Raw genomic sequence first — 288,358 nt, 5'->3', positions numbered from 1 at the left:
TTTGTCTAGCTGTAATTCCAATCCAGTAGCAACAGACAAACCTAGTATTTGAGTTCTGGTATCTAAATTCTATTCCAGGTCTGAGGAGGAAAAATATGCAAGAAGATTCTGGGGCTCTTCTTTGCCAGAAAGTAATGAAGATGTCAGAAATTAACGAACACTAATGGACCTGTGCCAAGGGGGGCAAAGACCTACATTGAGGTCCAAAGGTAAGTCACTTAAGCAACAGAAAGAATCATGAATGTAATGAATAGAAACACATTGCATTTATAAAAGACTGTGAGCTTACAATGATAGTTATATATAAAAAAAGGAAACCACAACAGCAACAGTACGTCATTTTAAGACATTTGACTAGAGTGTGAACACTTTATTCTCAAGATTAGCTATTTAGGAGGGAAAACTAGGCCACATCTAATTTTATCCACTGTTTCCTCTGTAAATTGCATTTCAGCTTTGATGATGAAAAGTTCTTCTTTATAGTAGTTTTCCATTGAATAAATGTAGAAAATGTGATAGAAACAAAAGAAATACCTGACCATCGTGCAGTTTTTTTGGAATAATTGACTCAGACAAAGATTATCTATAGATGAACAATTAGATGACAGGTTAACAGAGGTTGTGCAATGGCAGTATCAAGGGTCACAAGGTGAATCTCTTGATCAAACTAAGTATGGTTAAAAAAAATTAAACTTTCACTGTCAGATGAGTTTGCTGAGTACCTTATTAAATTTGCTTATCCTTGACTTTTTACCTACTTTTTATAACTTAAATATTTAAACTTTAGTGTTGTTGAGAAATTAACTGTAAGTTATTATCTTTGAATTAATAGATGTCATAGATTCAAACTTTAAGGTAGAACTAAACACTGACTCCTTCATTGAAGTGATTAGGAGAGAACATAGGACATCTCTTTCATTACTCGGAAGCAGTAAATTTGGTCTTATCTACTGTGTTATGTTACGTCATCTACCAGGGAACATGTCATGATATGTTATCCCATATTAATTTTTCATCTCTCTTTTCATCTTAAAATATTTTCAGTACAATTCTTTAAACAGATTGTAGCCTTACAAACTCACTTATCTTATTTATTCAATTTAACAATTAAATTAAGTTCAGTCTTAGATGATAAATAAAGCATGGATAATATGGTATAATATTTTCGGAAATTGCTTCCCCCCCGCCATTTGCCAAACAGATGTCATAGAGATTTGAGAACAGGAAGGACACATGCCGACACTGTCAACTGTTTCATACCTATAGTCTCTAAAGCTAAGTCAAATTTACTCTGACTTTATGAGACAGCTACAGAATATACTTTTCAAGAAGCATTTTCATTTTAGCTGAATTCATAAATTTTTCATTTATGAAAGTTGCCATGCATTTGTATGCAAATAGTGTCTTCCTTTGATGTCTCACTTTCTGAAGGCAAAAGGACATGTTTTACTACAGGTATATCATTTTCATGAAAAGCCATATGGAATCAGACAGTAATATCAATACATCATACTTCTCTGAAAGAATCCTTCTAGCTGGAGCAAGATTAAAGTTAACTACCCTATAAGCTTGCTCCCATTTATGCTACTGGTGTGAAAGCCTATTTTTAAAAAGTTCTTACTAAGAAAGTTAATTTGAAATATGTTTGAAATAGGACTGTTTGTCTTTAAAAGCTAAAAGGTGAAAATTTTGAGAAACATTTATTAACAAACAGGATATTTAGCATAGAATATATTTTTAGAAGTTTATGTTAAGTGGTAAAGTTTATTTAACACATTAATGAAGGTAATATATTTGGAACAATTTACATGATACATTTATACAAAAAATGTATATATATTCATTACAGTTTAGAGTATACAAATTAAAATAAATTGCTTTTTAAGTCTAATTGATTTTACTAATATGAATTGTTTTGCATCGCACCAAACTCTATATTTATTTATATGCACACATATTTATGTATATATATATACATAAATGCATGCATGTTTATGAATATATATGTTTGTATACATATAAATATATGTGTTTATATATATGTATGCATATATGTATGAAGGGAAATTGAAATAGAGAGGAAGTTAATGAAATTAACATGAAAAAATTATCTCTGGAGGCAGTGAAGATAATACAGTATTTTAATCCAAAGTCATCACAAACATTATGGACATATCAAAGAAGAAAATGTATTTAAGGAAAATAAGCAGAACAAATACAGTGGGGTATTCTATTCTGTTGTTTTATTTAAAAACAATAAATTTTCATTGATAACATTTAATGTTTACGCTGATACAGAGAAAAAAGAAATCGAGAGACAAGGTGGTGAAAGCTGTGTTTGTGTATCTCCATCTCTATATTTACATCTGTACTTACCTCTCTATATATGACAGCTACTAGAGTTATAGAGCATGTGCTTTTCTTTTATAATCTACCTTTCTAATGTAAGTTTCTCCATAAAAGCCTTTGAAATAACTATCTGGCTTTATCCGACTAATAATGACATAGGAATGTTCCACCATAGGATGCTGGAGATACATACTACTAGCTCAGAACAACCAAAAAAACACAAATCATTGAGGATTGGGAAAATGGGGGAAATCATCAGATGCCAGAAATTACTAACGATATATTCGCAGAAGTAAATATCTGCTGAAGTCAGACTCTAACTTGTAGTCATCAGTCCATTCTAGTGGGCTGGATGTGATATTTATTGGATAATGCATGTGCTTGTTCATATTGGTGACAGAAAACAAAAATATATATGGTTGATGTGGAGAATGTTTCCATGCAAGTGGAAAGTGAAATTACAGACACCAGAATAAAGCTAGGACCAAAGAAGGTGTGCAGTTTCAGTGGATAAAAAAGAAACAAAAATATAGTGGCCTAATTTCTTGCCTTAACTTTAGTTCTGGATTGAGCAGAAATAAAAAAATGTATCCCTTGAGATTCCTACCACAACTCTGCCCTTCTGTGAGTTTGGAACTGAGTCATAGAATCTCAGTGCACACTAAGCATGAACGGGTATCCTCAGACACCTATCAAAAATAAGCTCAAAACAAGTTCCTGGATGAATGTGCTCTAAATCTAGCCCTCAAGGAATTGCCATACATATACTTCCAAAGATCATTCGCTCATAACAAGAAACACAGGAGAAATGATCTACCATGAGCAAACAACAGCAGTTTAAAAAGTACTTAACATTACAATTATAGTATATAATACATACAATATTAATATTTTATTTGTTAAAAAATTATAAGAACATAAAATGTATGACTAAAGAGCAGGAGATTATCAAAATTGACCAGGCAGTTTTGGGAAGTATTAAAAAGAGCTTTTAAATTTAAATATATAAACATTTATAGTTAAAAAATATTAGATGATATCTAAAGCAAACTTTGTGAAGCTAAAGAAGGAGTTAATTAACGTGAAGTTAAATCTGTGTAAAGAATATATCTCCGAGAGTCAAAGAAATAAAAACTATGAAAGATCAAGAGACATTAAGGATAGAAAAAATGGTCTAACATGCTTTTAATCTGGCTTCCAGAGAATATAATGGAATATGCAAAAGCAGAAAAAGATTAAAATTGGTGATAAAAGACACCAATAAATAGGTTAAAAATTCTCTACAAATTTTTAGTCTAGAGTGGTAGACCCAATGAAATTCTATTTCCAACATTAGTATAACATTTTAAAACAAACATAAACTGAGTTTAACACCAACCTTGCATAGAATAATTTCCATACGATACAATTTGAGAAAAAGAAAAATGAATATTAGATCATGTATTATTCTTTAAAACTGAATTAAAATTCATGCTGAGTGAAAAATTAGAACACAAAAAAAACTTATGCCGCATTGTTTCATTTATATAAAGATCTAGAAGAGTCAAAATTAACCTATGATGAAAAAAGTAAGACTTTTAACCTCTGAGGGTCAGAAACAGAACTGACTGACAGAAGTTGGAAGAGATCTTGGAGGTGATGGTCTTTCTCTTCATAAATGTTTGGATTACACATGTATATGCACTTGTCAAAATATATTGAATGGTGCAGTTATGATTTGTGCATTTCATTGTTTATAAATTTAATCTCAACTAGAGTATAAACACATAGTGAAATTTCATTAATGATGTGTCTGCTGCAGTGTTTAGTGTTGGACTGATATTTTAGGGAGGTATTAAAATAAGATGCATTGATGGATGGATAAAATAATGAATATATAGCTATTTATGTGTTAAAGCAAATTTAACGGTAATTATATAGGTGTTCACTGTGTATCCTTTGACTTTTTCAACATATCTTGGGTGGGTAAATCAAATAATCTACCTTAAGAATCAACTTTGTCAATGTTAATAAGTGCAGTGAAAGTTTTTTTTTCCAAATAGCAAAAGTATTTGGGATTTTATAAATGTTTACTGTGTTTTAAGGCTGTGTAATTAGATGTTTTAAAATTTTTGATTAATATTCAAATAAGAAAAAAACACTTTTTTTCAAATGGAATAATGTAATAACAAGTAAAGATATTAACTTTACATAAATTTGACTCAAGCAAAATTTCTGAAGTAGTTCAGACCTTCTAGGATTTTAACGAAAACAAATAGCCTTCCCTATCCCAATGATTATCATTTGATGTGTGAAAATTATATTGAAAACTAGGGAATTAAAGAAAACATAGAAAATTATTATTTTTTATTGATGTATAGTTGATTTACAATATTGTGTTAGTTTCAGGTGTACAGCAAAGTGATTCAGTTATACATATGTATGTGCATATCTGTATTCTTGTTTTTTCCAATTCTTTTCCATTATAGTTTATTACAAGATATTGAATATAGTTCCCTGTGCTCTACAGTATATTTTTGTTGTCTATCTATTTAATATATGGTAGTGTGCCTCTGCTAATCCCGTACTCCCAATATATCCCTCCCCCCTCTTCCCATTTGGTAACCATAGTTTGTTTTCTATGTCTGTGAGTCTGTTTCTGTTTTGTAAATAGTTGACTTGTACTACTTTTTAGATCCCACATATAAGTGATATCATATAATATTTCTCTTCCTCTGTCTGACTAACTTCACATAGTATGATAATCTCTAGGTCCATCCACATTACTACAGATGGCATTACTTCATTCTATTTTATGGCTGAGTAATATTCCATTGTGTGTGTGTGTGTGTGTGTGTGTGTGTGTGTATACCACAACTTGTATTATATATTATGGTATATATACAATAATATATACTTATATAATACATATATACATGTGTGTGTGTATATATATATATATATATATATATATATATATATACATCACAACTTCTTTATCCTTTCCTCTGTTGATGGACACTTAGGTTGCTTCCATGTCATGGCTATTGTAAATAACTGCTATGAACATTGGGGTGCATGTATCTTTTCGAATTAGAGCTTTCATCTTTTCTACATATATACCCAGGAGTGAGATTGCTGGATCATATGGTAATTCTATTTTTAGTTTTCTGAAGAACCTCCATACTTTTTTCCACAGTGACTGCACCAATCTACATTCCCACCAACAGTGTAGGAGAGTTCCCTTTTCACCACACCCTCTTCAGCGTTCATTATTTGTAGACATTTTGAAGATGGCCATTCTGACTGGTGTGAGGTAATAACTCATTGTAGTTTTGATTTGTATCTCTGTAGTAATAAGCAATATTGAGCATCTTTTCATGTGCCTAGTGGCCATCTGTATGTTTTCTTTGGAGAAATGTTTATTTAGGTCTTCTACCTATTTTTTCATTGGATTGTTTGTTTTTTTGTTATTGAGTTGTATGAGCTGTTTGTATATTTTAGAAATTAAGCCCTGTTGGTCACATCATTTGCAAATATATTCTCCCATTCCATAGGTTGTCTTTTCATTTTATTTATGGTTTCCCTTGCTATGCAAAAGCTTATAAGTTTGATTAGGTCCAATTTGTTTATTTTTGCTTTTATTTCTATTCCCTTGGGAAACTGACCTAAAAAAACATTGTACTATTTATGTCAGAGAATGTTTTGCCTTTGTTCTCTTCTAGGAGTTTTATGGTGTCATGTCTTATATTTAAGTCTTTAAGCCATTTCGAGTTTATTTTTGTGTGTAGAAAATTACTTTTGAAGTGAAATTACCAACATGAAAAAATTAATGTGAGTTACATATATGACATGATTAATCAGGGCTAATATTTTCTCTTTAGCATTTTACTATGTATGCTTTGCCATTCAAATCCAAGAATATTGTATCTGTTTATTTAAGAATATTTATTGAGTGCCTATTTTATGCACTATAATTCCTTTTTAATACTGTTCCTTTAAGGGAAACAGAGTGTGGCTGGAAGCTAGTGAGCAAGGGGAAAAGAGCTCAATATGAGGCTGAAGGTCTTGGCTAGTGCAAGATCAAAACGGGCTATGAAGGACGCAGTAAATAAACTGTTGGAATCTTGTTCCAACATGAAACAATTTCAAACAAATTCATGAAATGACACGACCTATGTTTCCAAAGATCATTCTGGCTTTTGTGTGGAGAATATTTTAAGATTAGAAACAGAAGCCTGTTTGGAGGCTGTTGTAACAGTCCAAGTACAAGTTATGACATGAGATGAGAATGGTGGAGAGAGAGAGGCATGTGTGTGGTTTGAGAGCAATTGGGAGTGGGAGCTGCTGGTGTGGAATAAGGACTCCTAGATGGACTGAAGTGGGTGCTGACTGAAAATGAATACTCATAGCTGCTGACTTATAGGTTTCTGGCTTGAGAACCTGTGTGATTTTTCTAATACTTTATATTTGAATAATATCAATATTTCAGAGTTTATATAATACGTTATTTCATTTTATATATACAAAAAATCTTTGATTTATATGTTAACTTTTCTATGCAGATAAGAAAACTGGAGTTCTGAAAAGCAGTGTGTGTTAAAGTCACATTGATATTAAACAGCAAAATCAAAACCTGTGTCTGAGTTTAAGCCCACTGTACCATCCACAGTCCTACAACTTTTCTGGTCCCACTACGATCCCAACCAGTTTTCTTCTTCAACAACAAAAACAACAACAAAATAGCCCTCAAATTGGTCGTATAAGGAACGTGGGTGGAGAAAGTATATGGTAGCTCAAGAAATTCAATGAAGAACAAGAGCAAGAAAACAGGGAGCAAAGTCAGTTGAGTTGCAAACTTTTTGAGTTATTTATTGATTATATTTTCGTTTCTTTTTTTTAATAAATTTATTTATTTTATTTATTTATTTTTAGCTGAATTGGATCTTTGCTGCTGTTCATGGGCTTTCTCTAGTTGCAGTGAGTGGGGGCTACTCTTTGCTGTGGTGCCCGAGCTTCCTGTTGCGGCGGCTTCTCTGGTTGTGGAGCACGAGCTCTAGGTGCGTGGGCTTCAGGAGTTGTGGCACATGGGCTAAATAGTTGTGGCTTGTGGGCTCTAGAGCACAAGCTCAGTAGTTGTGGTGTACAGGCTTAGTTGCTCCACGGCACGTGGGATCTTCCTGGACGAGGGTTCAAACCCGTGTTCCCTGCATTGGCAGGCGGATTCTTAACCACTGCACCACCAGGGAAACCCTGTTTATTGATTATATTTTCTGTAAAAGCACAGTGTCTAAGGAACATATAAGTCTTACAAACAATTTCAGAAAAACATCAAGGCTGCTAGAAGACAGTTTAGTTGTTAAGATTTATTTCTGTGTCCTCCTTGACTTTTATCTTCTGTAAGCATATTAGGACTCCCTGCTGGCACAGTAATACAGTTAAATAATATATCTAAACATGTCTGTTATTGGAACATTTTACCAGAAGTAGACTTTTTTTAAATGCCAAAATTTCTTCTTTCAACAGAAAAAAATGAACATATTACTACATAAAGTAGAATTCAAAAGAATATATTCAGTGAAATGCTTGAAAGAACTAACTGTGAAAATTTGCAAATAAAATGTCTTTTATATCTAAAGCCTCAATAAAAATAAAGAAAAAGAAAACCCTTTCTTTAGTCAGCTAGAACTGAAATTGGCTTCACACTATCAAGATAGTGGGATGTCAGAGAAAGGACATATCAAGAACTTCTATTTTGAAGAGCTAGAGTTCCATCATTTTTATCTTTATTCTGCAGGAATAGTTTTATTGTCTTAAAGAATTTACTGTGTTTGGAGGAAGTCAATAATATATAGAGAAAGAGCAATGATGTGATTTCAGACACATTGTTGTAAATAATATTAAATACTATGAATGGAAATATACATATTTAAATAAAATTATTAGACTTTTTGAATATTACAATGGATGAAATGTTTTGAAGATGTATATGACTAAAGACAAATGTCACACTGACTAGAAAGTAGATTTACATAACTCAGAATTAGAAAATAGGAGGAGAATAGTGACTGAGGAGGTTAATAAAAAATTGGTGAACATTATGAGGCATTACTCTCTCTTTTGTATTCCAGTTTCTTTCTACTTGTTAAAAATTATGCATATATAGCATTTCAGTTTTCTATTCTAGTCTCATTTTATCTATCCCATGCCTAATTCTATGTTATATATTTATATATTGGTTAATATATATATATTTATATATACATATGGCTATATTTTTACCTGTGGTTAAAGACAATTAATGATTTTCAGTCCTCCATGGCCATATAAGTTCTTTGTGGTCACTTACAATTTGAGATTCCTGATTTCCATTAGCAAGATAAGGAGATAAATGTAGAAGTCAGCAATTTTAAAAATTTTAAAATTTTAAAATTATCCTGGTGATTTGGACCCAAACCTAACTCTTGGAAATCACTTGTTATAAAGACAGTATGTGAATATTTCTATTCCTCCACATTATTACCAACATTTGGTGTTATCCAACTCTTAAACTTCACCAATCTATTGAATACAAACAGCTACCCACTGTTGTTTTAGTTAGTATTTCTGATGCAAGCAATGAGTATGTTTATAAGTCCCTTCTTATTCTTGTTAGCTGAGTTTCTTCTTCTGCCAATTGAAAATTATTTATGCCTTCATAAGTTTTCACTTAAGTTTTTTCATGTCTTTGATTTTCAAGATTCCCTTTGATACTATAGATACTTATTCCTTTTCATATTTCTATAATATGATTTTGGGGCTCTTTCTTATAACTTGAAGATAAAGAATACCGTAGGAATTCTACTTCTAAATATCTCTGGAGACCTTTGTTGTTTCGCCAAGTGTGTATATATTGTTCCTTGTCTTTGCCATTAGTCTCCCTTACTAACTCCCTTTGTGGGCGGGGTTCATACATGTTTCATTTCTGGAATCAATAACATGCCTGAAAAGTGTCAGCACAGATTTAACACATTTAATATTTTGACATAAATAAATATTTACATTCTCAACTGATAGATCATTAAGAATCATCTTTAAGAAAGGATCATTTTGTAATTTTTAGCAAATAACTTAGAAGAGTTAAAAAATTGACATTGTGATAACAAAACTTTTGTATTCAATCCTGCTTGTTTATATAAAGAGGTTTTCTCCACACTGCTTTTTAAAAAATGAAAAATCATATTACAATTATGTAGTTATATGTTTAGGTATAAAAAGGCAAATCCCAATACATGAGCTATCTATGCCTAAAGATTTTATTGGACACACACTTGGATTCTCACAAATTTTAAGATTTATTAGAGGATTGCATTTCTTGAAAAGCTGGGTCACATTTCCTAGTTTCAGTCTATTATTCAGCCATTTGAGGAGGAAATGAGTAGATGATTCCAAGGCAGATAAATTCTACCTAAAATATGTGTAACGGCTGGGTATGTCAACTTACCATCTAATATGGATATTAACATCTTGTTTTCATCATCTCCTAAGTCTCATACATATTTTCCTCATGATTCAAGATTCACCAGTTGTTTGACAGGTATCAGTATAATGTGGGTATGTGTCTGTTGGGTTGGAAGAGAATTGAAAAAAAAAATTAAATTTAGAGATTACCTGTTTATTTATTTGTAAGAAATTCTGCTAGCCAATGAAACCAACCATTTAAACAGGTATTTTCAGATTGTTAAATCAACTGCAGCAATTATTTCTAAATATTTGTTTTATATTTAAATGCTAACTGTAAAGTCTTTTTGTCCAACGAACACGCTGCCTTGTAAATTATATTATTTTTGTTAATACAAGCAGGAAAACAAACACTACGTTTATATGTTTGGGTATAAAAAATTTTGTTTTCATTTTCCATAACAGCGTGAACATTTGCCATTGCTTCTTATGTTATCAGGGTTCTGCTGCAGAAAAAAAATATTTTAAAAATATTTTAAGTAAAAAGGAATTTAATAATAATTTAAGTGCTTGTGCTATTATTAGAAAGGCTAGAGGAGTTGGCTTTAGTGGAGGTCTACAAGAATGACTGTGAGATGCTTCAGCAGGGGGAGTTGCTGCTTCCATTACTATCAGGAAGGCAGGGAGGAAAGAGACCTCCACTGCCGCCAGTGCAATTGCTTCATGACCACCCAAAGTGAGAGACTGGGCACTGAAATCCTGCTCAGAAAAAAAAATGTTTTTTCACCCAATTGTATTTGCTGCAGGAAAAACAACCAAGCCAAAGTCATTTATACCTTCCAAATCTCAAGTGAGCATCTAATTAACAGAAACCAATCTTCTGATAGGAGTTTTAACCCTCTCCAGGATAAGAAGGCAAAATGAATAAAAGGGTGACGATGGGAGAACTAATTCCTCGTATTCATCATAATCCTAAATTACCTTTATTTCAGATCATTACTGATTGTGTGGTCTTTTCTAAATTAGAACAACAAAATGAAAATAAAAATAAACAAATATCCTGATGGGTAATTGGGATGTTGCGAAAGCATTTTATGCATGAAATCAGATTGCTTTGTTCAAGAGGAAATACTCTTACTGATATACATGTAAACTCCCTTTGCAATTGTTAAAAGTTCAAATTTTCTAACATGCTAACCTCAGCTACTTTCAATTGCATGTTAAAACTTATACTAATTGAAAAAGCATAAAGATGAGCTTCCCACTCCCTATAGCCACATAGAGAGTCAGAGGCTTTCCAGAAGCCATCACACTTTGAAAGCATTAGAAAATGGAAGGGGTATAAGGGTGAAGGAAAAGTAGAAAGAAAGAACCTGAATTAGGAAATGTTTCAGTGCAGCAACAGAGGGCCACAGGTGTGTCATACAGCCAATTGGATGTTGCTTCTACCTTATGAAACTTGATTAGTCTTCCTGACTTAGGATTCTGAGTGTAGCTCATTTCTTCATGTCTTTTGTGGTCTTCTGTATAGCATGAGGCAGTTGGGTTCTTAAGATCACAAATGCCAAAATCAGTCTGCCCAGGTGTGCATCCTGGGTTTGACTATTTACTAGCTGTGTTTTCTTGGACAGTTTGCTTATTCTGTGTGCCTCAATTTCTTCATCTATAAAATGGGGACAGTAGCACCTAATACAGTATTGTTGTGAGTGTTAAATGTTATAATTCTGTAAAGTTTTTAGTATAGTGAGAACTCAATAATTAATTCACATTTATCATAGCAAGTCTAAAGCAATCAATAAAGTTATTACTGTAATTCAAAAGAGGTATTTTCTCTATTTCTCTTTAATAATTATGGAAATATTATGTAATAATCCCCCCAGTACATACCGAACAGCTGCTCATATATTCATTCACTTAGTAGTTAATATTTATTGATCTATTTCAGAAACATAACTAAAATTGCATTAAATTCCAGCAATACATATTCAGACTCATACATACACAGCACACCATGAAAATAATGTAGTAATTATTTAACACTAAGTTTATTTTAGTATTTATAATTAGAAACAATAGAAAAGGAGTTAAGTGATGAGGCACAAACGTCTAAAAGACTGAGATGTTGTTTATTTGAATGAGATATAGTGACTTACGAGACAAAGTATTATGACTAGCGTATTCCTAGAACATATATGCATTTCTTATTAAATTCGTTATATAAAGTGAAAATTCACCAAAGGCAATAGTTTCATAGAAACTTTATATGTATGAAAGTTCACCTCCAAGTTTGCTTTGCTATATAAATCATAAAATTTCCTTGAAGGTAAGAACATTTTTAAGTAGAGAGCTGGCATGCAACTTGAGATCTATATGCACTTGTATATAATCAAACTATAACATAAATCACATTACCACAATTTTTAAATGGTGACAAAAACTAAATATAAATTTAAAAACCATGAAAGAGTTCAGAAAGTTTCATTATATAATATAATGTGTAAATTTGTGTATAAATGATTCATAAATACTTAAAGGGAATTAATAATGAATGCCAAAAGTTAGTTTTGTCCATTCTCTGAAAAAAAACACTAGAATTTAATATTATAATATTTGAAAGGAATTGCTTTTAAATAATATAGATAATAGGGATTTTTATTCTCTTATTTACCTCATTTCCATAGGTGATTCACCTACCTATTTATAAATAAATCATTATAGAATGTTGTTACTATCTGAAATATACCTATATGCATGTTTTCCAGTCATTTTCCCAACATTTTTTGTTATGCTGCTAGTAGGGTTTTGATATATAGTTTGGTTTGATCTATTACTGATGGATGACCTTTTGATTGGATTGGGTGACAGCAGTGTAATAAGCTAGAGGATGTGATGTCAAATGAACCTGTATATAAAATAATAATAAACGGTTTAGTTGGAATTCTACAAATACAGCACAGTCAAGTATGTTTTTTTAATTAATTTATTTATTTATTTATTTTTGGCTGCGTTGGGTCTTCGTTGCTGCGTGCTGGCTTTCTCTAGTTGTGGTGAGCGAGGGCTACGGGGGCTCCTCTTCATTGCGGTGCATGGGCTTCTCCTTGTAGTGGCTTCTCATGTTGCGGAGCACCGGCTCTAGGTGCGCAGGCTTCAGTAGTTGTGGCACGCAGGCTTAGTAGTTTTGGCACACGGGCTTAGTTGCTCCACGGCATGTGGGATCTTCCCGGACCAGGGCTAGAACCCGTGTCCCCTGCATTGACAGGCAGATTCTTAACCACTGCACCACCAGGGAAGTCCCACAGTCAAGTATTTTTAACCTAGCCTATTTTAGAGAGAAGTTTTATTGATTACACCGGAAAGCAGCACTTTTTAATCATTTTTACATCACTGTATTGCCTGAGGCATCAAAATCCATTACATGAGGATTATAAACTTTGTTTTCAACTGGATCCTAAATTGATTCTTGATGTATTATCAACAAAAGCTATGGAAGATCAATCAGAACTATTAAGCAATATTAAAATTAACTTATTTATTTTTAATTGTTCATATCGTGGCTCTCTGAGATGCCTGTTCATAAATTTAAATAACCTTTCTCTCAGATAAAGTTTCCATTTTAGTATATGTTGCAGGAGTTCTTCCCCATATGGCTACTGATCTGCTCTATCCTTTACTTTACATTTTTTTCTTATAACTTTCTGCCCCAGACCCCAAGTTTACCACTCCCTAGAAATGTTTATTCTAGTCTTCCTATGACTTATTAGTTAATAAAATTTTTTAAAGAAATAGTTATAACTGAGAGTTAAAACATATTGGGTGTACAAATGCACACACACTCATATTTTATGTAGGTATATCCTTGCAAAATCTTGATTGGTTTAACTATGTGAATGTACACATAAGAAGAATTATATGGACTATGTTTTAATGAGATATACGTTTAAAAGTATAGTTTAGTATTTGATATATTGCATAAATAAATAAATGAAATATGTCATACATATTTAAATTTATTATAATTTGAAAGATTCTAAATCTATTCCCTTATTCTATGTCAGAGGATAATCTATGAGGGAAAGAGAGAGAGAGAGAGAGAAACAGGTGAACATGAATAAAATACTAATCTGTGAATAACATGGTTTTAGAATCAGAAGACCGGAATCCAAAACCATGATTCCTCACTAATTAGTTTTATTTTTTAATTTATTAATTTCTCTAGGCCCCTCAGTTTCTACATTTCCAAAAATATATAAACAAATGTAACCACCAACTATGTCTTATAGAACCTTCAATTCCAATATAAAAATTTTGGACAGGGTTCTGTAAAAGTTGGAGGTTTGTATACATGTGTATATAAATTGTTGTTGATACTCAGAAGATACGTATTAATTCTGATAGAATAACTTTCAAGCTGTTCATAGATTTTAGTTATATGACTAAATGTAGTTGATGGCTGCTGTGTTTGCCCCCCAACATCTATCCGTGGCTCCTTATGAAAAAAAGAAAGCAACAATGCATAAGCTATTCTCAAGAAATATGGTTTTAATGGTGTTGGTTTCACTTTGATGTATTATTTTCCCTACCCCAGTGACTGGATCAAGAATAAGCACACAGACAAACTCGTGCAATGAGAGTGTAGCCTAAGACATTTGTAAGACTCTTTCTTGCTGGGGTTTCTATGGGGCAGAAATGACCCTGGTATTACTGAAATCTGTCTTTACAGCACAAATGGAGTACCTGAGTACAAAATGAGAGCCTACAGTGAGGAGCAAAGATGGAGCAAAATAGATTCTGGGGTTTGTCTGAGGTGCTGAATCCAACATTCCTAGCGCCCACATCTCCACATAAAATTTTCAGCTGCTTTTTCAATAGTGTATTTTTATTTGATTTAAGTCAAGAAGAAAATTGAACCTAAATGGAAATTCAGAAATGCAAAAATGAATGCTGTGCAGGGAAAAAGAAAATAAGGAAAAAAACATGTGGGTAAATCTAAATAAGTTATGACTATGAAACAAAACAATAATAGCTGATTTGAGGATAGCTAAATGATAAATGATTCTGGTCTGTTTTTGAGCAGGATAAAAATAATGAGTAGCTTGAGAATTTGTTGGAAAAAGAAAACATAAACTAGGAATGTATGTTGTAAATATATCAGTTATCACTTAAAAAATAGATTTAGAATTTATCTGATTGAAATCAATAGAAGAAAACTTGGCAGTAATGCAAAATGTGTTCAATACAACTGAAGACTGTAATTGAAAATTCATACTTTGAACTTTATCACTGAACTGGTGCTCATAACACACTGCAATGATAAATAAACATAAAATGTCAATGTTGAAAAAAAGACATATCTGTACTCCAAAACAAAAATAAATACCTTTTTGGACACATATTCAAAAAGAGGAAAACAATTGTGGCCAGGGACTACTATCTAGAAACCGAACTGTTGGTGATGTGGACTAACTTTTCCATATGAAATGGGGGACCAAATCTAAGATCACTGCTTGAAATCAAGGCTGTGGTTTGCCCTTCTCCTTATTCTTGATAGATGATCTAATGGAACCAATTATTACCTGCAATTGCAGATATACGAAGCCAGGTACCTATAAAAGCCAGAGAAAATAACACACTTCTTTGAATCAGGAACTGACCCAGCTGCTCTACTGTCCAGTTTCTATTGGGTTGGCCAAAGGTTTGCTCATTTTTTTCTGTAAGATGGCTCTAGTAGCACTTAGTTGTCTTTAACTTCATTCGAAACAATTTTATTAGATTGTATGTGACAGCTGTCATATCAGCATGCATTTTAAAAAAAGACATCAAAATTGGTGAATTTTTGTGTAACCATTTTAATATTGAAGATGGAAAGAAAAAAGCAACATTTTCAGCATACTCTGCTTTAGTATTTCAAGCAAGGTAAAAACGGAACTGAAATGCAAAAAAAGATTTGTGCAGTGTATGGAGAAAGTGCTGTGACTGATCAAACTTGCCAAAAGTGGTTTGTGAAGTTTCGTGCTAGAGATTTCTCACTGGATGATGCTCCACGGTCGGGTAGACCAGTTGAAGTTGATAGCAATCAAATCGAGACATTAATTGAGAACAATCAATGTTATACCACACAGGAGATAGCTGACATACTCAAAATATCCAAATCAAATATTGAAAATCATTTGCACCAGCTTGGTTATGTTCATCGCTTTGATGTTTGAGTTTCATATAAGTTAAGTGAAAAAAACCTTCTTGACTGTATTTCTGCATGTGATTCTCTACTTAAATGTAATGAAAACATTGCATTTTTAAAATAAATTGTGACAGGCGATGAAAAATGGGGGCTGTACAACAATGTGGAATGGAAGAGATCGTGGGGCAAGAGGAATGAACACCACCAACCACACCAAAGGCCGGTCCTCATCCAAAGAAGGTGATGTTGTGTATATGGTGGGATTGGAAGGGAGTTCTCTGTTATGAGTTCCTTCTGGAAAACCAAATGATTAATTCCAAGTACTGCTCCCAATTAGACCAACTGAAAGGAGCACTCAAAGAAAAACGTCCAGAATTAGTCAACAGAAAACGCATAATCTTCCATCAGGATAATGCAAGACTACATGTTTCTTTGATGACCAGGCAAAAACTGTTACAGCTTGGCTGGAAAGTTCTGATTCATCCACCATATTCACCAGACATTGCACCTTTGGATTGCCGTTTATTTCGGTCTTTACAAAATTCTCATAATGGAAATAATTTCAATTCCCTGGAAGACTGTAAAAGACACCTGGAACAGTTCTTTGCTCATAAAGATAAAAGGTTTGGGGAAGATGAATTATGAAGTTGCCTGAAAAATGGCAGAAAATAGTGGAACAAAAGGGTGAATACATTGCTCAATAAAGTTCTTGGTGAAAATAAAAATGCGTCTTTTATTTTTACTTAAAAACTGAAGGCACTTTTTGGCCAAGCCAATACGTATGTGGTGCTTGCAGTGTCTCTAATGAGCAAGAAGCTAGAACCACATTACAAAATCTAGTCTTGGTTGGTACTAGTAGATAGGGAGTAGAAGGAGGACCAATATCAAGATTGTAAGACATCAAGAAACAAATATACAAAAAAAATTAAAACTAACAAGAACATATTAAAATATATCCTTAAAAACTCCTAGAGGAAAACATAAGCAGAACACTCTGACATAAATCACAGCAATATTTTTTGGGGGTCTGTCTCCTAGAATAATGGAAACAAAAGCAAAAATAAACAAATGGGACCTAATTAAACTTAAAAACTTTTGCATAGCAAAGGAAACCTTAAACAAAACAAAAAGACAATGCACAGAATGGGAGAAAATATTTGCAAATGATGCAACTGACAAAAGATTAATTTTCAAAATATACAAATAGCTCATACAACTCAATATCAAAAAAACAAACAACCCAATCAAAAAATGGGCAGAAGACCTAAACAGACATTTCTACAAAGAAGACATACAGATGACCAAGAGGCACATGGAAGAATGCTCAACATCGCTAATTATTAGAGAAATGCAAATCAAAACAACAATGAGGTGCCACTTCACGCCAGTAAGAATGGCCATCATCAAAAAGTCTACAAATAATAAATGCTGGGGAGGGTGTGGAGAAAACGGAACCCTCTTGCACTGTTGGTGGGAATGTAAATTGGTGCAGCCACTATGGAGAACAGTATGGAGGTTCCGTAAAAAACTAACAATAGAGTTACCATATGATGCAGCAATCCCAGTCCTGGGCATGTATCCAGAAAAGATGAAAACTCTAATTTGAAAAGATACATGCACTCCAATGTTCATAGCAGCATTATTTACAGTAGCCAAGACATGGAAGTAACCTAAGCGTCCATCAACAGATGAATGGATAAAGAAGATGTGGTACATATATATATATATATATATAATGGAATATTACTCAGCCATAAAGAAGAATGAAATAATGCCATTTGTAGCAACATGGATGGACCTAGACATTATCATACTAAATGAAGTAAGCCAGAAAAAGACAAATATCATGTGATATCAGTTATATGTGGAATCTAAAAAAATGATGCAAATGAATTTATTTACAAAACAGGAATAGACTCACAGACATAGAGAACAAGCTTACGGTTTCCAAAGGGGAAAGGGCAGAAAGGGACAATTTAGGAATTTCGGATTAACCTATACACACTACTATATATAAAATAAACAACAGCGACCTACTGTATAGCACAGGGAACTATATTCAATATCTTGTAATATCCTATAATGGAAAATAATCTGAAAAAGAATATATATATGTGTGTATATAAATATATAACTGAATCACTTTTCTGTACACTGGAAATATTGTACATCAACTATACTTCAATAAGAAAGAATATATTCAAATATATCAACCTGTACTTAAATAATCAAATTGTCTCAGAATATATGAAATCTTTGTACATACACAAAAATACTTGTAAATATAATTTTAAAATATTGAAAAAATGAATACATTTACAAATATTGGAGAATTTAATTAGACTTTTTGAAACAAATCTGACTAACATGGAATACAATTATAAATAAGTAAACTATTTCTCTGATTGTTTTTTGACATGTCAACTTGCCTAAAGTCCCAGTATTTTTTCTACTATGTTTCAGATTAGAAAGAGCTAGCCTTTTGCAAGAGTTGGGGAATGAAAAGGAAGAGGTGACCATTTTATAGCATATTCATATCATAAACCCATGTTTCAGTCAAACACTAATCTGCTGTTAAGGGATTTTGCAGATGTGAGTAAAGTTCTAATAAATCAAAGTTAAATTCGTCAAAAATGAGTTTACTCTGGGTAAATCTAACTTTATTAGTTGGATGGCCTTTAAAAGAGGGTTTAGGCCTTCTCTGAGCCCAGAGAGTCCACACAGCAGATAGGTCTACAATTCCTCTGCTTTCTCCCCATCTTCCCTTCCTGACTGCACATGGACAAATGATTCACTTGTGCCTTTGTGGTTCCAGCTTGCTCCTGCTCTTCTCTTCCTGACCGTCTGACCCATGGACTTTGAGCTTAGTCAGCATTTACATTTTACATATAATCTCTTACTCACTGTGCTTCTGCTTCTCTGGTAGAACTTAGACTGATACACTTGCCTAAAATACTTCCTAGGATTTGGAAATTAAAACATAATACAAAATTTGTCTTTGGTTAGAGAGAAATTACAGCTCATCCACCAGGGGGCAGACAGCAGAAGCAAGAAGAACTACAATCCTGCAGCCTGTGTAACAAGAACCACATTCACAGAAAGATAGACAAGATGAAAAGGCAGAGGGCTATGTACCAGAAGAAGGAACAAGATAAAACCCCAGAAAAACAACTAAATGAAGTGGAGATAGGCAACCTTCCAGAAAAAGAATTCAGAATAATGATAGTGAAGATGATCCAGGACCTCAGAAAAAGAATGGAGGCAAAGATCAAGAAGATGAAAGAAATGTTTAACAAAGACCTAGAAGAATTAAAGAACAAACAAACAGAGATGAACAATACAATAACTGAAATGAAAACTACACTAGAAGGAACCAATAGCAGAATAACTGAGGCAGAAGAATGGATAAGTGACCTGTAAAACAGAATGGTGGAATTCACTGCTATGGAACAGAATAAAGAAAAAAGAATGAAAAGAAATGAAGACAGCCTAAGAGACCTCTGGGACAACATTAAACGCAACAACATTCGCATTATAAGGGTCCAGAAGGAGAAGAGAGAGAAAGAAAGGACCCGAGAAAATATTTGAAGAGACTATAGTCGAAAACTTCCCTAACATGGGAAAGGAAGTAGCCACCCAAGTCCAGGAAGCGCAGCAAGTCCCATGCAGGATAAACTCAAGGAGAAACATGCCGAGACACATAGTAATCAAACTGACAAAAATTAAAGACAAAGAAAATTATTGAAAGCAGCAAGGGAAAAATGACAAATAACATAAAAGGGAACTCCCATAAGGTTAACAGCTGATTTCTCAGCAGAAACTCCACAAGCCAGAAGGGAGTGGCATGATATACTTAAAGTGATGAAAGGGAAGAAGCTACAACCAAGATTACTCTACCTGGCTAGGATCTCATTCAGATTTGATGGAGAAATCAAAAACTTTACAGACAAGCAAAAGCTAAGAGAATTCAGCACCACCAAACCAGCTCTACAACAAATGCTAAAGGAACTTCTCTAAGTGGGAAACACAAGAGAAGAAAAGGACCTACAAAAACAAAGCCAAAACAATTAAGAAAATGGCCATAGGAACATACATATCAATAATTACCTTAAACGTGAATGGATTAAATGTTCCAACCAAAACACACAGGCTTGCTGAATGGATAAAATATCAAGACCCATATATATGTTGTCTACCAGAGACCCACTTCAGACCTAGGGACACATACAGAGTGAAGTGAGGGTATGGAAAAAGATATTCCATGCAAATGGAAATCAAAAGAAAGCTGGAGTAGCTACACTCAAATCAGATAAAATAGAATTTAAAATAAAGAAGGTTACAAGAGACAAGGAAGGACACTACATAATGATCAAGGGATCAATCCAAGAAGAAGATATAACAATTATAAATATATATACACCCAACATAGGAGCACCTCAATACATAAGGCAACTGCTAACAGCTATAAAAGAGGAAATAGACAGCAACACAATAATAGTGTGGGACTTTAACACCTCACATACACCAATGGACAGATCATCCAAAATGAAAATAAATAAGGAAACAGAAGCTTTAAATGACACAATAGACCAGATAGATTTAATTGATATTTGTAGGACATTCCATCCAAAAACAGCAGATTACATTTTCTTCTCACGTGCGCATGGAACATTCTCCAGGATAGATCACATCTTGGGTCACAAATCAAACCTCAGTAAATTTAAGAAAATTGAAATCATATCAAGCATCTTTTCTGACCACAACACTATGAGATTAGAAATGAATTACAGGGAAAAAACATAAAAAATACAAACACATGGAGGCTAAACACTACGTTACTAAATAACCAAGAGATCACTGAAGAAATCAAAGAGGAAATAAAAAAATACCTAGAGACAAATGACAATGAAAACACGACGATCCAAAATCTATGGGATGCAGCAGAAGCAGTTCTAAGAGGGAAGTTTATACCTATACAAGCCTACCTCAAGAAACAAGAAAAATCTCTAATAAAGAATCTAACCCTACACCTAAAGGAACTAGAGAAAGAGGAACAAACAAAACCCAAAGTTAGCAGAAGGAAAGAAATCATAAAGATCAGAGCAGAAATAAATGAAATAGAAACAAAGAAAACAATAGCAAAGATCCATAAAACTAGATGCTGGTTCTTTGAGAAGATAAACAAAATTGATAAACCACTAGCCAGACTCATCAAGAAAAAGAGGGAGAGGACTCAAATCAATAAAATTAGAAACGAAAAAGGAGAAGTTACAAGAGACACCGCAGAAATACAAAGCATCCTAAGAGACTACTACAAGCAACTCTATGCCAATAAAATGGACAACCTGGAAGAAATGGACAAATTCTTAGAAAGGTATAACCTTCCAAGACTGAACCAGGAAGAAATAGAAAATATGAACAGACCAATCACAAGTAATGAAATTGAAAGTGTGATTAAAAATCTTCCAACAAACAAAAGTCCAGGACCAGATGGCTTCACAGGTGAATTCTATCAAACATTTAGAGAAGAGCTAACACCCATCCTTCTCAAACTCTTCCAAAAAATTGCAGAGGAAGGAACACTCCCAAACTCATTCTATGAGGCCACGATCACCCTGATACCAAAACCAGACAACGATACTACGAAAAAAGAAAATTACAGACCAATATCACTCATGAATATAGATGCAAAAATCCTCAACAAAATACTCGCAAACAGAGCCCAACAACACATTAAAAGGATCATACACCACGATCACGTGGGATTTATCCCAGGGATGCAAGGATTCTTCAATATACGCAAATCAATCAATGTGATACACCATATTAACAAATTGAAGAAGAAAAACCATATGATCATCTCAATAGATGCAGAGAAAGCTTTTGACAAAATTCAACAACCATTTATGATAAAAACTCTCCAGAAAGTGGGCATAGAGGGAACCTACCTCAACATAATAAAGGCCATATACAACAAACCCACAGCAAACATCATTCTCAATGGTGAAAAACTGAAAGCATTTCCTCTAAGATCAGGAACAAGACAAGGATGTCCACTCTCACCACTGTTATTCAACATAGTTTTGGAAGTCCTAGCCACAGCAATCAGAGAAGAAAAAGAAATAAAAGGAATACAAATTGGAAACGAAAAAGTAAAACTCACTGCTTGCAGGTGACATGATACTATATATAGAGGATCCTAAAAATGCCACCAGAAAACTACTAGAGCTAATCAATGAATTTGGTAAAGTTGCAGGATACAAAATTAGTGTGCAGAAATCTCTTGCATTCCTATACACTAATGATGAAAAATCTGAAAGAGAAATTAAGGAAACACTCCCATTTACCATTGCAACCAAAAGAATAAAACACCTAGGAATAAACCTATCTAGGGAGACAAAAGACCTGTATGCAGAAAACTGTAAGACACTGATGAAAGAAATTAAAGATGACACCAACAGATGGAGAGATATACCATGTTCTTGGATTGGAAGAATCAATATTGTGAAAATGACTCTACTACCCAAAGCAATCTACAGATTCAATGCAATCCCTATCAAATTACCAATGTCATTTTTTATAGAACTAGAAGAAAAAATCTTAAAAGTTGTATTGAGACAAAAATAACCCCGAATAGCCAAAGCAGTCTTGAGGCAAAAAAACGGAGCTGGAGGAATCAGACTCCCTGACTTCAGACTATACTACAAAGCTACAGTAATCAAGACAATATGGTACTGGCACAAAAACAGAAACATAGATCAATGGAACAAGATAGAAAGCCCAGAGATAAACCGATGCACCTATGGTCAGGATATACAATGGAGAAAAGACAGTCTTTTCAATAAGTGGTGCTGGGAAAACTGGACAGCTACATGTAAAAGAATGAAATTAGAACACTCCCTAACACCATACACAAAAATAAACTCAAAATGGATTCGAGACCTAAATGTAAGACCGGACACTATAAAACTCTTAGAGGAAAACATAGGAAGAACACTCTTTGACATAAATCACAGCAAGATATTTTTTGATCCACCTCCTAGAGTAATGGAAATAAAAACAAAAATAAACAAATGAGACCTAATGAAACTTCAAAGCTTTTGCACAGCAAAGGAAACCATAAACAAGACCAAAAGACAACCCTCAGAATGGGAGAAAATATTTGCAAACGAATCAACGGACAAAGAATTCATATCCAAAATGTATAAACAGCTCATTCAGCTCAATATTAAAGAAACAAACAACCCAATCCAAAAATGGGCAGAAGGCCTAAATAGACACTTCTCCAAAGAAGACATACAGATGGCCAAGAGACACATGAAAAGCTGCTCAACATCACTGATTATTAGAGAAATGCAAATCAAAACTACAATGAGGTATCACCACACACCAGTTAGAATGGGCATCATCAGAAGATCTACAAACAACAAATGCTGGAGAGGGTGTGGATAAAAGGGAACCCTCTTGCACTGTTGGTGGGAATGTAAATTGATACAGCCACTATGGAGAACAGTATGGAGGTCCCTTAAAAAACTAAAAATAGAATTACCATATGACCCAGCAATCCCACTACTGGGCATATACCCAGAGAAAACCATAATTCAAAAAGACACATGCACCCCAATGTTCATTGCAGCACTATTTACAATAGCCAGGTCATGGAAGCAACCTAAATGCCTATCGACAGACGAATGGATAAAGAAGTTGTGGTACATATATACAATGGAATATTACTCAGCCATAAAAAGGAACGAAATTGAGTCATTTGTTGAGTCGTGGATGGATCTAAAGACTGTCATACAGAGTGAAGTAAGTCAGAAAGAGAAAAACAAATATTGTATATTAACGCATGTATGTGGAACCTAGAAAAATGGTACAGATGCACTGGTTTGCAGGGCAGAAGTTGAGACACAGATGTAGAGAACAAACATATGGACACCAAGGGGGCAAAGCCGTGGGGTGGTGGGGATGGTGGTGTGATGAATTGGGCGATTGAGATTGACATGTATACACTGATGTGTATAAAATTGATAACTAATAAGAACCTGTTGTATAAAAAAATAAATAAAATAAAATTCAAAAATTCAAAAAAAATCAAAAAACAAAAAAAGAGAAATTACAATGGAAATTATAAAATATTTGATCCAAATCATAATGAAAGCACTACTCGCCAAAATATTTATGTGATGTAGTTAAGTGCTAAAAATTGTATAGTATACACACAAACATATATATCAGAAACAGTAAATATTGATAATATATGAGCTAAGTGTTTAAAACAGCCAAGAGATAAGCAACAGAGTAAATCATAGAAAGTAGAAGTGAGAATATAATAAAAATGAGTAAAATATAATGAAATAAAATATGATCATGGAACAGCCTGGTCTGATGGTGTCTTTTGTGAAATCATTTGTGTTCAACAGGGGAACACCATATGAGTGGAATACCAGCTCCTGCAAATACCAAGGCCAAACCGATAGCACCAGACCAGCTCCTGGATTCTGTTCTCTTTCTCAAGGATAAAGTTGAAGCCAGGTAATTCATTAATTTATTCAGTACATATTCACTGATTCTCTACTAATGTTATGGGTACTGTTCCAGGGGGTTTTCTTATAATTTTTATATTGATTTTAAATGAGCCAATTTTACTTTTTTAAAAAATTACATTTTTTGGTACAGTGCAACACACAAACAAATTAGAGTATGTATATCCCAATTGAATGCTTTTCTATTACAAAAGCAAGTAACTTTTTTTCTTTGGGAAATAATTTAATGCTTCTGAGCCTTAGTTTCAAATATGGTATAAATAAAACATATTAGATCAGGAGTTAAGAAAATTGTTTTGTTCTTCTGCTTTGTTTAATTTCCCAAAGTCAATTGAAGCAGTTATAATAATATCTACTCTGCCCACCTAACAGAATCAATAGAGAAAAAAATGAAGTTAAACATCTGGAACCCCTTTGTATACTAAAAAAGATATTTTCTTATATTTAACTTGAGACAGTAAAATGATTACGAGAAGTATTCAAAAGGTTAATCTTTAAGGACCATTTCAGAATACTGTTCTATGAGTGGGATTATAATTTCAAAAATTTTAAGGGTTTTAGCCACTGTAATTAGCTTTAATGACATGCTGTTAAACATATACATCACTTGTCAAGCCCCTTTTCTATAGCAAATACCTAATTACAAAATTATTTCTCCCAAAATGGTATACTTTATTATGATTTGATTTATGACAAAGTTTTAGGGAACCCATCTTATAGAGAAGAAAGGATTATCCCTTTTTTCTAGATCAAGGGAAATAATGGGATTTTTTATTCAAGTGGGGAATATAGCAATGTGAATAAAGTTTTGTAATAGCATTATTCTCTATACCTATCTCTAACAACTACTGCATTAAAATTCTTCATTTATGTCCACCGCTCTCACTTGAGACATTGACTCTTTAGACAGGAAATCTTCTGTTCTCACTTAGTACCTCCAGCATTCAGCAGAATTCCTGGAAATAGTAAGTATTAGATGCATAAATTGAATGCATACAATGTGTGTTTTGAGAAAAAAATCTGATGTGTAGCATAGGTTAAAAGGGGAGAGACTATTGACAAGACTTTGATTTAAGAGACTAAGGCAAATGTCCAGATATGCAATGAAAAGGACCAGCAAGGGGGTAGTAGAAGTAGCATTAAATGAAGGACAGGCAAGAGAGACATACTGAGACAAATAGAAAATGTCTCATGTCCATCTTTGGAATTTTGCTTAGACTGATTTCTAAAGCTAGCAAGCTAGTCTCTTCCCCAACTAGAATTATCCCTATTCTTAAAAAGACAGGACTAAAGGCCACTTATTCCTTAAAGTTTTCTCTGAATATTTCAGTCCTCATTACTTGTTCCCTTCAAGGTATCTAAAAAGATCAAACTGGTGCCACTGAAACACCATTAACTTTAAATGCAAGCAGGCCAGGGCTAAAATTCAGCTCTGCTGATCACTAGGCATAAATTCAGATGGCTCTAGGTAAATTGCATATGTTTCTGAGACTCACTGTCATCTTTTCTATAGGGTTGTTGTCAGAAGTAAGTTAAATAAAATGTCATATAAAATATTTTTGTGTAGAAGGACAGTCATCTTAATCCGTACTGTACTTAAAATAAAGGGCGTTGATAGCAAATTTTCTTAAATTATTTTTGTTTCGTCACTCAACTAAAATGTATTTTATAATGATGGCCATATAGGTCTTTGTAACTTTCATGGCATCCAGTATATGATTAATATATTCTTGTTTACTATTTGAAATTTTTGCAATTAGCCCTACGCCTTTACATCTTTTATCATTCTCCAACTATTGACTAACTTTGAAATCTGTCTAAAATACTGCCACAGACATATATTTAAAACTTAGAGATGTTGAAAATGATGAATTATCAGGGTCTACTGAAACCTTAATTTCATTGTTGGATATATTCACAATGCTAGATGGAAATATTAGTATCCTACTCACTAGTGACTAATTTGAGATGCAAAAGAAATATTAAATAATTATAAATTCACCGATGTTTATTTTTTAGGTATTTTTCATTTAAGGGTACATAAAAGATTGAAAACAATCACCAAATATTAAGGTACTTAATTCTCACATAGATCTATTTGACTATTATTTTGCAGCTGATCTAAGTAACTCAACCAATAAAAATATAAACTTTAAATAAAATGCTACCCCAGGCTTGAATCATTGATAAAAGGTGGTATGACAAAATAAAAAATATTTTTCTAAGTTCCTGTGAATTTAATATTGTAATAAAGTGATATATTTAGATACGATGCCAAATAGTTCAATAACAACAAAATATAAAAACTATTCTAAAGTACATTTCTTTGTACTTTGCCACAAATTTTGAATCATCTTTAGAAAGTTTCTGCATTATCCTTGAGGCATGTTTAAAAATATGTACTTGTTATTGATTTTCCAACAATGTTACATTTATCTAAGGTAAAAGAAAACCACATAACTCCCAGACCTGTGAGACGTTAATGTCAAATTTAATTTTCACTCACTTCACTGCATGTTCACATTCATCCCTCTTATCTTTATCTTATGATTCATGTGGGCATGAGGTGATTAGAGTTGTAGTGAGTTGGCCCAATGTTTCCTGTGTTAACATACAGGAAATTTCAGTTGACAAAGAATCCATAAGTGAAGCAAGTTAATAACTGAAAGTGAGATATAGATTTGATTACTCATAGTAAATATTTTTTTAAGAAATACAGGAATTTTTTCTATAAACCTTCATAATATTGGAAATTTTTAAGTCAGGAATCTAAAAATAACTTAGGAGAAACTGTACATCTATGTAAGTAAGGGCTTAAAGTTTGTTAAGCGGCATCAACCAAGTGAAAAATTAACAATTAACCTAACTTGTCATTGTTATATAACTTCCTATTAGTAACTCACCCACATTCCTCTAAATATAATAATCCAAAAATAATGTAACCGTTCTGTGTCACATTTCACTCAAAAATACAGCTTTTTTGTCGGGGTAAGAACATTTATGTTCTACTCTCAGAAAATTTCAATTATAAAATACAGTGGTTTTTTTTGTTTGTTTTAACATCTTTATTGGAGTATAATTGCTTTACAATGATGTGTTAGTTTCTGCTTTATAACAAAGTAAATCAGCTATACATATACATATATCCCCATATCTCCTCCCTCTTGTGTCTCCCTCCCACAGTGTTATCAAATATAATCACCATCTTATACATTTGATCATCAGATTTATTCATCTTATAACTGAAATTTTGTACATTTTACCAACCTCTTCATATTTCTGCTACCCACCAGATCCTAGCAACTAGTTTTCTACTTTCTGTTTCTATAAGTTTGATTGATGGATTGATTGATTGATTTGATATTTTAAATAGATAGATAGATGATAGATAGATAGATAGATAGATAGATAGATAGATAGATAGATAGATATAATACATGCAGTATTTGTCTTTCTTTCTCTGGCTTATTTCAGTTAGCAAAATGATACTTTTCAGGTTCACTGATGTTATCACAAATGGCAAGATTTCTCTCTTTTTTTATGGCTGGATTGTGTTTTATTGTGTGTGTGTGTGTGTGTGTGTGTGTGTGTGTGTGTATACCATATTTTCTTTATCGATTCATTTGTTCATGGACACTTTGGTTGTTTCCATGTCTTGGCTATTGTAAAGAATGCTGCAGTGAACATGGGAATAGAGCTGTCTCTTTGAGATACTGATTTTGTTTCTTTTGCATATTATATCCCAAAGTGGGATTGCTGGATCATATAGTAATTCTATTTTTAACTTCTTGAGGAACTTCCATACTGTTTTCCACAGTGGCTGTACCAGTTTACATTTCCATCAACAGCATACAAGATTTCCCTTTTCTCCACATCTTCAATAGCATTTGTTATCTCCTGTATATTTGATAATAGCCATCCTAACAAGTGTAAGGTAATATACCATTGTGGTTTTGATGTTGAGCACCTTTTCATGTACCTGATGGCCATTTGTACCTCTTATTTGGAAAATTTACTATTCAGGTCCTTTGCCAATTTTTTTAATTGGGTTATTTGGGTTTTTGCTATTGAGTTGTATGAGTTTCTTATATATGTTGGATATTGGCCCCTTATGAGATATGTAGTTTGCAAATATTTTCTCCCATCCCAAAAGCTGCCTTTTCATTTTGTTGATGGTTTCCTTTGCTGTGCAGCTTTTTCACTAAAAATAAATAAAGCACTATTTATTTTGCTTTTGTTGCCTTTGCTTTTGGTGTCAAATCCAAAAACTCATTGTCAAGACCAATGTCAAGGAACTTTCCCCCTATGTCCTCTCTTAGGAATGTTATGGTTTCAAGGCTTACACTCAAGTTTTTAATTAATTTGGAGTTGATTTTTTGCGTATGGTGTGAGATCTAGTTTCATTCTTTTGCTTGTGACAATCTTTCCAACACCATTTATTGAAGAGACTGTTCTTTCCCCATTGTATATTCTTGACTCCTTTGTCAAAAAATTAATTAACCATATATGCATGGATTTATTTCTAGGGTCTCCATTTGGTTTCATTCATCTATGTGTCTGTTTTTATGTCAAACCCATACTGTTTTGATTACTATAGCTTTTTAATATAGTTTGAAATCAGGAAGTGTGATGCCTCCAGATTTGTTTTTCTTTCTCAAGAATGCTTTGGCTTTTAATTTTAAAATTTGTGATTTGGTTTCCTCATCTGTGAAAGGTTAATAAGAATTTCTCCTTCTGTACAGCTGACACCTATTTGTGGTTTAAAAGACTGAGAAGTACAGACTATTGTTAGACAATATCTGATTTGCTTGTTAACTTGTTTGCTTACTCATTTCTGCAATTATTCATTTAAGAGATATTTTCTGAAACTCTCCTATTTATCAGCACTGATCCAAGTCCTTGGGATACAGTAGTGAACGAAGAAACAAAAGTCCCTGTCCTACAGTTTATATCCTGGTGGTTACATGATTATAACAGCAGTGTAGGCAATTATTCTAAATGAACTACAAGAAAAGCAAAAAGAGCAAAATTTATAAACTTAAAGGGTGCTGATATATCAATATCACGCAATACATGACAACTTTTTAGATTTCTAAATCAATAATTCATTGTAATTGACATGAAGGTTGAGTGGATGGTCTTTGACTTACTTGTTATTTATTTATTTATGTTCTATTCTCAATATTCAGAATCTATTTTTAAACTTATTATTCTCTTATTAGAACTTGTTTTTTCTTCTTTTCTTTAGATTATTATCTTCCCTATTCTTATCTGTTTTCTGCACAATTGGCCATAATTAGTGTCAATTTATAGAATGATTATCGCTTTAAGGATTGTTCTGACAATCTATATTAGCTGGAAATTTATTTAAACAGACTGGACAACCAAAGTATCATTTGTGTTTTTCACATTTATTATATCTTGGCCTAAAATGAAAATGAAGGAAAAATAAACTAGCATTTTTAAGTCCTGATGATCTTCTTAATGAATTATTGCATTGAAATACTTATAGTAATCATGGGACATAAATCTTATTAGCCCCCTTTGAAGATAAGAAAATGAAGTCTCATCAGGTATATGGTGGAATGAAGATTTGAACTTTTCTTTCTCTGGCTCCATAGCTCCATTAATTTTCTTCCTCCAAGCTGATAATTGATAGGCTAGTTAGAGAAAATCAATATCTTATTTGGATGTATAAATGCCAGGAAAAAAAAAAGGAAGACAAAGCAAAAAGATAACTGACATAATACTACTACATGTACATGATAAACTGAGGTTTATATAATTTAAATCTAACTTTGTGACAGGTATAGAACACCTAGATTGTAAGGATAACATTGGTCCTTGATGAAATCTATGTGTGATCTTTAAAAGTCTCTGGACTGAGCACATGAAAATGATTCAGCTATACTCACCATAAAATAGTCAACCCAAGGCCAATTCAAAACTTAATGTTTTTTGTTAAAAATTACTTTTGACTAATGCTTTTTTAAAATAAATACTTTATACAAATTCTAGTCTTTTTGACCCACCAGGAATATAGTGTAGCCATGTTCATAAGGCTTTTCGTTGCTCTCTTGTCCACAAATCTATGGACCCAAGCTCCCAAATATTTTTCAAGCAACAGCTTCATCAATCATTTTGACAGCCATTGGGATAGATCAGAGACCCATAAAGGGTTGCATTATGGATGAAAAAACAATGCAGTAGAAAAGTGTTATGGATGAAAACTTTTCATCATCCTATACATGACCTACTTGAATTATCATGCCTTAGCCAAAAGGAGAGGATGAAATCAGCAAGTGCAATGACAGGTAATGATTGAAAATGTAAGAATATTTCTAACATTTTGAAACCTGTAAATCTGTTTTTCTGAAACATGTCTTTCACAAAACTTCCTTGTTTATTATGATTTGTATGTGTATATAATTTACTCTGCAAATTGTTCTAAAAGTTATTGATGATTCATTCAAAATATAATACTTTTAAACTTTCCAACATAGAAAACGAGACAGTGAAGAAATTTATTAGTAATAATTGAAGAGCAAATCCCTTTCTAAGTGCTAAATTCATGTGTCCTTAATAGTTTCATAGAAAATAGACTTGGTCCTTATTTACAGAAGAATCACAATCTCCTAACTTCCTAGACTCACAGTCACTGTTTGGGGGTTTATCTATTCATAGAGTCACTTTGCTTCTCTCATTATGTCTTCCCAAGCTTTGACCCCACCAGTAAATATAGATCTGCAAAAGGGCTGCCCAAGTAATTGTTAAGTAATCTGCAAACAGTCTTATACAAATGGATGGTCAGAGTAGTCAGCCTGATCATGTAGGGTTGTGTAATCCTCAGAAATGTCCTCCACATCTGTCCTTTTCCCACTCCTCACCATAAATACATTATGCCTTATATTTCTGTAGTCTTCTAAGAGATCTTTTATAAGGATTTTTTGTGCATATGAGAGCAAGAATAATGTTGGTTCACAACAGCTCTTTAGCAAGTACTCAATGAAATAGAGTTAAAGAAGCAAAAACTATGAGCATGAGAAGGGTAAAACATATATGTAAGTTAAAGATATATTGTAGTGAAAAAGAGTGAAATATTATTCAAAATTCATGCTTCAGTATGATTAGCATCTTTAATTTCTGAACTAAATAACATTCACCTTCTGGAAAGCTCCTTACACATTAGTTCCCATCTTGGTTCAAAACTGAGGCTTCTAAACTGCATTTTCATACCCCCATCTCTACAATTAAGAGAGCTAAGAATGACTTTTATTGTCATAAATCCTAGCCATTGTAATAGTTTTCCTTCTTATCTGTGAGAAGGATTAAAATACTCCAGAATATAGAGAGCTAAATAATCTCTTTTATATATGTCGACCTAAAACAAAGAGAATGCCAGTTATTTCTCCAACAAAAATGGGTTTATTTGGTATCAGCAAAGAATTGCAGTTTGGGATCTATAACCATGGAAAGCCATGTGCAACTCCTCAGCAAAAATGGAAAGGAGAGCTCTTTCATAGAGAGAAAAAGGAAATCAGGAGGGCTATAGTAAACAAGGAGTTCATGGCTTTTCATTGGTTGAGTTGTGACAATCTTTCATTGGTTGAGCCCTTGCCAGGAAAGTAAGGGAGCCTTTCTACTTCTTGTTGGGCTCTGCTACCAACCTAGGACAGGAGAGTTCCCCATTCTGGTCTCCAAATTCTATATAATTGATGTTTCTTTATTAATTTTTACATATATATGATTTAAAATTCTAAGCAGAGGTCAGATTTTGAGGCCACTATGAGTGTGGTGTCTTGTCCTTAAGCTTGAATAGATAATTTTTTTAATTGAAGTATAGTTGATTTACAATATTGTGTTAGTTTCAGGTATACAGCAAAGTGATTTGTTTTATAATTATATTTTTTAATTCTTTTCCATTATAAGTTATTACAAGATATTGAATATAGTAACAATAAATCCTTGTTGTTCATCTTTTTTACATATGGTAGCGTGTATCTGTTAATCCCATACTCCTAATTTATCCCTCCCCTCTTCCCCTTTGGCAAGTTCATTTTCTATGTCTCTGAGTCTGTTTCTGTTCTTTAAGTAAGTTAATTTGTACTATTCTTAGATTCCACATGTAAGTGATATCATATAGTATTTGTCTTTGTCTGACTTACTTCATTTAGTATGATAATCTCTAGGTCCATCCACGTTGCTGCAAATGGCATTACTTCATTCATTTTTATGACAGTAATATTCCATTGTGTGTGTGTGTGTGTGTGTGTATAAATATATATATATACATATACCACATCTTCTTTATCCATTCATCTCTTGATGGGTGCTTAGGTTGCTTCTATATCTTGGCTATTGTAAATAGTGCTTCTGTGAACATTGGGGTGCATTTATCTTTCAAATTAGAGTTTCTGTCTTTTCTGGATATATGCCCAGGAGTGGGACTGCTGGATAATATGGTAGTTCTATTTTTAGTTTTTTAAGGAACCTCCATACTGTCCTCCTTAGTGGCAGCACCATTTACATTCCCACCAACAGCGTAAGAGGGTTCCCTTTTCTCCACACTCTCTCCAGCATTTATTATTTGTAGACTTTTTGATGATGGCCATTCTGACTCGTGTGAAGTGACACCTCATTTTTGTTTTGACTTGCATTTCTCTAATAATTAGCAATATGGAGCATCTTTCCATGTGCCTGTTGGCTATCTGTATGTCTTCTTTGGAGAAATGTCTATTTAGGTCTTCTGCCCAGTTTTTGATTGGGTTGTTGATTTTCTTGATTTTGAATTGTATGAGCTATTTGTATATTTTGGAAATTAATCCCTTGTCAGTCGCATTGTTTGCAAATATTTTCTCGCAATCCATAGGCTGTCTTTTCATTTTGTTTATGGTTTCCTTTGCTGTGCAAAAGCTTACAAGTTTGATTAGGTTCCATTTGTTTATTTTTGCTTTTATTTCTTTTGCCTTGGGAGACTGGCCTAAGAAAATATTAATTTATGTCAGAGATTGTTTTGCCTTTGTTCTCTTCTAGGAGTTTTATGTCTTGTATTTAAGTCTCTAAGCCATTTTGAGTTTATTTTTGTGAATGGTGTGAGGAAGTGTTCTAGCTTCGTTGATTTATATGTGGCTGTCCAGCTTTCCCAATACCACATACCGAAGAGAATGTCTTTTCTCCATTGTTTATTCTTGCCTCTTTTGATGAAGATAAATTGACCATAGCTGTGTGGGTTTATTTCTGGGCTCTTTTTTCTGTTTCATTGATCTATATGTCTGTTTTTGTGCCAATACCATGCTGTTTTGATTATTGTAGCTTTGTAGTATTGTCTGAAGTTTGGAAGAGTTATGCCTCCAGTTTTGTTCTTTTTCCTTAGTATTGTTTTGGCAATTCTGGGTCTTTTGTGGTTCTGTACAAATTTTAGGATTATTTGTTTTAATTCTGTGAAATATGTCTTGGGTAATTTGACAGGGATCACATTAAATCTGTAGATTGCTTTGGGTAGTATGGCTATTTTAACTATATTAATTCTTCCAATTCAAGAGCATGGGATTTCCATTTCCTTGATCATCTTCAATTTCCTTTATCAATGTTTCAGAGTTCTCAGCATATAAGTCTTTCACTTCCTTGGTTAGATTTATTCCTAAGTATTTTATTTTGAAAAGATAAACTTCTGTCAAACTATTAAAAATTGGCCTGTTTTTACACTTATTATTTAACTTTTTCAATTAATATTTTTTTTCTTTTTTTTAATTTTTATTTATTTATTTATGGCTGTGTTGGGTCTTTGTTTCTGTGCGAGGGCTTTCTCTAGTTGCGGCAGGTGGGGGCCACTCTTCATCGCAGTGTGCAGGCCTCTCACTATCGCAGCCTCTCCCATTGCGGAGCACAGGCTCCAGACACGCAGGCTCAGTAATTATGGCTCACGGGCCCAGCCGCTCCGCAGCCTGTGGGATCTTCCCAGACCAGGGTTCGAACCAGTGTCCCCTGCATTGGCAGGCGGACTCTCAACCACTGCACCACCAGGGAAGCCCAATTAATATTATTTTTATCTCACCAAGAAAACAATAAAATCACAGAGGGATTGTAATTTTCGTGTATTAACATACAGAACAACGAATTATCCCACAAAACGTAGTCAAATATAGACACCTGTTTCATTCATTTGTAAAATCATTCAAGAAATATTTCTTGCGCATACTCAAGGCCAAGTACTGTGCAAACTAAAGAGATACAAGCAGGGAACAAAAGAATGTGGCCTCACCCTCCCAGATCCAATTCATTTGGAAGATTATCTAGATTTAGACATTCATGATAGCTTGAACAGATTTTCCTTCTCTCTATTTCACACTGATTTTTGAAACAAAATTGTGGCAGACAGTTTAGCATAATAAGAGGGAGCAAGGACCCTTGATTTGGGAAATTTGGATACAGGAAATTTGTGTTGTTATCCCTGACACTGATGAATTATCTAAACATGAGAAAGTTACTTAAATGTATCCTTATGTGTTTTTAAGGTGTCTCTTCCTCTCTCCCTTGGCCCTCTCTTGTTCTCTCACCCAGATCCTAAGCTTCTTGAAGTGGAGAGACCTGGACTGTGTCCTGTTTTTGTTTGTTTTTCTTTTCTGACCCTGGGCTAAGCTCAATATCCATGGAATAGTAAGAGTTCAAGTACGGAATCTTTCAATTACACTGAACTTAGGGAAAAAAAAATCAAATCCTAACCAAATATCCCCTTTGATTCTCACAAACTATAAATATAGCTATACTTAATATTTATTTTAGCCACCATTCCAGGAAGTAACATTAATAATTAATACATATGAAGTTCTTTATATATGTTGGTTGGTTTATACATGTTCTACTCACTTTGAAAGTATTCTTCTCATTTAATACTTTCACATAATAATCTCAGACTGTACTGTTTTACAGATGAGAAAATTAAAGCACAGAGGAGGTCAGTAACTTGCCCAAGGGTACACAATAGGTGAATGAAAACATCCTTTAAGAGCACAGGAAAAGCCTTCAGCTGACCTTATTCTTTACATTAATTAAAGTTCTCCCCTCTCATAGGCTTTCACTACTAATTATGATATTGTATTTTTCTTTGTCCCATCTTTATTTCGTTAACTTATTATTATGGAAATTTATAAGCATACACAAGCATAATTACTAACACTCAGACATTCTTGTTTCATCTATATTCCCAATCCATTTATGCCCCAACTAGATTATTTTTAAGTAAGTTTCAAATATTATATCATTTCATCTGTAAATAAAATCATGATCCTCACATTTACATAAAAATAATTAATTCCTTAATATAACCAACAGGTACTTGTTCAATTTCAACCTCCCTCATTCCATAATGATTATTTTTTAGTGTTTTTTTTTTTAATCAGGAACCTAACCAGATATAATTCTTTTTTGATATTCTTCTTCTACTCACCTTTTGTAGCCTACTCTCCTCAGTCCTTTTCTCTCCTACCTTTATCTTCATAAAACATGATTTATGGCTTTCCTCATTTTACTCTTCCACCATTCTAAGACTCCATTCATCCTAGCAAAATATTGATGAATTCTTTTTTGATGATCCGACTAACTTGCTGTACAGTTGGCAAGTACCCAGCTAATGTACACAGGCTGGCAGTATATGATGTCACTGTAACAGAGAATAAGGTCCTGGGGGAGAAGCAATGTGCACTTTGGTGACTACTTTTAACTATCACTAAATGAAGTATAAATTCCTATTATCTTTTTCATAGCAGTAAAACATTCAATTCCTTTAATCAGTCCCAACAGTATGTTCAATGGAATTTAGGGTATTTTACATACCATAAAAATATTATAGAAATTATTTTAAATGCACAAAGGATAAATAGAAAAAATAAAGATTATCTTTAATCATTCCACAGATCTGAGATAACTACAATTAATATATTGATATATTATATTTTCTTTCTTATAAATTTGTGTAAAATACATTCAGCAAGATATAGATACATTTAAGAAAGCTGAAATAAATACAGGATGGGGGAAGATTCTAGATTCAAATAGAATTAGATTCAATCTGCCAATTCTACTTTTTGAGATCATCAGTAAATCTAAGATTTATTACTACTTCTCTACACTGTAAAGTGGGGCCATTATTAATACTTGTTTTCTGGAGATAATATGAGATAATACAGGAAAGTGCTTAGAACAGACTATGACAGTCATTGCTGAGAGAGGTTCACTATGTTTACCATTATCCTCATTATGCTAATGTGAATACTTAAATCAAACTATTTCCCAATAGAAACACTGGAACACATTGTAGATGAGATGTAAAATGTTCTCCAACCTTTTGTCAATCTCATACGTACTTGCTCTTTTCTGAAGGCATCACATCACAAGTGAGGGCTAAGTATTTTGCTTGTCATTTAAATTTTATTACACTCAAGTTAGGAAAAATAGTGTAAAATTCTAGGAATGTATTGGTTATTAGTCCTTTTAAAATTTTATTTAATATATAACTATAAATTTAGCAGTTGATAATTTTATCTGTTTCCCCATCTTGAGGATATTTTATGAGGAATTTGAGAAAGACCATGAGAATGACAACAATTATTGTAGAAAGCATTAGTTAAGAGCCTTTAGTTTTAAAAATTTGATCCTGCTCCTGTCATCAAATATAGGACATTTTAGTAGCCATGACTAAGCTTACATTGTAGATACAATCATATAAAAAATACTCAACAAATATAGCAGCCAAGAATAATAATATCTCCCCTTGCTAATTCTATTCATGTCATAATATGTTTATTTTTTCCACAAACTAGTGACAGAGTTAACCTCCTAAAATATAAGTTGGCAAACGTCATCAACCATATAATGATTATAGCCTACCAGAGTTATGAATGTCTTTCACCAGGATCTCAGGTGGTAATGTTAGATGCAATTCTCCAATCTTGTAGCAACCTGAATATAAGCAAAATATATGCATTTATGTTCATCTCTGCTCACTTTTAGACCTACAGAGCACAGAATGTATCAATAGCCAAACCACCTAAAAAATAAGCAGATGTTGTTTTACTTTTCCAGTTTCTATTAAATATCCAACTTACACACAACCAAAAGGTAAATGTAGAACCAAAAATCACTTAACAAATTCCATGAAAATTATCTTCCTTTAAGATTTAACCACTTTGATTTTTTTAAACAAAAATATATTTAAATTTGAAGGAAAATACATATATTTATTTTTGGAATGCAGGATTTTCAATATATATAATTACCTTTGCACTACACTCACCCTTGTCACCCAGGCAGAATAACATAAAATAATTCTGAAACTATTTACTAATGCTCAAATATTTTGGGTTATAGTCTAGATTCTAGAAGAAAAAGGATTGATTTTAACAAGGAAAAAATTTTTAGGCTGGACTTTAAATGCACTGAAGATTTAAGAAATGCATCCTGAGGAAGCAGAAACCCAGGAAAGAAAAAAAAAAATTGTTGCCCCCAGAGAGGAGTCCCCGATATGAGATTTCCTGTCTGCATCTCAACCAGTTCAGTTAATGCCCTGGAAAACATGAGCTTCTACACAGACTAGAGGCATCATACTGTTTCTTTGACTTCAGGCTTTCTGCTTGACAGATACCCTTTGGAATTTAAGACCCAAATTGTGTCTAAAATACAACATATTAACTCTGGTAGTATCAAGAACGTGCTTAAATTAGTTAAAATATGTAATATAGTCAAGCAAATATCATAAATCCATAAAAGATACAGAAAATAATTTGAAATTGCAAAATTCAACCAGTCCTTGATTAAAGTAAGCCATGTCCCAGAAAATATGTAGGTACATATGACAAAATTGGGCAACTGGCTTGCACGGAAGGCAGAATATGGCAGGCCTGGTAGATGAGGGAAAGAGGAGAGGCAGTTAGCCAAGTCAGTGGGATACCTGCAGAGATAGAAGGGCAAGCAGATGGTACTCCCGATGATGTAGAGATTACATCATCCCACTTAACTTGGAGAACAAATAATTTAATAACTTGTCCAAGGTCACACAGCTAGTGAGTGACATGGGGCTGGAATGTGATCAAATAGACACTCTGACTCCAGATTTCATACCATCAGCAGCCAGACCTTGCTGCAGATGTTTAATGTCATTTATCTAAGATATTCCTCCTCATTTTCCCCTTTATCATCTGAAGAGAGAAAAAAATGCACATTCTATCTTACCTTTCCTTTGAGTCATTTTTTTTGCCCAATATTTAGGCTTTACCAGCAAAGATTATATGTTAAATATGACACTCTGAAGCTTTAAATATTGATTTGCTCTTAGGTAAAATATAATTTACTTAGAAGCAATAAATTGAGAGACATCTTTTCTCTTGTAAGGAATATTAAAATTTAATACAAAAAATAATCAGTAAATGAAATTTTTCTCAGTAGAGGATAATAATAGAAAATAAGACTATGGTGATGATTCATGTTTCAGTGCCAACGTATGAAAAGCTTGGAAGTCATCACTCTTGTCCTACAACAAGAGAAAGCTGGGCAAACTGAAAATCAGTGATCTTTCCTGGACCCATCAGAGGATTGAGGTCACAGGCAAAAAATTACTTCTAAATCTGGGGAGACAGGCACACCCAGAGATGCGCAGGAACTGAGCTCTGTTTACTTGAACAGAAGCTGCTGCTGGAGCCACGAATAGGTAGAAACACGTAATTTTGAAGACTTCCTGGGGACATTGTACGGACTAGCATGAGAGTGAGAAACTCCTAGGAAGCCATAGCTTTAGTGAGGCCACAGAAGTTTCTTGGGCTTTCTCTCCAGGAGCCCTGCAAGGTTCTCACAGTGAGGAGTCCCTCATGGCCCTGGCAGGAGTGCAATTCTTTCATGTATTTTGTGTGCCTTTTTTCTACTAGACGTGTAAATCTTATCCTGGTTATACTATCTTGTCTGGAATTGGACATTTCATTGCATTTTAATGAGCTACTATTTAAAAATAGTCATTATGTTTTCTCAGCATAAAGTTAATGCTGCAGGTTAAATTGCTTGGAAAGCAGTCTCTGATACGTAGTTTAGTCTCTTAATAAAACAGCATTTCTTACCTTTCTTTTCCTTTTAAACCTTAGCTCAGTTAATATCATTCTCCCTTTCCCTGGGTGTAAAATTTCTCTTTAGATGGTAGAGGGGGAAAAAAAAAATCTGAAATTTTGAACAAGTTTCATCTAGAAACATAACCATTTGAGTTGACTTTTGTAGTGAGTTTGGGATGAAAGTTAGCACACTTAAATGTATGGCTAACCTAATTTGTATGCAAATCAGTGTCCCCTGAATTTTAATGCCAGTGGAGAGTTCCATATTAATATAGGTTTTACAATAAGCTGTATTTTTGCAATTTACTTCTGTGGAAATGTTTAGGAGAATAAGATGGTAACAGTGAGTGTGGGGATTTAAGACACCACGTGCAATTGATTTTACATAACACTACTCTTCTTCCATTTGAGGAGAGGTGCTCGAGTTATATGTGGCAACATTTCCTCAGGCTCCAAGAGCAAAAGTACCTGCAGCAGTTTATAGAATTAGTCATCACGTCTCACTAGAGTTTTTTTTCCAGTGGGTAGAGCTGTGGACATTTGAGACTTCTCACAAGCCACAGATTGTGCAGGAGCACTTAAAATGTTAATCTAGGCATATTTTAATTTGCATAGAATACAGAAAGTCTGTAGAGAAAAATTTAAATTTAGTCTCAGTCTGGTTCAAACCTGTTCTTGTTTGAATGCCAGAGGGGTGAGAGGTGGAGAAGAGCTCCAAAGAGGGCTGTGCTGGAAGGAGGAGTGAGAAGTCCCTGGGAAACTATGGTTGGAGAAAGACCTAACTGAGCAAGAGACCAGGAGGCAAAACACAGCATTGCTTCCACGGGCTGTGCGAGATCAAGATACACTGAGGAGAGGAGGGAGGACTGCATCTCAAGGAAAGAAGCCTGTCAGTGAGGCTGTAATGGCAAGAGGAGCCCCTAACCCGGGACCTGTACCTTAGAGTTTCTTCATATCAAACACACACACAGGTCACGCACACATACACACATACTAGATACGTTTAATCTAGCACTTTCAGGTTTTTCTGTAACTCAGGATCTGGCACACAAGTGTGGCACAGCAAAACATGCAACCATCAATACCTACTTTACAAATGATTGCATTCCAGCTTCAGGGAATTGAGTCTCCCCACCTCTTGTGTTTTGACATTAAAACAAAAGACCACTATGTCAGATATTGAGAGCTTTGTGGCTTGTGCCCTGGTCAACATCACAAATAGACACTTATTGGAGTTCAGGGAGGGCTTGAGCAGGAGAGGTGCTTAGAAAGAGAAGTGGCGAATGATTGGCATGGCACACCCTTCCTCTTAGGTCACATTACAGCAAACAATTCTTGCATTGCTGAAGCATCCTTTCTGAGTAGTGTCAAGGGCCTCTTTTCTAGTCCTTTGAGCTCCAATACATGATTCCAGTGAAATTCACAAATTAACAAGACATTTCCAACAGCTGCACACAGTGACTGAGGAGCAAAGTTCATTGCTTACATTGCATACTGTTTATTCTCTCTGGAGGCATATCGACTTAGTAGGATAGAACACATTTTCTTTAAGTTCATTTGCTGATTTGTAACAGTAAAATATTTAAGTGTATGTATGAGATACTCCATTTGTATTCATACGCCACAAATAGAAGAGGCTGGTCTGGACTACTTGCCCAATAGCTTAGCCATGAGAAACCATCTGATAATAATAAAAGTGCTCTTGTGTTAACTTAAGAGATATGAGAAGACTCAACTTCAGAGAGCAGTGGGCAACGGAATTGTCATGATTGAAAAGAGCCTGGATCATTCAGGCAGTCAGGCTAATCATGTATGAGACAATCCTGTCTTATTATAGTCTCTTAAAAAAGAAGTGCCTTTATCTAGGACCTGAAAGCTGTTGGAGACTAGGGGCTTGGGGGTAACACATATAAGTGCTTCTGGGATTTCCTTAAAATATTTTAGGAGAAGGTACTGGGAAAAGTCTAGAAATTCTGCTAATGCAACACGTGAAGAAGACTCAGATTAACATGATTTTAGATCTTGTTGTAAGTTGTACATACTTGTCATCCTCAGCAGATAAAATGGAGGCGAACATACCAGTTAGGGTAATTGGTTGGGATCATAGTGGAAATACCTGCATGGTATATTTTGTACAAGGAAATATAAACACTTTACATAAGGTTTCAGTTATGACTCATATTGTTCATGTGAAATAAATGTGAAGGAAAACAAATATATTTTTAATAGAAATCAGACCAGAGTATAATAAAATGGAAAAACCCATACAAGAGAACCCAATTAGTTAGTGATTTCTAAATTTCAACCCATTTTTTTCCATTAGATCATAATGTATTACCCATGTCAATCAATGAATTATTAAGCTTTTCATCTTTTATGACTAATATGTAGTGAAACATATCTATGAAAGAGTTTTGAAACCTTTAAATGTTATGGAAATGCAAAGTATTATTTATATATACGTTATAAAAAAACCCATTTCCTGCCTAATGCTAAGATTGTTTTGTTATTTTTGTAATTTTTGTAAACCACTAAAAGTTATTTCTTAAGACTGCAAAATACATCGTAAAAAGATGGCACTCTTTCCCTGATTCACTCCTACTCCAAACCCAAGCAACCTAGACTGTTCACTGAAAGAAAGCTGTAACTTAGATAGGTCCTTCTCTTAGTACTAATCAGTATTATTTTGACAAGGTAGTGTACAAAGAACAATAAGGTGTAAGGTTCTATTTTAATACTAATTGGTACTCCTGGAGAAGAAAAGAACTGATATTTAAACTGAGCATAATCTGACTAAATTGAACAGACTATAAAGAAGTGACCTTTTCATTCCAAGTCATTTTTTTTGCAGAAAATATACATCATCTCACTGCAGTAGAGTAATTGGCCAGCTTCAGGTAGTAAGTAGTTTCCAAGAACCCTTCTTGGTGTCTGTGTGCAGATGCAAGATTAAATTCTGAAGTCTTGTTATGTAACAGACTGTTAGATTCTGTGAAAAGTGAGATTTAAATTTCACTCAAAGAGAAGAAAAGGAAATAGTCAGCTGGATTGGCTTCTTCTAGTCAAATGACTATTTTATTCAAGACCTAAAAAGTGCTCCCTGCCATTACATTTGAATTTCCAGTGAAATGACATCACTTTGGTAGTTCTAAATTGCTTAAATCAAGGAGTCTATTAACTGATAGAGTTTTGTTTTGTTTTATTTTGTCACCTTTAGCACTAACAGGCTGTGACTGTCAGAAAAGAAAACTGGTAACAGCTATGCATTACTTTGCATTGAGGCCAGAAGAAATTTAAATGATATGTGATAAAAATAAAAGTAAAAAAAATATCACCCCTAATGAAAGTGGCTGGCACAGGTACAGCTGACTGTCAGCTTAAATGATATTAGCACCCTTCTCAGTGTGAAATTTAATTTTCTTTTATATGCTAGCATTGTCTAGTGCCATTTTTTATAAACTGATTTGTCAGAATTTGGCAGTGAACATAATGAGAGGCATGCTGAAGTTAACCAAGGGGAAGAAAAAGTATGCTAAATCTCGTCAGCATATAGATACCAGGAGACCTTATTCTCCACTGTCAATAGGTCTAAAGTTAATTAATACATAAATTATGTCCGTTTAGTCATGAAAACCCTCCTTTAATTTCCTGAGGCAAAGAAGAAAGTATCTGTTGAAATTTATAAAATTAAGAGACAAGGGAATGAAAAATATAGCAGGAGCTGTTGTATGCCCATCCGTTTTACCTAAATTTGGCATGATTAGAATTAATATACAGCCCTAATATGTTCCATCTTCAAGATGCCAGTCCTTAACAAGCCACTTCCTTACATTCCTCCCGAAGATAAACTACATGACAGAAGGAAATTTTGTTGACTTTTTTTCACTGCTGAATCTCCAGTAACTAGAATAGTGACTGATTGCATATAGTACTTGTTAGATAATGATCGATTGTATAAATAAATGAATGAATGAATGAACAACATGGTGTCAGTTGAAATGCCAATTGTGAAGATGTCCCCACCTGAGCAAAAGTGAAATACTCAAAAGACTACGCATCTTTATTAAAAACTTTGTATATATATTTTAATCCTACCCTCTCTTCTCCATCCCCACTGCTTTAGAGTTTAATTATTTTCCACCAGGGATCTTACAGTGCCTTCGTGCACCTTCAGAGTTTCAGCCTCCATACTGCAACTAAAATTATATTTTTTAAATGTGTATGTGATGCTGCTTTTCCCCCTGCCGTGCAGTTCCATTAACAGAAAGATTGCGATGAAATTCCTTATCATGACATAAAATGTTGCAATTTTCTGGCTGCTGCTTAGTTTTCAACCTCATTCTAGCCATGGAGTCATTTCAAAAATATCCAATGCTCTTTCACATTTTTATACTTTTGCATGAGCTATTCCCTCCCCTAGAAATGTCTGCCCCATATGTAAAATGGCTATTAAATTTGTCCTTTAAATTCAAATAATCCCTCCTCTGGAAAATAATTCCTAATAACATTTCCTCCTTCACCTCAAGGAAATTCAACATTTTCCACTCTCTGTTTCCACAGCACTTTATATAAATATTCAACACACTGTTATATAGTCGAGGTGTATTATAAGCACAATGCACTATGAAATACTAGAAGGTTTAAAACAGATCTTATTCATTTATCTGTCCCCAGGAATTTATACATAGCACCATACAACTGCTCAAAAATATTTATTGGAATAAATAATAAATCTATGTGGTCATATAATATTTAAAGTACTTATGAAATTACACAAATCTTCCTAAATACTTCAGATATAAAACAATAAAAAGACACATTCCCTGTCCTCAAAGAACTTAGAATGCAGGAAGAATATATTTATGCAAATAAGCTATCATAACATTGTATTTGCAGAAATACAAAGAGGTAGTTCAGTAGAAAATAACATGAATAGTCTCTTAAATCTATCTTGGAAAGAAAGAAAGCTTCACATTAATGGTAATACTAAAGTTGAGATTTGAAGGATAAAGGAATTTACCTATTGGGAAAAAAAAAATCCCAAGTAGATAAATCAACACCCAAAGAACTCCACCCAAGGAGGAAAGTGACCTAGAGAAGCTTCTGATTAGTTGCTGCAGTTCTTATTCCAATGTAAAGCGATAGATATTTGAGAGAGTATCAGTGGTTTTATAATAGTGTCCTTAGCCTTCAAATTATTTCAGAATGACCATAAGTCAGAGATCATCATTTAGAAAATAATGAGTTTCAACACTGGCACCTATGATATAAATTGGTAAAAATATTCAGACACCATCACCAGCCTCTTGAGTTTTTAGGCTCCACTCATTTGTTGTGAAATAATTTCATTTTCTTGTAGGTACTGATTAGCTTGGTTATGACTTCGAAATTTGACGTATATAGTTAGGAATGTTAAAATGTAAGTGTATTTTATATTTATTATCTATCAACAGTCATACGTTATGAACATAAATAAACTAACAAATTTAGAGTTGATATTTTAATTTTGCACCCAAGATTATAAAATCAAAAAAATTAATGTCACATTGCAGAGTAATCTTGATTCATATCCTTGATGTGTTTGATATTTAAGAGGAATTTAGGTTTATTTTATATCCCCTTCCTACCCATTCTCTCAAGTTTCTGAAAATAAAAGCATTCAAAAATACATTTTAAAGCAAATAGCTTTAAAAGTTTTTTTTTCTATGACACAATGGAGAATTTTTAAGTTGACTAGAAATCAAAATTCTTCATTATTACCAAAAGCATATTTCCAGTTATATTGTCATTCTCGTGATATTTTAATAACCTGCATTTCCCCCTTGCTAGCTCAAATATTTTGGAATTATTGTCTCATGAAATAAAATTAGAAAGCACTCAGTCTTTTTTTCATTCCCAAGTTTAGATCTTGCTGAAATAGTCAATGTTCTCTCTGTCAATACTACATGTTAGAGTGTTTCTTGGAATCAAAGAAACAAGAGTATCAGCAACAATTATCATGCATATTGATCTGGTGAAGCCTAGGCAAGGATTTCTGCAGAGCAATAACTCTCTGCCCTAAGAACATCCAACTCCTCTGGACAAAGCAATGCCAAATCTTCACGGAGTTTTACAGAAGAAAACATAGTAACACTAGGCAAAAACATGTACCCTGGTCTCCCCATTCTTCCTCTGTTAACAAAAAGTTAAGAAGCAGTCAGAGACCAAAATGGAGTAGTGAATTGAGACCAAAAAAATAATAACAGAAGTGTGAGGAAAACTTAAATAGTAGGGTTATAGCACTCATGGGCAAAATTGTTCTTTTTAAGTCTCTGTAAATAAAAGAAAACTTAGCAAGTAGAATTCAGTCAGGGAGAAAAAATAGGACTGGTCATTAGGTTTGGTCATTGATAACACCTGGGTGGGAGAGCAAAGGAGAAAGGGAGATTTCACTAAGGTGAAGGGTAAAGAATGAAGAATGGAACACATATGTTTTACTCTTTTTCCTAGGGCCTGAAATTATCTGTCAGATCTATCTATCTATCTATCTACCCATTGATCCATTCATCCATCTGTCATTTCTCTATTCAATATCTATCTATCTATCTACCTATCTATCAATCTATCATCTATCTAATCTATCATCCATCTAGAAACAGAGAGAGAAAACTAGAGAGGGAATGACCATCAGGGAAGAGGTGAGGTGTCAGAATATTTTAGATGTGGAAAGTAGATGGATACGCAGTAAATGACTTAAAACACAGAGAAAACTAAAAACCAAGTACATGTTGAGGAGGACGGCAAGATGAAACAAGCTATCTGTGCTGCAGAAAGAACCTATGAAAAAATACCTGAAGTGGAGGCACTGTGGGCAGGGTGAAGGGTGGACCTAATTAACTGTTGGTGTTAAGGAAGAGTTTAAATGTCCAGATTTGCCCTCACCTCACCCCAGACAGACAGGTGAATAAGTCTTCAAGAGTAGGCAAGAAATGAATGATTTATCTTCTGGAAAAACTAAGTGAGAACAAACCAAGATCCAGGAATGCCAAGGATACCTAAGGGTGAGGGTGAAAAACTGCCCTGCACCACAAAATTAAGTGAAATTCTAAAAATTAACCTGTGATTCAATCCTGGTTCTCTAACCAACTACTATTGTGTGGCCACTCAGATTATAAACCCAGCAAGCGATCAGAAAATTTATCTCTGAAGAAACTGAACAGTCTGAAGGAGAAAAAAACAAAGCAAACCTAGAGACATGGACCATTAGAGATCCAAATAAAACCTCACTATGGAGTAAAGCTGCCATTCAACAAGCCCCTTCATACACAAGCACACACAGAATGTCAATAGGCTGTTCTATTGTGTTTTAACTGCCTTGTTGAGATATAATTTACATACCATAAAATTCACCCACTTACAGTGTACAATTCAGTGATTTTTAGTGTATTCACAGAGTTGTGAAACCATCACCACAATCAGCTTTTAGAATATTTTCTTTACCCCAAAGGAAACTATACTCATTAGCTTTCACTCCCCATTTTCCCCCAATTCCACCAGCCCTTGGCAACCACTAATCTGCTTTCTGTTTCTCTAGGTTTGCCTATTCTTGGCATTTCATAGAAATGAAGTCATATATCATGTGGCCTTTGTGACTTGTTTCTTTAAGTTAGTTTAGTGTTTTCGAGGTTCACAAATAAGCTTTTTAAAATATACATAACAGCTTTATTGAGATATGATTCACGTATCAAACAATTCGCCTGCTTCAAGTATAAAATTCAGTGCTTTTAATGTAATCACAGTTTTACATCCATCACTGCAATCAATTTTAGAACATTCTATTACTCTAAAAAGAAATCTTGTTTCCATTATCAGTCACACCCCATTTATCTCTGACACCTCAAGCCCTAGGCAACCACTAATCTAATTTCTGTCTCTATGGATTTGCATATTCTCAACATTTCATATTGAATCACACAATATATGGTATTTTGTGACTGGCTTCTTTCACTTAGCATATGTTTTCATGGTTCACCCATGTTGTACTATGTAGCAACACTTGAGTCCTTTTTATTTTCATCAATAAACTTTTTAATACTTAATTCAGTTATCATTCAACAGCCAAAGGTCAATAAACAGTTGATGGAATCTTATGATAATGTTGAAGAAATCTTTTAGAAAGGAGTACCGAAGACAAAGATAGAAAATGAAAAAGAGGAACAAAATATTATATAAAATGTCCAATATACTACTAACGGGAATGAAAGATTAAACCAACAAAAAGTGGGAAGAAATTATCAAATATTTTGATACTCAAAGGAATCAAAGAAAATTTAATTCCATATTAAAGGATCACAATAATTGCCCATTGTCACAATTGGAAAAATGATCTTCCCGGGGGCGATCATCCAGTAATTCAGAATATAGTGGTATAGAAAAAAAATCCTAAGGAGAAAATAATAAGCCAGTCTTATACAATGTGACATAAATTAAAATGTCATCAGACTGTTCAAGAGTAATCCCAAGAGTCTGAATACAGTGGTGCAGACCTTCAGAAGGCTGAGACAAATTGATTTACAATCCAAAACTCCATACCCAAACATCAATTAGGGTTGAGGCCATTATCAAGCTATTTTCAGACATGTAAGTACTTAAAGATACATTTCCCATGCATCCCTTCCCAGGAAACTATTGTGGGATGAGCAGACTCCAAAGGAGAGCAGGCTAAAAGAGAGGAAGATGCAGGATCCATGAATTTGGGATTAGACACAAGAGAGAAGGCAAGGACAGAAGATACACAGTTGAGGAGGGACACCTTAAGACCATGGGTGTGGCTGGAGAGAGATCACACAGGATAGAAGCAGCTTCAGGAGAAGGAAATGGAATAAAAAATTCCTTGATGTGTTTAACTGCAGGGAGAAGAGTTTCAGAGTTCCACTGTTAGGATGAAGAAAAGGGAACCCTGCGGGTGGAAAAGGGCTGGAAGTTCGGGGATACTAAGTTAATTTTCATCTTCCATAATGTAAAATAAACAGGTGATTTAAGAATTAAAATTAATAAAATTAAGAAGCAGCGGTATTAGATCATTATTTAGCAATAAAGAAGTAAATGCCATAATAAAGAGATAATTTGCAAGAGGTTGCTTTTGGGACTCAGAACTCAAAGGATAGGATAGAGTGTTTACTGTAATTTTCTTTTCCTTCCTCCTCCCTCTCTTCCTTTCTTCCTTCCTCCCTTCTTCCTTCCTTCCTCCCTTCCTTCCTTCCTTTCTTCCTTCCTTCCTTCTTCCTCCCTTCGTCCTTCCTTCCTTCCTTCCTTCCTTCCTTCTTCCCTCCCTCCTTCCCTCCCTCCCTTCCTTCCTACATTCCTTCCTTCCTTCCTTCCTTCCTTCTTCCTCCCTTCTTCCTTCCTCCCTTCTTCCTTCCTTCCTCCCTTCCTTCCTTCCTTCCTTTCTTCCTTCCTTCCTTCCAACTCATCCTTGTCCTCCTCCTCCTCTTCCTCTTCCTCCTCCTCCTCCATTTCTGTCACCTTTTTTGTTTTGGTTATTAAATACTTTTAATTATTTAATTTAAAACATATATTACTTTCATAAAAACCACATTGCAATTATTTTTTAAAAAATGATGCATAGTGAGAAAGTGATTCCTATTCAGATTTCTATTATTATAGGTTAACTTGTTAACTTTAGCAGATAAGAAAGGGCACAACAATGATTTGCAGTGTGTAGCAAAGTTTTGGGGGGGAAGGTTTACTAATTATTTATTTTAAATGTCTAGATATTTTTATTTGCTTGTTTTTGTTTTCTTTCATTAGGATAGATGAAATGAGGACATGTTTGTAGTCTGAAGGTTAGATTCTAGGGGATAAGGAGAAACTGATGAGAGAAATGAAAGGAGACGTAAATTATGGAGAACTTTCTGGGCACAAAGTGGGCGCAAAATCACGGGTAGAGCAGTTAGACCCTATAATAGTAACGACTCTTTATTAAATGTTCATTTTATACCAGTCACAGATGACTTCATTTCAACATCCCGATAATCATATCATACAGGCATTATTATTCCTATTTAACAATCAGTAATCCTTAATGGGTTAATAGCTTGCTCAAGATTACATGGTTAGTAAATGAAAGGGCAGGGATTTGAACCAATGTTCAAACCAGGGATTTGAGCTTGTGAGCTGGAATTCTGAGCCTCAGTTTCTTCACGTGTAAAATGTGGGCAGTAGGGTCTCCCTAATCTGGTTATTTCAAAAATGAAATAGGTCCATAAAGGGCATATTATTGCAACTGCCCAAGAGTAAAAAATGTCATTAGGTATCATTAACATTACTATGATAGCTATCAATGAGCAAATAAGAATAAGATTAGTGAATAAAAGGAAGTAATTTTTGAATATTATTTTGTGAAGCTAAATTCTATTTACATACTTGTTTTTAGTGGCTAAACATAATTGCCAATACAATGAATTACTTAAAAATAATACAAGAAACAAAACATCAGAAAACCTATCATTCAATTAAAAAAAGAACAGCATGCACATTTTTCAGATAAAAAAGTTTTATTGATTGAAGCAATAAAAACTGTTTTCACGTACTTGCCAAAGAGCACTAAAAGTTTTATATAAATCCAGTTAGAGTTGAGAAAATAGACTTCCAAAAATTAACCTAACTTCCAACCTAAAATGCTGTGTCTACTTAAAATGAATCATTAAGATGCTTTGTATATTTATGCATATTTATAAACCTCAGCTATGCAATAAAATATGTAGGAATACACATCAGATTCACTGGTAAGTAAAAAAAGAAAAACCACAATATTGCTGCTGCATATTAATGCATCTTTGCCTAGCTGTAACAAAAAAAGCAACGGCACACTAGGCTGCCGTGCCCTCCACAAAGACAAAACTACATTAGTTGAAGTTGCTCTTGATTGTTGGGTTCTTGACTATTGTATAGTGTTTTCCACTTCTACAAGCCAGTTATCAAAGACTCAAGAAACCTTCAGTAGTTAAGGATTCATTCCTATTTCATCTGAATTTCAAGTAGGAGAAATCAGGTACTATAGAAAAATATATTCTCTTAAGCAGGATGACAAGTTGGAACAGAAAAAAATAATAAAGAAAGAAAAAATAAATGCAATTGTTGAATAATAGCATAGCTCTGCACCTGTGATTGCAAGCAGACAATATATAAGCCTGTGTTTTGACCATGTGGCAGTCAGCTGACTACGTTCTTCAATATCTCTGAAATCATACACTGTTACTCTTTTAATTTTATTACATGTGCTTAACTGCCATTTATTTCTCCTTAATTTCTTTTCAACTGTCAAGGTGTCAATGTCATGAAGAATGAACCTACACTTAGAGAACAAAGTGACACAAAAAATTACTAATAAGTTACTTGATGTCTGTAATCAGCAACTTCAACTTTAATTTATTTAGTATGGAGATTGAATTCACCTTCTATTGATGAATTAGCAACATTTACAAATACATGGCTAGACACAGGATGCTAAATTAAAACGACTAGACTGCAAAAAATAAAGCTGGCAAAGCCAAAGCTATTTTGTTCACTAAATGAATTCTTCTGTAATTGAAAAAAAAAAACAAACTAAATTAGTCACATTAATGTAATTCAATCTAATTATTGCCCTAAGAGTGCATTTAAATATTTATGAACAGTTCTTTCCAAATGCCTTGTCAGCTCTATTCCATGAAACAGCATTCTGTCAGTTGTAGTTTTTGAAAATAACCTTGGTTTCTTCATTACACTGCGACTCCTGTCACTTAAAAATTTGTACCTAGGAGCCAAAGGCATCTGAAGCTGGGATCATTTAGAAACCCAGATCCTGGTGGTTTCTGAGACCCCAGCCAGTGGCTCTTGGGTTGGGATTAGGCATCTCACAAAAACTAGGAACATATGTATAAAGCACTTAGTTCAGCAGTATTTGTACTTGGGTATTGAGTTGCTCTTCTTCTGCACAGCTGAAGGTCACTTACTAAGCTGAGGTCGCTTGTCTATTTCAAAACAGAAAGTAAATGCATGGAGAAGTGAGAACCAATACGTCATCATGCTTCCTATGGAAGGGAAGCTGAGCTAATACAACTGACAGCTGTGTCAGATTCACCTTACGAAATGTAACATTATTCCTCTTCCCTCACACTCTTGGAAGAAAATGGGAGGAGAGATTCTGGCTGTCATATATTTGAGATTTATCCCATTTATTTATCAGGACCTATTATACATATTCAGTTATTTTTACCTGCCCGAAATGAATTATATCATGCGTGTATCAGAGCATATCAGCAATCATTGTCCTAAAGGTCATATTTCCTTCTTGCTAATATTATCTGCAAATCAACACTTTTCTCTCTCTCTGTGTACATTTACATTTACTATCACTTCCAAAAAGTGATAGTAAAAGTTCACTTCCAAAATTGCAAAAAAAGAGTTCCATTCACTATGCAAAGCAGAAAAACAATCTTTGGAAGAGTACCAACTCATTGTGTATTTTGTTCATCCAGTGCCTTGGATTTACAGATACAAAAGAGGTAAATGCTCTACTTAAAAAAAAAAAATGTTGGAAATACCTACCTATCATAAGGAAAGTATGAGCAGCTATTTAAAAAGCAAGTTTTTTTATGAGTTATAGACTATCAGCAATTTCTAATCCTGCTCTTATCCAGTATGTCTTAGCAAATAAGGAACCAATTTTTATTTATAGTCTAATATGAGTAATTACAGGTTTAGGTCTGAATTTGTTATTTAGTCTGTAAAACACCAGGGTGCAGATAAAAGAACGAAGCTGACTTATTCACTGCTTTTCTCCTACTTTGATTGGTTTTTTTCAGAGTAATTCCCCTTTATTCAACATGGGAATTCTTAAGAAATAGAAATTCTTTGATGAGGAAATAAAATTTAAAAAATCCTATTCTAAGCAAAAGAATGCCACCTTTGCCTCTTGTTTGACTATAGGGGAGCAAGGGTGGAAAATCCATTTGGTCAAGCACATTTTCATACTTTCATGTCAAGTGAAGAGTAAGAAAATCACTGTCAAACCCTCACAGTGGAGTCATTCTGACATGACTCTGACACGTCCCCACCAGTGATTCAGGCTTGACCAGTGAATATCTCCATGCATACATAGATCCATGTTAGCTTAGTCATGCCCAGAGCACAAGAATTCCAAGCAAGTAACAGTGATTCCTTCCCTCTTCTGTAAAAGCTGAATATTTGGAATGAAGGTAGGAGAAAGATGTCTTACCTAGCTTTCTCTAAATCATTAAAATTTTACCTTGACTAGGTGAAAAAGATAATAATCCAGTTATTTCAATACAGTGAGATAGTGTTTGAATAGATATAAACACAGCAGATGTAAAGTCCCTTTTATTTATCATACCCACAGAGCATCATTAAGAAACACAGAAATTATAGCTAACTGTGCCTGATTTCAGTCCAGTTTTGTCCAACCAAACTTCTGCAGTGAAGCAATCAACCTCTCCTGGGAATCAAAAGCCTTCTTTTCATTGTTAAGCCTGTGATTTTATGCAAATATGTATCCACCTTCCCCCCTCCAAATTACTGCCTGTACACAAATGTAGCCAAACTCTATTACACCACACAATGGAATGCTAAAAATGTGATAATGACTTCCCATAGTCACTTCCTTCTCAGCATTTTAAAAGTTCAACTTAGTTTCTTGTATTTTCAACGTTTGGCACCAAAAATAAATATTCTCTAATCAAAACTAAACTGACTTAGAAATTTTGTCATTCTAAGCATTACATGAAGCAGATTTTAATTCAGTTTCAAATCTCCTCAGCTAAATTCATATATATGGTTGAGAGCTCTAGAGATATGTTTTGTCAGTAATTTAAACGTAAGTGACCCAGAAAACAAAGGATGCAGATATATATATAAGCCTACACTGTTCTTTAATACATAATCAGTTTTCTGCTTGCATAGATTATAATATATTTTAAACAGGTATGAAAGTACAGACAAAAGAAAAGGCAATATTTATACTTTAAATGGAATTTGAATTTCAGATTTAAAACATTTTAATAGCTGGGCAAGTTAATTTATTGTTATAGTCAATTATGAAAGAATTGAATATCATTTTTAAAAGTGTGACATTTTATTAGGCAAATCACAAAGGTCTATTTTTCAGTCTCCTCCAGAGTTCTAAAGAAATCAAAATGAATGTATTTGAGTCAGTATAGTCTAGTTATAGCCTGTTGTGTTATTTATATTACTAGCATATTTTATCATACTCCAGTCTTATCAGAAGTTTGAGAAAAGAGTCTGTTGACTTAGCATATTCTTGAATATCTGATATTAAGTGCAATGTTCTAGATCTGAATAATTTCTTAACTTTAGACGTGTAAGTTTCTCTCACTAGGATCTTTTCAGCTGCTGTCATTAGTAAAAACAAAACACATCTAAATCTCCATCAAATCTTCTGTTCATTCAATTTCACATTTTGACATTGTTCTTTTTGAACCTGATATATCAAAGGAAAAGATAAATCAATTTCTATAAAAACTATTGTACTTTAAAGAATGCATCTATTAGCTCAGAGTTTAGTACTATTGATGTTTTTAAAATTTATTTTCTTTCGGAGGGCAGGATTAGGACACTAATATAACTTTTTTTTAAATTAAGAAACCAAGGTATAGCACAACTGTGATTTTATAAATATTGCTTGTTTTTGTGTTGCCGGACTATGTTCAGTAGAATAATCAATAACAAAATCTGCATTAAACACCCATAATGTTCCCATCTGTTTAGAAGACTTTGTGATGTAATATAAAGATATAAAATTTCAAAATCATAAAGAAAAATACAATAGTGAGTATAAATGAGCTCTTGATGAAGACCTTGAAAAGTATAATTTTTTAAAAGCCTATGTTACATAACTAACTTCCTATAAAGCCAAAGGTCTAGGTGTTTTTCTTTACTTTTTGGTATTTAAGTCTAATTTCATGTTTATTTCCAAATAATTTATTAATTTTATTATAAAATAATTTCAAACAAACAGAAAATTTGCAAGAATCACTCTATAACTTCTTCACTGACTCATCTGATGTATCATTTTCTCTCTTTCTCTTTGTGGTTTATAACACACACCATGCTTTCTTATATCCATAGTTTTCTTAACTGTGTTCTACTTGAGAAGCCCTCCCTCCTACTCTTCACTTGGATAACTCAATTATTCTTCAACACTCACCTCACTTATTAAATAAATATCTACTTAGTAGTTTATATCTGCTAAAATATTATCAGCTCTAAGCGTTAAATACTAGAAAAGTAGACCTACTATAAATTTTTGTGACATATTTATTTTTTTGCAAAATAATCAGTTAATCAAGTTATAATTATTACACTGAGATGAGTAGTGTGCAAAGGGAAGAACCAGGTCCTACATACATCCCCTTTGGTAACCATAAGTTTGTTTTCTATGTCGCTGAGTCAGTTTCTGTTTTGTAAGTAAGTTCATTTGTATCATCTTTTTAGATTCCACATATAAGCAATATCATGTGATATTTGTCTTTCTCTGTCTTACTTCACTTATTATGATAATCTCTAGGTCCATCCACGTTGCTGCAAATGGCATTATTTCATTCTTTTTTATGGCTAATATTACATTGTATATATGTACCCCATCTTCTTTATCCATTCATCTGTCGATGGACACTTTGGTTGCTTCCATGTCTTGGCTATCGTAAATAGTGCTGCTATGAACATTGGGATGAATGCATCTTTTCAAATTACTGTTTTCGTCTATTCTGGATATATGCTCAGGAGTGGGATTGCAGGGTCATATGGTAACTATTTTTAGTTTTTTTCAGGAACTTCCATACTGTTCTCCATAGTGGCTGCACCAATTTACATTCCCACCAACTGTGTAGGAGGATTCCCTTTTCTCAACACCCTCTCCAACATTTATTGTTTGCAGATTTTTTGATGATAGCCATACTGACTGGTGTGAGGTGATGCCTCATTGTAGTTTTGATTTGCATTTCTCAATAATTAGTGATGTTGAGCATCTGTTCATGTGCCTTTTGGCCATCTGTGTTTCTTCTTTGGAGGAATGTCTATTTAGATCTCCTGCCCATTTTTTGATTGGGATATTTGTTTTTTTGATATTGAGCTGTATGAACTGTTTGTATATTTCAGAAATTAATCCTTTGTCAGTCACATCATTTCCAGATATTCTCTCCTATTCTGCAGGTTGCCTTTTCATTTTGTTTATGGTTTGCTTTGCTGTGCAAAAAGCTTTTAAGTTTAATTAGGTCCCATTTTATTTCCATTACTCTAGGAGACAGATCCAAAAAAATATTGCTGAGATTTATGTCAAAGAGTGTTCTGCCTATGTTTTCCTCTAGGAGTTTTATAGTATCCAGTCTTACATTTAGGTCTTTAATCCATTTTGAGTTTATTTTTGTATATGGTGTTAGAGAATGTTCTAATTTCATTCTTTTACATGTAGCTCTCCAGTGTTCCCAGAACCACTTGTTGAAGAGAGTCTTTCTCCATTGTATATTCTTGCCTCCTTTGTCCTAGATTAATTGACCATAAGCGTGTGGTTTTATTTCTGGGCTCTCTATCCTGTTCTATTGATCTGTATTTCTGTTTCTGTGCCAGTACCATACTGTCTTGAATACTGTAGCTTTGTAGTATAGTCTGAAGTCAGGGAGACTGATTCTTCATTCTTCTTTCTCATGATTGCTTTGGCTATCTGGGTTCTTTTGTGTGTCCATACAAATTAAAAAATTTTTTGTTCTAGTTCTGTGAAAAATGCCATTGGTAATTTAATAGGGATTGCATTGAATCTGTAGATTGCCTTGGGTAGTATAGTCTTTTTAACAATATTGATTCTTCCAATCCAACAACACTGTATATATTCCTTAGAAAGGTATAATCTCCCAAGACTGAACCAGGAAGAAATATGAACAGACCAATTACCAGTATTGAAATTGAATCAGTAATTTAGAAACTCCCAACAAACAAAAGTGCAGGACCAGATGTCTTTACAGGAGCATTCTACCAAACATTTAGAGAAGAGTTAACATCTATCTTTCTAAAACCATTCCAAAAAATTGCAGAGGAAGAAACACTTCCAAACTCATTCTATGTGGCCACCATCACCCTGATACCAAAAGCAGACAAAGATATCATGCAAAAAAGAAAATTAGAGGCCAATATCACTGATGAACATATATGCAAAAGCCCTCAACAAAATACTAGTAAACCAACTGCAACACTACATTAAAGGCATCATACACCATGATCAAGTGGGAGTTATCCCAGGGATGCAAGATTTTTCAATATCTGCAAATCAATCAGTGTGATGCACCACATTAATAAGTTGAAGAATAAAAACCATATGATCCCTCAATAGATGCAGAAAATGCTTTTGATAAAATTCAACATCCATTTATGGTAAAAACTCTTCAGAAAGTGGGCATAGAGGGAACATATGTCAAAATAATAAAGGCCATATATGACAAACTCACAAATAATATCATTCTCAATGATGAAAAGCTGAAAACATTTCCCCTAAGATCAGGAACAAGACAAGGATGCCCACTCACGCCACTTTTATTCAACATAGTTTTGGAAGTCCTAGCCACAACAATCAGAGAAGAAAAAGAAATAAAAGGAATCCAAATCGGAAAAGAAGAAGTAAAACTGTCACTGTTTGCAGATGACATGATACTATACACAGAAAATCCTAAAGACACTACCAGAAAACTACTAGATCTCATCAGTGAATTCTATAAAGTTTGAGGATACAGAATTAATATAGAGAAATCTGTTGCATCTCTATACACTAACAACAAAATAACCAAAAGAGAAATTAAGGAAACAATCCCATTTACCATTGCATTAAAAACAAACAAACAAACAAAAACCCTAGGAATAAACCTATCTAAGGAGGTAAAAGACTTGTACTCTAAAAACTATAAGATGCTGATGAAAGAAACAAAGACGACACAAACAAACAGGTGGAAAGTTGTTACTTTTTTTCTGATTAAAATTGGTATGGTTTTGGAGGATTTGGGTATATAAATACACATTTATTTTATAGTAAACTCTAGAAAGTCATTCTAGCTTCTTTTTGCCCCCATGTAACTTTCCACTTGACTCACTTAATCTTCCTGAATTAACTTGTTTCAAAAGAACCATGTGGAATTCTGCAATGGTGAGGGGAGAAGCTCTGAAGATTTGCCATTAAGGCAACTGGTGAAAATTACAAACAACAGCAACAACACATACAAAAATTTATATAGTCCTTGAAAATTCTCCTTGGGGCATTTAGGAGATGAAGAGACATTTCTTCAAGAAAGCCTGCTATATTTCTAAATGAACAGCAGGAGTCTGTGTCACTTGAGCCGTTTCCTGCTCCCTGAGCCCCTCAGCACACTATGAAAGAATCTCCACACTTCTTGGCAATGGCCAAGATAATGGTGTTCCCTCTCTCCAGCTATGGTATAGTCCTTTCCTGGAGGTGCAGTCCACCAGCATTTCTCATGCCATTCCAGCTCTGTGTTATAGAGACTGAATCCTAGTGAGTGCTATTTAGAGCTCCTTTCCTCCCTCACCACCAGCCCCACCCTGCCACTCATAGGATGAAGCTCTACCTCAGGAATGATAAGCTGAGAATCCTGGGGCCCTAATTGCTCTTGCCTTAATGTCCTCTTAGAGTAGAGGTTCTATGCTTGTAGAGCCAAGCCAAGAAGACCAGAGGCTAATGCCCCCATTTACCTTACTACTCATAAAGCAGGGGTTTTACTGTAAGAAAAGTAGGCCATTGTCCTTGACCCCGGCTCCAGAGAGATTGCATAGAAATTTTGCTGAAGGTGGACACATGCCATAAGAATGGAGAGCTTTGACCTCTCCCCATAGAACTGACTTTGTCAAACAGAATCTGAGGAAGTTCAAGTCTAAGGGCACTGTCAAAAATAGTGGAGATTTTAGTGGCTAACAATTAAGAGGCTCGTAGGTCCATGAGAGCAGCAAACTAAATAATAGGCTAGTTAGTTTCACAAAGGGAATCTGGGTAATATACAGTTAAAAAGAATCCTACTGGTGTCAGAACACACTTTGAAGTCTAGCCACAAAAGTATCCCTGAAAAGAAGCCTAAATTTAATTGACTCATACCATGGACCAATTTATGCCCCAGACATTATCACAAAAATAGCAAGAAGCCATATTTGGTGAAGTCTAACAGTAGGTGTAACACAAACTCTGGCAGAAACTTAACGGAAAGATCAAGGAGAGAGCCCAAATAGAACCACTCTCATCTCAAGGTGACTGTGCAAGCCCTATTTGCACCCTCTGAGGAATGACATCATAGGCTTCCCATACATTGTATGGGAGATAGACTTTAAAAAAATAGTCCAGCTAAGCCACTAAGCAAGTGGGTGAAGAACCCAAGAATAATTTCCAAATGGGTAGTGGTATCCAGAATTGCTGCAATATGTTACCTCAAATTTTCTATTTTCAACAAAATGTTATTAGACGTTCAAAGAAGCAGGAATGTGTGACCCAGATACAGAAAAAAAAAAGGCAAGTAACAAAAACTGCTTGTGAGAGGGCCCAAATGTCAGACTTGATGGACAAAGACTTCAAAGAAGCCATTATAAATATTCAATGAATAAAAAAAAATTATGCTTTAAAAAGTAAAGTATAATGATGATGTCTCATCAAATAGAGAATATCAATAAGGATATAAGGATATAAATTATATAAATGAACCAAATTAAAATTCAGTAGTTGAAATGTAAAATAACTGAAAGGAAAATTTACTAGAGATACTCGGCAGTAGATTTAAATTAGCAGAAGAAAGAATCAGTGAATTTGAATACAGGTCAAAAAAGATTAGGCAGTCAGAAGGACAAAGGAAAAAAAGCATGAAAAAAATGGATAAATCCTCAGAAAAATGTGGGACAACATTACATGTTTCAACATACCCATAATGAGACTACCAGGAGAGGAGAAAGAGAAAGAAAAAAATATTTTAAGAATTAATGGCTGAAAACTTTACAAACTTGATAAAAGCATTAACCTACACATTAAGAAGTTTAATAAACTCCAAGTAGGAGAAACACCAAGAGGTCTACACCTAGACAAATCACAGTAAAAATATTGAAAGATAAAGGTAAAGAGAAAATTTTGAAAGCAGCTAGGGACAATCAATTCATTTTGTACAAGAGAACTTGATAATATTTCTGGCTGACTTCTCAGAAACTATGGAAAGCAGAAGGTAAGGGAATACATCTTCAAAGTGCTGAAAGATATTTTATATCCAGCAAAGAAAGAATAAAAATTAATTATTCTGATTATTTAAAAAATGCTTGCAAGTTTAGAATTCAAGGGCATATCAAAGTTTTGATGTTTACAGAAATATATATTCTACTTTTTTAGCTTCTTTTTAAGGAGCATGTAAACCCTATTGCCACCTAAATTATAAAGGCAAATGGCTTGAACAATAAAACATAGTCTATGGACACTTTTAATTGTTAATGCTTAAGTCTACGGAGAAATGACGAGGTTTGTAATGAGACTTAATGTGGTTGTGAAAAGACATCACAGACAGTTTCTCCTTGACAGAAACATTAAGATTTAATCGCCCAAAGCTGCTTTTGCAGCTGCTGCCAAAGCATGTTAACTTCAATGTCAGGGGGCAAGATGCTTGTCAAGACTGCAGTAAAGCAAACGGAATTGCTGCCAAGGCACTGCCTGCGGACAATGGATGATCCTCATATGCCATTTATTTTACTTCTACACATTTTGGTCTTGTGTTATCTATAGAACATATTGAGCCTATGTATCACTACAAAAGTACTTCTAGTGGGAAAAGATTGCTGTTAAGTTAGGAAAACAAAAAAGCAAATGCTTCTTCAGAGTTTATTGAAGCAATTCGTCAGAATTTTGCTACTGAGTAAAGCAGATATTCATTTTGATAATAATATCAAAAGTTACTAAGCTTTAGAGGAACATAAGTAAAATATTTTGATTTGAAAATGGGTAGGTGACAAAAAGGTTTCCATGGTTTATATCTAATCCTATGTAATTTCTCAACTTCTAATTCATTATCATCATGGTAATTCAACAATTTGTTGTTTATTTAAATTAGGTTATGAGTGGACGTGTGTTCTGATGCTTATTCATGCTGTAAGGATGGAACAATAGAGACAGAGTTGACAAATGGGACAAAAGAGGGAGATTTTCTCAGTATTGAAAAATGACTTTAAATTTGGATTTCCCAAGGGATTCATCTTGATACATTATTGTGTTTACAGGAGTGGAATTATGTGAAAATTTGGCATTCAAGTAATCACTGTAGAAGTTATCTTTTTATCTGTTATGAATTTATAAAATAGTAATTATACTAACAGTTACCAAGTATTAACAGTTAAGATGTATTCATTATAAAAGACACTTGATATACTACCTCACTTAATTCTCATAGTGATCAAAATAAGTAGATACTGCTATTCCATTTTCTGTATTAAGAAACTTTGACTCAGAGAGTTAAATAATTTATTCCAGGTCACATAGCTAGTAAATGACCAAGCCAATATTTATACATGGATCTCTCCATTTTTTAAACTTATGATTTTTCCTTTATACACCCCACATTCTTCTAATTCCTGTGGCAGACATTGTCTCTCATTGACTGTTTTCTTCCCACTTTTTCACCATTTTTTAGAAAAAAATGAATAAGTTCATGGTATCTGTACATTAAGATTTAAATCATATTGCTTTATGTCAATAAGTCTCTGAAGTGGGTTGAAGAGGGAGGAAACACTGAAGATCTGTTTAGTGTTAATGAATAAAGTGCTATAAGGCCGTTTCTAAGGTTGGCTTGGCATCTCGGAGTGTAAGGAGACACTGCTGGCTGACTTTGTATCGTAGGTGCCAAACCCTAGCAGTAGCATTAAACCTCCTAGCTCTTGTTTTTTTATAGTTCTTGAAAGGAGCCTCTGGGTTCCTAGACGATAGTTCCCAAAGACCTGGTGGTTGCCAGATCATCTTTAAGACAACTCTGGCCCCTCTAGGAACAAACCACTGTGTAAAAATAGAGGCTGCCAGGGGATTTTCCCAAAGCAAAGTCAGACCTGCCAATCAGCTCCAGCCCTGGGCATGCATGTCCACTTCCACGAGGTCAGCTGTCACAGATTATTCACAAAAATGAATCTGCAATGACTTCCTCATTCTTTACCTTATTTTTTAATTCCCTCCCCCTTCTTCTAACTTCTTATCTTATTTATCCTGTTTTTCTTTCTCTTCTTCCTTCTGTTGGTATCTGTAAGACCTTCATTCTCTTTCCCATTCAAAATTATCTAAAAATAAAGATAGGGAATGATCAGATAAATAGGAACTTTCTATGAAGCCCACTGTGAATTAAAAAATTTAAATATCAATCTATCCGATTTGATGAGGAAAAAATAATCTGAAGAGCAACATTTAATTTTTACATGTATAGAATGTAAAGCATATTATTTTTTAAACTTTCAGTTAAGTCACATTAAGCTAAAATTAAATCATTATATTGATCAATAATTCTGTTCAGGAAAACCACAAAACCACACATCAGAATCAAATAGGATCTTTGTTTAAATCTTTACCCTAAGTGAAAATGAGACAGTGGCTTATAATTGAAGTATTTGCCAGCAGGGAGAAAATAATGAATCCCTCATATCAGTGAGCCCCAGAGACCAGAATGTAAAATTATTACGCTGCTGTCTCTAATATGTTAAAAAACTACCACGAGGAAAATTTTTTCCACCCGTTATTTCAACAGCTTCTAAGTATCTACTCAATTTGCAGCCTCAGCAAGGTGATAACTAGCAAATCTGTCCATCCTTAGCCTGAAAAAAAAAAAAAAAAGGTCACATAAGATATTGACTTAATCATATTTTAGGTGAATCCATTCAAATGCCTATTTTGGAAACATTTTGGAATTTCCAGTGTTAAAATTTGCTTGATTTTGGCAAAGAACATTTAATTTATTCAGTGGTGCTACTAGTTTTCACAGTTCTCATTGCTGTAGTCTGGAAAGAATGTGGTTTTTCAGCCAGGAGAATTTGGATTTGATTCCAGGCTCCAACCCTTACATCCTGGACAATTCAGGCCACAACTCTTAACTTCTCCGAGCCTCGGTAACTTCATCTATAAAATATAGAAAGCAACGGTTCATGTAAACTCTGATTAAGGTTGAAATAAGATATTGCATATGCTGGGCTTGGATATAGTATGTGTTTCATATGTATCGATTTTCTCATTGCTTTCAATCGACCTCTTCATAGAAATTGATACTTAATGACATAATATACTGTATAAACACAATAATTTGTAAGAACTCATTATTAAGATCTTTGTGTATTTTAAATATTGTTATGTAACAGAAGCAAAAAAGGATATATTAATATTTCTTACTTTACATATATAAAAACTCAGACATTATCAGATGTGAAGTGCTGAGGGAAATTCCACAAGTCTTGCTATTATGTTAAATCTTATTTGAATAATTAAATACATGCACACACACACACTCACAAGATCTTACCAATTTACCTAGCCGAAGGTATAAAAAAAAAAAAAAAAGAATCTACATGTGGTAGGCAGAATAATGCCCTCCCCCAATTATCTACATCCTAATCCCTAGAACCTGAGAATATGTTTCCATATATGTCAAAAGGGACTTTGCAGACTTGGTTATCAAGGACTTTGAGAAGGAGAGATTATCCTTGATTATCCGTGTGAGACCAATCCAATCACATAGGTCACTTTTGAATTGTAATATCACTTGGGACAACAATTTTTACCTCCCAGATACTGTAAATAATATTATTTTATAATTTACAACTTGGATATATATCCACACTTTGGGGGGCAGTATAATACACTGAACATCTTATTTACTAATTCTCAAGTGTAAAGAAAATGTATCCACTTCATGGTGACAGACACAGTCCAAACACTGGGTCAGGGGATAACACTTTCCATCCTCTCTTTGGAGAATCCTGGGACTCTTGGTGTTTGGGCTGGCGCCACATGGTAAGTGCAAACAAGATTGACACTAGTGAATTCAATGTGGTACAGATACACTGTTTAGTGCTTAAAAACTCCCTCCTGTGAGGAAGAAAATGTGTTTATGCAAGGATTCCTTAAGGAATTATCTCCAACGAGGAGAAAAATAGCTAGAAGAAGAACAACAACAAAACAAACAAACAAACAAGGCCCGACCTAGGATTTAGTAAAGCAATGTCTTTATTAAGAAGTAAAGAAAGTAAAGAAATGTCAAAATGTGGATCATTGAACTGTTGATCTTAGCCCAGAAATTAAAGGCACTGGGGTAATATAGAGAGATAGTCTTCCATGGAGAATGGCCTTTCTAAATATGCCTCTCAATCAGCAGATTCTAAATGGTGTTTTAATGCACTTAAAAAATAAAAACATTTGGCAGTTCTGTGAGAGCACCTTATTCTAACACGCCCTCATAGGTTTCATTTCATGAATTTTCTTCATCTTACCTCTAAGGAGTCTTTTCATGAGATATTTGCACTGGACATTCAAGGTAGATCCAAGCAGAGTGAGAGAGAGAGAGGTCCAAGAGAGTAAGAAGAGAAATGGAAAGCTGAGTTGAAGAATCTTTAGGAACACTCATGTGTAATTATTTATACTTATTATGATGCATAATATCATTAATGTTTTATACTTTACAGTCTTATATATCCTTTAACCTTAAATTTTCAGGGATTTTTTTAATAATAAAGTGCATAGCATGCATAAAGATAATTTTATTACCTGTACCCTAAATACCAGTTCAACTTCGTCTTTTACCACATGCTTCTCATCCTAAATGCTTAAAGTTTAAAATAATTTGCAGTTCACTAACAAATCTCTTTATGTGCTGTTCCCCCTATCTGCGATGATCCCTTTCCCTCTTACCATCTGGAAAGCATCTCTACTCCTATATGACTTAGGTTTTCCCTCCTGTGGGAGGCCATCTACCCTTAAGCTTTGGTTTCCCTGTACAGATTTTTAACTGTATATACAGCCATCAAACATTTTGCAATATTGTATCATATCATAGTTATAGATATGCTCGTTGGCTTCCTACTGGACACCACTGTGGGTGTGGATAACATGATTTTTGTAGTACTTTTTATTTATTTATTATTTATTTATTTATTTATTTATTTATTTATTTATTTATTTATTTGGCTGTGCTGGATCTTAGTTGCGGCATGCAGGATCTTCACTGAGGCATATGGGATCTTTAGTTGTAGCATGCAAACTCTTAGTTGCGGCATGCATGTGGGATCTAGTTCCCTGACCAGGGATCGAACCCGGGCCCCCTGTGTTGGGAGCATGGAGTCTTAGCCAGTGGACCACCAGGGAAGTCCCTGTAGTACTTTTTAAATGTTCGTTGCTCAAGGCTGAATAAATACACGATTGTTAGAGAATGAATGAATAAATTGTTTACTAATAAGGGAAAATAATGGAGGTAAGTTGTCGTGAGTCTTGGCCAAACTAAAAGTCAAATGTCAGAGCCCAATCGTCATTGACTTTTAGTCAGAATTAAATAATAGTAAACTCATTGTCCTTAGGATGCTTGGTACATGAAGGCAGATGAGAGTCACTTGAATAATAATAACACAAATAACTTGCTTTTGTCCCCATATGTCTGGGGAAATTCTCCAGCCTCCTCTGGCATCTGTGCCCAAGTATTTCTCAGTCATTCCTGGGGATAGCCCACTTGGGCTCTCAACCTTCTTTAAGTTTACCTTGACACTTCTACTCTGATCTTCCTCTCCTGCTCCAGCTTCCCCTTGACAGTATCTTCTGCTCAGAAATACGCTTGCGGGTGCCTCACTTCTGCCATTCCTGATGGCCCCTACCATGTGAAGTCACCAAGAATATTGGCTCCAAAGTGTCCCATAGCCATAATCTTCAAGTTTCAGAGAGGTGCAGTGGTAAGAATGAACTCTCAGTTTTTATTCCATTCTGTTGCTTGAGCACTCTAGGCAGAGCGATTATTCCTATTTCTCCCCCATATCTCAAAGAGTTCTCCAGGAAACAGTGCTTTCAGTTTCTGCTGTTCTTGACATGGGCTGAAAGAATAAGAAAAAGAATAGTCCAGGAAGGTGAGGAAAGTTAACACTCCAATGGTCTCTTTTCTTGCCCAGTAGAGACCTTGAGTTGGTATAATAAAGTATCATAGACTGGGTGACTTAAAGCAACAGAAATTTATTTTCTCTTATTTTCAGGGGCCAAAGTCCAAAATCAAGGCATCAATAGGGTCATGCTCCCTTTGAAGGCACTAAGGAAGGCTCTGTTCCAGATCCCTCTCCTAACTTCTGAGAGCCTCAGATATTCTGACTTTAGATTCTTCATTCCAATCCTCCTTCCCAAGATATTCTCCCTGTGGGTCTTCACATTGTCTTTCCTCTGTGTTTGTGCCTAAAGTTCCCCTTTTTACAAGGACACCAGTTATACTGGGTTAGGGTCCACTCTCATGACCTCATCTTAACCTAGTTAACTCTGCAAAAACCTATTTCCAAAGAAGGTCACATTCTGACTTACTGGGAGTTAGGTGTTCAACATATTTTTCTTGGGCGACTCAATTCAACTTATAATGTTTTCCAAACATTCTCCCCTTCCCCTAAAACCACAAAGACCTTCATGTCAGTATATCTCAAGGGGTCTACAAGCACAGGCCCCACAGGCCCCCAGTATATCTCAAGGGGTCTACACGCACAGGTCTACAACCACAAAGGAATTTGAATCCTCCTTGGCCTCAGCCAAGTATTAATCTGTTGGAATATTTTTGGAATATTTAAATAAAAGTAATCTCACTCTTTAACACATTCTCTGTGTGAGAAAAATGAACTATTGTAATAAATCACCAATGTACATTCTATATGCACCAGAAAATCTTTGCATGAAATGAAAGAGATTGATTAGATTGAGGATGTGAGCAGGAAGGGCTATTTAGGGTGGGGGAATACATACAAAATAAAGCTCACCATGTGCAATGGGGTGCTTAGGATTACCCAAAGACATCTGAAATGTAGTTGACATGATTTTATTTTCTGAAGAATGTTCGAGTTTTATCAACATTTTACTGCTACAAATACTTTGCATTAATTTCCTATTGGAAAAAATATCGTTTTTACATTCCTTCCTTTATTCTAATAATTTTATGGTTAAATGTCATAAATTCAGTATTCAATTCGTCTGGAATTGATTTTGGGTTAGGATTTTGTTGTAGCTTTTCCATATGTCTACTGTTTCCCACCAAAAATTATTAAGTAATTCATATTCTTGCTACTCACTTAAAATGCCATCCAGAAATATAATATATTGTTATATATTTGGATATCTATTTCTGAACACTGTTATATCCCTTTGACGTGTTTGTCTAGGGCTGCTCTACTAGCAATTGGTTTCTAATTGCTCCATAACACTACCTCTTTTCTAAATTTGCCAGTATCTTTGTGCACACTTTTCTATACGAATTTTAGAATCAACTAGTCAAAACACACGTGTGTGTGTAATTCTATTGGTACTTTTAATAAGATCTCATCAAAATTATAGAATAAAATAAATGGAATTGAGCAGCTTTATAAAATATTTTCACATATTCCAAAAATAGGCTTTATTTTTTTCCTCTCCTCATAGCTACAATCATCTCCTTCATAGATATCATTCATATTTTGTTTCTAAGTATTTTAACTCATTTGTTTCCTATGTAAGGTGATTATTGATTTCAGTTCTCCCACTGGTTGTTTATATCAGGGGTCCCCAATGGGGCCGCACAGCAGGAGGTGATCAGTGGAGGAGCAAGCGAGCGAAGCTTCATCTGCCCACCCCCATCGCTCCCCATCGCTCCCCATCGCTTGCATTACCACCTGAACCATCCCTCCACCCCCCACTCCTGTCCGTGGAAAAACTGTCTTCCACAAAACTGGTCCCTGGTGTCAAAAAAAGTTGGGGACTTTTTATGGTTTATATGCTTTATTTGTTATTTTGTGTTCCTTTTTATTTCCCTACCATTCAATTCTAAAGACTTTTGGTGGGGAACAGCAAGGTAGGTGTCCTTGGAAGGATCCAGGACCCATGCAAGATGAGGATAAGATCATACCGGGGGCTGGGCTGGCATGGGACATTGGAGCCAAAGCAAAGTGAGGTGTTCTTCTAGGTCTAGGATAGGGGATAGGGTGCAGCTTGCCCAGGAAAGGGCAGGAGGTTATCCAGGCCAGGGGAGGGGTTTGCAGCAGAGATGGGAGCTTAGTTCTAGTCAAGAATATTGATCAAATGAATTAAACAGTAGGGTAATGGAAGCAGGTTTCCTTCTCATGGTGGGAAAGGGAGTTATACCTAAGGAGAAAGAGAAAAGAATATGTCAGTATTTCATTTATAGGTTTATTTACTTGTAAATATATAGATAAAAATACTCCTTAGCTTTCTCCACTGAGAGGACTTAGGAAAAGCAACACTCCAAGTACAAGCTGGGCATGAAATATATTATTATATCAAAAGGCAGGGAGATGCTCAAAGAATGAAGGGCACCTGTCAGCAAGACTCAGAATCCAGATGGAGTGAATTCTTTCTGGGCAAACTGATGGTTATTTGAGACTGTTTGGAAATATCACTATTTTATACTGTTTTAATCTTATTTTAAGAGACCTTCACCTGCATAGAAATGAGAAAACACTTGTGTAAATGTATTCATTTTGGAAAAATTTCTTAAAATTGTTTAACATAAACTTCTTTTTGGATCATTCCTCTAGATATGGAAATAGTTTCATTGTGTTGATAACCAGGGATCTTTTGTAAAGATGTATTACCTTTTTGTGGACAAATGTGAAACACAAAGACAGAAAAAACTTCTCATTCCAAAAAAGCATCAGTGGCAGCACCCTTTGCTGTCCGAGTTAGCTGCAGAAGGGAGGGGGGCTAGAGGGCATCCCTTAAAGCCTATTTGCAAGTCAAACATTCTTCATGTACAGTGCATGTTTTGGGTGCTTTAATATAGATTATCTAAGAGCAAAATCCCCCTCCACTCAAGTCATATCTGGTTGTCATTACTGAATAGCATTTATTAAAAGTCACCAATGAAAACTCATGGAGTATTTTTCTGCCAAACAGCAGCACTACAAAGCACACTTTCTTTGCATCTTCACATTCAGTTCTTGTCCCATAGCCATTGTTCACCAAATGCTTACAAATTAACCATGGATCAAATTTTTGCTAACAGTACCCTCAGAATATATTTATTGGAGTTGAAAGCAGGGCATAAAAAGGCAGAAGCTCTCAGGGCATAGTCAGCACAGTATTTTTAGCTCAACAACTGGCTTTTGGGATCATAAAGAAAATGTAAGGAACTTGACTAACAAGGTGGGTGGCTACAAGGAAATGAGAAGCCCAATATCAATCACCCAACCACTACTGTTAAAGCAATGTGAAACACTTTGCTTTTAAACAAAGAAATTAATACCAGGTCTATTTCAAGACAATCAATCCAATATTTCTTGCTATCTAATCTAATAGTCCTGGACTAAGCTTATACACAAGCGGAGATAGTGTTTTATCACCAACATCTTTGCCTTGCATGAATCAACATACTAAGTCATTCTCATACAGTAATATCCCCTGTTCTTCCTAACATATTATCAAGGCTTCTACCATTTGCAAAACTTGGTTTCATAGTTTGTGCTATTGTGTGTGTTCTTTGTGCTGTTGTTAAACTGTTTGCCTGAAGTCAGTTATGAAGCAGACAGATATCAGTGTAAATTTGTAAGTGGAAGCTGGGAGCAGAATATATACAGTTGGTCTGTCTGTTTAAGATTCTTTCAAAGTAAGTAGAGATTTTAATGGGAATTCTTTCCAAGTGCAGTGAGAGAACATCACTTAGACAACCGCCTTCCCTTCATCTTCATAACCACAGAGTTAAGCTCAGCAGCTAGTCTTATAGTTCACATTTTTCTCTGCCCTGGAAAGGCTCACTGTTTCTGTTCAAACACAGGCCAAGGGGCGGGGAGATGTGGTACCAGTGGGAAAATTCTGTAACATTCATAAAAAAGTACAAGAATAATAGTAATCTGCTATGAAAACTTGTGCCCAAACTCGGCTGATTTAGTAAGTTTTACATGCCCCGAGTTCAAAGAAAATAGAGCAAGAGAAAAAGAATACACTGTAGATTTTGTTTCTCTGTCAACTGCACCATGTAAAGAAACTATAAAAGTTTATCATCTGCTAAGTTTTCCCCTTTGACAGAAATGTAAACCCAGCTTTACATTACAGTGTGTTGTGAGTTGCTGGCTCCAAAATGTTGGAAAGTGAAGGAAGTACAGTGAGGGGACAGCACTTTGCTTGTGGCACAAACTGTGTTTCAACAACTTTCCCTTTGCCAAGAGCCACCTCGAGTGGCTGGCGATGCTTGAATACGCACAGACTGAGAAGATCTGTAACTTCCATCCTAACACTTCCTACGAGTCAAAGTTTCATCTGTAAGAACAGAGTCTAAAAAAAAAAGAAAGCTGGCATTTAAAAGTCAGGACATGGGCAAATCCAAAATTTAATTAAAATGTCACTAGCTAGGATAAGCTGTCTGCTTTTTCCATTTGTGATGACAGATGCATATGAACTCATAGCCATGTGCAATACATATTTGAACAGTTCTATCAAAATTAGAGACTCATTCAGTCATTTAACAAAAATGTTAAAAGTGTACTATGGAATACAGCACAATGCTCTATATTGTAGGACATCGTGCTGGTGCGGTCCTCTGTGAAATGGAAGAACTAAACTACCCAGTCAGCTTAAAGATTAAACACTATTATTGCCATAAAATGCAATCAGAGCCTGGCTGAGGTAAAACTGTAGTAGCAGTGGTAGTAGTGTTAATAATAGTAATAACTATGATTACTACCATTCATTAAGTAACCATCATAAGCCAAATATTGTGCTACATCATTTAATTTATCTCATTTAATTATTAAATAAATATGTGTGTCCAGCTTCCTAGCTTGCTTGGGGTGTAATCCATGTCACCCCACAGTGGTACCGCAAACCCTCAGTGTACCCAGAGTAGCATCAAGACCAATTCCTCATGGCTTAATCCTTTATTACGATACAGAATACCTCTTGGCATTCAAGCAGGCATGCAGGTAGGTTCTCTTTATTGTCCTAGCTCTCCAGGAATGCGGGCATTCACAAAATACCAAAGGATTCGTCATCCAGGTTCTGGAGGACACAGAAACTGCCCTTGCTACACCATTACCTCCCACGAGGATAGAGCAGGAGATTAGCAGGCTTGCGAATGTTGTGACAGAAACTTGAAGCTGCCCCAAGGAAGCTGTGATACCAAGTTAAGGTCAGGCTTCAAAGTATGCAACCCTTCAAGGATGGAGCCCTAGCTCTGGTCGCTATGGCTGGTCTAGGTACATTCTGTGACAGTCCTTCAGAGATAAGCCCCAGTGGGGTACCTCTTTCCTCTACTGATCCTGAAGTCTTATTAGCACAAAGGGCAGACACTCACAATCACCCCTGTTCCCCTTGTTTTCTCCAGCTCTTACAGCTGCAGTCATTGAAACCCGGGCACATACCTCAGCTGTGGGGGGAGGGGAATGGATATAGTGGGATTAGTTAAGTGAAGTGGCCTATATATTCTGGGAAAAAAACAAAAAAGATTTACTGATTGGAGTCATAAACAACTGCCTCTCAGGTTAATATTGACATCCAACACACTACAAGATTGTTACCTTATTTAGGAAACTAAAGCATAATGGTACTTTTCCAAATTTTATTCAATCACTTTAACATAGTTTATACAATCAGAACAAAAATCGAATGCCTAAGAAATAGTACTGTCCTTTTTTCGCATGCTAATAAAGATACAGTAAAGGAATCTATCCTAATTCTTAATTTGAGTCATAAATTATTAACTCTGTTTTCAGAGGCCCTTGAGCCTGTGTAGCATGTATCCTTCAATAATTTTCAAAGTTTGTCACTTTGACCTCAGGCAGGACAGGCTTAGACAGAAGCAGAATTGATAGTTATCTCATACTTAGAGTTTGAAAAGTGTTACAAACAGCATACCAACCCTGGATCCATCAGAAATTTCTTGCCCATTAAACAAAGCTCTTTTGTTGCCAGGATCAGAAATCCAACTCAAACCAGCAAGCAAAAGGAAAGGAAGTTTATTGTCTCCTTAACTAGGAAGTCCAGGGGTGATTCAGGCGCAACATCCAGATTCACAAACATGTGATTGATTTCTCTCTCTGTCTCTCTCTGTCTGTGCACACACAGATACATACAGACACAGATAGATACACTCAGACAGGCACACACACACCTTAATGCGCCAGCAATGTTAATGCTGTTGCTATTCTCATTCAGTTCTTATGCAGACAGGTTTACTTAACACAGGTGGTCCAGACAGCTTGGGAATAACATCCATCCAAGGTTGTTATTGCATAAACAACCAATATAAAGGATATATAGGAAATAATATAAAGGAAATATAAAGGAAAAATATTCTCCGTAACATCCATTTGTGTTTCTTACAAGATGCTGAATTGAAGCAAGCTCCCTCCTATATGATCTACATTTGAGGAACTAGAGAGAACAGATTAGAGAAAACTGTGAGACAACACTAAGGGGAATAAAAAAGGTTGTTTGAAGTGTTTTGTTTTGGGCTGCAGGGAGCTGCAGCGGCCTCAGGCAGGGGGTGCATTAAAAAAATAGTAAGGCAGTTGAAAAGCTGCTCTTATTTCTTGTTGTTGCCTTGGGATATGCAGTGCCTGGCTATTTTGGGGGAACTGGTGCCAACACTCAAACTGCTGTGTAGGACCTCTGGGAGAGTATAATCAGGGAAGCAAGGAAACCTTGTTTGAAAAAGGTTTGATAGAAACTTTTCCAAAGAGATCTGCCCCAACCCCTACTCCCCATCCCCTGGCCATCACAAGAAAGATTTAATAAGGAAGGACTTCCTCCAGTGTTGTTTCTTTCTGACTATTCTACATATTTGACATTTCATTTTATAGACTTAAATTTCTACAAAAGGTCTACTAGGACTTGGATTGCGAATGCATTGATTTGATAGAACAATTCGGGGGGAAAGAGACATTTAACAATAGTGGGCCCTTAGACCCAGAAACAAGGTAAGTCTCTCTGTTCAGGTTTCTTTTTTTTCAAAACATTTTTTTCAGTAATGTTTTGTAGTTTTTACTGTATAGTTCTTGAAAAACTTTTGTTATATTTAGTATTTCACATTTTAATGTTATAGAAAATGGTACTGTTTTTAGATTTCAAATTTCTTATTGTTTGTAGCTACTATATGTAAAATAAATGGCATTTTGTACATTCTATCCCACAACCTTGTAAAACTCACTTGTTAGTTCAGGTAGCTTTTTTGTAGATTCCATAAAGTTTTCTACATAAAAAATTATATTGTCTACAAATAAAGGCATATACTTCTTTCTTCCCAATCTGGGTGCCTTTTTAACAATTTTTAAAGGGGGAACCCTTGTATACTGTTGGTGGGAATGTAAATTGGTGCAGCCACTGTGGAAACTAGTACCAAGGTACCTCAAAAAACTAAAAATAGGACTATCATATGATCCAGCAATTCAACTGCTGGGTATATATGTGAAGAAAATGAAAACACTAATTTGAAAAGAAACATGCACCCCAGTGTTCATAGCAGCACTATTTACAATGGTCAAGATATGGAAGCAAACCAAGTGCCCATTGACAGATGAATGGATAAAGAAGATGTGGTATATCTATACAATGCAATATTACTTAGCCATAAAAAAGAATGAAATATTGCCATTTGCAGTAACTTGGATGGACCTAGAGAATATTAGACTTAGTAAGACAGAGAAAGACAAATATGTGGAATCTAAAAAAAAAATAAAACAAGTGGATGTATATAACAAAACAGAAACAGACTTACAGATATAGAAAACAAACTAGTGGTTGCCAGTAGGGAGAGGGAAATGGGGAGGGGTGAGATGGGGGTATGGGATTAAGAGATACAAAGTTCTTTGCATAAAATATATAAGCAATAAGGATATATTGTACAGCACAGGGAAATATAGCCATTATTTTGTACTAACTCTAAATGAAGTATAATCTATAAAAATATTGAATCACTATGTTGTACACCTGAAACTAATATAATATTATAAATCAACTATACTTCAATTTTTAAAATTGTTTAATTTTTTTCCTTTTTTGTTGCAGTGAGAACACTTAATGTGAGATCAACCCTGATAACGAATACTTTAAGTATACAATAAAATAATCTTAATTTAGGCACCATGTTGTACAGCACAGCTCCAGAATTTATTTACTTTGCATAACTAAAACTTTATACCTATTGAACAACTCCTGATTTATTTTTCCCCCATGCCCCTGACAACCATTGTTCTACTTTGTGCTTCTATGAGTTAGACTATTTTAGATATCTTGTGTAAGTGGATTCATGCAATATGTGTCCTCCTGTGATTGGCCTATTTCATTTAGCATAATATCCTCCAGGTTCATCCATGTTGTTGCATACAGTAGGATTTCCTTCTTTTTTTTTTAAGGCTGAATAATATTCCATTGTATGTATATGCCACATTTTCTTTATCTATTCATCCACTGATGGGCATTTAGATTGTTTCCATATATCTTGACTATGTAAATAATGCTGGAAAGAACATGGGAGTACAAATATTTCTTAAAAATCTGTTTTTAATTTTTTGAGGAACCTCCATACTGTTTTCCATAATGGCAGTACCGTGTTACATTGCCACCAACAGTGTACAAGTATCCAACTTCTCCATGTCCTTGCCAGTATTTTCCATCTTTCTTTTTTCTTTCATTTTGATGATGGACATCCTAACAAGTGTGAGGTGATATCTCATTAGTGTGGTTTTGATATGTGTTTCCCTGATGATTAGTGATATTGACCACCTTTTCATACACATGTTGGTCATTGTATCTTTTCTTTGGAGAAATGTCTATTCAGGTCTACTGACCACTTTTTAATCTTAGATTTCTGCTACTGAGTTTTAGGAGTTTGTTACATATTTTAGATATTAATCCCTAAGAGATTTAAGGCTTGCAAATATTTTCTCTTATTCCATAGGTTGCCTTTTCATTTTATTGATTTTTTTCTTGCTGTGCAGAAGCTTTTTAGTTTACATAGTCCCACTTGTCAATTTTTGCTTTTGTTGCCTGTCCTTTTAGTGTCATATCCAAGAAATCATTCCCAAGACAAATGTCAAGGGGTTTACCAACTATGTTTTCTTCTAAGAGTTTTGCAGTTTCAGGTCTTACATTTAAGTCTTTAATCTATTTTGAGTTAATTGTGTGTGGTGTGAGATAAGGGTCAAAATTCTCTCCTTTGCATGTGACTGTCCAGTTTTCCCAGCACCATTTGTTGAAGAGATTATCCTTTCTCCATTGTTTCTTAGCTAATAACCAAGAATACCCCATTGTATTCCTGGCTCTCTTGTCAAAGAACAGTTGACCTTAAATGCATAGGTTTATTTCTGGGCTCTCCTTTCTGTTTCATTGGTCTATATGTCTGTCTTTAGTACAGTACCATACTGTTTTGATTACTATAACTTTGTTATATATTTTGAAATCATAAAGTTTGATAACTCCAGCTTTGTTCTCTCTCAGGATTGTTTTAGCTATTTGGGATCGTTTGTGGTGCCATATGAATTTTAGGATTTCTTTTCTATTTCCATAAAAAAATGTTATTGAGATTTTGATTCTAATTCTTACCTTAGTGTGCTGGGTAAAACCACCAGTACAATGTTAAGTAGAAGTGTTGAAAGGAGATATTTTTGACTTGTTCCTAATTTTAGGAGAAAGCATTCAATTTTTCACCATTGAGTGATGTTAAATGTTGGGTTTTGTACATGGTTCAAGAAGTTCCCCCTATTCCTAGCTTTCAGAAATTATTTTTAAAAGATTTTGGATTTCATTAAATAATTTTTCTGAGTTTATTTATTTATTTATTTATTTTTATTTTTATTTATTTATTTATTTATTATTTATGGCTGTTTTGGGTCTTCGTTTCTGTGCGAGGGCTTTCTCTAGTTGCGGCAAGTGGGGGCCACTCTTCATCGCGGTGCATGGACCTCTCATTATCGTGGCCTCTCTTGTTGCAGAGCACAGGCTCCAGACGCACATGCTCAGTAATTGTGTCTCACAGGCCTAGTTGCTCTGCAGCATGTGGGATCTTCCCAGACCAGGGCTCGAACCCATGTCCCTTGCATTGGCAGGCAGATTCTCAACCACTGCGCCACCAGGGAAGCCCTTCTGAGTTTATTGAGATGATCATATAGTTTATTAATATGATTAACTTTATGAATATGGTGAATTACATTGATTTATTTTGGAATATTAAACCATTACTGGGATAAGTCCTACTTGGTCATAAGGTAATTTTTATATATTTTAATGGTTCCCTTCCCTTCCTGTACTCTGTGTATTCTTTCTGGTGCATCTATCAGTTTGATATTGAACATTTGGGATTAATATTCTAATTTTCTTATTTTTTTCATGCTAGTTTAGATTTATTTTGAGAAAACTCCTTTATTTTAACTTCCAACCCTAAAATTATGTCTTTTTAAAAAAAAATCCATCTATCTTATTTTTAATTTCTAAGAACTGTTTTATTATTACATTATTAAAAGTATCTGTATTTTCCCTTTTGACGTTTTATTCTGTTGCCTGCATCATCTCAATTTACTTTATGTTTCTGTTCTATTTGTTTGATTTTGTCACAGTATTTTATGGTGAAGAGTTTTCTAAAATGTTTGATATTCATTTTTGTCTCTTTATATTTAATAATGAGGTGATTATAAGCTGACTGATGCTCTCTATGCACGGGTGGATCTTGCAAACTGGTGTATTTGACCAGAAACACTAGCTCTTTTTTGAGCAGTCCCTAAATATTAGTAACCATGTGTCTTTCTTCTGGGGCTGTTCAAGTTCCTTAGGGGAAAAAAATCTTCTAATCTCATGCTGAAAAGTAAACTCTTACCTAACAGCAATCTTTGGGCCAAGTGGCACAGGCAGAAGGACACCAGCAATTGAATCTCACTATTCAATATGGAAAGTTCATATAGTCATCATGTTTTGGCATGGTCACCTAGTTCACATCTTGCTGTGTTACATATTCCCTGGACTGGAGTATCTCTTGCCCACTATCTTCAGAGGGTAAACCTTAATACCCCCCCAAAATTTAGGGACGGACAAGTGCCTACCTGGATTACATATGTGGGGAGACCGTGGTGCCTAACTGGTCTAACTGTACTTTCTGAACTTTGAAACAATTCCTTTTTTCAGTACATCATTTATCTTCAGGAACTTTTATTAAAATTATCACAGCTGCCTTTTGGAACTAAAGCAATATTAAGATTATTGACATAATTTTTCTATTGATCTTTTCCTGAGACCAAAGGTAGAAGGTGTATTTCTGATTAGTAATTATCTATTTATCTAATTCTTCCTTTTCCATACAGTCTCCAACTCTGTACTTCCAAGGTCATTCCACAATTTTCCTTGGATTCTTCTCGCTGACAGTGAAGACAATATTTATGTTTTCATGTTTAGTGAACTCAGGAATTTAATCTTCAATCTCAGTTCCTCTGAACTTGTACTTTATTTTATTTCTTAATAGTATCAGAATTCATCAAATGCAGTACTACTTTTCTTCATATAAATCTAGAAAAATAATAACAAATTCACATAATGCTTTACAGATCTTAAAATATTTTTCAGCTGTATTTTTTCATATGATTACCATGATAACCCCTATAATATTGAGAATAGTTTTAGGTATTTTCTTCATTCTTCCAGATGGAAAAATAAAGACTCCTTAACAATCACAAGCACACTAAGTGGTAAAACCAGGATCCAACATGTATTCCTTATCTTTTCCTGCTTTTTCTACTGGAAAAACTCTAAAAGATAAGCCATGTATTCTTATAACAGGTGGATCTGGGTGGCTTATTAAAACGTCCTTTTTGGCAGAAGTCAAAACTGTGTATGTTCTGTCTGGTATCTCACAATGACCCCTGGGTAGGCTGCATATTTTATGTCATCATCTCTAAAATGATAACTTATCCCACAATGGTTAAAAACCTTTCTTTCTCTGATTGGTCTCCAAACACCAGACCTGAGTTTCTCCTCTGGAACTTCCTAGTGTCTTAAGCCTGAAAGGGACACTAACTCCCTTGTTACCTGGGTGCTCACCCAGCCCAGGGATTGTTTCAATAGCCTATCCTGGCATTGCTGTTCTCCTTCTATCCCCACAGATCATATCAGTTATTCCCCAGATTTCTTCCAATAGGCTTCGGGAGCACACAGATAATATCCTGGAAAGGTTCATGTGTAAATGACACAAATGCCATTTACATTTCAAGTAGTTGTGATCCCTGTCCTCAGGAATAGAGCTCTTATGACTTTCAGTTCTAAGTCATTTGGGAATAAGTTACTCCTCAGGAACTTAAGTTGTCAATAACAAAGCAATGTATTTTGACTCAGATTTCACCGAGGCAAGCGATAAATTGAAAATATGCTATTCTATTCCATTACCTGTGAATAGCTCATGATCATGTCTTAGAGTCTTGAAAAATGATGTCCCTTTTTTAGTCACTTCAGCTTTTCTATAATTAAATAGTATCTAGTTGATAAAACTAAAAAGTATAATTCATATTTCATTTGATAAGATCAACTTTTGTGGATACATGCGTAAAAAAACACTCCTTAAAAATTGGAAGTGGCAAAGTCACTTAAGCAATAAAGGGAATTTATTGATATTCATAACTGAAAGTCTGGAAATGGCTGATTTTAGACAGAGCTTGATGCAGTACCACAATAATGTCACCAAAGGCCAAGTTTCTTTCTAGGTCTCTACTCTTTCTTTTGTAGTAAAAGTGTGACCCTTAAGTTTCACACAAAAAATTCTCCAGTCATGATGCTAATACCCCTGTTAAAGTTTCCTTTCATCTCCTGAGAAATGGCTGGGGTAGATGCTTATCCCTGGATTCATCACTACTGCCAGTATGAGAACCATCCCTGGGGGCAGATCCTACTGACTTGAAGAGCATTTTTCAGACCGCAGATATGTCTTATTAGTGGGTCAAAAAATCGATACATCAATTTTCTACACCATTTAAAAATAATATTCTAGAATAGAATAAAAAGAAAATTATCACAGTGAATCACATTTAATGGCAGTAACTGTTTTCTGCTATTGTTTTCTGAACCGTAAATATATTCTGAAACATTGTTTGTTTCGTGTGTGTGTGTGTGTGTGTGTGTGTGTGTGTGTATAAACTTGTTCTTCCATAGGATATGGTGCAGAAAGTTTAACACATGACTTGGACTGAGAAAAGATAAGATCAGGGTGCTGTTTGAAAGGTGAAATGGATAATGTGCAAAACAATCAGATATCCGCTATATGATATTTATTTATCACTTATTGCTTTTATAGTCTTTACTAAAGAAAAAGCTGTGATAATTTGCCAAATATTTATTCTTTTGAAATTCATAATGTTACTGTTGTTTTTAAAATAAATTATTCTGAAAGCAATTCAATGCTTTCCTCTGTATTAAATGAAATACTGTGTATGAAACACCCAGCATCTTGTTTGGATAAGCAAAGAGACTGAAGGACCAGGTGGAAACTACCAGTGTCCTCGAGAGAATGACTGTTCTTAGGAACAAGGCAAAAATCTAATTATCTGCCTTGGGCTGGAGCCAGCCTGCCGTAAAAGAGATCTGCATCCTGAACTAAGGGCATGATTTATCTCAGAACCGCAGGCACTGCTCAACCTAGATGTAGAGGTTTAAAGCGCCCAGCTATATAGATTGGACATCTAGGAGCAGGGATTAAGAGAGATTGTTATATCACAGAAATCAATATACCATGCAGAACTTGACTCGTATTTGCAATATATAAGTAAAATGGAGTTTTGCGTTTTAAAAATGACTGTAAAGTTTAAAGGGACTTAATGTTTTCTTTTTTGAATTACTTTCAGTTGTAATATGATCTAAAATGTATTTAACCAAGGAAACTAACCAAGTAAAGCAGAGCATTTTCAAAAGAATATCAGTTGAGTGCCAGAGCATTTGTTTCTTTATCAAATTGTAGGTAATGTATTTCATACTTATTCTGAACTTGTTACATATTTTTTTTAAAAAAGCTAAATTACAAAATTTAAAAATTTATTAATGTTGGTTAGCAACACTGCTCAGGAAGCAATCCTGGTGCATGTTAAATGCCAAGAGATGTAGAAAACTTGCAATGGGTTGGTTGAAATCATGAACACTATTTGCAGGCTCAACATTCTCTTAAAAAATATTCTCTTATAAGAAATTATTTTTAAATTTTTTTAAATATCAAAAAGTAAGGAAAACTATAATCACCAAATGAGATAGATATACAGAAAAAAGAATGAATTAAGCTGCAAATATTTAAGAAAACTCTTACAGTAAAGGCATATTCAGTCTTGGCAAATGGATGGTATCTGTGAAGGTGGATACAATATCTTATTCTCCATTTTTGGATGTGCAAAAATGTAGTTATTGTATTCAGATTAAGACTGCAGTCCCTTGAATGCCGCTGAATACTACTCCCATGCCAAGCTGGACAGGAGAATCTTTGCTTGTACTACAAACATGATACCCAAAGTCTCTCCTCCCCAGGTGTAGTAGAAATCAAGCCATTATTTTTTGAGATTTGTATACCTGTCCTGACAGTATTTCCAGTGGTGGGCCCCCTGCCAGTCTCTTTCTCCTCCCACTCGTGGGCTACCCCTCTCTCTTTCACTTTTTTTCTTCCATCCACAGGATAGTATTCTCCCTTCTCTCTCCTCAGCCAAATTATGAATCCCACCAGTTTTTTGGCCTTCTGGAAAAGAAAAGTCAGGAAGACAGAAAGTCTATGGACAACTTTTCTGCAGAAAATAAGTTCCCTCTTGGCCAAGAAAAAACAAAGGTCTATTGCTTAGAATAATGAGGGCGAATACCCATATTTAAAAAGAAAAATTAATCTCTCCAGATATGATTTTGCTATATTTGAAAAAGAATTTGCTGGGAAGTCCAGGAAGTAGAACAAGTGACTAAAAGATTGGCTGGACAAATAAAGATCCAATTAATAAATAAATTGTCCATAATTCTAATTTTAATAGAGAAAACATAGAAATGTTCTAAATCAAAATTAAAATTGAGAATATTTGAAGAAAATTTGTATATAAAATTCTAGGTAACAAGTTTCATCTTAAGTTTTCAGCAGAGGAATGACCTAATTAAAGTGATGCTTTGGGAAGAATCATTCCAGGCTAGAATGTGCCATAGATTGAAGGAGGGAAATGCAAAAGGAAGGCAAACTCAGTGGACAGTCAAGAGGCATAACCAAGGTGTTTATTTTTCTGAGTCTTCCTTTTATGATAATTGTTCGGCACATGTGGTAATTTATTGTAAATGAATATGCCATTGAGTTAACTGACATGCTTAGAAGTGCTTAGATAGCAAAGTAAAGTTGGTTATAAAAAGGAGGACTACATTGAGAAGGCACGCAGAACGCAAGCAAACGCTTAAAGTTAGGCTAGAGGAGATGACCAATTATACATAAAGAATTTTAAGATGTAAATGATAACTTCAAGAAAAGACAGAGGTCAACATTCTGAAATCCCACTACTGAGAATAGACATTATCAAGTTAAGCAGCCAAACATCTCCATGTGAATAATTGTCTTCAAATGCCAATGCCATTTGGGATGTAAAAGAGTGGCTAAATTTCCACGTTTTTGTGATTTCTGCTTTTAGAGAGTAATCTTTTATAGTCCTAGTGGGATTCTCCACACTCAGAATTATTTTGTCCTTATTAGGAATGTGAAGGTTTAGGAGAATCCATTTAAGAGAAGCTTTAGAACTTTCAGATATTCTAGAATTATTAGATATTCAGATAATAAAATATTCTCTATATTTGGTAGATCCAAATGGCCAGAAATATTAATAGAGATTTTATTTTTATGCCTGTGTTAAAAATAGATTTTTAAAAATATTTGTAATGACGAAGAATATTTTCATTAGTACGTGTGTGTGTGTTTAAGGAATGATCTATGACGTCTCATTGCTATTACCAGCACTGTAACAAAGTAACTGTAACAAAATATTCTTTTATAAGAAGTATAACTTTTCTAAAGTAAAAGGATTGGCACTACAACCAGAGGTCACAAACAGGCTGACATCATTTTGCTTGGGTCACAGTGTTTTTTGTTTTACAATAATTTCTAAGTTTAAAAAAAAAAAATCAGGTTCCATCTGGGGTACTTTGTCACTCAGAGGCTTTGGTGATGTCTGGAGACATTGTTGGTTGTCCCACCTGGGGGATGGTTCTACGGGCATCTAGTTGGTAGAAGTCAGGGATGCTGTCATACATCTTCAATGTGCAGTACAGCCTCCAGACAATGAATAATCGGGGCCAAAATATCAACAGTACTGAGTTTGAGAAACTCTGTTTTATAGATAAGAAAAACTTAGATAGAAGTGGGAATAACAGAGGTTCTCAAGATTTATCTTGAGTAGTTAATAAAAATATAGATCCCCATATCTCTATCAGATATTCTAAAGTATGGTTTTGTGCTGGAATCCAAAATATGCTTTCTAATAAGAATTCCAAATGACTCTTATCCAGGAAGCACATTGGAGAATCAGGGACATGGAAGGGGGCCGCTCACTCCAAGTTCCATACTTTTCCTGCTTCACCACAAGTTCCTAGAGTACTATGGATATATGATAAATTAATTATAAATTGACTCAGAGTGTGCAGTGAATTCTTGATCACAGATTCTTGATATTATTAACTATGTCATCCGTTCTCCCGAAGAGTACTCAGACCCAGCTATTTAGCTACACAGTAGTTACTTTGGCTTTTTCCCTATGATTGTAGTTGCGGCTACAGAGAAGGATGACTAAGATCTGATATGAGCATTCTAGTCAAAGGTATAGGTGGGGAAACAAATATGACCTTTGGGTCATGAATTTACAGAGATTTTCAAGGAACATTCCTGGCAAGACATTTGTGGCAGCAATTGATTTGCTATCATTAAATAAACATTACTAAAAAAAAATCGTAGATTCTCCTTAATTCTGAAATGTGGAATTATTCTTGAAATGGCAAATCATTGAAATATTTGACCTTATATAAAACCTCAGAGTATAAAATGCATTAAAATGGGTTCTAGAGTTTCTATACCAAAAGTACTAAATGACCTGCCAATAAAAGAAAAAAATAATAACAGAAATTTTCTATTTTCACCAGCTTTCTATTTTACCATAAGTAGGCAGATAAGTCAGCCCACTATCTCTCTTAAGCAGAAAAGAAATTATATCTAAAATTGTACCAATTACAAATAATATTCTGTTTATTTATACTTTTTTTTTCAGAGAAAGAAAGAAAACAATTGAGGTATTACAAAAGCCCTGTTGTGTTGTTTGAAAACAATAATCTGTTTTCAGAGATTTAAATGGTCAGAGTAAATTTTTATTTTTTAAATATATGAGATGGTATTATTATAATACCTTACCACCACAGTAAAAGTAGTCCCCAAGTATTATGGGTTTTTTAATCAAAAAAAGAATGACGACTCTGAGATGAAAGAGTGGAGTTGAGGCTTCTCTCTGTCGCTGAATTACAGGTTGAATAAGTTATTACATCTCCTAAGCCGTGACTACATCACGGGCAAGACGTTTAATAAGGCATAAAACAATCTCAGTGTTCAATGAGATGACAATCGTTAAATATTTTGTAAATTATGATGTCACCCCATTGATCTTGTTTTTTAGTTTGCTCATTAGAAAACTGATTAATGAGGTTACAAATAAAATTTTATTAATAAGTTATCAAATAAAAATATTTTGCACCTATTTCATTAGATCCCCTAAATATGTGCATTCTGCATCCTTGTTTTTATAGTCTTATAGTATCACATAATAGGTATACATCTTATGAAACTTTCCCCCAAAAGAACACTGCTGTTAATTTTTTTAACTTTTATGAAGTGCCTCTTAAACATGACCGCCTTTGAGTATGAATAATTATTTTCATCTTGAATTAGAGAGTGCTGATTTATAGAAATGCAACCTTCATAAAATGTTATATTTGTTTCTTGTTCCACACTGTAATGCTCATGTGTTTTCATTCACTTTTTATATTTCCTGAAGGTATACAGTACCATTATACAGACAGGATTGCTTCAATTCAGAACAATGCATATTAAAGATAATGACAATCAGCCATACCTCTTTAAAAAAATGTATAGCAGATATTTTATAGAATTCTGAAACTTATGTTTACATTTTTCTTTTATATATTCTTGTTAAGTCTTTTCCCTATTATAAAATAAATTCATAAATTTTACTTTGAAAACTCTTCCTCATATTTTAATAAGAAAAATATTGCTATTTATTAATAAAGTGGAAGATGTTAAAAAGCCTGTTTTCATCAACTGTCTAACAAAACTCATAATAAATCTCTACATATGCAGATCAGTAAATGAATGATAGGACAGGAAAAGTCCATTTACTCATGAAATTCATTTTGTTGGGATGTCAAGAACGTAAGGAAGTAGCAAGTGTGTAATGCCCTTTGAAAAGTGTATACCACTGGTTATCAAACTTGGCTTCTAACTGGAATCACCAGCAGAGTTTAAAAAAAATACTGATGTCTAAATTCCACCAGAGAGATTTTGATTAAATTGGTGTGGAGCGTGGCCTCAACAGCAGGCTGTTTAAAATCTCCTTCGGTGATTCTAATATGGTGCAAAGTTTGAGAATCACTAGTATAGACAGAATATGCTATGACTAGAAAGAGAAGAATGGTGATCCCAGAGGGCTGTTTTAAACCAGGGAACAGTCCCTGCAGAAGCTGAGGGGTGAATGAACTTGTGCACACAGGGTAGCATTTAGATTTTCTACGAAGTTTAATAAGATACCTCTCAAAGTATGATTTAGCAAATTTTCAAACGTTAAGTAGCTTAAGCTAAGAAAGTGGAAATTTGCGTTGCCATAATTTTTATCAGCACCTTAAAATATTAATAAAATCATTGCTATTTTATGGAAAAAAATAAGACAAATGATTGAGTTTCACATGAGGAAAATGAATCTGAATAATTTTTGTTCTTAAAAATAAACTTTGACATTAATACCCACAGCCTGGGGCTTACATAACTCCTGGCATCTCTTCCCACCACTGATACCTCTAATTCCACAGGATTTGCCATGATTAAACAGCAAGCCTGCCTGCACTGCCGCCCAGACCCACTTCAGACTCTTTTCTTACTCTTTTCTCCACACAGCTAGTGGCCTTTAATGTTAACTGGTATACGGGTCAAAGCAGTATTCCCAAGCATGGAAAATGCTGCTTTCAGGATTCAGAAAAGCATACCAGGCACTGAACTTCCTTATTAGCTCTGGAAGGTGCAAGATGGATTAATTCATCCTTTACTTTGTAAGGGATATACTAGCATGTCCCAGACCATAGGGCCCCCAAAAGTTTTTTGATATGTATCTTTGTAAGATTTATGTACCGCCTTTTAGAGTCTGTGTGTTTTACCAAGGCCTCCAAGACACTAGTCACTTCTTCCACATCCAGTTTGTTTATTATATGGACCACTGTGACATTTTGCTGGATGTACAGCTGGTTTGGACTTTTTCAGATTCTACTGTAACAGGCGACAGGATCGTTTTTAAAAAACGGGAGAGTTAACATAAATGTAGAGTGTGAATGTATACTCCTGTGCATTCCAAGTGAATGAAAACTGTTGATAAGGATGGCTATCTTTCTGTCTCTGGAGGACGTGACATGCCACAATCTTATCTCTGAAACGACACCTATCATTAGGCAGATATAATGACATCAATGGCAAGTCTACATCAGGTCACCTGCTGTCAGGGCAGGAGTTTGGATCTAAAGTGAATGGAAGGAGGGAAGGATGATCGGCCCTTCTGTGTTTTGTGTTACTGGAACCAAAATGAGGTGGAGGGGGGTGATGACTAAGCCCCCTAATCAAACACCGATGTTGGAGAACAAAACAACAAGATATTATGTCAATTCTAGCCTGCCCTTGCCTGCTAGAGCCTGGGACAAACGATCATTTAAAAAGTTGTCTAATAGAGGGAAACGCTCAGCTTCCCTCCTTGTATAATTTCATTCCACTCCTTCAACAAGCCCATCTGCTGTCGTGTGTCCTCCATGCTCAGGCACACTGCTGGATTCCGAGGACTTAGAAGCAACGGCTCAGCCTCTTCTTTGGGGAGCTCTCAGTCTGTGGTTTGTATTGTCAGGAACCTGCGACCCTAAGGACTCATGCTGACAGGGCACCAAAAGCCATCGGAGAAAGGTGACCTGGTCTAATTCACTGTCAGGTTAAGTGACAGTCATCCTACTTTGCTAATGAGTTTCTTTTATGTAGTGAATAATGGGTCTCTTCCCACCCACGGTCCTAGGAGTGTAGAGTAAAGGATTCTGTGTGTGACTGCGCCCTAACTTTGGGGAGCTTTGAACAGCTGCCCTCTCGGCGCCGCTTCAGGGACTCTCAGCAGACGGAAGTGCCTCCAGCCCCCTTCCCCCGGCAGGCGCGCGCGGGCGGGGAGCGGCGCGGCTGGGCGAGCGGGGCCGCGGAGCGCGTCGGAGCGAGCGCACGAGTCCCCGGCGCCGCCCGCGCTCCCGGAAACGCGAGGCGCCCACCGGCCGCGGCCGCGGGGACCCGGGCGCACGAGGGGAAGGGCCGCCCCCGCCCGGCTCCCGGCACCACGTCGCCCCCGAGCGCCGCCGGGACGGCGGGGCCGCCGCGAGGAGCCGCGGAGGCCGAGGACCCGGGAAGGAGGATCCCCGGACGCCCGCAGCCCGAGGGACCCACCAGGGACCGGGCGGTCCTCGCCCAGACACCGGCCTCCCGCGACTTGGAATGCGGACTCCAGAGGCGGCGCGCACGGTCAGGTCAAGTTTCTCGCGGTTTGAAAAGGAGTCCTGAAACTGACACTCATTTTATTTAACCAGCTTTTCCTCTCCTGTTTTAAACAAGTTTATTTAAGCAACAAAAAGGGAGTCTCTTGGTGACTATCGGGCTCCAAATATATTCCTGAAAGTTTTTGCTTGCTGTGGTTGTTTACATGTGCCTGCCTGTTAGCCTGTTGATGTTTCGCTACTCTGAACGCTGACATTTAAACTATTCTTAAAGGCACATTACAACTCGGCTGCTGCATTTGGGAGTGCTGTTATTTTCCACTTCTGTCTTCATATAGTTGTACCCAGTGGGTCCTTTGGAAATGGTTTTTGCATGTGACACTTCTTAGGGGCCCTTCAGCAGGTTGACAGCCTTTTGATGGCTAATATTAGTAAGGTGTCAAATAACAGGAATGTACCTGTCAGGGCTGGTGGTGCTACCCCTGTGAAGCCTTTTTCCTAAGCTGATGGGAGTGGATTCTGCAATGCTTGGTTCGCATATCCTGTTTCTTAAAACTTTCTTCAGCTCTTTTGCCTTCATTCAGTAAGTGTAACTATTTGTGTGCACCGTACACTAATAATGCCTCAGTCTTAGAAAAATGAACTCTATTTTCTCTTAAAGTTAGTCAATCAAAGACATTCAGGGTTGAGATGGCATCTAATTCTGTTCTATTAGGTGCAATAAAAACTTTTAAGTAGGTTTTATAAAAAAGGAACTGCTTCTTCTTACTCTGATTTTTAAAGCCTGTCTTTGTAATAAGAGGATCTTCCCCTTAAAATTGTGTAAGATTGCAGTCAATTGGTAATTGTTAACTTTTCCTTTACTAGCTGGGTAGATAGTATGAAAAGTTTTCATTTCTTCCTAGTTTCTATATACAAATCAATACAAAATAAATACACATAAAAATAAATACAATTATAAATGCAAATAAATAAAAAGTAGGGTGCATTGAAATGGGAACGCATATTCCATTTAATGTGTCAAGCCAAGATAATGTCTCAAAGTACATTTTTCTTATCCTCTGTCTTAAAAAGTTTCTAGAGGTGGGAGTTTTCTTGGTTATACTGCAGGCAAACTTGCTTCTGGCTTGCCTACCACAGCAGAGTTAATAAACAACACAATTTCACACATTTCTTCTCCAAGCAAAACATGTTCTGTACTGGAGTATAATATTACTAAGTTACTTTCAGCAATTTTATGTAAAGTATTTTGAGACCTCCAAATAAACATTTTTACATTCTTATAGTTAGTTTTGTGAAAGATAGGTATTTGTCAAGAACTAATTAATAGATTTTAATTATTGGAAAGCACCTGATGTTCTTTAGTTATTAATAAACATATTCCAGATGGCATTCTTTTTTTTCTTTCACATTGTTTATGCAACTAACTCCACGATGATTTCGTTTTACTTAGGATTTTATTTTTTTTCATAAACTATGCCAGGCATAGTTTCAGGCATTGGAGGAACCAAAAAGATAGATTACATTGACAAATAAGTGTGCCTCCTTGCTGATGTTGCAGAACTTTGCAATCAATACTTTGCAAAACTTTGCAGAGTGTGCTTTGTGTTACATAAATTTGGTTTTATCTCTGATTATGTGATTTGGCTTGTGATTCCAGAAAATAATTAGTACCTCTAGGTTTTCTTAAACAGCTTTTTTTAAAACAGCAGAAAATTTTTCCTTGGTTAAGGTTTGAAGATGGAGAAGAAAAAAACATGTGTATATATTTAATAAGTAAGTAAATATATATACTAAATATATACTTAAATATAATATATTGACTATATATGTATATAGATATAGATATATAGTAAGTAGATGTATATACAAAATTCTGGAAATTCCAGAATAGAAAATTTAGATACTCAAGTGAAATTCAGTGAAAGGTACATCCTACATCTAATAGGCCTGATACATGGTTCTAGTAGTCAGTACCATTCACAGTGTTGATATTGCCACCCAAGTTTGAAGTGCATGGGATTGATGGAAGTGTCCGTTCATTGAAAGTGGTTTGACTTAAAGACTACCCTAGTGGCTGAACTCCTATTTGTGGATTTTAGTGATGGCTTTTTATTCACTTATGCAACAGATGTTCACTGGGCTGCTGTCATGTAAAACTGTTATATCATGCCCTGACACACTGTTTGTTACGTTATTTACTATTTAAGAGCATAGAGAGGTAAACGTGACTTCTTTTTTAAAAATTTTTATTTTATATTGGAGTATAGTTAACAATGTTGCGTTAGTTTCAGGTGTATAGCAAAGTGATTCAGTTATACATATATATGTATCTAGTCTTTTTCAAATTCTTTTCCCATTTAGGTTATTACAGAGTATTGAGCAGAGTTCCCTGTGCTATACAACAGGTCCTTGTTGGTTTATAGAAGCTTTCCACAGTACACAGATAATCAGACAACTACATAATTAACTAAGTAGCTGAAGTACGTGCTACAGAGGGAAAGTAATGCTTGATGGGAGAGTATGTAGCAGGGAGAAGTGACTGATCTGGGCAATCGGGGCATATTTTCTGAGGCAGGAACATTTAAACTTAAAGCCAGAGGACTGAGAAGGTGAAGCCAAACAAAGTGTAGGAGAACATGTCTAGACAAAGGAAGTGGCTGTAATAACACCCTGAGGCAGAAAAGATGGGCTTATTTGGGGAATTGAAAAAGGACCCCTTTGCCTGGAACTTAGTAGAGCATGCATCAAATAATCAGTCATCTTGAGACAAGCTGAGGAGGGGGGCAAAATGCCCTATAAGACAGGGGAAGGGATTCAGTTAGCAAGTACAATATGATAATTGTGGGAAAGATACAAAGGAAATATGAAATGACCACATGTTATGACTGGGTCTTACCAAGTTTGGAAGGTCAGAGAAGGATTCACAGGGGAGTTGTGTGGAAGAGCATAATTTTTCACATGTACCTGCTCTCTTAATGAGAGTGAAGGGCGCTTGAGGGGCCAAGACCTTTGCCTCTACCTGCTGCTACAGCACCATCGCCTACAGAAGAAGAAGTGACAGCAGCTGATCAGTCTGTGTTGAAATTTTCAGAGCTAAGAAGACAGAGAAGAAATGAGAAGTAGCTGTCACAGGACCAGGTCTCAGTAGGGACAGTATTTTGGGGGAGTCTACATCAAAGACTAAACGGGGCCACGGCAAAGTACAGTTGAATAAAATAATTGTAGAAAGTCTTGATTTTAGGCAAATCTTAATGTATCTATTTAAATACATTGGACCAAATCTTACCTTCAGTTATACTGGTATATGTTTAACCAGCTACTCTCAAGAAAACAGGGAAAAAAACAAAAATAAAAACCCAGTTTTAAACATTCACCAATCTCTATGGTGTAAATATTCCCACCTTGGTATTCCAGTCTACCAATGTAATGTCACTGAATGTGGATTTGGGAAATGATGGGAATTATTTCTTTCTCTCTCTCTCTCTCTTTCTTCTCTTTATTGAAATAATTGACATCAACATTATATTGACAATCATTTCTCTTGAACTTCAGTGTACCACTGCATTACCTTTAGCTTCAGAAGTAGACATGGAGTGTTAACTAAAAAAATTTATGATTCAGTATTTTACATCTTCTAAAAGGAAAGAATGCCCTCAGTGGTTTCCTGATATCATTCGCAAATGTTGAGAGCAAATACATCTCTGCGTAATCACAGGTAATCCACCAGTGACATGCCTTTCACTTCTTTTTTTTTTTTTTTAATTTATTTTTATTTATTTATTTTTGACTATGTTGGGTATTTGTTTCTGTGCGAGGGCTTTCTCTAGTTGCGGCAAGCGGGGGCCCCTCTTCATCGCGGTGCGTGGGCCTCTCACTATTGCGGCCTCTCTTGTTGCGGAGCACAGGCTCCAGACGCACAGGCTCAGTAGTCGTGGCTCACGGGCCTAGTTGCTCCGCGGCATGTGGGATCTTCCCAGACCAGGGCTCGAACCCGTGTCCCCTGCATTGGCAGGCAGATTCTCAACCACTGCGCCACCAGGGAAGCCCTACTTCTGACATTAAGGAACAAACTGTGAAATGCTGGCATCTGAAATGTAAAGTGTTGCAGTACATTTTATATTTGGTGAAAAACACTTCACAAAGACATTAAAAAGCTATAATTGTAATACAGGCATAGAAAGATGTGAGATATACCCTGCAGTTATAACCTATGATTTTACTCTAGTAAGTTACATAATATTAAAAGTGCAATACCATTAACTATCATTCATAGGAAGAAACTTCAGTTTCAATTAGATCTTCCCTTACCTCAGGTTATTTGTATTTGCTTAAATTACACGTAGCTGGGTAGATACAGAGCTATGACATAGCAGTGTCCCTCATATCCATTCCATCCCTTCCCCACATTCTGTGTTTCCATATCTAAATCCTATCCTCCTTCAAGGCTCTGTCTAAATCCTCCCTCTTCCTGGAACATCACACTAACTGCCCTGGTTACAGTGGTCTTTTTCTTCTCTTATCCCATGACAGCTGTTTATCTCTCCCATCATCACTTTTGCTTTGTAACTGAAAATCCTTTATAGAATTAAATGGCTACATGCACACACACGCACACGCACACACGTACACGTACATATATTCATACACATACACCTATACATATACATTGTGTACATATGTACACACATATGTGCACACACGTGTATATATGTATATGTCCATGGATACATGTATTAAATACATTTAATATATACATTAAATATTTGTTCAATAAGTCAACTGAAATATATCATTTAAAGGTAAATAATATGGGCTTCCCTGGTGGCGAGTGGTTGAGAGTCTGCCTGCCAATGCAGGGGACACGGGTTCGAGCCCTGGTCTGGGAAGATCCCACATGCCGCGGAGCAACTAGGCCCGTGAGCCACAACTACTGAGCCTGAGCATCTGGAGCCTCTGCTCCGCAACAAGAGAGGCCGCGACAGTGAGAGGCCCGCGCACCGCGATGAGGAGTGACCCCCACTCGCCACAACTGGAGAAAGCCCTCACACAGAAACGAAGACCCAACACAGCCAAAAATAAACATAATAAATAAATAATAAATAAAAATTAAAAAAAAAAAAGGTAAATAATATAATTATATTCATTGAGATATTGAGACATTACATTTGTCTCAGTTACCTCTTGCTGCATAACAAACATTTCTAAAACTTAGGGGCTTGGGCAACATCATCTGAATCTCTCTCATGGTTCTGTTGATGAATTGGGATCCACTGGGTAGTTCTCTTCCTGATCTCACTTGGGCAGTCAGGTGGGCCCGGGGCTGGGTCAGTGGGATTGCTGGGCTGCTGCCCCCCTCCACGTAATCTTAGGGCCTCTCCTCCCCACAGCAGATCTCTGAGTGTTCTCTGCAGCCAGACAGCTAAACTGCTTATATGGAACATGGAAGCCGCGCACCCTTCTTAAGGTTTAGCCAGGAAGTGTCGGTGTCACTTCCTCCACCTTTTATGGTTTAAACAGATATAGGGCCAGCTTTGATTCCCAGATTTCTTGACTAGGGAAATGACAAAGAATTTGTGGCCATCTTTAATTCACCACAATATTCTTCACTAATAATTCTATGGGTGAAACTGAAGAGAATTTTAGAGCCAAAGGTTTCCTGGAAATGATTTAATCAAATCCCACCATTTACAAGTGAGGGTACTGAAGAAAGGTTTGAGGAGGCAGAGATGGGTCAAATGACTGTGGTTTAAAAGTTTTACATTTCATAGCACTTATCAAACTGCCTGGCCTTAAGTACGTTAATCTGGGTCCTTAGATAAGCAGAAATCAAAATGGGATTAAACTGTTCAGGAAATTCATTAGGGGAAGAACCAGTGAGAATTGGGGAAGGGGGATAAGAAAGGTTGAGAGAGCCATCCAATCTCTATGCAGCTCTGATCTTGAGTGAAGGACAGGGAAAGAAGGAAAGAGTTTGTTGGAAGAACCCTTGGTGCAGTACTAAGAAAAGGTCAGCAAAGCTTCGGGGAATCCGCAGGGAGCCCTTAAACCAAAATCATCACCAGAAGACCCCTGAGTCTCCCAGGAATGGGAGTATCCCCGCCGTGTGTAGTCACTGGCTGGGAGCAGCCTGTGGGAAGTGTGGCCCCCAAACAAACACGATGACGTCTTGCAGAGCTCAGCGACTGGGGCTATCAGGCCATTATGCTCCATGCAGTTGAAGATAGGAGAGATGTATTCTCATGGCCAACACAGTAGATGATCTAGAAACACTTGATAACATAGAGATTCACTAATATGAGCATACAAGATTCCAGTATCTTTTCCTTTAAGAAGCATCAAATTACTTACTTGTTAGAAACTTGCCTTAATTTTTAAGTCACTAAAACTTGAAAGGGATTTTAAATTATAGTATAACAGGATAGTTCATGTTATTTTAACTATTTCTGGTAGGTAAAAATATTTCAAATACATTTCACACAAAATCATGCTTTCCCCCCAAAACATAAATGGAATACTATAGACAATGATTCTAATAAATATTTTATTAGGCATATATACCAACCTTGTGGTCTGTAACCAGAGTTCATTTTGTCTCAGGAAGTGCTTAATTTTTCACAGCCACAAGAATATCTTGATATAAAAGAAACATAAATGTATGTATTCACATTTCTAAGACAATAAATTAGATTCTGGAACCCTATTTGCAAACTGACCACAAGTTTGTTTCTCTAGCGAATTCAAAATGTAGATGTACTGACTGACAAAAGACATTGTACATAAAAGTTTTCAGAAAAAAAGGTCTGTTGTTTTAAGTGAGGCACTTAATGAAATATTTCTAAACTTTCTGGACTGTTCGGTAGGCAAGATCAACTATAAATTGCTTAGCTAAGCTTTACATGATGCCTATGTGGATGATAAAATGGCGGTGGATTGTGCCGATACAATCTCTATATTAGTTACGGAATTTGGTGCTCAGCTTATTGAGACGAAGGAAACTCCTTGTATGTCAATCCAAAGTCTTTTCAATAGTGGATATTGAGACACTTAACAAGGGGCCAGTCTCCACTCTGTTCAATGGTTGTGTTCTCAGACGACCTTCCCACCAGAGACGTTTTTTCCTTCCACCCTCTTCCATGTCCACATCCAGATCAAGGAGAAGGAAAGGGTTTTCCTACTCACCAAAAGCAGTTCATCTCCTGATAGTCTGCCACTTCTGCAAGTGGACAGCCAGAATTCATCTTTTTTTCAAGTCAAAACTTTGGTTTTGAAATCAATTAGATTTCAGTATCAATTAAAATGGCTCCAGGAAAGGGGGAACTTCCAAAAATTAAAGGCTAAATTACATAAATATATATTTCAGTGTTTATGAGATCATCTGAGTATATGTAAATCTGGATCCTTGGGACCCAGATATTTTAAATAACCACATGTAGAACATTTGTGGATGTCATTGGATTCCACAAACCAATGACAAGAACTTAACACAGCTTACAGTTGAAAGCTTTCCCTTTTTCCACTTACGGGGATCTTGCTGTAGCAGATGGTTGTTTACTCTCATTCTCTGTTGCTCCTTGTGACCAAATCTTCTATGTTTGATGATAGTACCTTACTTGAATAGTTTTTCTTAGATGAATCATTATCCAATCATGAACTAATCAATAAATAGTATTTCCCAAAGTAAAGACCCCAGAAAACCCTTCTCTCCCATCTCTACAGTTATCTTGTTTGCTACTATCACACACATGGGGCTTTATAATGGAATTCAGTGAGTCTTTTTTGTCAACAACTTGATTTTTGGTTGGAAAAGAACATCTTCATAGATGTCATCTCTCTTTCAGGGAAGTAGCTGGCAATCTTTGGATAGGTCCATTGTTGTGAATATTGATGATGTCCCTCTGAAGGGACAGAGGAAGCAATGATGATCACCGGTCATGTTACGGTAGGTGTCTGTTACCTCAAAATTTCGAATCTTACTTCACTTCTCTGCCTCAGATCAAACTAATATGTACCTCTCCCTTAATTATGAAAAATGAAGGAAGTATCAAAGCATGTGTGCCATGATCTTAAAACTGTTCTCTGTGTGGATCCACAATTACAAAGTGGACACCATTTTTAAGAAATGCCTTTGAAGAAACTACTATTAATCATGTTACTAGTCTAATTAGCTTAACTATGAAATCAAGATCAGTACATCTTGATAATAATTATTTAAATAGTTTTTATGAATGAAAATTTGTACATATGGCAAATTCAGAATTTTTTTGGAAAGCCATTATACTATTTATTTCTGTTATATTATTTTAGAACTCTGAAAGTTATCTTAAGTAAGGAGAGGTATGCACACAAAAACCATTCATACACATATAAACATGAAGATTTAAATTTACTATCCAAATTTATGGAACACTCTTAGGTACACATATGAAGACCATTGTGCTGTGTTTAAATTATATTTTATTTCTCCTTGTGTAAAACTGCATGTATATAAATGATTATTTAAAGATGTTTAATCTTTTGAATGCATTGTATTGCATAGGACTCGTGGTTTATTATTAATAAAATATAAATAAAATTTATTTATATATAAAGCTACAGTTATTTCAGTTTTCATTCAAATCACTGGATGATCTTATCTCTTTTACATTATACACTGATTACTCACAAATGCAGGCAGAGATATTTGATTCCTAATCTTTATTCTGTAGAGCTTTGTCGATTTTGGAGAATATCTAGGATCAAATTGGGGAGCAAAATCATGTCTTGCTAAAGATGCATTCTTTTCTCTAGGTATGAAATATCTCCCAAATATCAGTGATGTGAACTCTTTCGTTAAATAAGTTGAGAATACACTAAATGTTACCACCTGAGTGTGTGAAGACTGAAAACAACAAAAACACTCCATATACTCTGCAATATTTTAGTCTGTGTCCTTTAACATAATAGAAAATAATTAATAATGAAGTTATATTCATTTTTGTTTAGTTATTTTTGAAGTCCAGTACTGTATATGCAGCTGAAGAAAAGGTTCAAATGCATTACATGCTGGAAAGAACAGAATATACATAATCTTTCGGCCCCAAATTTCCATTTCAAACTATTGTGTTGAAAACTTTAAAATTTTTTATTCATATGCTATTATTTACTGAAATTTTAGAATATGGTATCTTGGCCATTAATGAGTTTTTATGCAAATGCAGTTTTATTCAAAGTAGGCAGTGCCTTTTTGCTCTTGAGGTGAGGCCCTTTCCTAAGAGTATGCAGTGGGAAAAGCCTACCAAACACACTCAGGAGGAATTGAATTAGTGTAACTTACTTTATCACCTGCTCACCATTAGGTAGAAATACATTTTCTAAATTATATGAAGACTGAAAAGATCTGTTTTGAATTACTTGAGATTTGATCTAATTCTTAACTAATTTTATTAATTGAAAGAATTCTAATTATTTGATCTAATTCTAAATAGCATGTTAGATTGTACCTCAGAAAACTAATTCCGTGGACCGGGAGCCTCCAAGGATGGTTGGGATCTTCACAGTCCTGAGCCTCCAAAGTCTAACTTTTCAGCAGTTGTTATTGCCATTCCATGTGCCAGATACAGAGGCGATTAACATGATACAATCATTAGTAGATGTGACTCCCATTTAAAGAGCTTACTGAGAGATGGATTGATGGGTAGATGAAAAATAGATAAAAAGATCAATAGATTGCATGTGTCATAATAAAGATATGCTTCAGTTTTATTTAAGCACAAAAGATTTTGGGAGCAGAGTATGCTGTGGAAAGATCAGTGTAATTTTTGCTGTGTTCTAGAAACTATACGTATGAAGGACAGAATTTGAATACAAGATTACAGTAATATGATGAGTCGGCAACCTGTCACAGAGATTCAGACAAAGATAACTTCTTAAAACTCAAAGAGGGGCAGTAGGAGTGGAGAGTGAAGAAAAGCTAAGAAAAATTTGGGTGGTGACATTGGAAGACCACGTTGGTGATTGTGTGAATAGTGTTTGTAATATTTTGATGTTTGACTGCAAACAGCTTTTAAGCCTCACACCTGACTCTTCTTGTGCCTCTCACGTGGGCGCGATGATAAGGAAGCCCAGGTGTTCCCCCTTTAGCACGTGATTCAAACTATCCAGTCACCTGCCTTCCTATGGGAATCCTCATGCAGGCCCGCCCCCTGACCACAATAAAAACCCCAAGCCAGTCTGTTTTCCTTGCTCCGTGAAGCTGTTTTCCGGCCTGCTTATGACTGCTCTGCTCATCCCAGAGACCTCACTTATGTAAGTTATAAATCTTTCTTTTCATACTTTCTTGGGGTGTGTGTGTCATCTATCTCCATATTCAAACCAACTTTTGGGTGGAGGTTTGTCCAGTTTTTACATAGTGGCCTGGCTACAAAATTGTTGCAGAGACTTTAAGCGAGAAACTTCCAGATTTTTACTGTAGGTTACTAGATATTGATGCTTTGTTTGATTCTCCAAAAAAAAAAAAAAAGTAAAGAATAGTGGAAGGGACTGGATCATAATGAAGCTCATTAGAGGTCATAATTTTTCACTTTTTATGCCTATTGAATTTAAGGTTCCTGTTTAGATGTGTACTTGCTTAGTCTATTTTTGGCTTAGGAAATCAAGAAAATATAGAAGTCAAGATCATTTTAATATAAGGGATAGCTGAAAACATGAGAAAGTTCAAAGTCAGCCAGGAAAAGTGTTTTTTTTGTACTAAAAGAAGAGAATTATTCATAATTCATACAGTTTAGCTTTTTTAAATATTTTTTCTTCATGGAAATAAGAGTGAAAGCAAATCACTCATTTTTACCTATTAAGTTGAAATGAAAACGCTATTCAGCATTAAAAGAACTAATCTTAGCAACAGATGAGTTCTCTCATTTTATATATCTGTATAGCATTTCTCAAGTTTTTTTGTTAGATGTTTTAAGTTTAGGATAACTCCAGAACTAAACCCTCAGCTTCTCATAGTTTCAGAAGCTGACCTCTACAGCATATCTGGTAATTATAAATATTCTTTGGCACTTAAAATGTCTTAATAGTATGGATTATGCAGAAGTAAATATTGGTTTCCTCAGAAATCCATGTAAAGATGCACCAATTGTTAAATACAGTAAGAAAAAATAAAATCATTGAGGACTGTGTCTTGATTTAGGTCAGACTGCGTGCTTATTTCACCAAACCATATTACAAGGTGGAAAAAACACAATAAGGAGGGTAAAACTTTCTCACCTGACACTGCATTGCTGCGTAAGACTAAATACATTTGAAATACAGAGCCCTTCTCCGTGTTGAGTGAATCTCTGCTCAGCTTATTTGGTTCTTCTTTATTCTTTCAGTCACTTATAAGTGTTTGGTTTTAATTACCTTTTTTTAGCGTTTCTATATCTGAGCACATCATCTTTAGATAGTATTATATGCTGTTTATTTGATTAACTCAATATCGTGCTCTGATTAACCTATTCAGATGGATGGGTAATTAAATTTCTTTGGGCAGTAAGGTCATTTCAGTAAACCAGGGAAGCACAAAGCAATCTAAAACATATTTTTGTTTAATTAGTTACTCATGATGAATATTTTGTAAAACTATGAAAATGTAAAATTGAATGGTATACCTGGGTAAAAAATGTATTTTTAAAGTTCCCATCAATTATAAAAATATTTAGATAATAAAATCTTTTATAATTAAATGATACAAGAACACTTTTCTCATATTTAATGTTAACCCTCATATTTCTTTTTACTTACATGAAAAAGTCTTGAAGTTCAGAGAATTAGACTACCTATTCTTCCCTCTCCCCATAAAATTGCCGTTTAACTTTCATAAATCCATTGCCTCTATTTTTTAAATCTGAAATATTAATCACTTTTTACAAATATGTATATAGAAATTAAGCCAGTTGATTGTTTTTGATTAGATCAGTGTTCCAATCTTTCACTATGCAATTCCAGGTGAAAAGTATTTCTGCCACTAAAGCAGTCCATATCTAAGCCAATACTCATTTTGGTAAATAAAAGAGGTACTTGAGTTCAATTACTAAGACAGTGTTTCTGTTACTCAGAATAAATGAACAGAGTTAGTACACCAGTTGCTCTGGTTTGGAGCTGGCACATGTGTCTTGTCTGAATTTTAAAATATTCTGAAAACAACTTTAGAAAACATCCTATACTTTAAAATCACCTGGCAATGTATTCCATCATAATGGATACAGATAAGGAAAAATGTGGTTTACATACAATGTATCAGCTTTACATACAATGTATCAGCTTTATTCTGGCTAGTCTCTCCTGAGAGAGGCCTTACTGAGGAGAACAGAGTGCCCTGGTGTATTTCAAAGGATTGGGTACCCTTGGCATTTTTAACTGGGTTGCCCACACTGGCCAACAGCAATTTGTCAATTCCAATTCAGGTTTTCCTACCCTAGTGATTACCTCCAGGAGCTCCACCAGGTTCTCACAATGAACATTAGAGAAAATTCCCCTTGTGCTTCCAGCAGAAGGGTAAAAGAAACCATTTTGAAATACACCAGACCACTCTCGTCTTAGCAAGACCTGCCCTCAGAAACTAATTTACCAGACCTTAACCTGCTGGGGTACTGTCAGAGTCTAACTGATCTGGGAAAGGAATATACCCAACCCCAGCCCACTCCAGCCATGTTGTCCCATCTAAGGAGGGTGTGGGGGTGGGGGGGAAACCTACAAAAACCGCTTAGATCTCACAGTCCAGAGGCATAGGCTCAATAAAAGACTGAGATGTAATCACACTTTTATGTGTGAAATAAATGATCTAAGGGTTGGGAGGAAGGAATTAAGATTATTTGTTACTAAAAAATACTTGTACTACCTGTGAATTAGTATCTTGTAATTTGGAAGTGGACTTGGATTAGTTGTAAATGTATATTGCAAACTCAAGGGTGAACACTGAAAGTGTTTTTCTTTCTTTTTTTTTTTTTAATGACTAATATGCTAAGAAATAGGGAATGGAATCATAAAATACTCAAAACCACAAAAGCAAGAATAAAGTCAAATACAAAGAATGAGGACAACAAATAGAAAACAGTAATGAATATGGTAGATATAGTTGGATTAATACCACTTTTTTTTTTTAACATCTTTATTGGAGTATAACTGCTTTACAATGGTGTGTTAGTTTCTGCTTTATAACAAAGTGAATCAGCTATACGTACACATATATCCGCATATCTCCCCCCTCTTGCGTCTCCCTCCCACCCTCCCTATCCCACTCCTCTAGGTGGTCACAAAGCACCTAGCTGATCTCCCTGTGCTATGTGACTGCTTCCCACTAGCTATCTATTTTACATTTGGTAGTGTATGTATACCAATCACTTTTAATGCACCAATAAAAACGGTTTTCAGTATGGATCAAAAAACACATGTCAAATATGTAGTCTACAATAAGCCCACTTTAAATATAAAGACACATGTAGATTAAAAGTAAATGGATGGAGAAAAATATACAATGCTAACACTAATCAAAAGAAAGCAGGACTAGCTATATTAATTTCAGACAGAACAGACTTCAAAGCAAGAAAATTTATGAGGAATAATATCACATTAGCCAAAGGGTACATTTCTCCTAGAACACATAACAATTCTCAATGTGTTTGCACCTAACAGAGCTCTAACTACATGAGTCAAAAACTGATAGAACTGCAGAGAGAAAGAGATGAGTCTACTAGTAGAGCTGGAGATTTCAACACCCCTCTCTCAGAAATAGATCCAGCAAGCAGAAAATCTGTGAGGATATAGTTGAACTCAATACCATCAATCAATTGGATATAATTAACATCTATAGACCAACAACAGCAAAATACACATTCTGGCATATAGACATCCATTTTGTTTTATTCCTTTAGGCTCTTTTTTCTTTATTGGCTCCTTCCTTCACTATCTGGTAATGACCAATCCTATTCTCAAATGCAAAAGTGAGGTACTAAAATGCTTATTGTAATGTTGTTGTGTTTTGTATAATTTCTTGTGGATTTGTTCTGGGATAAAAAGTTATCAGGCATTTCTATTCAGATTTTTCTCATACTCCCTGCCCTGGGAGAATAAAATAAATAAAAGAATGGGATGCTTGAGCTTAATTTCAAAACCTACATGTTATTTGTAATAGACAAATTCTATTAGTCTAAAGTTTTTTTTTAATTTGTATAACTGAGAAAATGAGAATATGTGACTATTGTACTTCACAGGGGTTTGTGAGCATCACTTGTTCTTAAACTTTAATGTCTTTTACCAATAATCCTACCATATACCCTGTGGCTTCCTGTACCTCATCAGAACCTTACTCAAATATCTTCCAGTGACCCTTCCCAGACTACTATTTACAATTGCAGCTTCATTTTTTTTTTCTCCATAGCGTTTCTCACTTTTAAACATGCCATGTACCTGTTATGTTTTTGTCCTCTGATTAGGATATAAACTTTATAAATATAAGAATTTTCGTCATTTACACATTGTTGCAACCTAAAGCTGTAGTGGACATGTAGACATTCATTGACTATGTGAATAATAATAGAAGACATTAATAGTAGCCAACTTTACTGAGCAATTAATTCATATTAGGGACTCTACTAAACATATATATTGTACTATAATGTAAACAAAATTAAATTGACTGAAGGAAACAATGAGAATTTTCAACTTTATTGATAAAACATTAATACATTTATAAATATTTCAGAAACGTACTAAAACTCCAAAAAAATCTAGATTTCTAAATGAAATTATCTATTACTTGAAATATACCAATATAATTTGAGTCAATATTTATTGTACATTTTGATTATAAAATTCATCTTTATCCTAGTTGTGTTTATGTACCTATTAGCCACGCAAATGCATATCTAATTATATCTTGATACAATCAGGAATATTTTATCTATGCATAAATTCTTTCCCTTCACATTTGTAATAAACATTGTCAATATTAAATATTTTCTCAAACTTATATTTTAATGGTTATTTATAGCTATAATGTATTTACTAATATTTCCTATTCCTACATATTTTGTAATTATTAATCTAATTGCCACATAATACTACATGTGAAATCCATATGAAGCTATATATACTCTAGAAAAAGATCCCATTTTATTTCAATATGAATAATAATTTTTATACATAACTTATCAGGATATCTTTATTTCTATAGAATGCTAAAGTTATTTAGAGTTATTCATATAAAACCTCATGTTTTGGGGGGCTCAAAAAGGAAATTAGTGGATAGGGAGTTAACTATTTTTTTATTCTGCCTTTAGTGACTACACTTTATAATTTCATTTTCTTGGTAGAAAAATCAACAGGTGTAGTAGGTTTTACAGTTTTAAAAATGTATATCTTAATCTTTTCGTTTCCTCTACAAGCCTCAATTTTCCCTCTCCCACTCTCCCATTATTGGTATTTCACTTTTTCTGAGATGGTCCATGTTGACCAAATAAAGAAATACCAGATTGTTCTTCAGTGCAGAGATTGAGAAATGGCAGACAGTGTCTAGGGAACTCATGCCACTAGCTGGGAGACTTGAGCATGCCACATAAACTACTCAGAATATTATGTACTTTTTTCCACTGTCTCCAATCCTTAGTTCCTACTTTGTATTGAGTCTCATGCAGTAATGTTAATATCCTGGGGATCCCAGACACTTTGTTTCCTGTGGCACCAAAGTGAGTGCCAGGATCAATGGAATTTACCTGCTTCAGCAGTGTTTTAGAAAAGCTCTTTTCTCTTCCTCCACACTTTTATCTCAGAATCTTAGAGGAGATGTGCATTTACTACATCCTTTATGCAAAACTGTGTGCCCTTGTTCTTTTATTCTTCACTCTATGAAATAGCATTCTCTTTCAGGCTCCCTTGGTGTAGATAAATATACAATTTTGATTTACTTAGAATTTGGGCTCATGGCTGCTTGGTTACCCAGTCTCTTGAGAGTGTGATCCCAAGAAGGGCAAAGATGTCATGCAAATAAACATCATTCATTATGCCAAATACAGTAGCAGGTTAATGGAGCTAATGGATTTAAAAAGTATTATTTAGTATTTGCCATCAGGAGATACCTCATTATCACTAAACTATCACACACACAAAAATGGTTGCATTAGAAGCTTGTACCTACTCTTCCTTGGTTCAACAGTTTCGTGTATAGTTCAGAAAAACAAGATAATTTGCAATAAGATATATGAAGAGTATTCTGATATGGAAAATGTTTTATCTACTTCCCTTGTTTAAAATACTGCCCAAGGGTGAATAGTATAGTTATTGATGTTGGACTGAAGATTTGAATGTATAAAAGTACTACAGGGATGATTTTCCTACAGAATAATATTACATAGTTCTGTGCATTACTCTGTAGTTCCTGCACATCACTGTTTCACATGGAGCAATTGACTTTATATAGCAAATAATGTTATCTGCTTACTTCCACTGCTTTATAATCAACACCATCAAAGTTATATCTTCTGAATTTAATGTTTCAGACTTTAATGGGCTATCTTCTTGATCTTTATAATTTCAACTTTAAAACTATTCTAGGTTATTACTATCTTTACTAAGCTATCATATTTGAGAATTTTAAAGAACTTTGAGACTATATGTATGCAAGTACACAATATCCATGTTTGTTCATGCCATTTTAGATTTTTTTGCTGTTTTTATTTACATAGGTACAGATATTAATAAAACAAAACCCCATAATTAGGTCAATATGCAAATTGGTATGATGCAAAGTCAAAATATTACACATACATACTTATATGAGGCTTGAGGCATAACTTAAGATATGTGTAGGAAATAAGGAAATATTTACTTCCTCAACAATTCAAAAAATAGAATGTGGTATTTACAAAAGGAAAAAAACACCTGCCTAAAACAACTTGTGTCCAGATCATAAAACCCTATAAATATCATTCTGTGTCTTCTCCCTTCTGAGGCACTATGAAGAATGTCAGAGTGGAGTCCTATAGTTTCTATACATTTTGGCTTGCCTGATCAACATATTATACTAGTGCTCATTTTGTGGAGATGGCTGTCAGCAAACCTGGAGGCCCCAGTGAGATCCAGTCATGACCTTCTCCCCACTCTAGACTCAAGACCCTTGACTTGAACCAGGCAATTTCTCTGTGCTGATCTAGCCTTGTGCCCAGGGGTCTGTCCAACTCTGACAATGAAGTAAATTTGTTCGTTATGCTATCGATCCTCCTTACTTACTGTTGTGAGTTCATAACAAAACTTATAGGATGGTGAGAATAGATCTATTGAATTCATCTCTTTAGCCAGCCTGAGAGCTGATAAATTCTGAAGGCCTCATCACAGTGGTAACTGGTTGGAATAAATTTACCTGAATCATCTTTCAAAAACCTAATGAGAACTTTATTCCTTTCTTGTTTTGTCCGTGAGAGCCAGATCTCCTCTGCAAAACTTCTGTGAATCAGGAATTGCCCATCTTCAATATATTCAGTCTCTGATGACTGGGTACTAGGATGGGGGCTGAGATAGGAGGTACACATGCAAAGCATTTGAACACCTTTATCCAGACTCATGGTTTTAACTCAGTTGAAACTTTGCCTCCTCTAGGCTAGACCTCCATCTTTTCCATATATTGTCTCTAGAAGTTTATTTTATGTATTACTCTTCATGGCAACAGTTCAACAAAGATGATTTAGAATTACCATGACTATTTGGGGGAAACATTTGATAGGAAAAATATTTAGAAAACAACTTGGAACAAGTAAAGGAGATATATTTTTTTTAAAAAACTTATTAGAAGCTTTCAAAAAATTAGATTCCAGAATTGCTTCCTTCAAAGATTGTTTGCCACGTCCCATGAAGATGCAAAACATCTAAAACTATACTACTTTAGCTTCCTTCAAGTCACAACCTGAGCCTAATGGGTTTTACCCTGCTATTTTCCTACCCTGTCTTTTCCATTACCCGCTGCCTTCTTTCTGATCAGCCTCATTTTTCTTTTCAGTTTAGAAAGCCCAAAGTTCAATTGCTTCTTCATGTTAAACTTTTTGAAGAACAGACATTTTAATTTTAAACTCTAGTCTCATTATGAGCTAAAAGACATTGTCAGATTATTCAAAACTTAGTCAAGGAAGACAATTTCAAAGGAATTTAGAATAATGTTTATTATTAAATAATAAATTATTAAATAATTTGTCTAATAAAATAATATAGAGCTTCCATATCTATATCATTTCCTGTGTTATGAGAGGCAAGTTATGGAAAGATAAAGCAATGTAGGAAGACCCTGGGGGTGGCCTAAGAAAGAGCTAATTTCATGAAAAGCTAGAAAGGTTTAGAAAAGCTATGAATGGTTGACAAGCTCTTTGGGAGATTATTTACAAAGCCTTTACTACGAAAATAGATTTTTCTAGTCCTGAGAGGAAAGAAAAAATATGAACCCATTGGAGTTTTCAGGAATAGGTTAACACTTTATACAGTACACAGCAAGAGATCCTAAAGGAAGTTCAATGTTCCCCTCACTTTTATGAATGACATTAGTTATTAATAGAAGCATCAAAATCAAAGTAAGAAATAGAATGGAAAGTAGTCCCACTGCCAGATCTCCAACTCATTAGTGTACATTTTGAAAATGTACTAGAACAAAATGTTAAGACCCAGAATAAACTGATGGTCTCATGGTTTAAGACCTCATTCTGGAGACACATGATAAAAATACTTGTAGATACTTTAAGCAGAAAGGATACTATAGAAACAACTGTGATGTACTAGCTAAAACAAACAAAAAAAACCTAAGGAAAAAAATAGGTGTTCAAAGACAGTGCTCTGAGGAATAAGGACCCAATTTCTCACTGTAATAAATAGTAAAAAAAATACTTTTCAAAAACATTAAAAATATATATCAACTATAAATCCTGTCATTATCCTACAATCTTTCACTTTCATTAATAAACCATATAGATAACCACTATCTCCAATAACTGTCAGAATCTCCCAGTCTTAGCTAATAATCTTTATTCTAGGATCCAAACAAGAAAAGAAAAATGTTCTTTCCTTCTTTGGGACACAGTCCTCACTAACTTAATAGGGAAGAATCTAGTGTGTCTACTAGTTGAAAGCCTAGTAGAGAAAGAAGCCATCATAATGTTAGCAGTTCTTATGTTCTCCTATGCTTTTAGTCAAAAACAAACAATAGACTGTATAGACATATTCAGGACCTCAGGGCCATGATGTGAATGTCTGAGACTGCTGTTACTGTCAAAAAACTGCCATAGCCCACTCCTGCCAATGAAGAGTTCAAGGAAAACATCTTAATTAAGCTGTAAATCTAAAATATACTTTATTTCAAAGTCAGTCTGTCTTTCTCACTGATATTTTTATATCAACCTAAAGAAGCTGTTAGGAACTTTCAACACAGAACTGGTAAAAGAAAAAAGAATGCCATGTGCTTATGTAACAGGAGATGTTTTTTTGATTTTATTTTTATTGAAGTATAGTTGACTTACAATGTATTAATTTCTGCTGTGCAGCAAGTGATTCAGTTATACATTTATATTCTTTTTTATATTCTTTTTCATTATGGTTTATCCCAGGATATTGAATATAGTTCCCTGTGCTATACAGTAGGACCTTGTTGTTTAGCCATTCTATATATAATAGTTTGCATCTGCTAATCCCAAACTCCCAATCCATCCCTGCCCCATCCCCTCTCCCCGCTGGCAACCACAAGTCTGTTCTCTCTGTCTGTGAGTCTGTTTCTTTGTTGTAGATAAGTTCATTCATGTCATATCTTAGATTCCACATGTAAGTGATATTATATGGTATTTGTCTTTCTGACTTCGCTTATGATAATCTCTAGATCCATCCATGTTGCTGGAAATGGAATTATTTCATTCTTTTTTATGGCTGCATAGTATTTCATTGCATATATACATCACATCCTCTTTATCCATTCATCTGTCAATGGACATTTAGGTTGTTTCCATGTCTTGGCTATTGTGAATAGTGCAGCTATGAACATAGGAGGAGATGTTTTTCAACTTCTTGTTTGGATGAGTTCTTCCTAACTTTTTTAAGAGTCTACATATCAAATTTTAAAATAGTTACTATGATTTAATTGAATTTATGACTTATTATCTTCAGCCTTTTTACAACTTACTTTCACAATTTTAGTGTAATTTAATGGTCCCTGAGAAGTCACCACACAATATGGAACAGAACACACTTGGATTTCTCAGAGATACCATATTGTCATAAATATTTTTGAGAGAGATTTGAAATTTAGCACAAGTCATAATCATATAAGCAATGTAGGAATAAAAATTGTCAACAGAGCCTTTGTATTTGACATTAAGAATGTGGCATTGCTCAAACCTGGGCCATAGTGGACATGATTGATAGGAAACACAAGCAAAGTCCCTAATGTTCTGTTCGCAAGTAAGAGAAATACCTGATGCTGCATTGTAAACACTGTCTCTAAGAGCAATGGAGGGTGCAGAGTAAAAATATTTTTTTTAATCCTGGATGCATAGCCAGTCTCGGGAGATAGAGAAATGGTTGGAGAATAATAGCACTGAGCTGTTAAATCAGTTATCATTACCAACATCATCGGATTTGAGTCAGACCCAGGTTTGACTCATGGCTCTTCCAGTCGACAGTTCTGTAACCTTGGTGTCAGGTACAAACTTTACTGTGTGCCAAGTGTTATGATAAGCACTCCATGTATATCATCTCATTTAATCGGCTCACAACCTCCATTTTACGGGCGGGAAGCAGAGGCACCAAAATATATATATATGTATGTGTATATATATATATATATGTATATGTGTGTGTGTGTATATATATATGTGTATATATATATATTGCAAGTTTTAAGAAAGTCTTCAGTTTAAAAAGGAAATTCAGGGTATTGTGTGTACCTAGCAACATGCCAATTTTTTTTAAAGCATATGTACTAAAAAACATATTAAATTGTTACACATTCCTTAGAACATTTCAATAGCAAAAAGGAATCTGTAAACAGTCAAAGAGAGCAAAAGATACAGTTTAGGGTACAATGATAAAAGGATATAGGTTGGACAGTTAATAATTTTTATAACTGGCACTTTTTGATGTACCACATTGACTTTTGATAGTCATTGGTGTGTGTAAGAGAGGGAGAAAGGAGAGAGAGAAAGAGAAAAAACATATTGCTTTAAATCAAGGAAAACTAATACATATACATAACTATAAACAGTATTCAGAAGACAGGTACACGGTGCTGAACATGATTTAGGTATTTTGCTCCTGGCTTGAAAATAAGCCTCAGCACTGAATTCACAGAAGCTGTTAAATCCATCTGGGATTTAGCACTGCAGGAAACTGTTCCATAATTTAATTGTGTGCTCAGAAAACCAATTGACAGGTTTGCAAATTTATGCAACTTTAATACCTGGTAAATTGGGTGAGTACAGGTATGGCAGAAAGGAAAGAAGGTTTAATTTACTCACAGGTATAATTCATGGTTAATAAATTGTAACAAGCATCAGTAAATAAACAGAGGCTGAACAACACCAGAGGCAAAATAGGATTATGTTTTTCCATTTTAAATGTACTTAATTAGCACAGTTCCTCCTCTTAGGAATAGAAAACCATGAGTCTATGAAAGCCTTTGCCTCTGAATGGCAATAGAGGCAACAAATTAATACAGGTGTAAGATATCCTTCCTTTATGGGTCAAGAATTGGGTGGTCACATGTATACATTCAGCTAGAGAGAATAAAGGAAATAAAAGGAGCATTTCTCGAATTCAGTGTATTTCTTTACGACTTTCTTTTTTGAAGTCAGCTTTAGGTTCATAGCAAAATTGAGAAGGGATAGAGTTTTCCCATATGCACCCATCCCCAAACATGCATAGATAGCCTCCCTCATTGTCAACATCCCCCATCACCACGGAACGTTTGTTAGAACAGTTGAACCTACGTTGGCATATTGTAATCACCCCAAATCTATATTTTCCTAGGGTTCACTCTTGGTGTTTGACATTCTATGTGTTTGGACATAATGTATAATGTGAACTGTGTCCACCACTCTGGTATCATATAGGGCAGTTTCACCACCCTAAAAATCCTCTGTTCTCCTTTTCAGAGCCCTCACAAACCCTGGCAATCACCGATCTTTTTACTGTGTCTGTAGTTTTGTCTTTTCCAGAATGTAATTTTGATTAACAGTTCTTTATCTGACGTGTCTTTTGCAAATATTCCCCCCAGTTTGTGTCATGTCTTCTAATTCTCTTGCCGTTGACTTTTGTGGCCCAGAAGTTTTTATTTTAATGAAGTCCAGCTTATTAATTATTTCTTTTATGAATTTTGGCTTTTATGCTGTGTTTAAAATGTTATTGCCATACCTAAATTGTCTCCTAGTTTTTATTTTAGGAGATTTATGGTTTTGACTTTTATATTTGGGCCTGTGATTTATGTTGATTAATTTTTTGGAGGGAGTAATGTCTGTGTCTAGCTTCATTTTTGGTACGTGGATGTCGTCTGGTTGTTCCAGCAGCATTCATTGAACACTGTCTTGCTCCATTGTTTTGCCTTTGCTCCTTCATCAAAGATCAATTGACTAAATTTATGGGAGTTTATTACTGAGCTCTTCATTCTGTTCCATTTTTCTATTTAGTCTGTACTTTCACCAGTACCACACTGTCATGATTACTGTTTCTTTATCATCTTCAAGGCAGGTAGTGTCACCTCCAACAATCTTCCTTCCCTTAGTTATTGTGTTGGCTATTCTGGGTCTTTTGCCTTTCCTTATACAATTTAAAATCAGTTTTTCGATATCCAGAAAATAACTTGCTGGGATTTTGAATGGGATTACATTGAATCTATAGATCAATTTGGGAAGACCAGACATCTTGACAATATTCAGGCTTTCTATCCATTAATATGGAATATCTCTATATTTAGTTCTTCTTTGATTTCACTCATCAGAGTTTTGTAGTTTTCCTCATGTTGATTTTGTACATATTTTGTTATATTTATACTCAAGTATTTCATTTTGGGAGGTGGTATTATAAATAATACCATGTTTTTAATTTCAAATTCTACTTGCTCATTGCTGGCATATAGGAAAGCAATTGGCTTTTATGTATTAACCTTGTATCCTGCAATCTTGCTATAATCACTTATTAGTTCCAGGAGTTTGTTGATTCATGCAAATTTTCTACATAGACAATCAAGTCACCTGTGAACAAAGGCAGTTTTATGTTTTCCTTCCCAATCTATATACCTTTTATTTTACCCCTTTTTTGTCTTACTAATAATTCCACTAAGGTATTGAAAAAGGCATATTGAGAAAGGACATCCTTGCCTTGTGTCTGAGCTTACTGAGAAAACTTCAAGTTTCTCATCATCAACTAAAATGTTAGCTGTAGTTTTTTTGTTTTGATTTGTTTTTTGGTAGATATTCTTCATCAAGAACGTTCTTCTCTATTCCTAGTTTACTGAGTTTTTATCATGTATGATCGTTAGATTTTTGTCAAATGTTTTTTCTACGTCTAATGATATACTCATGTGATTTTTCTTCTTTTTGGCCTGTTGATAGGATGGATTACATTAATTTTCAAATTTTGAATCAGCCTTGCATACCTGGGATAAATCTCACATCATAATGTATACTTATTTTGTACATTGTTGGTTTCAATTTGATAATATTTTGTTGAGGATTTTGCATCTGTGTTCATGAAAGATATTGCTCTGTAGTTTTACTTTCTTAATTACTTTTTCCAGTTTTGGTATTAGAGTAATGCTGGCCTTACAGAATGAGTTAGGAAGTAATCCCTTTGCTTCTAACATCTGAAAGAGATTGTAGAGAACTGGTAAAATTACTTTGTGAAGTGCTTCGTAAAATTTACCAATGGATTCAACTGGGCCAGGTATTTTCTGTTTTGGAAGGTTATTAATTATTGATTCAATTTCATTGGTACATATAGGCCTATTAAGATTACCTATTTTTTCCTGTGTGAGTTCTGGAGTTTTATGTCTTTAAAGAAATTGGCCATTTCATCTAGGTTATCAAGTTTGTAGGTATAGAGTTCTTTATAGCATTCCTTTAGCAGCGTTTTAATTTCCATGAGATCTACAGCAATGTTCTGTTTCATTTATGATATTGGTAATTCTTTTTTTTTTGTAGTTAGTCTGGCTGGGGTTTTTTGATTTTATTGGTCTTTTCAAAGAACAAGTGTTTGGTTTCAGTGATTTTGTTGTTATTTTCTCTATTGTTTTCTTGTTTCTTATTTCATTGATTTCTTTAATTCTTATTTCCTTCTACTTACATTGTATATAACTTGCTCTTCTTCTAGTTTCTTGGGTGAAAGCTTAGATTATTGATTGTAGGTCTTCTTTTCTAGTATATGTATTCAATGCTATAAATCCCTCTAAGCACTGTTTTAACTGCATCCCACAAATTTTGATAGGTTGTGTTTTCATTTTCAATTACTTCAAAATATTTAACTTTCCTTTGAAATTTCTCTTTTGACTCATGTGTTACTTAGAATTGTGTTGCTTAATCTGCATGTATTTTGGGATTCCAGTTTTCTTTATTCTTGATTTCTAGTTTAATTCCATGTTGGTCTGAAAGGATACATTGTGTGATTTCCATTTTAAATTTCTTCACGTTTTATGGGCCAGAATGTAGTCTGTTTGGTGAATGCTGCATGTGAGCTTGAGAAGTATTCTTCTGTTGGATGAAGTAGTCTATAGATAACAGTTGTATGCAGTTGACTGGTATTGTTGAGTTCAATATGTTCTGATTCTTTGCCTGCTGGATCTATTTTTGAGAGAGGGGTGTTGAAGTCTCCAACTATGATAGTGAACCTGCCTATTTCTCCCTGTAGTTCTATCAGTTTTTGCCTCATGTAGTTAGATACTCTGTTAAGTGTGTGCTCATTAAGAATTATTATGTCTTCTGGAAAAAATGTCCCCTTTGTCATTTTTTAATATTCGTCACTATTCCTGATTAATTTTCCTTGCTTTGAAGTCGGCTCTGTCTGAAATTAATACAGCTAGTCCTACTTTCATTTAATTAGTGTTAGCTTGGTATATTTTTCTCCATTTGTTTACTTTTAATCTACATGTGCTTTATATTTATAGTAGGTTTCTTATAGACGATGTATAGTTGACTCATGTTTTTTGATCCACTCTGACAGTCTTTGTCTATTAGTTGGTGTATTCAGACCATTGATGCTCAAAGTGATTATTGATATAGATAGATTAATATCTACCATGTTCATCACTATATTCTACATGTTGCCATTGTTCTTTGTTCCTATTTTTGTCTTCAACTTTTTCTTCCTTTTGTGGTTTTAATTGAACATTTTGTAATTCCATTTTATCTCCTTTATTTGCATGTCATTTATGCTTTTTTTTTTTTTAATTTAGAGGTTGCCCTCAAGTTTGCAATATACCTTAACAACTAATCCAAGTTCACTTTCAAATTACAGCTTACTACTTGAAGGGTACAGTGAGTACCTTATACTAACCAAATAATTCTCATTCCTCTCTCCCATCCCTTTAGTTACTTCTGTAATTCATTTCACTTTTGTAAACATACATAAGCATGTATATGGTATTCATAAATATACATAATCAAATACATGTTGCTATTATTTTGAATAAGCTGATGTGAGATCAACTAAGAAATTTGTGACCTTCACTTCTTCTTCAGTGCTCTTCATTTCTTTATGTAGATCCAAGTTTCTGACATATATATATATACTATTATATGTTACAGGTGTACAATATAGTGATTGACAAGTTTTAAAGGTTGTGCTCCATTTATACTTATTACAAAATATTGGCTGTATTCCCTGTGTTGTACAACATATCCTTGTAGCTTATTGTATACCTAATAGTTTCTTCTATTTAAAGAACTGCTTTTAACATTTCTTGCCTGGCAGATCTACTGGCAACAAATTCAATTTCTTGTTTGAAGGGTCTTTTTCTCCCTTCACATTTGAAGGATAATTTCACAGGGTACAGCATTTTAGGTTGGTGGTGTTTCTCTGACCATTTTAAATAGTTCACTACACTCTCTACTTTCTTGCATGGTTTCTGAAGAGAAGTCAGATGTAATTCCCATCTTTGTTTCTCTATATGCTTATAGAGTACAGAGGTGCTTTTTTTCCTCTGCCTTTTTCAGGATTTTTTTCTTTATCTTTGATTTTCTATATTTAGAAAATGATATGCCTAGGTGTTGCTTCTTGGGCATTTACGCTGCTTGGTTTTCTCTGATCCTCCTTCAACTGTAGTTTTGTGTCTGACATTAACTTGGGGAAATTCTCAGTCATTATTGTTCCAAATATTTCTTTTGTTACTTTCTTTTCTCCTTCTGGTATTCCCATTACACATATGCTATAACATTTATAGTTGTCTCACTTGTCCCCTAGCCCTTAGAAATTCTATTGTGGGTTTGTTTTTTTTTTCCATTTGCTGTTCTCTTTGCTTTTCATTATTGGAGGTTTCTATTGATATATCTTCAAACTCAGAGATTCTCTCCTCAGCCATGTCCAAAGTGTACTGTTAAACCCATCAAAGTTATAGTACTTTTTATTTGTAGCATTTCTTTTTGGTTCTTTCTTAGGATTTTCATTCATCTGCTTACATTGCCTTTCTGTTCTTGTATGCTGTTTACTTTATCCATTAGAGCCCTTTAATCACGGAGTATGTTAATCATAGTTGTTTTAAATTCCTGGTCCAATAATCCCAGCTTTCCTGCCATGTCTGGTTCTGATGCTTGCTCTGCCTCTTCAAATTTTATGTATTGCATTTTGAAATGCCTTGCAATGTTTTCTTGTTAGTTAGACGTGATGTACCAGGTAAAAGCAACTGCTACAAATAGGCCTTTAGTCATGAGGTGGTCAGGTGGGGGAGAGGGGAATCATCTATGGTCCTGTGATTAGGTCTCAGTCTTTTATTGAACCTATATCTCTGGTCTGTGAGAAACACTTGTGAAGTTAAGTTTTTTCCACCCTCCTTAAGTGGGATGGGAGAACTCAGAGGGGATTTTTCTGTGATATTTACTGTGGGAATCTGATTGAGTTCCTGGAAGTAAACCTTACAATACAACAAAGATTTCCCGATGACTGGGTCCCCCCTGGACTTTTAGTTCTCAGAATTGTCACACTGAGCCTCTAGCAATTTGTCAATCCCAGTTCAGGTTTCCTCTCCTGGCACTGGTTCCAGAGACAGCTTCTTCCCCTGAGTGTCTGCTCTGGTGAGTTTAGACTCTATATTTGTCTGTCTGTCTCTCCAATCATGAGGGCAGTGGTTTGCCCTGTGTTCTTTCCTCTCTTATGGATCCTATAAGAATTGATTTTTTTTTTTGAGTTAGTTCAGCTTTTCATTTGTTAGGATGGAGTAGGAACTTCCAAGCTCCTTAGATGCAAAACTGGAAACTGGAACTATCCTGATATGCTTTCATATTCAGAAAAACAGTGAGGCAATGTGGAGGCCATGTGTAACTTCACCAGTTCTTGTCTCATAATGCAGGGTCCCATGGTATGGTCATAATTTGACAGAAGCTTCATATTTGTCTTATCTACTATATGAATTTTTTCTTGGCTAATACATGTATAAAGTGAAAAACTAAAAGGATAATCTACTTTTATAAGATGCTTAAATATTTAAGTAAGAGAACCTTTGTAGATAAAGCCCTTGTAAAGCCTTGTAAAGGCTCAAAACCACAGCAACAAAAAATAACAATCGTATATTTAAAGTATTTTGTCTTTATTTTTAAAATACCATGGAAAAGATTTGGCCACTGTGAAATCTATAAAAGGTTTCCTCTTGATAAGTGAAGTCACTGGATTGTTATTGTTCAGGTACACAGTCAAGACATGTAGTGGAATCACGTAGTGATATCTCTTTTGTGTTCTTTTCATGGCTCTCTCAATACATGGCCAATTTAACATAGCTGTGCCTCTAATTCTATTAGAAGAATGGTCAATAACAAAACAATGGGTCTTATATGGCATCATATTTATATGCATTTAAAAACAATTACCATGAGCCTTTCTTTTTAGTTTTCGTATCTTGAGTATTACTAATTTGAATATCCAAAGAAGTTCAGTTGTTCAGTTTAGTTTTGGAAAAGAACTTTTTATTTATACAATTATTACTCTGGTTTACCTTTTAAATTGGAAGATATGACACATTTGATCAAATTTATGACAACTGATTTAATATGTTAATATGCTACCCTCTGTATTAAAGTAATTTAGATAATTTATTTCAAGCAATGCAATTGCACTATGCAAATGAACTTAGAAGTTCATGGAAAAAGATTGAAAGGATAAGTTGAAAAGGGAGAAAACATACACCAGATGTTCTGTTGCCTATATTGCCAGGATCCCAGGACTTGATAATAAGCATATCCAGTCATAGAAGATTGTAAAGGATTAGGAAATATCATAAAAAGTTATATTAAAAAAACAAGAATAAGCTTCAGGACTTTCCTGGTGGCGCAGTGATTAAGAATCCGCCTGCCAGTGCAGGGGACACAGGTTCGATCCCTGGTCCGGGAAGATCCCACATGCCACAGAGCAACTAAGCCCGTGCACCTACTGTAGTTGTGCTACTGTAGTAGCACAACTACTGAGCCTGTGCTCTAGAGCCTGCATGCCACAACTACTGAAGCCCACACGCTTTTGGGCCCATGTGCTGCAACTACTGAAGCCCACACACCTAGAGCCCATGCTCTGCAACAAGAGAAGCCACCGCAGTGAGAAGCCCACGCACTGCAATGAAGACTGAACACAACAACAACAACAAAAAAAATAGAATAAGCTTCATGCCAACATTATCGTTGTTTTCTTAAACTAATTTTTTAAGACTATTGTTTTTAGAGCAGTTTTAGGTTTACAACAAAATTGAGAAAACGGTACAGAGATGTTCCATATGCCCTTCTTCTGCACATGCATTAGCCCCTTACAACCCCATTATCAGAATCACTGACCAGAATGGTACATTTTTTACCAAGGAAGGACATACATTGATATAACATAATCACCCAGAGTCCATAGTTTACATTATGGTTCACTCTTGGTTTTGTCCATTCTCTGTATGACAGATATCAATTATTACAGTTTCTTACAGAATATTTTCATGCCCTAAGAATCTTTTGTGCTCTGCCAATTCATCTCTCCTACCCCACCCCTGGCAACCACTAATATTTTTATTGGCTGCATAGTTTTCCTTTTCCAGAATATCATACAGTTGATATCATATAGTAAGTAGCCTTTTCAGATAGCCTAATTTCACTTAGTTATATGCATTTAAGATTCCTCCATGTCTTTTCATGGCTTGATAGCTCATTGCTTTTTATCACTGAATATTCAGTTGTCTGGATGTACCACAGTTTGTTATCCATTCACCTCCTGAGGGGACATCTTGTTTCTAAGTTTTGCCAATTAAGAGTAAAGCTGCTATAAATATCCATGTACAGGCTTTTACACATAGTTTTCAACCCCTCTTGGTAAATACCAAGGAGCATGATTGCTAAATCAAATGATAAGCATGTATTTAGTTTAACTACTTTTTAAAATAAATTATAGTGTGATATTTACTCCCCAGTTAAATTCAAATACTTTAAATCAAAACAAGTATCAGAGGACAGATGCTTAATTTATATAACCAAGGTTTTAGATTTGTACCACCTTATCTTTGGTCTATATGAGCTATTACTAATGATCGTGGTTTTTAAGGCTCTTCTTTTGAAAAAAGTCTTTGAATAGGGAAAGGAGAAGACTGCAGAGTGGGGTGCAGCAGCGCCTGAGGAATCCCATCGGCTTTCCCACAGCCTCACCTGTCTGGGGGAAGCACCTGATTTTTCTGTACCTGCGTGTCAGATGTGGATATTAGCTAAATAAAGCCAATGGACCTAACTAAAAGCAGTCTAATAATTTTGACAGTAGGGCACCTGTGTTAAAATCAGCTTTGCCTGTATGGCCACTCTCAGATAGGACAGGGGACACTTCAGCGGATGATGGTGTGACCGGAAACCCTCCAACATGAAATAACTGATTTCCTCCATCAAATGCCAAACACTATATAAGCCACCACATAGAACTCAAAAGCCACCCGGGGGGGGGGGGGGGTGGAAATAAGTACAACAACAAATGTGGATGGGGAAAATCCTGATTTGACTGAATTCTCACCTAACAGAGGTTAAATTGAACTATATAGTCATATTTCATGTAAAACTTATTGTGCACTGAAAAATTGTGTACACAATACATAGCAAACATGAAAATCAAGACTAAGTAACAGTTTTGTCAAATAATTAAGCAATTGTTTGTCGGAGTTTATTTAATGCTGATAAACTGTGTCCTGTTTCTTAGTGTTTCCAATCTTCCCTTGGATGACATACTTCCCTTATAATTTGGGAAGCACATCGAATTATTCTCTTTAGCTGCCATAAAAAAGATACCATAGACTGTGTGGCATTAACAACAGAAATTTGTTTCCTCACAATTCTGGAGACTAGAAGCTCAAGATTAATGTGCCCAGTGTTAGTGCTTGGTGAGACCTTTCTTCCTGGCTTGCAGACAGACAGCAGCCTTCTTGCTGTGTGTCCTTACCTGGAGTTTCCTCTGTGTGTGTGCGCGCACACACACACACACACACACACACACACACACACACAGCTGTTATGTCATTTCCTCTTCCTATAAGGACACCAGTCATATCCTTATGACTTCATTTAACCTTAATTACCTCCATAAAAGTCCTGTCTCCAAATATAACCACATTGAGGGGTAAGACTTCAACATATGAATTTTGGGAGGACACAATTCAATCCCTAGCACACATTTTATGACAGACTAGTACATACTCATTTGTAAGCCTCTTGGCCAAAATGTAAGGTAAATCTTGTTCTTTGTACACACATAAAGGTACCCAGTGCTAGGTCAGCCAGTTGCCCTACATCAGATGCCATCAGAGGAACTTACAATTCCAATTCCTGATCAATTGCCACCATGCAGCATTTCATAGGGAATGTTGTGGCTATCATTTTTGCAATGTCTGGTGTCAGTGGGGAAGTTTGCGATTATAAGGGTCTTTAAAAAAATCTATTTTCATTTGTTTTTAGCTTTTTGTGAAGTAAAATTTATTCCCTCTAACCCTGTATGAACTCTTACCAGGAAGTCTGGCAGAGGCTCTACTCTGCTAATGGAATTATCCATCATGACTCTATCTTCTCTGTATTAGAGTTTCCTTTTATTTATGTTTTAATAAGTGACATTCTCTGAAGATCAGATGAAATTGATAATAGGCCAAATGATATTTTTCCTATAATTTATCCATGACCTCCCCCAAATTGGATTGAATTATATAAAATAGATTTTATAAAAACCTTTATGATTTTTTCCAGTTGCCTCAAATCCTAGGAATTCTGTTCATTTCAACAAATATTTATGAATATCTGCATATGCTAGCTCTTCTAGACTTTTCATTTTTGCCTTTATTTAGGCTTCTTACAGATGGAAAGGAAAACCACTGTAACTAGCTTTTAGATACAGGGATTATTGAGCAATGAAATATGGCCCAACTCTGGGGGTAAAACTGAACGGAAACCACAAAATTCTATCTCGTGTCAGCTCTTTTCTGCATTCCTGCTTCATTCTTCTCTCTGTAAAAAGCTTCTTCCATTTCTTTGGTCCAATTGCTCCATAGAAACCCAAGGTTTACATAGTATAGCTTAAACCTCCAAATATATTCACTAGTTCAATTCAGTCCCAGGTTCCCAGAGTTTCCTGTCTTCACCTGAGACAAGGTACAACGCCTGGACCAATCAGCCCTTGTAGGGTCTTTTAAAGGAGCTGTGATTGCCCCACTAGAGATTGTTGCCCTAAGGACGATAAGGACCCTTAGCTGAGAGAGTAAGGCCGTCTGATATAACAGATCCAGTGAGGAGACAGGTCTTAGAAAAGGGTGACCGAGGCTGGTCAGGCAACACGTCCTTCAAGTAAAACCCTGCCCTTGGTTACACAAGCTGCGCATATGTTCTGAGCTCTCTGTGGAGAGTCTCTATCATTGGATCTGTCACTGCTCACTTCCAGTATCCATCTCCAGTATCCTGAGATCAACCAAAGCTAAGATTTAATCTATCATTTTAAAATGTTTTCATCTCCCACCCGAAGCTGTGTCTTATTCTGCTATTGACTAGGTTTTGTTATCACTGAATCTATTAATAGTATGAACTTTACCATTGTCTTGGATTTCTTGCCAAAGGTTTTAAGAAATATTCTGTTCTCACCATATGGATATCATTTTCCTGAGAGAACAAGCCACCTAGACTGTTTCTGAGCCTCATCCTGAAAGTAATACATGCCCTAAATTCCAGCAACCACCATGAGTTCCAGAAAAAAATATTGCCTTTAAAAAAATCCCCAAACGTGTCTCCCCAGATTTATAGAAGAAGAACCGTAAAAGTCTAACATTATATCAACACTTAAGCTCCTGGAGAGCAATGCCTATGTAACATTTTGTATCTCCCAATCCTGGCTTGCTGCCTGCCACATACATAAGCCCAATAACTTTGAAGGAATATGCTATTTTTCTAAACAAATTCTGTCAAAATAATAGCTTCAAAATGAATTGCTAGAATGATTGGAGATAATTTTAAAAGTCTTAAGAAAATGATGTTAAATTTCTCAGCTGTACTGTTGAGTATCATCGTCAGTTTTTAACTTTTATTGATTTCTGAATCATACACAAATGTTTAAATGAAACATTTTAAATTCAGAAACTGGATTAGCATTAAAGGAGTAATTACCAAAATAATATAAAGAAAACTATATCTCCTGAATTTTTCAGCTCGGTGTTCCTCATATATTCAATTGTTCTACCCAAAACTAAACATAAATTCTAAATGGAATTTCCTAATCTTATATCAAAATAAGAGGTTTGTATAATAAATTGACTAAATCTTTAAAAATTTAACGAAATTTAAGTGCATAGAAGAAGATATTAACAGAGCATAGTATGTGTTTTTTCTAAACTTGTTAATTCTTTCTAGTAAGAGTTAAATTTCTTCATTAATTATTTATTCATGCATCAATTACAGCTTGAAAAAATAGCCTTGAGAATTCAAGAGACTTAGTGGACATGTGTGAGGAACATCAACCATAAACTTTCCACATCTGGGCCATCAAGTGTTGGTTACAATGTAGACCATATGCTAATAGACAGAGGAGGATAAAGCCTTAAAGATTAATTGTGTGTCAAGAGAACACCTGCCCACATGATGTGACAAGTGTTAATTATTCATCAAGAATTCAGACATTTTTCTGCTTTAAGCTTTACAAAAAAGGATCCAGGTTTGACATTTAAACAGGAAATAAGAAACTTAGCAATACTGTGAAATTCATAAATGCTCACACAATAACAAAGCATATGTCCACTTTGAATCAGTTAAAATTTTCAAAACAAAATTAATTATCACAAATTAATGTCAACTAAAACATATCTATACTGAAAGAAATGATGATTAACCAAAGGGGTCATTCAAAAATTAACTCCCCAGGAAAGTTGACTATTATAAACTATTCTTGCTTTGTTACCCTAATGATACATTTAGTTGGAAAAACTACAATATTAAGAAACATTTGATAATGTAAATCTAAATTAAATACCACAAATAAGCAAATACAAAAACACTCAGCCCCAAACCCTGGACTCTCGTTCCTGAGTTTCAGCTCTCTGGTGACCTTTTCCTCTACCCCACCCCATCCATGACTACTGTAGTGATACCCAAGATGTTATCAGTAGCAATAACCACATCACCTTACAGTATTGATTTCAGGCCTCATTTCTGTGAATATCACTTTCTATCTTTACAATTACTTATTCTAGCATCCTTCATCCCAAAGTCCACAAAGCCATAAGATTTTTCAATCCAATTTTCACTCTGCTCTTTATCTCCCTTTCCCATTTTACCTAATGTACATTCCACAATTGCTGGAATTAACCTTACCACTCTCTTACCTTCTTACTTTACTGGAAAAAAACCAATTCTCAGTCTCCACCTTTTTTTGGCTTCAGCCACACAATGAAGGTGGCTAGAGAAAAGTCTGGAACCTCACGACCTGTGTCACCAAGTCCAAACTCCTTCTGCTTGCCATAGCACAGGCTAGTGAATCTGGAGACATGTTATTGGAGGAAAGAATAACTGTATTCAGAGAGCCAGCAGACTGTGAAGACGGCAGGCTAATGTCCTAGACTATCTTACCCAGTCAGAACTAAGGCTTCTTTTATATTGAAAGGGAAGGGGGAGTGGTTGGTTGTTACAAACTTCTTGGTGCAGGAGTCCTTTGTTCTTGCAGCCGTCCACCTAGGTCAGGTCACGATGTTCCCATAAACCTCCAACAAGACATGTTGTCCTCTGTTCTGCAACTTATTATCTCTATGCGAATGGAGGTTATACTCTTAAAGGTCAGAGCCTTGAGAATAGGCTATCCTGTCTATTTCAGGCTATAGGCAGCATTCTTAACTAGAAGCAAAAGCAATAGAATACAAACGTTAAAGTACAAGAAACAGATCTAATATGGAGTCAGATTTGTTCTTCCCTATTACAACTCTGTTACTTTCTGTTTAGAAAGTTGCATCTCACATTGGCCTTTAGCATTGCCTGATGCATTTCTTATTCTACTCATTTTCCTACTGCCATAGAACTCTGGTACAATTTCACCACTCTGTCCACATCCTCAATACCCTCTCCCCACTTCTCATTCTAAACAGATGACTTTGCTTCTTATTTCACAATAAAATAAAAATAATCAGGAGAAAATTATCTAATTATCTTGTTACAAAACCTGTTAACCGACCTCCATCTAAACATTTATTCTTTGCCTTCCCTTCTGTTATACTGAATTAAATGTCCCTGTTCCATACGACGAACACTTCACTAGCATTTTGGATTCCAAGTTCCAAAGGCCCTAGTGAGGTCCACATCAAATAAACATCTTAACTGATATCTCAGCAGCATAAACACAGTGGATCACTTCTTCCTTCTTGAAGTATTTTCGTCTCTGAAGGGATGCCATGCTGTTCTTCTCTTACTAATAGATTAATGTTTATTTCCTTTGTATTTCTTTTCCAGACTCAACTTATACTTTCTGGAATGATCAGAACTTAGTCCTTCATCCTGATCTATTATCTATCTAAATTTAATCTGTAATTTTACTCAACCAGTCCCTTGGCTTTCAATACCAGCAGTAATTTTAATGACATAAATTTACATTTTTATCCCTATATACTAGATTCATACCCAATTGATTAAATTATACTTCTCTTGGATGTATAATTAAGTATTTAAAACTCGTGAAAGAACACCATGCTTCACTTGAATCTGAAAAGCAAAAATCTGAATTGACTCAAGTTCTCACTCCTGCAAATGACAACTCAGTATGGAAATTCAGTCTCTTGATTTAAAAAAAAAAATGGAAAAGGTTATATTGGTTTTGGGAGTAGGGGAAAGGATGAATTTACGTTAGCTGCCCTGTACATACTCTAGAAAAGTCTCAAGTGTGTTTTAATCTAATTACAGGTTGGTTAGATTTCCCAAAAGGGTCTGTTGGAAAGGACTTGCTGCTAAGGCTGCAAGGAGCCTGTTCCTCCAGAAGGACATGACCATTCTGGAGAGAATGAAATGTTTAGCATCCTAACATCTTGTAACCATGACATTTGAGGGAGAGCAGAATTTTATATTCTCCTATTTTATACTTTCAAAGCCCAAATTCTGACACCTACCTTACTCAGCATGCTCCTTCAACAGTCGTTCCCATCTCAGTTAATAACACCATTGTTCATCCTGTTATTTAGTTCTAAAACTTTAGGATCATTCATTATTAAGGCTTTTTCATAAATTCATTTTGTATGTAACAGTTGATTCTCATTGTTCTCAGTAGTTACATTTTATAAAGTCACCATGAACCAGAACACTGAATTAGTGACTACTAAATCATTAATTCCAGAGGAAATTCAAGGTTAAGTCCCTATGAGCCTCTGGTTATAACATATTCATCAACCAGTCAATACATAACCTGGTTTTGTGTGTTTCTATTTTATTTTCCATATATGTTGATTCCTTATCATTGAACTCATGGCCAATGGGCACTAAGCTGTGCCTGAAAGAAACTTAACACACTTCCTCTATAAAGCACATCACAGCCTTCCTGCACTTAGGAAAATTAGCACTTCAGCACCAATAAATAGCACAGAAATGTGAAAATGTGACAGTAGACTGCAGAAGGATGCTTGTTTACAGTATGACAGCTGAAACAGGAAGGCAGAACACCACCTTGTTTGATCTCAACTGGGAACTTGTGTTGAGAAATACTTTCTTTTGCCACTTTAATCAAGGGTATTTCTGCAAATTATTACCAATGCTTGAGAATACTGACTTTAATTTTACAAATATTTAGGAGTAGGAAAATTTGCAAATATAGAATATGTGAATAATGAGCATCAACTGTATATATGAATTTATTTAGAAAGATAGATGTGTTTTATTCAGTGGTTTACTAACATTGTAATTTTTGATAACTTCTATTATGAGTTGAATTGAGTTCCTCCAAAATTTAAATGTTAAAGTCCTAAACTGCAGTACCTAAGAATGTGACCTTATTTGGAAATAGGGTCACACAGATGTAATTAGTTAAAATGAGGTCATACTAGAGTATAGTAGTCCCTAATCCAATATGACTGGTGCCCTGATAAAAAGAAAATTTGGACACACACACACACACACACACACACACACACACACACACACACACAGAATGTCATGTGAAGATGAAGGCAGAGATAGAGCTGATGTAGCAGAAGCTAAGGAACACCAAAGACTGCTAGCAAACTCTTAGAAGCTGGGAGAGAGATATGGGACACATTCTCCCTCAGAGCCTTCAGAAGGAACCAACCCAGTGAACACCTTCATGGTGGACTTCTAGCTCCAAAACTGTGACACAATACATTTCTGTTTAAGCCACCTGGTTTGTGATACTTTGTTATGGCATCTCTAGCAAAGTAATACAGCAGGGTTTGGAGAAAATAGGATTGCTAAGCATATATGGTCTCTAGTAGAAAAATGTAACGTTCTCAATATAAATTGTCAATGGCAATCGTATTCATCTGCCCATAAAGGACTCTTGCCTCAATGAAGATGTCTGAGAATGTCCTTATAAAGATATTGGAGATGGGGTTACTTTCTTCCTTTGCAGACAACAGGCTTAATTTTATCAATTTAGTAATGAAATCACTTATTATTTATCACTTTTTGTCCATTATGAAATAATGTGGTGATATTGGCATGCTTCTTTCACTTCTGATATTGAAGAGAGTGCTTCTAAGATTTGCTATTGCACACTACTTCTGATTTAACCCTAATATTCATTAAAAGCCCACAGAGTTTGTTAGGTAAATATGAGGAATATACTGTCATCTTGCATATAAACAGTTGGAAATAGACCCTATAAATTGTCCATATATAAATATGGACAATATCTAACAAATAAAAGGATAATACAGTGGTCTTATTCAAAGAGGCAGCAGAACAAAAACAAGAGACTTAGAGAAAAATGAATTAGGTTCTCAAAATCAGAAGTCAGAATACAGCCCTATTAAAGGAACATTCTTTGTGCACAGATTTGGGAAAACTGGCAACACGAGCCTGGCTGGATTTCAGAATTGCTAGCAACTAGTGACGCTATGAGCTTCCTTTTTTTCTTCTTTAAAATGAGAGCATCCAACTTAGTTTTCATGTCCTCAGTTCATCATTGCATGTAGGGTGGGTTGGAAGTGGGGAGATAATTTAGTCTTAATTCACAGGTCTCCAGCCCAAGAGTTTCTGAAGAGGTTTATCCATATCTGTGTCTGATTTAGATGATGAGATCCTGCTACCATATTTAGATGATACTTTGGAGGTCTTGGTAGAAAGTGGGTAAATTTTGCCTCTGGCATACCTGTAAATTATGGTAGACAGGTAACTGTGGTAGAATTTTTCTGAAGTTGACCACCAGCAATTTATCCTATTATCATCCATGTGTGATCTTATGGTCTTATTGATCCAATAGAGTGAATTCTAAGACACACTAGCTGCTGAATGAAAATTTTAGTCCCATAATTCATTAAAACTATCCATATATGTATCAGTTAAGAAAAGTGAGCTGCATTAAAACATGGATTGAGTCATTTCCCCTTTCCTGTCCAAGAGCAAACTGATTCCAGTTAAAACCAAAGATATTATCTTACTTAAGTCACCATAGACAAAAATTCTAAAACTTAACCTGCCAATATATGATGATAGGTAATCTTTGTTTTCACTAGATAGTTCACAGCCTCATCCCATTGTTTTCTTTAAGTATGCTTTTATGTTTTATCAACTGACATTCTATTCCTGCTTGAGAAGGTTACTAATACCTGAGAACTACCAAATCAGCCCCATTAACTTTCTTAATAAATCTTTTTTGGAACAGTCTTGGGCTTAAAGTATAAGTTAAAAAGATGAGAATTCACATATACCCTGCATGCAGTTTCCCCTATTAACATACCATATAAATGATATATTTGTTATAATTAATGAATCAATGTTGATCACTATTTTCAACTAAAGTCCATACTGCATTCAAATTTCTGTTCCAGGATACCACCTTACATTTAGTTCTCAGGTCTCTGAAGCTTCTTATGGGTGTGACAGTTTCTCAAATTTTCCTTGCTTTTGATGACCTTAAGCATTTTGAGAAGTACTGTTCAGGTATATTGTAGGATTCCCTTCTATTAGAGTTAGTGTAATGTGTTTGTCATGATTACATGTTATGAGCTTTGGGGAGGAAGATCATGGGGTAAAGTACCATTTTTATCTTATATCAAGAGTAATCCTGATATCAACATGATTTATTGATGTTAATGTTGACCTTTATTACCTGGTTGGACTGTGTTTGTCAGGTTTCTGTACTGTAAAGTTACTCTTTTTTCCCCATTTCCATAGTGCATTCATTGATAGAAAGTCTATATGCGCAGCCAGCACTTAAGGACTGGGGAGTTATGAGTCCACTCTCTGAGGGTGGAGTATTTGCACATATTATTTGGAATTCTTCAGCATGAGAGATCGATCTTTTCTCCATTTAATTAAACATTTATATGAATAAAGCAAGTCCTTCTGGAAATATTAAAACATTAATTCCATTGAAATCAAAGATTTTTAGGGCTACCCTAGATAGAACATCATGGATCTAATCTTTGCAAAGGAAAGAAAAAAAAAAAAAAGTTTAAGGAAAACAGTTTCAGCAACATATTCCAAACACATTACGGGTCAAATCGCAAAGCTTAATCATACTTTCAACATCTCACATGTTTCAACTTATTTGAAATCTCCAAACAATTTTAATATGTGCTTACCAGAATTTCTTTCCCAAGATACTGATATCCAAAGAATTAAATATCATTTGAAATTCTTATATCTGATTGCTTTCCTTCAAGCCATGATGATTTGCACTTAAAACTTTCAAAGTACAGACTTTTGCTTGCCTTATATAAACCAAAACAAACATTAAATTTTAAAACTAATTGTCAGATAACACATCATATTAATGAATAAAATGCCATTGGTTTCTTTTAGGAAATTTAACTGTGAGACTAATATGATCCTATTTTACTGAAAACTGTGACTGGTGAGAGCTTTAAGTACATTACTAGAAAAAAATTTTAAAAGCCATATGGTAAACATGTGTCTTCAATGAACATCTGCTGAAAACTCAGAACTGAGCAGATTTAAGGGAAGAAATGAAGGGAAAGAGCCTAGAGGAATGAAAGACAGACATGAGAAAATCACCCTGCATAGATGTAGGTCCTTCTTTTCAAGGCACTACTTCTGCCCCAAACCATGTATCACAACACACACTACATATACTTATTTTTTCAGGGATTTTCAATTGAGGAAGAATTGATTAATAAAAGAGAAAATGAAAATAAAAACAAAAATATGTAACATCAATAATAACTGTATCTACACAGTATTGCATAAGATTCTCAAAATTTTACCTAAAGACATATAATTTACTAAATGTGAAAGATATACTTATAATTTATAAACAAAATTTGTTAAGCATGATGTGTTTCATCTCTCTTTAGAGTAATTTACAGTAAGTCTCACATAAAATGTTGGCAGTAGGGTCTAGTGTATACTATATATAGTATAGATTTATATTTTATAGATAGTACATTGTATATGCATATAGCTTTTTTCTTGCCATAGCACATATTACTTAGATAAACATAGAAGCTGATACATCTATTCTTAACATTTGGTATTGTTTCAAAGATTAATTGCCCTATGTTAATTGTTGAGACATATGCTAAGAAAATAAGCACTGAATACGACTTTACTTTGCATGCAAAATTAGGAATGCATTCAGAGAGTAAAACCTGAATGAATTTTTAAAAATCACATTAATACAGTTACATTTTTCTTTGAGGAAGGCATTAGTCACAGTGTTTCTTCCTAGTAAACTAATATTGACATTGACCATTCTGTTTTAGGCATGTCTTCTGTAGATGGAGAGGAAGATTTAGGATGTGTTCTAGTCAAACAGCTCAGAAATTACTCTCACAGGTGAATGAGCACCAATACAGGTATCATAGTGACTAGCATTATATTTCCATTGTGGTAATTTGCCACGGAGACAGTCCCACATATTCTTTTACTTCTCTGTATCTAGAAAAACTAAGTGTCAGTTTTTATCAACAGGACTCATTCTTTTCTCAATGACTTAAATTTTTAAAAATCTGAATATCTTGGCAAAAATCAGCCCTTGTGATTATAAACATATTGGTTCACAATGGGAAAACAGGATTTGGTTTCAGCCTGACATATTTTGATTCACATGTGTTAACCTTAGATTTGGCTTATTTCAATTGTGTGTGGGTATGTATGTAATACAATACACACAGACATTCATTTATTCATGTACTATGTTTAAGTCACTGTTCTCACTGTCAGTATATAGACAGTGAGACAGTAAACTGACCAACAATAAACTTTAAATACACTCTTTCTAGATGAATATAAAACCCCATACCAAAGACCTAACAGAAGGAAGAGATGCCCATGTCCTATTATTAAATAATGGTTTCAAAAATGTACCACAATGTACCCTCACAGAGAATATGTCCACATATATATATATGTGTGTGTGTGTGTGTGTGTGTGTGTGTGTGTGTATTTGGCACATAAAAGGCAACACATCTGCACACACACAGTTGAAGAGAAAAAGCAAGTACTCTTCATCCAGAGTGCAACTGGGATTAGGGAAAGCATTGCCTACAGAGGAACAAGAATAAAACTCAGAACACACTTTTCAGAAACCATGTAATCAAGGAGGCAGTCTAAACATGACTCACCTTGCTCAGTCATTTATTTGCAAAATCTTTCACTTAACTCGATCTGGGGTCCCTCTGATTCTATATGTAATCTCATGTCTTTCCCAAAAGGTACATTAGCTATAGTGGAACTCAGAATCAACTTATAGTCTGAGTAGAAATGAAAATATCAGCCAACTGGTGGCTAGGAATGTGTAATGTTATGCTCCTAAGGTACTTGGGGATGATCTTCAATTATGAGGTGTTAATCAGAAGCAAATTATGCTTTCTATGGAAGAGAGAAATACTTTTCAGTTACTTTTGGGCCTAATGGTAGTTCCATTTCTCCACTTATGGAAACCAGTCAAAGCTGTAGTATCATTAAGGGTCTTATTTCACAGACAAGTGATCGTACCAGACAATTAAGCACCTGCAGTATGCTGTGTGCAGAGAACTTGACTGCCAAATGTCTTCACCATGCAAACAACGTGGTGAGAGATGAAAGCAGAAGAGTCTCCTGCAGGGAATCAGTTTCCAATCTAGTTTGTAAATGTTAAAGGCTTTTGATTTCACTTCAGATTTTTCTTGTGCATAGAGAATGACAGCTATTTCTAAAAATGTTCAGGATCTTTTTTAAAAAGAAAAGTTAAGCTTTTATGCCAGATCACAGTTTCTAAATTTTTCAATTTTTCTAGAAAGTTTGAAAAATATACAAGTGTCTCATGATTTTAATTTGACAAATATGTGGATTTTTTAATATTTTGAATGATATTTTGAAATAAAGATGTAATAGTATTTATACTTTGTGAAATACTGTATTACGGGAATCTTTGAAAGTAGAAAAATGGAAATAAAAGATGAACCAAGTAGATCATTTTGTCCACATAATTACAAGCATTTCATATCATAAAAATAAACTTAGGTATACTAATTCAGTTTTGCACAGATTTCTTATAACTGACCTGGACATACATAGACAAATGTTCCTTACTATTTTGTCTCGATTGTGGGTATTGAACTTTACTGACACAGGTTATGCTTCAATTCAAAAGATGTTTTAATGGCTCGTTTCCTTAATGTTTTCAAGTAACCTCTTTTAGTTTTTCTTTAGAGTTCTATTTAGGATTTCTAGTTCTTTGTGTGTCATTTTTCTATTTCCGTTATTGAAGATGCTTTTCCAGTTCATATTTAATGTAATAATTGACTTATACAATTGATTTTGTAAAGTATATTTGCATATCCATTAGAAATTTTCTTTCATGCTTTTATTAATAATCCTGGTTATGTAGTCCATGTATGTTAAGTAACAAGAGATAACATTTGTGAGGTGCTCATTATATACCATTTGTGAAGTGTTTTAAGTGTGTGATGTTATTTCATCCTCACAGTCGTCCAGTGGGGATAGGTATTACTATTCTTTTGCATTTACAGAAGAAGAGAGACACAAGGCATAGAATAACAACTTATTTCTAAGATCACCCACTTAGCAACAGGTGGAGATATGGTTTGATATCAGATGGTGGCCAGACTTCAAAGCCCTTGTAATATTACACCACACATAAGCCAAATTCAGTCAGAAAAGGGTCTTTGGTTCATAATATATTCCTGTATAGATTTCCATAATTATAATACAGCACATTCATATAATGTCACAAGTGACATTCATATAATGAAAACCCTTTTTATCATATATACCAATAACAGTGTAAGTCTACATTTGACATATACACACATTTCCTAATGACTTAATTTTTCAATTTTCTTCCAGGTGTTTCATTTGGTTGTAACTAACACATAATTCAAGAAAATTCAAGAATAGTAATGTATTGAGGAAATAGGGTAAAATATCTCTTAATATATTCTTCTGGGGCCAAAAAAAAAAAAAAAAGTACAGTTCCCCTTTCCCATTCATTTGGGAGAGTTTATGTGCTGGGTTGATTTTACAATGTTTATTTTTTTTATTTTTTTTTATTTTTTTAAAGAAATACACATTTATATATTTATTTATTTTTGGCTGTGTTGGGTCTTCGTTTCTGTGCGAGGGCTTTCTCTAGTTGCGGCAAGCGGGGGCCACTCTTCATCGCGATGCGCGGGCCTCTCACTATCGCGGCCTCTCTTGTTGCGGAGCACAGGCTCCAGACGCGCAGGCTCAGTAGCTGTGGCTCACGGGCCTAGTCGCTCCGCGGCATGTGGGATCCTCCCAGACCAGGGCGCGAACCCGTGTCCCCTGCATTGGCAGGCAGATTCTCAACCACTGCGCCACCAGGGAAGCCCTACAATGTTTATTAAGTGGACCACAGTTTTAGTAATTATAATATTAACTTCATTTTCTTAGGAAAAATCCTGCTATATATAGTTTAGTATATATGCTTCATTATCTTAAATTATCTTCAATGCCACACCTTTTAATTAGGGTTCTTATGAAGTTGCTGACAGTTAAAATTCTGTGCCTATTACAGGCATTTTAATGTGACTTAGATAATTTTATTTATGCTCATGTCACCATCTATTAGAGAAATTATTAATCACTTCTTCAAGTGCAGCTTTGATAATGGCATTTATAAGCAGTGACATATTTCATGCATTTATTGACTATTTACCTAAGCCATTTTCCTCATGAAATAAATATTTAATGCATGGTTCAAACAATATTTATTTGCTCTATTTTAAGTTGTATTTCCATGAAAATACTACTTAACAAAATATTTTGAAAATAGAATCACTTAACCTTGAATTTAAAAAAACTGGCAGTAAGTATAATTAAACGCATGGAAAAATTCACAAATCATGCTTTTAGTTCAAAGTATTTTTCATAACATGACGTACTCTTGTTTCAAGCCCATATATCTGGAAATACAACATTGCCAGTACCACGTGTAAGATTTCCTCTTTTAAGTACCTCCCTTTCCACCAAGTCAATACTTTCTTTGGAAAGTGTTTACTGGAGTTTTATATCATAGATTATTTTCTTGTTTTTTGAAATCTACTTAGATAAAATCATATATACATATATGTTTTAAAATATTTATGATTTTATGTATATTATGTGTATATAATTTTGTGTGTGCAAACACATTCTCCTATGCCTGGTTTATTTCACTTAATATTCATGAATTCATTCATGCTGTTGTGTATAGTACTAACTTAATTATGCATAACTTTATAGTGTTCCAGTGTATGAATGTATCACAATTATTGATCCATTGAACTGTTGGTGGTGATTCTATTATAAATACTCTTGGGATTTTGGGGGGTAGACGCATGAACAAATAGGTAGGTTAAATATCTATGAGTGTAATGATTGAGTTATAGGGTTTGCTATGTTTAGTTTTTTTTTAACTGAAGTGTAGTTGATTTACAATATTACTTCCAGGTGTACAACATAGTGATTCAGTATTTTTATAGATTATACTCCATTTAAAGTTATTACAAATTAATGGCTATATTTCTCTGTGCTGTACAATATATCCTTGTTGCTTATCAATTTTATACGTAGTAGATTCTCAATTTCATGTGCCTATTTTGCCCCTTTCCCCTACCTGCTCCCTACTGGTAATCACTAGTTCTCTATATCTGTGAATCTGTTTGTTTTGTTAATACGTTTGTTTTTTTTGTTTTGGGTTTTTTAGGTTTATTTTGTTTTTTTTTTTTTTACTTTTCAGAGTCCACTATTATATAAGTGATAACAGTATTTGTCTTTCTCTGACTTATTGCGCTAAACATGATACTCTCTAGGTCCATCCACATTGTTGCAGATGGCAGAATTTCATTCTTTCTATGGCTGAGGAGTATTCCATTATGTATATATATCACATCTTTATCCATTCGTCTGTTGATGGGCTCTTAGATTGCTACCACATCTTGGCTATTGTAAATAATGCTGCTATGAACATTGGGATGCATGTAACTTTTCAAATTACTTTTTTAATTTTCTTTGCACATATACCAGCAGAAGAATTACTGGATCATGTGGTAGCTCTAGTTTTAGTTTTTTGAGGAACCTCAATACTGTTTTCCACAGTGGTTGCGCCGATTTACAACCCCACCAACAGTGTGCTAGGGTTCCATTTTCTCCACATCCACTCCAACATTTGTTATTTGTAGACTTCTTTTTTATAATTAATTTTTATTGGAGTATAGTTGCTTTACAATGTTGTGTTAGTTTGTACTGTACAACAAACTGAATCAGCTATACTATACACATATCCCCTCTTTTTTGGATTTCCTTCCCATTTAGGTCACCACAGAGCACTGAGTAGAGTTCTCTGTGCTGTATAGTAGGTTCTCATTAGTTATTTATTTTATACATAGTATCAATGGTATATGTATGTCAATCCCAATCTCCCAATTCATCCCACCCCACCCTTCCCCGCTTGGTGTTCATATGTTTTTTTCTCTACGTCTGTGTCTCTATTTGCAAATAAGATCATCTATACCATTTTTCTAGATTCCATATATATGCGTTAATATATGATATTTTTCTCTTTTGACTTACTTCACTCTGTATGACAGTCTCTAGGTCCACCCACGTCTCTACAAATGACCCAATTTCATTCTTTTTTAGGGCTGAGTAATATTCCATTGTATATATGTAGCACATCATCTTTATCCATTCCTCTGTTGATGGGAATTTAGGTTGCTTCCATGTCCTGGCGATTGTAAATAGTGCTGCAATGAATATTGGGGTGCATGTGTGTGTTCAGAATTCTGGTTTTCTCAGGGTATATGCCCAGTAGTGGGATTGCTGGGTCATATGGTAGTTCTATTTTTAGTTTTTTAAGGAACCTCCATACTGTTCTCCATAGTAGCTGTATCAATTTACATTCCCACCAACAGTGCAAGAGGGTTACCTTTTCTCCACACCCTCTCCAGCATTTATTGTTTGTAGATTTTTTAATAATGGCCATTCTGACCCATGTGAGGTGGTACCTCATTGTAGTTTTGATTAGCATTTCTCTAATAATTAGTGATGTTGAGCATCTTTTCATGTGTTTGTTGGCCGTCTGTATATCTTCTTTGGAGAAATGTCTGTTTAGGTCTTCTGCCCATTTTTGGATTAAGTTGTTTGTTTTTTTGATATTGAGCTTCATGAGCTGTTTATATATTTTGGAGATTAATCCATTGTCAGTTGCTTCATTTGCAAATATTTTCTACCAATCTGAGGTTGTATTTTTGTCTTGTTTATGGTTTCCTTTGCTGTGCAAAAGCTTTTAAGTTTCATCAGGTCCCATTTGTTTATTTTTGTTTTTATTTCCATTTCTTTAGGAGGTGGGTCAAAAAGGATCTTGCTGTCATTTATGTCATAAAGTGTTCTGCCTATGTTTTCCTCTAAGAGTTTGATAGTGCTTGGCCTTACATTCAGGTCTTTAATCCATTTTGAGTTTATTTTTGTGTATGGTGTTAGGGAGTGTTCTAATTTCATTCTTTTACATGTAGCTGTCCAGTTTTCCCAGCACCACTTGTTGAAGAGGCTGCCTTTTCTCCATTGTGTATTCTTGCCTCCTTTGTCATAGACTAGGAGACCATATGTGCATGGGTTCATCTCTGGGCTTTCTATCCTGTTCCATTGGACTATGTTTCTGATTTTGTGCCAGTACCATACTGATTTGATGAATGTAGCTTTGTAGTATAGTCTGAAATTAGGGAGCCTGACTCCACCAGCTCCATTTGTCTTTCTTAAGATTGCCTTGGCTATTCAGGGTCATTGTGTTTCCATACAAATTGTAAAATTTTCTGTTCTAGTTCTCTGAAAAATGCCATTGGTAATTTGATAGGGATTGCATTGAATATGTAGATTGCTTTAAGTAGTATAGTCATTTCCACAATATTGATTCTTCCAATCCAAGAAGATGGTATCTCTCTCCAACTGTTTGTGTCATCTTTGATTTCTTTCATCAGCATCTTATAGTTTTCTGCATATAGGTCTTTTGCCTCCTTAGGTAGGTTTATTCCTAGGTATTTTATTCTTCTTGTTGCAATGGTAATCGGATTGTTTCCTTAATTTCTCTTTCTGATCTTTCATTGTTAGTGTATAGGGATGCAAGAAATTTATGTGCATTAATTTTGTATCCTGTGACTTCACTAAATTCGTTGATTAGCTCTAGTAGTTTTCTGGTGGCATCTTTAGGATTTTCTGTGTATAGTATCATGTCAACTGCAAACAGTGACAGTTTTACTTCTTCTTTTCCAATTTGGATTCCTTTTATTTCTTTTTCTTCTCTGATTGCCATGGCTAGGACTTCCAAAACGATGTTGAATAATAGTAGTGAGAGTGGACATCCTTGTCTTGTTCCTGATCTTAGAGGAAATGTTTTCAGTTTTTCACCATTGAGAATAATGTTTGCCGTGGGTTTGTCGTATATGGCTTTTATTATGTTGAGGTAGGTTTGCTTTATGCCCACTTTCTGGAGAGTTTTTATCATAAATGGGTGTTGAATTTTGTCAAAAGCTTTTTCTGCCTCTATTGAGATGATCATTTTTTTTTTTAAATCTTTATTGGAGTATAATTGTTTTACAATGGTGTGTTAGTTTCTGCTTTATAACAAAGTGAATCAGTTTTACATATACATATGTCCCCATATCTCTTCCCTCTTGCGTCTCCCTCCCTCCTACCCTCCCTATCCTACCACTCTAGGTGGTCACAAAGCACCAAACTGATCTCCCTGTGCTATGTGGCTGCTTCCCACTAGCTATTTTACATTTGGTAGTGTATATATGTCCATGCCACTCTCTCACTTTGTCCCAGCTTATGCTTCCCCCTCCCCGTATCCTCAAGTCCATTCTCTAGTATATCTCTGTCTTTATTCCCATCTTGCCCCTAGGTTCTTCATGACCTTTTTTTTTTTTTTTTTTACATACCATATATATGTGTTAGCATACGGTATTTGTTTTTCTTTTTCTGACTTACTTCACTCTGTATGACAGACTCTAGGTCCCTCCACCTCACTACAAATAACTGAATTTCGTTTCTTTTTATGGCAGAGTAATATTCCATTGTATGTATGTGCCACATCTTCTTTATCCATTCATCTGTTGATGGACACTTAGGTTGCTTCCAAGACCTGGCTATTGTAAATAGAGCTGCAATGAACATTTTGGTACATGACTCTTTTTGAATCATGGTCTTCTCAGGGTATATGCCCAGTAGTGGGATTGCTGGGTCGTATGATAGTTCTATTTTTAGTTTTTTAAGGAACCTCCATACTGTTCTCCACAGTGGCTGTATCAATTTACATTCCCACCAACAGTGCAAGAGCGTTCCTTTTTCTCCACACCCTCTCCAGAATTTATTGTTTGTTGATTTTTTGATGATGTCCATTCGGACCGGTGTGAGATGATATCTCATTGTAGTTTTGATTTGCATTTCTCTAATGATTAATGATGTTGAGCATTCTATTGTGTGTTTGTTGGAAAGCTGTATATCTTCTTTGGAGAAATTTCTATTTAGGTCTTCTGCCCATTTTTGGATTGGGTTGTTTGTTTTTTTTGATATTGAGCTGCATGAGCTGCTTGTAAATTTTGGAGATTAATCCTTTGTCAGTTCCTTCATTTGCAAATATTTTCTCCCATTTTGAGTGTTGTCTTTTCATCTTGTTTATGGTTTCCTTTGCTGTGCAAAAAGTTTTAAGTTCCATTAGGTCCCATTTGTTTATTTTTGTTTTTATTTCCATTTCTCTAGGAGGCGGGTCAAAAAGGATCTTGCTGTGATTTATGTCATAGAGTGTTCTTCCTATGTTTTCCTCTAAGAGTTTTATAGTGTGTGGCCTTACATTTAGGTCTTTAATCCATTTTGAGTTTATTTTTGTGTATGGTGTTAGGGAGTGTTCTAATTTCATACTTTTACATGTAGCTGTCCAGTTTTCCCAGCACCACTTATTGAAGAGGCTGTCTTTTCTCCACTGTATATTCTTGCCTCCTTTATCAAAGAGAAGGTGACCATATGTGTGTGGGTTTATCTCTGGGCTTTCTATCCTGTTCCACAGATCTATATTTCTGTTTTTGTGCCAGTACCATACTGTCTTGATTACTGTAGCTTTGTAGTCTAGTCTGAAGTCTGGGAGCCTGATTCCTCCAGCTCCATTTTTCGTTCTCAAGATTGCTTTGGCTATTTGGGGTCTTTTGTGTTTCCATACAGATTGTGACATTTTTTTGTTGTAGTTCTGTGAAAAATGCCAGTGGTAGTTTGATAGGGATTGCATTGAATCTGTAGATTGCTTTGGGTAGTAGAGTCATTTTCACAATGTTGATTCTTCCAATCCAAGAACATGGTATATCTCTCCATCTATTTGTATCATCTTTAATTTCTTTCATCAGTGTCTTATAATTTTCTGCATACAGGTCTTTTGTCTCCTTAGGTAGGTTTATTCCTAGATATTTTATTCTTTTTGTTGCAATGGTAAATGGGAGTGTTTTCTTAATTTCACTTTCAGATTTTTCATCATTAGTGTATAGGAATGCAAGAGATTTCTGTGCATTAATTTTGTATCCTGCTACTTTACCAAATTCATTGATTAGCTCTAGTAGTTTTCTGGTAGCATCTTTAGGATTCTGTATGTATAGTATCATGTCATCAGCAAACAGTGACAGCTTTACGTCTTCTTTTCCAATTTAGATTCCTTTTATTTCTTCTCTGATTGCTGTGGCTAAAACTTCCGAAACTATGTTGAATAATAGTGGTGAGAGTGGGCAACCTTGTCTTGTTCCTGATTTTAGTGGAAATGTTTTCAGTTTTTCACCATCAGGATGATGTTGGCTGTTGGTTTGTCATATATGGCCTTTATTATGTTGAGGAAACTTCGCTTTATCCCTACTTTCTGGAGGGTTTTTTTTATCATAAATGGGTGTTGAATTTTGTCGAAAGCTTTCTCTGCATCTGTTGAGAGGATCATATGGTTTTTCTCCTTCAATTTGTTAATATGGTGTATCACATTGATTGATTTGCGTACATTGAAGAAACCTTGCATTCCTGGGATAAACCCCACTTGATCATGGTGTATGATCCTTTTAATGGGCTGTTGGATTCTGTTTGCTAGTATTTTGTTGAGGATTTCTGCATCTCTGTTCATCAGTGATATTGGCCTATAGTTGTATTTCTTTGTGACATCTTTGTCTGGTTTTGGTATCAGGGTGATGGTGGCCTCGTAGAATGAGTTTGGGAGTGTTCCTCCCTCTGCTATATTTTGGAAGAGTTTGAGAAGGATAGGTGTTTGTTTATCTCTAAATGTTTGAAAGAATTCGCCTGTGAATCCATCTGGTCTTGGGCTTTTGTTTGTTGGAAGATTTTTAATCACAGTTTCAATTTCAGTGCTTGTGATTGGTCTGTTCATATTTTCTTCTTCCTGGTTCAGGCTCGGATGGTTGGGCATTTCTAAGGATTTGTCCATTTCTTCCAGGTTTTCCATTTTATTGGCATAGAGTTGCTTGTAGTAATCTCTCATGATCCTTTGTATTTCTGCAGTGTCAGTTGTTACTTCTCCTTTTTCATTTCTAATTCTATTGATTTGAGTCTTCTCCCTTTTTTTCTTGATGAGTCTGGCTAATGGTTTATCAATTTTGTTTATCTTCTCAAAGAACCAGTTTTTAGTTTTATTGATCTTTGCTATTGTTTCCTTCATTTCTTTTTCATTTATTTCTGATCTGATTTTTATGATTTCTTTCCTTCTGCTAACTTTTGGGGGTTTTTTTGTTCTTCTTTCTCTAATTGCTTTAGGTGCAAGGTTAGGTTGTTTATTTGAGATGTTTCCTGTTTCTTAAGGTAGGATTGTATTGCTATAAACATCCCTCTTAGAACTTCTTTTGCTGCATCCCATAGGTTTTGGGTCGTCTTGTCTCCATTGTCATTTTTTGAGTTCCTCTTTGATTTCTTTAGTGATCTCTTGGTTATTAAGTAGTGTATTGTTTAGTTTCCATGTGTTTGTATTTTTTACAAATTTTTTCCTGTAATTGATGTCTAGTTTCATAGCATTGTGGTCGGAAAAGATACTTGATATGATTTCAACTTTCTTAAATTTACCAAGGCTTGACTTGTGACCCAAGATATGATCTATCCTGGAGAATGTTCCATGAGCACTTGAGAAGAATGTGTATTCTGTTGTTTTTGGATGGAATGTCTTATAAATATCAATTAAGTCCATCTTGTTGAATGTATCATTTCAAGCTTGTGTTTCCTTATTTACTTTCATTTTGGATGATCTGTCCATTGGTGAAAGTGGGGTGTTAAAGTCCCCTACTATGATTGTGTTACTGTCGATTTCCCCTTTTATGGCTGTTAGTATTTGCCTTATGTATTGAGGTGCTCCTATGTTGGGTACATAAATATTTACAATTGTTATATCCTCTTCTTGGATTGATCCCTTGATCATTATGTAGTGTCCTTCTTTGTCTCTTGTCATAGTCTTTGTTTTAAAGTCTGTTTTGTCTGATATGAGAATTGCTACTCCAGTTTTCTTTTGATTTCCATTTGCATGGAATATCTTTTTCCATCCCCTCACTTTCAGTCTGTATGTGTCCCTAGGTCTGAAGTGGGTGTCTTGTAGACAGCATATATATGGGTCTTGCTTTTGTATCCATTCAGCCAGTCTGTGTCTTTTGGTTGGAACATTTAATCCATTTACATTTAAGGTAATTATCGATATGTATGTTCCTATTACCGTTTTCTTAATTGTTTTGGGTTTGTTATTGTAGGTCTTTTTCTTCTCTTGTGTTTCCCACTTAGAGAAGTTCCTTTAGCATTTGTTGTAAAGCTGGTTTGGTGGTGCTTAATTCTCTTAGCTTTTGCTTCTCTGTAAAGGTTTTAATTTCTCTGTCAAATCTGAATGAGATCCTTGCTGAGTAGAGTAATCTTGTTTGTAGCTTTTTCTCCTTCATCACTTTAAATATGTCCTGCCACTCCCTTGTGGTTTGCAGAGTTTCTGCTGAAAGATCAGCTGTTAACCTTATGGGGATTCCCTTGTGTGTTATTTGTTTTTTTTCCCTTGCTGCTTTTAATGTTTTTTTTTGTATTTAATTTTTGATAGTTTAATATGTGTGTTGATGTGTTTCTCCTTAGATTTATCCTTTATGGGACTCTCTGTGCTTCCTGGACTTGATTAACTATTTCCTTTCCCATATTAGGGAAGTTTTCAACTATAATCTCTTCAAATATTTTCTCAGTCCCTTTCTTTTTCTCTTCCTCTCCTGGGACCCCTCTAATTCGAATGTTGGTGCATTTAATGTTGTCCCAGAGGTCTCTGAGACTGTCCTCAATTCTTTTCATTCTTTTTTCTTTAGTCTGCTCTGCAGTAGTTATTTCCACTATTTTATCTTCCAGGTCACTTACCCTTTCTTCTGCCTCAGTTATTCTGCTATTGATCCCTTCTAGAGAATTTTTAATTTCATTTATTATGCTGCTCATCTTTGTTTGTTTGCTCTTTATTTCTTCTAGGTCCTTTTTAAACGTTTCTTGTATTTTCTCCATTCTATTTCCAAGATTTTGGATCATCTTTACTATCATTATTATGAATTCATTTTCAGGTAGACTGCTTATTTCCTCTTCATTTGTTAGATCTAGTGGGTTTTTGCCTTGCTCCTTCATCTGCTTTGTGTTTCTCTGTCTTCTCATTTTGCTCAACTTAGTGTGCTTTGGGTCTCCTTTTCACAGGCTGCTGGTTCATAGTCCCCGTTGTTTTTGGTGTCTGTCGCCAGTGGCTAAGGTTGGTTCAGTGGGTTGTGTAGGCTTCCTGGTGGAGGGGACTAGTGCCTGTGTTCTGGTGGATGAGGCTGGATCTTTTCTTTCTGGTGGGCAGGTCCATGTCTGTTGGTGTGTTTTGGGGTGTCTGTGGCCTTATTATGATTTTAGGCAGCGTCTCTGCTAATGGATGGGGTTGTGTTCCTGTCTTTGTAGTTGTTTGGCATAGGATGTCCTGCGCTGTAGCTTGCTGGTCGTTGAGTGAAGCTGTGTCTTGGCATTGAGATGGAGATCTCTGGGAGATTTTCACTGTTTGATATTACATGGAGCTGGGAGGTCTCTTGTGGACCAGTGTCCTGAACTTGGCTCTCCCACCTCAGAGGCACAGCCCTGACACCTGGCTGGAGCACCAAGAGCCTGTCATCCACATGGCTCAGAATAAAAGGGAGAAAAAAAAGAAAGAAAGAAGATAAAATAAAATAAAGTTATTAAAATAAAAACTAATTGTGAAAAAAACATTTTTTTAAGTAATAAAAAAAAGAAAGAAAGAAAGAAGAGAGCAACCAAAACAAAAAACAAATCCACCAATGATAAAAAGTGCTAAAAGCTATACTACAAAAACAAAAACGGACAGACAGAACCCTAGGACAAATGGTAAAAGCAAAGCTATACAGACAAAATCACACACAGAAGCATACACATACACACTCACAAAAAGAGAAAAAGGGAAAAATATATATATATCGTTGCTCCCAATGTCCACCGCCTCAATTTGGGATGATTCGTTGTCTATTCAGGTATTTCACAGATGCAGGGTACCTCAACTTGATTGTGGAGATTTAATCCACTGCTCCTGAGGCTTCTGGGAGAAATTTCCCTTTCTCTTCTTTGTTCGTACAGCTCCTGGGGTTCAGCTTTGGATTTGGATCCACCTCTGTGTGTAGGTCGCCTGAAGGCATCTGTTCTTTGCTCAGACAGGACGGGGTTAAAGGAGCAGCTGATTTGCAGGCTCTTGCTTACTCAGGCGGGGGGGGGAGGGACGGGTACGGAGTGCGGGGAAAGCCTATGGCAGCAGAGGCTGGCATGACGTTGCACCAGCCTGAGGCGCCCTGTGTTTTCTCCTGTGGAAGTTGTCCCTCGATCATGGAACCCTGGCAGTGGCGGGCTGCACAGGGTCCCAGGATGGGAGGTGTGGATAGTGACCTGTGCTTGCACTCAGGCTTCTTGGTGGCAGCAGCAGCAGCCTTAGCATCTCATGCCCATCTCTGGGGTCCGCGCTGATAGCTGCGGCTCGCGCCTGTCTCTGGAGCTCCTTTAAGCAGCGCTCTTAATCCCCTCTCCTCGCGCACCAGGAAACAAAGAGGCAAGAAAAAGTCTCTTCTCTCTTTGGCAGCTCCAGACTTTTTCCTGGATTCCCTCCCAGGTAGCCATGGCGCATTAGCCCCCTTCAGGCTGTGTTCACGCAGCCAGTCCCAGTCATTTCCCTGGGGTCTGAACTCCAAAGCCCGAGCCTAAGCTCCCAGCTCCCGCCCGTACCGGCGGTTGAGCAGACAAGCCTCTCGGGCTGGTGAGTGCTGGTCGGCACCGATCCTCCGTGTGGGAATCTCTCCGCTTTGCCCTCTGCACCCCTGTGGCTGCACTCTCCTCTGTGGCTCCTAAGCTTCCCCCCTCCGCCACCCGCAGTCTCTGCCCGCGAAGGGGCTTCCTAGTGTGTGGAAACCTTTCCTTCTTCACAGCTCCCTCCCACTGGTGCAGGTCCCGTCCCTATTCTTTGTCTCTGTTTTTTCTTTTTTCTTTTGCCCTACCCAGATACGTGGGGAGTTTCTTGCCTTTTGGGAGGTCTGAGGTCTTCTGCCAGTGTTCAGTAGGTGTTCTGTAGGAGTTGTTCCACATGTAGATGTATTTCTGATGTATTTGTGGGGAGGAAGGTGATCTCCACGTCTTACTCTTCCGCCACCTTGAAGCCTCCTTTGACTTGTATGTATCTTCCTTACGTGCACTTCTTCCTAATGGGATATTCCACCTAAAACTTATAAGAAGCTGGACTGCTTCATGGAGCACACCAATCTTTACTATAGATTCAACCAGAAAGTTCAGATGAAAATGACAGGTATTATCAAGTTTGACATAAATGTGTATAATCCTTGAATCTCATTCACTTTCACGTGGCTGTAGGTAGGAGGCCTCAGTTTGTTGCCACATGGATCTCTCTTTAGGGCTGCTTGAGTGTCCTCATGACATGGCAGCTGGCTTACCGCAGGATGAGTGATCCAGCCCACGGTCCCCAGGACTGTCATGGCTTTGGCTGCTGGAGCCCCTCCAGAGCCGGCAGCCTCAGTGAGGCCACCTTCCCCTCAGGCTCCGGGGCAGTTCAGCGATGGTGGAGGGAAGAGACCCCGAGCCAGGAGTTCCAGCTCTGTGGAAACGTGGGCTCCATTCTGGGCACAGGGGGTCGATCATATGGTTTTTATTCTTCAATTTGTTAATATGGTGTATCACATTCATTGATTTGTGTAAATTGAAGAATCCCTGCATCCCTGGAATAAATCCCACTTGATCATGGTGTATGATGCTTTTAATGTGTTGTTGGATTTGGTGTGCTAGTATTTTGTTGAGGCTTTTCGTCTCTGTGTTCATCAGTGATATTGGCTTGTAATTTTTTTTGTGATATCTTTGTCTGGTTTTGGTATCAGGGTGATGGTGGCTTTGTAGAATGAGTTTAGGAGTGTTCCTCTCTTTGCAGTTTTTTGGAAGAGCTTGAGAAGGATAGGTGTTATCCCTTCTCTAAATGTTTATTAGAATTTGCCTGTGAAGCCATCTGGTCCTGAATTTTTGTTTGTTGGAACATTTTAAATCACAGTTTCAATTTCAGTGCTTGTGATTGGTCTGTTCATATTTTCTATTTCTTCCTGGTTCAGTCTTGGAATGTTGTACCTTTCTAAGAATTTGTCCATTTCTTCTAGGTGGTCCATTTTATTGACATATTGTTGCTTGTAGTAATCTCTTATGATCATTTGTATTTCTGCGGTGTCCATTGTAAGTTCTCCTTTTTCATTTCTAATTTTATTGATTTGAGTCCTCTCCCATTTTTTCTTGATTGGTCTGGCTAAAGGTTTATCAATTTTTTTAATCTTTTCAAAGAACCAACCTTTAGTTTTATTGATCTTTTCTATTTTCTTCATTTCTATTCCATTTATTTCTGCTCTGATCTTTATGATTTCTTTCCTTCTACTAGCTTTGGGTTTTGCTTGTTGTTCTTTCTCTAATTGCTTTAGGTGTAAGATTAGGTTGTTTGTTTGAGATATTTCTTGTTTCTTGAGGTAGGATTGTATTGCTGTAAATGTCCCTCTTAGTACTGATTTTGCTGCAACCCATAGGTTTTGGGTAGTTGTGTTTTCGTCATTTTTTTCTAGGTATTTTTTGATTTCCTGTTTGGTTTCTTCAGTGATCTCTTGGTTATTTAGAAGCATTTTTTTTTAGCTTCCATGTGTTTGTGGTTTTATTCAGATTTTTTTTCTGTAATTGATTTCTAATCTCATAGCATTGTGGACAGAAAGATTCTTAATACAATTTCAAGTTTCATAAATTTACCGAGGCTTGATTTGTGGCCCAAGATGTGATCTATCCTGGAGAATGCTCCATGTGCATTTGAGAAGAAAATGTATTCTACTGCTTTCTGGTGGAATGTCCTATAAATATCAATTAAGTCCACCTGGTCTAATGTGTCATTTGAGGTTTGCATTTCCTTATTAATTTTCCATCTGGATGATCTATCCATTGGTGTAAGTGGGGTGTTAAAAGTTCCCCCCTGTTATTGAGTTATGTCGATTTCCCCTTTTATGGCTGTTAGCATTTGTCTTATGTATTGTGGTGCTCCTATGCTGGGTGCATAAATATTTACAATTGTTATATCTTCTTCTTGGATTGATCCCTTGATCATTATGTAGTGTCCTTCCCTGTCTCTTGTAACAGTCTTTATTTAAATCTATTTTGTCTCATATGCGTATTGTTACTCCAGCTTTCTTTTGATTTCCATTTGCATGGAATACCTTTTTCCATCCCCTCACTTTCAGTCTGTATGTGTCTCTATGTCTGATGCGTGTCTCTTGCAGACAGCATATATATGGGTCTTGTTTTTGTATCCATTCAGCCAGTCTGTGTCTTTTGGTTGGAGCATTTAATCCACTTACATTTAAAGTAATTATAGATATGTATGTTCCTAGTACCATTTTCTTAATTGTTTTGGGTTTGTTTTTGTAGGTCTTTTTTCTTCTCTTGTGTTTCTTGCTTAGAGAAATTCCTTCAGCATTTGTTGTAAAGCTGGTTTTGTGGTGCTGAAATTCTCTTAGGTTTTGCTTGTCTGTAAAGCTTTTGACTTCTCTAGAAAAATGGTGCAAATGAACTGGTTTGCAAGGCAGAAAGAGACACAGATGTAGCAAACAAACGTATGGACACCAAGGAGGAAAAGCGGGGGGTGGTGGTGGGATGAATTGGGAGATTGGGATTGACATATATACACTAACATGTATAAAATAGATAACTACTAAGAACCTGCTGTATAAAAAAAATAAATAAAAATTTTTTTAAAAGCCTTTGATTTCTTTGTCAAATCTGAACGAGATCCTTGCTGGTTAAAGTAATCTTTGTTGTAGGTTTTTCCCTTTCATCACTTTAAATATATCCTGCCACTCTCTTCTGGCCTGCATAGTTTCTGCTGAAAAATCAGCTGATAACCTTATGGGGATTCCCTTGTAAGTCATTTGTTGCTTTTCTCTTGCTGCTTTTAATATTTTTTACTTGTATTTAATTTTTGTTAGTTTGATTAATATGTGTCTCGGCGTATTTCTCCTTGGGTTGATCCTGTATGGGAGTCTTTGTGCTCCCTGGACTTGGGTGGCTATATCCTTTACCTTTTAAGGAAGTTTTCAACTATAATCTCTTCAAATATTTTCTTAGACCCTTTCTCTTCTTCTTCTGGGACCCACATAATTTGAATGTTGGTGCATTAACTGTTGTCCCCAAGGTCTCTGAGACTGTCCTCATTTTTTTCATTCTTTTTTCTTTATTCTGCTCTGCAGCAGTTATTTCCACCATTCTATCTTCCAGCTCACTTATCTGTTCTTCTGCCTAAGTTATTCTGCTATTTATTACTTTTAGTGTGTTTTTAATTTCAGTTATTGTATTGTCCATCATTGTTCTTTAGTTTTTCTAGGTTCTTGTTAAACATTTCTTGTACCTTCTCGATCTGTGCCTCCATTCTATTTCCAAGATATTGGATCATCTTTACTCTCATTACTCTGAATTCTTTTTCACATAGAATGCCTAGTTCCTCTTCATTTATTTGGTCTTAATTCTTTTTCACATAGAATGCCTAGTTCCTCTTCATTTGTTTGGTCTTGTGGGTTTTACCTTGCTCCTTCATCTGCAACATATTCTGTCTTCTCATTTTGTCTCACTTACTGTGTTTGAGGTCTCCTTCCCACAGGCTGCTGGGTCATTGTTCCTCTTTCATCTGGTGTCTGTGCCCGGTGGGTGAGATTGGTCCAGTGGCTTGTGTAGGCGTCCTGGTGGGAGGTACTGGTGCCTGCGCTCTGGTGAGTGGAGTTGGATCTTGTCCTTCTGATGGGCAGGGCCATGTCAGGTGGTGTGTTTTAAGGTGTCTGTGAGCTTAGTATGACTTTAGGCAGCCTGTCTCTGATGGGTGTATTTGTGTTCCTGTCTTGCTTATTGTTTGGCGTAAGGCATCCAGCACTGGAGCCTGCAGGCAGTTGGATGGCGCTGAGTCTTGGAGTCGAGATGGAGACTTCCTGGAGAGCTCTTGCTGATTAGTATTCTCTGGGCCCAGGAATTCTCTGGCAGTCCAGCATCCTGGACTTGGCACTCCCACCCCAGAGGCTCAGGCCCGACCCCAAGCTGGGGAACCAAGACCCTGCAAGCCACACGGTGAGACAAAAAAAAAAAATAAGGTGGGGGAAAGAGGACAAACAGACTAACAGAACCCAAGACAAATAGTGAAGACACAAACAGTAACAACAACAGCTTAAAAAAAAAGAAGAAAATGAACAAATAAAACCAAAGACAAATGGTAAAAGCAAAACCAAACAAAAACAAACAAAGAAACACACACACATACAAAAAACAGAAACAAAAACAAGGAAAACAAAAAACAAGAGAACAACCAAATAAAAGAACCCCAAAATGAAATTGAACAATTAAAAACAAAACAAAAACAAAAAAGAAACAACAAAAGCAGAATGTGAACTAAAAAAAAAGCAAAAAATAAATAAAAGGAATGCACAAAAACGATCAAAAAAGATTAAAAACAAAACATAACAAGGAAAAACAGAAATCACTGAAAAAGTAAAGTAAAAATAGAAAACTTAAAAGAATAAATATTAAACAATTTTTTTAAATTAAAAAAATAGAAAAATAAACAGAACAAAACAAAACATAAAAAAAATAATAGTAGTAATAATATTTTTCTGGGGTCTCAGTTTTGAGTGGCCTTGCCCCCATTGTGAGTCACAGCTAACCTCCACTTCCCCAGGAGGCCCTGCAATACCTCTAGGTACGTCTCTGGACCCACTGTGGGCACTGTGAGGGCAGCTCAGACTCTGACCTGGCCCAACTCTCACATGTACTTGCCCTCACAGACCAGTTTCAGTTGTGGGAACACTCGTTGTCCATTCAGATATTCCATATATGCAGAGTTTTCCAAGCCGATCACGGGGATTTAACCTGTGGCTTGTGCAGCTGCATGGAAAGATTTTTGTTCCTCTTCCTTAGTTGCCCCACCCCTGGGGCTCAGCTGTGGTTTTAGCCCCACCTCTGCATGTGGGCCACCTACAGGGGTCTGCTCCCAAAGCTGCCCTGGAGTACTCAGGTCTGCCCCAGTAAGGACAGGGTGCAGAGGTGGCACGGCTGCGGGGTCATGGGAGCCCCAGTGGTGACAGGTGTGTGTGTGGGGGGGTGGTCAGCCGCTGCGAGAGAGATCCAGTCCCACTGTTGAGGAGGTGCATGGGGAAGCCAGTGGCCACAGGCACGAGAGACCTGGCCCCAGTGGGAGCCTTTCCTAGTGCCCAGCAGTCATTGTGAGAGGATCAATCCTAGCAGTAGCCTTTCTTAGTGCCGGCAGCAGACGTGCGAGGGCCAGCCTTGGTGGGGACCTTACTTAGTGCCAGTGGCAGGCACGAGAAGGTCAGCCCCGGTAGGGACTTTTCTTAATGCCTGGCAGCAGGCACGTGTGTGCCAGCCTTGGTGGGGACCTTTCTTAGTCTGTTTGTAGACTTTTTGATGACAGCCATTTTTACAGGTGTGAGGCGATTTCTCATTGCAGCTTTGATTTGCTTTTCTCTGATTGGTGATTTGAACACCTTTTCATGTACCTGTTAGCCATCTATATGTCTTCTTTAGAAAAATGTCTATTCAAACCTCTGCTCATTTTTAAATTGGGGTTTTTTGCTGTTGAATTGTATGAGCTCTTTATATAGTTTGGATGTTAATCCCTTATGAGATACATGATTTGCAACTATTTTTTACCATTTGGTAGGTTGCCTTTTCATTTTGTTGATGGTTTCCTTTGCTGTGCAGAAGCTTTTTAGTTTTTTAGTTTTGTGTAGTCCCATATGTTTGTTTTTGCTTTTGTTGCATTTGGTTTTGGTGTTAGACCTGAAAAAAATCTTTGCCAAGACTGATGTCAAGGAGATTACCACCTGGGTTTCTTCTCCTAGGGATTTCATGGTTTCAGGTTTTACATTCAAGTCAATTCAATTTTGAGTGAATGTTTGTGGTGTAAGATAGTTGTCCAGTTTCATTCTTTCATATGTGGTTGTCCAGTTTTCCCAACAATATTGAAGAGACTGTCCTCTTCCTATTGTTTATTCTTGGTTCCTTTGATATATGCATATGATATATGCATAAGTTTATTTATGGGATCTCTATACTGTTGATTTCTGTGTTTGTTTTTAGGGCATTCCATACTGTTTTGATTACTATAGCTTTGTAATACAGTTTGCAATCAAGGCATGTGATACCTCCAGCTTTGTTCTTTTTTCTCATAATTGCTTTGGCTATTCAGGGTTGCAATTTATTTTTTATATTGATCTTGTATGAAACAATCTTGTCAGATTCACTTATGATTAATGGCTTTTCTGAAATTCTTTTACACTTTCTATGTAAAAATTATGTTCTCTGTTAATAATGACTTTTTATACATTTAAATTCTTATAAAACTCTCTCTCCATTATACCTTGTTTCAATAACTAGGACATCCAGAGCAGGTTGACTAGAACTGATAATGATGGTCATTCTATTTTTTCATTAAGGGGAAGAATTTTAGTAATCCACAATTAGTTATCAATAATGATAATGGTAGATGTAGGTATTTTTGAAGGTATTTTTTTGGCCACTAATTATCTTTTTTCTTTTTACTTTGCTAAGTGTTTTTATTTTATTCCATAAACAAATGATGACATTTTACCAAATGCTTTTTCTGCATCTGCTGTGAAAACCATGTTTTTTCTTTTTTCTGTTCATTTTATGAATTATGTATTTTCACAAATACCATTCTCATAGCTCTTTTTTTTTTTTTTTTTTTAACTCAGATGTGTTTGATTTCTTTATCTCATGTATTGGCTTCCTTGGAATTGATTGTTATTTTATTGGTTTTCCTTTTATGAAATTTAGTTTATATGGTTGTATTTGTTTTTTATTGCTTCCATAACAAATTACCCTAAATTTAGTACCTAGACAAATAAATTTATTATCTTATAGTTCTGCAGGTCAAGTTCAACACAAGTCTCACTGGGCTAAAATCAAGGTTTTGGCTGTGTTCTGTTTACTTTAGGAGAGATTCTGTTTCTTTACCTTTTCCAGCTTCTAGAGGCCTCTGCATTTCTTGATTCATTTTTCCCACCACTCCCATTAAAGCCAGCATCAGCTGGTAGAGTCCTTTACACATCACATATGTCTGATCAACAGAGATGTGATTGCATCTTTTTGACTCTGACCTGACCTGGCTTACCTGGGGAAAGTCCTCCATTTTTAAGGACTCTGTGATTAGGTTGAACCTACCCAGATTATCAAGGATAATCTCCCCATCACAAAATCTTTTACCTTGACATCTTCAAAGTTTCTTTCTTAACTTAAGGTAAAATATTCACAATTTCCAGGTATTAGGATGTGGACAACTTTGGGAGTGGAGGGAATTATTCTTCCTACTATGTGGTTAATCTACAGTTCTCTCTGAACATTATTGCCATAAAGTAGTCTAAAACCAATTATTACTTACATATTTCCCCGGGAATGCTAGAAACTTAGAACACTTTAGATGCACTTACTCCTCCAGACTTTTAAGTTTTCAATACTGTGAATTTTAATTCTCCCCTGGATATTACCAGCTTATTTGTTTTCATTTGTTTATAATCAATATTAATTTATATTTATTTATATATTTCCATTTCATTCATACCTTCTAGTATTTCCTGCTTCCCTCTAAAATCATTCATCTTCTTTTTAAAATTTCCTTTTATATTTTATATAATGCAGTTTTGGTGGCCCCAAGTTATTTCAGCTTTCATTTTTATGAAAACAGCTTTGCTTCTGTGTGTTTTGTTGTATTTGTGATGTATTTTTTATTTGGGGTTACTTATTATGCAGCAGCAGTAACTGGAACACACTCTGGTGTTTCATTTATTCCTTTAATAAAGAAGCTGTTTTCTACATCCAGAGATAGCAAACTATTGCTGCTGGTCAAATCTAGCCTGCCATCTGTATGTTGTTTTTTAAATATACTTTAGAGAAGTTTTAGGTTAACAGCAAAACTGAGCGGAGGCAGAAACATTTCCCATATCATATACTCCGTCTCCACACATATGCCAAGCCTCCCACACTATCGAAATGTCTTACATTTATTAAAATAAATGAACGCACATAGATAACATCATTATCACCCAACATCCGTAGTTTACATTAGGGTTCACTCTTGGTGTTGTACATTCTGTGGTTTTTGACACATGTATGACATGCATCTATCACTAAAGCATCATACAGAGTAGTTTCAGTGCCCTAAAAATCCTCTGTATGCCACCTATTTATCCTTTCTTCCCCCCTCCCCCTGGCAAACACTGATCCTTTTACTATCTCCATAGTTTTGCTTTTCCCAGAATGTCATATAATTGGAATCATACAGCTTGTAGCCTTTCGGATTGGTTTATTTCACTTAGTAATATGCATTTAAGATTTCTCCATGTCTTTTCATGGCTTGATAGCTCCTTGCTTATTAGTGCTGAATGCTATCCCATTGTCTGGATGTACCACAGTTTATTTGTCCACTCACTTACTGAAGGGCATCTTACTCCCAAGATTTATCAATTATGAATAAAGCTGCTATAAACATCCATGTGCAAGTTTTGTGTGAATATAACTTTCCAACTCATTTGAATAAGTACCAAGTGAAATTGCCACATCCTATAGTTAGTTTTGTAAGAAATTGTCAAATTGTCTTCCAAAGTAGCTGTACCATTTTGCATTCCCACCAACAGTAAATGAGTGTTTCTGTTGTTTCACATCCTCACCAGCATTTGGTGTTGTCATTGTTCTGGATTTTGACCATTCTAATAAGTGAGTATATCAACATCGTGTTAACTTGTATTTCCCCAATGATATATGATGTTGAGCATGTGCTTATTTTCATATGCTTATTTTCTATCTATACATCATCTTTGGTGAGATATCTGTTCAGGTCTTTTGCTTATTTTTAATCAACTGTTTTCTTATTGTTGAGTTTTAAGTGTTCTTTGTATATTTTGGATAACAGTCCTGTATCAAGTATGTATTTTGCAAATATTTCTACTCTAGTCTATGGTTTGTATTTTATAGAGAAGTTATTAATTTTAATGAATTCCAGCTCATCAGTTCTCTAATGGATTATGTCTTCCATGCTGTATCTAAAGAGTCATCATATGCAAAGTCATCTAGGGTTTCTCATATGTTATCTTCTGGGAGGTTTATAATTTTGTGTTTTACATTTAGGTCTGTGATCCATACTGAGTTAAAATTTTAAAGGGTTATAAGTTCTACATCTAGATTTTTTTTTTTTTTTTTGGCATGTGAATGTCTAGTTATTTCAGCACCATTTGTCGAATGTTACTAGGGATGTAATGTACAACATGGTAAATATAGACACCTTATCTCTGTTCTTCAGGCAGTAGAGGGTGCAGAGTAATCAGCAAGTACAGAGGCACACAGTTTCTCCTAATTTTACGGCTAATCCTTTTGTGATAATAGCCTGAATAATTTCCTTCATTTATGCTGCTCTGAGTGCTTAGGAGCCTAATGCTTCTCAGCTGAATACTATACAGAGAAAACAATGCCTGAAACTTCAGAAAAAATAAAACTGCCACCTCAAATTTGCTTTTATGTCCCTTAAACTCATTTTCCCTATAGTATTTGAACTATGTAATATAGGTGATAAAGTAGTCAAAGAGTTAGTTTATACAGTAAATGGAAAATTCTTAAAAAGGTCAATATTTTTAAAAATTATGTATAAGGTAGAATGAGAACATGAATAGCTTTGTGCCTGAGGGGGAGATGAGCTTGACCATAGGCGTATACAGGCTAGACCAGGAGTTCGAGTTAAGGCATGGAATTTCTGCAGACCATTTTATTTTTTTATACAACATTATCAAAACTCCCCCCAAAACACAACAACAACAAAAGTCCTGAAATATCAGTATTCACATACTTCAAAATCAGAGGATTTCCTTTTGAACAAAGCATAAAATACCTATGGAATAACAGTTTCAAAAAGAGACTCAGATTTTAATCACAAAACCTAAACTGAAAACAAAACATTACTTTGCTGGTTAGTCATAATGAAATTAGTATGTCTAGTATGAAAATTCTGTAGCAGGGCATTATTTTCACTAAAAATTCACAGCTTAGTAGAGGTTCAGTTATATAACATTAGGTTGTTTATCCAGAAAAATAATTTTTACATAATAACAATGAGAAATAGTAGTTTGGGTTTTTTGGGGTTGCTTTGTTTTTGTCCCCTGAAAGCTTTGTTTTACTTTTTTATTCCCATTTTATATCCTCAGTGTGAATGGGTTTTTAACCTACTGTAAAGAATTATCTTCTGTTTAGTAAATCAAGCTGAATTTTGGTTGTCCAGTGTAGCAGGCAAAATATCAAGAATGTAAAAGATTACCTAATTTATTTATTTGTTTATTCAGATGTTTAAAACATTATGTGCTGGCACTGTATTAAATAGTATGGCTATTACATAATAAATAATATGGTCTGCATACCTGCTCTCACAAAACATACTGTATCTCATATCTAGATATTTTAGCCATCCATCTACCTAGGAAATAAGTTTTTTTAAAATTTATATACACATATTTTTGATGCTATTGTTGTGACCTCAAAGATTAACATGCTTATTCTACACAGTAATGATTTCTTGAGTACATTATATTTCCTTCAAACTCTGCTTTTTTTCCTGTAAGGATTAAGATTATATTTCAAAAGCATGCTTTTAAAAGACAATGCAATCATACATATATACAAAATAAATCACTGATTTTTATAAAATTTTATTTATCCAGCATGTTTAGGGTATCTCTGCCAGCTTTTATAGCCAACGGTCCCGCATCTCACAGCGCACACAACGCAGGGTTATTTCTTGCTCACATAACAATCTGACGTACATCAGATTTCTCTTGAGGACTTTCTTCTACATAATTTGGTCATCCAAGATCATTCCAGTTTGTGACTCTCCATCCTTCAGGCCTTCCTCAGGGTCCTCCTCAGGGCCTTCCTCAGGGTCCTGCACAGGGTCCTCTGTATTGAGGGCGCTGAAACAACAGTCTGTGCAGGGATTTTAAGGCATGTGTAGACTCGGCCACATAGCCCCCACTGAACTGTAAGGAAACCGGACGCTGACATTTATTGTGTGTCCAGGAATGATGAATCAGTCTCTGTCATACCTGAGACACTCTGTGGCAAGAATTATGTATGGACATCTTTATAAATCAACCCCTTTGTGAAAAAAAATTGTTAGGAATTTGAAATTCAATGTATAAATCAAATATTTTGTGACAAGATTTTATTTTGAAATACTTGTAACTGTCTCATAGAATTTTTTAAAATATTTTCATGTATTTTATTTTTTAAAACACTTATAATTTTGCAAGCTAGCAGTAAAATATTGTCAATATTTTACTGATTAGCACTGTATGCCTTTAAAGCTAACTGGAACATTGTTTCATTGTAAATGATTGTAAAGTAAAATGATCATTTCAAATGCCAAATTAGTCTCAAGTAACATATGAACCATTAATTATTATCTTTGGCTTTATGCACAAAGATGTATTTCAAAGATGACCTTAATATTAGTATGTTTTGTCAATCTAACACATCAAAGTACCACATTTTAAAGCAATTTTTACTCTCTGAAATTATTATATAATTTAAAGAGGCATATCAGAAAGTTGAGAAATCAGCTATAAAAACAAAAGATACTGCATAACTTAGAGTCTCTTATTTTTTAGAAGAATGAGGAAAATAATGAAAAATTTCATGGTACAAGTATCAGTACACATATGGTTTAGTGTATGCCAGTATTCTCATGCTTTACTTATGAGTTTGACCTTACCAAAAAGCCATCAAAATGTCCAGGATAATTCACAGAGACAGCTAGAAGCCTGAAATAAAATTTCTCAGTGCAAAAGATTCCAAGCCATTCATATAATTTTAAATGGAAACCTAGACATTTAACTCCTATTTTTGTTTTCATCTGAAAAACCTTTTGAAAATATGGAAAAATATGTAAACCCAATTTTCCCCATACATTAAAAAAAAGGGGGGATTTTTCATTTCCTGTTTTCAAATAAGAGCATTCTTCAGAGCTATGGGGTAAGTTCTAAGCTACAATCCACTGCTTATTAGCATGCCTGTTTTGTATACCAGTAGAATCAAGTCCAGTTTTGCCATTTGTAGCTAACTATGACAAGAAACAAGAGCATGTGTTTGCCATAAACAGCTCTGCTAACAGCAAACTGCTCATATTGAACAGATCAAATTCTCTATAAGGACCACAGCCAAATCCCACTACTAATGTTTGACTGCTATATCATTTTTTTCCAATTTGTGAAATATATTAAAAAATAGTAGCTGAAATGAAAGTTCCTAAACATGAGAAATATTATTACACTTTTTAAGGACAACATTTTACAAATTATTTTCATTATGACCAAATACACAATAAGAGGTTCCTACTTCTTCTACTACTCAACTACTTAGAAATGTAACATGAATTAAAAAATAACTACCCTAATTTATCCAGAGAACAAATCAGATATTGAAGAGGATTTATGTCAAAGTGCAAAAAAATAATTCTTGATCATCATATTAACACATAAGGAAATAAAGTAAAGCTTGTAAAAGTACCCTCTATAACAATAATGTTTTATATTAGTTGGCTTCAGTATAGAATATTTTTTAAGCCAAATTAACCCAACAAACTGGAAAATATCATGCATGAATGTTGTACAAAAAAATTCTTAAATGACCAGTGCAGAGACTAATATTAGCTGTTCACTCTAGGAGTTGCTTCACATGGTATTTTGCAAAATATCCAAGGAAAACAAGGCAACGTTCGTTCTATAATATGCCACAATTTTTATTGCAACGTGTCCATTTTTGCGAGGGTGGGGAGTTTGTTTTCGAGATCAGTGTTCCATTCAAGGCTCTTTTATACAGAAATTGCCATCATGACATATTCAAAATATCTTCAGTGTTGCAAGACTTACATGGTAAACATAAAACGCCTACACTTATTCAGCAGTGTACACTCAATGGAAAACGAAAAGGCCTCGACAACAGCTATTTTAAGAAGATACAAAGGTAACAGGAATGAACACAGGGGCACTAGGATAAATTGATGACACAGTTAACACAACTGGAATTCCTTTTGGGTTGGGGGATTAAACTCATTACAAAAAAAGTGCTTTCCATGCATAGTGTTATATCCGTGCTGCCATGTCACCAAAAGTAGGCTTGCCAAGGCAAGTGAGGTGTACGAATGCTCCAGTCTCACAAAACTGCAATCAAGTGCAACTATAAATAATATTGAATAAAGTTTACCATCTCACCAGTGAATAATACTTTCAAGGCATTCAATTAGCCTAACCCTTTGCAGTATTCTAAGCTATTCACATTGACAATCACCTTCATTGTAGTGCTTGCTACAAGGGAGACATATAACTAGTTGTTTGGGCTAAAATATAACGGGAAGGCATTCCTTGGGTTCTACATAAAAGTAACAGTTTAATGGCAATCTCTGATAGGCTGCTTATATGAATGATATTTCCTTCATTCATTGTGTTGTTAGGACCCAGTGGGAAGAGAAAGGAAAAAAAAAAAAACCCAAAACCTAATACTATTCCAGTTGACTGAGCTGGAGAAACGGAAGCTCCTCAAGATCCAGATGGCACTTGACTTTGATTTTACAGGGTTTTCCTTCAAGTGAAACTACTACGTTGCCTCTCAATTTCTCTCTAAGTGTCAAACGGTCCTTTATTATCATCTAAGCCATTTACTTGCCACTCATGTTATTACCTCTAATTTCTTTTTAGTGGCATCTGTAGAGCTAGCGTAAATCATCTTTTTAAAGGTGCACTTTCAGAAGCCCAGAATGTAAATACTAGGTCTTCTTTCTTAGACTCTTTTGTTTTCTATGTGGCATCTTATTATCAGCAATCATTCATAGGTAGCAACTTCACAAAGGGTGCGTAGGGGTCCTCTACCATATCACCAGTGTCACCCACCAAGATCTGATTTGCCTCCTCTACAATTGTCTTCTGTCATCGCTTAAACAGAAGACAACAGCTTTCTTTCTTTTTTTGCTGTCTTGTGTAGACATTACCTTACTTTCCTATCATTAAAAACTTCGATGACTTCATCATTCACTGTAACTCCAGAAGCCAGTTTCAGAGCACGCACGTGGAATAAGATCAGGCAGCAGAGGGCAAAGGCGGCGTGCCGGCCATGGGGGGAGCTCCGAGGTCCCTTTCGCGCCCCTGGCCCCGCCCGGACACCAGACGCCCAGCCGGTGCCCGAGGCCTCCCTGCGTCGCGGGAGGGCCGGCGGGCAGGTGGGGGGAGAGCAGAGGGGCCGCAGCGCCCACCTTGGAGGCCACGTTCCGGTTAAAATGGCCGTCTCCGGCCCGGGGCCGTCTCCCCACGTCGGGGGCCCGCAGGCTGCGCGCCTGCCTTACCGCAGGGCTGTCGGCTGAGGCTGCAGCGGGGGCTCGGGCTCCCCTTCGGTGGCGCCGCGGGGAGAAGGAGGGGCGGGCGGGCTGCAGCGGGCGCGGGGCACGCCCTCGAAGAATGTTCACAGCGTCATGGACCTCTGGACACTTAAGATAAAGCGCACGTTTTTAATAAACTCTGGTGTTTATTTATTGATTTGACTGAAAAAACAACTCCAAGAAGGCAGTTATGTCTGTGGCACCCCAGGCTCTTAAATGTATATTGAAAGAACAAATTTTGCTTTTTAAAATATCTTGGAAGCAGTAGCAGCAATACCAAGCATAAAACAATTTAATGCTTAAAATATGCAAGGGTCCAACTCAAACACTTTATTCCTTAAAAATTAGAATGAATATAATCTCTTTTAATAACAACCAAAGAGCTGTTTGTTATTCAAACCAGAATAAATATATTTTCCATGTTTTTATCTATATTCTAACAAAAAAGAAAACTTAAGCTATTTTTTATTCATATTCTTTGTAATATTTAGATTATTAAAATCATCAATGAAGCAGGAAAATATTGTAGTTAGATAGGAGATACCACAACACAAAGTATGGGTTAATATTTCTTCATTTCTAATAGTCCTCAATATTTCAGAAGACGTAGAAAATTAACATTTTCATGCTGTGGTTGATGGTCACATGTATGCAGTGTACTGTTTCAGAAGAACAATTTTTAATTCTTTCCGTTTATGAAGAATTAGAAAGTTAAACTTGCAATTGTATGTAATAGGCTCCTTGGGTCTTATAAATGTTTATATGGTTAATGGCACTATTCTTGCACAATTTGGAAATGTATCTTATTGTCATGCATTCAGATAAATATGGGATTCTCTGAACATCAACTATAAAACTATTTAGGATATTCAACCGTAAGTGGTGAAAAATAAGTAAACTAAAGTCAATTTATTTTTTAAATATAATCTTGTTAAACTCTTGTATACCTAGTTTTTCTTTTGATGTTTTATTGATTGTAAGCTTCAATAATTAGAATGTATCTTCTATCAAAAAATTTTTTTTAATTTATATGAAACATGGAGAAAATGAGATAACTAACCACAGAGTAATTTATTGATTCCTAGACATTCTTGTTTCAACTATATCTCTCATTCCCCTGCCTCCAGAAGTCTTAGAAAGTGAATTTGCTTTTTGGACGACAAGATGTTCCAGGTGTTTCTTGTGTTTTCCTACCCCGTCCTGAATTTAACCATTTCTCCAAGAATCCCTAAGACATTTTAATGTTTAAATACATTCACATACCATCATCTAGGTGCTGGTGAACATCTTCATTGCTACTAGGTCATTGTTCCTAGGCCCTTTAGGTGGACAGGTGAAAGTTTTAAGATTAAAAAAACATGAATTCTAACTGGTATTTCCAAAATAAATTTAGAAACACGGAATTTTTATTTATTCCTTTTCATTTAAAAATTTCTACTACTTTGTTCTAATGTTGAAAATATTGGTTCCCAATAACATCAGCAAAATGTTTTTATACTTTACATATAATTTTTGAATACCAATATCGTTAATAAGAATAGACTCAATCAGTATTTTATAATTTAGATTATATATTAGAATATTCTAATATAGTACATACATGAGTATATGTATATATGTATAAATATTTTATCTTTATATACATCCAATTATGATTGTAGAGTCAAATTACTGTAACTTCAAATCACTTGAAATGTGCATTGCTGATTAGTATTTTTGCATTAAAAAAATTGCTAATTTTTATACTTAATTTTATTATCATGTTAAACTACTTATAAGTTCTATAGTAAAAACTTACAAGAGTTGCCTCATGGAAGTTTTATTATTCTTATGTCCTCTCTATTCTGCTTCTTCCCTCATTGCATAGAGCGATATTCTATTGTTTTTACTATTTCGTTTCATTTTTATAAACTGTAAATCATTGCGTTTCTACATTGTATTCCTTCTTCATTAGGTACACTGAAATATACATACATGCTGATTTACACATTAATCTTAGCTAAATACATCCTAGAACTAACTTTATAGAAATAAAGAGAAATATTTTCTATTGCTCTATACAGCTATTATGTAATAATAATGCAACCTCTAAAAAGGGTCTTTTTTTAAATTGCAGTGTAATTGACTTATAATGTTATATTAGTTTCATGTGTACGACATAATAATTTGATACTTGTATACATTGTGAAGTGATCAACACAATAACTCTGGTTAATATATCTGTCACCATACATGGTTCAAAAAAAATTGCTTCTTCTTGTCATGAGAACTTTTAAGATTGATTCTCTTAGCAATTTTCATATATGCAAGAGTGTTATTAATTATAGTCCCCATGCTGTACATTACATCTCCATAACTTATTTATTTTATAACTGGAAGTCTGTACCTTTTGATCCCATTCAACCATTTTGCCCATATCCCACCCCCCACCCTCCACCACTGGCAACCACCAACCTGTTCTCTGTATCTGAGTGTAGTTATTTAGGTTTTTATTAACTCTTTTTTTGTTTGTTTCTCATTTAAGTGAGATCATACATAAAGTATTTTTCTTTCTCTGTCTGATTTATTTCATTTAACATCATGCCCTCAAAGTCCATCTGTGATATCAATATAGTTATATTTCCTTCTTTTTTATGGCTGAATAATATTGCATTGTATATGTGTGTGTATGTAAACACACACACCACATCTTTGTCTGTTCATCCATCTATGGACACTTAGATTGTTTCCACATCTCGACTATTGTAACTAATGCTGCAATGAACATGGGGTTCATATACATTTTTGAGATAGTGTTTTTGTTTTCTTTGAATAAATACCCAGGGGATTGCTGTATCATATAGTAGTTCTATTTTTAATTTTTTAAGGAACCACCATGTTTTTTTTCATAGTGGCTACACCACTATGAACTTGATGGCAAGTTTACATTGCCATCAACCATGCACAAGGGTTCCCTTTTCTCCATATCCTCACCAACACTCGTTACTTCTAGTCTTTTTGATAATAGCCATTTTAACATGTGTGAGGTGATATATCATTCTGGTTTTGATTTGCATTTCCCTGATGTTTAGCAAAGTTTAGCACGTTTTCTTTGAAAAAAAATGTTCACATCCTCTGCCCATTTTTTTTTTTTTTTTTTTTTTAGGTCCCACTTGTTTATTTTTGTTTTTATTTCCATTACTCTAGGAGGTGGATCAAAAAAGATCTTGCTATGATTTATGTCAAAGAGTGTTCTTCCTATGTTTTCCTCTAAGAGTTTTATAGTGTCCAGTCTTATATTTAGGTCTCTAATCCATTTTGAGTTTATTTTTGTGTATGGTGTTAGGGAGTATTCTAATTTCATTCTTTTACATGTAGCTGTCCAGTTTTCCCAGCACCACTTATTGAAGAGACTGTCTTATCTCCATTGTATATCTTTGCCTCCTTTGTCATAGATTAGTTGACCATAGGTGCGTGGGTTAATCTCTGGGCTTTCTATCTTGTTCCATTGATCTATGTTTCTGTTTTTGTGCCAGTACCATATTGTCTTGATTACTGTAGCTTTGTAGTATAGTCTGAAGTCTGGGAGTCTGATTCCTCCAGCTCCATTTTTTTGCCTCAAGACTGCTTTGGCTATTCGGGGTCTTTTGTGTCTCCATACAATTTTTAAGATGATTTGTTCTAGCTCCGTAAAAAATGCCATTGGTAATTTTATAGGGATTGCATTGAATCTGTAGATTGCTTTGGGTAGTATACTCATTTTCACAATGTTGATTCTTCCAATCCAAGAACATGGTATATCTCTCCATCTGTTGGTATCATTTTTAATTTCTTTCATCAGTGTCTTACAGTTTTCTGCATACAGGTCTTTTGTCTCCCTAGGTAGGTTTATTCCTAGGTATTTTATTCTTTTTGTTGCAATGGTAAATGGGAGTGTTTCCATAATTTCTCTTTCAGATTTTTCATCATTAGAATGCAAGAGATTTCTGTGCATTAATTTTGTATCCTGCAACTTTACCATATTCATTAATTAGCTCTAGCAGTTTTCTGGTGGCAGTTTTAGGATTCTCTATGTATAGTATCATGTCATCCGCAAACAGTGACAGTTTTACTTCTTCCTTTCCAATTTGTATTCCTTTTATTTCTTTTTCTTCTCTGATTGCCGTGGCTAGGACTTCCAGAACTATGTTGAATAATAGTGGTGAGAGTGGACATCCTTGTCTCGTTCCTGATCTTAGAGGAAATGCTTTCAGTTTTTCACCATTGAGAATGATGTTTGCTGTGGGTTTGTCATATATGGCCTTTATTATGTTGAGGTAGGTTCCCTCTATGCCCACTTTCTGGAGAGTTTTTATCAGAAATGGGTGTTGAATTTTGTCAAAAGCTTTTTCTGCATCTATTGAGATGATCATATGGTTTTTATTCTTCAATTTGTTAATATGGTGTATCACATTGATTGATTTGCGTATATTGAAGAATCCTTGCATCCCTGGGATAAATCCCACTTGATCATGGTGTATGATCCTTTTAATGTGTTGTTGGATTCTGTTTGCTAGTATTTTGTTGAGGATTTTTGCATCTATATTCATCAGTGATATTGGTCTGTAATTTTCTTTTTTTGTAGTGTCTTTGTCTGGTTTTGGTATCAGGGTGATGGTGGCCTCATAGAATGAGTTTGGGAGTGTTCCTTCCTCTGCAATTTTTTGGAAGAGTTTGAGAAGGATGGGTGTTAGCTCTTCTCTAAATGTTTGATAGAATTCACCTGTGAAGCCATCTGGTCCTGGACTTTTGTTTGTTGGAAGATTTTTAATCACAGTTTCAATTTCATTCCTTGTGATTGGTCTGTTCATATTTTCTGTTTCTTCCTGATTCAGTCTTGGAAGGTTATACCTTTCTAAGAATTTGTCCATTTCTTCCAGGTTGTCCATTTTATTGGCATAAAGTTGCTTGTAGTAGTCTCTTAGGATGCTTTGTATTTCTGCGTTGTCTGTTGTAACTTCTCCTTTTTCATTTCTAATTTTATTGATTTGAGTCCTCTCCCTCTTTTTCTTGATGAGTGTTGCTAATGGTTTATTTTGTTTATCTTCTCAAAGAACCAACTTTTAGTTTTATTGATCTTTGCTATTGTTTTCTTTGTTTCTATTTCATTTATTTCTGCTCTGATCTTTATGATTTCTTTCCTTCTGCTAACTTGGGGTTTTGTTTGTTCTTCTTTCTCTAGTTTCTTTAGGTGTAAGGTTAGATTGTTTACTTGAGATTTTTCTTGTTTCTTTAGGTAGGCTTGTATAGCTATAAACTTCCCTCTTAGAACTGCTTTTGCTGCATCCCATAGGTTTTGGGTCGTCGTGTTTTCATTGTCATTTGTCTCTAGGTATTTTTTTATTTCCTCTTTGATTTCTTCAGTGATCTCTTGGTTATTTAGTAACGTATTGTTTAGCCTCCATGTGTTTGTCTTTTTTACGTTTTTTTCCCTGTAATTCATTTCTAATCTCATAGTGTTGTGGTCAGAAAAGATGCTTGATATGATTTCAATTTTCTTAAATTTACTGAGGCTTGATTTGTGACCCAAGATGTGATCTATCCTGGAGAATGTTCCGTGCGCACTTGAGAAGAACGTGTAATCTGCTGTTTTTGGATGGAATGTCCTATATATATCAATTAAATCTATCTGGTCTATTGTGTCATTTAAAGCTTCTGTTTCCTTATTTTTTTTCATTTTGGATGATCTGTCCATTGGTGTAAGTGGAGTGTTAAAGTCCCCCACTATTATTGTGTTACTGTCGATTTCCTCTTTTATAGCTGTTAGCAGTTGCCTTATGTATTGAGGTGCTCCTATGTTGGGTGCATATATATTTATAATTGTTATATCTTCTTCATGGATTGATCCCTGGATCATTATGTAGTGTCCTTCCTTGTCTCTTGTAACATTCTTTATTTTAAAGTCTATTTTATCTGATATGAGTATAGCTACTCCAGCTTTCTTTTGATTTCCATTTGCATGGAATATCTTTTTCCATCCCCTCACTTTCAGTCTGTATGTGTCCCTAGGTCTAAAGTGGGTCTCTTGTAGACAGCATATATATGGGTCTTGTTTTTGTATCCATTCAGCCAGTCTATGTCTTTTGGTTGGGGCATTTAATCCATTCACGTTTAAGGTAATTATCGATATGTATGTTCCTATGACCATTTTCTTAATTGTTTTGGGTTTGTTTTTGTAGGTCCTTTTCTTCTCTTGTGTTTCCCACTTAGAGAAGTTCCTGTAGCATTTGTTGTAGAGCTGGTTTGGTGGTGCTGAATTCTCTTAGCTTTTGCTTGTCTGTAAAGCTGTTGATTTCTCCATCAAATCTAAATGAGATCCTTGCCGGGTAGAGTAATCTTGGTTGTAGGTTCTTCCCTTTCATCACTTTAAGTATATCATGCCACTCCCTTCTGGCTTGCAGAGTTTCTGCTGAGAAATCAGCTGTTAACCTTATGGGAGTTCCCTTGTATGTTGTTTGTCGTTTTTCCCTTGCTGCTTTCAATAATTTTTCTTTGTCTTTAATTTTTGCCACTTTGATTACTATGTGTCTCGGCGTGTTTCTCCTTGGGTTTATCCTGTATGGGACTCTCTGCGCTTCCTGGACTTGGGTGGCTATTTCCTTTCCCATGTTAGGGAAGTTTTCGACTATAATCTCTTCAAATATTTTCTCTGGTCCTTTCTCTCTCTCTTCTCCTTCTGGGACCCCTATAATGCGAATGTTGTTGCGTTTAATGTTGTCCCAGAGGTCTCTTAGGCTGTCTTCATTTCTTTTCATTGTTTTTTCTTTAGTCTGTTCCGCAGCAGTGAATTCCACCTTTCTGTCTTCCAGGTCACTTATCCGTTCTTCTGCCTCAGTTATTCTGCTATTGATTCCTTCTAGTGTAGTTTTCATTTCAGTTATTGTATTGGTCATCTCTGTTTGTTTGTTCTTTAATTCTAGGTCTTTGTTAATCATTTCTTGCATCTTCTCAATCTTTGCCTCCATTCTTATTCCGAGGTCCTGGATCATCTTCACTATCATTATTCTGAATTCTTTTTCTGGAAGGTTGCCTATCTCCACTTCATTTAGTTGTTTTTCTGGGGTTTTTTCTTGTTTCTTCATCTGATACATAGCCCTCTGCCTTTTCATCTTCTCTGTCTTTCTGTAACTGGTTTTTTCCCTCTGCCCATTTTTAATTGGAATTTTTTTAATTGGGTTTTTTGCTGTTGAGTTATATGAGTTCTATATATATTTTGGATGTTAACCCCTTATCACATATGATTTCCAACTAGTTTTTCCCATTCAGTAGATTACCTTTTCATTTTGTTGATGATTCCTTTGCTGTGCAGAAGGTTTTTAGTTTGATGTCGTCCCACTCCTTTATTTTTGCTTTTGGTGTGACATTCAAAAAATCATTGCCAAGACCAATGTCAAGAATAATACCACCTAGTTTTCTTGTAGGAGTTTTATGATTTTAGGTCTTACATTCAAGTCTTTATTCCATTTTGAGTTAATTTTTGTGTTTAATGTAAGATGGTCCAATTTCCTTTTTTTTTTGGATTTGGCTGTCCAGTTTCTCAAAACCATGTGTTGAAGAGTCTGTCTTTTTCCATCATATTTATTTCCCCCCCTTGTGCCTTTGTCATAAATTAACTGACCATAGATGTGGGGGTTTATTTCTGGACTCTATTTTGTCCATTAATCTAAGTGTCTGTTTTTATGCCAATACCATACTGTTTCAATTACTGTAGCTTTGTAGTAAAGTCTGAAGTCAGGGAGTATGATACTTCCAGCTTTGTTCTTTCTCAAGATTGTTTTACCTATTCACAGTCTTTGTGAATTTGTACAAATTTCAGAATTGTTTGTTCTATTTCTATAAAAAAAATCCACTGAAATTTTATTATGGATTGCATTAAATCTGTAGATTGCTTGGGTGATATGAATATTTTAGCAATATTAATTATTCCAATCCTTGAGCATAGGGTGTCTTTTCATTTATTTGTGTCTTCAGTTTCTTTCATGAATGTCTTACAATAATCTGTGTACAAGTCTTTCACCTCCTTGGTTAAATTTATTCCTAGGTATTTTATTCTTTTTTGATGTAGTTATAAATGGGATTGTGTTCTTAATTTCTCTTTCTGATAGTTCATTTATTAGTGTATAGAAATGCAACAGATTTCTATACATTGATTTTGTATCCTGCAACTTGACTGACTTTATTATTTCTGACAGTTTGTGGTGGAGTCTCCAGGGTTTTCTATATATAATATCATGTCATCGGAAAATACTCTTCCTTTGCAACTGGGATGCCTTTTATTTCTTTTTGTTGCCTATTTGCTCTGGCTAGGACTTCAATAATATTTTGAATAAAAGTGGTGAGAGTGGGTGTCCTTGTCTTGTTCCTAATTTTGAGGAAAAGTTTTTAGCTTTTCTCCATTTAGTGTGATGATAGCTGTGGGCTTGTCATATATGGCCTTTATTATGTAGAGGTATGTAAGCTGGATATCCACTTTGTTGAGTGTTATTTTATCATAAATAGATACTGAATTTATCTGTTTTTTCGGCATCTATTGAGATAATTTTTATTCTTCATTTTCTTTTTTTTTTTAATGACTTTTTTTTTTTTTTTAAAGCTTCTTTCTTTCTTTCTTTCTTTCTTTCTTTTTTTGGCTGTGTTGGGTCTTCGTTTCTGTACGAGGGCTTTCTCTAGTTGCGGCGAGCAGGGGCCACTCTTCATCACGGTGCGCAGGCCTCTCACTGTCGCGGCCTCTCTTGTTGCAGAGCACAAGCTCCAGACGCGCAGGCTCAGTAGTTGTGGCTCACGGGCCTAGTTGCCCCGCGGCATGTGGGATCTTCCCAGACCAGGGCTCAAACCCATGTCCCCTGCAATGGCAGGCAGATTCTCAACCACTGCGCCACCAGGGAAGCCCATTCTTCATTTTCTTAATGTGGGATATCACATTGATAGATTTGCAGATGTTGAACCAACCTTGCATCCTTGGAATAAATCTCACTTGATGATGATGTATGATACTTTTACTATATTGTTGAATTCAGTTTGCAAATATTTTGTTGAGGATTTTTGCATGTATGTTCTTCAGGTATACTGGCTTTTAATTATCACGAACCTGATAAGCTTAGTTTCTTGTTGTGATTGGTTTATTGGGAAAGTGGAATAGAAGTTGGGGAGCTAAAAAAAAAAAAAAAAGAAGAAGTTGAGCAGCTAACAAGTAGACTGCTAGGAATAGAAATCAGTGATTCTGAGGTAATAGTCTTCCTTTTTAAATTAATTATTGTAGAACAGTTTAATGCCTTCTGGATATAATGATGTGATTTTTATAGCTCCCCTTAACTGTGAATAAAGTGTATTATCATTGATTAAAAACAACTCTCATTGCCATTAATTCCAAGTATGTTTGATTGGTTATAATTCATTGAATTTCTATGCATGTCTATTTGAGTTTTAGTTTTGGATATAAACAGAATAACCCTTGATGTCTTTACTTTGGGCACATGGGTGAAAATAACTCATTTTTTTCAATTCAGGTGAGAAGTCCAACACTATTATTACTTATTATTTTACTACAAGTAACAGTGTTCTTACTTACATAAGTATACTTATTTATTTCTTAGTGAATGGTGTGGCAGTCACTGCATGTACACTCTGATCTTTATCACAATCACACTGAGACAAAATTGAAATCAACAGCAGTGCTTCCCTCTTTCAAGAAATCTTAGTTGTCTCTGAAAGGACGATTAAGAAAGATGAAAAGAATGTAGAAGACAGAATCAGGATGTAGATACAGATTCAGTAAACATATTACAATAAAAAGATAAGTATCTTGAAATTATAAACCAAGCAATAACAACTAAGAATAGAAAAAAATGAAGAGGCAAGGAAAAAAACTATATAATAACATTAAAATTAACTATTTTTCAATGATATTGAAGTATACTGTGAGCAAACATAAAAGGAAATTTAATTCATGCTCAAGATTTGCTTTTTATCACAAACTGATTGCTTTAAAAAAAATAAAACATCACCAAGCCATTAATGTATTGCTTCATTTGATTTCAGATATTTCAATGAAAAAGTAATCTGATGACTGTATTTTAAGATCTTAGTTTTGCTAAGACTTTCAGTTCTTTACTATATCTTGTTGCTGATCAAGAGAATTAAATTACACCTTCATGTCATAGCACTCTAAATCTACATTCAAAAAGGTCTAACTGATTTTGACTATAACATTCAAGTTAATTAGAGTTTGTTTAGTAGTTGCAAAATGTTGGGCAGTTAACCAAACTAGAAAAGACAAGGGTACTTCGAGCTGAGCAGAAATGTAATTTATCCTGACTGATTCTATTACCTATTAAGGATATGTTATTCAAACTAGCACCCGAAGTAATCAAATGCAAGGTTATAAACTAATGAAGTATATACTCTGATTTGAGAAAGGGACAAATAATTTTATGTCTAGAAATTATGCCGGACAGCAGGACAACAAATTTATAATGTTCAAAGAGAGAAGGGGCAAGGGTGAGAAAGAGAGGCTGTGTCTGACTGTTACAGTAGTGAAAAAGACTCCAGGACTGTTTTTACTATGGCAATAATTTATATTATTGGTTAGTTTCTGGCTACCTGGTCATCTAATAAAATAAATACATGTAGGTATTATTCCTTGTTTCTACCATCATATCAAATAATTTTATCATTTTTATATTATTGTTATATGGAACATGGATATGAATATATTGTTGATACTTTTGCAATGTTTATTTCATATAACATGTTCAAATACATAACAGAAAAATAAGCTAGTTTGTTGAAAAAGTTTTATGTCACATATTGATCACTTTTCAAAAGTCCAGTGCAATCAAAACAGGTAATTACTTTCAAGAAACAAAATTAAAATCAAGGGTCAAAACCTCCAAAATCTAGCCTCACTGTAATGTAAATGCACAGGATTCTGCTTTTATTTTATTTTTTTCCTTTCACTTATACCTATGCTCAAAAGAATGTGGCCAATATTTTTAACATGCTTAAGTTAATATTTATACTTATATTGTATTTATTTAGTAATAATCTTTATGAAGGAATAAAAGTTTTTTTTTAATTGGGTCAAACAAAGATTTGAAATAAAACTACACATGAATGGAGAATGGAAGGAAAATGTTTTCACAAAAATGCAATCCTGAAAGTCTGTAAGACCTCTGTGCAATGTTGGATAATATGTGTATTTTACGTAAGACCTAGTGTTCTTATATGTAAAAGGGAAACATTACAAATATTACAGAACATTAAAAACGGGGCTGCGTTAGTAGTCCTTGCCTTATATAGTTATTTCAAGGAGCAAATGAAATCACATAAATCCTTAAGCATTGTGTCTGACAAATAGTAAATATGTAAAAGGTAACCGGTGCTGCAGTATTACAGAAGAGTGAGGTACTTCTTGAGATGAGATGATTACATTCAGCAGGACTGTGCCAAGTGAAAAGTGGTAGCATATTCAATTCCTTCTCTTTAATCTTTGTAGAAAATTATTGTCCTTTTAAATTTCATATATATCCTCTTTTTTCTTAGGGTTTCAAAGAATTGATAGTGGTCACAAAAGAAGCATTAGAGATTGAGTTATGTTTTTCATATATTATAATCATAAAACTAATTTCTGGAAGTTAACTTTAGGAAATAATTTTATCAGAAATTCTTAGTTGGATACAGCTTAGATAAAACTCAGAGAATCAGTTGGGGGAAATTTGCTTCTAGAGACTATAGCAAGCATAGTTATCTCTTGTTCCCCTTCCTTTTTCTTTTTTTAATTTTTTTTTTTTTAATTTTTGTTGGAGTACACTTGATTTACAATGTTGTGTTAGTTTCAGGTGTATAGCAGAGTGAATCAGTTATACATATACATATATCCACTCTTTTTTTTTTTTAGATTCTTTTCCCATATAGGCCATTACAGAGTAGAGTAGAGTTCCCTGTGCTATACAGCAGGTTCATATTAGTTATCTATTTTATTTATAGAGATGTGTATATGTCAGTCCCAATCTCCTAATTTATTCCTACCCCCTCCCCTTATCTCCTGGTAACAATAAGTTTGTTTTCTACATCTGTGACTGTACTTGTGTTTTGTAAGTTAAGTTCATTTGTACCCTTTTTTTTTTTTTTCAGATTCCACATATAAGCAATATCATATGGTTCCCTTGTTGTGGAGGGAAGGGATAGTTAGGGAGTTTGGGATTGACATGTACACACTGCTTTATTTATTTATTTGGCTGCGATGGGTCTTAGTTGCTGCACATGAGCTTTCTCTAGTTGTGGCGAGCAGGGGCTACTCTTCATTGCGGTGCACGACCTTCTCATTGCTGTGGCTTCTCTTATCACAGAGCATGGGCTCTAAGTGTGTGGTCTTCGATAGTCGCAGCATGCAGGCTCAGTAGTTGCGGTGCGTGGGCTCAGTAGTTGTGACTTGCAGGCTCTAGAGCGCAGGCTAAGTAGTTGTGGCACACAGGCTAAGTTGCTCTGTGGCATGTGGGATCTTCCCAGACTGGGGATCAAACCCGTGTCCCTGCATTGGCAGGCGGATTCTTAACCACTGTGCCACCAGGGAAGTCCCTAATATTTGTCTTTCTGTGTCTGACTTACTTCACTCAGTATGACAATCTCTAGGTCCATCCATGTCACTGCAAACGGCATCATTTTGGTTTTTTTAATGGCCGAGTAATCTACTGTTTATATATACCACATCTTCTTTTTCCACTCCTCTGCTGATGGACATTTAGGTTGTTTCCTTGTCCTGGCTATTGTAAATAGTGCTGCAATGAACATCGGGGTGCATGTGTCTTTTGAATTATGGTTTTCTCTGGGTGTATGCTCAGGAGTGGTATTGCTGGGTCATATGATAATTCAATTTTTAGTTTTTTAAGGAACCTCTATACTGTCCTCCATAGTGGCTGTACCAGTTTACATTCCCACCAACAGTGTAAGAGGGTTCCCTTTTCTCCACACCCTCTCCAGCATTTGTTGTTTGTAGATTTTTTGATGATGGCCATTCTGACCGGTGTGAGGTGATACCTCATTGTAGTTTTGATTTGTAATTCTCTAATGATTAGTGATGTTGAGCATTCTTTCATGTGTTTGTTGGCAATCTGTATATCTTCTTTGGAGAAATGCCTATTTAGGTCTTCCACCCATTTTTGGATTAGGTTGTTTGTTTTATTGATATTGAGCTGCATGAGCTGCTTGTATATTTTGGATATTAATCCCTTGTTGGTTGCTTCGTTTGCAAATATTTTCGCCCTTTCTGAGTGTTGTCTTCTCATGTTGTTTATGGTTTCCTTTGCTGTGCAAAAGCTTTTCAATTTAATTAGATCACATTTGTTTGTTTTTGTTTTTATTTTCATTACTCTAGGAGGTGGATCAAAAAGGATCTTGCTGTGATGTATGTCATAGAGTGTTCTGCCTATGTTTTCCTCTAAGAGTTTGATAGTGTCCAGCCTTACATTTAGGTGTTTAATCCATTTTGAGTTTATTTTTGTGTATGGTGTTAGGGAGTGTCCTAATTTCATTCTTTTACATGTATCTGTCCAGTTTTCCCAGCACCACCTATTGACGAGGGTGTCTTTTCTCCATTGTATATTCTTGCCTCCTTTGTCATAGATTAGGTGGCAATAGGTTTGTGGGTTTATCTCTGGGCTTTCTGTCCTGTTCCATTGATCTATATTTCTGCTTTTGTGACAGTACCATACTGTTTTGATGACTGTAGCTTTGTAGTATAGTCTGAAGTCAGGGAGCTTAATTCCTCCAGCTCCATTTTTCTTTTGCAAGATTCCTTTGGCTATTTGGGGTCTTTTGTGTTTCCACATAAATTGTAAAATTTTTTTGTTCTAATTCTGTGAAAAATGCCATTGGTAATTTGATAGGGATTGCATTGTATCTGTAGATTGCTTTGGGTAGTGTAGTCATTTTGACAATATTGATTCTTCCAATCCAAGAACGTGGTGTATCTCTCCATCTGTTTGTGTTGTCTTTGATTTCTTTCATCAGTATCTTATAGTTTTCTGCATACAGGTCTTTTGCCTCCTTAGGTAGGTTTATTCCTAGGTATTTTACTCTTTTTGTTGCAATGGTAAATAGGATTGTTTCCTTAGTCTCTCTTTCTGATCTTTTGTTGTTAGTGTATAGAAATGCAAGTGATTTCCGTGTATTAATTTTGTATCCCACCACTTTACCAAATTCATTGATGAGCTCTAGTAGTTTTCCAGTAGTATCCTTAGGATTTTCTATGTATAGTATCATCTCATCTACAAACAGTGACATTTTTACTCCTTCTTTTCCAATTTGGATCCCTTTTATTTCTTTTTCTTTGATTGCCGTGGCTAGGACTTCCAAAACTATGTTGAATAGTAGTGGCAAGAATAAACTTCATTGTCTTGTTCCTGATCTTAGAGGAAATGCTTTCAGGTTTTCACCATTGACAGTGATGTGTGCTGTGGGTTTGTTGTATATGGCCTTTATTATGTTGAGGTAGGTTCCCTCTATGCTCACTTTCTGGAGAGTTTTTATGATAAAGCATTGTTGAATTTTGTCAAAAGCTTTTTCTGCATCTACTGAGATGATTGTATGGTTCTTATTCTTCAATTTGTTAATATGGTGTATCACATTGCTTGATTTACATATATTGAAGAATCCTTGCATCCCTGGGGTAAATTCCACTTGATCATGCTGTATAATCCTTTTAATGTGTTGTTGGATTCTGTTTGCTAGTATTTTGTTGAGGATTTTTGTAACTATGTTCATCAGTGATGTTGGCCTGTAAGTTTTGTTTTTGTGTGTGTGTGTGTGTGATATCTTTGTCTGGTTTAGGTAATCAGGGTGACTGGGGCCTCGAAGAATGATCTTTGGAGTGTTCCTTCCTCTGCAATTTTTTGGAAGAGTTTGTGAAGGATAGGTGTTAGCCCTTCTCTAAATGTTTTTTAGAATTTGCCTGTGAAGCCATCTGGTCCTGGATTTTTGTTTGTTGGAAGATTTTTAATCCCAGTTTCCATTTCATAACTTGTGATTGGTCTGTTCATATTTTCTATTTCTTCCTGGTTCAGTCTTGGAATGTTGTACCTTTCTAAGAATTTGTCCTTTTTTTCTAGGTGGTCAATTTTATTGACACATTGTTGCTTGTAGTAGTTTCTTATGATCATTTGTATTTCTGTGGTATCCATTGTAACTTCTCCTTTTTCATTTCTAACCTTATTGATTTGAGTCCTCTCCCATTTTTTTCTTGATGAATCTGGCTAAAGGTTTATTAATTTTGCTTATGTTCTCAAAGAACCAGCTTTTAGTTTCATTGATCTTTGCTATTGTTTTATTAATCTTTATTTATTTCTGCTCTGATCTTTATGATTTCTTTCCTTCTACTAACTTTGGGTTTTGTTTGTTCTTCTTTCTCTAGTTGCTTTAGGTGTAAGGTTAGGTTATTTATTTGAGATTTTACTTGTTTCTTGAGGTAAGATTGTATTGCTATAAATTTTCCTCTTAGAACTGCCTTTGCTGCATCCCATAAATTTCCCTCTTAGAACTGCTTTTGCTGCATCCCATCCCATCCCTTTTATTTCGGGTCATTGTGTTTTCATTGTCATCTATTTGGAGGTATTTTTTGATCTCCTCTTTGATTTCTTCAGTGATCCATTGTTTATTTAGTAACATATTGTTTAGTAACATATTGTTTACCATTTTTTCCTGTGATTGATTTCTAATCTCGTAACGTTGTGGTCAGAAAAGATGCTCGATATGATTTCAAAATTCTTAACTTTACTGAGGCATGATTTGTGACCCAAGATATGATCTATCCTGGAGAATTTTCCATGTGCACTTGAGAAGAAAGTGTATTCTGCTGCTTTTCAATGGAATGTCCTATGAATATCGATTAAGTCTATCTGATCTAGTGTGTCATTTAAGGCTTGTGTTTCCTTATTAATTTTCTGTCTTGATGATCTGTCCATTGGTGTAAGTGGGGTGTTAAATTCCCCCACTATCATTGGGTTACTGTTGATTTCCCCTTTTATGTCTGTTAGAATTTGCCTTATATCTTCAGGTGCTCCTATGTTTTGGGTGCATAAATATTTACAATTGTTATATCTTCTTCTTGGATTGATCCCTTGATCATTATGTAGTGTCCTTCCTTGTCTCTTGTAACAGTATTTTAAAGTCTATTTTGTCTGATATGAGTATTGCAACTCCAGCTTTCTTTTGATTTTCATTTGCATGGAATACCTTTTTCCATCCCCTCACTTTCAGTCTGTGTGTGTCTCTAGGTCTGAAATGGGTCTCTTTCAGACAGCATATATATGGGTCTTGTTTTTGTGTCCACTCAGCCAGTCTGTGTCTTTTGGTTGGAGCATTTAATCCATATCCATTTAAGGTAATTATTGATATGTATCTTCCTATTGCCATTTTCTTAATTGTTTTCAGTTTGTGTTTGTAGGGTTTTTTTTTTTCCCTTTCCTCTTTTTTTCTTTTCCCTTGTGTTTCTTGCCTAGAGAAGTTCCTTTAGCATTTGTTGTAAAGCTGGTTTGGTGGTGCTGAATTCTCTTAGTTTTTGCTTGTTTGTAAAGCTATTGATTTCTCTGTCATATCTGAATGAGATCCTTGCTGGGTAGAATAATCTTGGTTTTAAGATTTTCCCTTTCATATCCTGCCACTTCCTTCTGGCCTGCAGAGTTTCTTCTGAAATATTGGCTGATAGCCTTACAGGGATTACCTTGTATACTATTTGTTGCTTTTCTCTTTCTGCTTTTAATGTTTTTTCTTTGTATTTAATTTTTGTTAGTTTGATTAATATGTGTCTTGACCTGTTCCTCCTTAGCTTGATCCTGTATGGGACTCTGTGCTTCCTGGACTTGGGTGACTCTTTCCTTTCCCATGTTAGGGAAGTTTTTGACTGTGATCTCTTCAAATATTTTCTCAAGCCTTTTTCTTTTTCTTCCTTTTCAGGGACCCCTATAATTTGAATGTTGGTCCATTTACTGTTGTCCCACAGGTCTCTGAGACTGCCCTCATTTCTTTTCTTTTCTTTTTTTTTTTTTTAATTCTGTTCATGGAAGAGATTTCCACCATTCTGTCTTCCAGGTCACTTATCTGTTCTTCTGCCTCAGTTATTCTACTATTGCTTCCTTCTAGTATATTTTTCATTTCAGTTACTGTCTTGTTCATCTCTGTTTGTTCTATAGTTCTTCTAGGTCTTTGTTAAACTTTTCTTGTATCGTCTCAATCCATACCTCCATTCTTTTTCCAAGATCTTGGATCATCTTTACTATCACTACTCTGAATTCTTTTTCAGATAGATTGCTTATCTCCTCTTCATTTAGTTGTTTTTGTAGGTTTTTATCTTTCTCCTTCCTCTGCAACATATTTCTTTGTCATCTCATTTTGTCAGACTGTTTTTGTGGTCTCCTTTCTGCAGGCTGTAGCATCATAGTTCTTTCTTCTGGTGTCTGTCCTCTGGTGGGTGAGGTTTGTCCAGAGGCTTGTACCATTAGCCCTTTGATAGGGGGTTTGATTGGTGTTGTGGTGACCAATTCCTGCCCTAGATATTGAGAGGAGTCTCCCCTTTGCTCTGTGGTTGTCACTGTCCTGTTAGGGGTGGGGTCTGCTCCCTTGTTGTTGGAGCAGAGGCCCTCAGCTCTGTTTCTTAGCTGTGCTTCTGATCTGCAGTGTGATGTAGGTGGGATTGGAGAACTCCCACTGGGAGAGAAGCCACTGAGTATTACTCCTCTGGAGCTGTTCACCTGTGAATGTACTCTGTTGTGTCCCCTTTTGCCCATTGTGTGGGCCGACAAAGTATACTGTTGTTGGCACTGCTCTCAGTCCTGCCTTAACTGTGGGTATGCCAGCAATTGGCCCTGGTGACTCTCAGGCATCATTTTCACCCAGCCACCAGCACAGATCTACTGAGATCAGGTTCCAGGACTGCAGTAGTCATGCTCCTGGACCTGCTGTGGGAGCTATGGAGGCAACTCGGGCTCTGGTCTGTCCCAACCCCCACACTTGCACCTGCTGACAGATTTCCTAGAAGGGGGAGATATCTGCACCCTCTCGGGACAGCAGGGCAGGTTCCGGCATCCACTGATGGATTTCCTAGTAGCAAGAGGTTTCTGCATGCTCCCAGGACAGCATGGGCAGGTCCTGGGAACTGCTGGTGTAATTCCTAGCGGCAGAAGCTGTCTGTGCCCTTCCAGGTCAGTGGGAGTGGGTCCTGGGGCCCACTGGAGGAATTCCTAGTGGGAAAGCTGTCTGTGCCCTTCTGGGTCAGCAGGGGTGGGGCCTGGTGTCTGCCCACGGGTCTGGAAGAGGCAGCCAGTGCCAGCCTCTGGAGCCCAAGATGGCGGCAGTGACTCACACCCACCCCTGGAGCTCCTGCAGGTGATGTTTTGTTGTCTGGGAGCACTCACAGGGAAAGAAGTTTCTATGGTGGTCCTGCCCCTGTCCTCATGCGCCTTCAAACAATGGTAATTTGCCTCTCTGGTTGGGCCAGGCTTCTTCCTAGTACACACTCAGTTGCCATGGCCCAACCTCTTCAGGCTATTTCTGCACCTAACCCTGGTCCTCTCCCTGGAACTCAGCTTCAGGGTCTGAGCTTCAGCACCTGACCACCACCTTCAGTGACAGAGGAGTATCTCAAGTTGGGGAATGCAGGGTGGCAGTGCTGACCCTCTGAGCAGGTGTCTTTTCAGTTTGCTTTCCACGAACTGGTTACTCCTCTCCCCTTTTAGGCTCTGAAACTCCCCCTCCATGCAGTCTAATCTCTCCCATGGTGGGGAGCCTTCCCAAGGTGTGGGAACCTTTCCTCCTTCACAGCTCCCTCTCTGGGGTGCAGGCCCCATCCTGATTCCTTCTTTTTCTTTTTCCTTTTGTCCTACCCAGTTACGTGGAGGCTTCCTTGTCTTTTTGGATGTCTGAGGTCTTCTGTTGGCACTCAGTAGCTGTTCTGTGTGAATCATTCCACTTGTAGATGTATTTTCAGTGTTTCTGTGGAGGGAGGTGAACTCTGTTTCCTACTTCTCTGCCATCTTGATCCTGACCCTTCCCCTTCCCTTTTCTAGTTCCTCTCCTCATTTCCCCCTCTCCGTTTCCATAATTTGTCACTGAGGTACTCTAGGGACATTTTGTTTATACCTCATTTGTATCTCAGTTTCATCCACCAGGAGATGTGGCTTCAAACCAAGTAAGCTATCCTTTCAAGATTCTTGGGAAATTCACTATCTTGCCACATACGTTTGGACCAAATTTCTTCCTGAACATAGTATGTGACTACTAGTACTGATTCCTCTTTTGCTGTTTTTACCTTTTCTAGATTTGCATGGGTTACTCAAAGTATGTATGCCTCCCTTCAGGCTAGAATATGGCAAAATCCATATCTGTAATTTATAGATATATAGCAGCTTAATGGAAAAATAAACAGACTCCTTCCACATGTTTACAGAAAAATAACTAGCTACCTTGTCGGGCAGATGTATACCCAACAGAGGAAAGTGAACATACATACATATCAAGAGAAAATCTGAAAATTAGAAATATGAAAACAATGGGTGACACAGGCAAGTTACCAACATTACTTGGTGGTCAAAATGTATCTCACATTCAGAGAAAAAAAGAACATGGATTTGGGGCAACACATCAAACTAACTATTCTTGCTTATTGAGAGATTGGGTACTACATATAGAAACATATCCAACTTTTATAAGCCCCTATATAGAACTTTTAAGTAAAGCAATTAATGTTTCTTTCTCTTATGTTTAATTATGCTTAGAAGCTTGGAAAACCTGCAGCAATTTCAACAAGGAAACTTGCTTACTAGTTGGCTTTTCTCAACTTCTCACAAATTATAGTTACACCAAATCATCAGTACTGATAATTCAATTCAAAAGGAAAATAAGAAAACCATAGCAGTATATAAGGTACTTTAACATTTCAATAAAATATTTACTATGGAGTAAGAGAAGAATGAAATTGATTTCATATTCTCCTATTTTAAAAAAAGTTTTAATTGAAGTATAGTTGGTATATAATATTGTATAAGTTACAGGTGTACAATATACTGAATAACAATTTTAAAGGTTATATTCCATTTATAGTTATTATAAAATACTGGCTATATTCCCCATGTTGTACAATATATTGTTGTAGCTTATTTTATACATAATATTTTGAGCTCTTAATTGCCTTGCCCTATATTGCCCCCCCCTCCACTGGCAACCACTAGTTTGTTCTCTACATCTGTGAGTCTGCTTCATTCTTCTTCACTAGTTTGTTGTATTTTTTTTTAATTCCACATGTAAGTGATATCATACATATTAGTCTCTGTCTGACTTACTTCGCTTAGCATAATTCCCTCCAAGTCCATCCATGTTGTTGCAAATGGCAAAATTTCATTCTTTTTCATTGCTGAGTAGTATTCCGTTGCATATGTATACCACATCTCCTTTATCCATTCATCTGTTGATGGACACTTAGGTTGCTTTCATATCTTGGCAGTTATAAATAATGCTGCTATGAACACTGGGGTGCATGTGTCTTTTTGAATTAGTGTTTTTGTTTTTTCTCAGATATATACCCAGGAGTGGAATTGCTGGGTCATTGGGCAGTTCTATTTTTACTTTTGTGAGAAACCTCCATACTGTTTTCTACAGTGGCTTCACCAATTTACCTTCCCACCAACAGTGTACAAGGGTTCCTTTTTCTCCACATCCTCACCAATATTTGTTATTTGTGTTATTTTTGATGATAGCCTTTCTGACAGGTGTGAGATGATAGCTCATTGTGGTTTTGATTTGCATTTCCCTGATGATTTGTGATGTTGAGCATCTTTTCATGTGCCTTTCAGCCATCTGCATGTCTTTGGAAAAATGTCTATTCAGGTCTTCTGCCCATTTTTTAATTGGGTTGTTTCTTTTCTTTTTTTTCTTTTTTTGATGTTTAGTTATATGAGCTGCTTATATATGTTAGATATTAACCCCTTATAGGTCATATCATTTGCAAATATTTTCTCCCATTCAGTAGGGTGTGCTTTTGTTCTGTGGGTGGTTTCCTTTGCTGTGCAAAAGATTTTATGTTTAATTAGGTCCCATTTCTTTATTTTTACTTTTATATCCTTTCCTTTTGGAGACAGATCCAAAAACATATTGGTACAGATTATGTCAGAGTGTTCTGCCTATGTTTTCCTCTAGGAGTTTTTTGCTTTCCAGTCTTACTTTTAGGTCTTTAATACATTTTGAGTTTATTTTTGTGCATGGTGCTAGAGAATGTTCTAATTTCATTATTTTACATGGAGTGGTCCAGTTTTCCCAACACCACTTATTGAACATACAATGGAGGAAAAACAGTATATTCTTGCCTTTTTTGTCATAGATTAATGGACCATAAGTTCGTGGGTTTATTTCTAGACTCTTTATTCTGTTCCATTGGTCTATATTTCTGTTTTTGTGCCAGTACCATACTGTCTTGATTACTGTAACTTTGTAGTATAGTCTGAAGTCAGGGAGCATGATTCCTCCAGCTCCATTCTTCTCTCTTAAGATTGTTTTGGCTATTCAGGGCCTTCTGTGTTTCCATACTGATTTTGAAATTATTTGTACTAGTTCTGTGGAAAATTCCATTGACGTTTTGATAGGGCTTGCATTGAATCTATATATTGCCATGGGTGTTATAGTCATTTTAACAATAATAATTACTCCAGAAAGTGATCATAGAGAGAACATAACTCAACATAAAAAAAAAGGACATATATGACACACAGCTAACAACATACTCAACACAGCTAACAACATACTCAACAGTGACAAACTGAAGGCATTTCCTCTAAGATCAGGAACAGGAAAAAGACGCCCACTCTTGCCACTTTTATTCAACATAGTATTGGAAGTCCTAGCCACAGCAATTAGACAAGAAAAAGATATAAAAGGAATATATAAAAGGAATCCAAATTGGAAAGGAAGAAGTAAAATTATCACTGTTTGTAGATGACATGATACTATATGTAGAAAATCCTAAAGATGCCACCAGAAAACTGCTAGACCTCATGAGTGAATTCTGTAAAGTTGCAGGATATAGAATTAATATACAGAAATCTGTTGCATTTTGACACACTAACAATGAACTATCAGAAAGAGAAATTAAGGCAATAATTCCATTTACCATTGCATGAAAAAGAATGAAATACCTTGGAATAAACTCACCTAAGGAGGTAAAATACCTATTCTTGGAAAACTATAAGCCACTGATGAAAGAAATTGAAGACAACACAAACAGATGGAAAGATATACTGTGTTCTCCTACTATTTTTAATATAGAATTATTTGCAATAATGGAGGGTCAGTAGAAGGATTTTTATCAAAAATCAGTACCTTGAGAAAATATTAAAATGACAGCATAGTTATTTAAGATAGTGGTAACAAAACTGCCACTTTAAAAAATGTAATTTTAAGTACTAGAAAATAAATTTCTTTTGTGAAACATTTTATTTTCTGGGAGAAGTAGATTTTGATTATTACACTTGTATATATATTGTGGATGCACTTATATAAATTTTCTTTGCCTTTTTTTTCTAATGAATTTCAGTGAGACCAACAAATAATTGCAAAACAGTATAGAAATTCTATCTTCTTAATTAGCATCTTATTTCTTATTCTAGAAAGCATGTCTCTTTTTGCATACATGTTATGAATAAGCATATATTGTCTGATACTTAAATAATCTGGAAACTAATTAAAGGATAGCATATATGAAGTTTCTATTCTACCAATTGAGGTTTTTCTATTTAGCTAGCTGCACTCTATATTGATTGCAGTGTTTATAAAGTACTTATGGGGGTATTTAGCTAGCTAAATAAGAAAACTTCTGTCATATGATAGAAAACAAAATATATTTTCTTATTTTATATATGTAATTTTTAGAGCATGTAGCAGATGTGAATAGAAGAATATACTTAAAAATATATTAAATGAAATTACATTTAATAGTATATGAAAAAGATTTCTTGCATTTAAAAAAGCCTTTTTAAAATCTAATTTCTTTCACAAATGTTTTTCTTTTTTATAGAGCATGTTTTATTAATATTTCTGTTGTCCTATGCAAAGTTTTCTTTTGTCTTTGTTAGAAAAAAATTGGTGTTAAGATAGTATCATTAATATTTACAAGTTGTACCTAAGTAATGATTGCAGCATTATTTTTCAGTCAATAAACTTATTTTTAGGAAAATTTTAGGCTTACAGAAATTTTGAGCATATTGTACAGAATTCATGCACACACACAGTTTCCCCATTATTAATAATATCTTGCTTTTGTGTGGTACACTTATTACAATTAATCAACCAATACTGATGCATTTTCATTAACGAAAGTCTGTAGTTTACATTAAGATTCACTCTGCATTGTATGGCTCAATAGGTTTTGACAATTCATTAGTATGGCATATACCTCTGTATGAATGGTATATGAGTAAATACCACTGTAGTGTCATATGGAATACAGGGATTCCATAAAGTGCCCAGGATTGCTAAAATATATGAGCTAAATTAAGAATAGGAATCTGGATTATATTATTTCCTTCCTTTTACTAATTTTGGGCTTAATTTGTTTTTCTTTTTCTAGTTTCTTGAGGTGTTTGAGATCTTTCTAATTCTTAATATATTAATTTATTGCTATAAACTTTTGTCAGAACTGCTTCTTTTGCATTTCATAAGTTTTTAGTATGTTGTATTTCTATTTTAATTTGTTTTGAGATTTTTTACTTTCCCTTTTGCTTTCTTCTTTGACTCATTGGTTGTTCAAAAGTGTGTGTTTAGTTGCCACATATTTGTAGATTTTCCACCTTGCCTTTTGTCATTGATTTATAGTTTCATACCGTTGTGATCAGAAAAGAAAGTTGGTATGATTTCAGTCTTGTTAAGTTTGCTAAGATGTGTTTTTTGTCCCATTGTATGTTCTATCCTAGAGAATGGTCTGTGTGCACTTGGGAAGGATGTGTATTCTGCTACTGTTGAGTAAAATGTTCAACATAGGTTAAGTCTATTTATTCTAAAGTGTGGGTCAGTTCCATTGTTTCCTTGTTGATTTTCTGTCTGGATGATCTACCCATTGCTGATAGGAGAGTATTGAACCTCCCTACTACTATTGTATTGCTGTCTATTTCTCCCCTTAGATCTGTTAGTATTCGCTTAATATAATTTGGCATTTTGATGTTGGGTGTATACATATATATATTTATAGTTGTTGTATCTTCTTGATGTCTTGCCCCCTTTATCATAATATAATAACCTTCTTTGTTTCTTGTTACTGTTTTTGGCTTGAAGTCTATTTTTTCTGATATAAGCATGGCTATCTCTGCTTTGTTCTGGCTTCTGCTTGCATGGAATATCTTTTTCCGTCACTTCAATTTGAGCCTGTATGTGTCTTTAGAGCTAAAATTAGTCTCCTATAGGCAGCATACAGTTGAGTCTTATTTTTTACTTGTCCGTTCTGTGTCTTTAAATTGGTGAATTCAATTCATTTACATTTAAAGTCATTGTTGATATGTAAGGTCTTATGAATGCCATCTTATTATTTGCCTTCTGTTTGTTTTGTATCTTTATTGAATGATTCATGATGCCATGGTGCTGATGTCATTCTCCACATTTGCTATCTTGACCTTCAGCATGGTGGTTGGGATCCAAGAGTGAGCATCCAAAGCTTTTTGTTTGTTTTGGCTGTTTGCTTGCTTTAGACCTCATATGCAGAGTGTCAAGTTTAATGTGCTTCTCAGTTTATGATACACGTTTTAAAATCACTGGCCCACGTGAGGCTATTCATTTATTATAATATTATGGTTTTAAATCAGATTGTGACTTTATTTGCCTTTCTCTTATTACTAATGAGTTTGGGTATATTTTAATATAGTTGCTATCTCTTGGATGTAAAATACCTAGTCATAACCATTGCCCATTTTTAAATTGTCTTTGGGTCACGTTTTGTGTTTCTTCACATTTCTTGCATTTTTAAAACATTATGTACAGAACATTGTGGTGATATGTTGTAGGTATTCTTAATTCTGTTAACTTCCTCTAGGCAGATATAATTTTAGTTCAAGCAGTCATTTATATTATTTGCTGTTCTACTTGAACTTATGCAGTAATGATTTTAGACATTTATTAGGAGGTATTTGTATTATTCTTGTTATATGCATATATTAAATTCACTCATGATGAATATGATAATAAACAACATATGAGAGTATATTGAAGGTAAAAAAAGATTATCATTTGAGGAATTAAGGAATGCTTAACAGTGGATGCTACTTTTCAGATATTTATCTTCTCTTCAGTTATAATTTTCTTTAAATCATTAGCTCATAACCCTGTATCATTAAATTATATATAATGATTATTGTCACTTTCTCATTACCTTCAATTCTACCATGTTTGGATATCCTCCCATCAAAATATAAACATAATTAAGTATTTCCAATATGAAAATAATCTAGCACATATGCCAAAATAAAGTTACAAGAATGACGAATATTTTAACTATTGATGGCCCTCTACTTACCATGGGTTTTTTTCCACTGCTAAATATCTTGAGACTTGTCTAAATTCTATCTACCTGTCTATCCTCCATTCTCACACTTCTCAACCCATTAGACTTGGTTCTTTATGCTCTTGCCAATATCACTAAAGAAGATCATATTCTGATTTCCATATATAGGTTAATATTACTAGAACTATGTAGTACATTTGATACCTATTTTACTATGAACATAAACTGCTCTATAAAATTAATGGGTTTTTTCCCCAGTTTTATTGAGATATAATGGACATACAGCATGTATAAGTTTAAGATGTACAGCATAATGATTTGACATATATATTGCGAAATGAATACTGCAATAAGTTTATTTAACATCCCTCATCTCATATAGATACAGTAAAGAAAAAAAAATTTTTTTTCTCCCTGGGATGAATACTCTTATGATTTACCCTCTTAAGTTTTATATATATATCATACAGAAGTGTTAACCGTAGTTATGTTGTACATTACATCTCTAGTACTTATTACTGGAAGTTTGTAACTGTTGACCACCTTCATCCAATTCCCTCTCTGCCCCCCCAACCTCTGGTAACCAGAAATCTGATTTCTTTTGTCATTAGTTGTTTTTTTCTTTTTAAGATTCCACATACAATTGAGATTATACAGTATTTGTCTTTGTCTGACTTATTTCACTTAGTATAATGCCCTCAAGGAAGGTCCATCCACGCTGTTGTAAATGGCAGGATTTCCTTCTTTTTATGACTGAATAATATTTCTGTGTGTGTGTGTGTGTGTGTGTAACACCTGCTTTATCCATTCATCCATCCATGGACATTTAGGTTACCTCCATTTCTTTGCTATTGTAAATAATGCTGCAATGAACTTGGGAATGCATATATCTTTTCAAGTTAGTGTTTTCATTTTCTCAGATAAATACCCAGAAGTGGAATTGCTGGATCATACGGTAGTTCTATTTTTAATTTTCTGAGGACCCTTCATACTGGCTGTACCAATTTACGTTCCCACCAACAGTGTACAGGTGTCCCCTTTGCTCCACAGCCTCACCAACATTTATGTTCTCTTGACTTTTTGATGATAGACATTCTAACAGGTGTGAGATGATATCTCATTGTGGTTTGATTTGCATTTCCCTTATGATTAGTGAAGCTGAACACCTTTTTCAGGTATCTGTTGGCCATTCATATATCTTCCTTGAAAAAACTGTGTATTCAGGAACTTTGCACATTTTTAATTTTTTTTTTTTTTTTTGTCTACTGAGTTGTAGTGTTCTTTCTGTGTTTTCAAAATTAACCTCTTACCACGTTTATGATTTGCAAATATTTTCTGCTATTCAGTAGTTTGTTTCTTCATTTTGTTGGTGGTTTCTTTTGCTTTGCAGAAGCTTTTTACTTCCAGACATTCCCACTTGTTTTTGTTGCCTTTGTTTTTGGTGTTAAATCCAAAAAATTATTGCCAAGATTGATGTCAAGGAACTTAATGCCTATATTTTCTTCTAGAATTTTTATTGTTTTAGGTCTTACATTGACCCATTTTGAGTTAATTTTTGTGTATGGTGTAAGATAGTGGTCCAGTTTTATTCTTTTGCATGTGACTACTCAGTTTTCTGAACTCCATTTATTGAAGAGACTGTCCTTTCCCCATTGTATATTCTTGTCTCCTTTGTTAAAAATTAATTGTGGGCTTATTTCTCCGCTCTCTATTCTGTTCCATTTACATGTGTTTGTTTTTATGCCAGTACCACACTATACTATAGCTATAGTAAAACGCTACACTCACTTGGATTACTACAGCTTTATAAAATAGCTTGAAATCAAGAAGTGTGATGCCTCCCACTTTGCTCTTCCTCAGGACTGCTTTGACTATCCAGGGTCTTTTGTGATTCTATATAAATTTTAGAATTTTTTTCTACTTCTGTAAAAAATAAAGTGCCATTGGAAGCTTGATAGGGATTGCACTGAATCTATAGATGGCTTTGGATATTATGTGAATTTTAACAATACTAACTCTTTTAATCCATGAACAGAAGTACCTTTCCATTTTTGTGTCTTCTTCAATTTCTTTCATTGATGTCTTACAATTTTCAGTGTAGAGATTGTTTACCTCCTTGGTTAAATTTATTCCTGAGTATTTTATTGTTTTTAATGCCATTGTAAATGAAACATTTTAAATTTGTTTTTCAGATAATTTGTTTTGGGAACATAGAAATGCTATAGATTTTTGCTTCTTGATTTTATATCTTGCAACTTTACAGAATTCATTGATTAGATCTAACAGTTTTTATGTGGATAGACTCTTTAAGATTATCTCTATATAACATCATGTCATCTACAAATATTTATTATTTGTATAGGAAAACAAGAAAAAGAAGATTAAATGATTTGGCAATTATTAAAAACAGTTTTCTTAAAAAGTCTTAGTTATAAGAATTCTGACTTTAGCATAATTTCTTTGATAAAATTTAGTACTGAGAGATGTAAGTATTCTATCAATTAATCATTCTTGTTAAATTCTAGTTTTATATATAGTGTAGTCTAGGGATGGAATGTTGTAATTATTAAGAGCAGAGACGTCGGAGTCTGACTTAAAATTCTGGCTTTGACATTTTCTATTTATACAACTGTATTTGTGATCCCCAAGATTACTCTTAAGCTTGAATATTCACTTGATTATGACTCACACTACTTATAAAACTTGTTCTATTCTTGGATATGGTTTATTATAGTGGCAGTAAACAAAGAGGAATAGTGCATGAGGTGAAGTGTTGGAAAAACCAGGTACAAGATTCCAGATGTCCTCTCCTAGTGAATTTGCATGGAGACATGCTTAATATTCCCATCAATGGTGTATGACAACACATGTAATTATTCTCAACCAAAGAAGCTTGTCTGTGCCTTGGTGTCCAGGGTTTTTATTGGGAGTCAGTCACATAGGCATGTGGTGCCCACATGACTGACCTCAGCTACTTAGAATAGTCACTATCACTTACATTCTTAGAATAAACTTAACCTGTCAATTGGGACAACATGGTCCAAGGTCTCAGACACACCAAAAAAAACTATTAGGCAGAATACTCCAGTGTCTCGGAGGTTATCTCCTAGGAATCAACCAAGACATGCCATACTTGGGGATGTGCAGGATTTGAGCAACCAGGGCCTGCTGAGTCAATCCTTTCCTGCCAGCAACACTGGCACATTATATTATTTCAATACACCACTGTTTCTCATATGTAAAAATGGGATCATTAACTGTAGTGTATGTATTATGTATGTTGTATACTGTAGTATATGTATGTTGTATACTGTAGTATATGCATAGATTATTTAAATGCATTATTATGTAAATAATAAGTTGGCTCATGTAAAACAGTTTGCATAATAATCTGACACACTGAAAACATTAGTAGCTATTAGATACTATTATTAGTATTATTATAGCTATTGTTATTACTGCTACTATCTCTATAAAATGTGCAATAGACTCATTTCAAGGCCCTAATGGATCCTCCTGTATTCAAAATTCTTTGTGGGAAAATAGAACAATAAGTAACTATGGGTATTTAGGAGAAAATTGTCCTTGTATATCTGAAAAACTTTGGTATATAAATTGCTGTGAATATGCTCAACCCAAGTGAGTGCTGTTAAATCCAAAATATTTACATATATATACTAGTGCATATATTTAGGCATTAAATACCTAAGCTCTATCATGTTTAATGAAAATAATCTTAAAATGTGTTTGCTTCTAAAGATGTCAATTTTGTATAGTAAATTTCGTATGGTAATAATAATGAGGCATCTTTAGCACAAAAGTGTCATGTTTAAAAAAATTACTGAACTAAATTAAACAATGAAACCTAATTCTATGAGGGAAAAAAAGAAGAAAAAAAAAGATTACCTCCAGCGTTTTTGTGGTATTTGGTACAGACACAGATGTAAATAAATATGAGGTAACAATCATTCTAAAATGTATCCTTGAATATATCAAGATTCACTTTTTATTGTAATCAAATCAACTGACAAGAGCTCACAAGGTGCCTCCCTTTTCTTTTCTCCGATAGTGTAAAAGATAATCTGTGATAAGAATTGTGTTCTGAGAGCCTAGCTAATTTGTAAGGCACTTGAATTATGATTTCTCAGTTGGTGAGTTGACATTACACACCAAATGCATTGTCTGAATCTGAATTTAGGATATTGGCAAGTATATCAAGTATATATGTTAGTCTTTATTTATTTATTTATTTATTTATTTATTTTCAGGAGGGAAGGAATAAAATTTATTTTATGGAAGTTTCACAGAAAAGTAGAGCTAGTCCTGGGTATTAATTCCTCCTATCCTTCAAGACGTAATTATGTGTACAGGAGCATCCAATGATGCTTACAGTTAACATGTAAACTACATTTGAATGATATACTTCTCAAGATAGTTTATCTTCAAATAACTGGGGCACTGAGTCTTTTGATTTTGAAATTTTGTTTCTATTTGTTGCTTTTCAAATTAAATGTATTCATATTGTGCCATCTTCCATCTTTCTTTTTGCAACTATTCAATATATTACAAAGTATTTTACTTGAAGAAGCATCAAGATTCAAAATTTCTGTTTTCAAGAAATTAACTTCACATCTCTTAACAAAATGCCAGAAGTGACAGCAACAGCAAAATAGACTGGGGGAAGATAAATACAGTTACTTGAACCAAACTGTTTCCAAATGAACAACTTTTTAAAGTTTTCTAGAAAAGAATATAGCTCTTTTAAAAAAAATATCATGTAGATATGGCTGACAGCAGAACCATTATTCCATGAACGATATATTTCTTTAATATAGATTTGTTAAATATTTGGGGGAGGGAGTTAATTTGGAAAATATTTCCATGTAAGAGCTACTAGTTTATAGAGTTGCTATTATAATTTAAAAAGGCAGCATGCTATAAACTACCAATACAGCAAATAAACTGGTATGTTTATTTTGAAGCCAGGCCCACACCCTATCAAAGCCAATAAAAGTGGGCAATGGTCATGAATTCAGTTCCAAAGCTGAGACACTGAATGCTTGGGTTGTGGCAGTTATTATTTCCTGAATAAGACTTTATGCCGGATCCAGAATTCACTCTGACTCTCAGCCAAGAAAGGAAGTAGCGTGGGTGACCAAGTTTAACACTTGCTCTGGGGATTTCAGTCTTTATTTTTTTAAAATGGTACTTTGATGTTACCAAAGTTAACTGTATAATATCCATCTGTACTTAAGGGTGTCAAAAGCTATGAGATACTATTATTAGTATTATTATAGCTATTGTTATTACTGCTACTATCTCTATAAAATGTGCAATAGACTCATTTCAAGGCCCTAATGGATCCTCCTGTATTCAGAATTCTTTGTGGGAAAACAGAACAATAAGTAACTATGGGTATTTAGGAGAAAATTGTCCTTGTATATCTGAAAAACCAAAATGTCATATGCTTGGCTGTCTTTTGAGATATATGTAGTCAGCATAGAATTGTATTAAAAAATGAAGCAATTGTGCAATTGACGCAAATTCATTCATATTCACATTGCAAAGCAGCATGCTCCCCAATGTTCCTTTTATACTAAGTCCTATTTCATTATCGTTATAACTGACAGATAGTGTTAAACAAGGCAGTACTACCTTTTTGGAAGACATTTTACATTACTAATTCATTATTTACAACCCCAGAGAGAGCAAAATGACTCTCTCTAAAAGCATACAGAGTTTATCAAAGCTTTAGCTGTTGAGGTTGCTAAAAGAAGTCAAGCAGAAGACAAGTTTAATGCTATTATAAACCTAAATTATTATAAACTTGCCTTTCTGAATTGGAAGAATCTTGACTTTTTAGAGAACATGTTTTTAAAAGTAAACTAAATGTTACTTTAAAATTTAATTAATTGAGGGAGCAATGGTATGTAATGAAAATTAAGAATCCGTATTTACATCTAGCTCTAAAGTATTTTCAGTCTTTAGGTTTTTTAGCCAAACCAATAGTCTAAGAATATAATTGAATTTTTCATGTATAATATATATAACAACGTATAATATTATGTATAACATACAATATATTCAGAGAGAATGCTGTTTTCCAAATCTAACTTACATGTTAATGATGACTTCTCTAAACTAGCATTTATAAAGTGAACATAATGTTAATTAACTGAAATAAGTTTACATAAATGAAGTTTGTAAAATTCTACAAATCCTATAATTATTTTCTGTCCAGAAAAACAGATAATGGAAAGATCAGATTTTAAAAACTTGCCAATGACTGTAGAACCCTCTCTCATAGCTGGCAATATTGACTGGATTATTTATTACAGTAACCAATAACAGAAAGGGTAATATTCTCTATTGGAATATGGTGCATAACCATTTGATAAGAGATTGATCAGTGTTTTTCTTGAGGGTAAAACATTATGGACATCAAGGACACCGGAAAATTTTCAGGGTTTTTTCATAAAATGAGCAATTTCAGAAAAATTTATGTTACATTAATATTTTATCTATCATGTTGGAAATTAAGAAATAGTTACCAATTATTTCTACATCTCTATTTTTATAAATGAAATATAAAATCTCTGTAACTTTTCCAGTGCCCTCTGGGAAATTTTAAGACATCTTAAGTATGATAAATGTCCTGAGATTTTTATTTCGTTTTTTAAAAATTTAGGACTTGATTATGGGAAGGCAGAATCAAGACTCATCAAAGGAAAGCTGGACATTTGATTAAGATTGTGGGTGCCTGAGAAACAATACTTGGCAACCTATTTTGAGAAACAAAACCCATTCTGTTACCTTGTGCACACAGTTTGCATTTTCCATCAGTCTTGCTCCAACCATATTAATTTTAACTTTTTAACTAAAGTGGCTAATTTTATTTCATAGAAAGGACAAGAAAATAAATAATTCAACTTTCGTACATTGGCATTTAGCAGATGAACAAAGCTCATAAAATCATATAACACAATTTTCAGCAACAGCACACATCCTCCTTATACCTTAAATGTATAAAGTAGTAAAAGTAGATACATGCATAAGGTGACCAAAAGATACTGCCACACCACAGCATTTAAAAATAAGAAGGAATAGTATGTATATTTAAAATCATGCTTAATTATAAATACTTCAGTATTCATTTTTACATAGCTTGTCTTTCCTGAATCAAAACTATTAAACTAATCTTATTTGTTCAAAGATTTACTTGAAATATATAAACTTAGATTCTTAAAATATTTCTAAGTTACAAGTCCCTAGAAGAAATTTTTAGTAATTTTAAAGTATCAAAAGTTTGGTTTTCTTATGTTCTTTAAATTTGTGAGATGTTACATTATACAAGCACTGAGTCATCAGTATATCCCACTTAGAACTGAGTTCCCTTAATTTAAGAGACTTTATATTCTAATTTGTTAATATCTTACAGGGGCAGGAAAGCATTTCACTCTAGCAACATGAGAGGTCAAGGATTTTCTGAGTTATAGACACACAGACACTTGGAGCACTTGGAGCTTCACTTCTACAATTCTAGCCATAATCAAAAACAAATTCTATAGGGTCAGATATTAAAGAGCTGTTCTTCCAGTGTGGATGGAAATTTTTTCCTTTTATTTTTTAATTGAAATATAGTTTATGTACAATTTTATGTAAGTTACAAGTACACAAATAGTGATTCATAAGAAAGGTTATATTGCATTTATAGTTACTATAAAATATTGGCTGTATTCCCTGTGTTGTACAGTATATACTTGTAGCTTATTTAATTTTTTAATTTTTTTATTAATTAATCTTTGGCTGTGTTGGGTCTTCGTTGCTGCACGCATGCTTTCTCTAGTTGTGGCGAGCGGGGGCTTCTCTCGTTGCGGAGCACAGGCTCTAGGTGCACGGGCTTCAGTAGTTGTAGCATGCAGGCTCTAGAGTGCAGGCTCAGTAGTTGTGGCACATGGGCCCAGTTGCTCCACAGCATGTGGGATCTTCCCGGACCAGGGCTCGAACCTGTGTCCCCTGCACTGGCAGGCAGATTCTCAACCACTGCACCACCAGGGAAGCCCCTTGTAGCTTATTTTATACATAATAGTTTGTACCTCATAATCCCCTACTCCTATCATGCCCCTCCCTCCTTCCTTCTCCCCATTGGTAACCACTAGTTCATTCTCTGTATCTGTGAATCTGCTTTATTTTTGTTATATTCACGAGTTTGATTTTTTAGATTCCACACATATGTGATATCATACAGTAATTGTCTTTTTCTGTCTGACTTATTTCATTTAGCATAATACCCACCAAGTCCATCCATGTTGTTGCAAATGGCAAAATTTCATACACTTTTATGGCTGAGTAATATTCCATTGTATACGTATACCCCATCTTCTTTATCCATTGTTCTGTTGATGGACACTTAGGTTGCTTCCATATCTTGGCAATTGTAAATAATGCTGCTATGAATACTGGGGATGTGTGTATCTTTTCAAAATAGTGTTTTTTTCTTTTTTCAGATATGTACCCAAAAGTAAAATTTGCTGGGTCATATGGTAGTTCTATTTTTAGTTTTGTGAGAAACCTCCATACTGTTTTCCACAGTGGCTACACCAATTTACATTCCCACCAACAGTGTATGAGGGTTCCCTTTTCTCTACATCCTTGCCAACATTTCTTGTTTGTGTTATTTTTGATGATAGCCATTTTGACAGATATGAGGTGATATCTCATTGTGGTTTGACTTGCACTTCCCTGATGATTAGTGATGTTGAGCATCTTTTCATGTGCCTGTTGGCCATCTGCATGTCCTCTTTGGAAAAATGTCTATTCAGGTCTTCTGACCAATTTTTTTATTGGGTTGTTTGTTTTTTGATGTTGAGTTGTATGAGCTGTTTATATATTTTGGATATTAACCCCTTATCTGTCCTATCATTTGCAGGCATTTTCTCCCATTCAGTAGGTTGTCTTTTCATTTTGTGGATGGTTTCCTTTGCTGTGCAATAGCTTTTAAGTTTAATTAGGTTCCATTCATTTATTTTTGCTTTTATTTTCTTTGCTTTATTAGACAGATCCAAAAAAATATTGGTACGATTTATGTCAAAGAGTGTTCTGCCTATGTTTTCCTCTAGGAGTTTTATGGTTTCTGGTATTACATTTAGGTCTTTAATCCATTTTGAGTTTATTTTTGTATATGATGTTAGGGGATGTTCTAATTTAATTCTTTTACATGTAGCTGTCCAGTTTTCCCAACAACACTTATTTAAGAGATTGTCTTTTCCCCATTGTAAACTCTTGCTCCTTTGTTGAAGATTTATTTCTGGGTTATCTATTCTATTGCTCTATGTGTCTGTTTTTGTGCCAGTACTGTACTGTTTTGATTACTGTCACTTTGTAATATAATTGACACTAAAAGATAAGCAAAAAAAAAAGAAAAACCACCCTCTAATAAATCCATTTCTCTGTCGTTTCTCACTCAATAGAGAATAGAACCATCTTACAAAAATCAGGCCACAAAAGCAGTTTCTCAATCATTGTTGCCATCAATGAAGAATAACGTTTCTGCTGTATGCAAACCAGAAATAAAACAACACAAAATCCGTAGAAAAAATAAACTGCAGAGGCAGCAAATTTAAAGTTCTATTAATGCTTATTTCACTCTGGTTGCCAAGTAAGGGCAGGTCTTAAACAGCCTATCAGGTATACTTCCCTAACAACATAGTTTACTTGGCTCCACCAGGTGTTCCCACAAGGACATCATACTGGAACCTCCAATAGTATAATATTTAGAAAGTAAAATAATGATTTTAAGGAAAATATATTATCACATCAGATATTTTATTTTACTGGTTAATTAATGACTGAAAAAATAAGATGTTAACTTTGTTCCAAATGGCATTGGAGAAGTTATGCATATATAGGCAATTTTTAAAAAGAAATATTAAGTTAACATTTCTAGATTAGATACAAAATTGGTTAATGTCTAAAAAAAATCCATAGGTGTCAGTCTTTGAGGTTACTTATTTTGCTGGACAGAATTTATCTATCTCTCCAGCTATCTAAAATCTCCAGGTTAACCTCTGTTTTTACATGGTTCAGACAATAAAAAGTTAAGCTCAGCATATCATGAAGAAACCCTCAATAATCTTCTTCTTTATTTCCAAGATTTGAATAATTATTTTTTACATCAAACTGAACTTGCCTTGAATTTTTAAGGATCTCACTTGAACACCGCTTCAGCTCAGAAATATCCAAGCCTTAAACCCAATTTGATACATCTTTAAAATCTAGTATATCACTATGGGCCAACTATATTAACTATAAAAATGATCTTTCCCTTATTTCCATTACATCTAAATTTATACACTATAAAGAGAGTCAGACCTCTGATCTTATTATTTTCAACTAATTATCAACAAGGACCTAACTTTGTACTTTCTCCATACCCAACCTAGAACCATGGTTCAACACTTCAATCTCCATTGTATGTTTATCTTCAACTCCTTCAAATACTCAACTTTTGCATATCCTGGAACATTTTTTGGTCTTACCTGCTTTTATTTCTTTGTTGTATAAAAAACTGATAGTGTAAAACTCACCCATTAAACTCAGTGTCATAACTATTAACCTTTGACCAGTTCAAATCCTTCACTGTACTTATTTTGTTGCCCTATCAGCAAGACTGTCCAATGTTGTTCAAATAAAAATCATGTTTGGTTGTCACAAGACGACAGACTCATTGTTCTACATTCCTAAGGTCTCCCATTAGTCAAAGTACACATGCTTTTCCTTCATGGGACTGTAGTGAAAGGATTAGATTCTGACCATCTTTTATTCATTTTCCAATGGAATGTTTAGTAACTCCATCACTGAAATCATTCAGCTCCTATAAACTTAGATGAGTCTAATCCTAATATTTTTTAGACTCTAATTTTTAAATGTTTCCATGAGTCAAATGGTCATAAAAATACTGTTGAATAAATTTCAAAGTGATAAACAGATGCCAATATGACCACTACTTTAGACTATAATCTAAGCACCAATATCTAATAATATGTATTTTAAAATTCCCAAGTAAAATCAGAGACAGAAAGTAAATTAGTAGTTTTCAGGACCTGGGGCAAGAATGTTTCTTGGAGGCAAAAATGGAGAGTAACTACTAATGGGTACAGGATTTTTGAGGGGTGATAAAATTTTTTCTAGATTAGTAGTGACGTTTGTACAACTTTTTGAGTACACTAAAGCCTTTAGAAGAGTGACTTTTATTGTACATGAAATATACCTCCTTAAACAGGAGAAAAAAAAGAAACACAGTAGTCTCAGAATTTAAAATCTGTACTAATCTTGATCTATATTGCAATTGCCAGCCAGATAAAATCTAACCTTAGTGTGCTACCTAGCAGAAAGTACTAAGTAAAGAAAAAAAAATAAAGGAAAATGAAGGTTTCTTGCTTTCAGTTTGTTAGGAAACCAGAAAAATCTGTTTCAGTTGTCTGCAATGTAGAATCTATGAATGAATAGTTAATTAGGAGAATGCTTTTGTTAAGTTTTGCTGCTAAGTTCTTCTCACTAATCACTTGATAAGGCCTACATTTTCTTAGTTTTGTCCTGTATTTACCAAATTTTTGCCTTCAGGGAACCAGAATGATAAATAATATATTGGCTGTTGTTCTAATATTTGCTCTTCCTCATTAATATTTTCCAAGTCATTGAAGAACAATGACAAATTCCCTTGTTCCCTTTTCCCCTGCTGAAGTAGTATCTATTCTCATAAGAAGAAAAAAAAAAAAAAAAAAGTGACTCAGGCCTTAATGAAACAGAATAAAGATTTTATTTAAAAAGGCCAGTGGAGCCCAAGCTTTGTCCAGGAATAGTAGGAAATATTAAGGTATGCACCATTAGAATAAGTGGCTTTATCAATGTTACTAAAGTCTATGATGACAGTAGAATTATGGCCATACCTTAGGAAAATCTGCAACAAACACTATGAATAAATCTAGATCCCAAATCATAGCTTCCTTAAAACACCTCCATTTTACTATTTGTAGGCATTTTAACACTATATTTATTGGGGTTTTGGTAAGTATGATTATAATTCAGTTTTCATCGAAATAAAAACTCTCCAAAAGTATGATGTTGGCCTAAATTCAAAAACCACCAAGCGTCCTACCCTTTTGCAGAAGATGCAGATATAATTGCACCATCTCTAATCACTGAGACACACTGAAAGAATTCGACACTTCAAGGATTCTTGCAGGCACTGAGTATCATTACCATGAGGAGAGGTTGGGAAGTTGAAAGGTGAGTCAGGAAAAAAGAGCAAAAGTACAAGAAGTAGTAAGGAAGGGACCAAATCACGGTTTAAAATATGCAAAGGCCTTTCCCTTTTCTTTCTAGTTAAGCATTTTTTTCATTTGAAAAAGCAGAAGGCATCCCCAAGTCTGATTAAGTGTGAGTTATGTGTCCTGTAAAAACAAAACAAAACAAAAAGTGTCTAAACCACTTTCAATTTGAAGAGTCAACCCTCCTAGACACTTACATCATATTCCACCTTCCATTTCATTTTAAAACTTAAAATCTATAAATTTAACATTTAATTTTAAACAAGTTTTAAAGATGATAATTGAAGCATGTATATTACTTATTATTAGATAAGATGGTCTTAGTATTGTGAAGTTACCTAATTTATATCACAGTGCCATTAGAAGTTACTTATATGTATCTTCATATATAGGGATAATGCTACCATATGGCAAACATATGACGAGATAAGTTTGTTACTATGAATATATATAAAAAAAGAAAAATCTGTTACATTCTTAATACTATGACTTTTTATATTTTGGAGATCCTGCACTATATTTTAGGAATATAAAAGAATAGAAAGGTAAAGATATTATACTCAGTAGCACTGCTGTACCAATCAAAATAATAACACTAAAAGTGTCTTTTCAACCATGTCAGATAATTCAAGGTTTTCTACATAATCTTTAGGAAGGCAAAACACTGAAAGTTCAGCGTGTTTTATATCTCGTCACTACATATTGGTGAACTGACCACATCTCTGACAGGCAGTGCATGCACTAAGCAGGGACACAGATTATCTGCCATAGTCAGGGCTGGGTATTTTTCAATTTTCTCATCTTTGAAAAAAGAGCAACATATCCAGGTTCAGGTTTTTCGATATGACACATGCAGTGGCATCATATCATCCTGTGGGTATGGTTATTCATTGACATTTCTTAAAGATACCAAGATCTGTATCTGTGCCTAAGAGCCCTCCCAGGATGGGCAAAATCAACTCCGTCTATCTATCTATCTTTTTTTTTTTTTTAAAGGAATTCCTTTTTTTTTATTTTATTTTATTTATTTATTTATTTATTTATTTATTTATTTATTTATTTATTTATTTATTTATTTATTTATTTATTTATTTATTTATTTATTTATTTATTTATTTATTTATTTATTTATTTATGGCTGTGTTGGTCTTCGTTTCTGTGCCAGGGCTTTCTCCAGTTGCGGTGAGCGGGGGCCACTCTTCATCGCGGTGCGCGGGCCTCTCACTATCGCGGCCTCTCTTGTTGCGGAGCATGGGCTCCAGACGCGCAGGCTCAGTAGTTGTGGCTCACGGGCCCAGTTGCTCCGCGGCATGTGGGATCTTCCCAGACCAGGGCTCGAACCCATGTCCCCTGCATTGACAGGCAGATTCTCAACCACTGCGCCACCAGGGAAGCCCTATCTTTTTAAAATTTAATTAACTTTAAATTTTGTTTTACTTGACATAGTAGGACTATAATATGTGTACTTATGAAAAATTTTAAAAGGACTTGAGATGGCATTTTAAAAATATTCTCAAAAATATATGCATAATTGACTAGGTGAGCATTATTATGTTGTTAGTACTTTATAACTGAAACACCAAAGTAAGTTTCATAGGGACAATAGGACAATTTTCAAATTCTCCCTTAATTTATTTTAAATATATTTTATTGTAGAAGGCTTGCTTTTGGAAATGTCAGCAGAAATGTAAAAAGGCTAGAGGTCAGCTACAAACTAGAGGTCTTTATTTGGTGTTATTAGCATATTTAAACTAAATTGAAACTCTTGCGTGATTTCTGAGGATTTTCATGTTTTTCAGAAGAACACTATAATATTTTAGAGGGAGAATCTTCCTCAAGCATCCGTGTATTCTAAGTAAGGGAATAATTCAAAAGCAGGGTTTAGTCTACCGTGATGAATGAAAACACACGATATGTGCATTAGCTTTAGTAACATGTAAATCATCAAGGATGCTTTTAGGAGCCATTTCAACAGAACAGACCTCAGACTTTAGCTTATGCTCTATTTCCCATGCTGTCATCAGCTTTTGTCTTCTGGGCATTTGAAACTTTAATGCCGAAGTTTAAAAGCACTCCTTAGATACCAGTTAGGGTGAACTGTGAATGTTCATTTTTTTAAAGTAAAGCAAATGCATTTTTTGGGTTACAAACATCTACTTTTAGGAAAAGTGTTAATAAAATAATCCTTTTTACTATAGATTTGATAATTTAGCTCTCAGGTTGGGCGTGTGTGCATCACAGGCTTGTGTGTGTATAAAAATCAATCAATATAAAACAATCAAGTAGAATCAGAGATTTGAAGTAATTAATATTGTCATCTGATCAAAACAGTTATTCAAAATTTGGTCAGACATAAGTCAGTCAAGCTTTTGTTGTGAATAATTTAGAATCAAATAAAATATTTTCAAAATATTTTTACTACACACTTCAATGTTATGTTGCTCGGAGAGGAAAGGATTTCTATCATCCTCGGTGATGGCCAAACTGCAATCCATCCATTTCACTGAATAAACATAATTTTTCACAGTGCTTAACATCTGGTGTTTTCTGTTTGTTTTTTTAATGCCAGTTACTTCCCATATACAATTCAGGCAAAAGACTTCTTTGACGGGTTAGAAACACTGAAGGAAACAGACTAAAGATAAATATTTATAACTGTGGGTATGAAAAATATAACAAGTAAAAAACATCAATTAAAATTTTTTAGAAGCATTAATTATGAGTCTACATATAAATGAAACTAGACAGTTACTAAAAGTCCTTCACATTTTCATTTACTCAGAAAATTAGTCCAACTATCTTTACGGCCATCAGTGAAAGACTGTTTCTGATACTTCTACAAGATGTGCAAGGTTTTTTTGTTTAAATATACAGTCTGAATTTCATCACTGTCCTAATGTCTCAAGACAGACTGTAGATAATGGAATCTCAATTGTGTCTTGAAAGATCAAAAACAAAACAAAATTCAGTCTATCCTATAAGAATGGTATATTTACAGAAGAGTTTCTTATTAACTACATACTTCCCTCTTATCCATTCTACCTCTCAGCTATTTATAAGTTTTATCTACAGTGTAAGATGATAGCCAAATTATCCAACATCAAACCTTTTTTCAAAAAAGAAATGTTATCTAAAGAAAAAAATGAGAGGTACCATATAGCAAGAGACTTACAAATGCAAAATCATTGAAATTTACTGAACACTGGTACTAGATATTACTGAAAATTAAAATTTAAAAGACCCTTGGATTTCTGTAGTGTTTTTTACTTTTCAAAGACTTCTCACCAGTACCATCTCATTGCAATTACCACTATACACCAAGGAAGGTATGGAAATGATTATCTCTAATAGATGAAAACCAAGAAATATAACATTTGCAGTTACAATAGAAAAATAAAAACAAGTAAAGAAATAATCATGAAATAATTCCAAGAGAAGCCTTTTAGGTCTCAAATCAGATTTGTTGATTTTACTATTTCTCGCTTCTTGACAGCTTTGGTGACCAGGATAGAAAGTTCATTTCCTGTTTCCCCACTGAGTATTCTCTAGAAGGATATAAGAGTCATGGGGTCTAAAGACAATATACACTTCTAAAACGTTCATGTTTGGTAGAGAGCTCTTCAACAACCAGAAATAGTCAGTTTTAGGATAAAAAATAGGACTATATTACGAACATCATTAACACCACATAGATTTTAACTAGAGGGTCACTCTAACCAATGTCACTGACATGTCGGAATGTTGGGTGAAACTGACACACGAAAATAATCCCGAAGCTTAAAAGGAGTCTCACACAGTGATATCTGATTACTATCTTTCACAGTCATGGGAACAAAGTCCTAGAGAGCCACTGGGTCTTAATCCATGACATAAAAATCATCCTAAATAATGTGATATCAAGTACTTGGACACACATATCTAGTTGCTGCAGTTTGTTTCTTATGTATAAATACATAAGAACCAAAAATGTTAGCAGCACCACAGCAGAAATACTGATTCCAACACAGAGTTCCTTCGTGGAGCTCATGCCTGGATTTTGTGCCAGAGACGCTTGAGTTTGTTAGGCTTAAGGCCATTTGAAGACTGTCACCCTGCCATTCCCATCTGTTGCACAAGGGTGCAATGGTGCTGGTAGGTTAGGTCCTTGATTCCTGCAGTGTTTTAGCCTGGGTTTCTGTTGGCTGTGTTGGAGAATGTGATGTAGTTACTGGTTCGTGGTTTTGTGTGGGTGTTGGCATTGGAGGAGCAGAGACTAGATGACATTGGAGCAATGGTGTTTCCAGCTGGTTTAATCTCCAGTGATATGGTGTGTTATCATAAACTATCCCTTGTGCTTAATATGGCAAAAATATAGGCCACTGTTGGCCTCGACTGCATACTCTGTGGCCAAAGACATTCCCTTTTAGGGCTTCCCTGGTGGCGCAGTGATTAAGAATCTGCCTGCCAATGCAAGGGATGCGGGTTCGAGCCCTGATACAGGAAGATCCCACATGCCGCAGAGCAACTAAGTCCATGCACCACAACTACTGAGCCTGTGCTCTAGAGCCTGCAAGCTGCAACTACTGAGCCCATGCACCTAGAGCCCGTGCTCCGCAACAAGAGAAGCCACTGCAATGAGAAGCCCACACACCGCAATGAAGAGTAGCCCCTGCTCGCCGCAACTAGAGAAAGCCGGTATGCAGCCATGAAGACACAACACAGCCAAAAAATAAATAAATAAACAAATAAATACATTTATATATTTAAAAAAACACATTCCCTTTTAAAAGGTAGTCCTTTGCCTTATAATGCCTATGCTTCTGAAAAGTCACATGAGATCCATCAGTCCAAAATAACTGTATCTGAGCATCAAGACATAGGACATGTCCCTCAGCTCCAGTGCACGGGTATGACCACTGCACTAACCACTGAGTAGGCACAGGGTAGCACAACAGGCTGATCCACCACCCCTCTCCCTTGTGAATAAGAAACTAGAACATCTGTCAGGAGGAGTATGAGGCTTGAGATAACTACCTGAGTCACCATATCCCTGTGTTAGGAGGGAGTTTCTCAGCTTCTTGTTTATATCCTTTCCTTCCTTCTCATGGACTGTTTGTAAAAGAATCAATTTTTTGGGCTTCCCTGGTGGCGCAGTGGTTGAGAATCTGCCTGCCAATGCAGGGGACACGGGTACGAGCCCTGGTCTGGGAAAATCCCACATGCCGCGGAGCAACTAGGCCCATGAGCCACAATTACTGAGCCTGCGCGTCTGGATCCTGTGCTCCGCAACAAGAGAGGCTGTGATAGTGAGAGGCCCGCGCACCGCGATGAAGAGTGGCCCCCGCTCACCGCAACTGGAGAAAGCCCTCGCACAGAAACGAAGACCCAACACAGCCAAAAATAAATAAATAATAAAAATAAAGGAATTACTTTAAAAAAAAATCAATTTTTAAAAATTTATTATACATGATTCTTTATATTTCACAATTAAAATGTTAGTCTCTGGTCTGCTGACTGTCAAGTTGTGTTCAAGTCCTGGCCTCATTCTATATCAGTTACGTGGTTTTGTTTTTCCTTCTCTTTAGAGTGGATAATGCATTTTTCTTGACAGGGATGTGAGAACATGTTATATACAGTATACAGAAGTACCAAATGTTTGGGGCACATAATATAAGTGTAAATTATAATATAACATTACAACAAAAGCGACAACAATATTATCATTGTTAGTAATTGTATCATTGTCTGCTTGACTTGCAAGTTTATCCTATATCTTCTGTTATGTAACATGCCATGCTGTTTCTTACATAACAAAATGTGTCGTTACTTTATTATCGTTATACATTCTTGCAATGCTGCTAGTTCGAGTTCTATTTAATTTTCATGAAACTTCAGCTGTTTATACCTAGGAGCATTTTGAAAAGTAATAAACTCCTTTATACATATGCTTAAATGACTCATTAAATAATGTTGCTGTTGTTACAATTTCATAGGCAAAATAGTGATTTTTTTTCTACAAAACTTTACCAAAATTCAATATAGAATTCTTTAGGTAAACACTAATATTTGACTGGGAAGTCATGAGTTATATATTTAGGATTAAAGTTATTTTATATCATATTTTCTGATTCAGGAATAAATAAAAATATATACATACATGTTAAATTGCCATCATTATACTTGAAAATGATAGATGAAATAACCTATTCGAAGAAGTTACATTTGCACACATGGTAACATAATAATTTTCCAGCATTTATATTCTGTTCTATATAGGATATTGTCATTTTCATATGTCTTTTATTTATAGGTAATTTATTTTGATACATTTGAATCATAAAAATATTTTAATTAAGATTTCCATTTTCTTATGTAAAAATTATTTCAGCTACTGAAAATATGGGAGAATAAATGACATAGTTCCAGAGCTCTAAGAGAGAACATTTAAAATTTTTCAGTGTCATATATTTGGAAATCATATTAAATTCTTATATAAAATCAAGCTTCCTATGTGTTATTGAAAATTGATATTATGTTAAAATTAATTTAAAAACAGCAAGAAAAGATTGAAACAAAACTGATGGAGGAGTTGTTTACCTATCAGCAGAACATTAGCAATTTCCTCTTACTTTTTAAAATAAAATTTGCTGTATAGAAGTGATTGCATTTGAAATTACTGGTATATTTGAATGCAACTACCAAACCATGAAAAATGAGGCTTCCATTTGCTGGAAAAATAAATTAGGAGGCAATGCTTTGCTAGCAAAGCCATTTGAGCACCTCAGTTCATGTCTATTCATGGTACCATTAACAGATGTCTTTGTTAACACTGTGAGCTGCCTTATGATGTTGTTGTATTCAGCATTACTTTACAGCTAAAGTGAATGTAGGCAACTTGTTCCAGGATATAATTAAATGAACCCTGATATAGAAATCCTGTGGGAAATTATCCAATAGTTTTACCAACATAACTAATCTTCTTATGAAATCATAATTCCCACTACACTTTTAGAGCTATTGAAAGTATTAACATCATCATTTCTCTGTTCCTATCTCAGAAAATCACAAAAATATAAAACAGTATAGCAAGTGAGACATTCTGCTGGAAAAATGTTTTTACTTCTAAAATGAAAGTAATATAAAGTGAATATGAAGCAGGTTGTAGGTTGCTTGTTGACACTAAAAATACCTTTCTTAAAAAAAATAAATTTCTCTAAGTTAATGACATGATGCTAGTGACCAGAACACTATAAGAAATGCAAATTATTCAAGGAAAAAAAATCAAAAGTGGCGTGGCCTTTACTAATCATCTCTTGGTATCAAATTCCTAAGAAATATTTAAGAACTCATATGTAGTACATATTCAGTGAAGCAGTCCTGTATATGAGTACCTGCCCACACTTGTGTACCATGCCTGTCGGAAACAGTGTATATAGTAGAAAAAATTCAACAACTGTTAGAGTTTACTCAATTCATTTAATTTCAAAACACTGAGTCTTCACTGTGAAATGAGAATAATAATAGCTACCTTGCACTGTAGTGAGGATTTAACTAGATAAGAACTAAAACATGTCTAGTTTTAGTATTTCTAACGTATTTCTAAGTTGGTGAGTATATTCTATTCATTGTTTTGACATTGGCCTTCAGAGGGGGGAGAAAAAGGCCTATAAATCAGTAATACTCGGAACATCTAAAGTATACGGGCTTGTGAAAATGAAAACTAAAAATGATCAATTAAATATCCCTTCATGTACTTGACTCAATATTACATTAAAAGCAATAGTTGATAATTATTTATTACTGAGAGTTCCTAGGCCATGTTATTCACAGAGAGATTACAAGGAAACAAACAAAACTCCAAAAGATTAGGTAAACTTTAGGCATAGGGAATACAGTTCTTGCCTCTTGCCTATTTTTTTTTGCCCAAGATATGAATTTTCTTTGTGTAAATTCAGACCACGTTTACTCTACACTATCAGTAGTCTGTCATTATTTACTAAACACAACTGGAATCTTTCTCTCGTAAATATGCCACATAATTCTATTCTTCAACTTGGAATATGACATTCCTAGGTGTATGCTAATAAAGTTTTAAGAAGTGCATTCATGTATATTCAGTCTCCATGCATACACTGAGTCCCTTCTTATGTGCTTATACAGAAGTATCACAACTGGTCCGTGTTGTTAAGGACAGATAAAAATATAGTATACCATGAGACAGAATCTACTACCTGTAGGAGACAGGTCCTGAATACTGAAGGATTAATGAGTCACAAAGCTACATGAATAAAATATAAAATAATTTCAAAGAAGATGAGGGGAAATATAATTTTAGGCAAAATAATGTCCCAAAGTACTTCTAAAATTAAATAAAGCTGAACCTAAAATTTTGCTATCGTTAAAGTTAAGATGCTTTTCTCTTTTTAACATAGCATCCCTTGGTATAAAAAATGTGATTAAATAATTTATAGAAAAGAAGTTTCTGAATTTTTGTCACAAGTCTGTAGTGATTTTAATAATAGAGTTTGTCTTTTTTCTCAATACATTGACTATTATATCTAAAAGGTTAAGCAGAAACATATGGAAAACTTGTATGTCCAATTATATTTATTTCTGTATCATATATAAAGCTTGCAACTTTAGAATCATCTCAAAATTACTTATAATTAATTTTTGAGAAGGTAATTGATTCTCAGAGCTGGAAAGAAACTTACATGGTATGTAATTCAAGTCTCAAATTATACAGTTGAGAAAACTCAAGTGGAGAAAGCAAATATTTACCCTGTTCTTTCTGATGTAGTTAGTGGTGGAATTGGACTTAAAACCCCCACTGTCTAGCTGGAAGTCTAGAATATTTACACTCTAATCTTCAATCAAGAAAGACTTTAATTTTTAATAATAAAATCTTATAATACACTGATGATAAAATTGGGATATAATTAAATGTAGTTTCTTGCACTGTATTAAATGTCTAAGACACTAGTATAACTCACTTTACTTGATTTTAAAATATTAACACACTTCTTAATGTTTCTTAATGATATATTGATTTTATCAAATACCGAAAAATTCTGTGAGTTGAAGAATAGTGTGGAATCTGGGACATCAATTAAAAAACTATTGCAGAAAATCCATATGGCTTAGACTAAGATATTACAGTTAAGGTGACTTAATTGTGAACCAAGAAAGCAATTCAGATATATGTGTTGGGAGAGAGGTGTCCAGAATGATTCTAAACTTTACACTGAGCAATTGGAAGGGTGAAGTTATTGCTAGTTATGAAGAGAACTACAGATGGAGTGAGTTTGAAGTCATAATGGTATAACATAAGAAATGCATCTTTAGACATGTTAATTTTGAGATTAATTGTACCTCCAAGTTCCTATGCTGAGAATGTTTTGTGACATAAAACTTCAAAAGTTGGCAGATCGGCTAGGGCTTGGAGATATAAGTTTGGGGAAATCAACACATAAATGATATTTAAATCCAAGAGATAGGATGAAATCCCCAGGGGAGAGGATAAAGCAAAAGATGAAGGAATAAGGAGGGAAACCTGGAATTTTCTAATCATAACAGGTTGGAGTAAAACAAAAGGTGAGACAGAACAGTGTGGTGTGCTGGAGGTAAAGTGTGTAAAAAATGTGCAGTTATTCCTGTGACCTATAGTAGTCTTCGATGAGCTTGATGGAAACAGTTTTGGTGAAACCATGTGGATAAAGCTGAATCAAACAAGGGTTAAGAGAGGATGGAAAAAGAAGCATTGAAGACATCAATTCTTTCAAGGACGTTTTGCTCCAAGGACAGGGGAGCAGAGAAAAGAGGGGTGGTATCTAGAAGAAGAAATATTATTAAAATAGTAGAGCCAACAGGTATTTATATATGCTTGGAAATTATTTAGTAAAGAAATAAATAAATGATGTAGATAAGTAACAGGAGAATTGTGAGACTGAGGACTTTAAGTAAAATAAAAAGAATGGACCTCAGTATATATTTCAAAGGACATGAGACAGGAGCAGCAGCAGTTAACCTATTGCAACCGTTAAGGAAGCAGAAAATAAAGGTATGGATACTACTAAGTGAGTCACTGAATACTGAGAATATGTGGAGCTCCTTCTAATTGCTAAATTTTTTTCAGTTAAACATGGAGCAAGGTTATAAATTAAGAAGATGTACAGAGAAAGCGTGGAAATTTCAGGAAATAAGTGTGAAATAGTTGTCAAGGAGAAGGTGAGAGTAAAAATCAAAAGAACCAGTTAAATTGCTCAATAGCAGTATGAAGTTAATAGTAACAAATTCAAAGAATAACTTATATGCCTGATTATCTTTCTTTGGGGTTGTTCCCTCAAAAGTGTTCATCAACTCAACATTTGAGAATTACCAAACTAAATTATCTAGCATTTATTTTCTCTTATGTTAAGCGCCTATCAGCATTTTAGTTGATTTTCAACATACAGTAAAGATCTTCATTCCTTTAGAGGAAAACCTGAATCTAAACTAATGATTTTCTGTCAATGAAATTTAAGACACAATTATAGGATAACAGAAATCTTGCCTAAGTGCTACATCTTAACTGATTGACACATTTTAATCAGTACCTACGGACATTAATTTTATATTTTGTAAAAATAAAATGATTTTTAGATTTGAAAAGATTAAAAATACCTCAGTCAAATCATTTTAGAGGTAACTATTGTATTTTCCATATACAATTTTGAAATAGCTTAAAGTTATGTTGGTGCTTAGCTTAAAATAATAACAACAACAACAGAAGTTAATTATTCTTGGGTAAAGTCCCATCATCCAAGCTATCAAAAGTATTTATTAGGATTGTTCCTGCCATGATCTTGTCCTTCCTCCATGTAGCCCCACCTCAACCTACACATACATATTTTCTTTGCTAGTTAAATACCATCAAGTTCATCATAGAAAAGTATTTCTTATCATTTAAGTATAAAAATTCCAATTTTGAGATCTTGCTAGTGCTAACAAAAGCTCTATTTGAAGAATATTGTCATTTACTCTTTTTACTGAGTGATATATTTGACAATCTTTGTTTTAGTCACTATAGTAATTAAAGAAAAAGAGGCTATCCAATTACTGACTTTTAGAACCAAGAGTTTTCTATGTTATCATTTGAAAAATTGAATAATGATGTGATATCAATTACCACTGGGCAAAAAAAATTCCAGTGCCTTTCTAATAACATGGGTTTTAGTCGATAAAATAAAATATTTACCCTATAAGATACTTTTCCTTATAAAGTGAATTTAATAAGATACCAAAAGTAGCTAAGTACTTAATAATAGCATTAATTTCTGAACTATATTTTAAAATATTATTTGAACACATTTAACATATTAAACAGGAAAATACTAAATGTAATACAAGTTATTTTTGTTTCATGCTATGGCTGTTAATGGCATATTATGGATATTATGCTCTTTTAAAATTTAAACAGAACATATGAACTCTACAGCATATATATACACACACACACACACACACACATACATACATATATACACATACAACTAAGAGAATTAAGTATCTGCTCATGTAATAAAATCTGAATTACTAATACAGTACCAAGGAAATTGAGGTTCTTATTCCTACCAAATTAAGTCAACTTTCAATTTGCTCTGAAATATCCATTTATAAATATCTAATTTTTCTTGTAGATAGTCTAAGAAAATATTCTTAATATTTACAGCTTAAATAAATTTAGCAAGTTTTAAGTTTTCTGGAGAAAGAAATGACACCACCTAAATTACATTTTGTATTGTCTTTAAGTGCAATTTTGCAGTTATTAACTCCTTTAAAAATCACATTAGTTTAACATACTTTCATGATAAAAACACTCAACAAACCAGGAACAGAAGGAATACCACAATATACTTGAGTCCACCATAGAATAAAAACCCACTGCTAAAATCATACTCAATGGTAAAAGACTGAATGCTTTTCCTCTAAGATCAGGAACAAGAGAAGTATGCCCAGTTTTACCACTTCTTTTCAAGATAATTTTGGAAGTTATGGCCAGAGCAATTAAGGAAGAAAAAGAAATAAAAGTCCCCCAAATTGGAAAGGAAGAAATAAATTTACCTCTGTTCACAGATGACATGATCTTATTTGTATAAAATCTTGAGTCTACAAAAAAAAATAACCAAACGGTTGGAACAAATAAATGAATTCAGCAAAGTTGAAAGATATAAAACATACAAAAATTCAATTTCTATACACTAACAGTGAACAATCCAAAAAGGAGACTAAGAAAACAATTCCATTTACAGTAACATCAAAAAGAATAAAATCCTTAGGAATAAACTTAACCAAGGAGTTGAAAGACTTGTGCACTGAAAACTTCATAATATTGCTGAAAGAAATTAAAGATGGAACAAATATATGGAAAGACGTCTCGTTTCCATGAATTAGAAGACTTAGTTTGTTAAGATGTCAACACTGTGTAAAGCAATCTGCAGATTCAATGCAATCCCTATCAAAATTCTGTTGAGAATTTAGCTAAACTACTCCATAATATTGCTGCCTCAGCATCTATTTTGCCCGTGAACTGACACCAGCCCCTCCTGTGAGAGCACGCCCTGGGCAACAGTCTGCAAAGTCACAAGAAAGTGTAAATTCCTGATAGGACTCCCCCAAAGCCCCTGGTGAATAGTGTCTCTTCTGCCTCCCAGTTCCTTCCCCTTGTGTACCCTTTAGATAACCCCACTGCTGAGCTGACTGAAACCTCACCACCACCATGTTCTCAGTATCTATGACTCTGTTTCTGTTTTCTTATATTTGTTCATTGATTTTGATTTTTAGATTCCACATATAAGTGAAATCATACAGTACTTGTCTTTTCTCTGTCTGACTTATTTCGTTAAGTATTATACCCTCTAGGTCCAACCATGTTGTCACAAATGGCAAGATTTCATTCCTCTTTATGGCTGAGTAATATTCTATTGTGTGTATATGTGTGTGTGTGTGCCACATCTTCTTTTTTAAATTTTTTTGAAGTATAGCTTATTTATAATAATTCATTAGCTTTAGGTATACAGCATAGTGATTCAGATATTTTTTCAAATTATATTTCATTCTCGGTTATTATAAGATATTTAATATAATTCCTGTATTATACAGTAAATCCTTTTTGCTTATCTATTTTATGTATAGTTGTTTGTATCTGTTAATCTTATAATGGTAATTTGTCTCTACTTCCCCACTTCTGCCCTTGGGTAACTATAAATTTGTTTTCTATGTTTGTGAGGCTATTTCTGTATTGTATCTAGATTCACTTATATTATTTTTTAGATTCCATATATAAGTGGTATCCTATAGTATTTGTCTTTGTCTGACTTATTCTCCTAAGCGTAATATTCTCTAGGTCCATCCATGTTGCTGCAAATGGCAAAGTCATTCTTTTTTATGGCTGAGTAATATTCCATTGTGTGTGTGTGTGTGTGTGTGTGTGTGTGTGTGTGTGTGTGTGTGTATATATATATATACACACCACATCTTCTTAAGCCAGTCATCTGTTGATGGACACTTGAATTGTTTCCAAGTCTTGGATATTATAGATAATGCTGCTATGAACACTGGGCTGCATGTATCTTTTCTATAGAGTTTCCGTCTTTTCCAGATATGTGCCCAGGAGTGGGATTGCTGGATCATATGGTAGCTCTTCTTTTAGTTTTTTAAGGAACCTCCATACTGTTTTCCATAGTGGCTGCACCAATTTACATTCCCACAGTGTAGAAGGGTTCCCTTTTCTCCATGGCCTCTTCAGCATTTATTATTTGTAGACTATTTTATGATAGACATTCTGACAGGTGTGAGGTGATACTTCATTGTAGTTTTGATTTTCATTTCCTAATAATTAGTGATGTTGAGCATCTATATATAGAGTATCATGTCATCTGCAAACAGTGACTGTTTTACCTCTTTCCTTACAATTTGTATAATATTTATTTCTTTTTCTTGTCCTATTGCTGTGGCTAGTACTTCCAATACTATGTTGAAGTGAACAGGTGAGAGAGTGGGCTTCCTTGTCTTGTTCCTGAATTTAGCAGCGAGGATTTTGGCTTTCCACCTTTGAGTATAATGTTGACTATGGGTTTGTCATAAATGGCCTTTATTATGTTGAAATATATATCCTGTATAAACACTCTGGTGAGATTTTTTATCATAAATGGATGTTAAATTTTATCAAATGTTTTTCTATATCTGTTGAGATGATCATGTGATTTTTTTCTTTCCTTTTGTTAATGTGGTGTATCACATTGATTGATTTGCATATGTTGAACCATTCTTGTGCTCCTGGAATGAATCCAACTTGATCATGGTGTATGATCCTTTTTATGTTTTGTTATATTTGGTTTGTAAATATTGTGTTGAGGATTTTTGCATCTATATTCATCAAAGATATTGGTCTGTAATTTGCTTTTTTTGTACTTTGTCTGGTTTTGGTATCAGGGTGATGTGGCTTCACAGAATGATTTTGGGAGTTTTCCTTCCTCTTCAATCTTTTGGAAAAGTTTAAGAATAGGTATAAGTTCTTCTTTGTATGTTTGGTAGATTGCCTTAGTGAAGACATCTGGTCCTGGACTTTTGTTTGGAGGAAGTTTCTTTATTACAGATTCTAAATATTTCACTTCTAGTGATTGGTCTCTTCAAGTTATCTGCTTTTTCTTGACTCAGTCTTGGCAGGCTGTATGATTCTAGAAATTTGTCCATTTCTTCCAGGTTGTCCAATTTGTTGGCATATCACTGTTCATATTATTTTCTTATGATTTTTTGTATTTCTGCAGTATCAGTTGTTATTTACCCTCTTTCATTTCTTATTTTGTTTATTTGGGTCCTCTCTCTTTTCTCCTCGGTGAACCTAGCTAGAGTTTTGCCATTTTTTTAAAATCTTTTCAAAAATCCAGCTCTTGGTTTTATTGATCTTTTGTATTTTTTTTTTTTTTTGGTCTGTGTTTTAATTATTTCCACTCTGATCTTTATTATTTCCTTCCTTCTGCTGACTTTGGATTTTGTTTGTTCTTCTTTTCTAATTCTTTTAGGTGTCAGGTTAGGTTGTTTATTTGAGATTTTTCTTGTGTTTTGAGGAAGGCCTGTTTTGCTATGAACTTCCCTCTTAAAATTGCTTTTGCTGCATCTCATAGATTTTGTAAGTTTGTTTTTGTCATTTTTCTCAAGGTATTTTTGTATTTCTTCTTTGATTTCAAGTTGACCCATTGGTTTTTTATTAGCATGTGGTTTAGTCTCCATGTGTTCATTCTGTTCCTGTTTTTCTTTCTGTGGTTGATTGCTAGTTTCATACCATTGCGGACAGAAAAGATGCTTGAAAAACTTACTATCCTCTTAAAATTGTTGAGTCTTATTGTGACCTTGTATGTGGTCTATCCTGGAAAAAGTTCTATGCATGCTTGAAAAGAATGTGCATTCTGATTTTTTCTTTCTTTCTCCCTTTCTCTCTCCCTCTTCCCTCCCTCCCTCCCTTCCTTCCTTCTCTCTTTCTTCCTTTTCCTTCCTTCCTTCCTTCTTTTCTTTTCTTTTCTTTTTCTTGTCCTGTAGTATCAATTAAGTGCAACTGCTTTATTGTATCATTTAGGGCTTCCATTGCCTTTCTGATTTCTGTCTGGATGATCTGTCCATTGATGTTAGTGAGGTGTTAAAGTCCCCTACTATTATTTTACTATTGTCAATTTCTCCCTTTATGTCTGTTAGTATTTGTTTTCTATATTTAGGTGCTCCTATACTGGGTGTGTATGTTAATGAGTATAATATCCTCTTTTTGTATTGATCCCTTTATCATTATCTAATGTTCTTCTTTGATTTTCTTTATGGCCTTTTTTTTTTTTTTATAAAGAACATGAAAGCATTTTTTAAAAAATTAATTAATTTATTTATGGCTGTTTTGGGTCTTCGTTTCTGTGTGAGGGCTTTCTCCAGTTGTGGCAAGTGGGGGCCACTCTTCATCACGGTGCGCAGGCCTCTCATTATCGCAGCCTCTCTTGTTGTGGAGCACAGGCTCCAGACGCGCAGGCTCAGTAATTGTGGCTCACGGGCCTAGTTGCTCCGCGGCATGTGGGATCTTCCAGACTAGGGCTCGAACCTGTGTCCCCCCGCAGTGGCAGGCAGATTCTCAACCACTGCGCCACCAGGGAAGCCCCCATGGCCTTTTTTTAAAAAGTCTATTTTGTCTGGTATGAGTATTTCTATCCCCACTTTCTTATTGTTTCCATTTGCATGGAATATATTTTTCCATCCCCTCACTTTGAGTCTTGGTGTGTTTTTTGCCCTGAAGTGAGTCTCTTGTAGGTGGCACATTGAAAGTTCTTGTTTTTATATCCAATCTGCCACTCTCTCTTTTGATCAGAACATTTAGTTCATTGACATTTAAGGTTATCATTGATAGGTTTGTACTTATTGCCATTTTACTCCTTGTTTTCCTGTTGTTTCTGTAGCCTTTCTTTGTTCATTTCTTCTTTTTCTTTTTCCTTTTGTGTTTTGATGATTTTCTTTTGTAGTATGCTTGATTTCCTTTATTTTTGTGAATCTATTGTATGTTTTGATTTGTAGTTACCATGGAGTACAAGTATGTTGACCCATAACTATATCTACTTAATTTAAACTGATAGTCATTCAAGTTGAAACACATTCTAAAAGATTTACATTTTAATACTCCCCTCCCCCATATTTTGACTTTAATGTTACATTTTACATATTCATGCTTATCCTTTCACTGTTTATTGTAGTTATAATCACTTCTGCAGTAATTTTATTGTTTTTAATCTACATACTTGCTTATTTAAGTCATCCTCAATCCTCATATATTTGCCTTTCCTTTTGTGATTTTCCCTTTCCTGTATATCCTTGCTGCTTTTCTATTCAGAGAACTGTTCAATATTTTTTTTTAGGGTAGGCTTAATATTGTTCAGGACTTTGAATATATCATGCCACTACCTTTGGCTTGCAAATTTTCTGCAGAGAAATCAGCTGATAGCCTTATGGGTGTTCCCTTGTAACTGACTCTTTGTTTTTCTCTTGCTGACTTTAGAATTCTCTTTTTATCTTTCATTTTTGCCATTTTAATTATGGTAAGTCTTGGTGTGGATCTGTTTGGGTTCATCTTATTTGGGACCCTCTGTGCTTTCTGTACCCTGATACCTGTTTCCTTCTTTAGGTTTGGGAAGTTTTTAGCCATAATTTCTTCAAATACATTTTCGATCCCCTTCTTTCTCTCTTCTCCTTCTGGAATTCGTATTACGTGCAGGTTGTCAAGTTTTATATCATCCCATAGATCTTGTATATTGCTTTCATTTCTTTTTCATTTGTCTTTCTGCTGTTCTGATTGGATGATTTCCACTATTCTGTCTTCCAGATTACTTATTCATCCTTGGCTATTCGTTGCTTCTAGATTAGTTTTTATCTTGACAAGTGAATTGTCTATTTTTGATTGGTTCATCTTTATAGTTTCTAGTTACTTGTTAACAGTGAGCTGCATTTCTATCTATAATCTCTCTAATTTGTTAGCATTTTATTACCACCTTTTGAAATTCGGGGATAGCAGATGGGTGAACTATGTTTTATTATTCTTTCAGGAGATTTCTCCTGTTTTTATTAGGAGTAGTTCCTTTGCCTTTTCATTTTAATTAACACTCTCTATCTCTATGAATTGAGGAGAAATAGTTACCTACTGTGGTCTTAAAGGGGTGTTTTTATGTGGGAGCGCCCCTGTTTAGACTGTGTGTGTCCAGTGTTTTTGGTGTGAGGGCTGGTTTTGATATGGACACCAGCCATGTTTTTCCTCAAGGTGTGCTGGCTGTTATACCCTTGCTAGGGAATATGGTTGGTGCTGGAATATCCATAGCCTGTGCAGGGTGTGAGGCAGAGCTTCCTCTGTGCTTTGTGCCTGTTGCTGTCTTGTCAGGTGCAGGGTCTTCTCCCTCTGTTGGAATAGAAGTGCTGAGGGTTGGGTTGCCCTTGAGTTCATGTCTTGCCCCAAAGGAGAAGATTGCTGAAGCAAGTGAGGCCTGTGTACTCACAGAGGACCTATGCCCCACCTGTGTAGGCATCTGCAGTTCATCTTAGAAGCAGCCCAAGGTCGTGTCCCTTTCTCTGTTGTATTCATCCCAGGTCCCAGATCTATTGCAAGGCTGTGGTGTGGAGTAGGCTGGGGCTGGAGGTCAGGGTGTTTGGCAACAGGAATTTAGGTGGCTGAGCTGCTGCCAGAGATCTGAGGCTGCCTCTGTGGCCTTCTTTTCCAGGTACTTTCTGGTCCAGATATAGTGCTAAGCCACAGTGTGGAGTGGGTGGAGCTGGGACACTCTTGCTGAGAGACAAACCTCTTTGTACTATTGAGCCTCCCAGGTTTTCTCTGCATAGCTAGATTGAGCTCTCTCCCGGGCCCTGTCTGCCAGAGTTTCAGTGCTTAGGGGTGGTACTGCCGTGTGTGTGTGCTGACAATGGCCGGCACTGGTGCCCCACCTGCTGCCCCACCTGCTGCCCCATGTATGAGCTGTCCCTGGCTGCCTTGGCTCCAGCCAGATCACATCTCAGGCCCCTGGTCTGTCTTTGCATAGCTCTACCAACTCTTTTCCCAGGGCTCAGTTGGCCTGCATCTCACACCAGGCTGTGGTGTGGAGTTAGTGGGGCTGGGGTGTTCACCCTTCATACTGGGAAGTATGGTGAGGCAACAGCCACCAGTGCGAGGCTCTCTCTACCCTGTTAGCATGTGTGCATTCCTAGAGAGGAAGTCTGGGCTTCTCCAGCCCCTCTGTCTGTCCTAGTGGTTTTCCCAGCAGGTAAGGGTGCTTGTCTCCTCCGTGCAGCACCCCAGGACTGGGATGCCAGATTGTGATTCCACCTGCTCACTCCCTAGGGTGAGGGCCACCCATGCAGACCCTCTCTTCCTTACAGATCCTTCTCAGAGGCATAGGTCCGAAACCAATGCCTTTTTTTCTTCTGTCCTTTCAGGTTACATAGAGATTTTTCATGTAGCTTTGGTTGTAGAGGTGTTCATCTGCCAGTTTCCAGTTAGTTTTCCATGATAATTTTAATATAGATTTATTGTTGATGTGTTTGTGGGGAGAGTGCAGCTCTACCATCTTGATCACCCTCTCTATACCACTTCTTCTTTATTGTGATTTAAAAACATTGAAAATAACAACAGCACTAACTATAGCTAACATTTAATGAGGTTTTTACCTTATGGATCTACTCATTTAACCTTCACAATAACCACATGGTGTAGGTATTATTATTATTCTTATTTGTTGATAAGAAAATTGAATTTCACATAAATTGTCCACTGTTACCTCGAAACAAGTGGAGCTAAAATTTGAATTCAATCAGTGTGCTTCTTCAGCTATACTTATTGTATTACCTTTATTGTGGGTATATCCTCTGAAATGTCCTCTTTTAGTTATATGCAAGAGTTTGTCCAGTTGAGAGGTTTTATTAGAAGTTTTATGGAGAATATATACCTTATAAATTGTCATTATTTTTGATATACTGTAACTATTTTTGCACTGGTGAAAAAAAGCAATATGTTTACACACATTAAATGTTCACCAGTATTAACTTGCATTCATAAGTTGACCTTGCTATTATACCACATTTTCAAAAATAATTCTTCAATGATTAAAATGTTTTATAAAGAACTGATGATTCACTATATTGTAAACCTAGAATCACAATTGTCTGTTGGCATTTTATTTGTATATATATCAATTTTAACCAGATTATTTGTCTTATTATTTTAATAAGGATTGAGTTTTTGTGATGAATGTGGGACTCTTTAAACCCAGACAAAATTAAGGCATTCTGGTGTATTGTACAGGTTGTCTAAAATTACAAAATAATAGCTCTAAGAACAACTGTTAAGAGACTCTCTTGTCTATTATTTTGATAGTAACTAATATATACTTAAAGTAACTAATATCTCAGACATTTTCTCTTAGAAATAGTGTATATACCATTTTTCATTTCCCAATTACATTTGGGAAAAATAATTTTTAATTTTCTCTAGTTTATAGGTATCTTCCTCTAGGAGTTGGAAATTCTGATGCAAAACAAAGCAAAATACAAGAAAGAAACATAAACTGTAAGATCTTTTATCCTTGCATTCATTCATTCATTCACCATGGTGATTGGATAAAAATCCATGGGATACAACATATTTTAAAAATTAAAATTGAGATTCAATTTTGGCTTTAGTATTTTTGGCAATTAAAGACAAAGAAACATGATTGGGAACATAATTTGTACCATCATTAAGTAAGAGAACACTCTGCTTTATATATCAGACTTTGTACTTAGGTCTTGTATAGTACATGAAGTGATATAATGATTAATAATATAAGCCATCAGACTTCTGAGGTATGCACATCTCTAGGGATAACACAAGGCTTTCAAAAAGGTGACTGAGCAAAGAATTTTGAGGAAAGCAATTTTCAGGTATTCAAGTTTCATATACATTGCATACTGCTTCAACACATGTTTGTAAAATACCGATTAACTTATCAGAGATTAGATAATGAGAAAATTATGTACAATAAAATAGACATATGTTGGAGTATGAACCATTTTCTGCAGTAAAGAGAGCCAGAATATCAAAAATAGAACTGTAATCTTCAGCAAGAAAGGAGAAAGCTGGGCTACTGCCCAGGGAGGAGTCCTACTGGCTTTACTTTATTTTAATGATAAAATGGATGTCTGCAGAATGTCCTTTCATAAAGATGTACATCCTGAGCTTTACATAATTCTAGGTTCGTGGCATGTTACAACTCCCCCCGGAGTGCTCAGAGGTCCAGTTACATCTATATTATCTCAGGAGTCTACAAGCCAGTGTTTTCACTTAGCTTTCATTTTGGTGGGTACAATTATTATCCGTGTTAGGAGGTCTACAGCCATCATAAGCTGCCTGCCTTTGGTAATGGAGTTATTTCTCAAGGTCCAAAGGTTTTTGTTTGTTTGTTTATTGTTACTATACATGTGTATCCCTGTTATAGAATCACACTAGTTTCAAGTAGACTGGCTCAAACACCTTTTCCCAGAAGTCTGAGTATTTTAAGATTTTGCAGAATGCAAGGTTTGTATGGAATGCATATATTCTGTTACAGCAGAAATCCCTGTATACATTTGTCCTCAAATTGATCTGCACCTGAGTATCAAGGTGGTCTAGAAACTTTGATGCTTCCCCTTTTCTGCGAACATTTCCTGATCCCTGATCTCATTACTTTCCAAGGGAAAAGTATACCTCTCATCCATCTTGAATTCTATCTTGTTTTTCACTGACATACACATTTGAAAGAGACTTGCGGTCAATCTGAAATGCTGGTGTCAGTGACTGTACCAGATAATACTTAGTACATGACATGGCAAAAAGGCATTGCTGAGCAGATTGTGGCAATGATAAAAGATATGCCTTATAGATAGATGAACCCACAGCCCACAGGTTCTTCTTAAAACTCAGTTAATAATTCTCTCTCTTACAGCCAACAAATGACCTTACTGATGAAATTATGTCATTTAAACACTTGCCTAGGAACTCAAGTAGGGAAGACAGTTTTGCTTTTGAATAACTATTCTACTTTGTATTAGTGTCCAGGAAGGACACAGAAAACACAGTAACAATGTGAAAAACGGCAAAAACTTAAGGAAGGATTAATTAACTAGTAAAAGGAGATTGACTGCACATGAAGTAAAGAAAACCTAAGGAATAAAATAATAAGTGTAGGGGACAGCTACTAGCTCTAGGGATGATGGGGTGTAAAAAAGAAAGGATTACACTTGGAAGAAGCCCCACCAAGCTTAAAGTTGAGACTTCAGATGGAGAGTGAGAGGCTGGAGTCACTGGATGACAGATAAGTTTTGCAGTGGGGTGTAGGCAGAACTCTCTGGAGTGTGGGCAGCCCTGGCTCACCTGCATGCTGTTGACTAGGCATCTGGGCACAGGGATGCCAGCTGACCTTGCTGAGAAACTGCCTGTTTGGTTGCTGACAAATGTACTTGAGTTGAGCAAGAGCAGCTTAGAAAAATCTAAGGGGAAGAGTGTAGAGGACTATGCTGAAAAGTGCCCTAAAAAACTAGCAGAATAAGTCCAACCTGAATGTGAAAATACTTATCAAAATGCCTTGGTACATCGGAGCACCAACTACAGGAAAGGGACTAAGAAAAGCACACATGACTCTTATAGGAAATGTATTTAGTAGAGTTTTTTTTTTCTGTATAATATGAAAGGATTTTGATTAACTTAGTGCTTTAATTATATTAGAATGCATTTTGAAATTTTTATCTCTGAAAGGCCATAACAGATACAACTTTATGGAATTCATGTATAATTTTTAATATTCATGATAACACTATATATTCTGGTTGCAGCTAGTAGCACTATTCCTTAACAATGTTTCTTAAGCTATGTTGACATATATATTTATTTATATGTGTGTGTGCACACATATTTCAAAGGCTCTGAAATATCCTTCAGAAAATAAAAAAATTTAATGTATTAATCAAACAACTCATTATGAACATAACTAATTATTTATAAAAGATTATTGTTGCTGCTGTATATTTAGAAAATATCCAAATGTATAGTATGTACAAGGTACCTGACAGAATATTAGGTAAAATAATGTGGTTATTTGACAATTTTAGCTCTTCCTTAGTCTTTGTCAAAAGTGCAATTTTCAAATTAAAAATTTTACAGGAAATTTTTTCTCTGCTGTATTAAATAATTCTTTGTTTGAAAATTACATGGAAACCAAAACTCTAGTATAGATAAAGTTGAATTGTACAGAATATTGTGCTAAGACCAAGTACCTGGGCTAAAGTCTTAGGACTTCATAATACACATTTTTGTAATAATTTATATATTTAAATTTTTTCATTGTCATTTAAAGATTGTCTTCTCTGATGTCAGAAGCATCACTACTGTCATTTATATTATTCACAATTTTTCCTAGTGTAGTGATGCAGCCTGAATTTTCAAAGAATATCCTTAAATTGGCATCATTAACCACAAAATGTATACATTACTTTTGTGATCTGCATTTCTACTTGATAAAAGCTCATCATGTTTTCTTTAAGAAGTGGTGGGTAAAGACAGGCCCTGGAGTTGAGCAATGTATGTTATGAACTACTCCTCTACTTAATAACTGCAAATTTAGGAAACTGATGTAATCTATTTCTGCAAATTTTCCTCATTTATAAATTGGGGGACCATTTTTGATAGGGTGAGAGTTAAATGACAATGATTGTAAAGTCTGGACTCAATAAATGTTAGTTATTATCTTGCATGCTAATAAACATTTTTTATATTACATCATATGAATACAAAACACGTAATTCATAAATTTAGCAAATATTTGATAAATGCCTATTACCCCAGGCACTGTGCAGAGTACCTTCCTGCACTTCCTTCACAGTCAAGTGAGTCCCTGGTCACATGCTATGTTGTGTGGGATTCCATGCTTATAGATTAGGTATTTCGTAAGCCCATAGATAATGGTTGTGGGTGAGTCTTTGTGGGATTAAAATGCAAACCTACATTCAGAATTTTGTTCTCTATCCTTAAGAGAACAAAATGCTGGACCTTCCAAAATGGAAAATGCCCAATGTATTCAACTTGTTGTTAAGTGGATTTTTTGTCTACCCAAGTAGTAGTGTCATGTCATTTTCTCAGCATTGGTTTTTGCTGCAAACTGGTTTGATATGCAGAAGTATCAGTGGCTAGATTGGACTTCATAAGTGGGAGTCCATGCTCATGGGCCCATATGTAGCCTCCATCTCTGCTACTATGGCCACTCTGTTAATATGCTCACTGTGCTAGTTCTGGGGTTGACCAATGGTAAAAGCCAAGAAGGTTTATACAGGCAAAAGATTAATATAGGGACATAACAGTGAAGGGTGTAAATGAAGGAAGCAGCAGTGGACAGAAAGAATCTTCAGATGGCCATGCATGTCTGCCAACTGTGGAATTAGGAAATAAAGACAACTGGACAGGAAGTGGTTTATACTGAGGTGCAGCTTTTCAAAAACTTTGGCCATGCTAAAAGTGAGACTTTGTGGTATGCTGAAAAATGTCCCCCTAAAATATCAGGCCCTAGTTCCCAAAACATGTAAATATTTCATTCTATGGTGAAAGATGTGGTAAAATTAAGGTTCTTGAGCTGAAGAGATTATCTTGAAAAATGCAATCAGATGTGTTCTCATAAGAGAGGGGCAGAGGGAAATTTCACACAGACAAAAAAGAAGAAACAGAAGAGGAGAAGGCAATGTAACTACAAAGAGTGAGATTAGAGTGATGCAACCACTAGTGTCAAGGTCACCAACAGTCATCAGAAGCTGGAAGAAGCAAGCAATGGATTGTTTCCTAGAGACTTCGGAGGAAATAGGACTCTGTTAACTCCTTAATTTCAGTCCAGTGTTACTGATTTCAGAATTCTGGCATCTAGAACTGAATGAGAAAGAATTTCAGTTATTTAAAGCCACCAAGTTTCTGGCAATTCTTACAGCCCTAGGAAACGAATACAGTTCTCAAGCCAAAGTTGCGTAGTAGAAGAGGTCCACGTAATACAGGAAGGGATCTGCAGTAGTATGCCACTATGCTCAGTCATTGCCTGGAAGCACCCTTGGCAGAAAAATGGCCTTGGAAGAAATGTAGATGTGGGGCTGTCAGTTATCTGCCCTCCCCAGAGTGTAAAAAAAAAAAAAAAAAAGAGAGCGCAAGAGAGAGAGAAAGGCATATTTCCATGGCAATCAAGAAAAGGTAGACAATTTATTTTAAAGTTTGGTATCATATATTCTTTCATTCAAAAATGGAAAAATGCCCATTCTTTTCCAGAAAAATGTCACATTTATGAAATTTGGCCATGTGTGAAATAAAGCAACAAGGTCCAATCACAGTGAAAAGTATTGGTATATGTAACACCTTCTCTGAGCAAAAATAATATAGAATAGTAATAAACAGTTTAAATAACCACTTATGTTGAAAAAAATGAAATCCTGTAACTAACAAAGAAGAAAGCATAATTTATGATGCTTGATGAGAATACTTCATATCAAAATTTATAGATTGTAGCTAAAGTGAGTGGAAACTAGAGAATAACATATATATTTAAAGTATGGCCAATAGACAATGATATAAACATCCAATTTAAAAAGTTAAATTCATAGAAATTTGAAGGAAATGAAGATAAAAATAATGAATGAGAAAATAAACTAGAGTTTTTAAAGAGTTGTTTCTCTTAAAGGGAACCCTTTTACACTGTTGGTGGGAATGTAAACTGGTGCAACCACTATAAAAAAAGTATGGTGGTTCCTTAAAAAAACTAAAAATAGGACTACCATATGATCCAGCAATCCCACTCCTGGGCATATATCCAGAAAAGATGAAAAGTAATTCCAAAAGATAAATGCACCCTTATGTTCATACCAGCACTATTTACAATAGCCAAGACATGGAAACTACCCAAGTGCTCATCAACAGACAACTGGTTTAAGAAGATGTGGTGTGTGTGTGTATATATGTATGTGTGTGTGCGTATATATATTTATATATATATATATAAAATGGATATATATAAAATATAAAATGGAATATTATCCATAAAAAAAAGAATGAAATACTGCCATTTGTAGCATCATAGATGGATATAGAGATTATCATATTAAGTGAAGTAAGTCAGAGAGACACAGACAAATATTATATGATATCACTTACATGTGGAATCTAAAAAAAAAAAAATACAACGAATCTATATACAAAACAAAAAGAGACTAACAGACATAGAAAACAAAGTTATGGTTACCAAATGGGGGAGGGGTGAATTGGTAGTATATGATTAACAGATATAAACTGCTATACACAAAGTATATAAGCAACAAGGATTTAATGTATAACACAGGGAACTATATTCAATATCTTGAATGACCTATAATGGAAAATGATCTGAAAAAAATATATATAGATAGATAAAGTTGTTTCTCTTTAGCTAAAAGCAAGCATCTGGAAATATGAATTAATACTAAGAACAGACAATATTAGAAACTAAAAAAGAACACAGCCATAGATGCTGGGAAGTTTAAACAAGTGATTGAAAAATCGTATGGGTAACATTATGCTAATATATTTGAAAGTTTAATTGAAATGAATAGTTTCTTACAGAAAATACCATTTACCTAACTTGACTCTAGAAGAAATAGAATAAAAGGATAATATATTATAACCAGACTGAGTTTATATAATGAAGAGAATTTGTTTTATTAATATAAAAATCAATATAATGTAATAATATGTAAAAGATAAAAGAAAGAAGACGAAGTCTTCTTTGCCAGAAAGATAAAAGTGCCCACTAACTGCTCTCCCTTTTCATTACTAGTGTGGAGATATTAACTAGTACAATAAAAAAAAGAAAAAAGAAATAAAAGGCGTTAGCATTGCAAAGAAAAAAACAACTTTGGCATTACTTTTAGATGACACAGAAGACCAAATGGAAACTAGTTTAACTTCCATATATAAAAATGATCTCAAAGAAAATGTATGGTAACTAAAATTTCCATCAAATTTTATCAATCTCTTTGATAGAGTAATAAATTCAAAGCACCTATTTTATACTATTATATTAAATTTTAATTGTTTAATATGTAAAACAATAATAGTACTTTAGAGAGTGAGAACTATGCAAATCCAAATTGTTTTTCCTGATTTTCTTTGAGATTAGGAAGTATAAACATTAAATTTTTTGCTAAATTCCATTTATTTATTTCTAGGTAGAAATTCTTAACCTAGTATTCTTTTGATACCACAAAATTTCTTATGCCTCTGTCACTGTCTTAAGTTTTGTCTTATATTATGTGAATAATTTGCAATCTTATTGAATATGAAATATTCATATTGATTTTAATTGTCATGAGATTATGTTTATATGTTTGTCTTTACAGAGGCAGAAGTTTAAAAATGTGGATTTCATGTTTAAAAGAAGAAAACATTTAACTTAGAATGAGAACAACTAGAAGTAAAAATCAGCAATATAGGTGTAGTATATTATTCAGGAAAAAAAATGTTCACAGTGAGGGATGGAGTTTTGAAGTTACAATTGTATGTGTAACTTGCAAGTAGCAGATTATAAAGCTAACCATGTCAAATTACCTGTCATGGTCAATTTATAAATAAACGATCATGCTCTATTTATTGTATAAATCTGGAAATGTACTTGACACATCTCCTTTAGGACTTTTGGCTCCAATATAGGTATGCATTTTTGCATTCTATATAGAATCTAATTTTTATCAGGTCTTGCTTACCTAAAGCTAGAAAAATATAGCATGTGCAAGTGTAGATGAATTTGGCTGCTAAAGGCCAAATGCTAATTTTTCCCAAGTAATTACGAATTAGTGTCAGAGACTTTTCATGAGGAGCAGGTGAACAGGTGACAGGACAATTGTGACAAGCTTGTCAAACTGAACAATTGGGAAGGAATGTTAATAAGCTCTACTAAACATAGTTTTACAATGTATGAAACTATGACATGCCCTTCTTATAACAACACTGACAGAATACTGTTTTTGTTATAAATGTATTTATATATTTTGAAGGTTAATGAGGGCATTTTTATTAACTAAACTGAGCTCTTCAAATTAGATAAAATTGTTTTCACTTTTTATATTCTTAGATAGAGATATATTTTAAGGATGGTTACAAAATGAATTTTAATCACATAATTTAAATGTAATTATATATGCTATTTTGTATAAGATAATGCTTGAGTATCTCTTTTTTATATGACTAGTCTATTTAGGCTCCTATGTAATAAAGGAATATTCAGATTGGTCAAGCCATTTATTATGAAAAAAATTTGCTTTAACAGCTTTGAATAAATAGAACATATTTATTACATGATTAATCCTTTTTAGAAAATGATTATATGTAAGTGGAAGTTCATAAACAACATTCTCTTTTAAGTAATTTCTTCAGCCAACCCAGAGTTCAAATATGACAAGGGATATAATAAGCAAAAGTAATGAATGATAAAGATATGTTTACTGTAGTATACATATATGGATAAATATCTAACATGTGGCTAGATAACAGATGAATTCCCATAAACTTTGCCCAAATATTTCTTTTGATGGCTACAAAATCATTGAGTTATCTAACCAGTCTATGAAAATATGAATACAGACATTACGCTTTCTATTCTAGAGAAATTATAAACTTCCAAGTCATTTCTAACATTCTGTTTCATCTCTTATTTTTTAAGATCTGCTAAATGTGTGTGTGTGCACATGTGTTACATAAAAATATTCTATATAATGTACTTTTGGAGGCATGTAACATAAAACTTCATCCTTATTATATGGTACAATATTTGAAAACACCAAATCAGTAACAGTCTTCCTTCAATGAAGTCTGAATACATTTTTTTTAACCAAGTTATGGCTTCTCAAAGAGCACTGACATGTTACATCCACTTATAGTATATATACATCTAAATAATATCCTATGGACACCTCTACATGTAGTGATATCTGAATCTAAGAAGGTGATTAGGATATGATGGGAAAAAAATGGACAAAGAAATATTCTGTCCTACCTGTCCTTCTCAGGGAAGGAAGATGAGGTGAAAATGTGTCCTTATGCCAGAGAGAAATCAGCTAAGTTTTTTTAAAAGCTGGAGAGAACTGTCATAGTAACCAGTTAGACAAGTCAAGGTATTTACTGGTTGTATTTGTGTATGTTTATGTAACCAATACAGAAAAAGTTTCTATCTTGAGGGCCTATGGTGGCACAATAATGATCCATTTGCCATTAATATTGCTCTAATTTTTAAAAATCAAAATCAATTTCTCTAAAGTCATAAAGGATTTATATTTATTCACAATAGATTCTTTTAAAATTATTCCTATTACATCTCTTTCTCTGTACTATGAAAACCAAAATAAGTAGTTTCTAATTAAAGAAAATATGTAGTTAGACCGAGCTATCTATGCTCCAGATTTGAACCTTTCATGCATTACACATATTTCAAAAATAATATGAAAACTGGCTTAATCTGTTTTTAATATCTTCCTTTGTTGATATTAAGGCATCTCATTGAAGCCACCAGGATTTATATGCCAATGTGGTGTGTAATCCTTTCCCCAAATATCCTTAGGAAATGCAAACCCCAACTACTGCAGCAAGGACCATCTTGTTTAAAGAATAGTTTCTAGATATTATTTTCTGGTTTCATTAAACCCTTTCTCTTCTTTCTTTGGTTTTCATTTTTGGGGTCAATCTTATATTAAGCAATATATTCTAATATTTCTGAACTTAGTTTCAGAAGATTTTTTTCTCAGGCACAAGCTACCAATAAAAGTCAGCAAACCTTTGTGTTTTCTAGTTGCTTTATATTTTCTTTGCATGCTGACATATTTTGATAACAGAATTATGATAGTTTCACAAAATAGTGGAGGTTTTTGTCTTTTCAGTCTGTGAAATATAGTTATGGAAAATTTATAATTCACCTGTAAGGAAGTCCAGATCTGGCAACTTTGTTTAGGCAAGATTTACTAACATTCTTGATAAGAATATTCACCAGGGTGCTTGTTGAAAATACTGATTCCAAGGTCCCATCTTCCTTACTAGGTCAGAATCTCCAGGAGAAGATTTATAACAGGTATGCCAGAAGAATCATACGATCAGGATACTCTGGGTATTTCTTAGTCAAAAATTTACATTTTTTCATGTTTATAGAAACATTTATGTTTTCTTAGAGAAGTATTACTTTTAGATTTTCAAATATTTGACATATTTTATATTTTTCTAGGTATGTTTTTATTTCCTCTTTGATTTCTTCAGTGATCTCTTGGTTTTTTAGCAGCATATTGTTTAGCCTCCATGTGTTTCTGGTTTTTACAGTTTTTTTTTCCTGTAATTGATTTCTAATCTCATAGCATTGTGGTTGGAAAAGATGCTTGATATGATTTCAATTTTCTTAAACTTACCAAGGCTTGATTTGTGACCCAAGATATGATCTATCCTGGAGAATGTTCAATGAACACTTGAGAAGAATGTGTATTCTGTTGTTTTTGGATGGAATGTCCTAGAAATATCAATTAAGTCCAAGTTGTTTAATGTATCATTTAAAGCTTGTGTTTCCTTATTTATTTTCATTTTGGATGATCTGTCCATTGGTGAAAGTGGGGTGTTAAAGTCCCCTACTATTATTGTGTTACTGTCAATTTCCCTTTTATGGCTGTTAGCATTTGCCTTATGTATTGAGGTGCTCCTATGTTGGATGCATAAATATTTACAATTGTTATATCTTCTTCTTGGATTGATCCCTTGATCATTATGTAGTGTCCTTCTTTGTCTCTTGTAATAGACTTTATTTTAAAGTTTGTTTTGTCTGATACAAGAATTGCTACTCCAGCTTTCTTTTGATTTCCATTTGCATGGAATATATTTTTCCATCCCCTCACTTTCAGTCTGTATGTGTCCCTAGGTCTGAAGTGGGTCTCTTGTAGACAGCATATACATAGGTCTTGTTTTTGTATCCATTCAGCCAGTCTATGTCTTTTGGTTGGAGCATTTAATCCATTTACATTTACATTTAATCCATTTAATTATTGATATGTATGTTCCTATTACCATTTTCTTAATTGTTTTGGGTTTGTTTTTGTATGTCTTTTTCTCCTCTTGTGTTTCCCACCTAGAGAAGTTCCTTTAGCATTTGTTGTAAAGCTGGTTTGGTGGTGCTGAATTCTCTTAGCTTTTGATTGTCTGTAAAGCTTTTGAGTTCTTTGTTGAATCTGAATGAGATCCTTGCTGGGTAGAGTAATCTTGGTTGTAGGTTTTTCCTTTTCATCACTTTAAATATGTCCTGCCACCCTCTTCTGGCCTGCAGAGTTTCTGCTGAAAAATCAGCTGATAACCTTATGGGGATTACCTTGTATGTTACTTGTTGGTTTTCCTTTGCTGCTTTGATAGATTTTTTAAAAATTAATTAATTAATTAATTAATTTTTGGCTGTGTTGGGTCTTCGTTTCTGTGCGAGGGCTTTCTCCAGTTGCGGCGAGCGGGGGCCACTCTTCATCACGGTGCGTGGGCCTCTCACTATTGTGGCCTCTCTTGTTGCGGAGCACAGGCTCCAGACGCGCAGGCTCAGTAGTTGTGGCTCACGGGCCTAGTTGCTCCACGGCATGTGGGATCTTCCCAGACCAGGGCTCGAACCCATGTCCCCAGATTCTCAACCACTGCGCCACCAGGGAAGCCCTCCTTTGCTGCTTTTAATAATTTTTCTTTTTATTTGTTAGTTTGATTAATATGTGTCTCGGTGTGTTTCTCCTTGGGTTTATCCTGTATGGGACTCTCTGCACTTCCTGGACTTCACTATTTCCTTTCACATGTCAGGGAAGTTTTCAACTATAATCTCTTCAAATATTTTCTCAGGCCCTTTCTCTTCTTCTTCTGGGACCCCTATAATTCAAATGTTTGTGCACTTAATGTTATCCCAGAGATCTCTGAGACTGTCCTCATTTCTTTTCATTTGTTTTTCTTTATTCTGCTCTGTGGCAGTTATTTCCACCATTCTATCTTCCAGCTCACTTATCTGTTCTTCTGCCTCACTTATTCTGCTATTGATTCCTTTTAGTGTATTTTTCGTTTTAGTTATTGTATTATTCATCACTGTTTGTTTGTTCTTTAGTTTTTCTAGGTTCTTGTTAAAGATTTCTTTGATCTTCTTGATCCATGCCTCCATTCTATTTCCAAGGTCTTGGATCATCTTTACTATCATTACTCGGAATTCTTTTTCAGGTAGATTGCCTATTTCCTCTTCATTTATTTGCTCTTGTGGGTTTTTACCTTGCTCCTTTGTCTGCAAAATATTTCTCTGTGATCTCGTTGTGTCTAACTTACCGTGTTTGTGGTCTCCTTTCCGCAGGCTGCAGGGTTGTAGTTCCTCTTGCTTCTGTTATCTGCCCTCTTGTGGGTGAGGTTGGTCCAGAGGCTTGTGTAGGCTTCCTGGTGGGAGGCACTGGTGCCTATGCTCTGGTGGGTGGAGCTGAGTCTTTTCCCTCTGATGGGCAGCGGCTCATCAGGTGGTGTGTTTTGGGGTGTCTGTGAGCTTAGTATAACTTTAGGAAGCCTGTCTGCTGATGGGTGGTGCTGTGCTCCTTTCTTGCTGGTTGTTTGGCATGAGGTGTCCAGCACTGAAGCATGCAGGCAGTTGGGAGGAAACAAGTCTTGGTGTCAAGATGGTACCTCTCTGGGAGAGCACATGGCAATAAATGTTCTCTAGGCTCAGGAATTCTCTGGCAGTCCAGCATCCTGGACTCAGTGCTCCCATCCCGGAGGCCGAGGCCTGACCCTAGGCTGAGGAACCAAGAGCCTGCAAGCTGTACTGCATGGGCAGACCAAAAAGAAAGAAAAGGAAAAGAAAGAAAGGAAAAGAAAATAAACAAAAACCCAAGACAAATATCAAAAACAAAAACAAACAGCAACGACACAACACACACACACACAAAGAAAACAGACACACCAAATCCAAGACAAATGATAACAACAAAACCAAACTAACAGAAACAATGAAGCAAACAGAAAAAAAGGGCACAGACAAAATAATTTAAAAATGAGAACAATCAATATGAACTAAACTTACAAAAGCAAAAAAATGAAAAATAAAACAAAAACAGAAAGCAAACAAAAAAGCAAGAAAACATAAACACATAGAAACAATCAAAGAATAAAAAAATAAAATAAAATAAACAAGAAAAAAACCACAAAACAAAAATGTAAATTAGAAAAATAAAAATATAAAAAATAAAAATAAAAAATAATAAAAACAATAACACCATCAACTGAAGAAAACTAAACAAACAAAAGAATAATGGAAATAAAAATATTTTCCTGGGGCCTCTTCTGTTAGTGTCCTTGATCTCACAGTGAGTCACAGCCAATCCCCACCTCCCAAGGAGGCCCTTCAATACCTCCAGGCAGGTCTCTGCTATGGGCACTGTGGGGCCAGCTCAGACTCTGACCTGGCCCAACTCCTGTGTGTACTTGCTCCCAAAGTCCACTGCTGCTAAGGCTAGACTGGTAACGGTTGTGGGAACACTCCTTGTTTATTCAGATATTCCACAGACACAGGATTTACCAAGCCAATCACAGGGATTTAATCTGTGGCTTGTGCAGCTGCATGGAAAGACTTCCATTCCTCTTCCTTAGTCACACCACCCCTGGGGCTCAGCTTTGGTTTTGGCCCCACCTCTGCATGTGCGCCACCCTCAGGCAACTGCTCCCTGCCCAGGTGAGAGGGAGTGAAAGCAGCTGATTGGGGCACACTTACTCCCTCAGGCTGGGGAGTGTTACAGCAGCCACAACTGGGGTGTGTGTGAATTGCCCGTGGCGGTGGGGACCAGCAGGCAGTTGCAACAGACCATGGCATGCTCACTCTGATGGGAGTCCCTCCCAGTGCCTGCAGAGGCCACAACTGGGGTGTGCGTGAATCGCCCACGGCGGTGGGGACCAGCAGGCAGTTGCAACAGACCATGGCACGCTCACTCTGATGGGAGTCCCTCCCAGTGCCTGCAGAGGCCAAAGAAGCTGGCGGGTGGGGAAAGGGGTCGTAATGGCAGCCCTGCCCCTTATGCACCACTCAACAATGATGCCTTACTTCTATTCCTGGGCTTTTTCCGCAAACTTTCCCCGTTGTGGAGCTCCTTATTCCTTCAGGCTGTAAGCTGAAAAGACACCTCCTTCAGGCTGTCTTTTCACAGCCAACAGCTATCCCCTCCCTGGGTCTGCGCTCCAAACCCCACTTTCCAGCACCCAGCCCCCCTCTACAACAGGAGATTCATGACTCAGGCTGGAATGCGCAGAGCTGCAGCACAGACCATGCACACGGTTCTTTCTTTGTCCTGCCTTCCACAGGCCGTCCACTGTGTTCTCCTTTGATTTTCTGCATTCTCCTTTGGTCCCCCGAAGGTCCCTTTCTATCCCAGTGCATTTCCCCACCATGAGGGAGTTTTCCTGAGTGTGGGGACCTCCCCTCACCTTCAGATTCCTGCCAGGGTTGCTGATCCCTTTTTCTGATTCCTCTTTTCTTTTTTTCTTTCTTTTGTCCTACCTGGTTGCGAGGGGATTGTTCTTGTCCTTTTAGATGTCTGAAGTCTTCCACTAATGTTCAGCACGTGCTCTGAAAGAACTGTTCCATTTGTAGATGTATTCTTGATGTACTTGTGAGGAGTGACAAATTTTCCATCCTCCTGTTCTGCCATCTTGACTCCTCATTTTATATTTTTCATGGTTTGTTTACCCTTCTTAGATTTGTGATTGTCTCTTCTTTCATTTGATACATTTATAAACTGTAGTACGTTTAAACTACTTGAGATTATAATTCTCCATAATGTTCTTTTTATAATTCAGTTTTGTTTACTAGCATATATTAGGTCCATCTTACAGTTTTCAAAAAAATTTATTGTTCTTTCCAATTTGCATGCATTATATGCATGTGTTATTTGTTTTATTTTAAAAACTGAAAATAGTTAATATTCTTTATAAGACTCATAAATGTCAATAAGTTGATTTCTCACTATCATTTTTTAAATATTACAGCAGTGCTATTTTGAGTTGATATGGACTTAGTTATTCATAAACATCTCACTGATTTCAAATGGTTAACATTTTTAGTTTACGTATTGTTCATTTTTAGTTTTATTATAACATAGATTGAAATATTTTCTTAAGGGAATTCCCTGGTGGTCCAGTGGTTAGGACTCCATAGGACTCCACAGTCTCACTGCTGACAGCATGGGTTCAATCCTTGGTTAGGGAACTAAGATCCCACAAGCCGTGTGGCCAAAAAAAAAAAAAACTCCTTAAAATTTTTTATTTTGGGGATTCATTTATGCATCAATTGTAGCCTCATATGTTCACCATGTACATACATATGTATTAGCATACATATATATGTGCATGTACATCACATTGTATGTATAGTATATATCATATATATGTATATGTGAATAAAATAATAGTGATAGTGGGTCTAGAAATTAAATTGTATATGTAATAGAGTAGTATCTGATACAAAGTATTGGTATTAATATTTTATTTGGATTCTGATTATATACCATATTTTCTCATTGCATATATAATCTGTGACTGTGTTCTCATTTTGTTACTGCTATAAATTAATACATTATGAACAATTTTTAGTTTATATATTTAACATTTTATTATATAGTTTTTCACAGGATAGTCTATGCTGAAGCAGTAAAATGAGCTCCTCTCTTGTTATATTGTACCTATTTTTTTAATTCAGAATTCAACTTTTTCCCCTGTGGTTTTTTCCCAGCAACTGATTATCTACTCTAATTTTCTTGAACTTATTTAGTGTGCTTCAAAAATAGAGTTGATTTGTCTGTGGAAAAATCTCTCATCACCATTCTGATTTTAGGTATAGGTCTCTTTCCTGGTGGCACAAAATCTCCCTGTGTGTTAATAATATGCCTTTCCTTATCTTTAACCGATCAAGTAACTATAGTTTAACCAATCAAGTTACTATACAGTAACTATACTGTAATGCTGATTGTCTTCTATGCTTTTTTCTTTACCAGTCATACCCAAAGCAAAGAAAATGAGTGTACATATGACTTACAAAGAAATGAGTATACATGGGACCTGCAGAGAAAATGAGCGTGCATATGGCTTCACTGAGCACCATATCCACTGCCACTTGGCCATGTGTATGTACATATATCTTCCTTTATCACCATACTCACTGTCATTTTGCAGTGGCAGATAGTTTCAGGGAAACTTCTGTAGCCAGCTCAAACATTCTGTTTGCATTATACCAAACAAGGAATCTTTGGTTTTATCCCTGAGTATGCAATCTATTCTGTAAAATTAATGCCTCTGCTAACTTGCCCAAGATCAACAGTAATCAGCATTCACTCCCTTTCCTTAACTTAGCCAAACTGCAATGCAGTTGGCAGGCTTTCCTTATATATGTTGTAGTTTACATAGTACATGTTATTAGTTTTATTAGGTATGGAATTTTATTTTCTCATTGTTTGCAATTGGTTTCAGAATGTTCAAAAGACTGAGACTTCTTTATTGTATGACTTTGGAAGTGGAGTCTAGCACCCTTATTTACAGAATAGGAATTCTGACATGCTAATTTAAAGAGGAGGAGGAGAAAAAGCTACTTAGTTTAAGATCGTGGACAAGAATTCAGATTTATTAGCTCCACATTCAAATCCAATTATTTCCTAATGTGGCACTCTGCTGCCTTGAAGATAATACCTGTGATCCTTTCCAAGTTTAAAATAATCTATTTTTTCTGCTTATCTTCATTAAATGGTTATGCATTTAGTTTCTTATATTAATAGCCATTGAGATATTGTAACCCATCACTAAATCTCTGGGGATAACTCAAAGTCAAAAGTTTATCTTTCAAAAAATATTCTGATATCTCTGATCAATGATTTTAATTTTTGCAATTACAATAGACATTTTGGTTGCCTCCAAAAAATCCATTTCCCACTTTAATAATGGCTCCCCAATTTTCATTCTGTTATGTAATCTCTGAACCCACATCCTTCAAAAGAAAAGCAGGTTTCTCCCCCATATCCAGAGAGAGACCTGATTCTTGAGGATAAGCCCATCCCTTTGCTAGTGATTCATTCAGAATTAAGAGAATTGGAGCATAGCATCATACTGAACAAGGAACTATTTCAAGATAATTATGTGCCCAGTTCAGGTCAATGAGATATGAGAAGTATTCTAGGGAGAGCTTGGATTCTTCATCTATTTTCTATTAAGAGATTGTTGCTGCAAGAGATGGGTTTTTCTATCAATAATGACATATATTTATGTGAAAAGCTGCAACCATTTTACTGCCAGACTAAGACTGAAACTGTAAGGGAAGGTTGGGGGACAGAACTGAGAGACTGGCAGAAAAAGGAGCTGAAGCCCTGACTGACTGAATATTAGCAGCCATCTATTTAAAATGTAAAGTTTTTCAGTTAAATATGCCAGTTTACCCTCTTTATTGTATGAGCCAGAGTAGTTTTCTGCTATATGCAGCCCAAAACATACTAGATTAAATGTAAATGCATGTTCATTAAAAGATAAAATAAATTGAAAATATTTTAAAGTCTACATTTTCTTGAAAATTATTCTCCATATATATTGTCAGAGGCCCAGTCTTTAAAGAACAAAAATATTTCAAAATACATAAATGTTCTGACTCTTTGTTGGACTGTAAGAAACATTAAAATTAAGCATATTATTTAAAATCTGTTTTAAATGTTTCCTGGGGAAAAGGAAATGTCTAAATTATTCACTTGAGATTTTTTCTAGTTCTAGGGTAACTATAGCCAACATGTAATTTAATTGTCTCTTAATTGTAACAAGAAATTGCTGGACATTTTTTTAATCAGTCTAATTTCATCTAGTTTAATCTTTTTCACTAACTTTCTATAATTTTTAGACATTATATATTTAAGACATTTTTATGAAAGTAAGATATTGTTTTTTTCCTGATTATAAATGTTGCCTCAAAGCAATTCTGACACTGTGGTGAATCTAAATCTCACAGCATAATATTTCCTCTTACTTCATTTTAACATTAATGCCCATCTCCTGCTTACATGCCCATAAGCAAAGGTGAAAGGAACAGCAGTATGAAACTGACTTTATTAGCTATATGACTGAAGAGGTGGACCTAATGGCAGAAACACAATTTTAAATCAAAATTAAATAGCAGAAATTATAAGTTGAGAGAAAAAGTATATTTAGATGATGTCCATGGACAAACTCGGAATTATGTTTAAGATATTTTCTTTTTTAAAATAAATCCCTAAAACCTCCTTAGTTTTTCACTATGAACTTTCAAAATGTAATCAACTAAGGAAGAAAACTACTCAGCCTAGATTCAAACTAAGTTAACTGGGTGTATGTAGCAATTTGAAAAATTTATATTTTTAAAATCTGAAAATGATTGAGACTGCTTTTTTTCTTTTAACTAACTTATCACTTATTTTTAGAGATACCGCTATGTTCCTCATTTCTATTTTAATTTTCTTTAAGAATTCCTAATATTTCTAAAAATACTTGAAGTATTTAGACTTATCTTTGTTTTTAGTTGAAGAAAGTATTTCATTTTACTATTTAATCAGTTGGTTTGGATATCCCACTTGATGTCTCTGAAACTTAGAGTTTTCACATTTTTATATGAAATCAAAGTGTTTGCTTTAACTTACACACATGAATTTTAAAACTACATAAAATAATTAATGTATGAGAGCAGTATAAATGTTTGATTCTTTATTCATGTAAATATTATATATTTTCCCCATTGCTTACAAAATTTAGCTTTCTTATTTAATACTTTGTTATTAGTATTTTGATTAAATGTTTTGGAAAATGTGTTAACTGTCCAATTGTTTAATTGATTAATGGATTGAAAAGCATATGCCTGATAAAGCAAAAGTTGAGAAAATGAGGTTAATAGAAAATTCCTGTGAAAGTTCTAGAGTCATATGTTCTAGATTAAAATGAAGAGAATTTATAGTTTTAAGAATTTTCACTTACATAATATGACAACACTTCAGTTAACTGGAATCTTCCATTGATTAAAATATAGGTTAAATAAGGTTTTTATTATAATGTAGAGATATACCTAGTCAACAGTACAACTCTTTCCTTCTAATAGAATTTAAGATGATAGAAACATTCTACACTGTTCTTTATGGTAGCTACTAGTAGCCACATGTGAGCACTTGAAATGTAGATACTGTGACTGAAGAAGTGAACTTTGAGTTTTAATTAAATTCTTTTGAAATAATTATATATCCATATAAAGTAAGAAATAATACTGAGATCACACTTACCTTTTATCCAGTTTCTCCCAATGGTCACAGATTGCAAAACTACAGTACAATATTACAGAATATTGACTGTAATAGATATAGTCATGATACAGAACATTCCATCACCACAAGGATCCCTCCTGTTGTCCTTTTATAGACACATCCACTTCCTTCCTACTCCAACCCCTGTTAAACTCCTGGAAGCCACTAGTCTGTTCGTTATTGAAATTTTGTTGTTTCAAGAGTGACATTAAAAATGGAATCATATAGTGTATGAACTTTTGAGATAGCTTTTTTAATCATCACACTTCCCTGGATATTCATGCATGTTGTTGTGTGTTTGCTCTTTTTATAGTTCATTCTTTCTATTGCAGGGTAGTGTTACAAAATATGTATGCACCACAGTTTGCTTAACCACTCATATAATAAGTAGCATCTGTGTTGTTTCAAGATTATGGATATCACTAATGAAGCTACTAAAAACATTTGTGTATAGGTATTTGTGTGAATATATTCCATTTTCATTTCTCTGGACTAAATTCCCAGGAGAGCAATTGCTGGGTCTTAAAGTAGTTTAGTCTATAAGTCTATGCTGGGTTTTATTTAGTTTTTTAAATTTTTATTATTTTTGCTTTTGTTTTTTTTCTTTTTTTTTTAAATTGCCAAGCTGTTTTTCAGAGTGGCTGTCCCACTTTTCACTCCCACCAGCAATATGAGTGATCTAGTTTCTTCAGTCTAGCCAACTTTGGATGCTGTCACTATTCTTTATTTTAACCATTATGATAGGTATGTAGTGATATCTCATTGTGTTTTTCACTTGTATTTTTCTGAGGCTACTGATGTGGAACATCTTCTCATAGGTTTATTTGCCATCTGTATGTTTTTTTCCCTGAAAAGCCTGTTCATGTCTTTAGCCCATTTTCTAATTGGATTGTTTGTTGGTTTTTTCCCCTATTAGGTTTTGAGAGTTCTTCATATATTCTTGATACTAGCCCTTTATAGATATGCCACTTGGAAATATATTTTCTACAGCCTGAAGTTTGTCTCTTTAGCCTTTACATATGGACTTCCACAGAGGAAAATATTTTCGTTTCAGTGAAGTCAAATTTATCAGTTTTTCTTGCTATGGACTATGCTTTTAATGTCAACTCTAAGAGCACTGTGTATAGGCTGGGATTGAAAAGATTTTCTATTTTTGTATTATTTTATAGTTTTTTATTTACATGTAAGTATATTCATTTTCAGTTAACTTTTCAAAGATTGAGATTTAGATAAAAGTTAATTTTTTGCCTATGAATGTCTTATTGCTCCAGTTAAAAAGGCTATCCTTCTTCTGCTGAATTGCCTGTGCAGCTTTATCAAAAATCAGTGGAGCATAGTGTGTGATTCTACTTTTATTGTTTCATTGATCCTTGTCTATTTCTTTACCAATACCACGCATTCCTGATTACTTTAGCTATATAGAGAGTCTTAATATTAAAGTTTTTTTTTTCCCATTCTATTCTTATTGTCAAGATGGATTTAGCTATTTAGGCCCTGTGCCCATGCAAAAATTCTTAGTGATAGTTTGACAGGAATTTCATTAAATCTGCACAGTAATATGCTGTAATGAACATAGGGTGCATATATCTTTGGAATTAGTGTTTTTGTTTTCTTCGGAAAAATAACCAGAAATGGAGTTGCTGAATCGTATGGTAGTTCTTTTTAATTTTTTGAGGAACATCCATACGCCAACAATGCACTTGGGTACCCTTTTCTCCACATCCTCACCAACACTTGTCATTTGTTGTCTTCTTGATAATATCTATTCTGACAGGTGGGAAGTAAAATCTCATGTGGTTTTTGATTTGTATTTAGCTGATAATTAGTGGCGTTGGACCTCCTTTCATGTGTGTGTCTGTTGGCCATCTGTATGTCTTCTTTGGAAAAATGTGTATTGGGTCCTCTGCTCAATTTTTAATTGGGTTTTTTTTGGATGTTGTGTTGTATGAATTCTTTATATATTTTGGATGTTAACCCCTTATCAGATAGATCATTCGCACATATCCTCTCTCTTTCAGTAGGCAGCTTTTTCATTTCATTGATGGTTTCCTTTACTTTTCAAAAGCTGTTTAGTATGATGTAGTCTAATTTGGTTATTTTTGCTTTTTGTTTTCCTTGCCTGAGGAGACTTATCCAAAAAAATATTAAGACTGATGTCAAAGGGCATACTGCCTATATTTATTTCTAGGACTTTTATGGTTTCAGGTCTTAGATTTAACTCTCTTTAACCCACTTTGACTTTATTTTTATAGATGGTGTGAGAAAGTAGTCTAGTTTGATTATTTTACATGTAGCTGCCCAGTTTTCCCAACAACATTTATTAAAGAGGCCATCTTTTCCCCATTGTATATCTTGCCTCCTTATCTAGATTAATTGACCTTACAAGTGTGTATTCATTTCCATGCTCTTTATTTTCTTCCATTAATCTATGTGTCTGTTTTTGTGCCAGTACCATAGCATTTTGATTACTGTAGCTTTGTAGTATAATTTGAAATCAGGAATCATGATACTCCAGTTAGTTCTTTGTCTATATTGTTTTGGCTCTTTGAGGTCTTATGTGTCTCTATACAAATTTTAGAATTATTTGTTTTAGTTTTGTGAAAAATGTCAATGGTATTTTGATATGGAGTGCATTGAATCTGTAGATTCCCTTGGGTAGTATGGTCATTTTAATTAATTCTTCCAATACGTGAGCACAGTATATCTTTCCATTTTTTGTGTCATCTTCAGTTTCTTACATCATTGTCATAGCTTTTGGAGTATAGATCTTTTGCCTCCTTGGTTAGATTTATTCCTAGGTATTTTACTCTTTTTGATGCTATTGTAAATGGGATTGTTTATCTTTCTAATCTTTTGTAGTTAGATCATTATGATTTCTTTCCTTATATTAACTTTGGGTTTTGTTTGTTCTTTTTTCTACTTCCTTTGGTTGTAAGGTTAGGTTGTTGGAGATTTTTCGTTTCCTTAGATAGACCTGTATCATTATAAATTTCCCTCTTACAACTGCTGTGTTCCATTGACTTTGGATCATTGTGTTTTTATTTTCATTTGTTTCCAAGTATTTTTTGATTTCCTCTTTGAGTTCTTTCATGACCCTTTGGTTGTTTAGTATCATATTATTTAGCCTCCACATGTTTGAGGTTTTTACAGTTTTTTGCTTATGGCTGATTTCTACTCATAAAATTACAGTCAGAAAGGCTGCTTGGTATGATTTCAGTCTTCTTAATTTGATGAAAGTTGCTTTGTGGCCCAGCATATGGTCTATCATGGAGAATGTTCCATGTGTACTTGAAAAGAATGTGTATTCTGCTGCTTTTAGATGGATAGGTTTGTATTGTACTTATTGCCATTTTGTTAATAATTTCGGGGTTGTTTTTGTAGTTCTCTTTTGGTTTTTTCCTCTTCTATTGCTCTCTTCCCTGTGACTTGATGACTATTTTTAGTGTTATGTTTGGATTCCTTTCTCTTTTGTGTGTGTGTGTATTGTAGATTTTTGGTTTGTTGTTAACATGTGGTTTATATATAGCAATATATATGTGATTTTATACATATGATTTTTATGCTGATGATCTCTTAAGTTTGAATGCCTTCTAACAACCCTCCATTTTCCACCCCCCCCATTGTTTAATGTTTTTGACATATTTTACATCAGTTTGTTTTGTGTATCCCTATAGTGGATATAGATGATTTTATTACTTTTGCCTTTTAATCTTCTTACTAGCTTTATACATGGCTGATTTACTACTTTTACCACATACTTGCCTTGCCAATAAGATTTTTCCTTTAGTCATTTTCATGTTTTTAGTTGTGGCTTTTTCTTTTATGCTTAGAGAATTCCCTTTATCATTTCTTGTAAAGCTGGTTTTGTTGTGCTGAACTTTTAGCTTTTTCTTGTCTATAAAAGTTTTGATCTCATTCAAATCTGAATGAAAGCTTTGCTGGGTAGAGTATTCTTGGTTGTAGTTTTTTTCTTCCTTTATTTTTTTTTTTTTAATTTTTATTTATTTATTTATTTATTTATTTATTTAATTTATTTATTTATGGCTGTGTTAGGTCTTCGTCTCTGTGCAAGGGCTTTCTCTAGTTGTGGCAAGCGGGGGCCACTCTTCATCGCAGTGCACAGGCCTCTCACTATCACGGCCTCTCTTGTTGCGGAGCACAGGCTCCAGACGCGCAAGCTCAGTAATTGTGGCTCACAGGCCCAGCTGCTCCGTGGCATGTGGGATCTTCCCAGACCAGAGCTTGAACCCGTGTCCCCTGCATTGGCAGGCAGATTCTCAACCACTGTGCCACCAGGGAAGCCCCCTTTCTTTACTTTAAATATGTCATGCCACTCCTTTATGGCCTGCAGAGTTTCTCCTGCAAAGTCAGCTGATAGTCTATGAGAGTTCCCTTGTAACTAGTTGCTTTTCCCCTTGCTGCTTTTAATATTCTCTTTAATTTTTGCCATTTTAATTATAGTGTGTCTTGTTGTAAACCTGTTTGTGCTGATCTTGTTTGCAACTTTCTGTGCTTCCTGGACCTACATGTCTGTTTCCCTTCCAAGTTTAGGAAAGTTTTCAGCTATTACTGCTTCAAATAAGTTTTGAGACCCATAGCATGGGAATGATAGTACACTTCATGTTGTCTCAGAGTGGGTTTTGGAGTGTGTAAGATTTAACATGTGCCCTTGAAGAGCTGAGTCCCTATTTCCTACTGCCCTCCAATTCTACCACACATAAGCACAGCTGCCCTTCAAAGCCAGATGTTCTAGGGGTTTATCCTTTGGTCCAGGACCCTTGGGCTTGGGAACCTGATGTGGGGATTGGCTCATTTGCTTCTTCTGTAGAACCTCTGCAATTGTGAATATCCTACCATTTGTGGGTCACCTACCTGGGGGTGTGGGTCTTGACTATACCATGTCTCTGCCCCTCCTGTCTCATTGTGGTCCCTTCTTTAGTTCTGGAAAATATTTTCTACTAGTCATCAGGTTGTTCTCATAGATAGTTGCTCTGTAAATCATGGTAATTTTGGTGAGCCCACAGGAGGAGTTGAGTTTAGGGTCTTCCTATTCTGCCATCTTGGCCACTTCTAATCTGAAGTAATTTGATATAAATTATCTTTGGCCATCGAATATGTCAAAGAACATTGCACTCCTTAGTGGTGATACATTAAAAATACTGTGTCATTTAATATATTCTTTAATATCTGTTAAACTTGATTCAAAATAAGATCTTCAAATCATAAAAATTGTCTTTAAGACTGTTTCAAGCTAAGGTAAGGCTTATATTTTATGTAAGCTATTTCATAGGGAAAATGTTGGAATTTGGGCTCCACATCTTTGTGTTCAAATATAGGCTATGTCACTACTATGCCAAATTTGACTTTGGCAATTTACTTAATTCTTCTGTTGAACACATTTTTATTTACTTATTTTTATTGAGATATAGATGATCTACAGTGTTGTGTCAGTTTCTGGTGTACAGCAAAGTGACTCAGTTTATATATACAGATAGATTTCTTTTTCATATTCTTTTTCATTATGGTTTATTACAGGATATTGAATAGAGTTCCCTGTGCTATACAGTAGGCCCTTGTTGTTTATTTTATATACACTAGTTTGTATCTGCTAATCCCAAACCTGATTTATCCCTTCCCCACCCCCTTTTCCCCTTTGATAACCATAAGTTTGTTTTCTATGTTTGTGAATCTGTTTCATAAGTAAGTTCGTGTCATATTTTAGATGCCACATATAAGTGATATCATATGGTATTTGACTTTGTCTGACTTACTTCACTTAGTGTAATCATCTCTAGGTCCATCCATGTTGTTTCAAATGGCATTATTTCATTCTTTTTTATGGCTGAGAAATATTCCATTGTATATATTTACCACATCTTCTTTATCTATTCATCTGTTGATGGACACTTAGGTTGCTTCCATGTCTTGGCTATTGTAAACAGTGCTGCTGTGAACATTGGAGTGCATCTATCTTTTCAAATTAGAGTTTTCTCCAAACATATGTCCAGGAGTAGGACTGTTGGATCATATGGTAACTCTATTTTTAGCTTTTTTAAGGAGTCTCCACACTGGTTTTCATAGTGGCTGCACCAATTTACATTCCCACCAACAGTGTAGGAGGATTCCCTTTTCTATACACTCTTTCCAGCATTTGTTATTTGTAGACATTTTAATGATGGCCATTCTGACTGGTGTGAGGTGGTACCTCAGTGTAGTTTTGATTTGCATTTCTCTAATAATTAGCAATGTTGAGCATCTTTTCATATGCCTGTTGGCCATCTTCTTCATAGAAACGTCTATTTAGTTCTTCTGCCCATTTTTGATTAGACTGTATATTTTGGAAATAATCCCTTGTCAGTTGCATCATTTGCGAATATTTTCCCCCAGTCTGTAGGTTGTCTTTTCGATTTGCTTATGGTTTCCTTTGTTGTGCAAAACCTTTTAAGTTTAATTAGGTCCCATTTCTTTTTTTTTTTTTGCTTTTATTGATATTTCAATTGCCTTGGGAGACTGACCTAAGTAAACATTGGTAAGATTTATGTCAGAGAATGTTTTCTATGTCCTCTTCTAGGAGTTTTATGGTGTCATGTCTCATATTTAAGTCTTTAAGCCATTTTGAGTTTATTTTTGTGTATGGTGTAAGGGGGTGTTTAACTTCATTGATTTACATGCAGCTGTCCAGTTTTCCCAATACCACTTGCTGAAGAGACTGTCTTTTAAGAACACATTTTTTAACTGCAACTTGATTGACCTTACAAGTTTTAGGTGATGACTTAGCTGTAATTGTTTTAAAGTATCCTGTAATGCCCAACATATTCATTTAATATTTTGGTATGTATTGGAAGTCCTCTTACCCTTCACCTATGTACTCATTTCATTAACTGTTGCTCTCCATTCTTTCTGTGAAACAAAGTGACAATCACAACTCACGGGGCACTTAGTATTACTAGGCTATACTTTAATATCTACTATCCTTACATATCTGCTTCCACCAAGTACCAAGTTACGTTTATTTCCAAACTTATTAGTGCCAGTTATACTTATGACTATAGTACCTAATTAAGTATTACATAAAGTGTTAAAATATGACTGTAAAGAAGAAAAGTTTTTGCATTGAGACAAATGGTTTGGAAAAGCTACTTGAAAATATACATTCTAGCATTACGTGTGAACACAACAACTGTAAATGTCAGAAAGGCTCCTTAAAAAATCATGAATCATTCTTCACTTACATTTTACTTCTATTAATGAACTAAATAGAAATAAAGGTTCTTATCTACCTCATCAAACAGTGGTCCAATAGATAAATATTTAAGTTTAAAGTATATTCATATCAATTTTTAGAATCCCCTTAAATTTTTTGGGTAATCGCCTACATAAATACAGTTGATCACTCCTTGAAACCCTTTTGGACTTGGCTTTCCAGACACGACCCTCTCCTGTTTCTTGCTGTACCTCATTGGCTCCTCCACACAAAGTCTCAGGGCTTGTACTATCAACCCTTTGTTGGAGCCTGTCTCCAGCTCTCTCTCATTCTCCCTCAAAGCCCAGACTTGTTATAGCAAATTCTGATCTGACATCTTTATTTGCATATATAATACACATCTTAAATTTAAAATGATCTCTTCTCCTTGCTAAACTCGCTTCAGGCACCCTGCTCTTTTTTCACTTCCTTAATTTTTTTTCTTCATTTCACCAACTTTGTGGCAGCAATAGGACAGAAATTCACCAGTGACGGTAAATATTATTGTGTAACAGTTTTTATAGTCTCAGAATATTATGACTAACTTTGAAAACTAACTGGTTTATATTGTTTGCAATTTCTTACCATTTTAAATAAGATGCATATCAAGTACATACAGATTAACTTAGACCTTATTCCTGCCCACCCAGTGAAAAGGGATGTAAATGAGCTTTCTTTATTAAGAGATACAATTTGAGGAGTAGTAATGGTTAAATATGAAGCCAATTGTGATATAGTCAAGATTATGATGAATGAACAGTGGATGTACAAAGTGACACGGTGGCTCAGAGGAGGGAAATTCCACTTTCTGAAGAGAATGGGATAGAGGTCTTTTTAAAGGAGGGAGCTTTTAGGGCAGTCATGACAGATGAGTGATATTTGAAAAGGAAGAAACACGTAGGTTAAGCATTACAGGAATGGGAACGAGAGACAACTAGAAATGCAGACAGTAATAGTACCACTCTGTTTTAATTTGAGATTTATTCCAGAAATGAAGAAAAGGTACCTGGGCATAAGCAGCTCATGAGATGCACTTCTCAGGCAACATGCCATGATTTAATTGACTTTGGAAGGTGGTCCACTGAGGTACGTTGGTAAAACCTCCCAAACTGCCAAAAATAATTTCAAAATTAAAAAAAAATGACTGTCATACTATATTAAGATATGCATATATTGAAAATTTAGTTAAATCTTTACTGAAAGAACCAGCAGAATGATAACGTTGGTTACCCACGAAGTCTTATTCTTATTTCTGCATTCTTCTGAGTGTTCTGAGCCAGTTTTTCAAAGCCTCATAGCTTTAGAAAATGAAAGAGAAGAGTAGTAAGATTGGTTGCTTTAGATAAGAATTATAAATACAATGTAACAAATGATCTGAAGGTAATGTGCACTGCAAATATTAGATAATCCAAATTTTCTTTTACAAATATTTCTCTGTGTATATGTGTGTGTGTATATATATATATATATGTATATGTATATAATTTGTTATTAGCCAACCAGTGGTTTCTGTGGGAAATTATAGAGGTACCAGCATGTGACTTATAACTGGAAGTTTAGAACACAACCATCTGTCAGTTAACAACTCCTTTTGTTTGTAGAACTACACAGCTATCAGTCAAGACTGGTGCCATACAGCCATAAGGTTTTACATGTAAAACTATTATCTAAGTTTCAAGGACTTTTTTCTTCTTACATAACCTACACCAGCTTTCAGTTTTTATATTCAAATGGCAGTTACTGTTTTCATGGACTTTGTCATATGAAATATATTCTAGTATTTCTGCTTTACTAAAACATGCAATGTCCATATATTTGTTTTTTTCTTTATGTGTTATTTAAACATTTTCATTATCTTCTTCTAATGTGAAGGTATATAATCCAGTCTTTGAAAGTGGTTTTTTTTTTTTTTTTTTTTTTTTTTATTTATTTATGACTGTGTTGAGTCTTCGTTTCTGTGCGAGGGCTTTCTCTAGTTGCAGCAAGTGGGGACCACTCCTCATCGCGGTGCGCGGGCCTCTCACCATCGTGGCCTCTCTTGCTGCGGAGCACAGGCTCACAGGCTCCAGACACGCAGGCTCAGTAATTGTGGCTCACGGGCCCAGTTGCTCCGTGGCATGTGGGATCTTCCCAGACCAGGGCTCGAACCCGTGTCCCCTGCATTGGCAGGCAGATTCTCAACCACTGCGCCACCAGGGAAGCCCTGAAAGTGGTTTTTGAAGTAGCACCAATTCTTTAAAAGATAGGAAGAATTCATCTGTAGAATAATAATCATAAGACTAATTATGCTTATACATATAGATTGCAAAATACTTTAATTAAAATCATTAATTTACATTTCTAATGCCTTTTGTGTTGTTTCTCCTTCCAGGTTTGAATACATACAAATATGAGAGAATTAAACTGATTTAAATGCTCATTACTACTATGCAGAACTGAGGAAATGTAACCTCCAGGTAGTCTTAGAGCATTACACTGTGAATGCAGGTACAATCTGTTAAGAAGAATCATGCATTTCAAAAAGTAATTGGGCCTGTATTGCATTTTCTCCAGGAGAGAATTCTCCATGAGTATTAATTAAGGCATTGTCTCTGAAAAGGTGTGGGATTCCTGGGCAATCACGAGTTGGAAAAAAAAAATGAGTAAAATAGGAATAAATGATTCAGAGGCTTAATAGGGATGTATTTTCAGTGTCACATACAATTCAGGGATTTGTGCAGCACATTTTAGCAACTACTGTCTCAAAATGTACTAAAGGATGCTATTTAACATGACTTATTTCTGTGAAGTGTGAGACTGATTGATACTTTATAATTTAAAGATCTTTCTATAACAGGCATAATTAACCCAGAAACTGAGTTTCTTTAACAAACACAAAAAAATGCTGCTTGAAAGGAATACATTGAGCATTTAAAATGCCATTTATTTTACCATAAGGAAAACTATGATCAGTAAGTAAGCTTTGTAACTAAATGTCTCAACTACACTTATTTACAGTAATTCCATGGGGAAAGTAAAGTATTGAAGAAAATATTGACAATACTGTGGACTATTCATGAATATGATACATACATTTTTTGTTATTTTAGCATCAAAAATGAACTGAAGTGACTATGGACTAAAAGATTCCCCCACCTTTCTCTCTGATCTCCATAATTAATGACTGAGATTAGTCACCATTTATCATCTGAAATAGCAGCACAAAATATTGTCCTCAGAAGATGTTTGAATTTCAGGAATATTTAGAGCTAGAAATAGATTTGTTATAAGGAAGGGACCAGCAGTTCAATTATTGCACAGCACAATACTTAGAAAGCAGTTTAGGATGAATAGCCCTCTCAGTATCTACAGCAATTACAAGTTGTCAAAATATTTTTAAAATTTGTAATGGATATACTCAGTGGATATATCCAAATGGACATGGATATATCAATAATTTTCAAATTTCATATAGTAATTTAATCACTATTATCATGAATTCTATTATTCCAAATTCAGAATTTCCATTCTAAATCTTTGTTTTAAAATGCAATGCATTCTCAAATCTACTCCTAATTTTTCTCTAGGAAATGTTTAGGCATCTGGTCTCAAATACAGGACATTCTCCTGTATAAATTAAATACATCAATGGCAGAAAATTATGGAAAAATTATTTTCTTCAATGGCAGAACACAAAGGAAGTAAAGGTATTTTCACAATTCTTCTAATTTATTGTACTACTCAGAAAAAATAAAATTTAAAGATCCATAGAGACCATTAGACTTTTATCAATGTGAAAATCATAGCTGAGAGAGGTTTGCTGATTTCTTTCCAGAAACACACTGCTAACACAATAGTTGAGTTTTCCAAAGAAACACTCTTTTCCCTGTATTATATTTCCCTCCTTATCCCTGAGGTATAACAGGAGTAGCATGGGAGACCCTGGACTTAGATCTCAAATGCATTTTCTATCTCAAATGCATATTCTAAAACAGAACTCTATTGCCAGTAACAATAAGCAATGTTGTGCATCGTCTAAGATGCAGTAACTATAGCACCTGTAATAAGCTGCATACATGATCAGAAATTTAATAAGATCCTGAAAAACCATCTTAGACTAACGATAAAAAGAATAGTTGATAATATAAAATGTTAGCACATTGGCCATGAACCTGGATTGGCCCAAAAACCCTCCTAAAAAATGCTACATTAACTAGAATGAAGATTCTTATGCAGTTTAAAAATGAAGTGATATCTATTTTTCCCTTAAATATCAAATATGTGCTATAAAATTGGAAATGAAAAAATATGGAATCAGACTGTACTGTTTCTTCAATTAAATTTTTTACGATTTATTTTTACAGTAATTTAACATTTTAATTAAATCTGCAACTATTTTCATTTCTAAAAGATGTCCTTCATTTTGTAATATTATATAAATCACTAATGAAGTGACTTTCCATCCCAATTAATAGTATCTGGTAATAATTTTAATACCATTTCTAAATGACTTAATTCTATGATTGCACTTAAACTTTGGGGAGATAAAATTGAATACAACAACCCAAATCCCTGCCTTTGTATAGTTATGTGCGAGAGTCAAAATAAACAGTTAAATATATTTTATACTTTCTATTAGTTTTAGCATCAGCAGGGAGAAGGGGATAGATTGTTGTGTTCATCCCAGCTTGTTTTATAGTCACAGAATGGTGATATCTAGAAATTTGGGTTATAATGTAAGCAAGAAGATACAGTAAAATAGAGCAGATGGAAACCATCAGTGTACCAACATTTCATTTCAAATGGATAGACTGCATATTTTTCAGACTGGATAAATCTCTTAAAATATGTATGATAGAATAGTCCCTTTAATGCATGCAATACATACCAGGTTAGTGGTATTACTAATGCTAATACACTTATTAATGATAGTAACTACTGTATATTGACTGCATATTTGATCTTACTTTTCAAAGCTTCAAATATATTAACCCATTTATTGTTGCCTTAATAACTGCTTTGTACAAATGAGGAAACTGAAGCTCCAAGGAATTGATAACTCGCCCGAAGTCATACAACTAATCAGATTCTACAGGAGTCAAACTCTGGCAGTCCGGCCCCAGATCCTGAGGTCTGTTATACCATTTACATGTATTAAACTAAATCTTAATATTACATATGCACAGATATGTATAAACTTTAACTTTCTTATATACTTAATCAATCATTATTAATCATGGTATTTATTCATTCCTTCAGGAAATGCACATTGTTTTTCTACATGCCAGGCACTATTATAGATGCTGAGTATAAAGTGATGGACAGGATTGCTAATGAAAAAAATTATTCTGACAGTTATTATAAAGCGGTAAGAAAGACCTTATTTAAGAGATCAGGCTCAACTCCAAATATAGCAAAAAGGTAGTTGGGGATTTATAGCCAGCTCTAGTGAGAAAGTCACTGAATGAAAAATTACTAAGAGGAGATATCAAGGGTAGGGGGACTGGCTAACCGACTTTGAATTCTTGCTACGACTGGAGGTGAAGACAAAGTCCAAAGATGAGGCCGAGTCAGAAAGAGGGCTCAGGAAAGCTTCACTCAAGTTTCATTAAGGAGAGAGTCTTTATCAAGATAAACAAAGACGCTACGATTTGTAGCTTAAAATCTAGTAGACAGAAACAGTTAACAAAGGGATAAACACAGAAATTTCTGCTCCTGTTAAGGACTATAAAGAAACTAAATTAAGGTAATGCCTTGGAGAGTTACTGAGGAGGAGTTAAAGTGAGGTAGTGTTTCAAGTAACTCATGGTTTGAGGAAGGGCATTTTCAGGACATGCTATTTGAACTGAGTTTATTACTAGATACCAAGCCCAAAGTTGTACCTTAAAATAATAGTGAGGGCTTCATAAATATTTTTTTCCACACAGTGAAAGAGGAAAAACTAATTTCCCACCTCTATTTTATGTTTATCTTAATAATGTTCCTTTTAAAAGCAATACAAATATTATATTCAATATATATATAATTTTAATATATAAAATTTTAATACATCCTTAGTGATAAACCTCTTCTCTTTCTCTAATACATCAAGAGAAGGTTTAACTTATGGTAAGAAAAATACAGTGAACTCAGAACATTTTCCTCACAAAAGCCTTAAAGAATCCATCAGAACTTCCATTTTATCAGGTAATTTTTAGTCTCACATCTCTTTTATTTTACATTACCTCAGAGAGAAAAATAATTTAAAGAGAGCACTTTGTCTTGACAAATTAAACCACACTAGTGGATAACTGTTTTTTCTGGGTATTTTTTCTAGGCAGGGTTTCCTATTGATCTTTATAAATGAGGGGAGGGGTATTTTGAAATGTATAAAGAAAGCAACGCAACCTAACAGTCTTATATATAAAAGAAAATTCAATTATTATAATAGGGAATTGACTTTGAAATTGGATCAATAAACAACTCTGAAGAGGATAAGAGCTGAAAGAGAGAAAGTAATGCTAAATCTTACTTATACCTTATATTCACTTACCTAAGAAATAACTTATACAAGGTGAGTTGAAAGAAATATCAACTAGTCACAAATATGTCACTTGGGCAAACAAATATGAGGGGAAAGATGTTTTAAGGAAAATGTAGAGATTGAAAGCTTTCTAGTATGTTTGTGATAGGCTGACCTCACAGAGAAGAGCTGCATAGTAAAGTAGAAAAGCTAAACCTTCCCTTGGTATCATTATTCAAAGATTTTTTTTCTTCTAGATTGACTGCAATATAGTTGACATACAGTACTGAATAAGTTTAATTTCAAAGCTTTCTTTTAAAAATAAAGTTACTTCTATAACAAAATTTCTTTAAGGCATTGATTATGCCAGATTTTGGATTTTTAAAAACAATTTTTAGATTCATTTTCAGGTATAAATATTGTGAATATTTCAAATTATTTTCTCGTATAGGCTTCTTTCAATGTACTTCCAAAGACCAAAAATAAAAGATGCGTACATTCAACTCGGAATGTAACACGGTTGTTCGGTAAGAAATAAAGTGGAAGGAACACTGTTACTCAAACAATGAAAATGAGAAGAATACCTGCCCTATTTACTTTAAGGGATTTCTGACTGTTGAAAACATATTCAAAATAATATATTAAATTCAAATAAAATTAAAGATGACATGAAAATATATAAGCTAAGCTATGGAATGGATTAAATGCAAATGACAAGCATGTATGTACAAAGATGCATATATATATATATGCCATCAAGTAAGAATACATAAATTGTAAAGAGTAGAAGATTTTAAACTTTTTGTTTCTCAAATGATATTGGATTATATTCATGAAACCTGCAATAGTTGAAATTTATATTTGACTTAGAAATTATATAATTAATTAAGCATTGATTTACTGTGCACTAAACTTCGTAGCCTTCACTTTTTTACATTGGTCAGCATGAATTATAAGTGTCAAATGATGGCAGTTTATAAATGTTGTAACTATACTTTATAAACTAATCAGCCAAGAGATAATTGATTTTATTTTTCTCAGCATTATAAATCATACATCAGTTTAGGTGTTTCTATTAGATATGATACCAGTTTGGTCCCAGCTTTTTAAAAGAGTAATAACATGGGCAGCTGTAGTGTAGTAGAAATCATGTTTTTTTCAATGGTAGACAATTTTTGCAGGAAAAAAAATAAAGCCTGGAAGAAATATTATATAACATGTTCTGTAATTTAGCAACAATTATCAATGTGATAGATTGAAAATCATGACATTGTTTACCTACAAAATTTATTGTGACAACTTATAGATGTGAATAAAATTTAATTTCTATCTGAAGATGATTCTTGCATTAAAAATTGTGGAATTTGGAATCTATTTTATTGAATTGTTATTTACTTTTAGCTATACCTTTAGAAAATAAATCTTTAGAAGTAGCAAGTAATGAATGATTGCAGATGATTGTTGAAAATATGGCATTGTTTTATTTTGGATAATAATTGTAAAATAAATATCCTGATCAACTTTCTTTAAAATCTTCTTCATGTCAGTGTGCCTCTTTGAAAATGGTTTCTCAAAGGTGTTATTAATATCAAACAGAGAAGTAATTTAGATATTAGTTGCTAGGACTTCTGTAACAAAATTCCATTGGTTAGAATACACCAACTGAAGTTCTAGAGTCTGAAAGTCCCAGAGCAATATTCTGGCCAATTACCTTTCTGGTGAGAATGCTTCCTGACGTGTAGCCACCTTCTTGCTGTGCCCTCGTATGTCCTTTTCTTGGTTCATGTGCACACAGAGAGACATTGAGAGTGTGCAAGCTCTGGTATCTCTTCTTATAAGGACATTAATCCTATCAGATCAGGCCTCCACCCTAATAATCTCATTTAACCTTAATTATTTCCTTAGAGGCCCCATCTCCAAATACAGACACACTGGTGGTTTGGGCTTCAATATATGGAAGTATGAATTTTGGAGGGACACAAACATTCAATCTCTAACAGATCTATATTATCCTCTCTGAGTTATGTTGCCATCAACCAAGCCTAGATTGGATAATCTAACAAGTAAGAAGAAAGCTCATTTGTTACATTAAAATCTTTAAATACTGACAGACATACGTGGTACTGTAAATAATTTCTAGAGGTTAATGGTAGCTGCTTAAATCAAACTTTATACATCCACCCCTCAAAAATATCTAAATTTGAAAGTAAGATAAATTTGTTCATACATGACTTATGACTTCAACATTACTAGGAGACAGAATACCAAAAACTTCAAATTAACAGTATGTGGAGAAATAAATCCAAATTCCATCTGTGATCCTACTCTCACTGTAAGACAAATGGGGAAGGGGAGCCGTAGGAGGCTCAGTTTTTTAAAAAGGGAGAGTTTGGAGTAAAGAATAATTTCAAAAGGACAGGAAAACCTACCACCAGAAAGACACCATCCAGGACTAAATGTCAAATGCAGATATTATGACTTGGTAGTACAGGAAATGAGCTTGAAAGTGCACTGGAATGAAACATTGATTCTGGGGTACAATCAATCACATAAATAGAAAAGGAATGACAATGAAGGATGAAGGGAATGTAAGCATCCTGCAGAAATAAAAAGGAAACAGGAACAACACAGGCTAAGCCATTCTCTCACCACCTACCACTAACTCTGTTCAATAAAGAAATTGTACTTCACTATAGAGACCAAAAAAGGCACTCCTGAACATGAAAGACTGTTTCCAAAAGGCACAGGAACAGTAAAAAGCAAACTACAGACTAATCTCCTTAAGAAGAAAACAGAAATGCAAATCATTTCAGTTGATGAAAATGTCTAGAACAATAAATTTTAAACCTAAGTGCAAAAAGGAACAAACTAGAAGTGGATCTAGTTTTGATCAAACTCAGGAAAAAAATTGAAGGGAACAAAAAACCCATATCAGTATTTTTAAAAATTACAAGAATTTAACTTATTATAGATATGGAAGAAAACAAATAGGAAAGTGATATATATACATGGTACCCAAAGTATCTATGTAGGTATATAATATGGGGAGTTAATATTCAGTCATAATTTCACTTTCAATAAACAGCATGCACGATCTTAAGTCTCTCTTCCTTGTGCTAAGACCATTTGCCTTAATGGATTTACTAAAATGTATTTTCATGTCTATTATATCTAATAATAAAAGGCTGGCATTTTTATGTCTTCCTTAAGTTTTCTATTTATTATTTTTTATCTTGCAAAATATCAGTCTACATTACATTGGGGGAAATAGTCATTACAGGAGATTGAGAAGCTATATAGTTTACATTACTTGAAATGTATATACAAAACATCCCTACATGTTTCATAAGGCTATTCAAAGCTACATATCAAATATATTAGATTGGTATATGTATACTGTATATGATATACAGAGAGAGATTATACGACCATATTCTACCTTGTGGCCATGTAGTATCCATACAAATGCACACTTACATAACACAATCTGTTCCTTCTTTTAAGCACATATATGATAAAATGGAAGGATTTCCAGCACTGTGAATAAAACAAATAATTAAAATAAATAGTAAATAAATAAAACTTGAACGGGGTCCTATACTGACCACTGATGATAGTTTCATTAGTTAAGTATGAAATGAGCTAATCTTTCTACATCCAAGACCAAGAAAATTTAAAATATAATATGTGACAATCCAAAATTATGCTAAAATACTATAATCCTTTACTTGTATTTTGACAACCCCTTGAAAGTGATCCAAATCCTTAGTCAATAACATTTTTAAAAAAATTTTACCTTTCATCCATTTAAACACGCTTGGTGGTTCTGCCTGTGCTTATTTTTTCATCCGTATCTCTCTGTCAAACAAAATATAGGAACATTTTCTTTTCATCCTGCAATTTTAGGACTGTATCTCCTCTTTTCTATTGGTATGATAATGTATAATTGCTTGTGCACTGGGGCTAAGCCCTCTTTCCTCTCAATTCTGAAATTCTGTTCCTTTATCTCCTTCACCCTGATTTTACCTGTTTAAGGTGTTTAACTCCGCAAATCCTTATCTAACACAAAGTAGACACTTTGTGAGAGTTGGAAAAGGGGCCGAGGTATGGAGAGGTGATAAGGTGGGTGAAGTTGTAGAGAAACTGGGCCCACAAAAAGAATTTCTTTGGCAAGATGGAAAAAAAAGTTGTTAGCTATTCAGAGATGAGGTGTTTATTCTCTCACATATATAAGACAATTCAGTCTCATCAGTGCTGCAATATTTAACAACTATTTTTCTTATATCAAATTAGCTGACATTAAGAAAGTCTAATAGTACTTAAATCTTACATGTTATTTAGGAGAGAAGGGGCCATACTTTTTTCTTTTTTTCCAGAGGCTTTCAGAGATATAATTAACTGATAAATTACATATTTTTTTGGAAAGCCACAAGCACTGTAGGAAAAAAATAATAAGAGCTTGCCTAGAGTGTTCAAAAACAGCAAGGGTAAGAGTGAGGCTGGAACTCAGTGAGTGAGTGAAGGAGAGAAACCAGAGCAGGTCAGAGAGTTTGGGGTTAAAAGGACAATATGAAACCTGCAGGCCAAGGTATGGACGTTGGCTTTTAGTCTTAGTGAAATGGAGAATCATGGCAGAGTTTAAGCAGAGGAGTGACAAACTCAAACTGGTATTTTAAAAGAATCACCCTACCATTTTGAGGAAAAAACTGTAAGAGGTCACGTGTAGCAGCAGAAGTATCTGTTAGGAAGCTGTAACAGAAACCTTGATCAGAGTACATTTAGGGTGATAACAGAAGAGGTAGTATGCAGGTATTAGGTAATTAATACATTTTGAGGTTAGGGGAAACAGGAATTTCTGATGTATTGTGTGAGTGGTATGAAAAGGAGCAGTCATGGATGGCTTGAGGTGCCTGTGCAACTGGAAAATTATGAATCCTGACTGAGTAAGGTGAAATGTGGAATATGTTGCGGGGAGAGACCGTAGGTCTAATTTTGGATATGATAAATTTGAAAGTGTTTCACATTCTAGAAGAGATTTCAAGTACTCAGCTTGATATATGGGTATGTAGTTCCAGACATAACAACATAACAGATCTTTTCATCTTTACTAAATCAACTGAATGAAAGTCCTATCTTGGTATCAATTTTCATCAGAATATCTTTTCATATGTACTCCAGCCGTTTAGATTTCTATGTGAGAGGATTATCCATTCCTAACCTTTTTTCTGTCAGTTTTTCTATGGAGTTGTCTTAAATTCTATGAATTTTAAATGCTCAAATCCTGTATGCTAAGGACAAGACTTCTAGTTTGAGATTCTGAATAGACCGCATCAAGGGATGCAGGGAGGAGGAGAAGTGGGTGCTTTGGGTGGAGTTACACATTTCTAACATCTGTTAAAATATATAGTACAGGGGCTTCCCTGGTGGCGCAGTGGTTGAGAGTCTGCCTGCTAATGCAGGGGACACGGGTTTGGGCCCTGGTCTGGGAGGATCCCACATGCCGCGGAGCGGCTGGGCCCGTGAGCCACAATTACTGAGCCTGCGCGTCTGGAGCCAGTGCTCCGCAACAAGAGGGGCCGCGATGGTGAGAGGCCTGTGCACCGCGATGAAGAGTGGCCCCCGCTTGCCACAGCTAGAGAAGGCCCCCGCATGAAGCGAAGACCCAGCACAGCCAAAAATAAATAAATAAATAAAATTAAAAATATAAAGTACATACCAGACTCAGAAATATTGTTCAGCTAAACAGACGGGTTAGGTTTACATGATGAACATGAATTCTGGAGACAGACTGCTCAGATTCACACCCCAGCTCTGCTAATTGCACGGTGTTAGGTAAATTTCCTTTTTCTTTCTTTCTTTCTTTTTGCCTCAGTTTTTTCATTTGTTTGGGTTGCCTTTTTAAAAATTTATTTGTTTGATATGTAGGCTGGGGTAAGTGGAATGAGATTGCATATAGGATCACTGGATATTACAGTTGACCCTTGAACAGCTCTGGGGCTAGGGACACCAACTTTCCACACAGTCAAAAATCTGTGCATAACTTTGAAGTCGACCCCTAGTATTCACATTTGCGGATTCAACCAACCATGGATCATGTAGTACGGTAGTACATATTTATTGAAAAACATCCACATATAAGTGGATCCACACAGTTCAATCCCAAGTTGTTTAAGTTCAAGGGTACTACACATCATCTTCATCCACCTTTGTATTTCATTTTGCTTTGTAGTGATCATATCATTCTTTTAGAATTAGAATTTAAGAAATTTTAACACTTGTAGTTTTTGCATCTTGTAAGTAATTTATATTGCTATATTTTATTTTTGTTTTTATTGTATTTATAAAATACATATTTATTCAAACAATTAAAAAATTTTATGTATATCTAAATTATTCCCTTGTTTATTGAAGTATTCCATTGAAAATATTTATTGTTATGACCTATTCAGTGTTAGATAAACTTTTTGGATTATTCACTCAAAATTCCTTCTGGGAACACAGAGTATAATCAGTGCCTTCTGGTGGTCTACATGGATAGGTAAACTGCCAAGATGTGGATTCCTAATTCCACCAGCAAAAGGTATGTGCTGGCTTAATGCCTTGGTCAAATGTGGGTATGAGCATGCCAAAGTTGTCTGCCAGCAATCTATACTGACCTGAGCCTCAATCTCTGGCAGTGAGGGCTTTTAATGTGGGATTTTAATGCCTGAATTTGATTTTTAAAAATTAAAATGTTTACTTTTCAACTATGACATTTTTCCTATACAAAAATAAGCCTTTGGGAACATCATTCAGGCTAGCCTAAATGAGCTTATATATGTTTCCAACAAATAATTCCATCATTTGTCTTTCCATATCTGCTTCAGTTTAACACTTAAATTTAGCAACTTTGCCTAAAGCCAGTTGAAGATTTTCTTTCCCTTTGCATGACACAGACTAAACTTTTATCTATGGAAATTCATATTTTACTGAAGTATTCTTTTTTATTTACTCTTGTGGAGAAATGCCTCAGTCTTTCATTACCTTATTTGACTTCTAGTCATTTCAGTTAGATTTATTTCAAGCAACATTTAAAAAGTACTGTATGCCAAAAATATACTGTCACCATTTTGCAAAGATGAAAAACTTTGAACCCTGTTATCCTCAGGTAATGTAGTTCACAAGTATGCATTGTTTCCTTAGCTTTTGGCATCCATAGAGCACTCAACTGGAATTCATGTCCCCATAGGCTAATAATTTCATGAAATTTTATAAAGATTCAAATCAATTTTAAATAAAACCTGTTATATCAGTAGGAGGAATAAATTTGTTTGCAATCTTCCAGTAGACAAGTAAATCTGGTTTATGATATTAAAAAAAAAAAAAAACCCAAGAGTCATAGGGAAGGCTCTGCAACCATTAACTTTTTTCTCAATAATTATTTCTGTTAAATTAGAATATGCTAACTTACAATTGTATGCCATAAGAATGCTAGCAAATACTTGAAAACTCATAAATTATATGTATGTAAATTGAATGCAAATCCAGAAATTATGGAGAAATTTCTCATTGAAGATTACTTTCAGCATCTTAGAAGCTAAATTAACAAGCCTATTACTCTCGAGTTGAAATATTGGATTTTTCATCCTCAGAGTCAGTGGCAAATGGATTCTCTTTATAATCTTTTCTTAAATGGAGGTCTTTATTTCTTCATGCCCACTGGAACATGTGAAACTGTTTGTTAAAACAACCCCAATCATCATTTTATCTTCCTGATGGATTAAAACAAATCACAAATAAATATCCAAAAATATATAGATATTAAACACCACAAACTGCACAACCATTGGGTCAAGTAAGAAATCAAAAGGGGAATTAGAAAATATCTTGAGACACATGAAAATAAAAACATAGCATACCAAAATTTATGGCATGTACTAAAAGCAGTAATAAGAGGGAAATTTATAGTGGTAAATGTCTGCATTTTAAAAAGAAATTATCTCAAATCAACAACCAAAATTTACACCTCAAAAAGCTAAGAAAAGAACAAACAAAATCCGAATTTAGCAGAAGGAAGGAAATAATACAGATTAGAGCAGATATAAATAAAATAGAGAATAGAAAAACAGAGGAGAAAGTATCAATGAAACTACAACTTGATTCTTTGAGGAAAAAATAAAACAGAATTAACCAGACTTTAGCTAGATAACTAATAAAAATAAAGACTCAACTGACACCAGAAAAGAGGAGGCATTACAATGGATGCCACAAAAATAAAATTATGAGACTACTATGAACAATTATATACCATCAAATTGGATAACACAGAAGAAATGGATAAATTCCCAGAAACATGCAACCTACCAAGATTGAATGATAAAGAAAGAGAAAATCTGAACAGACTCACAACAAATAGGGAGACTTGTAATCGATAATCAAAAACCTCCCAATAAAGGAAAGCCCAGAACTGAAGACATGACATCAGGAAGAATTCTATGAAACATAAAGAAAAAAATAAACCCAATCCTTCTCAAACTCTTCCAAAAAATTGTAAATGAGGGAACACTTCTCAAATTATTTTTATGAGTCCAATATTACCCTGATACCAAAACCAGACAAAGACACCACAAGAAAAGATTACAGACCAATATCCTTAATATGTATTAATGCAAAAATCCTCCATAAAACACTAGCAAGCCAAATTCAACAGCACATTAAAAGGATTATACACCATGAACAAGAAGAATTTATCCCTGGGATGCAAGGTGATTCAACATGTGAAAATCAATAAATGTAATACAACACATTAACAAAACAAAAGATCACAAGAGAATCTCAAGTGATGCAGAAAATGTATTTGACAGAGTCCAACACTCTTTCAGAATAAAAACATCACAAAATATGATTGAAGAAAATTACCTCAACATAATAAATATCTCACATATGAGTATCTCACAGCTAACACAATACTCATTAGTGAGAAACTGAAAGGTTTTTCTCTATGATCAGGAACAAGGCAAGGATGCCCACTCTTATTCAATATATTATGAGAAGTCCCAGCTAGAGAAATTAGGCAATAAGAAGAAATAAAATAATCTTCTACGTAGAAAACCCTTAAGATTCCACACACAAAAAATATTAGACCTAATAAATGAATTTAGCACAGTTGCAAGGTATTAAAGAAACACCAAAAAAGATCTGTTGTATTTCTATACAATGAACAATCTGAAAGGGAATTAAGGATACAATGCTATTTACGATAACATCAAAAATAACAAAATATTGGGGAAAAAATGTATCAAGGATGCAAAAAACATGCATACTCAAAACTATAAAACATTGCTGATACAGATTTTAAAAGGCACAAATAAATGGAAAGACATCTAATGTTCGTGGGTAGGAAGACTTCATAATGTTAAAGTGTCTATTCTATGCAAAGTGATCTACAAAATAAAAGAAATCCCCACCAAATGCCAAAGGCATTGTTTATTTTTTGGAGCAACAGAAAAATCCATTCTAAAATTCATAGGGAATCTTAGAAAACCCTGAGTAGCCAAAATAATTTTGAGAAAGAACAAAGTTAAAGGCCTCAAACTTCCTAATTCTAAAACATATTATATAGCTACAGTAATCAAAACAGTATGTTATTTGCTTAAAAACATATATAGACCAAAGGGACAGAAAAGAGCTCAGAAATAAACCCATGTGTACATGGTCAAATGATCTCATGTTAAGTATTTTTTACCGCAATTAAAAAAAAAAAAAAAGTCAGATCAAACTTGTCCTCTGGATGGTAGTAAATTTAAAGATTGGTAAAGTACAAACTAATAATGTATTTAACTCCCCAAAATTATTTTTAAAGTATTCATTCATTTACCACAAGCATTCATAGTACCATATGTGTACAAAACCATATTTTTTTAAAAATGAAACACAACTAACTCTTGAAGATGTTGATAATGAGAAACATTCTATTGGAACTAATAATCAGACTCCAGACTACTTGCATTACATATCATGCAATGCCCATGTGATGTTTTTCATCAACTATTTTTATAAATTTCTGAATCATCAAAATTTCAGTTTTATCTTTTAAAAATGCTAGAAGAGATTTTATATCTGAATTATAATTATTTCTATTATCTCAGTCAACAGAAATATATGCCATATCCTCACTATAGAGCATATGCAGTTGCCTACAGAGTTGCAGGAAAAGGTATTTTAATTTTGACTTAGGCAGTTCATAAACCAGCACATTGACAATATATGATAGCCACTTATTTGAACTCATTAATGTTCCCATATTTTAAAATTAAGTAAGAAGGTATGTTAACCAACACCTGCATGAAACATCATTCAATCCTGTATTTCCTTTTAAGTTTTGATATTTCTCATTTTATTTTCAGGTCTTTCCTGTACTCATCTCTTCAGTGCTATTGTGCTCTGATGTGGCATTTTACCCTCATCTGTCATTTTTTCTGTATTTTACCCATGAGCAATTAAAATCTCATCCTTCTAAGGGATAATGACTCCCATAAACACAAATACACACCAATACACACAATCTATGTCTGTCTCTTGAGTTGTTGCTCCAAATAACCATATCCTCCACTTAAAGACTTGGGAAGTAGGGCTTCCCTGGTGGCGCAGTGGTTGAGAATCTGCCTGCTAATGCAGGGGACACAGGTTCGTGCCCTGGTCTGGAAAGATCCCACATGCTGCGGAGCAAGTAGGCCCGTGAGCCACAACTACTGAGCCTGCGCATCTGGAGCCTGTGCTCCGCAACAAGAGAGGCCACGATAGTGAGAGACCCGTGCACCGCGATGAAGAGTGGTCCCCGCTTGCCGCAACTAGAGAAAGCCCTCGCACAGAAACGAAGACCCAACACAGCCAAAAATAAATAAATAAATTAATTAATAATTTAAAAAAAAAAAGACTTGGGAAGCACCTCAAAAACTCTCATATTTAATACTTTAAGGAATAGAGTCCATCATGTCCCTCTTTTGTTAAAAAGAAAATGTCTATAGACATATATAAACACCTGAACTACATTTAGTAACCTCAAAATCAAGCTGTAAATAATCATTTTAATGTTCTACCCAAATCTGTATATAACATGGACTTTTATTAAATATAATCATTAAATGCCTTTTTATTCCAATTGGAGATTCTAAATATATGAAGGGGAGCAAAATTTGCCACCCCAAAATATGTCTCTTTGGTATAAGAAGTATTTTGAGTTGGTTATTTTTAAGAAAGAGTAGACACAAGAAAAGCTCTGAAAAGAGAGTAGATGTTACTCTGTGTAAGGACCATCTACATTTATAAAGGAAATCACCATTTGTAGATTTCTCTTATGAATATAGAGGTATCTCCCTCTCTGTATCAGAAAGAGAAGGACTAAAAACTCTAGACATTCTTATCTATGGAGAAGGCATGGACGTAAATCATCATGACAACCATACACTGTTTACTGTGCTTTTCCTGGTACCTCTCATAACTGGCCTTCCCCCAACAAACTCAAAATTTTTTTAAATTGAGGTATAATTGACATAAAACATTACATTAGTTTCAGGTGTACAACATGATTCAGTATTTGTATGTATTGTAAAATTACCACCACAAGAAGTCTAGTTAACATCTATTACCATACATAGTTACAGAATTTTGTTTTTTTCAACATCTTTCTCTTGTCTTTAGCTTGAGGTGGTATTTAGGTAATGGCTTGGACCATTTCAGGGGGTTATTCACTTTCCCTGTGTATCTCCCATGTATACAGGAGGTATAGAACTTATTAAACTTTTATTTTTCTCCTGTTAGTCTATCTTTTTATTACAGGGGGTCTTACAAGAAGCTAGAAGGGTAGTAAAAATTATTTTTCTTCTCCAACAGTTTGGCAACCCACAATGGGACCATTGGAGGCACCATACTAATTTGGAGCCTGCAGAAGGGATCCTGGAAAACTGGCAGAAGCCAGCAAAGGGTGAGACTTCTTATCAAAGTTAGCTCTCCTAGATCTCTCTCTGTAGTGCCCAGTCAAGAGAGGAAGGTAAAATTTTCTTGTCTCTTCCTTTCTAAATTGAAGTTCCTTGGAGAAAACATTTCTGCAAACTAATTTCTTGGGTATAGCAACTCTGGTAAAGATTTTCTCAGGATAACTCTTGTTTTCTATTGATCCCTTTCCTCCCAGAGATGGTCATTGTTTTTATTTCTGTCTTTCTCTATGGAGAAAACCACAGGCTAAATGAGGTTTTCCTTTCATCGTGTTCTGGGTCTTGAGAGCATGGCTTTGTGACCACTGAGAATATTCTCTCTAGCTTCTCCCAGCCAAAAGATGTGCAAGGGTTTGCTCACATCTGGCAGCCAGCTGAACAGGCTGGGGACCCAAGATCATGAAGTGACAATCAACATTCTCTTTGTCCAACTGTGCCAACTCTCAGGGGAATTTGTATCAAGGGGTCACAGTCCAAAAAGGGCCTTTTTCCTCTCAAACTTCATTGCCCCATTACTGCTGAAAAGTCCCATTCCAATAGTGCCTGCCTGGTGTCACAGATGACTAGGTCTTTAGCTGGAGGCATATCACATTCTTGTATGAAACTGAAGACAATGTTTTTACTAACACCACAGTTACAGTCTGTGACAAAGGTCTTTGCTTTCTTAGGATAGCTCTGGGAGTGAACTTTCTGGATCTCACAGGGCTGCATCTTTTACATCCTCTTTGGGGATGCCTCTTGCATCCATGTTTAAGCCATAAAAAGGCTTAATTCTTTGAATCACCACTGAGAAAAAATATACCATTGAAGATCCTATTTGCCAATAGCCAGATGAATTCTTTGAATTGGAAAAAATTCTACATTTGAAAAAATTTTAAAGAGTTCTCATCCTAAACAGCTGTCTTACTGGTACCCATGGAAAGACCAAATTGAACAGAGAACACAAAGGAGTGTAGTGGCTATTCTTAGGGACTCCCTTAAGATAAATTACACAGCCCTTGGCCTCTACTTGCAGAAGATCCTACCAAATTTAGAGAGGAGTTAGAGAGATCAATGGACATTAATAACCCTACTCACAGGAACCTTGATGAGCTGCTAAGAGATGCTCTTCTCATCCACGATTATACTGTATTCACCAGAGAAGCCAGGTCCCCTGGAGGAAATCTCCCTCAAAGAGGAAACAGATGACTGGAATTTTCCCCAGGCCCTTCTATAAATGATCAGGCAATGGATCAGCTGGAGGACTGTGTTCAGGAGCTGACAGAAGCAATAGCAGAGGTTCTTCCCTCTAAAGTGAATTTGTCCAAGTTTGAATTGTACACTCAGAAAACAACAACAAGAGTGAGCATTTATAGCACTTATACAGACTTTACAAAGGCACGCTATTGTCAACTACAAATTGGCATTGCCATCTACCTCTACAAGGATTAAATCAGGTGCCACTGCAGCTGCTGACCTTCAACACTCCCTGAAAGGAATTCAGGGTAGAGATAGGAATGAGGCACTGGGTGCTCTGAGAAAAACTGGCAGAACAGGTCTTCAGATAGTTATTTTCAGAAGCTGATTTTATGAGCCCAGTTCTTGCATCTCCTCATATCTAGAAAAACACTAAATTCCTTCATGGTGACATCTACTCCTTGTGACTAGCAGTAACCCTCACGAGACCTTCTGTAAAAATATGTGCTTGATTGCATGTATTCCCCCCTTCACCAAGATCACATATATATTGATCTTCCTCCCCTGTCTCTCTGGAGCAGTTTCTCAGAGCTATCTGAAATGCTGTCTCCAGGGCTGCAGTCCTCATTTTGCCCCAAATAAAACTTAACTCGCAACTCTCACGTTGGGCTTTTTTAATTTTAAGTCGACACTGCATTAAACCCTGAAGCTCCAGAGCATAGGAATCTTTTGAATCCCGTCTTAATTTATTTCCTGACATAAAGAAGCAAATTGAAGAAAATATAGTTGGATGGGCAGATACGCTCCTTGATATCATTCAGGCTGCAATCCAATTCTTTGAGAAATTAAAAGCAACTGTCTTTGTCTTACAAATCAAGTTTTTACAACAACAGAAATTTAGCTCTAGAAGCTATTCAAAGCCCACATATCCATTCTGCCAAGCCCAAAACCTCCCCTATTCATCTCAAAATATTTGCAGATATTGTTAAAGATCAGGATATTGAAAACAGAACTGTCCTCACTTAAGAAAAATGAAAATTTAGATAGTAATTAATCTAGACTTCTGATAATAGGCAAATTTGCTGCAGGACTCCTTGGAGAAAACTTGAATACTTTCTCTGTGCCTTTGAGATGTAAATTTTCCATGCTGTTTTCTCTAGAACCTGAGAACTCTTTCTTTGAAATGCAAGCTTTAAGGAAATGCATCTCATCAGGAGGGGAAAAAAAGCCATTTGGAAACTAGGCAAAGGAAAAAATCTTAAAAGTCTTCCCACAAGTATTAGTAAAAACCTTTACCCATCTGAGCAGAGAAACTTAACCTATTCCAACCACCAGAAACAAAATTTGGATTCACCTGTTATTTATAAACTAGTGAGTTATGTATTACACTGCCTGTCTCATTACTAAATATTTTAAAGGTAAGCTATAACATCTCTGTGTCTGTATCTTTTTGTGTGTCTATATACATATATTGTAGATGTGTGATATTTTTCTACCTCTGGATATCATCACCAAAATTATAAGAGAATTCTATTTAATTGGCCTAAAATAAGTGCTAGTATGAAATAAATATTTCAAAGCTTTCAGAAATATTGTTTCCAAACGAAGTTTGTGTGCCCAATGCACAGTGAGGCCAAACAAACTGAAACGTGAGTTTGGAGCAGAGAAAGGTTTATTGCAGGAACAAGCAAGGAGAACAGGTGGCTCATGCTCAAAAACCCTGAACTCCCAAATGATTTTCGAGAAGTTTTTATAGAAAAATTTGGAGTGAGGGCTGCAGGGTGTGTGACTTTCTTCTGATTGGTTGGTAGTAAGGTAACAAGGTGGTGATTCAGGAATCTTGTGCTCAGCCTGAAGTTACCATCCTCCACCTGGATGGGGGCCTTAGTTACCTCAAAATAACTCACAGATACTGTTATGTATATTCTTTGATGAGGAACTAGGACCCTGCCCCAAGGCTGCACTATTGTTGACTGCTCCTCCCTTATTTCTGCATTCCCTCCCTTCCCTGATTAGCAACTGTTTGAATTTGCCCTTGGTGAACTCAAGGAAGGTCAAGGAGGCTGAATGCAGCCTATTTCCCACAAACAAGAAACTGGAGACACAGAAAGGACTTATACCCTGGAAGGGCCCACAGGGTCCTGCTTCATTTCAATATAATAGAAACTAACCCAAATATTTTTCAGGTTCATGTGATTTGGGATAATCTTCGGTAAATAAAAGACATGAAGTTTGTTGGTTCAATGAAAGTAAGACTGTTTTCAGAGTTATCAGCATTATATATGATGCAGACATGCAACTTTGATTCTATCTGGGTTTGCTAGTCACAAGTTTATTATCTCTGTTGCAAATTTTGTCAACAAGAAAAGTAATTTAGGATGATGGTTAAGCTTGTCTAATGTCTCATGCATTTTTCATGACTAATCTAAACAATGTAAGCAGATAGGTTAGGGGGTCTCTGGAGAAAGAGAACCAGGAATGGCTTTCTTGACATAAGAAAACCAATCTTGGCCTAAGCCATTTTTGTGGTCTAAGCCTGGCCACAAGGCTTGCCCTTGAACAGGTCTCTTAAGGGAGAGAATGCAGAAACAAGGGAGGAGCAGTAAAGAAAAAATACTGCAGCCTTGAGGCAAGGTCCTGGTTCCTCAAGGGATATACATAGTAATATATCTTTGAGTTCTGCAGGAACTAAGGCCTCCACCCATGTGAAGGATGGAATGATGATGTTGACCCTCCAGACTTCAATCAACTAAAGCTTGGACTCTGTCGACCTTTGCCCCAATTCTATGCTGAATTCTCCTCTGCTCAAGCCCCCTCATGAATACGCATGTACCCTTAGATTAAAACTTCCCGAATTTTGCTGTCTGGGGAGACACTGGTTTGGGAAAGATCCCCTGTGTTCTCCTTACTTGCTGCCAAGTAATAATAAATCCTTCCTTCTCCTGTGCTTTGGCTTGGTTGTGTCTATTGGCTCAACACCCACCAAGACGCAAACCTGTTTTCAGGTAACAATAATTGTTTAAAACAAGTGAATTAAATAGATTTAAGAGGGACAAAAGTTCTCAAGTAAACTTTTCAACAATAATTGTGGTTTACAGAATGACAATTGTGAAAATTCATATTTTATGGCAAGACAAGAAAAATTTAAATATAAAAATTCTTCTCTGCCCTTTGACCTCCTCTCTCCCCTAACAGTGCATTATGTATCTGTATTATTCATTGACTAAATCTCTCCCATCAGCAGGAATACCTACTCAACCAGAAAGAGCAACATTCTCCTAGCATCACCAAAACAACTCCTTAAAAAAGAGCATTCCTTTTTGATCCCACCATGATAGCACTTAGATCTGGATTATGTAAACTGTCAATAATACATCTTTTGTTGTACAGCCTTTTGTCTCAAAAAACTTATATAACCTGTGTCTTGACTTCTAATGGGTGGGACAGTTCTCAGAGGTTTCTGAGACTCTCTTCCCCTGTTATAATCCTCAAATTTGGCTCAAATAAAAATTTTCAATTCATTCTTAGATCTACTGATGAATTTGTCAACGCTACTTAAAATAGTTATCCAAAACCCTTTGGTGATTTCCACTGTTAGAGCTTTACTAAGTTAAATGATAAAAATTCATTGAATATCTAGATAATTTCCAAATAAAATACTGAAACATTAATTGCTGAACATAGTTTTATCTACTTTTGGATTCTTATTACAGAGAAACTAAAGATATTTGGATCTATTACTAAACATGTTCTATGTTACATTTAAAGATTGTACTATGAAGAAGTATATGCTTTTAGAAATTATGAAATGTATTTGCCAACCTAAAGAATGCTGATTTAATGGTTCACAATTGCTTTCTTTTTAGTTATCACTGGAAAGTAAGGTTTCTAATGGTTAAGAATTGTAATTAATATATGTAATTAAAACTACTAGAAATAACAAGTGAAACAACTTTGTATGCAAGGAGAGTAGGATATGTTTTTGGCTAAAAAAATATGTGAGACATATTTTTGGTGAGGCAAAAAGTAATTTTTGTCCTGGTTTATTCAGAATGAAAATGAGGAGAATAAAGGACAAACAAAATAGCTATAGAAATTTGGGGGCAAGAGACAGAGAGAGAGAAATTTAACTTGTGTAGTCAAGCTGGCTAAAACGTAATGAATTTAAGCTTTTTTAAAGTAAGTTTAACATCAATAATGAACTAAAAGTTAATTTTCTTTCATCTGCTAAAAGGACAAATTATACTTGGACTGTTTTTCTGCTCTTGATAAGAGACTGTAAAAGGTTTTTCTTTACCTTTTGATAATCCTCCCAGAAAACAAAGATTTTGCATTTTATCAAAATAATTTTATCTGTAAATTGGTGCAGCCACTATGGAAAACAGTATGGAGGTTCCTTAAAAAACTAAAAATAGAGTCACCAGAGGAGGAGTCAAGATGGTCGAATAGGAGGACATGGAGTTCACCTCGCTTCACAAGTACTGGTTTGGCCAAAAAGTTAGTTCGGGTTTTTCTGTAAGATGTTACGCAAAAACCCAAACAAAATTTTTGGCCAAATCAATACATCAAGAATACATCTACAAGTGGAACAACTGCCACAGAGCACCTGCTGAACATTAGTGGAGGACCTCGGACACCTAAAAGGACAAGAAAAATCCCCATGCAACTGGGTAGAATGAAAGAGAAGGAAAAGAAAAGAGGAAATGGGTTGAGACCAGCACACCAGGGTGGGGAGCTGAAGGAGAGGACAGGTTCCCACACTAAGGGAAGCCCCCTCACAGCAGGGAGACCAGCTGGGACAGAGAAGGAGCTTCAGGGGATTGGAGGGGAGAGCAGCAAAAAGTCTGTGGAAGACAGGGCAGAGTAAGACCTATGCACATGGTCTGTGCTGCAGCCCCATGCACCCCAGCCTGGGTCATGTGTCTCCTGGTGTGGAGGGGGTCTGGGTGCTGGAACATGGGGTTTGGAGTGCAGACCCAGTGAGGGGACAGCTGTTGGCTGTAAAAAGACAGCCTGAAGGGACAGGAGTAAGGAGCTCCACAACCCAGAAAGTTTGCGGAAGAAGCCAGGGCCACCATAGAAGCAAGGTGCCATTGTTGAGTGGCATGCAACTACCCCACCTACCAGCTCCTGCCTCCACTGGCATGTGGAGGGGCACCCACCTGAGCAGGCTCACCTGCCCCTCAAGACAAACACCCCCCACCCCCCCACCGGCAGCACTGGAGAGCTGGAGCACCGTCCTAGCCAAAACACCTGTGGAAAAACCAAATGGACAACAAGTGCTCCCACAGCTGAGACAGGTCTGGCTTTAGCAGCTGTGGGCTCTGTGGGCATGTAATCATGGGCATGGGGCCAGGCCAGAGTCTGAGCTGCCTCCATAGCTCCCACAGTGGGTCCAGGTACACGGAGCTGGAGGAATCAGGCTCCCTGGCTTCAGACTACACCACAAAGCTCCCTGACTTCAGATAATACTACAAAGGCACAGTAATCAAAACAGTATGGTACTGGCACAAAAACAGAAATATAGATCAGTGGAACAGGATAGAAAGTCCAGAGATAAACCCACACACCTATGGCCACCTAATATATGACAAAGGAAGCAAGAATATACAATGGAGTAAAGTCAGTCTCTTCAATACGTGTTGCTGGGAAAACTAGACAGCTACATGTAAAAGAATGAAATTAGAACACTCTCTAACACCATACACAAAAATAAACTCAAAATGGATTAAAGACCTAAATGTAAGACCAGACACTATAAAACTATTAGGGGAAAACATAGGAAAAACACTCTTTGACATAAATTACAGCAAGATCTTTTTTGATCCATGGCCTAGAGCAATGAAAATAAAAACAAAAACGAACAAATGGGACCTAATTAAACTTAAAAGCTTTTGTGCAGCAAAGGAAACCATAAACAAAATGAAAAGACAACCCTCAGAATGGGAGAAAATATTTGCAAACAAAGCAACTGACAAGGTATTAATATTAATCAACAAAATATACAAATAGCTCATGCAGCTCAATAAAAAAAAAAAAACCAATCAAATAATGGGCAGAAGATCTAAATAGACATTTCTCCAAAGAAGACATACAGATGGACAAAAAACACATGAAAAATGCTCAACATCACTGATTATTAGAGAAATGCAAATCAAAACTATGATGAGGTATCACCTCACACCAGTCAGTATGGCCATCATCAAAAAATCTACAAACAGTAAATGCTGGAAAGGGTGTGGAGAAAAGGGAACCCTCCTACACTGTTAAATGGGAACATAAACTGGTACACCCACTATGGAAAGCAGTATGGAGGTTCCTTAAAAAACTAAAAATAGAGCTACCGTATGATCCAGTAACCCCACTCCTGGGCATATATCCAGGAAAAACCATAATTCAAATGGATGCATGCACCCCAGTGCTCATTGCAGCACTATTTACAATACCCAGGACATGGAAGCAACCTAAATGTCTATGACAAATGAATGGATAGAGAAGATGTGGTACATATATACAATGGAATATTACTCAGCCATAAAAAGGAATGAAATAATGCCATTTGCAGTGAAATGGATGGACCTAGAGATTGTCATACAGAGTGAAGTCAGTCAGAAAGAGAAAGACAAATATCATATAATATCGCCTATATGCAGAATCTAGAAAAATGGTACAGATGAACGTATTTGCAAAGCAGAAATACAGTCACAGATGTCGAAAACAAACTTACGGTTACCAAGGGGGTAATAGTGTGGTGGGATGAATTGGGAGATTGGGATTGACATATATACACTACCTTATATAAAATGGATAGCTAATAAGAACCTACCATGTGGCACAGGGAACTCTACTCAGTGCTCTGTGGTGACCTAAATGGGAAGGGAATCTAAAAGAGAGTGGATATATGTATATGTATAACTGATTCACTTTGCTGTACGGAAGAAACTAATACAACATTGTAAAGCAACTGTACTCCAGTAAAAATTAACAGAAAATTTAAAAAAATAGAGTTGCCATATGATCGAGCAATCCCAATCATGGGCATATATCTGGATAAAACTATACTTTGGAAAGATAGATTCACCCCAATGTTCATAGCAGCACTATTTACAGTAGCCAAGACATAGAAGTAACCTAAATGTCCATCAATGGATGAATGGATAAAGAAGATGTGGTGTGTGTGTGTGTGTGTGTATATATATGTATACACACACACACACACACACACACACACACACACACACACAGTGGAATACTACTCAGCCATAAAAAAGAATGAAATAATGCCATTTGAAGCAACATGGATGGACCTAGAGATGATTATACTAAATGAAGTAAGTCAGAGAAAGAAAAAGAGCATATGATATTACTTATATGTGAAATCTAAAATATGATACAAATGAACTTATTCACAAAACAGAAACAGTCTCACAGACATAGAAAACAAACTTATGGATACTAAAGGGGGAAGGGGATGGGGGAGGGATAAATTAGGAGTTTGGGATTAGCAGATACAAACTGCTATATATAAAATAGATAAACAAGGTCCTACTGTGTAGCACAGGGAACTATATTTAATATCTTGTGATAAACCATAATGGAAAAGAACATGAAGAAGAATATATATATATATAACTTAATCACTTTGCTGTACATCAGTAACTAACACATTGTAAATCAACTATAATTTAAAAAATTTTTTTAATTAAAAAAAAATAATTTCCTCTGCTTCATGTTGTGTTTATTAGATCTTTGATTACATATGTTAAAATATAAGCTGAGGCTTATTAAACATTTTAAGAGTTTATTTGAGCAAAACTTGATTCAAATAGGCAGCAACCAATATAGAAGATAGAAAGGAGCTCCAAGGAGCTATACAAAATAAAAGACTTCTATAGGCAGAAGGGAGCAGGAACAAGGAAGTTATACTAGACAAAAAAGTGTGTCGGTTATTTCAAAGTTACTTTCCTGTAGGAGATGGCAGGAGTCTATCATGCAGATTACCTAACTAGTGCTGATCAGGGAATTCCTAATTGAATTGTTTAAGATTCCATTTCAGGGAGAAACAAAACTGTAACTGAGTCTTGGATTGGTGACATGGGTCTTAGCATAAGTAACTTCATTTTGAGCCTATTATCTTGTTTTTTTAACACTTAAGAAAATCATATGTTCTCAATATTAAAAAGCCAAGTTTTGCTCACAACTATGTAACCTTTTGTATTTGCTTTGGGAATCTTATTGTAACTTTGATTAAATATATATTATTCATAATGATTTGTGATACTATTTAGTTGTGTCCAAGTATTTTGATATTTGACAAACTTTCCCAAAACAAATTCTACATGAAGTCTTTTTGACCTAGAACTAACTTTGAGATATTTCAGAGCTCTGCTGTAACATCTCAAAAGAAATGCTTCTCTCTTCTCTTAAAAAGAGACATTAAATTAGGTTTATTTCTTGTGATAAATTACATGAGAAACACTGTCAAATAGGAAGTGATGCTAAACTTTTTTAGGTTATATTTGTATGGATATGTGTTATTAATCCAGAAATTTTACAAAATTCAGGTGTAATTCTAGTTATCTTAAAATATGTCACAGAAAGAACCAAATTACCTTTCCAATTGCATTATAATGAGCTCTCATCAGATCTTTAACCATGGCCATTTTTAAGTCTTTCGTCATTTACAGACAGTTATTGTTTTACTCTGATGCTTTTGCAAAAGTGCTTCATTTTCAAAGAAATTGATAGAAAAGATTCTGACAAGTATAGGTTTCTGATAACTTTTGGATCATGTCACTGAACTGGGTAAGAATTTACAGAACTCTAATAGAGAAACTGATAGCTTCATAAAACTGCTAACAAAATATCAAGATTAATAAGAATTAATTACATGGGACTGAATGAAATGATGATGATTATAATTTTTATGACATTTTGTTTAAAACATTGCTGGTTCTTCGATGTCTTGTTTTTCCAGATTTAAGAAAATCTTTTCTCTTAAGCTATCTATGACTTATAGCAACTTGGTAAAGTATATTTTTTGTTAACAAAGATGAAACAATTACTTTTCTTTCCTACTTCATCCTTCCAGAATTCAGAAATTTAGTAAGTATTCTCATTTTCGTGGCAACATAATTATTTACATAAGTTCAGTAAGAATCTGTTCTCCTTGTAACAAGACACAATGGGAAATATTGATTATATTACCAAAGCTTTGACTGGAATGTCTTATTTGAGAATGATGTACCTAGATTGAGATATGACAAGACAGTTTTAAGAAACTAACGTTGACTTTATGGAGCCAATAAAGCCCCTTGGGGAAATAAAAGTGCAGTCTAGTACCTTGCTCACAGGGTTGCCAACTGCCTTACAAGGTAAGGAAGGTCACTTTCTGGCAGGTGTAGGAACCTCAGGATATTTGAGGGATCTTGAGAAATGTAAAATTTACCCAAAGTTATAGGTATTGCAGGTGAAGTCTAATAGTGATTTTTGGTTGGCTTCCTAGCCTCAAGAGGCTTTTAAAAATCCAATCTGAGATTGCTTATAAAAAGTTCTAGCAAAGCAAACTTAAAAGAGCCTATATGGCCAATCACTATCCTTGCTGCACTTATGCAAATAATCAGGCCAAGCTTAAAGCAAACAAATTAGTTTGACTATAATTATGTTTGGTAAAAATGGAAGTGATCATAGAGAGAAAAAGTTATGTTTCAGTAGCACACGTTTGTGGATATCAGATTCTAGTCCTACTGTCTTTCAAGTTTTTTAATCTACCTGCAAAATGGACTGGATCCTGAATTCTTCTAGTGTCCTCCAACATCTTGCTACAACTCTCCACACTAATGTTTCCAATTTACTTCCACCCTTCTGACCTAGAATCACTAAGAACGAAACTTCCCTTTTCCTGAAGTTCTGCAAACTAAATGTGAACAACTTCATATGAACTTCAGGGAAATCACCACAACAGCTTTATGGACAATCTTTATTCCTGTTGCTGCGTGGGCCACTCAGAAAGGTCACCAGAGACATTCAAATTGCAAACCAGAAAAAAATCTGTCAGATTGCCCCTCACTCCATCTGAAGATGCTTTGAGCCTGACATATGCCTGCCCTAAGAACTTAAAAACTGGGTTTATAATTTGCTCCAATGATTCAACTTTGTTCTTCTTTTGTTTCCAAAGAAATGCCTCTTATTAAGTACCTGATTGCCTGCACCATATAGGCCTAACTTTGGGATCCAACCTGCATCACCACCTTCTGAAACGAGACTCAACTATTTAACTGAAATGACCTATTCTCAGGACTAAGAGACTTATTCAATGAAAATGAAATAATGGAGCAATCTACCAACTCAGCTTCTGAATTGTGGAATTTTTTGGAAGTTTCAGAGGCATTATTGAAGGGGAGCAGAATATACCATCCCTGAAGTGCCTTTTTAGCATAAGAATTATTTTGAGGGTTTTAAAAAAAGAAAACAAACAAAAAACCAAAACAGCAGACACAGGAAAAGCTCTGAAAACAGAATGGAAGTTATTCTTTTAAGGGCCATTTATATTTATAAAGGAAATCTCCATTTTTAAGGGTTTCTCCCTTTCCGTACCAGGCAGAGAAGGATGACTAAAACTCTAGAAACTCTTATCAATGGATAAAGCACCTGACTTAAATCTGCATAACAGCCATATTCCTGTTACTATGCTTTTCCTGGTAACCTCCCTTAACTGGCCTTTGCCCCATCCCCAACAGCTTTCTTTTGTCTTTAGTTGTAAATGGTATTTAAGGTGGTGGCCTGGGCCATTTGAAGAGTTGCTCAGTTTTATTGGGTATCTCCCATGTATACTGGAGGTACACATGTTATTAAACTTATATTTTTCTCCTGTTTATCTGTCTTTCATTAGGGGGGGAATCTCAGCCAAGAACCTAGAAGGCTGGAGGGCCAAATTATTTTCCTCTCCTACCTATGTTACTTATTTCAATAATGTTTTCCATAATCTTGTTTCCAAATTTGAAATTCTATAACCTTTTTTGAATTTCTCTTGTATCAATGATATTAAAGTATCTTGCAATAATGTATTTTGCTCTCTAGTAGATCTTCTTGTAGGTGGTCTATTTTTTTTTCTTTAACCTACCATTATTACTTATTTTCTTTTTTTTTTTTTTTTTTTAGCACCAGTGGTAGAAAGTCTTTTGTTGTTGTGATCACTAGTTATCTAGTTATATATTGGTATTCTTAGATCAGGAACCTAAAAATTATCATTAGACATTGCCTTGTAGAGAGTGCTTTCTGTGCAGATTTCAGTTTATTATATAATAGCATATATTTTTCTACTCGCTCACTGATCCAAGTCCCCACTCTTTTAATATTTATGGGGTGACTCAATTGCTTATTTATGCATGTTTAACTTCTGCAGTCTTTTAGAGCTGATAACATTTTGTCAGTATTCTTTTAGACATGCATGATAGAAACACATCTATTGAAAATTTGTTTGTTTAAGAAATGAATACTTCAAGGGAAGGTTGATATCTTTAGCAGAAAACAATAGTAGGACTCACTTTAAACCAAAGCCATTATCAGCTCTATAGCCTTGAAGCTGGCTTCCTTCTGACTTCTCAGGAAGTCCAAACCCTCTTTTCACAGCCAAGACAGTTTGAATTTCACAGCCTTATGCCAACAAGCCCAGAAGGGAAAATGGAATTTGTACCTCCCTTATAATGAAAGATCTTCTTCACTCAAATTGGACCAACTTAATTCACCCAAGCATCATTTAATCACCTACTGTGGCTCAGTGACTCCAATACATTCGTTGTTTCAGGAAATAAGAGCTATACTTAGAAATGTAAAAGGGGGAGGTCATTCTTACTCAAATGAAATGTGTGATACTAATATTAAGAGCAGTTTCCTGAGGAAAATTTTAGATTTCATTTTCTAAAAGTAAAAAGGTAGACTATTATTCCAGGAAACTTCATTGTTTTTAAACCTGATTAGGGAATACGAGTTTCTTGAGGGCAAAGCCTGTCTTGTCTGTCTGCAGCATCCACTATAATGTCAAAACTAGGGGTTGATAGAATTATTTGTTTTTAATCAGAAGTAGGTTGGTCCGTTTTAAACTGCAAGCTTAATCTTTATTTATTTATTTCTCCTGTCATTGCAAATAGAGGCATGGTTTCTAAATTTTCCAGTATCTGCTACCAACCCAGAGTTTGGAGAACCTGATTAGACTCATCCAAGAAAATTTTCTTCCATTTCCTCCCTTAGCTGTGTTCTTTACCTTCTTTAGATGTATGGCATGAGGAGTGGTAGAAGCTGGGTAAACCTTACAGATACTGATGTTCAGGCTTGAAACCTTGGAGAGGACATATATTCCCACCTACATATTAATTCAGATATGTTCATTTCAGCGTGTGTGCATCCTTATATAGATAGGTACATACATGTACACGTAAAGGAGTATCATCCTTCTACTCATGCCACTGAGGCTGCAGCCCAGCAAAAATAAAGGGATAAGAGCTCCGTATTTATACAGGTATCCCCTGCTTTTCAAAAGTTCACTTTACACCTGTTTTTGCTAACCGAAAAAAATCTAAAGAGGATTTTCACTTTTCCAAGAAGTAAAAATAGCATTCAGCGTTTGCTTTGCAGCGAGCGGTTACAGAGGCAGCACACATCTCAAACAGCTAGAGTGGCTCCACCAAACTCCTTCCCTGGAAAATACACTCAGCATCAGGCCATCACAGCTCTGAACTTTTCCGGCAAGCATCTGTACTTTATCCCAGTTTATTTTGTGCATCCATTAGCAAGATGTGTCCTAAGATAATTGCTTCTTCCCTTTACTCCATTTTGTGGCTTAAGAAAGATTTCATAGAATGGTCTACTTTTGGATAGCAAGGGAAACCTGCACAATAAATTAACAGTGTATAGCCTCTTTCCTTACAAAGATACTTAGTTTTTTTCCCCAATGACTGATTCTTCCTTTTCATAAGCTTTAAATTATGAATTATCTTGCTATTATAGACTTCTTCATTTAAAGGTTTATGGTTATTCTTTAATTCTCAACTGGAATCAAAACAATTATTTTAGCTAATTGATATACACTCCCTAATTGTAATATTATGTTTAGTATAATAAAAGTATTATCTCTGCCTCTATTTTTAATTTATTAAAACAAGAAAGTTTTCAACCACATAGCTAGCTACATATGGCTTATGAATCACGCATCTGTGCAAGAAACTAAACTTTTCTGAATGAATATTGATCATAGGTCCTGTTATCAAATTATAAATTAACCTATAAATTGTTATTGGGACATGTCCTTTTTAGTCTTTGAAAATTACAGGTAAGTATACATATTTTTTCCAAATCTATATTATGGCTACTTGTTTCAGTGATATGATATATTGCATTGTATACAATAGCCTGTCTAAAATCATAAAGATTAAATATACATGTTGATATAGATGAAACTAAATGTATTAAATATTCCCAAGTAGATATTAATATGTTAATATATTATATTAATATTAATATTGTGAAGTATATTCTCCAACTTAAATTATACAGGAGATTCATTCCTATTCACAGGTAACAGGAAATCATTTCTGGCAGAAGATTTGTCACAAAACAGACTTGTCAGCTTTTTCTAGCTGGCATGTAAAAAAGGAACAAATTTCCATACAGTGAGTACATTTTGACTAATTTTACAGTATACTGATAGAGTTATGATACACTATCTGAGTATTTTTGAGGTGTCTCAACTTTTAAAATGTTCTAGAAATCATTAAGTAGCAAATTTTGCTCTGTCTTTTTACAATAACCTGCTAGTTACAACAGGAGATATTACTTTGATTTAACAATGCTGTAAAAGTCTCCTTCCCCAATACTGTATTTTACTTTTAATACACAATTGATGTTTATAATAAAAATGTTCTTTGTTTAAAAATAGCATCTTCTGGGCTTCCCTGGTGGCGCGGTGGTTGAGAATCTGCCTGCTAATGCAGGGGACACGGGTTCGAGCCCTGGTCTGGGAAGATCCCACATGCCACGGAGCAACTGGGCCCGTGAGCCACAACTACTGAGCCTGCGCGTCTGGAGCCTGTGCTCCGCAACAAGAGAGGCCGCGATAGTGAGAGGCCCGCGCACCGCGATGAAGAGTGACCCCCCGCTTGCCGCAACTAGAGAAAGCCCTCGCACGGAAACGAAGACCCAACACAGCCATAAATAATAAATAAATAAATAAATAAAATTAAAAAAAAAATAGCATCTTCAGCATAATACGGAAAAATTCATGTGATATTCCTCTGCATTGTATTTCTTCAAATAAAGTTGTTTAGTATTTAGATATAAAAGTAAAAGACTCATATACCTATTAGCTAAAGAATACCCGTTAGACTTACAAAAACATTCAAACTCCCTACCCTGACTTAAGTGTTCTGACAGGGGTGGGCCTACCTCTTTCCCCCACTTCTAAATTCCAGCCCCTGGCCTTCATTTTGTTTCTCATATGCAATATGCTTATGCTTATTGATTTTTTTCTCAACTTGGATATTCTTCATAGCATTCTTTGTTCTAATATTTACATGTGTTTGGCTTTGTTTTGTCAGTCAAGTACCAGCTCTTATGTCACTTCTTTGAGGAGATCAACCTTGATTAGACCAACTAAGTAATCTCCGTCATCACTCTGTCACTTTCCTGTCCTCATGGCATTTCTCACTATCTGAAATCATGTCAATTTGTCTATTTACATGTCTGTGTCTTCCACTCCCAAATTTAAGTATCATGAAGGCAGATATTCACTACTGTAATATCAGTGCCAAAGATGTAACAGTACAAAATACATGGCAGGTGCTTAATAAAAAGCTCACATATGCAAATCATGAATTTTTTTTTTATGTGTTTGGAATGGAATTCTTTAACATTCTGTTTAGGTAAAGTAAACAAACCTGTGCATTCTTTTCAATCTGAGAAATTCTTCATTTTGATTTCATAGAAACTCCTTTTCAACATAGATCTAACATTTGGAAGCCTCAGAAACATTGTTACTGAAAAAGTTAAAGACTTTTTAGATGAATTGGGTCAAGTAGGCAGAAACTCTAAGACGGTAATTCTCTGTTCAAGTGGCAGTTAAAAGTCATGTGATCTGAAAGGCATGATGAAGACATAGCAGATAATGGTCTTTTCATCAGGTTAGTGAGGGAGGATAAGAGGCTTATTGAAGGCTTAATTTATATTGAATCCATCATCAGATCTAGAGTGGTAGTCGATGGATTGAGGACTTACACTGCAGCCTCCTGGGAGAGGACACAGGCAAAGTCAAGTCCTGAAAGTCCTGAGGATCCAGAGAAGCAGATTGAGATTCAGGACTGAACCTAATTTTCAGTTAGGAAAATGGAGAGCTAATCAGTTATCCACGGTAAAGGCCACCATATGGCCTGGATGAGGAGAGCTGGTGTGGGAAAAAGACTGCTGCTGCTCCTCAGGTGTTCAGGTACTTGGACCCTGCAGACCATCAAGAACTTAGGAAGGCACGACAAGGTCAACCTTATTTCAGGGCATAAGGTTTTCTTAACCTTCTGATTACAGTGAAAATTTTAATTGGAATAATACTAATAATAATATAAACAAAAATGTTTTAATAGCTGAAAAATATCTTATCTAGCAATGGATTAAGTGAAATAAAAGCATTCCAAAACTTATGGGACTTTTAATAACATCAATATATACTGAAAAGTTATATAATATCTGGCAGCATTTTTAATATTCTAAGTCTCTAGTAAACACTCAACAAAAAATAAGTATAATCATATATAATGATATCTAAATGGTTACCAAAGACCAACAGAAAGTTAAAAACTATTCTACTAGGGATAGATACCATATATGGCCATCATTATTTAATATTGCCTACATTTCTGACAAATTTATGCAAACACACAAAATAACTAGTATAATAAACAAAGTCTTTCCGTTCTTAGACCTGACAAATCCAATAGATTTTTTTATAAGTTGGGATAACTTGTAAAATTTGGTAAAATGGCTAGATATGAAAACAATCTACAAAAACATATTTTGTCTACTTGAGCAAATAGTACATAGAAATGAAAATGAGAATTTCAGACTAAAAAATAATACTTAGAAATGTGTGTAAATGAAAAGTATCAGGACCTATGAAGAGTATAAAATGATACTGAAATATATAAAACAAGATCTGAACAAGGAGAAAGATATACCATATTTCTATATTCTGTGTGCATTTCTTTCAAGATATTATATAAATTTAATCGATTATTAGGAATTTTTACTAAGTTCTCTTTTGTTGTGTCCTTTAAAAAATATAGCACCTAAATGATAGCATTCTTGGAATATGTATATGCATTGGTGTCCAGGAGGGAAAGTGACCTCTGAGAAACAGGGAGGGAAACACACTGAAAATAGCAATAGAAGTATCTGAGGTAAACCCTGCCTCACATTATTTTAGCTGATGCAACTAAATCACCTTGGTTTTTAATTAGGATCACAAATATTTTTCTTAAGAGATATTCTTCATTTAACTGTATGTGTAACTGATACACACTTTCAGTTTCCAGGAAATGAAATGCATTTGCCTTTATGGTAATAAGCAAATTGAGATGAATCAAGGCACTATATTCCTTCTGGATTTTTTATTTGTTATGCAAATAAAAATGCTTTCTCCTGCTAGATGTATTTGAGGTGAACTGATTATTCAGATTATCCCTCAAAGACAGCCTAGGCCACATAGGTTCAAAATTCTATCTGATGATATAGTTTAATTTTCTGATCTTGCCTTCCTCAGGTCTCATTTGGCAGCATGGAGGAAACTTGCCCTTTTGAAAAAATATACATGTATGATATCATCTCTTCCTATTTCATCAATATATTTTTTTCCCCACAGTAAAACACTGACATGTTATCTCTGAAGGATGAACTTTAGATAATGAGAAATGAAACATTTCCTGCCATATCAGTAAACAAAGGAGGTCACAGTCATCAGCGCTTGCAGCCCTCCAAGATGAGCTGGTGAACCCTGAGGGAACTCAAGAAGGAAAGAATACCTGCCATCTAGCAGCCATCAAACTGCAGCCACTCCCCACGGTGAGCCCTGAGGAAACTCAGGATGTGAAAACACAGGACACTGGTTATTCAAGGTGTTTAGAATTTGAGCCCATGATACATAGTGTGAGTCTGGACAAGTGACATAAAATACCTGATTCCTATGACAGGTTTAAGTCAACTTGGTAAGGGAGTACTTCCCCGTATGAATCAGAGTATAAGATACAATTGACATTTACCACTACACAAAAAAAAAGGAATGTGGGGAATAAACTCCAACTCAAGAGACAAGACATTTAAATATATTGCAATTGACTTTTAAGAAAATTTTGAAAATACAAGGAAAATTGACTTCCAAATTAGATAGAAATATTAATGTTTTTTATACCTTAAAATTTCATTTGGCGTGGATAGATTTCATAATGCCTAGTTCTCTCATGGTCCTCAATGAGTTCTCCATTTTTATGTTACTTCAGGAGAAAAGGAAGTTCCTAGTTTGACTTTTGCAGAGGAAAGAAAATTCAACATGTGTGTGAATCCAACAGAGAGAGTTTTGTACTTAGTACTCAAATAAAATATTGAGAAGTGTAACATTTAGCCATAAAAATAGGTTGATTGATGCCAAACAACTAGTTTTGATTTATTTTCCACTTAGTTTATTTGGTGTTTTGATATTTTATATATATATAAAACTATCATCTTGAAGCAGAAACTATAAAATGAACATAAAAGAATGCTTGTCCATTATCTTTTTAAAATACCTTTACAAATGGAGAGATTCATTATACAATATAAATGAAATATTCGGAAGCATTCTTTTACTTTTGATAACATCCCTTCCTTTGCTCATCTCTGGTATTTTCATGCATTATTTTTTCCTAATCTCATTTTCTTTCTGAAACTCAGTTGGGAAGTTAAAATATTTTTTGAATAATTAAAGGCCTGCTCAGGACAGACTGATAGGTGATTCAACTAAGGTATGCTGAGGAAAAATATCACTGAAAAATTAATACTCCCACATAAGAGATAAAGAGCATTTAGGTCCTCGAGAATGACTTTAGTTTCTAACATAACGATATATTTTTTCAGGTTCTTGTAGTACCTTCTCAATTTAATTTCTTGTTTATGTTACACATTCACTGCCTATAGACATGTCTTCCTGGTGGAATATCATCTCCTCTCCTTAAAACTACGTCCAACGATGCAGCAACCATAGCAAGACTGTGTAGACTTTAAAGAAGATCATCTTTTTTTGGTACCAGTTAGTGGAACCAGGGGTGAAGAAGAACAGCTGAAGGTGTTTAGAGAAAGCACGCTCATTGTGTTCCCAAGAGATGGAAAAACACTTTCTATGAGGAAACAAAGAACCAAACCAAATTCCTTAAGAATCTCTGATGACAAAATCACATTTTCAAATTTTCTTGCCTCTTCCACTAGTACAAACTGCAAACAGAAACACATTCTTTTTCTTCATAATTATGTAATTACAATAGTGGTTTTGTCGTGTTTCATCGTGTACATGTAGGGCAACACACATACGTGAGATTGTTCAGTACAGAGAATATAAACCCTTGGTCACTAATACACACATGCATGTGCACACACCCATTCTCCAAAGACTGAGAGATCTATGAGGGCGTTGGCCATGATGAATTCTCATTTTGTTTTTTTTTGATAGTTCTTTTACATGGTGATTAAAAATAACTGAATCAGGACACTTTCAGTGAAAGCAACATTTCAATTACAAATTGTAATGCCTGTTAAACTACTCATGGAGAAGCTCAAAAGTCCTAGAAAAAGTTTTCAATTTCTTGCAGGCAATAATAGTAAACATACACATCACATGGTCAGTAAACAATCATTCAATTAGTACTAAGATTAAAAGGTAATTACTAGGTTCAATTTAAAGATGTTTTCACTATTGTTAACTAATCCCTAGCAAAGAGGCTCTGGACCTAGAACTAGTTGAATGAGTATCTTATTCTAAAATTATTGAATGTAATTCATTTTGGAATGTATCCTTATGAAACTGTACTTTAAATGCACTAGGAACTATCAGCAAAAACTTTCCTTTAAGTTAAAAAAGAATTGGAGAAAAAAAATGCGGGAGACATGTGTTCTTGGAAATTACTCCTTTCCATTTTCTCCTGTGGATATTTTATAAAATTTAACGTCTAGTAGATACCATAGTAGATACCTAGTTATAACTGGTGATCAACATATATTTGATAAATGAATTAAGTCCAGCAGGAGGCAAAACTTAATATTCTTAATGACAGGGGCTCATTAAGGTTAATTGATACCTGAAAGTATAGTCGGCAATAATTTGCTAAGATCTATCTAAATTAAAAATATTAGAGAAAGAAGGTACTTATTTCATAATATGGATATTTATTAAGTAACAGCCAATTGCAAGGCTGATTATTGAAAAAATGGTACCATATTGGAGGCAGAAATAAAGAATTTTAAGAGGAGGAAATTTGCCGTTATGCTAAACCAGATCACATACTGATCTCTTTAGGAGAACTCAAATTTTAAAATTATGAATCCATACTTTTTGATATTTTATTTTATAGAAAGTTAATGTCTAAAATCCTAACCAAAACAGTACTTTATAAGGGCCAATATTAGCCTCTTTGTCAACTAAAATCCAATAAAATGCCCTGGGTAAGAGACTCTCTCCTTCAGAAATGGCCATAGTATTTTGATAAATTCCCTTCCCTTCACAATAATGATTCCTCCCGAGTTAAAAATTCCTTTCTCCTTTTTTATTAAAAGAGCGAAATGAAGTGGAGGTCAGGCAATGTGGAACAAAGCTAAACAGAAAAGTTGTAGCCCATTACCTAAGAGACCTGTGGCAAATATATATAGACCTAAAGGAAGGTGATAATTCCGGTAGCAGCTCATCGTGTGTCCCAAAGACAGGGAAGAGTTTCCTGGACTTGCCTGGGAGAGCTTCTGTGTGTAGGGCCAACCCTCCCCCCATCTCAGGTCCAATGGGCAATGGGAAAATAGAGCAAGAATAACCAAGCCTATGATTTTGTTATCATTGGCCCAATGATCAAATCCAGAGCAAAAAGATTTAAACTACTTACAAGGGAACACCAAGTGTGTATGTCTGAATAATTTGAATATAAATTCTCTAGGAAAAAACCACATTCCTAAAACACTAAAATAAACTATACTCTTGTGTCACATGTTTGGGTTAAATATCAATCAATCAATAAACTTACAGCATGATCAAATGACAGAGAACCATACTTGCAAATTAAACACTAACTTGCACAACCTAGTTGGAAATGATCCATTGGTCTTTTTATTGATTTGGCTAACAACTTTAAGGGTATTTCATCACTTTCAGCTGTGTAAAGCAATAACAGTCTTTAAAAAATTCCCCTTGAGTGTCATAGATGCCTAGAATGTTTCCTAAAATAGATCTGTTAAGTGGTCTTATAAATTACACAAATCATTTCAGGTTTTACCAGATCTTAAAGTCATTTCAAGTTTAAGACATGAACTTAAAATAATTAAAAGGATATTAATAGTGAAGCTAGAGGTTTTAAAAAAGTGGTATTTTCCCACAAAATCAAGTTAGACGTTAAATCTATAAGCAAGGTCATTTAAAGTAATTTCATATTCCAATTTAACTAAAAGCCAGTACTTTCTTCTCATTCTAGTTAGACGCACACACAAAATACAAAAAAGATAACTACCACCCCTATAGAAATAAATATTAAACTCAGAGGCAGTTACTGAAACTAAAATTTTTCTTTAACTATGAGTTTATATAGATTAGAGTATGGGTTATCTAAGTATCTTCATGGAATCAGCAGAATTCTATGTGCAAAGTAAATTCTTTGTTAACAATAAGGATTAGAAAGAGAAATAAATGATTTGGTAATTTTATCTGCAACTAAGATCATCACTTCTTTAAAATGGAGCACTGACATCAAAGTTAAACTCTTATAACTATCTGAAACACTTTACATATCAAAATCCTTTTACTTTAATGTGATGTGTTTCTCTTATGTATTGCTAAGTTAGAAAGTAATCTTAAGCACATTTGAAAATTTGCAATTTTTCTAAAACTCATATCATTACCATGACAGTATCAATTACATTCAAAACATCAGTGTAAGGCAAGATGTTGACTTTCATTTTTTCTGTGAAGAAATTGTAATTATGCTGAGAGATAGATGGTCAAATATTTAAGGAGATTGGACAATTATTGAAGTAGCTGATGTGAAAAATGAAACAAAAGTTTGTTCTGCAACACAGAAGGCACAATTGAGGTGAACACTCTAAAATTAGTAGCGGGAAACCTTCAAGGTTATATCATTTCATAGACGAATTTTCAGCTGCCTCAGATTTGGCATAGAGAATGAATAGTATTATAATTTGAGTTTCTCAGACTGTAGTTTTTACCAGGTAAGTTTAAATAAAGAACACTGGTAAAACTGAGTTGAAATAATATGCCTTACTAGAAAGCTGACAGGCCAAATAAAAAGCTGATTTAAAAAATCTAAAAAAAACTTAGATATTATAGGATTGGGTTTTTCAATCAAGCCAGAGAAGAAATATAGTGGGAATAATTGAATAAGAAAAACTGACCTAAGATATGGGATTTGAACTTGATTTCAACTATGTAGGAAGTCAGTATTATTTAAAAGAATGTATCCTTAAAGTAGTAATGCAAGAAGTCCAACAGATACAAGGGTATCCTGTAACTAAGACTAGTTGCTGTTGGATATTCCAGATAAAACCAGAAGTCAGCAAAATCTTCAAAAGGATAGAAAAGTTTGATCTAGGAAATCAACAGAAAATTAACATAAATTTACTTGGGGAAAAATAAGAGTCAGAGTGCTATAGCTTATTGTTTTTAACCTGAGTGCAAGAAGGCTATTTTACAAAAGGCGCAGATGGTTTGTGTAGAAGCAGCAGCAAACAATACCATGTAAGTTTCTGTCCCCACTTTCTTGTTTTGAGAGCCCTGGGTATGCAAGAATAAACACTATATACCTAAGAGGGCAACAGAAAGTTTCCAGTTTCGGTACAAGTCAACAAAAGGAATGTGGAAGGGAGAAGTTAGGATGGGAATTTGTTTTCCAAAATATGCAGAGGTTCCAGAGTACGTGGTGAAATGATCTGGTAATAAAAGAGGGGGTTTTGGGTGAGAGGAAAGTAATGACAGACCATTCTGTGATGATACACAACCAGAGAGGACCTGTTTTGGGGAATCACAGATAATAGGAATAGAAAACTGGGTGGTTTTAACTGGTCACAGCATCTTCTAGATTATTAGTTAAAACAGTAGCCAGGTAATTGCAGCACATGTCACAGACAGTCAACGTTGACTTGTTGGGCTGCACCTCTGGTGGATACTTACTGTCTAGTAATTATGGGGACTCATCCTACCTGAAAGGAATGTGACTTGGATTCTTTGCTTTTTATAGATAATCTGTGGGGCCCTTTGTAGAGGCTCAGTGTTTAATGCCACTTGTATTCAGAATCCCAGGGTTAGAGGTGTGAAATATGTAATTTAAAAGAAAAAAGAGAACATGTTTTACTTGTTCAACTAGGAAGAAAACATCAGTCAATTAAGTGTAGGGTTTTATTGTAAGAAATCAGAAACTACTACATTGGAATTAGAACTCAGTAATCATGTTAAAACTCAGATTAGAAAAAGGAGAGAAGTCTTGGCATTGTAACAGCATAATTAATTAAAGGAAGATAATAAGCCTCAGATAAGTACTTGGATATAGAAAGGAAAAACATAGCTTGATGAAAACAAATACACGTTCCATCCCTGTTGGATTTTGAACAAGTTGAGACGTAAATTAAAACAGGGGCAGATGTATCCAAACCTTCAACTTTATCCCAGATAGAGGACAGACTAGAGAATAGGCCTTCAGGGTTGCTTGAACCCATAATCAGGCAGACCTACTCAGCAAGGTACAGACTAGGCTGGACCAGTGAAGGCCAGCCCAAGAGGGTAGAGCTTCTGCACAAATGACTGCCTGGAGGGGTGGGGCAGGCTGGCTCTGGAGAGGAGGGTGTGAGCCAATCACGTGTGAGCCAATCATCTCTTCTGAGATTAACAATCAGGCAAGACACAGCCGCTTATCCCCACTTGGGGGGAAAAAATGGGCGAAGGAAAAAGACAGCCTGAGAACATCCTCAGGGATCAGCTGTCTACATGGAAACTAGCCGTAGGGAAAACTTACTTTTAATACAAAGTAGTTAGGAAAAAAGATTAGAAAGGGCAGCAACTGTTGACTTTTTTCATTGAAGATTCAAATAAAAACACGTTAAGGAAATTTTAAATTTCAAAAAAAGTGTTCAAAGGAAAAAAGAGCCCATTCTTATGCTATCCCTTCATTATTTTACATTCTTACCTGTTATAATTAAAACTATTTATTTTTGTTGTCTCTTTCAGCCAAAGCTCATAAAAATATGTGCATTCCAAATAAAATAGTTTCGATTATTTAATCCTATTTGTTCTTTTTCATTCCAATCTACTTATCATTAGAGTGTTCATTTTGTACTTTTATCCATTTATTCATCCTATGAATATTCAGTGCCCCTTTGTGCTGCTTAGTTTGCATTTGCAAAGTGTTGTAGATAAAGAGATTTAAAAAGTCTACATCTTCTAAAAAAGCGTTGTTAATCTGATGAAAAGTAAATGCAAATTTTGACACAGACAAAAAAAATAAAATAGACTTTATAACCCAGATGAATAGGACTAAGACACATGCTGGCTTTATACCTCCTAGCCATGAATATTAAATAGGCTTATGTGTGCCATCATTAATTAAACCAAGGTCCTTCAGTTAAATAAAATACCACATCTGTGTTATCCAATTTAGCCCTTGCTTGGCTAAAGGAAAAATTATTTTTCTGAACACATTTTACAAGAACACTTTTTACAATTATACTTCAGATTTGATGGATTAGTTGATTAATTGATGGATGGGCTTGTTTTGCTTCCTCATGAACAGGTATGTGATGGAGTGTATGCCAGCATGAAATGAGGCTTGCGGAGTGCTGATCTGCTGGAGTGGTACTATCACTCTCCATTTTAGACAAATGAGTGATATACACAGAAAAAAGCAGGCCCTCCTTAAATGTTGGGAAATAAACTAAAATGAGTGTTGGTAAAATAATTTTTCTTCAACAGGGAACTAAAAATTCTTACTCACATTTTATCTTAATATTGAGTTATGATCCTCTAGGTCCAGGGTCCTCAACCCCTGGGCCATGGACGGACCGGTACCGGCCCATGGCCTGTTAGGAACCAGGCCTCACAGCAGGAGGTGAGCGGTGGGTGAGTGAGCGAAGCTTCATCCGTATTTACAGCCGCTCCCCATCACTCACATTACCGCCTGAGCTCTGCCTCCTGTCCGATCAGCAGCGGCATTAGAGTCTCATAGGAGCGAGAACCCTACTACGCTCTGCACGTACTAGGGATCTAAGTTGCATGCTCCTTATGAGACTCTAATGCCTGATGATCCGAGGTGGAGCTGAGGTGTTGCTAGCGCTGGGGAGTGGTTGCAAATACAGATTATCATTAGCAGAGAGGTGTGACTGCACAGAGACCATGATAAATCAATTGCTTGCAGACTCGTATCAGAACCCTATCAGTGAGTGACAAGTGAAAACAAGCTCAGGGCTCCCACTGATTCTGCATTATGGTGAGTTGTATAATTACTTCATTATATATTATAATGTAATAATAATAGAAATAAAGTGCACAATAAATGTCATGTGCTTGAATTATCCAGAAACCATCCCCCCCACCCCCCACCCCAGTCCATGGAAAAATTATCTTCCATGAAACAGGTCCCTGGTGCCGCAAAGTTTGGGGACCGCAGCTCTAGGTAACCTAATGCCAGGCTTATGTAGCTCAAAAGATCATATAAAAATAACCGTTTTATACTTTTAAGAGACTCTTTGGCTAACTTTGCTCTAAGTTGTGTATGTAAAGAACATATTACTGAAGAAGAAAGGACACAAAACCTGTTATCAGCTAGAAATGAAATGGTACAATGGCAAATTACTTTCTAAGCTGCAGCATTTTCTCTTTTGTTATGTTATATTCATTTGTTAAAGCTTTACTGAAAAACAATGACTTTCTCCTTTTACTTTTACTACTTATGACTTCTATGCTAGTTTTCACCACACCTCCATTTTTTTTTTTTTTTTTAATATTGGAGGAACTATTAGGATTATGAGTCCCCACTGACATGGCGACAGTGTTCTGTATTCTCATCTCACCTATTATTTCAAAACTCTGTCTTTCATGACCTAAAATATCACCCAATCACATAGCTTTTAAAAATAAATAAATCTTGAATAAAATTTCATTCCTTGATGTATAGAACATAATGTATTAACTCTGTACAATTGCTACAAAAAAGCAAGAAGCTATCCAGTTAACACTATCTTCTAAATTCCCTTTTGTACTTAATGTGTGATTTTTAAAAACCTATTTTAGCTTTATTATATGTCCATTAATTTATGCCAAATAAACGTATTTTCAGCTTCAAATGTTAATGAAGTATCGGGTTTAAAGATCAACACACAAATTATCTTTCCTACACAAGAAAGTCCATTTAAAAGTTGCCATATTTGTTCAATAAATTCTTTTTTTGAAAGTCAGCATTTTAATCATAGATATATAAGTTTTTATAAAATTGTACATGTATGAAAATAGGATTAGGGATCATTCAAACCTATGCAAATGTGTAATTCCAGCACAAAAACAATTATCTAAATACATATACAAATGTAGTAAAATTCCTAGTAAATATTCTAATCAACTCTGTACTCAGCTGCACACCACAGTTAGCCTTTCTTTTGTCCCCCACACATAAAAGTTCCAGAAGACAGAAGAAAATTCTCTCTCTACTAACTCAAAATATGGGTTGTCTCACAATATAAATTCCTGGCCCTCAAATATTCTCTTTTAGTAAGTTTGATTCTGAACTTTTAATTCCCTTTACTCATAAAGTTCACCAGCCACATAGTTTGCTGGGTTGGCCCAAGTATCTGCAACAACTTTTTCATACCCTGAGTAAGATCAGTATTTACTTCTGACCCTTATCCAGTAGAGACTTCTACTGGGTATATATTATATTATTTAATATAAAACATTTCCACTGCCAACTCTGAATCTTGGTGTTGGTGCTATTAAGGCAGCACTAAAACTGAACTTATATATCTTGAGGAAAAAAAGTTAACCCCTCTTGTACCACTCAACAAGGAAGCAGTAGGTCCCACTCAGCAATGAAACAGTCCCTTCATGGTGACATTGTCTGGCAAGATGCTTCTCTGTCTTGAATGACCTTTCTCACTGTCCCACTGTGCAATGTAGCTCTTGGCAGCCCAATTATCAAAGGTATCAGGCTTACAATGCCTAACAAAAGGGATACATTCTCAGGACTTTTCCCCCCAAAACATAGGAACAGCCTGTCTCGAAGTTTCTTCAAATAACATCAAGGAACAATATTTGGGGGAAAAAAAAATTATCACTACTCTGAAATGGCAGTTTTTGTCTAAGCCATAATTTTATCAGCTATTTCTTGAGTGGCATATCCTACTTTGGTGTGTTTACTTTGATTCCACAAAAAATTAAGTTGGTTTAAAATACTATGAGTAGGCATTTAAAAATTTTTTTCTTCTAAATATTAAGACTATTTTTAGGCCAGTTTTATGTTCACAGCAAAGTTGAGAGGAAGGTACGAAGATTTTCCCTTATAGACCCTAACCCCGCACATACAGAGCCACCCTCATTATCAACATCCCACACCACAGTGGTACGTCTGTATGTCTCTTTAATGAAGTCTTTGGCCTATTTTTTAGTTAGGTTGCTTGTTTTCCTATTGTTGTTAAGAGTTCTTTGTATATTTTGGATAATAAAAGTCAAGTCCCACTGACTTTCTGCCTGCCAGGTATGTTCATTTTGGATAGAAGGTGTTGAAATATCCAAAAGGATAGTGGATTCATCTATTTCTTCTTGCAGCTCTATTAGTTTGTCCCTCACATAGTTTGACACTGTTATTTGGTGCATACATATTAAGGATTGTGATGTCTTCTTGGAGAACTGGCCCATTTATCATTATGTAATGCCCTTCTTTATTGCGTCAACTTTCCTTATTGTAAATTGGCTCTGTCTGAAATTAATATAGCTACTCTTGCAATTTATAATTATACGTAGCATGGTATATTTCACAATCCATTTAACTGTAATCTGTGTGGGTGTCTGTGGGTGTGTCTCTGTGCCTCTGGGGGTGCTTGGGGGTGTGTCTCACTGCACCTCTGGGGGGTGCCTGGGAGAGTGTGTCTCTGCGCCCCTGGGGGTGTCGGGGGGGCAGTGTGTCCCTGGGGGTGTCTGTGGGGATGTCTGGGAGGGAATGTGTCCCTGGGGGTGTCTGTGGGGATGTCTGGGAGGGAATGTGTCCCTGGGGGTGTCTGGGGAGATGTGTGTCCCTGGGGGTGTCTGGGGAGATGTGTGTCCCTGGGGGTGTCTGGGGAGATGTGTGTCCCTGGGGGTGTCTGGGGAGATGTGTGTCCCTGGGGGTTTCTGGGGAGATGTGTGTCCCTGGGGGTGTCTGTGGGGATGTCTGGGAGGGAATGTGTCCCTGGGGGTGTCTGGGGAGATGTGTGTCCCTGGGGGTGTCTGGGGAGATGTGTGTCCCTGGGGGTGTCTGGGGAGATGTGTGTCCCTGGGGGTGTCTGGGGAGATGTGTGTCCCTGGGGGTGTCTGGGGAGATGTGTGTCCCTGGGGGTGTCTGGGGAGATGTGTGTCCCTGGGGGTGTCTGGGGAGATGTGTGTCCCTGGGGGTGTCTGGGGAGATGTGTGTCCCTGGGGGTGTCTGGGGAGATGTGTGTCCCTGGGGGTGGCTGGGGAGATGTGTGTCCCTGGGGGTGGCTGGGGAGATGTGTGTCCCTGGGGGTGGCTGGGGAGATGTGTGTCCCTGGGGGTGGCTGGGGAGATGTGTGTCCCTGGGGGTGGCTGGGGAGATGTGTGTCCCTGGGGGTGGCTGGGGAGATGTGTGTCTCTGGGGGTGGCTGGGGGGGTTACTCTGTGGCCCTGGGGGGGGCATGTCCCTGGGGGTGTGAGTGTGTGCCTCTGTGTGTGTGCATGCCTCTGTGTGTGTGCATGCTTCTGTGTGTCTGTCTCTGTGTCTCTGTCTCTATATGTGTGTCTCTGTGTCTGTCTCTCTGTGACTGTCTCTGTGTGTGTCTGTCAGTGTCTCTGCATGTGTCTCTGTGTCTCTGCGTGTGTCTGTCTCTCTGCATGTGTCTGTCTCTCTGCATTCTGTGTGTGTATAAAATGGGTTTCTTGTAAGCAGCATATACTTGGGTCTTGCTGACTCACTGACAATCCCTGTTTTTAATTGGTACATTTAGAACACTGATGTTCAAAATCATTATTGGTACAGCTAGAATACTATGTCATATATCCATTACTGTTTTCTTTGTTTCTATTTTTTTCTTCCACTCTTTTTACCTTTAGTGTTTTTAAAGGGATATATATGATCCCATTTTCTCTTTTTTAAGTATATTGTATATACATACACACACATACACATATATTTACTTTTTAAATGGTTGCCCTAGAGTTTGAAAATACACGTTTACTGCCAATCCTAGTCCACTTTCAGAAAACACTACACTGCTTCAGCAGTAGTGAGAGTACCTCACAGGAACACCACCAAAAAA

The 288,358-nt window shown here is 35.1% G+C and overlaps 1 protein-coding gene and 1 pseudogene across 2 annotated transcripts; one reads left to right on the top strand and one right to left on the bottom strand.

Moving 5' to 3' along the window:
- Positions 1–71,011: 71,011 nt before the first annotated feature.
- On the top strand, positions 71,012–273,917 carry LOC309628494 (uncharacterized protein; the record flags this gene model as incomplete). The annotated part of the gene is made up of 4 exons (XM_082391595.1): positions 71,012–71,024; positions 86,172–86,599; positions 94,413–94,513; positions 273,149–273,917. 3 exons carry the CDS (start codon positions 71,012–71,014, stop codon positions 94,491–94,493), a joined length of 522 nt encoding a protein of 173 aa, XP_082247721.1. The 3' UTR covers positions 94,494–94,513; positions 273,149–273,917.
- LOC309628493 (cofilin-2 pseudogene) lies at positions 144,984–158,350 on the bottom strand (annotated as a pseudogene). The gene is made up of 3 exons: positions 158,330–158,350; positions 155,911–156,014; positions 144,984–155,820 (listed from the first exon to the last, which is right to left on the bottom strand). The product of its transcript is annotated as a cofilin-2 pseudogene (transcript).
- Positions 273,918–288,358: the final 14,441 nt, after the last annotated feature.

The sequence above is a fragment of the Balaenoptera borealis genome, assembly GCF_965194805.1.
Source record: "Balaenoptera borealis genome assembly, chromosome: 4".
NCBI lineage: Eukaryota > Metazoa > Chordata > Mammalia > Artiodactyla > Balaenopteridae > Balaenoptera > Balaenoptera borealis.
Note: the sequence above shows the minus strand (reverse complement) of the source record. Positions and strands in the feature narration are given on the sequence as shown.